At 41.7% G+C, this 264,973-nt stretch overlaps 2 protein-coding genes and 1 long non-coding RNA gene across 8 annotated transcripts; 1 reads left to right on the forward strand and 2 right to left on the reverse strand.

Annotated features, from left to right (window-relative positions):
• Positions 1-17,857: 17,857 nt before the first annotated feature.
• On the reverse strand, positions 17,858-166,360 carry JAKMIP2 (janus kinase and microtubule interacting protein 2). 6 transcript variants are annotated; one of them, XR_002301735.3, is made up of 23 exons: positions 166,051-166,360; positions 78,409-78,679; positions 58,111-58,608; positions 52,501-52,710; positions 50,471-50,569; positions 48,606-48,752; positions 47,295-47,435; positions 46,311-46,364; positions 44,986-45,105; positions 42,138-42,266; positions 39,285-39,368; positions 38,728-38,790; positions 35,999-36,097; positions 34,169-34,267; positions 33,090-33,143; positions 32,362-32,427; positions 31,388-31,456; positions 31,191-31,268; positions 26,903-27,106; positions 26,271-26,336; positions 23,695-23,766; positions 23,462-23,505; positions 17,858-21,228 (listed from the first exon to the last, which is right to left on the reverse strand). XR_002301735.3 is itself a non-coding variant. In XM_072990222.2 (22 exons), exons 2-21 carry the CDS (start codon positions 78,535-78,537, stop codon positions 23,716-23,718), a joined length of 2,418 nt encoding a protein of 805 aa, XP_072846323.1. In that variant the 5' UTR covers positions 78,538-78,679; positions 166,051-166,360; the 3' UTR covers positions 17,858-21,228; positions 23,695-23,715. The 6 variants fall into 6 exon arrangements, 4 of the variants coding, with proteins under 4 accessions (XP_072846323.1, XP_072846321.2, XP_020662305.1 ...); XR_013541906.1 differs by having other exon boundaries at positions 19,514-21,228; positions 26,903-27,064; XM_072990222.2 differs by lacking the exon at positions 23,462-23,505 and having other exon boundaries at positions 26,903-27,064.
• On the forward strand, positions 80,140-84,782 carry LOC144586849 (uncharacterized). The gene is made up of 2 exons (XR_013541907.1): positions 80,140-81,865; positions 84,077-84,782. It is a non-coding gene; the product is annotated as an uncharacterized LOC144586849 (long non-coding RNA).
• A 23,504-nt stretch (positions 166,361-189,864) lies between the features above and the next one.
• On the reverse strand, positions 189,865-232,914 carry SFXN1 (sideroflexin 1). Its single transcript, XM_020806663.3, has 11 exons — positions 232,774-232,914; positions 217,165-217,345; positions 215,235-215,405; positions 212,931-213,029; positions 210,249-210,324; positions 208,644-208,729; positions 207,065-207,192; positions 206,015-206,064; positions 195,757-195,806; positions 195,138-195,185; positions 189,865-190,055 (listed from the first exon to the last, which is right to left on the reverse strand). The coding sequence occupies exons 2-11, from the start codon at positions 217,326-217,328 to the stop codon at positions 189,959-189,961; spliced, it is 969 nt and encodes a 322-aa protein (XP_020662322.3). The 5' UTR covers positions 217,329-217,345; positions 232,774-232,914; the 3' UTR covers positions 189,865-189,958.
• Between the last annotated feature and the right edge of the window lie 32,059 nt (positions 232,915-264,973).

Below are 264,973 nucleotides of genomic sequence, written 5' to 3' on the forward strand. Positions count from 1 at the left end.
ACAAGAGGTGCTATGTGGCAGGTTGAGAGGGTTGTGTAAATTCCTAGATGACCATTTGAAGTACTACAGATGCAGGTAAGCAACACTTTTTTTACTTCATGTAGTGATGACAAACTCCCACAGCTACTGTTGATGTCCCCTTGCCGATGGAGGTCCAGGAGATCCACACATTAGATGACTTTTCAAGATCCAGTAGTGCCAGCTCCCTCACATGGTATTTGTGCGTAATCTTTGTAATCTCTATGGCGTATGTACATTTCACAGTGGAGAAACTGGTTTTGAATTGTTAATACATAAAGTGTGGTGCTTGTATATAAGCAACACACTTTAATACATAACCAGTGATAAGGCAATTCTCTTTTTCCAGTGTATTGTTACCCAAAATAGAAAGTTCTTTCTTGATTAATTGTTTTAAATGTGGGCCAGGTTTAGTGGGGTACAGCTGGATCATTTTACACATAGGTGTATGAAATGTAATGGCATATATGGACATAATATAATGCAGATAAGAGAGAGAATCTTTAGCAGTGTATAATAGGTTGAATAGAAAACTTGGAAATTTATCTTAGGTATTAAACACTAGGGGTATTAAGAAGCCTGTCTTTGTTTTCATTTATGGACTGAACCATTAAAAAGAATGGTTTTCCATTTTTCACCTGCTCAGGCTCCTGAGTTCATCAAAGAAAGCCTGGCTATGTGAGATCTCGAAACTCCCATTTCCCAAGTCCATTTCTTTTTAAGCATTGCTATACTTGCCCTCTGACCAGTGCTCACTGTATAAATGATGTTATGACTGTAACATGGTGGTAGATGTTAGAGTAATGATGGACTTGGTGGTACTCAAACATTCTTCCATTTAAGTAATTACTCAGACACTGCTGTTAAGATAAAAGAAAATAGATCTTCACTCACTGATCCTGCAGGTTGCGGACTTGATCTTGGTTACAGAAGTATCAATAAGGTACAAAGGCTCTCAGAGATTATTAGTAGAAATAAAGAGAAAAATTAAAATAGTAAAGCAAAGGTGGGTCCTCTCGGGTCACATGGCTGAGAGAAAAATGGTGGACATGAGAAGTTGCTCAAAAGAGCGTCCTTCCTCTTTGATGTTCCAAAGCTTGTGTGCCTACACAAAGGCCGTAAAACAATTGGAAATAGGAGGGAGGTTGTCTTTGCCTGCCGAAGAAAGAGCATTAATTGGTCAAGAAGAAGAGGGGGTTATGCAAGCCACTCAGCATGTTAGTTTACAAGCACTCCCTTCCTCTCAGATAATCCTTTGCATGTTGAATTGAGTACAGTGGTGCCTCGCTTATCAAGTGCCTCATTTAACGACGAATCCACATAGCGACGGATTTTTTGCTATCGTTTTTGCATAGCACCAAATCCGTATAGCGACGATTTTGGCTGCACGGATTATCGTCGCTATGCGGAGCACCACTGTATTAGTCTCAACGGTAGAAAGCATCCATGAGGCTGTGTCCCCTCCATTCTCCTCTACCTATTCTATTCCAGCCAAAAGTGACACAAAGTAACTTCCATTTAAAATAAATTGTTCTTTTGTAATGTGGGAGAGACAGCAATTTACTTGAGAACTGCAGGTTCTAGAGATTGTTTTCTGTGATTAGTATTTCCAGGGGCCACATAGTTCCCACTCCTGTAATGAAGCTCAACTCTTAGCACGTAGGCCAGGTGTCAGGGAACTTTTCTACCTTTTACCCCCTAAAAAATGTATATATGCTGACATTACCCCCATTGAAGCGCCGCGACAGCTGGGGCCTGTCGCCGGCCACCATCCGCTGTGGTGCGGTTGCAGCTGGGGCAGAGAAGGGGGTGGGAAGGGGGGTGATAGGGCTGCCAGGGAACCCCCCCTCTGGGCAGAAGAGGTGGAGGAGGAGGAGGGAAGGGGTTAGGGTCGCATCCTTATTACCCCCAAGACTTTCATTTTTACCCCATTTGGGGTAATTTACCCTGATGTAGGCGTTTGCTGTGATAGAGTGTGTTTGCTTGGATCAAGAGAAAAGGGGCAAATGATTTTTTTGCTAAAGTTTAAATTCTTCCAACAGGGAAATAGCAAAAGAGCCAGTTACTGTCCTATACGAAGGAAGACATGCTATTTAACTAACATAAGCTAGGTTTTGTGTTTTTTTTTTCAAATACAGTACAAGTATTTGGTAAAGACTGCCATTCCAGTGGGTTTAAAGGAAATATATTCAAAGCTTTGTATCTTTGTGAAATTCTTCTTCAAAATAACTATGAATCAAAATACCACTTATGCTAGGTTTGTTTAAAATAATCCTTTCCTATTGCACTTGGACTCAGTGAAGATTACTTTGATCTAAAACTCTGTGGTTGGTAGCAAAAACAAAAGATCCACTGAGGGAGGAAGACAGGTTTTCTTCTTCTGGGTGTGATCCTTTTTTTGCAGATCCTTCTTGGAATCTTGAAGTCACTTAAAGAAGCTAGGTGTTTCTGTAGCCTCTCTTCACCTATCTTGAGCTGCATCTACTGTACCTCACTGCATCATTGATTCTGTTTTCAACGTATTAGACACTGGGTTTCTTTTGGGGAAAAACAGGGGCAAAGTAGACATTGAGCAGTTCTGCCTTGTCTTCTGTCCCCCATTAGCCTATCACCACCTTCTCCACACAGAAAAACCTACCATTCCCTTGTTCTTCCTCTTGTTCTGAAAATAGTAGAAAACTGCATTTTACGATATTAACCTGTCTTTCAAGCCTGAGCTTATTTTGATGTTCAGTTGTCCTGACCTATTCTCAAAAAATATTGCCTACTCATTAGTACAGTGGTGCCTTGATTTACGACCATAATCCGTTCCAGAACATGGATGTAACTAGAAATGGTCGTAAGTCGAAGCACCATTTGCCATAGAAATGCATAGAAATGCAATTAATCCATTCTGGCCAAAGAAAAAAATCACAAAAAAGAATCACTGCAAGACTCATTGGAACCGCAATTAATCCCTTCTGGCCAAAGGGGGGGAATCAAACATGCAAAACCCATTGGAAATGCACAGAAAACAAATGGAGCAGATCGGAAATGCGCAGAGAACAAAGGAGGCAGGTTGGAAATGCAAAGAAAACAAAGGAAAAAGCAAGGGAAGCATGCAGGACCCATAGGAAATGGGGAACCCCCCCAAAAAAGCAACCAAACCCTCCAAGACCCATCGGAAATGGGGGAAAAAACCCAAAAAGCAACCAAACCACAAGACCCATCGGAAATGGGGGGAAAAAAACCAAAACCTCCCAAGACAACAAACCCCCCAAGACCCATCACACACAGAAACATAAACCTCCCCCATAGCTCAAAACCACGCTGCAAAAATACCCAGAACAGTTTTTAAAAAGCAGAAAACAGCACTTTACCTTACCAGGCAACCCGAAGTCTCCCTGCAAACGCACACACACACACACGCTCACTCAGATGCAGAAAGAGGTAGTCCCAAGCCTCCTCCGATGCACACTCTCTAACTGCTGGGGTGAAAGAGCTACAAAGAAGCAGCCTCGTCACCACCAACAGTTAGCAATTTGAGTTTCCCGCCTTTTCCCCTGCCTTTTTCTCTTAGTAAGTAGAAGCTCCAGTTGCAAGTAGAAGCAAAATTTTGCCAACGGAGCTGGTCATAACTTGAAATGATCATAAGTAGGGATGTTCGTAAGTCGAGGCACCACTGTACTTTGCCTTGGTCATTTGCCCCATTTCTTATAGATTCCCCTTTTAAATATTACCTTAACTGAATGCTCCTTGTATAACTCATCTGGTTTCTTTAGATTGCCACTACTTTTCTTCTTCATTGGAATAGCTTGCAATTGTGCCTTCAGGAACTCTGTTCAATTTCAATATTGCAAATATATGCTATGATATTCTTGTTTAAAGACTTTAAAAGTTTTGAATTTGGATTGAATTCCTCTAACTGAAGCAGAAGTGCAAGGATTTACAGAGCAGAATAGCTTCAGGTTCCCCACAGTAGTCCACTCCCTTTCTCATTAACTGGCATTTACAGTCTCAATAATTCAGTCTGAGACAGTAATAGTAGAAAGAAGGTGTCATTATTTACAATTGAACAGATCAAACAGCAAATTAACAAACATGACTGCTTTCAGCAACAGACTTTAACAGACTCACTAATTTCTTACAACAGATATAAGAGAAAGAAAAAGGCAGGGCTCTCTTTGAATTCAGAGGCAAGGAAGGAACATTGGTTAGTGCGAGATGGATTGATAGTCACCCTAGCCTAGAAAGGTCCCGCCAAGACACACCTTCTCCTGGCAGCATGCAAGATTGTAAAAACTCAAAGAATTCTCAGTAGCCCTCCCACACATAAACAATATGTTTTCGGCACCAAACTTTTTAGAACGTATCTGTGATTTTAATACTGTACATTCCTTAAGATGGGCACCAGAATCTGGGATGTGAAGTGAGGTACGATTTCAAGATCTTAAATATTTTGGGTTTGGGGGTGGGGGATATCCTTGCACTATAAAATTTGTGGATATTGGTATTCAACAAAATGCCTTTTCACCTCTGTTGTTGATGATGGATGAATTAATGCAATGTAGAACTGGACATGTCCGGAGGTTCAAAGCTTGTATTGGAATTTGACCCTAGAAAGAATAGCTGGATCCAGGGGTGAGAGACAAGTTGTGCCTTTCAAATTTTGAAGTCTCAGCATGCAGTAAAGTGAGAAGAATAGTACCGTTCTGTTATTTGTGTGAAGAATGAATGATGCATGAGCTAACTCACTAGCCTCTAATACAAAAGAAGAGAGCACACAGTTTTTATCGTATATAGCTCCCAGACTGCTTTTATGATGTAGAGCGAGGACAGACAGAAAACGGATCAGGAAGGATCTACTCCTTGTAGATAACAGAGTGATTTTCAATAGATCAACAACTGTTTCTGACTCCTTATAACTGAACAACCACAAGGCTTGGAAATAAGTGAATAAATATTTGGCGTGGTTCGATGTGTATGTATAATCAGTCATAACCTTAGGGTCCCTGACCTATAAAATGGGAGTTAATTTGCTGCATTCCAGCAGGTCTTTGTGCAGCTTTACTATCTTGAGATTTTTCAGATACAATCTCTGAAATATTGGTAGTGATTTATATTTTTATACACAATTATTTGGAAAGATAAATTTTATTTTCAGGACTAGTGGATTTGAAATTCTAGTAAAATAATAATACAGTAATAATAAATCAAAATTCCAGATTAGATTAGATTAGATTAGGCATCCTTCAATCTCAAGAGACAATGGTAACATGCTTTGAATAGAGGACTTGAAACAGAGTCTAGTGTGGCTGAGAAGGCCAATTCGAGAGTGACAATCTTTCCACATTGAAGACAAATACAATTTGCCCCCTGTCCAGCTCCCTGATTTTGCTGCTTTCGGGACTGCCTCTTTGCCTCGGCCTGCTGGACAAGTGTCTCTTCAAAATGAGAGAGGCCCATGATGCACCGCCACCAACCTAGCTCGTTCTAGGAACTACTCTATTTGGAACCTTGTCCTGCCAGGTGATACCAAAAATGCGTCGGAGGCAACGCATATGGAACGTGTTCAGCTTCCTCTCCTGCCGTGCACAAAGGGTCCAGGACTCGCTGCAGTATAGGAGTGTGCTCAGAACACAGGCTCTATAGACCTGGATCTTGGTATATGGCGTCAGCTTCTTATTGAGCCATACTCTCTTTGTGAGTCTTGAGAACATGGTAGCTGCTTAGCCAATGCATTTATCCAGCTCGACATCTAGGCAGAGAGTGTCAGAGATCGTTGAGCCAAAATTCCAGAATAGTTCTGGAAAGCCCAAAGGTTGTCTTTCTGTCCCTGACATGAAGGGCACAGTGAAAGAATCAGGTCATCATGAAAACACAATGGAGAGATAGGAAGGTATTTGCAGTATTGACCAATCAGGTGTTTTTTCTTTTTCTTTTTAAACCTGACAGCACTTTAGGCCAGTTTTGAAAACTAGCACTAGGCTGTTGACAGTTATATTTCTTTCCCAGAGAGGGGAGAAGCAGTAACAACGGAGTGGTATGGATTCACCTTGAAGACCTCCCTTGAGGTGGTACACTCTGGTAGGGAAGAGAAGGTATAGAAAGATGCACTCCAACTGGCAAGCTACTTCAGAATGCAATTTTTAAAATGTTTGTAGTCTCGCATCCTGAATCTGTAACTAATTTGATGCTGGAGATTAAGCTGGGTGTAATATCTGCCCTTGTGTGTCACAGGGAAAATGACCCTGTATCTTTCTGTATTTGCAGGTACTGAGAGTTTTGATAAGGATGTATTGGCTTCCTCACTAGGATTTATGCGGCTCACAATAGCCTCTCTATTAGGCAGAGTGAGGTGACAGCCTCAGAATTAAATGTCATAAAAAGGAAGCAAATTGTTATTTATTTATTTATTTATTTATTTATTTATTTATTAAATTTATACCCCGCCCCTCTAGACCATGTCTACTCAGGGCGGCTTACAACATAAAAATCAATATAATATATTGAAAATAAGAAAAAAAATTACCAAGATGGGTAAGATAAGGAAAGAAAAAATAAAAAGACTTAGCTGACTGGAGGGAAGGCCTGCCTAAATAGCCAAGTTTTTAATTGTCTTTTAAAAACACCCAGCGAGGGTGCCAGCCGAATTTCTGTTGGGAGGGCGTTCCACAGCTGAGGGGCCACCGCCGAGAAGGCTCGATTTCTAGTTTTCTCCTTCCGAGCCTCTCTCGGCGTCAGGCCCCTCAGCCGTCCCTGCTGGCTATGGCGGGTGATTCGGGTAGATCTGGGTGGGAGAAGCCGATCTGCCAAATATTGAGGTCCCAAACCGTTTAGGGCTTTATAAGTGATCATTAGCACTTTGAAGTCGACGCGGAAACGGATGGGCAACCAGTGCAAAGCAGCCAGAGTGGGGGAGATGTGTTGGTGTTTTCTCACCCCACTAAGTAGCCTGGCTGCCGCATTCTGGACCATCTGAAATTTCCGCATCAGCCTCAAAGGCAGCCCCACGTAGAGAGTGTTACAATGGTCTAATCTCGAGATTACGAGCGCATGTACTAGAGTAGTGAGGGCCCCTCTATCAAGATATGGACGCATGTTACTTATTCCCTGTCCTATTATCATTCCTATTGCTGGAGATGACAAGAAGTCCTTATGCACCCATGTGCCAAAAAGGTTTAGTTGGCATTGGGTAATATGTATCTTACTCTGAGCAAGTTGCAAGGGTGTGTGTGTGTAGAATTTTCAGCTCTGCTTTTAGGAACAAAATATAATGGGTGAGCCCTGGGATCATTTATCATGATCAATTCTTGATGCAGCACTATAAAGTGAGACATCTTCATGTGTCTTGCAAATAACGGCAAGGCAAGGTAACTATGCAGTATTTATGTATATGTTTAGTAGAAAATTCCCTCATGTGATTCCAGATTTCCTAATAGGGAAAAGGATCTTAAGGTTAAAGGCCATCTGGTACTCGTAGACATGGTGGTGTCTGTCTGTTTTATCCGCCCCCATGTTACAGCTGTAGTCAGTGTGTAATTAGGGAGTCTTTAAGCCACAGATTATCATTTCTTCATTCAAAAGCCCCCATCTGTTGTGCTAGTGCTCACAAAGAAAGCTCTATTTTTCCTAGACATGTCATTTTCATATAGACCTTTTCCTTCATGCGAAATGGTTTGTTTCATCCACCGCTGGAAAAGACGTAGGAGCTGACAGAAAGTAGATCAGCATCTACTGGTAGATCTCTGGGAGCTTTGCCAGTAAATTCACAAGGATTTCTGATTCCGGGTGGCTTAATAAAAACCACATTAACACCATGCACCATCACACCGTTATTAGCACCGCTACCATCACCAAATGATACTACTGCAGTTAAGAAGGGTAAAAATGAGTTTATGTAAAAGAGTTACGACCTTGGTTTACATCTGCTGGTCAAAATAAAGTTCACACAATTCTGAATATTCAGAATTTTACAGTATATGTTCGGTACGGATTTTGCAGCAAATGCTATTTGGTGGAGCTTAGGGTTCAAGCAGAAAAACAAAAACAGCAAGAAACGAACAAAAACAAACAAACAAACAAACCACCAAGTAGGTCACACATGTCTGCCCCCCCGATATAGGCCTCTTGGATTATAAATAGTTGGACGTTTTAATTTTTGCTCTTACAAATATGACTAGTTTTTCAAATGCATGGAAGATTCCACTTCCTGGAATTCAACAAGCTTTTGGAGAAACAGTATGTCAGTGTCTTCTTATACACCTTTATTGTTAGAGCTCTACAATGCTTTCTTCCCTATGAGGTTGTTTTTGTGGCAGTGTTCTGTCTTTTAGCTTAATTTTATTCTAAATTATTGTGCCTCCCCCACCCTACACAGTGGTGGACTAGAAACTTGAGGGAAATATAGGAAAAGGAAAGCAAGCCCATGCAAAGACCCTGGATCTTGTAGTAGTATGGGTCCAGCATATCGGTTGTCATGACCTACTAGCTGACTTCATAAAGCCTGCTAGCTATCTGATCCTTTGAAGACGCTCTCCCTTTTGTTTTATTTTGGAGCAGAAACTGGACTATTTTTCCTGTTAAAATGTGGTCCTCTTACATTGAATAATATGCAAACATGACTCCTTTTGTTCCTTAGCCTGTTTCATCTGGCAAGCAATGTCTTAAAATAATTAATTTTGTTGATATATTATTTGAAAAAAAACATGGACAGTTTCTTAGAAAGCTCTAAGTCCCGTGCTGTAAGTTTTATTGTCTTGGCACACATCTGATTTAGAAACGTCTTGCAAAATCTTACAAATTAGCTAGAATATTTTAGAAAAAAAGGCGTGGACATCATAAAATCTGGCTCAAGTTCAGATATGGCCCAGGTTTCATGTTTTTGGTTTTATTGCCTTAGCAACAGAAGTAATATAGGTGGGCTTTTTGAAAACTGAAAAATGTAGTGCCAGACTTTTTTCCCCTGTAGAAGTGTTTCCTTTTAGTTGACGGTACTGTAGTTCTGCCTTATTTGTCTGCTAAAACAAATTGCTGGAACATACTTTTCCATCTTTCATGGGGAAAATATTATCCATGCATCTGTCATGGGGAAAATATTATCCATGCAGATGTGTACGCGTGAGCACCACACATACAGACTCAGAGAGATGTATACAGTTTTTTCTGGCTAGAAAGGCAGATGTGTTTGACCAAGTTTGCTGCAATAAAACAAGCTTATTTAATGTTGCTGTGGATTTGAACTTGTGGGGAGGAAGAGAGAGACACTGTAAATTAAATCAATTAGCTAAATCTTAGTAGTTATAAAAATGCACTTTCTGTTTCTCCTCTGAGGCTTTTCTTGGCAACTGGTTTCCACAAGGCCTCTATTGTGGTGTAGGCCTGCCTTAACTCTTGCGCACTGCCCTTCCGCCTCTGGGATTATACACTTTGCCAGAAAGACGGAATAATATTTTGTCTCTCTGACAACAAGCGCAATAAAAGCAAAAGCCCTGCTACCACCTCAAGAAGAAGTTGTGAAACAGACCAGTTTCCCCCCCCCCCCGGAACGCACATTTTCAGTAACAGCAGAACATGCCAAGGCCCTTCATTAGAGAAAGCTGTCGGTTCTCCAGAGAAATCCGAGGCTCACATCAAACGGGGTGTTTCAGGTCCTTGGTGAATGCTGGGATTGACCTCTACAATAGGATTATACAAAAACAACATTTACTTCCACACAATAGCTAAAATCCAATACTAAGTCACAATTAGAGTAGGCCCATTAAATCAGTGTTTTTTGGTAAGTCAAGGCTTTAATATGTTCAACTGGTTCAACAGGCCTACTCTAGTTGTCACTTACTTTTGGATTTCATCCACTGGCTGAAATATTGCAGGCATAAATTTATGCCGTGCAAGGCTATCCCCTCCCCTTATGTTTCCGAGGCTCCCTAGGCATCCCTTTTGCCTTCCCTTGAGAAACTCAAGACTGATAATTTAATATTGGAAAGCCACCACTGGCGTTCTTACCACTGGATTAGCATTGCAACTGGTGATCCAGTGATGATTTTTCTATATAAAGGTTTTCCCCACCAAGAGAACCTTGGAACCTGAAAGAGGAGGATAGGAGTTTTTTAAATTAAATTAAATTAAAGATTTTTGTTGCCTGATGATGATGTCTCCTGATTCACATTGTGTAAATTTAAGCCAGAAGGATTTCAATCAACATGTATTATAGAAAACAACATTTATTTCCTATTTATGACAGGAGAATGGTATAGTTTTTATCTAAAATTAGGTAACATCATGGATAAGGTGGACTTAGGATCTCAGTTCAAATTCCTGCTTGGCCATGAAAACTTTGTGGGAGATGGTAGCAATGGTAAACCACTCAAACCTATTGCATACCTTGAAATCTTAGGTCAGAAGTTTGCTCCCTCATTCATCAAGTCATCCAAATAATTTTTGTTTACTTATTATTTCTTTAAAATATTTATAGCCCGCCATACATCACAGTATCTCAGGGCAGGTTACAACACTGTGTAAAACAATTGAAAACAATTTAAAATCAAAGAGTTTAAAATACAAAATCAAATTTACAAAAATTAAAACCATTGCACTAAAATCTGTGCAGCCCATGATTCTCAAACCCCCGAAGCTCTAATGAATAAATGTGTCTTGACTTGGGGTTGAAATGATGCTATTGTCCATGCCAATCAAGCCTCCAAAGGGGAGGGCATCCCACAGTTGGGATGCTATGGCAGAAATAACAATCCCTTTTCCATTTGAGCAAACCTAAACCGGCCCATTTTTCTTGGTTGGTGGGAGAAAAACAGGCCAGAGAAGACAAATCATCTGGGATGAAATGATGCAATAAACAAACAACAGAGTGAAGCTTGCTAGTCTGTTTACCTTCTCAAGCCATAAGAAGGAGTAGTCACTCAGATCCCTGCCTTGTGCAATTTCAACTGATCTGGTGTGTAGAGTAGCAATGGATGAGCTCAGGGTGACAATGTGCCAGTCTATTTCTAAGACTTATGGCTTGTATAACACCAATCAATTTATTTCTGGTCAAATATATGGTTCACAGAGAGAAAAGACTGAAAGTCTGCTGCGTGGAAGCTGGAGCAGACTTTTTGTTTATTTAGACGTCAAATCTACAAACAAACGGTGGAAACTCCAAGAAAGCAGATTTTGCCTAAACATTAGGACAAACCTCCCAAGGGCAACAAGTGTGGAACAGACTGGTTTAGGAGTCAGCAGGCTCTGCTTCCTTGGAGGCGTGTAAGCAGAGACTTAGGGGGCAACTACATTGTTCTGAAAAAAGAAGAAAATGTGACGGGTTAGGGGCAGGATAATTTGCATTTTCTCCTGTTGATCACACAATGCAAAGGGAAAGGTGAATCACCCACTCCATTTATAGTTTTCCCCCTCCACCACTGGGGCTTCTGCTTTATTAAAATATGGATCAATTCACATTGGTTCATATATGTGATTGCTTGAACCCATGCAGAAGAGGGAGGACGAGTAGCTTGCACACAAAGCTCCCACAGGACTTTGCCAAAGTGCTCTCTGGCAAAGCCTTTCTAGCTTCTTCTTCTTCTTCAACAGCTTCCCCCCCCCTTTTTTTTTTACAAGAGCTTCTTTTTAAAAAAATAGTAAGAGGAGGAAACTGAGGAAGGGAAGGTTTGTCATAGCTTAAGGCAGTTATTTGTGATAATGTCACCTGCAGGTCTATAAATAGAACTGTAAGCAGGCAGCTGGCAAAGCTTTTCTCCTGTTTCCCTGTGCTGCCATTTAAATGAAACAGGCCCAAATTCCCCAGTACGGCTTCACAGCTACTTCCGTGCTCTAGTGGCTTCTTTCCTGATAAACCTTCCTTGCAGGATCCCTCTGCAAAGATCCTACTGACTCGGTGAGCCTATGAGTACAAGCCCTCTTCATTTGCTGAGCCACAAACATTGAATTGGCATGGAACTGGCCCACCTGCCCCCAAAGATACATGAGCAGCATTATATCTGATTCTTCATGTAATATTGTCAGGCAGCTTCTACATGGTGCCTAGGCCTATAATAAGCTTTGATTATCCAGAGATGAAAATAAATTAAGGCAGGGATCAAGATCCCTAAAAGGAAATGTTCCGTGCAAATGGGATTTGTTTCCTATTTATAGGTAAAGAAAACTAGCACACATGATAAGAAAAGTTAATTAAAAAAAACTTTTTTTATTTGAATTTCAAACTGACCCAGTTGCAAGGGCTCTTTTCCCCCTTTGTAACATGCCCCAGTGATTCAGCCCTAAATGTATACTCCCCCATTTCCACCTCCCCATTTGGTCCCACTACTGGGCTGGGTACAAGTGGTACAGTTTGCAGTGGGAGCAGCTGGCTGTAAATGTTGAACAAGCTACATTTTGTTGAACTTTGTTGTGTTGTCAAATGAAGAAACGGATGATTCTTGTCTCCAGAAATATGTGGGGGGAAACTGCACATTTTTATACAGGGAAACTACTTGGCATCAAATGGACTTAAACGTTTTAAATATATATATTTAAATAAAGCAAAGTATCTGCCCTTTGGGTATCTCACTCAGAAAACAAAGATTGTACTTACAAATTAAAGCTTCTCCCTAAGATTATAGCCAAAGGCGGCAGGATCAGCTACTATCAAAAGCCTTTTAAAATATCTTCCTTTAGTCAATACTAACAAATGCTTTGAAACCGACAGAAGATGGGAACCAGCTTTCCAGGGGCAAAGATGTGTTTTTTGATAAATGTGCTGCTTGCATTAGAATTTAGAATTCTGTTTTCATTTTTTGTATCAGGACTGCAGCATGTGATGCATTCCCCTTTCTCATACAGTCCTCACAGAATCTCTCTCTCTCTCTCTCTCTCTCTCTCTCTCTCTCTCTCTGAATGCTTTTTGCAGTTGGAATTATTAGTGGCCTTTGTTATGTGCTTGTCATTAGAAGTTAGAAAACAAGCTTCTGCTTAAAACTGCCAGAAAGAATGGTCTCAACACACACAGCATGCAGATGCAGGAACATGCATTACTTTCCCGTTCTAAAACAGAAGCAAAGGACTTGTGCCTCCTGAAGTTGAAAATTAGAGAATCACTTGTTGTGACCTTCGGCCTTTGGCTGTCTGGCTGAAGAGCAAGGCTGAATTGCTGTGTGTGCAATTTGCTCCACAGCTCTTTTGTCTCTTGGATCTGTAAGTGAATTTATTGTGTCTGTCGCACAGCCAGCCTGGTTCTTTGGCTGAAATGTAAAGATTCCATGCAAAGATGCATCTATGAAGTATGGTTTGCCGCCCTTCCCTTTTGTGACTGTCCACAGCTGCAGGCAGCATCCTTTGGCACTGTATTGTTTGTCCAATACTTTGGGATTTGTAAGTAATTTCTGTGTAGAAGAGCAATCCATAATCTCTAAAGTACAGGGAAAAAAATTATCCTGGTAGAAATCTTGACGAACTGCAGATCTTCCACTCCACGCTATGCTATTGTTAGTGACAGCAAGCGGTTGCCATCTTGTGGAAAGAATCAGGAACTTAACCTCAATGAAGACAAGATCTCTCTGCGTAGACATGAAGCAATTCTGGTTGAGTGGAGTGGAATGGAATGTATTTTTGTCAAGGTTCCTTGTCCCAGAAAGAAACCATGTGTTTTGATACAGGGCTGTGGGGAGGGGGGGATGTTAAATACCTTGTAAGCCTTTTTCTAATAAGATTGTGAGTGGTGTTGCAAACCACCCACCTTTGGTGGAATCTGACACCTATACCTCTGATCTGAATCTGGAGCATCCATTTTGCGAGTTACTTTAGCAAAGGAGCTTGGTATGCCATAACCTTTGTAACTTTTTTTTTCTGCACCACCCAGAGTTCTGTGGTAGTCAGATTGATGAGGACCGGTATAGGGTCAGAAGCTAGTTTATGTTTGTAATTTTTTGGTGATCTAATAAAGGTATCACTCACCCTTGCTAATGGTAAAGAAGATTCACTCTGTACATGTTCAGAAGCACATACTTTTACCATTACTTGATGGATGGCTAGAATCCTGTTGGGGCAAGAATTTACTTATGACATGGCCCTTGTTGCGGGGAAAAAAAACATTCTGCGGCTGAGATCTAATAATCCCTATCATAAACTGAGCCTCAGTCTGGAAACCTTTTTGCATACTCTGTTCATTTTCCTGTGACAATTTTAGCATGTGGCAGGAAACAGCTGTGTTATTTAATTGCTCTCTTGACCTCTGTGTATTGTTTGGAAAGAGATTGTGGATGATGCATTCAATAATGGAAAGGACATTTTAAAAAATGCTGCTGTTTTATTTTTTTATACAAACTAAAACACCAGAGGTCATTGAATCCTATATTAAATACATAAATTAAAAAATAACCATTCATAAAACTTTACATACAATAAGGATTCTCATCTACACGTTAATACATACAGTACATATACATGGCCGCAGTGTTTATCAAAGGCTCATTCTGCCAAATAATTTACAGTTCTCTTGTGGAATTTATAGACACAAAAATGGGAGCAAGTTATATACAGGGAGGTGCAGTGTAGAGAACATGAAATGCTTGTCCAATTGCAGGAACAATTTGCTGAACTGAAACTCAGGGGAATCTAAAAAGGACTGGTTAGCTTCCTCCAAATAGGATAGAGCAGAGAAAAACACTTTGGTGGTTCCCAGTGTCTTCACATTGCCCTCAAGCTGCAACAGTGGATATATTTATCATATTTAAAAGTAATCCGTATAGTGTGCCCTTTCGATATGTCAAAAGAGAAAGCCTGTAATTGTGACTCATGTGGATAGTAATACTGCTGATTTGCATGTGAAACTGTGTTTTGCCTGCTCTTTGCCACTGAAAGCACTTTTGCTTTCCCTCCCTTCAAAAAGACTAACCGGAGGGATCTTCGTCGTTGCTGTTGCGTCAATGAGAGCCACAGATCACTGACTCCAAAAAGAAAATACTTTTTAAAGTTGCCAGTGAGATGCCAAGATTAGAACACAAGGAGCCATTCAAGATCACCAGCACCATCCAGCTCAATTTCAGGAAAAGGTTCCGATGGAGCCATGCTTTTTAGTTGAGCATTCCAGGAGCCATTTTAAAAACTAGACAGACTGGTTCCACCTTGTCACAAAGCAGATCTTGATGAGTTCTGCCAAGCCCCTTAAGCAGTTGTGACTGTCTAGGCTGAGCTGTACGTACACCGAGGTCTCCTGTGATGGCACGATAGAACAGTGCCACCTTCATCAGGGTGGACTTGCAGATCTGCCATCATATTCAACAGGAGCTACGAGTCACGTATCATAACCACATTTTGTCTCACACCCTCATTCTTAGAACTGGAAGTACACTTTTATAAGATCTAACAGCATCCTACTATATACACTGGAGATATATATGTACAATAACCTGTGCATGTATTTACTCATACATACATATTCTTAGAGGTGAGCTCATTTTGATCTGTAGAGAGTTTTGCAGAGTCACTGTCAAGACGTGGATATTAGGCACAGATTGTGTTGCACAGAGGAGACAGAAAAGCCCCTCCAAGTCTACAGAGTACATCAGACAGACCACTCAACATTATGAGCAGTACAATCTCCACCAAGGTCTGGGGATATCTTGTCCTCCTCCAGAGCCTTAATCAAAGGATTGGCTGTATTTTAGATAAAGTGGGATGGACATGCATACACAAGGAACATATAGCAATACCAAAGACAGAGCTGAGAACATGGTAAGTTTTTTTACAGCATGCCAAGGATGCTGTGAAACATGTCTTAAACAGTCCCATCTTCCCATACTATTAAAAGGTAGAAAAAGAATTGTAATCCATGAGAATTTAGGCATTCATTTGAAATAGAAATGTCGTCTTATAACAAGAGGAGCAGGAGCAAAGAAACAAGTCACACATTCTGAAGTTGTCTCCTTAGCCAAAATATAAGACCTGTTCCCATGGATTAGAAAGAGGCCCAAATCTGGGTTACTGAGGATCTTGAATGGTAAAAATAGGCATTTAAATTACATTTTTATCGAGTGATATCTGTAATGGAGCAGAAAACTGGATTTACAATGACAGGCATATACATGATTAACATAACTATAATATTAGACAGCCATTATTATCTAACAAAGATACAAGTTTATCTCATTAGAACTGGTTTCTGCTTTGATGCAGTGCTCACAGGAATAAATGGTAACACCTGTGATAAATGGTATGTGGGGACACAAAGCAAATGTACATGTTGAAGAGCTTTCAGTGCACTTCAAAATGTGTAGAACCGGGTGCATTTAGGGATTAGAACTATAAGAATTTGCATTTCTAAAATATGTTGTTTGACCATTTCTATATATAAGTGCTTAAAATTTTCCATGCTAGAATTAACGGAAAACAAAAATAAAATTATTGTCATGTTTGAGACATTGGTCAATCAAAACATCCCTGTTGTATGTCCAGATGTATCATTTCTACAACCATCTGCTTACTGTGGGGATGCAGCATAGTGGTTCAAGGTATTCCTAAGAATCAGTCGTGTTCTACTTATTGCACCAGTGCTATAGAGGGAATATATAAGACTATCATATAGGACCTCATGTTAATTTTCTGTGTATTTGGCAGTGGGCATCCAGACTGATGAGATGAACAACACTTTCCCTTAAGCATTTTGTCAATTGAACAGTGATTACAGGGATGCAAACAATTTCCTCTTATGCAGTAAGAATACTTGCCATTAAATGGCAATTCACAAGCTATGTGTCACTCTGTTCTCCAATGACAGTTGTTAATATTGCTAAGGAAACTGAGAAGAAAAGAAATAATCACTTGCATTTTCAGTTTGCCAACACGGCTCATTTCCGTTCCTTCCTCAAATTTCTGCGAAACAAAAGTGAATCTTCATTTACCAATATTTTTCTGTAACGATCAGTGCCATGTATTTTTTGTGCTGGATTCTGGGAATTCTCTACCAATAATTCTTGGTAACAGATATGCTTCTTAGGTACATCTTCCTCTGTTGCTATTGTGGACACAAGCCAAGACTTTTAAGCTTATGAGGAGCAAATGACATTATCCTCATCTCCTGGTACACAGTATCTAAGGCTAGGCAAGTTATTTGGTTACCAGAGGTAGGAAACCCAACAAGTGCCCTAGCAATAAAAATACAACAATAAATAAAACAACTAATTGTTTGCTCCTCTCCTAAATCTGAAAAGTAACTGCCTGAAGCATCCTTTAAACTCTAACAGCAGGGTCAGTTCCAATCAATCAATATAATTGCACTCACAAAGTTTCTCTCTTTTGCATCATAGCTACATGCCAACTCCTTAGACAGAAGATCTAGCAAATCTATAACTCAGAGAATTTGAAAACAAATTCCAGACAAACTAAAAACAAACCACTACTAAGAGTGTACTATATACAGATTGAAATGTGACTTTTTGTTGATAGGGAAATGGTGGCAATTGAACACTGCATTTAGGAAGTAAATGAACACACGGCGCCTTTTAAGAAGTGCTTATTCCTGTGCGTGTAAATATTTTGTAAACCAGTCGTCTGTGAAGTCCTTTCACATCACCAGAAGTCATAGGAAGCAGGATACTGTATGGTAAAGTTCGCCTCTTTACTTTGTGGTAGGTTATAGGCTATATTCACACTTTGGTAAACAGATGGCTACTGTATCTTCATCTAGTATGTTTGTTTTAAAATATTCAGGTCTAGCATTTGCTAATAGTAAATAGTTGAAGTCCTGTTGTGTAATGAAAGTAAAGTTGGAAGTTTCAGTCTGTTCCTCATTGGTAAATAAGGGAGCCCCTGCTGTGATACATGAGGGCAAGGGGTCTTTATTTACCAGTGAGAAATGGACTGAAATTTATGATTTTGCTTAGGTTGCACAGAGGGATTTCTGCTGATGTCTATTAGTATGTCTAACAACGTGAACTGAACAACTGAAAACACAGGCAGTTTATGCTGTGTGAGGGAGGGGCAAATAACCTGAAACTGTATTTCCTCAGACCACAGGCTGCCCATGACTGGGACACAAGCCGAAGAAACTTTCTCATGTTAAGTTACAGCGTAAAGCATTAAACTTCTACACAAAATTCTAATTGTGGTTTACATGTGCATAATGGAGTTTTTGTGCTACATTTTTTTCCCTCTGTTGCATTTCCCTTTGCACAGTGGGTCCCAGGACTGCTTGCACAACTACTTTGCCTTCCCTACTTGTGTGACACAAAGCCTGCCAGCACGGGAGACATGCTTACGGGATTGCCTGTAAGAGTTTGGAAAAAACAAAGAAAAAGGCCCCAAAGAAAATCACAGCACTATTCTGCAGGCAGACAAGCTTTACAGCCTTCTTGCTGTGGCTTGATGGAATCCATGTACCCAATAGCAAGACAAAAAGGGTTCTGTTTTGTATTGAGGTCAGGAATTTTTTTAAATGAGGTAATGACATGTTGCAAAAGACAAGTGGGTTACTGAACCCTTTGCATGGCTGATACAGCCCATTGTGGTGCAAGGAGCAATCATCCATTCAAGCAAGGCCCTTGGGAATGAATTTAAATTTGGGATTGGGGAGCAAACTCGATCTCAAATTTCCACAGGATGCTTTGCAGCAGTAGCCCCTGCTGAATGCAGTAGGAAAGAGCAATGATGTTACTCAATGAAAAAGGCAAATACAGGGGGCCCATCACAATGGTTCTGTGCAGATCTGCATTTGGAAACCAGGCTCACATTCCAAAAAGGGTATACTGTACTAGAAGTTTCAGTTTTTGCTATAAAGATGTATTGGAATGTCACAATCAGTGAAGCTGCTATCTCTGATACAGCTAACTGTTATGGAGTCCAGAAGTTCTTGTCTCTTTTAGAATATACGGTAACCATATTTCAGACACAGTTTGCATGGGCTTTTGAGGTGGCAGAATCTAACCAGTGAACTTGAAGTTTCTTGGCACACATTTGTGATTGAGGAATATTGTGCAAGGATACTGCATTCATTCAACACTTCAGTCTATTGCCTTGGGTTTGAGTAATGCAACCATAAACACAAAGCAGTGTTTTAGAGGGCAGGAACCACACAGCTAGATGACTAATCCCTCATTGTGTGGCCTGCCTTGTTAGTCTAAGCGTGGACCATTAGAAAATTCCTGAAGTAACCCACACACATCCCAGAGATACAGCTGGAAAATGGAATAGGCAGGGTTGGGAAACACATTTTGTTGGCCTACACCTCCCCCCCCCCCGAGTTCTAGCTAGCATATCCAATAAATAGGGAGGGTGGATGGAGCTGTAGCAATATCTGGAGGGTTACATGTTGACCACCCGTGACTTAAAAGCTTTGCATTCTCAACATTTTGTTGTGATCGACATGCCTAAAACCTTCATGATATGAGAGAAAACTAGTGCCATATAGCTCTCTTGTAAGAAGGAGTGTTGTTCGTCTCATCAATACTGGCTTTTTAAATAATCAGAAAGACTGAATTTTCAAGGAGCAGATAGCCAAGTGAACACGGGGCTAATATAACATCAATGGGTGCTGTGGAGCAAGGGTGAGGAAGCCATGGTGGCTCAAAGTGCTCTTTCAGCATTTCAGCATTCAAAAACCAGAGGCTTCACTAAATCTGGACAGTAAACCCCATTTTGAATGATAAGCAATGCATAGCATAAATCGTATGTTGACCACAACTATTACTTATATTACTTCAGGAGCAGACGACCACGAGCACATTCTATGCTTGCTGCATTTATAGTCCTAGATTCATTTAAAGTATGTGAGTGCACAGGTAAGAGATAAACTCTTACTTCTATAAGGGGAGAATAAAAGGCATAAAAATAGTGAAATGGGTGAGCAGGTAAATGGAGACCCCTGGGAACAGAGCCGAGATCCTTCTAATGCTATTAGGGCAGATGAGGCTCTACTTCTACCTCTGGCGCAGGGGTGATATCTTCCCTCAGTACCAGTTGCCAGAACTTTCTGAAATATATGCCAAGTGACTCTAAATAGGCATTTGTGTGAAGAAGAGGTACTTCCACCAGAAGCGGCTTGCAAATTGGGTGAAATGTATAGACAGCTGGAAGATAAACAGTTCATTAAGGCCGACCTTAATGATGAATGCAAGTCTGTCCTCAACAGCAAGATGTGCATTTACTGTGGGTCGGTAAGATAGTAAAGGGTGTTCCCTGGACTTCTTCATTTTGGTGCATGCAGCCAACTGAGAAAATAATGGTAACGAAGGAAAACAAGTTGCTTGTAAGGAATTCACTTGAACATTAACAGGCAATAAAGGAAGAGACTCATTGGAGTTGAGGTCTGATTAACAGGCATCTGCTTTTTTCCTGACTGAACTATTCCTCAGTCAGAGAGTACCTTTCCTTCTCATTCCAGTTCCCGAAGATGCATGTTGGATGGTTCCTGGAATGAGCACTGCCTTCTTCAGCTGATGTAGCAAAGCGTATCTAACAAGCTGTCCTTCACGGGTGGGTCCTGATGACAGGTAAGGACACATAAGGCTACAGCATTGTTAGGAACCCTCAAGCGCCCTGTCAGTCATTCACACTAGCCTGACCCTGATTGCTGCTCCAGGAGGCAGTAGGTCCATGCGTTCCAACCTTCTCTCTCCCATTGCCCACCCATAATGAAGCAGAAACAGAGTACGTTTCTCCCGGTTGTTCACATTGCTGCTGTCATTGTTCCTGAGTTTAAAATCAGAGAGAAAAAGAGTCCCTGTATTAAGAAAGCCCATCTTTCCAAATTGACCATTTTATTGTCCTTGTCCTCTTAAACCTCTCAACGCATTTCTTCTTCTGCTCTGTCCCCTTTATTATTGAAGACTTTCATGGGAAGTTGACATTTATGTTCAAAATAACCCCCCTGCACAGCAGGGATAGATTGTTCATAGTCACTTTGGTTCCTTGCCTGACATATCTTTACTCAGTCTGCTAAATTCGGTTCCTTGCTGATTTTTTAAAAACTTAAACAATTAAAAAAAAAAAAGAATCCTTGTGTACACACGGATGGGATATGCTTCTCCCCCTTATAGAGTTTAATTAAGTGCAGCATATATTTGAGCTTGAGACAGGAACTGTCAAGTAACAGATCTTCAATAATAATGGCTTTAAACAACATCATGGTGGGGAGTGGTCTCGGCTACAGGGTGTTGCTTTCTTTTAAAATGGTTGTAAACAGTGCTCTCTTCTTTGTGGTTTGGAAGCATTGGCCCTTCTGAGGACTTATCTGCGTGGTGAATCATTCTAGAAAACAAGAGATAAACATTACAGGTGAAAGATGGCTTAAATTGACTAAATGACTGATCAGTTCTAAACTGCATACCTCCTCAGGACAAGCTATAGAGAGGTTACCTGTTGCTCAAAAGGATTTAGCACTAAAACTAAAATAATGTTTATTGCCTTTTGTTTTCTGGTCCTCACATAAATAAGAACGTAGCGGGTATCAGTAGGAGCATAGGAAGAGCTGTGCTTAATCAGATGAAACTTCACCATGTGTACCATTCTCTTCCTACCTCGGGCCAATTTGGTGCCCTTGGAAAGACCATAAGCAGAACATGAGGCAGCAGCCACTTCCTAGCCATGTTTCCAAACAACTAATATCCAGAACTAGAAACCCTTTGACACTAGATTTAATCAACAGTCATCGTAACTAGTAGTTGTCCCTCCCAATCTATAAGGTTAGATTCATCCTACACAAATCTATATAATTATAATTTGCATAATTCGTGTTGAAAGCATTCCAGTCTGGCAGCCATTGCTGTATCTTCTGGCAGTGAATCTAGTACTTTATCTGCGCGCTCTATTAGGAAATACAGTATTTCTTTTTATATGTCTTCAGTATCTTACTCCTTATGGCTGATGAATTGAGGGTCATGTTATTTCTTCATGCAATGGTTGGGGACACCCCTCCCTTTCTTCAGTCTATTAGTTACCTGTGTCTCCCATTGTTAAGCTTCACTGGATTGTGAATATAATCCAGACAAGTATGTTTGATCTGTGTTCTTGCTGAAACTAGTCAGTATATGCTGGTGTTTAAATAACAGATCAATGCGTATACACAAGCCAAGAGTCTCTTATAAGCAGAAATGTCCTTGTACAGGATATGAAACGGGTTCATTGAAACATGGTTAGTGCACTTACCAGTCACCTTTCATCTTACCAAATTGTCATTTAAGTGTTTCTATAGCTTTCATAAATCATTGCATCTTTGTCAAAGAGAGGATGAGAAAATAAGTTACCCTTTCTCCAGGTAGATAATTGTATCTGCCACTGAGATCAGGGAGTAGCTGGTACTAACAAGTACATTTCATTTCTCTTTTTTGGCTCACCCGTTACATCACTGATTACAAGTTCATGCCTCACTTGGTGGGAAATAACCAGTGCCTCCATGGAAATATTTTGCAGTAAAGCATGAATGGGAACTTTTTCTAGCATCTCTCTTTGACCTCCTTTGCTTTTCCTCAGTCCCATGTGGCTCTGTAATCCTTGTTCTGGCTTCTCTTTTATCTAGCCTCTGTAACTGCAGAAACTGCCCGCCCCCACAATCTACTATAATGACAGTACTTACATGCATTTACATCTCTCCTTGCCCTCTTCTTCCTCCAAACCTTTGTTTTGTCTTTTATAGCTCTTCCTCCTGCCTAGTAGTCTCCTCCTATCTTCTTCCAACCTCCTCTTCTCTCTTGCACATCAATTCCTCTCTTTGCCCCTCCCCAAGCAGTTCTAGGTCATATCAGCCCCCACAGCTGTCTCTCTGTGGTTCTGACTCATCATACTACAATATGACATCGTATGATATGCCACCAGTTACCCAGGAGAGCTGACAAAGGAATCAAGTGTTACCGGACTTGCTTTATCTTTCATTGGAAGACATCAATCCTTCTGTTTAGAAGTTGTTAATATTTTCCCAATTTGGCTGTTCATTCGGAGAAAATCATTCATAAACCTCTTATGCTCTAAATATGTGCAGATAAGCCAAAACATGGCAGCTGTGTTTTATCCTGCACCTTTAACCAGTCACTTCAAATAAAGGCTTCTTTTTGAGATTCTTGGTTACTAACAGCTGGTGTGAAGGAAAGTGCAGCATAAGCAAAAAATGTGTGTGGTTGTTTAGAGCACTGGTTCTTAACCTTGGGTTACTCAGGAGTTTTGGACTGCAACTCCCAGAAGCCTTCACCACCAACTGTGCTGGCTGGTGTTTCTGGGAGCTGCAGTTCAAAAACATCCGAGTAACAAAGGTTAAGAACCACTGGTTTAGAGAACAGAAGCTAGATTCTTGGTGTGACTCTAGCAAAAATGCCTTGGGGAGTTTTATACTGGCTACACAACACCCACTGCTGGGCTAGAACTCCATATACATCCTGAAAAACAGAAACGTTCCACCAGTGTGTCCTGTTACATGCATGTTACTTTTTTTTCTGTGTCCGCCGAAGATATCTTGAATTTACACCCACAAACCAATTAATATGCATTTTACCTCAAGTACATTGCCGCAGTCTCCTGTGGGAAACTCAAGTTGGCCTATATAAAATGTGAGAAAAAAATAGCTGTTGGTGAAGGGGATGAAGGTTGCTTAATTTATCGTCATTCTTCTCCACCACTCCTTGGGTTCAGTTATTCACTAAAATGTGCCGCTTTGGATATGAACTCAGAAAAAAAAGTCTCAGCTCTCCAACTTTTTAAGCAAAGATAAAGGAATTATATTCTTACCTTCCAAGAGGCACATTGACATCAAGGCCAAAGAATAAAGGCAAGAGAGAAGAACAAGAACAGGAAAAGAAACTGCAGAAGAAGAAGAAGAAGAGAAAGGGTAAATAGTTCATAGAATTATAGACTAATGGAGTTGGAAGGAGCCTTTAAGGCCACCAAATCCACCCCCCTGCTCTTTACAGGAATAAAAAATCAAAGGATATCTGCCAGGTAGTTGTCTAAGTTCCTCATGAATGCCTCCAACACTGAAGCCCTCACTACCTCCTGAGATAACTAGTTCCATTGTTGTACTGCTGTAACTGTTAGGACATTGTAGAGAGCCACACAGTTAGGCCAAAGATTCAAGCTGCAATCCATGCTTACCTTGGAGTAAGTCCCATTGAAATCAGTGGGGCTTACCTCTGAATAAATATGCACTGTAAAATAATTACAAATCCAGCAGACTTTTTATCTAGTACAATGGCATCACACTAGTTAATTTCATTAACATTATTACACATTGTGTTACCACTGAGACCAAAAGCCTACACAGATCTTCAGCAGTTGAAGATCTGGTCTTATCAAGAAGTCTGTGTGTTTGTATAAATTCTGATATGCACATGTAGAACTCTGTACTCATTTTATGGGAAGGACCCAGTCACAGTGCACAAGTGTTCCGATATTTTTCCTTCCTTCAATGCACTGGGTAGTTAGGTTTAGATCATAATACTGAGTTAGGACTTTCATTTGTACAGTCCACGTTGGAGGGAAAAATGTAGTGGAAGAATGAGGATGCAGAAATAATCTTTAAAACAGGGATAACCTTTCTATTACGAATATAGTGCTTAAACTAAATAGAAAATCTTTCATGTTGAGTCCCTTCACTAAAACAATTTCCAGCATGATGGCATAAGTAGACTATGCCACTATTTTGCTTTTATGTGGAGATTAAAGGCTGAATAACTTTTTCAGTTAAAATCTCTTTGCTACTAAGAAAGGAATTACAGTGGTGCCTCACTTAACTATGTTAATTTGTTCCAGCGAAAGTAGAACGAAAACATCGCAAAGTGGAAAAAAAGCCCATTGAAACGCATTAAAACCCGGTTAATGCGTTCCAGTGGGCTAAAAACTTACTGTTCAGTGAAGATCCTCCATACGGCAGCCATTTTCGGTGCCTGTATAGTGAGGAATCCGTCCCTAAGCACAGCGGGAAGCCATTTTGAGCACCTGGTGGCCATTTTGAAAACCTGACAATCAGCTGTTTTGATCGTCGTAATGCGAAGAATCAGTTCCCGAAACAGGGAACCGATCATCGCACAGCGAAATTCCCCCATTTAAAACATCGTTTTGCAATCGCAATTGCGATCACAAAAACATTGTTGTGAAGCGGATTCGTTGTAATGCGGGGTAATCGTTAAGCGGGGCACAACTGTACTTGCTGTTCATTTAGCAATGAGTCAACACTAGGAAAAAACTATTGAGATACAAAAGGGCAGAATTTAATTAAAATTAAAGAGAAATACCATCTATACAGTACATAAGCAAGATTTCTCAAATCTAGATCACAAGCTAATCTCAGGCCAATGCCTTTTATTTTATTATTCTCAACATGGTACAATAGTATTTGATCTCCATTGGAACAGGAGTAGGGAATTTTGATTTATCTGGAGACCAAGTGGCTAGAAGCCTACTTCCGTGTTTTAAAAACCAGTATCTGTAGGCATCAAACAGTGTGTTGAGTGCCACTCCTGAAGATTTCTGGAAACTGCAGTTCAGTTTTCTTATTACAAGAGGCAGCTTTTAGGACTGTAAAAGCAGAGCCACACTTTGTCCACCCCTGCAGTACAGCTTTTGACTCAGACTGAAGGTTGGAATAGGTGGGAAATTTTCTGAAATGGTAGCGCCCCCACCCCCATCATTCACTTTTAAAAATCTGATGGGAATTGCTATTACTGGGCATTGTTCTTCAAAGTTCCTTCAGAAGATGGAAGAGTGAAAGCAAAGAAGCATTTATTTCTTCTGCACTCTTTCAGATGTGGCATCTTGAAGCCAGGTCAGAATGAATAAGAAGCAATAAGCTTGCTACCCTTACTAATGTAAGCCGCCCCGAGTAGACATGGTCTAGACAGGCGGGGTATAAATAAGTAAGTAAGTAAGTAAGTAAGTAAGTAAGTAAGTAAGTAAGTAAGTAAGTAAGTAAGTAAGTAAGTAAGTAAGTAAGTCTTCTGGGTAAAGAAAAAGTTGCGGAAGGACAATGGCATCCAACCAGCAATGGTGAGGATGAAAACTCCTGTGGACCAGTGGGACAGATTTTTTGCTGCTTATATTTCCACCCCCTCATAAATTTCACAGATGCCTCCCTATTCTGTAAACGGAGAAAGAAGCATTTCAGCTCAACTCTAACAATAACCACTGATCAGGCAAGGTTTACAGGGAAACACCTGAAAAAGTCACTGAACCTGTCAAGCTTTTTTCTTTAAAAAAGCAAAATGGCAGAAGGGTTAACTCCCACCTCGTACAATGGTAAGACTAGTTGGAGATTATAACATTTTCAAAAAGCCAATCTCAGAAATACAGAAATAGGTAAATCAACCAACCTTTTCTTCTAAATCCTTGATCTGTCTCTTCTGGATGTCAGTCTTATCTTCCAAATCTCGAATCCTCTAGAAGTTAAACAAATAAACACAGAAAAACCCCTTAGACTGGATGTATTTTGGCTGAAGAAAATTAATTTACCCTTTCCAAACCAAAAATGTCAAGATACGAAATGCATTTGTGATTATGGAGGAAATGCAAATGCAAGTTTGATTTCCTTTGACTTCTGTTGAGTGAGGTTAAGTATGTCCTTATTTCCAAATCAGAGTAAACATCAATAACCAAGATCCAGAGCTATGTATTGATATCAAATGCTATTGAGATAGGAACTCCTTGCCCTCTTCCTCATTTTGTGGACCTCCATGGTGCCAAAAGATCCACTCCAGAAGACTTTCCAGGATTCTTGAATGTACTTGGGGTCCTGCAGGAATGTTGTAAGGTCATTGATTCTGGCATAAGCAGTGGCATCCAGCTAAAGTACCTCATTGGATTCTCACTGGTGGGACTTTTTAACTGCTCGGCTTTGCCAGGATTGCAAATGTTATTTTTCAAGGCAAACACAGTACTCTGTCCACGCAACAGTGATAAGAAAGTCTGCTCTTACACAATAAATAAATAGAAAACGGAAACTCACCTGATGTGCCTGCTGAAGCAACTCCATTCTCTCCTGTAGGATTTGGCAGTCATATTCTCTGCTTTTTCTTAGCATCTGCCGTCTTAATTTTTCTACTGCGGTCCTAAGTTCTTCTTGCTGTTTCTCACTGAGCAGTTCTCCAAACTTTATTACTGTTTCTTGCTGCAAAGCATTATATAAGGTGGCTTCAAGCTCCTGGATTCTCTAAGCCACGAAACAATAAAATTTAGTTAGGGGGATGTCACCCCATACAAAACTGTGCTTTTGATCCATATTTTAAAGTTATCAAGTAGAAGAGCTCAGACACCCAGAGATGATGAGGTAAAAGGAAAATGAAAAGTCTGTCTTATGCCTGTGACTAAATATTGGTGAAAACCTACCTACTATTCCTCTTTGATTTTCAAAATATTTGCCTATGTGTCTTCTCTTTACTTTTCTGTCTTATCTTTTCCCCCCCCCCCCCGAGTTTTTAGACTTCAAATGCTGACAACCCCTTTTAGATTTTCCCATTCACATCATTGCACTGCACATAGGAATATGTGCTGCTGTTTACTGAACAGGAAGCTTTGTGCTTGAGGGAGCTCACATATACAACACACATACAAAGTTGCATCTCCCCACTACAGAAAGAAATGCGGAGTGAGTTCTTCTTTGTATTCCCTTTCTTTTTAAAGTTTTAATTTTTAAGTTGTTGAATTTGATTATTGTTTAATTTAAATGTGTATTTTTATGTTATGTTATGGTTTGGATTAATTTTGTTAAACTTGTTACCATTGTATTGTTTACTTTTATTAATTTGGTATATTTTTGGTCTTTTCTTTTTATTTTATTTTGTTTGAAATGGAGGGGAAGGCTTGCCCCCCCCCCCAAGCGGGGGTCCTTTGAATATCCGAGTGATTACAGGTAGAGGAAGGTATGGCGATGGCACAGTTCCTACTCATTTCAGAAGAATGGTGAACAGATGTTTGAAGGCTGTTCACTGTTCTGGCACTGTGACCAACCATCAGTCGCAAGGTAGTCAGATCAGCTGTCCCTCCACTCTAAATCTGGTGCTTTTGAATGCCAGGTCTGTATTCAACAAATCCCAGATTATCCAAGACCTTATTCTGGAGGATGATGCAGACCTGGCATGCATAACCAAAACTTGAATTGGGGGGGGGGGGGAAGGGAGTGTTCCATTGACTCTTGCCTGTCATCTCGGTTATGCAGTCCAGCACCAGGGTAGACTGGAGGGGCGGGGGGGGGGAGTAGCCATTGCTTATAGAAACACTCTGGAGGTTGTTAGGTGCTCTACAGTGTTGAAGCCAGGTCTGGAGGCCCTTCATGTGTCGATTGGGGCCAGGGATGGTATTGGGATCTTTCTGGGTTACTGTGCTCCCTGCGACCCAGCCGTTTCCTTACAGGAGCTGGTGGACTTTGTCTCTGTGACACTGTTGGAATTCCCTAGGCTTCTGGTCTTGGGTGATTTAAACATCCATGCGGAGGCAGAGATTTCTTGCCTGGCTCTTGAGTTCTTGGAAACCATGGCTTCCTTGGACATGTCCCTACATGTTAACGGTCCCACCCACGTGGGTGGTCACACGCTAGACCTGGTGTTCTCCACTGAGTGGAGTGAGTGTGATTTCATCACCTAATAAAATGTAGCCTTTCAGTGGCTGTCCCTCCCCGCAGGGAGCAAAGACCTATTTTAATGGTCCGCCCTCTAAAGTTACGGATCCTATAGGATTCCAGGAACCCATGAGAGAGATTCTGGCTGATCTGACTGGCGCTTGTGTCAAGGCTCTGGTTGATGGCTGGCTAGCTGCCGCCACCAGGACTGTTGACACAATTGCTCCTAAATGTCCTCTCCATTGGAGAGCTCAGCCAGTGCCCTGGTTTAACCAGAAGCTGCGCGCTATGAAACAAAACAGGAGAAGGCTAGAGTGAAATTGGAGATGGGACCCAACGGAACATAATCGGAAAGCTGTCAGGATCGCAACTAACCACTACCTTACTAAGGTGAGGGTTGCCAGTCGAGCTCACTTCGCTGTCTGGATAAGCGAAGCTTCAAATCAGCAGGCGGAACTTTTCCGTATAGTTCACGATCTATCCGGAATTGGTCTGGGTGATGGGCCTTCTACTAGTATTTCACCTGACCAATTTGCAGCATTTTAAAAATCTAAAGTAGAGGCCATCTGCCAGGAGCTCTCTCCCTTTTTGAACACAGTATATCAAGCAGAGACGTCCAGCGCTCCACCTTGCCCGATGAGACTCAGATCTCTTTCAGCCTGTGACACCAGATATGGTGGACAAAGCGCTTGATCGCTGCCAGGCTACCACTTCCTCCCTTGGCCCTTGCCTGGCCTGGCTAATCAAAGCAGCCAGGCCTACAACAGCCAAATGGGCCATGGCAATAATTAATGGGTTTCTCCAGGATGGCAAGGTTCCCCTTGCCCTCAAGGAGACAATCATTAGGTCCATATGGAAGAAACCAAGTTTGGTGGCAGACAACATTGGCAATTATAGGCCCGTCGCCAATGTTTCTTTCCTCAGCAAAGTGGTAGAGGAGGTGGTGGCTGACCAGCTCCAGGCTCTTTTGGATGAAGCCAATGCCCTGGATCCAATCCAGTTGGGCTTCAGGCCCCACCACAGTATGGAAATGGCACTGTTACACTGTTTGATGATCTGTCAAGGGAGGCTGACAGAGGCAAAATGTCTTTGTTGGTCCTCCTCGCTATCTCAGCCGCCTTCGATACCGTTGACCATGGTATCCTCCTGGGGAGACTCTCCGAACTGGGGATCGGTGGTCTGGCGTTTGCCTGGCTCTGCTCCTTCTTGGAGGACTATCCTCAGAGAGTACAGCTTGGGGAGAGTGTTTCAGCCCTGTCGAGACTCAATTGTGGAGTTCCTCAGGGCTCGATTATCTCCCCAATGCCGTTTAATATCTACATGAGGCCGTTGGGCGGGGTCATCAGGGGGTGTGGGGCTTTGTGCCATCAGTACGCTGATCACACTCAGCTCTACATCTCCTTTTCTCCAACCACAGTGGATGCCATTCCTTCCCTTCAGTGCTGCCTGGAGGCTGTACTGCAATGGATGCAGGAGAATGGACTGAGGCTGAACCCGGGCAAGACAGAGGTCCTGAGGGTGGGTGTCCCCTCTATTGGTGGTTTGGGAAACTCCCTCTCTTTTGGGGGAGTGACTCTCATCATGAAGAGTGAGGTTCACAGCTTGGGGGTCCATCTGGATCTGGCGCTCACCATGGAAACCCAGGTGGCGTCTGTGGTCCGCTCTGCTGATGTCCATCTGTGGTGGATTGCCCAGCTGCGTCCCTATCTTGATGTTGGGGCACTCACCACTCTGGTCCATGCGCTTGTAATCTTGAGGTCAGACTACTATAATGCACTCTACATGGGGCTACCTTTGAGATTGATGTGGAAGCTTCAAATGGTGCAGAATGTGGTGGCCAGACTTCTCAGTGGGATGAGAAAATATCAGCATATTTCCCCCACTCTGGCTGCCTTGCATTGACTGCTCATTCGTTTCCGCATTGATTTCAAAGTGTTAATGATGACATATAAAGCCCTAAACTAGGACCTCAATATCTAGCGGAACACCTCCTCCCAGCTAGATCTACCCAAATCACTCATTCTAGCCAGGAAGGGTGGCTGAGGGGCCTATTGCCGAGGGAGGCCTGGAGAGAAGGAACAAGAAACCAGCCCTTCTCGGCAGTGGCTCCTCGCCTTTGGAACAGTCTGCCCCCAGAGATTTGTCTGGCTCATTTGCTGGGTATTTTTAAGAGCAAACTTAAGACTTGGCTCTTTAGTCAGGTTTTCCATCCTGTCATCACTTGACCCATTGTGAACTATATTACTATTGTTGTTTTTTATTTTATTATATTGTTTTTATTCTATTTTTTTATTGTCAGCCACCCAGGGTAGTCTTAGGTCTAGATGGGTGGGGTTTAGGTCTAGATGGGTGGGGTATAAATAAATAAATAAATAAATAAATAAATAAATAAATAAATAAATAAATAAATAAATAAATAAATAAATAAATAAATAAATTCTATCTCAATCAACCAGCCAGAGGTCATCAGAGCTTGGAAAAAAAAGTAAAGACTGGAGATACTGGTTATGGCATCCTGGGAGTTCCAGTATGAAAAAAAAAATCTTTTCCAAGTCTTGGAAGTCACTGCGACTGAGATCATAACAAATACTACCAAGTATATGCATTTAGTATTGAGGTACCCAAAAGAAGTTGTGTTCTGGAATGTGTGTGATTGTTCCAGAACTTGCCTTCAACTTACCATATAGGCTTGGTCAAGAGCTTGTTTCCTATAGTCTAGTTCTTCCTCTAGATAGCCTTTTATTTTACAGAACTGCTCCTGTAATAAATAATGAAGAACACACATACAATGCAAGAAAAATGTGACACATTTCGTATGTTGTGTAGGAGATAGGACAGGATGACAAAAAAAGAAGACCAGGGCGTGTTTTGTCCTACCATATCACTCTCCAGTTCCATCATCTTCTGGTGTAGAGCTGCTTCAGCCCCTTCAATCTGCTGTATCCACTACAAGAACAACAATGCCAATATGTTATTTACATCACCTTTCATTGTTACTGTCAAAATGAGAAACAGACACGAAGGCTTCCAACATGTTTTCTTTGTATTTCACCAATAGTAAGGTCAGACGAGGAAAGTTTGTCTGTAGGTGATTGCCGTTGCTCTTTGTTGGTGAGAACAGAGGTTCAAGGTTCAAACGTTGGTGAATGCCACACTTCTGATCTGAAATGCCTACTCTTTAATCTCATATGAAAGGTGTGCAGGATGTGGTGGCTCAGTGCTAAAAGAAAGGAAACCTAAGCATGCCCAGAAGTGCTTTGATATTAGTACAGTTTACATCCCAAGCACTCCAAACATGTTCCACTACTAAGTCCAGCCAAAGCCTATCTTTCACCAGATATGTTTTGGACTATAATGTTCAGAGGTTTGCAGCTGGTGCAACATCTGGATGTGCGATTCTGGGACCTGCAGGTCAAAAAAACCAAACATTTTCCATCAGGGAACTTCTGGCCTCCAGATGTTTTAGAGCGTTCTCAGTCCCTCAGACCACACCAGAGTGCCAGCTACTGCTTCATTAGACAAAACAATAAGCTAGCCATGGCCTGAAGCTCTGTGGTTTGTTTAAGCTACCTTCACTGTAAGCAAGGTCAGTCAGATATCACAGATCATCATGCTGCTCATAATCAGTAGAATGTCCTGTCTTAGTGCTAGATCTAAACATGGGTTCTGAGTTAAATTTTTCTGTTGCTTATTGACAATTATAAAGGTATTTTATTTCCCATAGCTATTTTTTACACTGTGTCTATTTACTTCTGCAAAATCTGTTATTTTACAGCCTGTTCCCTCCCCATTATGTGTAATTCAAAATAAGCAATACACTTGAGACAACAACATGCACACAAAAAAGATACCTTTTCTGCCAAGGATAATACGGTACTAGCTTGAATTATAGCCACTTGCTCTTCGTTTCTTAAATTCTGTAAATTGAAGAGGCAGAAAATTAAATCAAGAAAGCACCATTAGCTTTCCAAACCGACACTCATTATTACTGGAGAATATCTGAAGTCCATTTCTCAGTTTCAGTTATCGATTACATGTGCAGAGATCCTGCCATGTTTTCAAAGTTACCAGCTACACCAGGGTTTCTTCACTCATTACACAGAAGCTTGCGTATGAAAATGGATCATTGCCCAAAGCTGCTTTCTCCCTTAATGTATGGGAAACCTGCAGGCAGAGAATTTACAGGTGCAGTGGACAAAGAACTCTTTATCAGTGACAAGACTTCCTTATTATGAAAAAGTTAAGCTTCATAAAGTAGCAGATATTTGTATATAGGAAATGCAGGGTACAGGTAAATAAGAAAACATAAAATTTTTTCGTAAATAACATTTGATTTAGCCTAGGCCAGAGAATCTATTCCATTATTTATAGATTAAATGTCTCTTAGTTTTAATTTACAGATTCGACATACGTTATATAAATACAAGTATGAACCAAGAGCAATTTTTTTAGAATTAAATATCTCAGATAAACCATGCTTTATTTAAAAAGAGTTACACATTGTGTGTATGTATGCATGTTTTCCTTCTGATGCTTAACTGTATATAAGGTGAACTTGTCAAATGTATGTATTACTTACCCCATTGTCACCCAAGATGTCTAGCTGCTTTATGAGATCTGGAATGCTTACATCCTGTTAAAAAATATGGCGACAAATAAGATTGGGACAATTAAGTCATTCTGTAGCTAATCATGTGAATCTCACAATAAAGGAATCCATATAGTTTACTCAGTACAGTATTGCTGAACTCGGAGAGAAAACCTGTAATAACTGAGACCCTGACCTATGAATAAGGTGGAAAGATGAATATTAGGAGTTGGCCATCAACTGTGTACAGTAGGATTAGGTTATAGCTATAGAAACTTTGGAACACTTGGTGGGTGTCAGAGGGAAGGACCAGGTAGGGTCCAAGTCTCATCCCTGAATACTTCATGGATTATTTCTCTCCAATCCGAGGAAACCTGGACAGGTAGGGAATACCCTCATTATTCTTCCCTTTGTTCTATGATATATGTAATATATTTTCTGACATGTTTAAACATACTCCCCTGACACTATTCCCTCAGGAAGGTCTATATATCTTCTGTTCCCCACAGGAGATATTAACTATGGATAAGCATACGATGCTTGCACAGACTAACACTGTTACCTCTTCCAAAACTATGGATAAGTGTCTAGTGATTAATGTACATACAATTTCACCAGTGGATTAGATCAGTTTGACACCATCCATACCATCAGAACTAGAACACCCACAGTTTCTGTGGTCAAACTGCCTACCCTTACTCAAGTGTTCAGTAAACTGTGGAAATTGAGTGATTCAATCATGCCATTTCCAATCTGCATGCTTCTGAAGAGATCATATGTGTACATTTGAACATGTCATATGTGTACATCTGAACATGTTTAGTATCCTGTAGGCATGATCAAGCATCTTAAGATATGGAAAATCATATATTGCATGTAGAAGCTCTGTACTCAGAGAACCACTAAATATGTGCAAGTTGAAGGGCATGGGGTACGATTCCAGCTCCTTCACACCCTTCCTGCATCCATCTGCACAGAGATATACAAAGGCAAACAACTTTTCACAGACAAAATCTAAAAAGAATGAAAGCATGATCTCTGCTTTTTGAGGTGAATCCAAGTCAACAAACCTTGACACCTTCTTTCATGCAATAAATCTGCAGAGCGCTGACACCGTCAGAGAATGGGTGGATTTGCAGATTGAATGGTGGCGACCTTCTTTCTCTTTCCTTGAAATAAAGCATAAAAATATTTCAGAATTAAAAAAACCCAGTATACATTATTTACTGAATAGAGTATAATACCCTAATGCTGCTTTCAATACCCTGTTCAAGCCATATGTTTTTTGAGAGGCTACAACAGCTGGAGGCTGCCACTTGCCATGATCTTTGGACCCTCAAATATGCACATTGATTATTTTCTTAAAAAGAAACAAATGGTTGCTGGGTGTGCAGCAAACCAAATGGCTTGAGCTTCACCTGCCTGCCAAAGCCATTGTATTTCCCCAGGAACTCCTGCTTTTTCCTGCTTGGTAATCTTTGAGGACAGTTGTGGACTGATTTGGGCTGAATGAAGGAGGGATGGAGAAGACTTAATTTGGGGAGAGATGTAAGAAGTGATAAGGAGAGCTGGGAAGGGTGATCAGGAAGCTGATGAGAAGGCAAAGGAGGGATAGATTGTGGATTGGAAAGATTTGATGAGGGTACCATTGTGCCTTGGATGAGTGGCAGCAAAAGCGAAGCAGAAGCCTATTTTTCCTGGGACAATGAGACGGAGCAGGGCTGTGTGCCTGCTGTTGCATAGGGTGCTGCTGAGTGGGTGAAAAGGGGGACATCTGAGAAGGAAAGGGGGTGAGTGGGATGCACCTGTTTCAGACAAGTAGAGGATTTAGTGGATAGTCTGCTACTGTTAGTTTCGTGAGTCCATGTGAAAAGAAAATGGCTATTAGTTATTGCAGCAGATCTGCAGCATAGTATGTCTCCATTTATCATGGGCTGATGGATTAGTATTTATTTATTTATTTGACTTCATGCTGCAATTGGTTTTGCTTAAAAATATATGTTCTGATTAATACCTAGTAGGACAATGTACTAGGAGACACCTCATACAGCAAAACCAAGCTTGCATGCAATGTAATAGCTGGAGATGGTAAGCAGACACAGACAGTGAATTTACTTCTTCGAGAAAGAGTGCTAATTTTACTACACAACCTCTCTTTTAGGTCTACACACCATCACCATCAGCACCATCAATAGATCTGCTTTTATGCATAAAATGCTAGCTAGCACAATTTTGATTTTATGTGCTGTTAAATTGCTTCTGACATTACCCTATGAATTAGTGACCTCCAAAAGGTCCTATCATTAACAGTTCTGGGATCTTGTAAACTTAAGGCTGTGGTCTCCTTTACTGAATCAATCCACCTCGCATTTGTTCTTCCTCTTTTCCGGCTGCCTTTCTTCCTCTTTCCCTCTTGTTTGACCACACGGAGTTAGAATGGCCAAAGCTAAGCTGTAGCCACCCAGGCTAAGATGTATCTATCCCTCTTCAGGAATTAACAGTCACATCAACAGAAGAAAATTAATAGACACAATGGCTATGGGTAGAGAAGTTCTAGAAGCAGCAGCAACGGAAGACAGCACTGATGGAGGATCTTGCACAGACAACAACAAAGACACTCAAACTAACTCTGACTAGCGCTGAGCAGAAGAAGAATGCAATGGTAAACAACTCCTGAATATTTTATATCTTGAAAACCCTGTGAGGATGAGGCGATCTGATACAGTTGACTTTGGTTCATATCAATTAAAACAATTAGTAAAACAGATAATAGCTCATACATAGCAAAAATAAAAACACAACCCGTAGAAAGTTCTGTTAAATTGGAGCTCTAATCTGCAATGGGTCACACACTTTCGCCCTCCCCCCATCATTCCTCGTTTCACAAGAAAGGTTCCCACTTCAAGCTCTAGATTTCGGAACTCCAGCAGCTCATTCTGATCCCTTGCATCTTGCAGTTCCTGTTGCAATCGATGGTTCTCAGATTCCAGTTTTTCTATCTGAAAGGAAAAGATACGTTTTTAGGAAGTGATTCCAAAATGTGCCCTTTTAAAAGTTTATTACCACCATCTTCTCTCTCTTCTCCAAGCTTACCTTCTCCCAAGAGGAAAAGATACTGAATTATTTTGACTTTGTAGTCAATTTGATAAAAAGACGAAATAACAAAACCTTTGAGGTTTGCATGTCATTTGCTTATAGATATAACTGGTCTTTAAGAAGTGAATTCAAGGTATCAAAAGCAACTTGCTAGATGAAACAAAAAAAAATTATATGCTGATTTGACACTTTTGGAGGAATTAATTATTCCTCCCAAAATTAATTATTTTAATTAAAGAGAAACTTTGAAGACTATTTTTGAAGATCCCTAAAAGACTTTTTATTGACTTTATAGGTTTTGATCTTTTATATTATGAAGTCAATGGACAAGGACCCTATTTTTTAGCAAAGTTACAAGTCTTTGGCTGCTTTGAAAGGACTCTTCCTCAAAATGTAAGAAACTGTTAACAGAAGATGAACGTTCTTGGCACTTAAGATTGTCAGAGGAGGCCCTCCTCTGGATCCCATTGCCAGTGCAGGCACAGTTGATGGGGACAAGGGAGAGGTCTTTCTCTGTGGACAAAGCCCTCTCTGGTGACCTGGGATGTTCTCCCTCCAGAGATCAGACTGGCTCGCTCCAGACTACCTTTTCCACCCATCTCTTCAGAAAGGCTTTTAACAATCATGACTGATTCCCTGGATGCCCTTTTTAAAACTGCAATAGTTTTTAACATTTATCTATGTTCTTAATCATTCATTGTATTTTAATCAGTTTTACAGTTTAATTGGTTTTTAATGTATAAATTACTGTGTTTTTAATTCTGTTCTTTTTAATACTGTGAGCCACCTTGAGTTCCACTTATTGTGAGAAAGGCAGTCTGTAAATAAGATAGACAGATAGATAAGATGTTTTACCCTGATATTCTGATGATGCAAAGTGAATCTTTTGTCTCATTATTTTGAATTATAACATCTTTTTTTAAAAAATGCTCAGTGCCAATCTTACGATATTGTTTGTTATTCCTTAAATTTTGGAAATAAGGAGTTGGATAAAGAGTTAATAGGCTAAATTCTTAGTTACATTTAGAATGGATACATGGAAATAAATGGGATAAGTTAATAGGAATTCATTTATTATTGCTGCACAGGAGTGCAGCACAAGATATTGTGTGACAGCCCAATTCAGTATTCCATAAGCCAACTCAAAAAACAGGGTGCCCCAAACAAAAAAAAAAAAGTAACTTAGAAACTGGATGTTGGATCAGCACCAAATATAGCACAGGTGTAGCAGAGAGTCTTTTCTTGCTCTTTGATGAAGTTGGGGACATTTTGACAATTAGTTTTCAAGTTATGCTTTTAAAAGGAGTAAATCTGTTTTATCCCCACCTACCACCATGGAGACACTATTGACCATTTCTGTCTACAGATTCAAAACAGATTAGATATACTGAAAAGACCAAATGTGCTTACTTTGAAAGAGAATGGTTAGTCCCAGATTCTTTTTTTATTTGAAAGGAATCCAAGCTTCTGGGGCTCTCATACTGACTTTGAAAATTGCCATTTGAGAGGCAAAAAAAAAAAAGTCTGAGTTTCTAGCTTTCTTATCAGCACCAACATTCTAAAGATAAATAGTCCAGTTTGGGGGAGGAAAACAGAACCTTCGACCCTGCCACTCAGGATCAAATTAAGTCAAAATGGACTACAGGATACACTGTTCTGCTCACTACTATTCACACTGGTTGAAAAATAGTTCTGATAATTGCTTTGTGTTTGGGTGAGAAATGGTTAACTGATAAAAAAAGAAAGCTTTTGCGATTTTCGCTTGCATGGTGTCATTTTGTGAATGGTCGTGAGCAGAAGTAGGTAGGCTTTAGACCAGTGGTTCTTAACCTTGGGTTATTCAGGTGTTTTTGGACTGCAACTCCCAGAAGCCTTCACCACCAGCTGTGCTGGCTGGGGTTTCTGGGAGTTGCAGTTCAAAAACACCTAAGTAACCCAAGGTTAAGAACCACTGCTTTAGACCACTGGTTCTTAACCTTGGGTTACTCAGGAGTTTTGGACTGCAACTCCCAGAAGCCTTCACCACCAGCTGTGCTGACTGGGGTTTCTGGGAGTTGCAGTTCAAAAGCATCTGAGTAATAAAGGTTAAGAACCACTGCTTTAGACTATCTTGACTACTGCCATTGGTGTTGTCAACATTCAAGCTGCCCTTTGCTATGTAAAGCTTGGAATCCTTTTCCTGCTGGCAAGGTGGGTATGTGCAACAACATTGAGCCATTTCTTGGCATTTTGAATCATGAGTACAGAGGCACAATATTGAATACTGTACATTTATAAACCGGAAGTTTTTTTTTTAAAGAATTGAATGTTCTCCTGATTTCAGTGGTCCTTCTCTAAATATCAGTAAGTGTGGAAAAAGTTGTTTGCTTGCTTGATTTGTACCTATTGTTTCAACCATTTCCTGAATTTAAGATTAGAAGAAGTTACTTCTATTCATATCATTAGAGTGTGGAATAGACAAATGTATTTCCAGGTTTGAGACTAAAATTTGAAATGCTGATTAACAATTTGGATATTCACATTTAGTACGTACCTTATCCAAAAGCTCTTGATTTCTCTTAATAAAAAGCTGCTTATCTTCTACCCAGTGGGAGTCCTGTTTGATTTTAAAATGTAAATATATTTAAAAGTGCTGATATGGAACAAACTCCACACACATCTGTTCATCACATATTAAAATATACACATCATTTTCTTAAAATAATCTTTTTGGATTTGGTCTTGATGTGGCTGCAGTTTATAGCAACATAAAACTGTAGTCATGCCAGTGATTAGGCTCCAGTGATGAAGAAAAAAAACAGTGCTGTTTTCATTGTGCTGACTCAACTTTTGTTCAACTTTATACATTTACTACCAGATCATTTCACAGTTGTGCTGTGTCATGAAAAACAGGACATCCAAAATGGCTGAATTTCCTGCATAGGACAACCATGACAATCATGGTTACAAGCTCTGTTACCCAGTTTGATGTATCTCGTACATTTTTCATATGTGCGAAGTATATATGTCCTATAAAACCAATCACATTTCTAAAAGCTTTCTTATGTAAGTAAACAGTTTATACAGAAAACATCCTGTATAAATATGTACCTGTCCTTTCTGGGCCAGTGTTTTTTCCAGGTCTTCTATTTTAGCTTTGTACCTCTGAACTTCAGCTTGGAGCTGCTCCTGTGCCTGTTAAAAATAACAAACACATTATGATTAAAACAATTTTTCAGACTGTCTCAATTTCAAGTTAAGGCAATGGGTATACAGAACTGCTGGATAGCTCAGTGGTTTAGGCATCTGGCTTTGGAGCCAGAGTTCGGAAGTTTGATTCCCCACTGTGCCTCTTTGACAGGAGCTAGACTCAGTGATCCATAGGGTCCCTTCCAGCTATGCAGTTATGACAATAAGACCGAGAAAGTTAAGTCAGTAGTTTGCGTTAACTGTGCTGATTTCACTGAAATAGTTTTGTGCTACACTCCACTGAGATATAGTATATGTGTGTTAAAATTCTTGTGAGGGGGTGCAGGAGCACCGTCCCCAGCCCACAGCAAGCAGTTGGGAAGAGGGTGAGTTGCCTCAGGATCAGGCCAGCAGGTGCAGGAGAGACAGTGTAAGCTGGAGGAGGCAGGATCAAGGGAAATAACTGGGAAGGCAAGGGGTCACCACCTATCTTGGAAGAAGGTGATAGTGGGAGGATGTTGGCTATCACCACCAGCTTTATTGACTTGCGACAGGAGCCAGGCACTGGTGACTCCAGTTATGGGCTTGGACAAGGCTCCTAGATGCTGCCACAGCTCTGGAGAGGCAAGTGAGGGAACGGACTGGGAGAGATGTGCTACAGAGACTGAGTTCTTGTGGTCACGTATATAAGCCTTCTCTCGAAGGTGGGCATCCTGGAACTCAGCTCTCTTCTCCTTCCTGCCTTTCAGAACCTGGACCTTCAGGGACACCTCCATCCTCTCCCTTCATTTGTGATTCAACAGGAAGCTTCCAGTTCAGCCCAGGATACACTTTTGGTAATAGAGCTGGCAGAAAAATGAGAAAATGCAAACGCTGCCATCACCAATTCGCTGGTATCATTCAATACTTTTAAAATGATTTTCTCCCAAAGAAGCATAATCTTGACACAGTTCATTGACTCGTTTACATTTCTGTCAATATGATGTAGCATTTGATCATGTTTCTGAACATTCAGAGTTCTTCATATCATCATCATCTTAGAACTGCACAGCTGGAAGGAACCCTATGGAATGGATGCATGCATGGTGACTTTACCATATATTCTTGTTTTAATTTTGTGCCCTTCTTTTGGCCCCGGTGAAGATGATGTCCTATTCACAAGGTAAGGTAAAGGTAGCCCTTGACATTTAGTCCAGTCTTGTCCAACTCTAGGGGGCGGTGCTCATCCCCTTCTCCAAGCCGTAGAGCCAGCGTTTGTCCGTAGACAGTTTTCTGTTGTCATGTGGCCAGCGCGACTAGACACAGAACGCCGTTACCTTCCCACCAAGGTGGTACCTATTCATCTAAATGCATTTACATGTTTTCAAACTGCTAGGTTGGCAAGAGCTGGGACAAGTGACAGGCGCTCACTCTGTTGTGTGGATTCGATCTTACGACTGCTGGTCTTCTGACCCTGCAGCACAGAGGCTTCTGCGGTTTAACCCGCAGCGCCACCACATCCCATAACAAATTCACAAACTATGCTTTATTTGTTGCTGTTTTACACTGTTGTTTGATTCTGTTGCCCAGAATCAAATCAATCATTTTCTTTTCTTCTTAAGTTGTAGATTTATGCTGTATATAAACATGTTTGAGTTGGGTTTTTTTTTTTTAAGTGATCTGTCTTCTGTACTTTTGGGGGAAAAACTGGCTGGATAGCTTGGTGTGCTGGAGCCTCTTGCTGTGGAGCCAGAGGGTTGGGAGTCTGATTCCCACAGTGCCTTGTAGCAGAGAAACTACCATGAGCAACCCGCACAGTACCAGATTGTCCCCAGAAGAAGGGAATAGCAAATCATTTCTGAGTACTCAGGTATAATCCACCTAATTACCAGCGCCCAGGAAGCACTAGAGCAGCTTCCTCCCCAAAAAAACATTATAGCAGAAAATGAAGACTTAGAAGAAGGCCTTGAAAGAAGCCTCAGCCTTGTTTCAATAACTGAAATTTAGGTATCTGTAGGTATATCTTTGTGGGCTGGAGGTCCCAAAATTCTGCCTGGGGAATTCTTGGAGAATTCTGAGATTTGGAGGCCAAAACAAAACAAAAGGCATGCCTCTAATTAACAGTACGTGGTATGACTCTGGGGCCTGATCTAGAGAATAAAATAAGATCTGGAGAATAAGAGGCATCAGAGTGGGAGGAAAATTTGCTCCCAGTGCCAGCTCCGGATGCTCCTACTACCCTGAAAGTCCTACCAGGAGGTGAACTAATTTTACCACCTCCTTTCCAACCCAAAGGAGTGGTGTTGACCTACTTTGACGATCTCAGCCCAGAAACCCCCAACAGAACCAAAGTCACGCTGCATTGCTGAAATCAATGCCTGCTGACTGAAGGCAGAGCCAGCAAGGTCTGGAGGTGCCTGGAGCTGAAACATTTCAGCTGGCCTTACATGTCCCCATGGAGCTGTCCAGGGTGCTATCTGAATCCTTAACTCTTTCCTTTTTTTTGTGTGCTTTAGCAGAACCTTTGCCTAACCTTGCTTTGCTTTGCCAAAAGTTGGATCTAAAACCCTTTTTAACCCCAACTAGTGAAAAACTACTGAAACAGTGGGAACTTGGATCTTTTTAGTTAGGACTAAAAATAGGATTTAGGGCCTGAACAGTTGGATTTCCCAGAACTGTAACATTTGAGTGTTGAGTTCCTTCCCCGCCGCCACTCCATCTCTCTCTTTCCCCCTCTCCTTTTTACTTTGAGAAATATGGTTGGGTTGGGTTGAGTTGGCTTTGGCAAATACCAACCTTGGCTTCTCGTTCCGCATCTATAATGCCTCCTGCTTGTTCTTGCAGTAATGCATAGGCTCTCTGTAAGGCCTGATACTCCTTTGTTAGTTGACGAAATCGCAACTCTGATTCTTCAGCTGCTAAGCTCTGTAGGAAAAAGAAGGAATATCTCAGGTGCACATCAGCTGTGGGAGTGTCATAAATGTGTGAAATGTGTAAAAATGCCTTCCTGTACTTATTATTTGGGAAGTCACCAAGTGTCAGGTATGTGAAATACAGAAACTATTTGCAGAACTTTAACTGAAAAAAGTCACTGCATCTATAGACAGCCATGAAAAATGTGTCTTCCAAGAAAGTTATCCTTAACTTCTTAGATATTTTTCCAAATTAAAATAAGGCTACTTACATTTGGCAAAACACATGTAAACAACAAAAAGCATTACCGCATGTTATACATCATTTAGTGGGTGATTACACGGGTATTTGGTCCATTGTTTGATCTACTCTGGAGATGGGCTCCTTTTTGGCGGTAACCACATGATGTAATTGCCAGCATGAGCCAGTTTATCCCCAGAGTATTCCTACCTGCACGTTTTTAGGTCCCTGTCGGGTTACTTTTTTTCAGGTGCAGGTAGGATTGCTTCATTTTGGGTTGATTCAAGCATGTGTGATCTTTGGGATTGAACTAAAGCAGCTGGCTGGCTTTCCCCTCTTTCCCTTTAAAAGAAAAAAATATGTTTCCCTTTAAAGGGAACTATTTCTCCAGATTGTTAAGCAGATAGTTGGCTGCCCCTTTGGAGAATCCGTTAAAAGATCTTGAGAAATTGGAAGCTTTCCCTTTAAATTTTCCTTTTAGCTCACCATTGGACGGGAAAGGAGAGGAAGTTTTGCATTTTTCCCCCCAATGGTTGCAAACATCACACGTCAGCAATGCTTATACACCGCATCATTGCAATCCATTATTAATACATTTAATACACTTAAAAAGAAATGTGAAACATGTTGTCTCCTCTGCTTGGCTGGAAGATTTCCATTTCTCAGAATCATTGACTGGCTTCTCCAAAAGGACAGCCAGCCAGTCACTTAACAATCTTGAGAAATCTTTCCCTTTAAGGGTAAACAATATTTCCTTTTAAAACAAAAGATCTTGATTGTACTAAACAGGGTCACTTGTGGTATGAGGTTTCTTGATTTGACACCAACAGATCCTTGCATGTGAGTAAAAGGAGCACACCATGCACCTCTATGCAACCTTAACTGATTGTGATCCCTTTTAGTCCAGACCACTCCATTTTGGCCATCTAACCAAGTCCTATAGTTTTCACTATTCAGAAACACATCTGGGAAACCATCTGCCCTAAAGATGTTGGTGAACTATTACTTCCATCATTCTGATGAGAACTGGAGTTTAATAACATCTGGAGCACAGATGGGCAATACACACCTCCACAGTAGACCCATATTCACCCCAAAATGTAAAAGGTGTGTGTGGAGAGTTTGGAAACTCCTCTTGTGGCCTAAATAAATAGGAGTTATTTTAGCCATGTTTCCAATCTGACCCCACCACTGGCTCCCTATGCCCCCATTTTAGAAAAATGATTTTTTGCCACTAGATGGTACAGGAGAGTTTCCCCTATTTTTTAAAAATAATTTTCATAAGAAAAAAATAGAGGAGGATGGAGGTCACTGGATCTGGTGTGGCCTTCCAAAGTCATAGGTGTACTGAGATCCAGGAAACTGCTGGGGATCGACTCCACTAATTTGGATGGTCACAGTTCTCCAGACCTGTTTTAAAATATGTCAACATATACATGTCAACTTATGTAAGACTTAGATATTACACATCAGATAAAAAGAAATCCAAGTATTTTTTTCTCCACAGATTATGGTATATATCAATTTATTTAGTAGAACTTTTTGCCAAACTACATATGATATTAAATGTGTTTCTGAATTCTTTGACCTGGAATATTAATATATCTACCTAATAGTGGCATCAGGGCAGGGAGCAATTTCTACTGAAACTGCAATATTGGGGAGAAGGGATCTAATATTTTCCTAGCGCCATTTTCCCAAATGAAAATAGCCACACCAGCCTGCTACTTGTTATTTGCCATTTTGGAAGCAAATAGCAGCTGTAGGGGATGAATTTTGTGGGAAAAGAGAATTGTGGGAGGAGTGAAGCTGACTTCTTCTATAGAGCAGATAAGGGTCACCTATATCCATGGATTTCTTTCCTTCATACAAAATGGTGCCTAGATAAAGAATTAGCAATAGGTGGCCAAGTGGTGGAGAACAAGTTGATAAATAGATGGCCAATAGGTGAGAAATGCACTAAGTTTTGCAAGAATATTTAGGGCCCCATGGTCACTATCCTATCCTTGCCCTAAATCCCTGTTTGTTCTCAGGCATCCTATCAGCAGTGGAGGATTGTGGCGGAGGAGAGGCTGAAAGAAGAGGTATCTGTGAGCCTTTGTATTGCCTGAAGAAGGAAAACAAGCAATGCTGCTGCCCCCATCCCACCCCCATGGTGATGCCATCCTCAGTCTTGATGGTAAAGGATGACAAGAGGGAGAGGCAATGGAGGGTTTTCTTCCTCTTAGTTGCCTGCCCACCTCCGCAGTGCGGCTGTTTGTGTAACCACTTCACTCCCTTGACAGAAGTGGTAAAAACGGTTGCTTCCTTTTTATTTAAAATGTAGACAGGTGTTTTCGTAAGGCGCAAGCGGACTCCCAGAAAGAAGAGTGCTGCCATGTTTCAAGCCTACTTATTCTAGCATCTCTTTTAAAAATTCTGATCAGTGAATGAAGGAGATTCTCAAAACATTTTGATGCCCAATGAGAGGACTTCGAAGCAAAGCTCTTACTTCATCCAGTTCTTCATCTGGTGTTGCTGGTGTTCTGTCTGTCCTGAATGAAGCCATGGATGAGGTTTCAGAGTCCATGGAGTCATCATCAACTCCACAGACTGTGTCCAATATATGCCTCTGAAGAGATGGAAAAACCCACATTAAAAAAAAATCAGTACCAGCAATGTTCCCTCAATGTAAGCAATATTCATCTGTGCATACACGCCCCACCATTATGATGTGCTTCAAGGCACATGGGCACAATTAGGATGGTTGCCTGGACCTTGACTCTATGCTGATAGGCAGGTGAGCCACAGCATCAAGATACTGTTTGTACCTCAAGCTGTGCTGAGGTACAAACAGTGCAAAGTTTAAGTGGTCCTCATTGGTTTTCAAAGTACAATGTACACAGCAATTCCTTCCACCCCTCTCTGTCTCAGACCAAATGGATGTAGGTCCAAAGTTATAATCAGCTACGGGGGCAAATCTCTCTAATGTCCGTGCAAGGTTTCAAGCTGCTGGTAAAGTTTATTTTCATTTTCATTTACATAGTGCCATCTGTGCACAAAGTATTTTATGGACTGCCAGAATGCAGGATCTTGCTCTGAGATGTTTCTAATCTATAATTCTTGCACAGAGAAACCAATGAAGAAAGAGGCTGAGGGTTAGGGAAGGTGCAGTAAACAAGAAGGCAGCATATGATTGCTTCAGTTGTAGAGAAGACTGAGTTTCAGGTTTAGTCTCAGTCAGAGTTGAGGTCTCAGTTAAGGCTGAGTTACAGGCTTAACACAAAACAGTGTGATAACTGGTACCTTATGGACTCCACCATTTACACTGAGATTTTTCTTAATAGCTGTGTTTCAGGAAACCTTCTAATTTAATTGAAAACATGAAAGAAAGAAAAAATATGAGTCATACCCTTAGACGATAAGAGCTGCTTAATCAGCAGGTCTGGATTGCAAAGTAGTGATTTCAGGACTTAAAACTTGCCAAACAATGTGAGTCATGGAGACAGAATAATCAATGAGAGATGTTACACTCACTTGTATTACTATGATTTTATTCCCATGGAGAAGATTAAGATTACAGAAACAGAAAACATATGGGATGGACATCATCCACTATCAGGAGGTTGGGAGTTCTCATCTCCATAGATATGAGTGGTGGCTACAACTGGATTTTCTGCCATTTGCAGAAATGCACTACTACACATTTTTTGCAAAGTCATATCTTTCCTAGTGAAAGTGCTGTGACTTAGGAATCTGGAAGAAGTCTATTCCCTGAAATGAAATACAATAAAATCTACTAAGTGGGCACCCAAACCATGTATGTGGTTCATTTACCTTAATTACTTTTGAACCTCTTTTAGGTCTTCGCCGCCGAAGTTTCTCTCTGTCCTGTATAATGATGAAGAAACAGTTTAATGCTGCAGCACACATTTTCAAAGATCAGCACTGACTATAGCCCTCTCACTCCTGATTTCATTCAGTAAAAAAGCAGAAGGAAATCAGAGGCACTGACTGGTACAGGCAGGCTTTTGCAGGGACGGTGGCCCACCCCTCCTGGCACTGCCTTGGCCCTGAAGACATTTGGGACCAGGCGTTTTGCATGGAGTTGGCCAAGAGATGGCCACACAGTAGTTGTGGGGAGGGTGGCTGGGAGAAAGAAGGCAGTGGCTCCATCCCCGTCCTCCTTGCCTCTGCGGCCAATGTGAGAGCAGTACTGTTGTAGTGAGTGGGGGCCAGTGGCAACATTTCTCTTTCTGCCTCAGGTTGCATGAAGGCTTGCACTGGTTTGGGCAGAGGAGGGTCTTTGCTAGATTTCACAAGCTCAGCCAGACATATTCTCTCAACTCATTTTCCACTGCCTTTCACCGCTGGAAAGAGAACGACTGAGGACATGCCAGAACTGTAGGGCAAGGAGAGGGAGCATGTGGTCCTTCCAGATACTGGGAAACTGAAACTCTTGTCGGCCTTTAAATTTACCTATGCTAGCAAGGGCTAATGGGATCTGTAATCCAGTGACATTACGTAGGCCACCTATTCCCCCCCCCCTTCTCTGGTATAGGGGAAGAGTTATTTAGCTCAAGTGGGAGGGAATCACTGAGCTAGAAAACTACTGGAGCGGGAGATGCCTGACCAGTTGTGGAGCCTCTCATGGTCTCAAAATGGCAGGAGAAGTATAAAGAGAGAAGTTTAGGAACAGAATATGTGAATATATTCCCATAGTTTTATTCTGGCTTGTCTTTATTAAAAGCAACCCCCCACACACACACACACACAAAATGAAGGCTTCCATGATCCACTTCTTTGTGGGCAACTACCTACCCGTGTCAGCTCATCAATTATATTCTGCTGCTCTATAACCTGAAGCTTCAAAAATTCAGTTTCTTGTTCTTCATTCGCTTGATCCAGGTCATTGAGAGATTTTAATTTCTTCAAAGGAGGATGCGATGTCATTTTTTCTTTCTATGTAGCAAAAACAGCAATGTTAAGTGCCAGGCAGATAAACATCCATTTTTCCACGGTGTATTTCTAATTGAGATCTTGTTATAGCATTGAGGAGACTAAGAGTATATTTTGTTCTGTGTTGGGGAACTATATAATCTATCCCCTTGTTACAGAGTGAGTTTCCCTGAACAAGAAAATTCCACTGAGTTAAAGTGACATGGAGACTGCTAGTGAAAAACCAGGAGTGCCTCAAGGGAATTATATATCTTTGAAACAGAGAAACCACTTTCTTTAAGGCTGGCTTGAACATTGCCTACATGTGGTGCAGTGCGGGAGTGACTCTAGGGATATTACCACTCCAACACCGCACAAAAGGAGTCACGATGAGTGTTGTACATTTGTATATATAAACATGGGAAAGATCTGAGTGAGAATTAGATCATCATTTGTACATATGGCAGTTGAAGTCACATGCCAGTTCCTTTGTGCAGTAGTGGTTGTACATGGTCCGAAAGATTGTTTCCATGTCTGTTATAAATAAAACATGACAAGGCCCAACAACATCTGGATTCACATTAGCAAATAAGTAAACTGTGTTACGATGAGCAAAATGCTCCCAAGAGCCACAACATGCGGCTGCTTGCTACATCTAATTCCCTAAAGCTAAGACGATCTGGGGATGTTGGGGTAGCCCTATTTATGCCATCTCAATTTTTTTTAACCTTATCTATCCCAAGAATAGCCAATTAGAAGTAAAGCAAATTGGTTTAAAGTGGTATATACAATATAAGACTATGTAAGTCCGAAGAATTGAACCTTCATGTCTACAGGTTCATACTGTTCCCAGGAAGATGTGAACATACTAGGAGGTCCAAGTATCAGATTTGCTGTGAATGCAAAATGGTATGCCACAATCCTTTCCAGATACAATCAGTTCTTGGAAAATCAAAGCTGAATATGAAATTGACTGGATTTTTTCCATTGATAATTTTTTTTATTTCCCTGAAATCTTCACACTCAGTTTTTAAGCAGGGGCAAAAAAGAAAACATTCACACAACTTAATGACCAGGTGCCAGCACAATTTTTTATGGGTGATGTCCCAGGAATTCAATGGAAGAAAGCTCATGCATAAAACTTGTTGGTACTGCTTTATATGTGCAGAAGTGTTATAAACACTCAATACAAACCATTTCTAAGTTTTCCTTCGCAATTGCTTTGAGTTTCTCCTCCATGCGCTGCAATGACTGCAGAAGTTCGTCGTTTCTCTTAGAGAGGCACTTATTTCTTTCCAGGAGAGGTTTGCATTGTTTTTCAGCTTCCCGAACACGTTTCAACTGTAAATAACAACTCATATTATATAATTACATTTAAATTCCTTTCAGCATTCTGATTGCCCATGCTAGTGCTTATTATCTAAGGATGCCTCCAGAATTATTTAGGAAACTGAAAGAAAATGTAGCAGTTTCCAACATTTCTTTGACTGGAGCCAGAAAATAGGGTTGAGTCTAAGCAGAGCCAATGGTGGGTATGAAGCCTTGAAGGAGCCTTGAAAAGGGTTGTTTGCTTATGCTCTATGCTAGCCTTCCTGAACCTCATACTCTTTAGATGTGATGGACTACAAGTCTTATTTGCCCCAAAGAATGTGGCTTATAGCTGTGGGGCAAATGAAAGATTGATGCCTTTCCCAGACCACATTCAAAACATTTGAATGAATAAAGGTAAAGCTAAAGGTTCCCCATGACAATTTTTGTCCAGTTGTGTTCGACTCTAGGGGGCGGTGCTCATCCCCGTTTCCAAGCCATAGAGCCAGCATTTTTGTCCAAAGACAATCTTCCATGGTCACATGGCCAGTGCGACTTAGACACGGAACGCTGTTACCTTCCCACCGAGGTGGTCCCTATTTATCGCATTTGCATGCTTTCGAACCGCTAGGTTGGCGGGAGCTGGGACAAGCGACGGGCGCTCACTCCGTCACATGGATTCGATCTTACAGCTGAAGATCTACAGACCTTACAGCACACAGGCTTCTGCAGTTTAACCCGTAGCGCCACCACGTCCCTCATTTGAATGAATAATAAATAATACATAAATAAATCTAATCTGCTAAATAAATTTGTGTCTAGGCTCCTCAAAAAGTGTAGGAAACACTACAGGGAAAGCAGTGTCTCTCTAGCTGAGTGCACAGTACTCATACAATGCAAAATACAGTACCCAGCCTAAATATTGTTTCTAACTGCAGGTTTGAAGAAGACCACATGCCTTAGTGCTCATCATTTCTCCAAGAAGAAAGAGAGCAATCCTGATGTGATTTTCAAGGAGTAAAGTCTGGGGAAGACATACTCCTTATCTCTTGCTTTAGAAAGAATGCTATGTATGATTCCCCCCCACCCCCCCTGTTCTCACCCTCCGATGTAGCACTTGGTTGGTGGGGGTTGGAGTCTGAGTGGGAAGGGTGGCTTGGACCCTGGGCCATCTACCACAATGGGTTTGAAACCCCCTGTTTCTAACTTTTGTTATGGAAGAGTGATGAGGAGTTATGCAGTGGGTGAACCAGTCAGATGAACAGTCATGGTGGGGAGGGCAGAATAGAAGGAGAGGGCCAGAGCAAGGGGCAGGGACAGGGATGTGAGGTGAAACAGATCTGATTCTCAAGATAAACGTGTATCTCCAGTGACTTTTCCAAAAGGAAAGAAGCAACCAGATAGGGCTGTAGCATCTGCAGTAATGATGAATATCCTCACATTTATGCTTAAATAATTTTCAGTAAATTCGTTTCAAATAGGTAGCATCACTTGGATGTGTCTGCTACCTACCTTTCAAGTGGGATGAGCTGATTTTATTTATCCTAACGTTTAAGTCCACTGGTACTAGAATATACCCACGCCAGTAAGATACTTTTTTATTTCAAGACTCTCTTGTACACTGCTCTGGAAGCTTTAATGAAGGATGGCATAAAAATGCATAAATAAAAACAAAATTGTCACACACACCCTTTTAGCTTGACACAGTATCATTTTTCAAACCCCACTCTAAAACAGCCAAGGTCACGCACCAGCTCATTCCGTTCATCTACGAGCAGCGTATTCCTGTCCTCAAGTTTCCGTATCGTGGCATTGAGCTCTGCTATCCTCTTCTGATTTCTACGTAGATCCTGTCAAGGAACATTGTTAAAAAAATAAAATAAGAAATGCAAGATTTATTTGCAAACCACTGCAAAGTTACATATAATTTTCCCTCTCAAAGATGCTACTTTCCATATTTTCCTGAGCACAACTAGTAAAAGCTAAAGTTTTTTTTTAGGGATTCTAGGATGTGTGGTCTAAAAAAATAACTCCTCCAGGCTCTGTAAATTTTATAGCCATATCATGTGAAACGGTTTTTCTTCAAACTAATCCCAGGGCAGAGCTGAATGTTTGAAGATGCACAACCGTGTAGCTCAGCCAATTACATGGAGTCAATTAACATTGTCTTGACTTGGTTGTGATTTCATGATAATGAAATCACAACGCATTTTTCTTCCTGAGACAAAGCTCCCTACCCACTGTCCATATACAGAAGAAGACCAGCAGTTGAATCTGGGTCAGGATCATGTCCTGTACTCTGCCTGAATGCACCCATGACAGATCAAGGGACAGAAAGCACAGATAACTCTGCCCTCCAACTCTGTGCTGCTGTTCTGCATCTTTCAGCATTGGCTGCCTCAGGAAATCTCCTCACTCTGCTGAAAGGTAAGGGACGGTCCTGCATGACTGGCCCAGCCCTCATGGTCACAGGCCCTTAAAAATTACAGCCATGCCATGGGAACACACCTGCGTGTCCACACCTCAGCTATATTAATCTTGTTTTTGCATAGGGGAATAGTTTGCATGCTGTTGTACAAAGCACAGAGTTGGGCCCAAGTGATATGGACATATGAAGCCAGCCACATGGAATTGCAATTTGTCCACATGAGGGCTAAGGCTTGTGCCATTCCTATACAGTCTCTTGTCAGAGTGAGACAAAAGTAGAGAGAACTCCTTGACCCTACCCTTTCTTATCTCCAGAGCTTCAAATTGTTACTTTTTGGGACTACAGTTCCTAGAGTCCCCCATGCTATCTGCAGACTTCATAACAGGGCTTCCAAGTCCTGCTTATACCCCTAATCTATTCCATATGTATGTGTTTTCATTTCTATGTTGCCTGCCTCCCAAAGGGACCCAAGGCAGGTCACAGATTATGTTAAAAAAATCATAAAAAGACAATAAAGGTATTACATTAAAACTGTAACATTGTTTAATGCTTAATGTTTTTCGTTTATTAAACATTAACAAGAAACTCAACCTTGGGCTGCCTTTGGAAATGGCTCAGAAAGCAATATGATTAAAAAAATATAGCAGGTTGGTTCCTTGTGGACATTGGTCAAAGGGATCCCCTTATGTCCCAGTCTCAAGAGAGCTGCATGGGTTACCAGCTAGACTGCCTAAATAACTAGCAGAAATTATGAATCCTACAAAAGGTGAAATTGACAGCTCTCATTACTGCAGCCACACCATCCTCTAGGATTATTAAATTACTTAATAATAAATTTACCATTATTTTATAATAAATTAAAATGATGGAGTATTAATACTCTGTGAGTAGTAAATTAACATGTTACTTCATGTAAATAAAGATCTTAAAACGAAAAAACACTTTGTGCAAACGAGCGTGTGCGCGTACGCGCAAACAGCAGTGAAGCACTTGTGAAGCCGTGCGAGCGTGCACATGCGCAAACGGCGGCACAGTGTTTGTAGTGGGGTGTGCTCGCTTGTGTGCATGCACAAATGTGCTGTGCAAGGATGGAGCAGGAGGTCTGTCTCCATGCCCCGGTCTGGCTCAAGTCACAGACTGGCACCGGGCCGCGGACCGGGGGTTGGGGACCTCTGATATAAAGTGTCAGTACTGAAGTGCAACCTTATGACTGCCACAAGAGGGTGCATTTTGCATACCACAAAGAGCTGCTTCCCTCATGGAAAGCAGCAAAATGATGCAATAAATTGGCAAAGTGGATTCACGCAAAGCCCCAGTGTTACTTTTTGTGATGAAATAAAAAATCCTTCTTACAGGACTGCTGCAGTGTTCAGAACCATCTCCTGCTCTGCCTGGTATCTCCCTTTTGGGGCTGCTCATGTTACATTCGGCCTCCTTTACTAGGAAGAGTTGTTCGTCCAAAGCCTCTTTCTGCAATTGAAGCTTTTGAACGTAGCCCGTCAGTGTCTCCAGCTCTTTCTCCAAGGAAAAGATGGTCCTGTCTTTTGCCTTGATCTCATCCATCTATATGAAGACATGCAAGGATTGTATTAGTGCACAACAACGAATACCTTTTATAACACAGTGAAGCAATGAAGATTAAATTGTTTTTCATTAAAACAAAGCTTTTCATTTGCCTAAGACAATTATTTCCCTCTTGTCATTCACACTCTTAAAATTGGCATCTTTTTTTTTTAGAGCATAAGCCAAACTCTTGAACAACTGTGTCATGGGGCAAATGCAAATTCAACAAAGGTGCCCCCATTTAAAAAAACAAACTCTCTTAGACAGCCAGTCATTAAGGGAAAGCATGTCTGAACAGCCTGTCTTTGCTTGCAGAAGGATTGCAAAGACAGGACCAGCCTGGCCTCTTGTGGGAAGGAGTTCCAGCAGTGGCAGAGAAGACCCTCTCCTCACCAAAAAACATCGGTAAGGGTAGTGAGATGGAGGGAAAGGCTGATTCACATGATGTTTCATAGAATACATGGGGGTCTCATGATTTTTTATTGACTTTTTCCTACATCTGAACTCCTGGCTCAGGCAACATAAGGACTGGTTCTAATGTTAAGCAGAGAGAGGTGACTGAGCCAGGTGGTAGGTGTTGGGAGGGCAATAGGAACAATACCTGAGCTACTCCTCCGTAGCCTTTGTTGACGGGACAATGTTTTCCCAACCTGGTGCACTGCCCTCAAATGTGGTGGGTCTTTTCTAAAGAATCATCACTGCAGTCAAAACCAAGGTTTGTGCATGCACCACTGCTGTGGGAATAAAAGAGTGTGGGATAGTGGTGCCTCTTGGTCTTGGAATATGTAGGTTACAGACCCCAGAGAGTGAAGACATTTAACAGGGTGTTGTTCACCTTGAACAAGTCATATTTTCTCAGCCTCACCTACCTCACAGAATTGCTGTAAAGAGAAAAGGTATAACAATGTCTTTAATTAATTCATGAACTTTCATGACATAGGCCCATGGCCATGTCACTGGCTATTGTAATAATCTTCACCAACGAGTAGTTTTAACAGTGATGGAAGAACATTTACAGAACAAAAAGCATAATCTTAAATGAGCAGTATGCATTCCACAAATCTGACCCATTTGAGTCTTTTTTACTGAAACATTTCTTAGATTCTTAGTGGTTTTTTTTTTTTTACTTACCTGCATACTTTAATCTATATGTTGTAGGCTGTTCAGTTAATAATAGAACTGACTAGATGTGGAGAAGCCTGTTATTGCTAGCATAGCTACTGGTTTTTTTTTTTTTATTACAGCCTCTGGGTAACTGATTCTTGGTAAATAAAAACTGGCACTTTTACTAACATTGCAATGCAATGCCAAGAAAGATGTTGCCTTCTGATTTTCTTCCTGCCATGCAGCTGTTTTGAGGAAATCTCTGCGGTCCATAAAACTAGTAGCAACCCTAATGGCAATACTCATGTCAAACTAAACATGAGAGAAACATCCAGGCCTTTGGCTGTCTAAGAGATCCATGGATTATCAGCAGTTTTTCTGATTTCAAAAATGTTGGCTTGTGTAAGATGAGTATTGAACAACATAACCCCCAAAAGATAAGTCAGCTTGATGATTGGCTGGCAAATAGCAATGCAAGTATATTTTGTCTAACAAAGGATATATACTACAAAGGGTACTGTGCTTCCTTGGAAACAAAGGCAACTATGTTTTTAATTCTCCCATCCCTTCCAGTAATCTGCAGTTCAATTCACCTTGTGTCATAAGACATCAAAATGCACATTTTTACTCAAAACAAGTCAGAAAAAGGAAATGTCCTGAGTAATGAAAGCAGGAGACAACATAATTTAAACAACATGTTAGCAAAGGCAATCACTATGTTGTTTGTAACATGTTTGTACATACCTGGTGTGTATTATTATAGAGGTGAAAAGGGCCAGCCCAAGCATTTAGGTAGATTGAGATGGCCACCTCCAGTAGACATGAAGTGTCAACCTGATGTTGAATTCTCAGTTATCTGCTTTGTTACAATTTCATTTTTTACTTCAGGGACAGAGAGGGACACTTGTGGGAATTTTTAACACTGTTACTATTTGAGGATTCCCAGTGTGGTGTAGTGGACAAACTGGCGGACTAGAACTTTGGAAAACAGTGTTCGAATCTCCAGTTGACTATGAAAACTCACTGGGGAAGTGGAACTGGAAAAACCACTCCTTAAATATCTTGTTTACTCTGAAAGTCCTATTAGGGTTGCTGTAAGTCGGTTCTGATTTGACAGCACAGATCACACACTGTTATTATTATTGCTTAATGTGTCAAATAATTCAAGTGGCTCTGGAAGCTACAAATTTGCCTTGGCTGAGTGTGGGGTGTTATTTGATCTTCTGCCTCGTGCTGGAACATCTAGGGATTTACATCCCTGGATGTAAATGTCAGCAATGATGAAAGGTGGCAAGGGCAGACTCATGTTTTTCATTTGATCCTCCAGATGTCAAGAAGCCCCTATCAGCATGGCCAGCAGTCAGGAATTGAAACCCAAAACATCTGGCGCTGCAAAGGTTGAGAACCACTGTACTAGTGTACGCCATTCGGTTGCAGCTATTCTAATTCATCCTAAATAAGATGGGTCAACATTTTTGCAGACTGAGTGGAGATTGCCACTGAATCTTGAAAAGGGCTCAGCTTATGTTTGTGCAAGCCTGAAATAATATGCAGACAACCAGGCACCACAAAGAATGAAATTGTTAATCAATGTATAGACTAAAATCTCCGAGTAAAATATTTAATCCTGAGTAAGCCAGATGACAGTGATGACCTAGAAATCCACTGACCTGCCCCATGGGGCTGGCAAAAATCCTAAGGAAGAAGGTGGGAAATAATTTGAGGGAGAGATTGCTTGTGTTATTTTGTGGGGGGGAAAACAGCAATGTGATCTCTGCAGAGTTTCCACCCAGAACCCATAGCCACATTCCATTCCCTTAAACACTTTGTTGTTGTTTGGTCGTTAAGTCATGTCCGACTCTTCATAACCCCATGGACCAGAGCATGCCAGGCCCTTCTGTCTTCCACTGCCTCCTGTAGTTTGGTCAAAACCTTAAACACTAGCAATGCCCAAAATCTTACAGGAGCTGCCCTGCTAAAAGTAAAGTAAGATTTCTGAGCCAGGATCTGCTGTGGTTCCAGTCTAGTGAAAAGTGCTTTGAGCTAGTCTGCAGACCACAATCATCTGGCTGTGTGCGGTGCACTTCCAATGTTTGTATTCTAGGCCAGCCATCAAGTTAAAATGCAGTGCAGTGGACTGAATCCATCCATTGCTCCCTGAGCTGCACACTCAGCGGTCCATAGCAATATAAGTCAAGTGGATGCTCTCTAAGCTAGAATGCTTTTTCAATCTGCAGTGGACAACCTGGGTCTAAGACTGGGACAGGCAACCAGGCTGACAGCCGAGTCCAGCATATTTAAAGCTTTAGAAGCTCAGCGCAAGTGCCTTGAACTGGTCACAGAACTGAGGATGTAATGAATACTTACAACTGTTCTAATCCATGATGAAAAAGGCTGAGAAAATTGTCAGCCGCTGCAAGATATTTAAATCCTGTGTGAAAGTGAAAAGTCCAGGGTTTCTTCAGCAGCAAAGCATTAGTGCCACCTCCAGCATTTTTTGCCCCCAAAAATTACCTTTAGTGAAAAACTCTAATTTTTTTTTGTGAAATATATGTTTTTGTTAAAAAAATTACTGGTGTGAAATTTTTGCTAATTTGTGTGTGTGTAAAAATATACACACATATTCTTGTAACCGAGCCTAGTGAGGAGAAAGTCTTTTTTTAAAAAAGTTCCCTCCTGCAAGAATAACATAAGCAAAGACCTATATCCCTGCACAAAAGCAAAACAGCAGCTAATGCGGTTCTTTCAGTTAAATGTCTGGGCTTTGTGTACTGTGGTAGCTGAAACTTCTGAGCTAATGTGTTATGTATAACACATTATGGGAACTGGATCTGACTAAAACCTATAGCTAGTGTATCCTTGTTGAAGAACAGTTGTAGATGGTGAACAAGTTGAAGCTTCTAGATGGTACTCCTAGTGACTGAAATCAGGCCCCAGGTGGTGAAACTGTATCAATGCATAGCCCCAAGCTACACACTTAAGAACATAGTAAGCTGCCTTATGCGGAATCACTCCAACATCTAGCCGAAGATCATAAGCTCTAACAGCAGCTTTCCAAGGCTTCAGGCAGAATTTGTTCCTAGCCCTATTTGGAGATACTTGGTATTACTGAGTAGTTATAAATAATATTTCAAGTATCAACCATGACTGCCTCCGTTTAGCTTCTGAAATCAGATGAGATCAGGAATGTTCTGGGTGTATGGTTGTACACTTGTTGTTTCAGAAGGAGTAAAAAGATAGGCTGTACATCAAATTCCCAGACATCAGAGCTTCCTGCTGGCAAGACCACAATCTTGTTAAGATTAAACCTCCATTTATTGCTTATTAGCAAATGGCTTCAACACCTGAATAGTGTCCCCTAATTCTGATAAACAGAGAAACAGAGTAGGCTGCCCACTTGCCAAGCTAGTTCAGCTGGACATGATAATACATCACAACACCACATATCCCTTCAGTTTTGGCTACAGGGTAACACATATGAGAACAAGTAAAGCCTTCTAACTGCCCTCAGCCTGAATGGGAAAAGAAAGTGAGAGAGTGAGTGAGAGAGAGACAGAGAGAGAGAGAGAGATAGAGAGAGAGAGAGCACTTGCATTACCCATTTAACAATGCACACCGCTAGTTCTGCAGCTACACACGCTACAATTGTTTGGAGAAAATATGGATCAGAGTATGCATCCATGGCACTTCCCCTTGAAAAATAACGTGCTGTGCACAGATTATAGCAGTTTTGTCCATCTGCCCTGCAGTGCCTTCTATGGGATGGGCATTCAGATAAATGTACCAGGTTTACACTCATATTTTAAATAGTAACTGGGTACCCGGGCACATGATAATGTGGAGATAAAAAGGCTGAGTGCATGTACTTTCTTTACAAATTCTAGTAACAATGAGAGAGACATTCACTCTGGGTACATGCATCAACCTCTCACCTGTTTGTTGATGAATTACTAATTGTTTTATGCCTTACCATTGGCCAGGATGGCTAGGGTTGATAGGAAACAAAACTCAATATATTCAGAATGTTCTATTTCCCAAGAGGATAGTCCATTGTTTTTCTAATTAATTTGACCATGTGAGAGTAAGGAGAGTGGGTGTCTGAAGTGCACACATGCACACACACACACGCACACAAACACGCACACACACACACACATGTCTGTCAGCTAATAGATTCCTGCACCTATAGCCTCCCCTCTGTGGTTGTAGCTTTCCCTTTTGTGTTGTGATAGCCACACACAACTGTTTTGCATGCTAAGCACTCCTGGAAGCTGGGCATCTGGATGGATGACTCACCAGCCTGCGAATATCTCTCTCACTCTCCCACTTGATCTTTGAGATGGCTTCCTGATGGGACTGGTGCTCACTCCGAAGATCCCCAGCTTTAATCTTATCTGCCTGGATCATGTTGTTCAGGGCCTCGTCCACCTGCTTTTTGGCAGACTTCAGTTCAGTGATCTCTTGCAAAAGCTTAAGGCGCTCAGAGTCAAATTGCTTCCTGGCCTCTTCACGAGCCTCAATGGTTAGAGCTGTCCGTACTTTGTCACTGCTCCCTTCCCGCAATGAATACAGCGCCGACTTCAGCCTCTGGATCTCACTGTCTCTGATTTTCATGATCCGTGCCATTTCCTGCTCGTGCTGTTTGATGAGGTTTTCCCGCACAGCCTGAAGCTCCTTCATCTTCTCCTCATGGAGCTTGGCTTTCAGTTCAGTGATCTGCACCGTCTGCTTGCGCTGCTCCAGCTCCCGGATCCTTTTTGTTTCTTGGGTTTTTTCCCTTTCTAGTCTAGTGACCTGCAAAGGCAGAAAACAGCTCCATCATTATCACCACCACCACCATCAGCAGGGATGAGCAAAGTGCGGCCCACTGGATATTGCTGAACTGAATTGCAATGCTGGGAACTGCCATCCAGCAAATATCCGGATATTTCGGATATTTGCCCCCACTTCCCAGCCTAACTGCACACAGATTCTGCACTCCTTACAGAATCTACAGTTGTAACACAATTCCTACGGATTTTCAAAGAGTAAGACTAAAACCTTGTTTACAAATGTTGCTTAAGCCTTGAAAGCAGGTCTCCAACCTAATCTTACCTAAATTTAATCACAGCTTATTAAATACTACAAATACATCTCCCCTCCCCTTGGGGGGGATTCAACACAGATTTGGATGTTTCTGCTGTGTTCATTTTGCCTCACAGTTCTCTGTGCTACAACACAATACATATGTGGATGGTGGGCTTCAGCTACTAACCCATAAGATCTAGGTACATTTTTTAAAATGAGTGGGAGAGAAGAATAATTGTCCCAGCTGTAATCAGATATGCACAACAATCTTAATTTATTGAACACAGATGCAACCCATAATTTGTTCACTATTGAAATGGCTGCTAAAAGCCTATGCAGACTATGGAAAAGAATAGAAGTAACCAGGGCCATTCCACCAACTCTTTCAGAGCCCAGATCCTTTTGGTTTCTCCTTCTTCCTGAAGCGTTTTAAATTAATCAGTCTAGCAATTCCAGAAGTTTAAGAAATGCTGCCTGTCCTCCACCCTCATTTCCCCTGTTACATAACAGCACTGATGTTACCTGTCTGTCATGGGTTTGGAGGGAAAGTTCCATCCTATGGGGAGTGGAAGGCGGGACATCAGGAGGAGGGGCTGTACTGTATAAATATGTGATGCCTGTGTGGTGAAAGGAGATGCTGAGACAGACTGTGAGACACTGGGAGGGACGAAGCAGCAGCTGGGGAAGAAGAAGCTGTTGTGGGAGTCTGGGTGTCTGACAGGGTACTACTGTGTGTCAGAGTACCAGCCTGAAAGGTTCAGGGGTCTGTTGGTTAGCCAGAACTGATGGGTTCAGGGTCTGTGCTTTAAGTTAAAGGTTCTAGGTGAACCAAACTGTATGCTTGTGTGTGTGAGAATAAGCCACGTTACTTTATTTTATTCACCTGATTGTTTTATTTACCCTGTTTGTATTTAAAATAAACCTTATTCTTTTTATTGTTTAAAAATCCATCCCTGGTCTGTGTGACTTATTATAGGGAATGGTTGGTGGCAGCTTAGTAACTGTGTGATAGATCCCAGTAGGTCTGGGTTTGTCACATTGATTGGTGTCCAGCGTGTGGGATACGACTGGTCCAGTTGTCCAGTGGTCCAGCAAAGCCTTGGCAGGTGTGCCCAGAGCAAGGGGGGTCCAGTCAGGGACAGTCTGAGGCGCGTAGGTAATCTTCTAGGTGTACCTCACGGGGAGGTGCACTAGTAGAAGAACGTGCCAACTGGGGAGACTTAGATTAAGGTGCTCTGAGGCAGCCTGATTTTGGCGGGAAAACGCTGAGGCAAAACTGCGTAGCAACAGCGAGCTAGCTTGCCAGCTGAGAGGCCCAGCAGAGGGGGGTAGGCTCTGACTCGATACTGTTGCAAGTAGTGCTGAAGAACAGCAGCAATCTCTAGGGAGAGCTGGTTCTGAGGCAAGAAGGAAAAAAGTGGTCGTTTTATTTTGAGGCTTGACTTTTTAAAGCCGCCTGTTCTGAGGGGGGATTATGCCCTTGACTCGAAGCAAGGTAGCAGACATGAGTGAAGTGAAAGACCCCCAGATTGACCAAGGTTCTGAGGATGAATTTGGCTCAGTGCAAGGTGACAGCACAGGAGAGCAGAACCCAGAACTTAGAAAATTGATCCTAGCCCAACAGCATGAACTGAGGGTGAGGGAAATGGAGGAAAGATTAGAGAGAGAGAAAATGGCATTTGAATTAGAGCGAGAGAGAGAGAGAATGGAGAGGGAAGAAAGAATGGAGAGAGAGAAAATTGCTCTGGAAAAAGAAAGGATGGCGTATGAGTTAAGAAAACTGGAAATGATGAACCAGAACAATAATAATAATAGGGATTCTGAGGGAGGCCAACTGTCTAAGGCTGACCTGAAGAAATTCCCTGTGTACCACAAGGGAGATTGTCCTGAGGTGTTCTTTTCCTTAGTGGAAAGAGCGTTTGTGGACTTCTCAGTGAGGGAGACTGAGAAGATGACCATCATGCGGTCTTTAATCAGTGGTAGCCTGGCTGAGGTTTATGCCGAGATGCCTGAGGAATTGATGAAAGATTTTGCAGAGTTTAAAAAACTGGTGTTTGCAAGACATGGGATAAATGCAGAGCAGCTGAGACAAAGATTCAGGTCCCTTACCAAGAAGCCAGAACAGACTTTTACCCAAGTGGGGGCCCAATTGGTGAGGCTGCTTGAGAAATGGCTATCGCAGGAGGGAATAGAGACCTATGAGCAGCTTAAAGACTTGATAGCCCTGGAACAGTTCTATTCAGTCCTGCAGGGGGAATTGAAATTCCAGGTGAGGGAAAGGAAACCGAAATCTGTGGCAGCAGCCGCAGAGATCGCAGATTTTATCTCCCAAATAAGAAAGCCCTTGGGTGAGGGGAAACCTGTAGGTAAACCCAAAGAAACCTACAGCAAGTACTCTCAGGGACCAGGGAAAAGCCAGCAAGGGGGAGGGGCCCATGGTGAAGGGAAGCCCTCAGACATGAAACCAAGACCTCAGAATTTGGAGGGAAAACCGAAACAAGAGGAGAGAGAATCAAAATATACCAGAAAATGCTATTTCTGTCAGGGAAAGGGTCATCTAATCTCAGAGTGTGAGAAATTAAAGCAGCTAAAAGGAATGGTGCCTCAGAATTCTAGTGGGACCAAGCCAAAAGCTGTGTTCTGTGTCCAGAAAGAGCAAAGCTCATTGTCACAGAGGGAGCCTGTTGCCATGACTACTCAGTCTGGAACAGCTACCTCTGCTGATCAGGCTGAGGAAAATGGTCCTCTTGGGGAGGTAAAGCGCTGCTTGCTGGTAAAAACAGATTCTCAGTTGTTTGAGACAGCCGGGGTGGACGTAGGAATACTTGACCGTCAGTATAGGGGGCTGCGGGACACTTGTTCCCAAGTAACCCTATGCCATCCAGATATCATCCCTAGGGAGTTTATAATCCCAAATGAGAGCATAAAGGTGGCAGGGATTGAGGGGCAGATAATCTCTCTGCCAGTAGCAGAGGTACCTGTCAACTTTCAAGGCTGGAGGGGAGATTGGCGGATAGCGATTTCATCGACTCTGCCAGCAGCCGTGCTCGTGGGAAATGACCTGGCTGAACATGTGAAACGGGTGCTAGTGATTACACGCTCACAAGCCACCACAGGGACAGTTCAGGGGGGTAATGATGAGCCAGAGACGGAAGCAGAGGGGAGTTCAGAAGCTGTGGTGGAAACCTTAACCACAGACAGCAGATTTGGACAGGAGCAGAAGGCAGACGCCACTCTCCAAAAGTGTTTTGAACAGGTGACTGACGCCCAGCTAACACCTGAAACCCCAGTGAGATTCCTGGAGAAAAAGGGGATTTTATATAGAGAAACCCTGAGGAATATCTCAAAAGGGGGAGATGGGATCAGAAGTCAGCTGGTGGTACCTGAAAAGTATCGCCCCATGATCTTACAAAGGGGGCACTCTGACATGTTTGCTGCACACTTAGGGGTCAACAAAACACAGCAGAGAATCACACAGAATTTCTACTGGCCTGACATAGGGAAGCAGATCAGGGAGTTCTGTAAACAATGCGATGTGTGTCAAAGGCAGGGGAATAACCGCGATAGGACCAAAGCAAAGTTGTGCCCTTTGCCTGTGATTGACACTCCGTTTAAATGCATAGGGGTGGATATTGTGGGACCTTTGCCCAAGGCCACAAAGAGGGGGAACAGGTTCATCCTAACAATTGTGGACCATGCCACAAGGTATCCTGAAGCCATACCCCTGACTAACATTGAAACTAACACAGTGGCCGATGCTTTGGTGGGGTATATGTCCAGGATGGGATTTGCCTCAGAGATAATCACAGATTTGGGCGCATCGTTCACATCAAAGCTCATGAAACGCTTATGGCAGATCTGTGGAATTAAGCACAAGGAAACCACTGCTTATCATCCTGAAAGCAATGGGTTAACTGAGAAGTTCAATGGGACTCTAATGCGCATGATTAGGGCTTACTTGGCAGAGAATCCAAACAATTGGGACCAGAAGCTGCAATCCCTTTTGTTTGCTTATCGATCAGTGCCACAAGCCAGTACCGGGTTTAGTCCATTTGAACTTCTATTTGGGAGACGGGTGAAAGGGCCCCTTGATTTGATCAAACAAAATTGGGAGCAGATCACCCAGGATGACCCACAAGACGTTGTGACTTACATAGACACCTTGATGAATGACCTAAGGAGAAATCTAGAGCTGGCAGCAGAAAACCTGCAAGCTCAGAAGGTCAGACAGAAAACATGGTATGACCACAAAGCTAGAGAGAGGCACTTTGACCCAGGGGAGGAAGTGCTTTGGCTTAGGCCCTGCAGGGAGAACAAACTGCAGCTCAAATGGGCAGGACCATATAGGGTCATTTCCAAGATGTCAGACCTGAACTACCTAATAGAGCAGGAGGAGAACCAAGCAAGGAGGGTGGTTCATGTGAATGCCCTAAAACCCTACTACAGAGGGGAACAGAGGGTTCTATTTGCTATAAAAGCAGCTGAGAGTGAGGAAGCTGAATTACCCTTCTGGGAGGGTAGAGGGGAAGTAAAATACAACCCAGAGGAGGTAAAGATCAGTCCTGCACTCACCCAAGACCAGCAGCAAGAACTAAAAATGCTGCTTAATAAATATCAACAGGTGTTTTCCAACAAGCCGGGGATAGTGAAGGGAGTGATGCATCGGATCCACACAGGGGATGCACCCCCGCAGGCAGTATCCCCATACCGAGTAACGGGACCCTATAGGGACAAGGTGCGGAAGGAGCTGGACGAGATGCTGAGGGAGAACATAATCGTCCCCTCTTCTAGTCCTTGGTCCTCTCCGATAGTCCTTGTGGACAAGCCTGATGGGAGCATTAGGTTTTGTGTCGATTACAGGAAATTAAACCGTGTAACCACTCCTGATGCCTACCCAATGCCCAGGCTAGACAACCTGATTGAAACCATAGGGGGTTGTCGGTTCATCTCATCATTGGACCTGGTAAAGGGATATTGGCAATTAAGAATTGATCCCAGGGATCAAGAAAAGACTGCCTTTTGCAGCCCTTTTGGTCTCTATGAGTTTCGAGTCCTGAGCTTTGGTCTCAGAAATGCACCAGCCACATTCCAAAGGCTGATGGACCAGACCTTGGCAGGGCTTAGTGACTTTACAGTGGCCTACATTGACGACATAGGGATCTTCAGTAATACCTGGGAAGATCACCTGATACACCTGGAGTTAGTGCTGCAGAGGTTAAGTGCAGCAGGGCTAACAGTAAAGGCCAGCAAGTGTCAGCTGGGTAGCCCAGAAATAAAATACTTGGGTCACATGGTAGGGGGAGGAATGATAAAACCCCTGGAGGCCAAAATAGAAGCTGTTCGTGATTGGCCTAGACCCAACACCAAGAAAAAGGTCAAATCATTTCTTGGGTTGGTGGGCTACTACAGAAAGTTCATCCCGAGGTTTAGCGAGATTGCGGCTCCGCTGACCGATCTGACGAGGAAGAAGGCTGATGACCGCATCCCGTGGACCAGCGACTGTGAGGCGGCGTTCCAGAGGTTGAAGGAGGCGTTAATCAACTATCCTGTCCTGCGTGCTCCAGACTTCGACCGGGAGTTCATCATCTACACCGATGCGTCTAACAGCGGGGTAGGAGCAGTTCTGTGCCAGGAGGATGAGAATGGTGACCAGCATCCAGTGTCCTACCTGAGTAGGAAACTTCAAAAAGGTGAGAGACATTTGGCAACCGTGGAGAAGGAGTGTTTGGCCATAGTCTACGCGATCCAGAAGGCCAAGCCTTACATCTGGGGAAGACATTTTATTCTGTGCACTGACCATTCACCATTGCAATGGTTAAAGACAATGAAAACCCACAATAGCAAACTTATGAGGTGGGCTTTGAACTTACAGGACTATGACTTTGAAGTGAAGGTGGTCAGAGGGTCAGTGAACTGTGTTGCTGACGCCTTATCAAGAAGACCTGAAGACTGAAGACGGCGAAAGAACATGGACTATGTGTATATAATGAAAACAAAAAGTTAAAATGTACCTGGTTTTAAATTGGTTTGTATTAATAAAGGTAAATGGATGTAATGTAAATGATAAATGTTTAAATGTCTATTTGCTATGTTTAACGTGGAATGTAAGTATATGTAAGTATAATATGGTAGGTATAATTGTTGTTGTGTGTTTTATTCAGGTTGTTTTTTTGGTGAAAAGCACGTTAGCTTTCCCCCTACAAAACAACTTATAAAGAGGGGAGGTGTTACATAACAGCACTGATGTTACCTGTCTGTCATGGGTTTGGAGGGAAAGTTCCATCCTATGGGGAGTGGAAGGCGGGACATCAGGAGGAGGGGCTGTACTGTATAAATATGTGATGCCTGTGTGGTGAAAGGAGATGCTGAGACAGACTGTGAGACACTGGGAGGGACGAAGCAGCAGCTGGGGAAGAAGAAGCTGTTGTGGGAGTCTGGGTGTCTGACAGGGTACTACTGTGTGTCAGAGTACCAGCCTGAAAGGTTCAGGGGTCTGTTGGTTAGCCAGAACTGATGGGTTCAGGGTCTGTGCTTTAAGTTAAAGGTTCTAGGTGAACCAAACTGTATGCTTGTGTGTGTGAGAATAAGCCACGTTACTTTATTTTATTCACCTGATTGTTTTATTTACCCTGTTTGTATTTAAAATAAACCTTATTCTTTTTATTGTTTAAAAATCCATCCCTGGTCTGTGTGACTTATTATAGGGAATGGTTGGTGGCAGCTTAGTAACTGTGTGATAGATCCCAGTAGGTCTGGGTTTGTCACATCCCCCCCCCCCTTTTGCCTGCTGCTTTTTAGACTGTAAGCCTGAGGGGAAAAGGCTATGGGGATCATAAAGCTGTCTTGTTTTTCAGATTCTGGGTAACGGATCTCTCACCTAGCTCATCTAGGAGATTTTCCATCTGAATGGCAGGTGAAAATGCTTTACACAAAACAAATAATAATTAATTACAAGTAGCACATTAAACAATGGCATATATGGACAGGCTTTGGGTCAATATATTCCATTCCATATTTTGGGTACACGCTATTAGTATTACTTCTATGTTTACTACTACTATTGGGAGATTTTCCTTTTAACTGTAAACCTCAGTCTCTAACCCAATTTACTTAACTTGAACAAAAATTTTTTTACATGAGATAATATTTTATGAGAAGCATCCATCTGTCTTCACTGAAAATGTATTAATGCTAATGCTAAGTATTCAGGGACATGCTATTTTTCTCTGAACTAGCCCAAAACAAATTGCCACCCAAGGCAAAGAACAAGTTGACAGCCTGGAAATGTCATTTAAAAATGATTATAATGATTCACTGAAGGCATCCATAATTGAACTGTGATAGCATGGTGCTCTGGGTCCTTTCTACCTTCCCACATTGATAGATATGGTTTAACTGAACAAATAGCAAATTCACTGTCATAAAAATAAATACTATGATGCCTAGCCACTTCCTCACTAGGTTTATTTTTGAACTGTAGAAGATGGTTGTATCTCATATTTGTTCACCTAGAAGAGGCTTATTTTGGGGGGGAAAAGTATGACATTCAGTGTCAGGTGAGGGACAGAGGTGTTCTATGTGTCTCATTCATAAAGTATTTCCAAAGGCTGCACAATTGCCTCAGAACAGAGCTGATCATATCAGGCAGAACTCCAGACATACAAAGTAAAGCAAATGATTGTGACTTCACAGAGAATGGCCTACCTCACACAGGCATTTTAAGATATGTGACATGTACTTAACTTGTGAACTGTTACAGCTTTGCTCTCCTCAGATTTCTGTAAAATTCTAAACATTCTTTAAGAAGTGTGTTCTTTTGTGTATGTGAATGTGTCTGTTTTGTTTTAAAGCTGAATCGTGTCATGATCTGGTTATGGATTTAGCTTTGTGTTTTCATCCTACCTTTAATTAATAGTTACACAGAATGAATAGATAATGCACGATATTTGCTGTTGGAAAATTTTGTGCTGTGAATGAAGTAAGTAAGTAAGTCTTGAAGGATATTCCCATCTTTCAAGAGCTAATCAGCACTTGAAAAAGGAAAGCTGGTACAAAGGAACTGGTACAAAATAAAATGAACACAATACCACAGCGTAGTACAGAATAAAAACCCCAAACACAAAAGATGTAGAATTGCTTAAAAGGGTTACAAATATGCAAAAGTCAACAAGGTTAAACCTCTGGCAGAGGCTATATTTGGATGGTGCTGAAATGACAGCACGTTAAGAGTGAGGTGTCTCCAAGGAAGGCATTCACAAGCAAGGGGCCACCACAGAAAGGGCTCTCTGCATAGCATTATTCTGCCCATGGAGGCCAAAAGGCATCTGGGGGTGGGGATGAGGCAATTCTAACTGTGATCACAGTCTGAACAAAAGCTGGTGAAAAAGCAATCCTACCAGGGCAAACTATGTAACAAACAAAATGTCACATCTTTATTGACCCTTATTTCCTTGGTTTCTATTCTGCTGACAAAGCTCTTGATGCCTCTGTGAAACTGTGGTTTACATTCCTACTCTATTTTTGTTATTCAAAGAACAATATTCAACATTTTTTTCCTCTGAATAAAGACCAAATCACACTTGCCCCTATAAATATCTCACAGTTTTTCACTGAAAACATAAGATGTCTTATTTGCAAGACCAGCTGCTTTCAGCAACCTCACAAGGGCATCTTAAGTAGAATTCAATGAGAAAGAGTAGTGGGTGGGGGTAGGAAACCAATTGTTTAATGCTAAAACTCAGGAACTTTGAGGTGAGGATGTGGAAAATCTTAAATAACTACATTTAAAAAGTAATACAGTACTTTATTTTCACTACTTTGAACACTCTAAAATGAAATGAAATAAAGTTAAAATAATACATGTCATGATGACACGATGCCAGGAATAGTGAGACAGTTGTAAAGGAGGTGAAGAGAACATATAAACCTGAGGGTATGTTGGGCCAGCCTGATATTCAAGATGGGCCGTCTGAGTGCTGAAACAACATGGGCCTGGATTTGGGCAAAGACTGAAGAACTTCCCTCTGTGAGAAGGTATTGGTGGACCACCAGGAGTGGATTTTGTAGAAAGGAACTATGTGGTTTGAGTGTACATTAGACTCACAAGAGAGGTTGAGCAGCATTTAATTTCTTGATAGTGAAATGCCGGAGCTTAGACCAATGGTCATGTCCCATTGTCTTGTATAACTAGATTCTTACATGTGAGAGTAAGTGTGTCTTGGGGGGGTGTATAGGTATGTGTGTGTGTGTTCAGGAATGAAGAAATCCAATTTAATTTTCTTTTTGGCTACATATTATAATCAAAGCATGTTTCAGGGGTTATGTACAATGATTCTCTTATGTACTGGAGAAGCACATTTTTGCAGCAGTGTTGGAAAGCAAGGATATATGGCTTGAAGGAAGGAGGGAAATCAACAGTATACAGCCAGTGGAAAAAAAAATGAGGCTGACAGAATACCTCTTGAGACATGGTAATAATAAGAGAAATTCTGTGGTGTTGATATCAGTGGAATGGACCAGAGCTGTAAAGGAAATGTGAAGGTTGAGCCTTAGAAGCTTTAAAGGAAATTGTGGTAGAAGGACTGAAATTTCATAGACTGGAGCTCAAAAGCCAAAATTTTATTTGTCATGAGCATTAACAAAATGGCACAGGTACTTAAAAGCACTCATAGAGACACATGTTTGCTAGCTGTCAAAATGAGTAAAATCTGGGGACCCTATGTTATATCCTGGAACTATGTATCAAGGCAACAATGTTTCAGTCTCTCTCTGTTTGATTCCTATCTCAAGGGGCATCATAGAATCATACAATCGTCATAGGGTTGGAAGGGACCTTGGAGGTCTTCTAGTCCAACCCCCTGCCCAAGGCAGAAGACTTCATACCATCCCAGACCTCATATCATCCTGGAGAGATGGCTGTCCAATCTTTTCTTGAAAACCTCTGGTGATGGGGCACCCACAACATCGGGAGGCAAGCTGTTCCACTGCTTAATGGTTCTCACCGTCAGGAAATTCCTCCTTATTTCCAGGTTGGATCTCCGTCTGACAAGTTTCCATACATTGGTTCTTGTCCTATCCTCAGGCGCAGTGGAGAATTAAGCTATGCCTTCTTCCCTGTGGCAACTCTTCAGATATTGGAAGACTGCTATCATAAAATGCCTCTTAAACAAGATACTTGCTAAATTGCTAAACAATTCTCACGGTGAATGGTTTAGCACCTTGCTGCCTATCTGAGCACTTCTCCCTCAAAATGTCTAGCCACTACCCATTCCTCATATATTGGGATGTTGAGAGGGAAGCCTGAAAATCTGCCGCTCGAAACTAAGCCTTCTTGCTCCATAACTTTGGAACTTCCTCCCACCTGAGGTACAATTAGCCCCTTCCCTCCTTAGTTTCAGGAGACAAGTTAAAACCTGGCTTTTCTCACAAGCTTTCTTTGGCCTTACCCCAGAGTAATCTTGCCAATTGATGGGGCTTTTCCCCACCTTGTTAATGTACCTGCCCTTTTGCCGCCTTTATTGTATTTAATATTTTTAGTTGTGTGTTATTGGGGTTGTGTTATTCTAATTTGTTTTCCACCCTGAGTAATTGAGTGGGATATAAATATAAACAAGCAAACAAACAAATTTTATTTTTTTGCACAGGTCACTCCTTTGCACTCCTTTCCCAAGGCAAAAGTTAATTTCATATGACTCTGGGAAACAGCAGTATCCATGAAAATTTAAATTCATTCTCTTTATGTTTTTGCTTTGACTTGATTTCTCATTTGTACCAGTTCGGTGTCTTAAATGTCATATCTGCTCAAACTCTGTTGTTTTATTGTGGAGTACAGTAGTGACTAAAATTTTAATAATAATTTTTAAACTATACTTTGATTTTATTTAAAATACTCAGTAGAAACTGAGCAATAAATTATTACAATCCATCAAAATAACATACACATTAAGAGCATTAGAGGATACTACCAAATTCGGTTAGCCTATATCTTCATAGATTAACATGGGAGATTGGGGGATCGCTGAAATAATCTGCGTAATTATCAGAATAATTAATAAAGGAGAACAAAAATGAATCTGTGTTGGAATTCTGAGTGTGCACTTGTGAGTGTGCAATGAGTTTTCCTTCAATGCTAATTTCCATAATCTGTATTTCCAAGCATTTACTGAGATTTCTATAGCTGCTTTTCAGCTGAGCAATTGTTTGTCCAGCTGCTATAGATAGAAAGGTGATTAATTCATTGTAGTGTAATGATGCTCTAGAATCCAAAAGCAAATTCATTAGTCCCCATGTTGGGGTCATGATAATCATTTGTGATGTTGTCCTTGCAATTACATCCAAATTGCTGGAGGAGCTGTAAAGCTATTTAGCACTTATTTACATTCCTGGTGGTGGTGCCATAGAATATTTAATTTCTGGGTATCGTATCATCAGCAATATTGGTGGTTTATAATGACTGATTTCCTCTCACCAAATGTATAAACCAGAGTGCATCTTTAATCACTGTTATCTCTCAAAAGATACTTTGAATTAAAGATAGCCCAACCAACAAGTGTTATATAGACCTGTTATTCTTTTTATGCATTTTATATTGGTTCTTCGTTCCAACTGTAATTAATACAATGGGACTTTTTGTATAAAGTTTAATGATGCCTATAAATAAACAAAGATTTTAAAAATACACCTTTCAGAGTAATATTGTCAGATCTTAGAGTCTAATGCCTAAACATCTTCCTAAGAGCCCTATAGAATTTTGTAGACCTTAAGGGGGGGGGGGAATCAAAAGTCTATGTTTGTCACAGCTGGCATTTATTCTATTTAGGATTACTTCCAGAATGAAATCAGACAATCAGTTTCAATCATATAAAAATTCAACTTGGTTTCAAGGTCTTTTCACTTTTGCAGTAATTCCAGGCATCATTAACTTGTCTATTTCTTTATTTATCTACATTGCTTCTATGTTCCATAAGGAGAAAAATACTTCAAAGTTGTTGAGAACATTCAAAAGTCTTATAGTTATGGAAAAAAGTTCAGGCACAAATATTTTAAAAATATACGAAAACTAAACTTAACTTGCAGGCAAATAATTAAGTTAGAACTCTATCGATAATACAGGAGCATAAGAAATACAATAAAATATCCAAAAGCATGTTTTAATTACATTCTAAAAATACAGGAACTTATAGCTCCAAAAGGCATGGTCAAAAAGCAGAGAATATATTTCTAAAATATATCATATAAAAATAAACAGCATTTTAGGAATCTTCAGCTATTAAACATATAAAATATATGCAAAAAATTATTCTAAGTGGTCACCCAGACAAACTAGTTTGAATCTATGGAGGAAAACCTTGTTGTCCTCATCTGCTGCCATTGTTGTCATATGATACCTGACACTTCTGCTATCAATGTTGTTAGTATTTGGTGTTGCTGTGGTGTGGAGTATTGCATTGTGTTGCCTCTTGCCTCCCTATATGTATATTTCTCACAGATGTTCAAATTTGTCTTCAACGGTAAATAACTGATATTTGGCAGCGCAGTAACTTACTAAAACCACAGTCAGAAAATTTATAATGTAATTTCTATTACTTTTACAACTCCTGTAAAATACAATTCCTATAAATCACAATCTGGCAAGCTGCCACCATGATGAAACGTGTTATTATTTTGACTAACAGTTACTAGGTCAGTGGGTTACACTGAGTGTAAATCACAGGAATTATAAAATAGAGGTACAGCAAGTCATAGGATCTGCAACATCAAACACAGGTTATGTCAATGTGACAAACATAGGCTTCTGATTCTTTCCTAGAGGTCTATAAAGTTCTATCAGGCTCTTAGGAAGATCTTCAGGCATTAGACTCTCTGGCCTGACAATGTTACTCTGAAAGGTGCATTATTTTTCAATCTTTATTTTGGTATGATACAGATGTGTGTGTGTGTGTGTGTGTGTGTGTGTGTTTCATTTAATTTATTGCACATAGTTCTGAAATCTCTGGTGTGAAGTGGCTTATAGGTTCTATGATTAAGCACCTTTTTTATTTGATGAGATGTATGCATGTATTAGAGATGTACACACGTATAGAAGATGAGATGTGGACATGTATAGAAGACAGGAGGGCCTGGTGTGCTCTGGTCCATGGGGTCATGACGAGTTGGACATGACTTAACGACTAAACAACACATGTATTTGTTCTTTGGCCAGGATGCTGCTCAAATATCTTGGCACTTCTTCTGAAATCTTTGTTTTCTTTTTGTTTTGGCAGACAAATTTCCCTTAGGTTCATTGATTGATGGAATGGCATCCGTGTTTGTTCAGCTGGCACCATGCTTGTGTATATGTTATTATTTGGACTGATGTTTTGAATTGGTGGAAGTTGGATGACCAAAGTGGTCAAAACAATAAAGATAAAGAAAGGAATAACATCTGTTTGTAGAGCACATCTGTCTGCACCTCCCCTTCCCACATCTGTGCTGGGACTCTCTGTGTAGACATAGGGGTGTACAGTTGGCTGTGGGGAAAGGAGAGCATGGGAAAGACCTGCTGCACAAGCAGAAGTCTGCACACACAAGCTGAAATCTGTGCAAAAGGCATCATTTTTGAAGTGAGTTGCTGTAAGTTAAGAAACATCTGTAGACATTATCTCGGCATGCAACAGATAATGTCTTTGGTGATTTTTTCACTTACAGCAACATTGCTTCCAGCAGCTAGACTCTTTCCATAAGTGTGCAACAGGATTTTGGCCACAATGTGGGATGCAGCCCAGCAGTTCCAGGAGCAGAAAAACCTCTCAGCTTTTCTTTCAAAATGCTAAAGCTTGGTCACTTGTTTTCACAGTAACTCCCAAAATACCACAAGCAGCACAGCCAGTTCTGGGAACTGTAATCCAAACTGTGTGTACAACACATGAAATTATTGTCCAGGACCACTTATGTCACTCATTAAAGCATTAGTGCAGCAGCAAGAAAAGGATATCCAAGAGACACAATGAAGCTTCCTCAGTTGGTTCAAATCTAATTTTCCCACTTCTTGTAAAACCTGAGGTGGCCTCTTCATTATGTACAGAAGTTGGGTGCGCTGAAAACATTTTGTCAGTTTCCCATTAACAACACAGTCCAAATAACTGCAGTTAATTAACCAAAAGAGATAATAGATAGAATGACATAATAATTGTAAGGATAACCCTTTCTCCCTGCTATCTCTCTCTATCTTCCAGATTTTTGGCAACTAGCAGCACTGCTAAGTTACTGGAACAGCGGATTTTTGTCTGCTAATGCATCCATGCCAAAGATGGGTTGGAGGTAAGAACAAGCTGCCTTTCAAGACTGTAAGAAGACAGTAGTATCCCTGATGAACTGGAAACAAAAGCAGCCTGAGGTAATGCTTACTGATGAAAGACTCAAGAGTCTGGGTCCACAATGTCAGTTACAGCTCTGTGGACACACAAAGAGAACTCTTTTCTCCCTTACGAAGAACCCTAAGTAACGGCTGCTGTGACTAGGTTGCAAATTCAATAGGGGGAGGACACAGCCCCAAACCTTTTGCATAACAAGAACAAACCAAAATATATTAGAATGGTTTTCAGAGAGCCAGATGTGTTAGTCTATTTCAGCAAAAACAGAAGCAAAGACATTGTGCACCTATGAGACCAACACATTCCGGTCAGTGTGCGAGCTGTTGTGCATTGCAGTTCACTCTTTCAGACGCGAGGAAGACAGATTTGTTTCAGTGTGAACTCTCATGGATTACAACCAGCTTTTTCATACACATGGAGTATTCCGTGTACCTAAGGAAGTGAGTGGTAATCAATAAGAGCATACAACAAAACACATTTGTTACTCTAAAAAGGATCACAATACCTTTGCCCTTGTTGAGTTTTGTTGGAGCTGAAAGTGTCTTGTATTTTGCATCCTCAGAATGCTATATCCTCATTTTGCTCCAGCATATGTAAAACTGCTTTGAAGCCTGTGAAGCTACATATTGTGTGCACTTTTATATCTTAAAATCATAATTGTGTATAGAACCTGTCACTTTATCAAGCAATTCATGCAGAATTGATTTCAGCTAAATTACAGTTTCTTCCTAAAACTCCTCCCAAAAAAACAACAACAAACAAACATTGTCATAATTTGACTGTTATGGAGTTAAATTTAGAATCTCTATTGTTATAGGCTAGAGCAAGATGGTAACTTTAGGTTTTTCTTTCCAATGCCTTTAACTTACTGCCCAGTGCATTTGGCCAGGCTATGGGAATGGTAAGGGTGATAACAATATTGCTGTATGGAAATCTTGCATGGAGTAGACACTTAGGTTTTCAAGGGGCCTTATATTTCAATCCAGCCTGTCTTGCCGACAGGTCCAGAGCACATAAAATAATGGTGCTCGGAATTCAGAGGCCTCAGCCAAGTGAGGCTGCTACTACACAATCAAATACTGTGCAAGATGGTAACTTTAGGTAACTTTAGAATTTGCTCCGGGTGTAAAATGAATGAATTTGCTTCTTCATATGGTTGTTGTGGGGGTTTGGGGCTGTTTGGCCGTGTTCTGGAGGTTTTTCTTCCCAATGTTTTGTCAGTCTCTTGTGGCCGTCATCTTCAGGGAACAGGAGCTAGAATTCTGTGCAAGTTTTATTTCTACATCTACTACTTTCCATATGAAAAACATGAGATCAATAAGTATTTTAAAACATGTAACTTCTGAGAAGTCACAGGCATGTTGCTTTAAAAAAACACCATTACAGCTATGAACAAAGTTGTAGGTATAAATGTTTAAAAATATGAAAAGTGAATTTAAGTTGTAAGCAAGCCCTTATGCCTAAAATATAGGCGTATAATATCTCTTAAGAGTAAAGATTCCTTTAAAATGAAAAAGAACAGTGAGAATGTTTCAAATGCATTCCAAAAATGTAATAATTTACAGCCTGATAATAAGGCATATTAAAACAGCAAAGGACAGAAAGCGTATCTCTTACAATATTAAAATTTTAAATTGTAAAAATATGTAAAGCAAAAAGGCATTACTTAGCTCTAAAGAGATTTAAGGACACACCCAGAAAATCATTTTCCCACCCAGCATTGGCCAGTTAGAATCTATGACATCCGCCTGGCATCAGTTCCATTCTCTGTTGCACACTTTACATCATCTTTGGATTAGACGCCTCTCAGTTCAATAACAGTGTGCGTCTCCCATTGTGTCTCATACCACTTTATGTGATTCCATCCTGTATTTATATTTTAGCCAAACCAAACCTATCTGTCTTATCGTCAAGATCAATATTGCGGGTATAGGACATGGCTTTGAAAGTGACCAAATGGCATAACCTATTGCTGTGGGAGCATTCCAGTGGGATAGGTAACGGCAGACCATGTCCTACTAAAATTCTTGATTACAAAGGAAACGAAAGCAGAGTGTAGCCACACACATATGCTGGATTTTTAAAAAGTCGATTTTAAAAAACTCAGGACAATGATAAATAAGGTCCCATGGCAGGAGATCTTAACAAGAAAAGGAGTCTAAGAAAGGTAGTAGTTTCTTAAAAAAGGAAGATCTAAAGGCACAACTAAGAACAATTCCAACAGGAAAAATAAAAAGGCGGGAGACAGCAAAAAGGTGTGTGACTTCACAAAAAGCACAGAGAGTACCTGAAAACAAAAAAGGACATGTATAGGAAGTGGAAATGAGGTCAGGCCACAAAGGAAAGTACAAATAAGTGGAGGGCAAAAGCTGAGAGTGACCTGAGGTTAGCTAGAAACAATGAAAGCAACAAAAAAGCATTCTTCAGGTATGTGCGTAGCAAAAGGCAAAGAAAAGAAACAGTGGCACAGCTACTAAACGCAGATGGAAAAATGATAACAGAAAACAAAGAAAAGGCAGAATTGCTCAATTCCTATTTTAGCTCAGTCTTTCCCCAAAGGACATACTATGACCTGCCAGACATTTGTGAAGTGTAAGTCAATGGGACAGGACTGCAGCTGGAAATTGAGTTTGAGATTGATAAACAAATAGCCAAGAAATACCTTATAACCTTGAACAAGTTCAAATCCCCAGGGCCGGATGAACTGCCTCCAATAATATTGAAGGAACTGGCTAGAGCACTCTCAGAACCACAGTCCATTATTTTCTCGAAATCGTGAGAAGTGGGTTAAGTGACAGAGGATTGGAGGAGAGATAATGTTGTCCCTATCTTCAAAAAGGGAAAAAGGGAGGAACTTGGGAACTAAAGATCAGTCAGCCTAACATCAACCCCAGGGAAAATTCTGGAAGAGGCTACAAAGCGGTCGCTATGCAAGCACCTAGAAAACAATGCAGTAATAACTAGAAGCCAACATGGATTTGTCAAGAAAAAATCCTGCCAGACTAGCCTGATCTCATTTTTTTCATCAGGGAACCTCTCTGATAGACTTCAACAAAGCTTTTGACAAAGTGCCCCATGATATTCTGATTAACAAGCTAACTAGGTGCTAGCTGGATAGAACAACTGTCAGAGGAATACATAGTCGGCTACAGAATCGTACTCAGAGGGTGATGATTAATGGGTCCTTCTCTAACTGGAAGGAGGTAACTAGTGGAGTACCCCAAGGCGTAGTCCTGAGCCTGTTGCTCTTCAACATTTTATTAATTACTTGGATGAGGGAGTGCAGGAAATGATAATCAAATTTGCAGATAACACAAAATTAGGTGGAATAGCTAATACCCTGGAAGACAGAAATAAAATTCAAAATGATCTAGATAGGCTTGAGCATTGGGCTGAAAACAACAGAATGAAATTCAACGGGGATAAATATAAAGTACTGCACCTTGGAAAAAAGAAACTAAAGAGTTACAAGGTGAGGGCTACCTGGCTTAGCAATTCTACAAGTGAGAAGGATATTGGAATCATCATAGATCACAAGCTGAATATGAGCCAACAGTGTGATGTGGCTACAAAAAGAGGCAAATGCTATTTTAGGATGCATTAACAGAAGTATAGTCTCCAAATCCTGTGAGGTGCTAGTCCCTCTCTATTCAGCACTGGTTAGGCCTCATCTTGAGACCAGTTCTGGATACTGCACTTCAAGAATGATGCTGACAAATTGGAACAAATTCAGAGGAGAGCAACAAGGAGGATCCAGGGGCTGGAAATCAAGCCCTAGGAGAAAAAGACTGAACCATCCTTTGATTTGTATTTTTGCATTGAGCAGGGGGACAGACTCGTTGGCCTCATAGGCCTTTTCCAACTTCATGATTCTGTGATTTTTAGGGTGACACCTTTGCACTCCATGAACACATTTTTAAAAAATTTTCAACACACCCACCCCTGCGGTTTTTCTTTTTGGTCACCTCAATTAAAAACAAACTACCAAATTTAGCACTAGATCACCTTATCATTACATTGATATACTAATTTAGTGCCAGATCCCCTCTGCAAGGACAAAAAAAGTGATACAAATTGATATGAAATAAAAACAACTATGGCTACTCTGTTTCTGTAGTATATGTGTTTCTGTTTGTATATTATAGAGAACTTTGAAAAACTTCCCCTTTTCCTTTTATCCCTAGCATTGTGCAATACCTTAAACAACTCACTGACCTTACAATGAAATCTAAAAGGAGAGCTGGGGGGGGGGGTCAGCAGAGGGCAGGATCAAAAGAAGGGGAGCTGTAAGCTATGGCACAGATCAGAAAGCATCAGTTTGAGGTGCCAGTGTGGACATTGGCATCAAAATAATTTGCAGAATCAATGTGATTAACTAATCCAAACAGAAGTGTAAAATAGGTTGGGAATCGAGCAATTAATCTTGCCATGTAGTTGCAGCTTGAGATCACCATTCAATAATCTAGTTTGTTCTGGAACCAGAACATCCCTCATACTGAAAAGAGCTTGTGTCACTTTCTGTGTCTGTATCAGTTCCTCCAGTAACTGAAAGTGGGTCTCCATTAATATTGGGCACATTAAACTCCATTTGGCAGCAAACCTTTTCCTAGGCAATGTCCATCATCATACATTAAGACTGCAGATGTTTTGTCCCTCTGACCCTATCTCCCAGAGGCCTGAAAGCAGTTTCAAAAAAGAACTACCTAAGGTCTTCTCCTCTCATCAAAAATAAACAGGATTTTCAAATTCTTGAAACTTTTGAAACCTGCTTGATCTCAGGTGACAGTGAAGCCTCTCTCAAGTTACTGCTGAATGCTGTTGGTTGAAATATAGCAGCAAGTTATTCACAAGTAAAGTAGGCCCATTTAAATCAAAGGAACCTATAGAGGAATTAATGGTCCCACTATAGTGTAACTTACTATGAGAGAGAGAGAGAGAGAACTGAAGCCAGACATTTGAAATATCATCTGGAGAGAATTTCTGACTATCTGTAATCCATGAACCAAATATCACTTTGCATTTATTCTGATGAAAAATCAGAAAGGAAGCTGCCTAAGAAACTCTGTAAAATTTATCCATCCACCTGATGGGGTGGACAGAAGGTATCTTTCACCCATTACTTGTGACTGAGCCATAGTTTAAGCTGCTTGCCATCTCCTGTAAGTTTTCCACTCACCTTTGACTTCTCTTGATGAAGCTCAATTTGAATGTCTGTTAGCTTGGTCCTGAGGTCTTCATTAGCAGCTTGTAAAGACATTATCAAGACCTCAGGCTTTTCAGCCTTGCTGCGTCCTTTTTTTGACATGGCCGCTGGCTACTGTAACTTGACGCGGGATGATTCTTTTTCAGACTGGAACGGCCATGGTTTATTTCTTTCCATCCAACTGGTTTCAGCACCTACTGTGCAGCACTCCAAAAGACCCCTTCATCAGCAATTTTTGGAATTCCTGTGGGAAATAACATGGCATGGTTCTTGTGAATGTGCACAACTGGAGTAGGAGTCCGCTTCGCAACACCAAAGACAATGCTATGACCATTTTCCAAAAGGTGACATAAATTCTCAGAGTTAGGAAAATATAGATTTTTGGACTACAACTTCAGAATTTCCAGAATCTCTGGAAGCAGAATTCCAAGCACTCAAGCAACCCAAATAAATACTGATTTTCGGTTGTTCAGGCACCTGGGTTCAAATCATTGCTTGGCCATGGAGAGTAACTGGAAGGGGAATCACGCCTTGAACATCTCACATATCTTGAAAACACAATTAGGATCATCTTAAGCTAGAAGGGAGTTGGCAACACATAGAAAAACAACAGACACTAGTACAGTTTTATTTCCTGCCCCCTCTTAGACTGGTTTGTCTGTGCATGCTTTTCTCTATATTTACTGACCAAAGAATCTATTCATCTCGTAAGGCTGCTAGATTGCTCTGCCCGTTAACATGAGACAGCTGCCCATGTCGCCCTTCCTTAGGACTTTTGTTCCTCATGCTCAACCCACTTCCCTCTTGCTCTGTATTGTACAGAACGTGGAGGGGCAGACAAGGAAGAAGAAACTAAGACTACTTATGTGATTCAAATTTTGGTTTTAAAAGGACAGGATAAATTTACAGGAAGGACCTGGTATTCCTATTTAGGACTACATTATTAGTCTGAAAGGACAACTGCTTTGGAAACAGCCTGGTGGATAGGAACAGACCACTTATTGCTGCATGCATTCTAATACTTTTTGAATATAATACGAATAGATTATATTATTAAACAGGAAATCAGAACATTATGCTATATTATACTGTGGGAAACAAGAGGACACAAATTTGTATTCTCTGATGCATTTGCTTTGTTTAGGAAGACTTGCTCAGCCAGCAATTTTAAAAGTAGTTGTAGCACTTGTCAATTGAAATGAAGAAACTGAAAACATACTGGCAGTGAATCCTGAAAGCTCTGAAACCAGAAGGCAAATCAAAGGACACTTACATTAGTCCTGTTTTTGAACATTTGGGGTTGGCAGAACTGCAGATTTCCCCCTCCCCTTTCTTTTTAAATGGATGCTGGAAGACTCAGCTGGAAAACTAGGACTTGTCACAATTCCCATACTGTCAGCCATCAAAATTTCCAATTAAGTTAATTAAATGTGCAAATTAGCAGTCGTCCATCCGTTCAGGATAAACTCCAGCACTGATTTCACTGTTAGACTATCCATGTTAAATACCAATACCACCTGCTGGCATTCCAGTCTCATTGCCCAAGTCCAGTTACTTGCCAGTATTGCGATACACCCTATAGGACTGATAGTCATTTATTTACCAAAAAAAAAACCACCAAAAAACAAACGAACAACAACAACAACAGAAAACCTGAAGCTAAGAACAACAGAAACTTTTGAAAGTGGTATGTGCGCTGGATTCATCTGGAGGCAAAGGAAGCATCCAAAAGGGAGAATAAGAGGTTGGGAGTGGGGGGAAAGGAGGTCATCAGTTCCTCCAGGAGAAGCTTGTGAGATAATGTTTCCCACCATATCATAACTGTCCTGGAGACATGTGTTAGCAGTGGCTGCAGGTTACCCTACAATTTGAACTATCTAATGATGTTGCAGATGGCACGCATCAACAACTGCAGTCCTGCAGTCAGAGTGTTGCTCAGCATGCTAGATGTGTTCTTTTAAGGTTAATCTACAATAAGGGAAAGCAGTGGCCCATAAAAGATGGATCTTTTTCCTTCCAAAGTAAGATATTGTGGCTGTTTATGGCTGGAAGCATAAAGAATGATGATTGAACATATCATAGCTACCGAAATGGAATGTCTCAGTGCTACACAGACAGAATGGAGATGAGGGAGAGTGACCACATTGAGCTGCCTGAGAAAACCTCATTTATCTGAAAACACAGGGAAAGATAAATATTGGGAAGAAGAGGTAGGTGAGAATGGAGTTTGATTATGGCTTCAGAAAGACTTGATTATTCCTTCTGAATTATTCCAGTACAGTGCAGATTTTCCCCTTCCCTGTAGACCGTATGTGTGTTTGCCATTTACGTTTGCTTACAGGTGTGTGTGTGTGGGCAACTTTGTGGCACACTGAATTAGTGAGATAACAAGTTTTAGCATAATGCAATGGGGAAGCTTGCTTCCAATCCTGAGTACATTGACTTGGCACTCCAACCAACCATGGAGAAGAGTGCTTAGTGCTTAAAATGAAGCATTTTTAATCGGATTAGGAATTAGATATACAAGAATGCAGTCTAAGGCCCTAGGACCACAATCTAAAAATAACATTCCATAATGGGAAATATACAAACAGCTAACATGAATAATTTACCCAAACTGCTGAAGGTTAACAATTGTGTGCTATGTTTGTATTTTTCAACGCAACTGGACACAAAGACCTAAATTAATCTTGGTGATTCCCAAGAAGGGGAACTGCTGAGGGCAACCAGCTATTCAGAGAGACCTGAAGCAAGAGTTCAAAAGATTCTATTAGTAATGAGACCAGAATATTCAGTGGATAATTACAGGCAGACAAATTTGTGGTGGCTTATGATTTCATTGCTCATATTAGTTTCAGAGGGATTTATGGATTTGCTACTTTACATGGTATGTTACAGAGTTTGCTAAAAGAAGTAGGAGTAGTTTTAGCTTAGATAAGAAGGATTTCGAACTTGCCACTATTTAAATTTTCCTCAGTGCCCAGATGTAGTATTGCTCTGGGTCACAGCAGGAAATTAAAATGGGAGCTAGATAGGGTCATACAGAACCAATCAAACACGTGCTGAGGCCTGGCAACTGTCTTAAGAATGTGCACAGAGTTCATGCCAAAACTGCACGAATAGAAATAAAAGAGCAAAAAGGGGGAAAAGACTACACTCAAAAAATACTTATATGACTGCAACACTGTTGTTCAATATAAATCAGAGCTGTGAGGGTTCGAATTTGTGCTCCCTACTTGCTTGAAAGAAATCAGATTGTTGTTTCAAAACAGGTGAAATATTTATTGGAGTATTTAACAAGTAACAAGTGTCCATAACATGATTCCAGCGTTTTTCTCCTTCTGACAATGGGTCTTGAAGGGGTTTCCAGTCATCACTAAGGAACGGGTTTCTCTCACAGGCATTCCACGGACCCGGCCAGTCTATAAACGTCCTCTCCGCCGCAGAGATCGCCCGGCACCCTGGTTTAATCAGGATCTCCGGGTGTCGAAGCGGGTCAGGAGATGGCTAGAGCACAAATGGAGAAGGGACCCGACGGTTTTTAATCGTATAGCTGTTAAGGTCGCTACTAACCTTTACCAGTCCAAGGTAAAGGCTGCTAGTAGAACATACCTCGCTAACCGGATAAGCGAGGCGTCTAATCAACAGGCGGAATTATTCCGTATAGTACGTGACCTATCCGGAATTGGCCCGGGTGATAGGCCTCCCCCTAGTTTTACACCGGACCAATTTGCAGCATTTTTTAAATCTAAAGTGGAGGCCATCCGCCGGGATCTTTCTCCTTTTCTGAGTACAGTGAGTCGAGCTGAGATGTCCAGCGCACCGTCTTGCCCGGTGATTTTTGATTCCTTTCAGCCTGTTTCGCCCAACACTGTGACCAGGACGCTTGCCCGCTGCCGTGCCACTACCTCCTCTTTGGACCCTTGCCCGGCCTGGCTAATCAAGGCAGCCAGGCCTTCAACAACGGAATGGGCTACTGCAATAATTAATGGGTCTTTCCTTGAGGGCAGATTTCCTTCTGCCCTCAAGGATACACTCATTAGGCCCATAAGAAAGAAACCTAGTTTGGCGGCGGACGAAATTGGCAACTATAGGCCCGTCGCCAATGTTTCTTTCTTAAGCAAGGTAGTCGAGAGGGTAGTGGCCGATCAGCTTCAGGTGTTCCTGGATGAAGCAGAGGCCCTGGACCCATTCCAGTCGGGCTTCAGGCCGCGCCATGGAACAGAAACGGCATTGGTCGCCCTGTGTGATGACCTATTGAGGGAGGCCGACAGGGGAAAGGTATCTCTGCTGGTCCTCCTTGATATCTCAGCGGCCTTTGATACCATTGACCACGGTATCCTCCTGGGGAGGCTCGCCGAGTTGGGAATAGGTGGCCGGGCACTCGCCTGGCTCCGTTCCTTCTTGGAGGACCGTCCCCAGAGAGTGCAGCTTGGGGAGAATGTCTCAGCCCCGTGGAGCCTCAATTGTGGGGTTCCACAGGGGTCGATTATCTCCCCAATGCTGTTTAACATCTATATGAGGCCGCTGGGGGGGGGGGTCATCAGGGGGTGTGGAGCACTGTGCCATCAGTATGCGGATGACACGCAGCTCTACATCTCCTTTTTTCCAACCACAGGAGATGCCGTTCTGTCCCTTCAGTGTTGCCTGGAGACCGTACGGGAATGGATGCAGGAGAACGGGCTGAGGCTGAACCCGGACAAGACGGAGGTACTGAGGGTGGGAGCTCCAACAGCTGGAGATTTGGGGAACTCCCTCATTTTGGGGGGAGCGACCCTGTCTGCCAGGGGTGGGGTTCGCAGCTTGGGGATCCATCTGGACCCGGCGCTCACTATGGAAACCCAGGTGGTGTCCGTGGTCCGTACCGCATTTTTTCACCTAAGGCGGATAGCCCAGTTGCGACCCTACCTTAATGTTGGGGCTCTCACCACTTTGGTGCATGCGCTTGTAATCTCAAGATTAGACCACTGTAACACGCTCTACGTGGGGCTACCTTTGAGGCTGCTGCGGAGACTACAGGTGGTGCAGAATGCTGCGGCCAGATTACTCAGTGGAGTGAGAAGATACCAACATATCTCCCCCACTCTGGCCGCACTGCATTGGCTGCCCATCCGTTACCGCATCGACTTCAAAGTGCTGATGCTCACTTATAAAGCCCTTAACGGTTTAGGACCTCGATACTTGGCGGAACGCCTTCTCCCACCAAGATCTACCCGTGTCACTCGTGCGAGCCAGGAGGTGAGGTTGAGGAGCCTAACGCCGAGAGAGGCCCGGAAGGAAAAGACTAGAAATCGGGCCTTCTCGGCGGTGGCTCCTCGCCTCTGGAACAACTTACCTCCTGAGATCCGCGCGGCCCCCTCGCTGGGTACTTTTAAGAAACAACTAAAAACACTGATGTTCAGGCAGGCCTTCCCAACAGATGACCCCTGATGACTTTTTTTTCCTTTTATACTTCTTTCTTGATTCGTTTTTGTTTAGTTGTAATGTTTTTAAAACTGTATTGTTGTGTGATTGTAAGCCGCCTAGAGTGGTCTAATATGACCAGATAGGCGGGATAGAAATAAAATAAATAAATAAATAAATAAATAAATAAATAAATAAATAAATAAATAAATAAATAAATAAATAAATAAATATAAAGACATTGGCTATGTTCTGTCCCGTCTCACCTTCCAACAAGGGCATGGTCTCGTCATCCCAGCTGTCATTCCACAATGGGCGTCCTTTGGGTGCTGGGTCTTTCCAGGGTTCTCCCCGTAACCCTTCCTCCTCATCTCATTTATCCTCCATTCTAACCTTTCTTTCCTCTCTCTCTCAACTTTCTCCTTTTCTTCTCTCAGCCTACTTCTCCACTCTCTTCCCTCGGCCTCTCCCCAATATGATGGTCTGGGTGGTACCTCTCTTTTCCTCCTCTAATCAGCCTATTCCTTGGGCACTCTTGACCTCTCCCATGCCCCAGTCCAGGGATTCTCCATCCATATCCACTCCCAACCTGGTGGTAACTGCTTCTCCCTTCTTTTTATCTCCATTGTTCCCGCCTCAAGCTCCACCCTCTTCTTCCGCTCTTTTCTCGCTGTTTCTTCCTGAGCCTTTTCCAAAGTCACTCTTTGTACCTTTCTTTCTAGCCCGTCTTTTTCTGTCTCTCACTGCTCTGTCTTTTTGGGTGCTGTGACAGGTTTAGTCTGTATCTCCTTCTCTTCGGTACAGAGGTGGGACGGCTCTCCAGCGAGTGGGATATCCCTCTCGCCTCCTATCTCACAAGAGCTAAGCCCGAAAAGGATTTTTAGTTTTGTTTTCCATTTTTGTTCTTTATTTTTGAAAAGCAATGGTATCCCTTGAATGGCTTGCTTTTTTTATCCAGCTCCACTAGAAAGAAAGAAACAAAAGCTCTCCATGGCTGATTTTGAAGGTTCCTTCCAGTATACAGTGGTGCCTCGACTTACGAACTTAATACAGTACATCAGAGAAGATGTTCGTAAGTCAAAACTTTCTAAGTCAAATCAGCATTTCCCATAGGAATGCACTGAAAACCAATTAATCTGTTCCAGCTGTTTTTTGTCCATATGTAGAGACGCCGTTTGTAAGTCAAAGCATTCTTTCCCATAGGGACGAATATAAAACCGGTTAATCCATCCTCTACCACTAGGGGGAGATTTTTTTTAAACCTAAGATGACTTAAGTTAAAAAAAAGGCAGGAAAGGAGGGAGGGAACAAACACATTTTAAACAGAACAGCTTTGAAACCAAGCAGCTTTAAACCAAACCAAGCACCTTTTAAACCAATTTTTACATTTTAAAATTACAGTACCAGGCAGTTCAAAGTCCATTTCCAGCTTTCCCTGCACTGTTTGTTTGTAAGTCAAAGCTCCGCTCGCAAGTCAAAGCAAAATTTTGCGAATGGAGCTGTTCGTAGGTCGAAATGTTCATACGTCGGGGCGTTTGTAAGTCAAGGCACCATTGTACTGCATAACGTGAAGTTTCCAAGCCTTGGAAAGAGAAGACCTGTGTAACCCATCTGAATGCTTCATCAAACCAGAAGGAAATGTTTATATATGGCATGTAAGGCCTTCCCTCTGCCTTAGTGTTACGCAGTAATGTTTCTATTCTGGCCTCATTTCCAGCAGTGCCTATAGAGCTACCAACTGAGGGAGGGGCTGCAGCTTGAGGAAGTTTCACCTGGCCTACACAGTCAGAGCATGCTTTATATTTATACTGCTTTGTAGAAAATTCCCTTGTGCCCATCCATGGTCTGCATGAATATTCAATTTGTCTATTCATCTCTCTCTCTCCCTCTGTTAGAAACTAAAGAAGAGGAAAAATCAAGATTGAGCAGGAATTAAAGATGCATACTGCTAGAGGCTGCGAAGACCAGGAAGGCAAAAGTAGCAGTAGTAGCAGTAGTAGTTATTAATATTATTATCTTACATTTCCTTTTTCATTAAAAAGGATCCAAGCCGGCTTACATCATTGAAAGACAATATTTAAAGCCAAAAACAATAAGTATACAATAAAGGAACAAACAGGGACGTGGTGGCGCTGTGGGCTAAACCGTAGAAGCCTGTGCTGCAGGGTCAGAAGACCAAGCAGTCGTAAGATCGAATCCATGCGACGGAGTGAGTGCCCGTCGCTTGTCCCAGCTCCCGCCAACCTAGCGGCTCGAAAGCATGCAAATGCGAGTAGATAAATAGGGACCACCTCGGTGGGAAGGTAAACAGCGTTCCGTGTCTAAGTCGCACTGGCCATGTGACCACGGAAGATTGTCTTCGGACAAACGCTGGCTCTATGGCTTGAAGAGCGGGATGAGCGCCGCCCCCTAGAGTCGGACACGACTGGACAAAAATTATCAAGGGGAACCTTTACCTTTACCTAAAGGAACAAACAAATTCAATAAAAAAGGAACAAACAAATACTACTTTGAGAATTAGTAAACAAAAGCAATACAAAAAACATATTCAAAGCAGTCAGGCAAAACAATCCATTTAAAAATCCCAGTCAGGCAGCCAGCCAGTGAAGGAAACCTTGCCTGAAGACAAAGGTCTTCTTTACTTGCTTGTGGAAGGGCAGTAAAGATGGGGCCAGTCTGGTCTTCTGCGGGAGGGAGTTCCAAATTATGGGAGCAGCAGTAGAAAAGGGCCTCTTGTGTTCCCATGTTTTACTGCTTGAGACAAAGTAGTAAATTGCACCCTCACTTCTAGGTGCAAAGTACTCCAGCTGCATAGCAGCCCAAAACAGAAAAGTTATTTTGATACATAGGGCCAGAGTTACCACAAACACTACCCCCATCCCTAGCACTAGAAATGTATTAATGCTAACAATGTTAATACTAATGCTGCTACTAATACTCTAATAATAAGAGATATGGCTGAGCCATTCATCTCATTCTGCCTAATGTTTGGCTCCACCCAATATGCTATCATAAACATCAGGAGGACCACATGAACTGCAGGAGGAGCTCTAGATGGATGGAACAGCGCATATCTGACATGCAGAAGATCCCAGAAAGATGCTGCCATTGTGTACGTGCTACACATAGAATGGGGGCCTAAGAGTTGTATAATGCTTCTATTTCTCTGCATTAAATCTCAGTTTCTAATAATTTATTATATTAAAAAGTTGTATTTCAAGCTTAGAAAATCAAAATAGCCTAGAGGGAAAAAATATAAATGCTCTGCTCAAAAGTAAATCTTGTTCACTACGTCCTTGAAATCTTATTAGCCCTCTTCCTAGGAGTCTAATACAAAAGAGAAGGAAAGCAGAACTATACTGTATATCACTTCAAGCCCAAGGCCATAGTGAATGACAACTCAGTCTAATCTCAATATCCCAAGGCGATCTAAAAGGAACATTTGTAAAGTGGACTTCTTAATTTTTTAGCAGTGTTGCAGCAAATAGTTAGCAATATTCTACTTCTGTTTTTCCCCTTTCCACTATTTTACTTGCATGTAGCCTGAGTCTGTTTCATTTAGCTGTTGAAACTAAAAGGGATTTAGAAGCTATATTTAAGAATAACTGGCCCTTGCAAAGGCTCTTATTGTTTCTCAAGACGGTGTTGAAATAGGTATAACCTGTACCGGAGGCTTAGAGAGTTCATACCTCCCACCTTTGCACCCTCAAAGCCTTTAAATCCACGAATGCCTTTTAAATATCTCTATATGGGCCCTTTTTAAGGAAAAAAGCAGGATAGAAATATTTTAAATACATAAATGAATAAATTCATAGTTATTGTCAGTTGCTTGGGGTCTGTTGTCAGGCCTGAAGGTGAGAACATAAACATTAAAAACCATCTGTTCTACAGGTAATTTGCCCTGAAGAGACTGCTGTGAACGCTGCTCCATCACAAATGGAAGTCAAAACCAAAGGTGACCAGAAATAATTTCTATACTTCCCACTTGGCGGGGTGTGTGTGGCTTTTTATCTGATAATGTTAATTTCTGGCTTAACAGAGTAAGTAAATTAGACTAAACTGACACTGATCGTGTCTAGCCTAACACCAGGGAGTAAAGTTTGTGATTGAGCACAGAGCTGAACTCCAGCACTCCAGCCACACTCTCACATTCTAGCCACTGTTTTATATTGTCTCCTAGTGAAGGAAGTACTTGTTTGGCAAGGATTATGAAAAGAAAATGTATGAGTTAAACAAAAATCACAAGAAAAAATGCTGTTGCAGTGTGTAATTCTGTTTTAAAACTCAGAAATTGAGAAACAGCAATATATTTACCTCAACAGTTCGGCACAGATATAGATTTATTGGACATTAAATTCTGCAGCGATCTAATCTTGGAAAGCAGTTGACTGCGTAATAAGTGGTACATGCTGAAGATGATCCTGTGGCTAGACTGTCTGTCTACAGCAGCACTTAAAGTATGTACCACAAAATATGGATCTGGTTAAAATTGACCTTGTCAGATCAAAGGAATATTTTGAACAAAGGCATGAGGTCTCTTGGCTCAGACATGCTTACTTGCACCCCTACTCATCAGTAATTTAGTACAAGACCCTGCAGATTGCCCTTGTTGTCAAGACCTTATCACTTTTTCTTTGAAAACAAGCATAATACGAAATTCCTTCTTCAGAAGGAAATTGGGGTTTTAACATTTGGCCCCTCACATCTGGTGGGTCCGTGAGTCCCATCAGTTAATACCATAGGTTTTTGCTGACTGAGGCTAATACATGTCCACCAAGATGTTCCCGACCCTTGACATAACAGCATGAAGTGGCAGTACAACCCTGTGTGTGTTTCATTCAAACATCTGGTTCCAGTACTTGGCAGGAGAAAGTGGGCTAACTTCCGAGTAAGTGTATTTTGGAGTGCAGCCCGAGTGCCATGTCTGAACATTAGCCTTAACTATTCAGTACAGTTCAGATGAGGAAAGACACACACATGCATGCGCGCGCACATGCGTGCACACACACACATATACACACAATACCACAACAGTTCAAACAAACAGACTCCTGGTTTTTACATGCATGTGTGTAGGTATTTTTGGAATCCTTTCAGACTGTTTTTCTCCCTTCCACATCTTCAATTCTAATGCATTTTAAATCTGAATAATAAATAATTAGCACAACACACAGCTGAGCTGTGGCATCCCTATGTCCCCTGCCATTCTCTCCAAAGAAATCTCAGGTGTGTTTGATAAGTTAATCTTTCCCTAGTAAGCAGTCATAAAATACCTCTTACATTGTTCTCTCTCCTCCTCCTCTCTAACTCGCTGGCCTTTTTTTGGGGGGGGCATAGTATTTTATAACCAACTTTCATTCTGTTTTCTGAAGTATTAATGAGGCTCCTGTTTAGAACCTTGATAATGCTATTGACCAATAGCTAGTTTTTATGAGATCGCTGAGTTTTAGTGGGCTTGATTGGAGATTCCACGGGCACTCTCTGGATATCAGGCAGCTTAGCCATCACATATATCTTTCCTCTGATCACCTGCACAGTGTGATATAATAAATGGTGTTGGTTCCAAATACTTATCTTCTGTGATGAAAGGCCAGGAAGCGTGACACTAGTCTGGGTGATATCATCTCTTGTTGTTATCACCTTCTACCTGAATGCTTCTTGTTAAAGCTCTCCAGATATTCCCATTACAAGCCTATTTCTTGGGGGCACAGAATCCTTACATTACCGTTTCTATCAGGTCAGCCAAATGCATCCTGGATAACCATTAAATCTTGAATGAAATGATCCAGTTGAAGAGTTTCAAAAATGTATTGGCTACAGGCAGAGAAGAGGAACATTTTCATCAAACCTCTTTCACTCTGAAAACCACTTGATTCCTCACCCATTCTTCCTTATAGAACTGTTATACAGTATTAGCAATACACAAGGGAAAGTAGATTCCTCCTTGCTGATTCCTCCTCTCCTATTTGTGTTTATTTAAATGTGTTTCATGCTGATGTTTGTTTTCAAATGTCATTGCACCCTTCAGGGCAGAAGACCAAACCTTCTTCATTTCAGTCCTCAGAACCTGGAAACATCCCTGTTTCCTGGCTTTGTGAGTCTTTGCTGTCTACACAATTTGGGGACTGTTCTGCCCTCTTGTGAGAGTGACAAGGGTTTCCAACAATTTTTGCTTGTCTCTTCATATTTTCAGCTTGTACAGAAACACACGGTACAATTTTAGCAGCTTGATACCTATTTAACTTCACCCTATGAAATCTTAGTATTCTTCCCAGAACTACAGCAGAGAATGCAAAAAAACACAAAAAAACAAAAAAACAAAACCACACACATAAAAAAACCCTCACCAAATTATAAACCTCCAGATTCTGTAGGCTGAAGCCATAGCAATTAAAATTGTATCAAAGTGATATAATTAATGCAAATACAGATGGAGTGTGTCACCCTGAGTGCACAGAACTCAAATGCTTCTTTCTGTATGCTAATTTTGCATTTTATTTCTTGCTTTTTGCTGTTCCCCTATTCATATATCAACATATGACTACAGTAGCTGGAAAAGATCCAGTTTGGGAGACACTACATGCTTTAATTTTTCAGTTACCATACCTGTGCAATATCCAACTTATTTTGTTAGGAAAAATACAAGATTAAAATCTGCCTTATAGGGATATGCTTTAAATTTACCTTTGCAATAAAGTTTATTTTGTAAATTCTAAGTGCTTTACTAGAAACCACATGAGTTTTTAAAATATATATATCCTGTAATTCAGCAATTGAGCTAAGGTATATAGAATTCATTTTCCCACTCCCCCCCCTCTAGCTTATAATTGTATATATACTTTAGGCAGAAAGAAAAATAAGATTTCTAAGTCATTTTGTCACCTATATTAAATTACTCTTAATTGGATTAAGACAAATGCCTAACTTCTTTTATCATGTTCAGAAACCAAATAGAAATACAAAACAATATGATTTTATCTGATAAATAACCATTGATTTTTGATCTCTCCTCTTCCCCATAAATTTGTCTATAAATGCTTCCTTTTACAAAAAAAAAATAAAATAAAAAAATAAAAAATACACATGGATGCCCAAAATAGCAGCCACTCTGTCTTTTGTGGTGTTTCTTTCTTCTGTTCTTTGAATCACAGGGATAACGTAACCTATTGTTTTGAGAAATCTGCCATCAAAGGGAAGCTAATTATCTGTCAATAAGAACATCTATTTAGTTTTCACAAGTCAATTTTAGACATACAAAATGCAATTTACTGTAACCAGGCTTCCAGGTGAACTCTTGACACAGAACTCTTGACACAGTTCTTTGTAATCCTTGGCAAGCTTATATTATTAAGCTTACAATAACAACAGGAAGGGCACTTTTGTCAATCAAAAAAAAAAATTCATAGATTTCCTGCTCTTGAAAAAATGCTTCCAGTATTAAGAGTCAGACTGCTGGGGAATGTGAGACAGAGAATGCAGCTGCATGGCCTTTTTAAAATTTTCATTCATCCTGGAAAAGGTCTTCCTGAATCTCTTGCTTTTTCAAAGCCCTTTCTTTACTACCCCGTTTATGAATAACAGGTTTATTTTTCAGAGCGGAAACACCTAATACGACTTTAATAGTTTCACCCTACAGAATGCTGGGATTGGTAGTTTGGTGAGGCCATTAGAATTTTCTGCTAGAGAGTTCTAGTGCATGACAGGAAACTACAGGAGAGAATTATAGGGAATGTATCCCCACTACAGTGGACCCTCGACTTACAGACGGCTCGACTTACAGACTTTTTGAGTTACAGACTTTGGCCGCAAAATTTAGATTCGACTTGCAGCTGGAGAATCGTCTTACAGATCAGAAAAAAACCAAAATGGAACAAAAATAGAATAAAAACTGCCAGTTATGGGATTAATTGGTTTTCAATGCATTGTAGGTCAATGGAGATTCTACCTACAGACTTTTCAACTTGCAGCCACCATTCCAATACGGATTAATTCCTTAAGTAGAGGGTCCACTGTACAGTTATAGCAGTTTGACTGCCCATTCAATACCATAGCTCCATTCTACAGAATGAAGGATTTTTAGTTGGTGAGGGACTTAAAATTCTACACAAGAAAGAAGCAAGGCATTCCCCTGAACAACAGCAAAAACAGGTTAAGAACCTCACCAAATTACAAATTTATTTTATTTATTTAAAATATTTTTAACCCACCTTTCTCCTTAAAAAGGACCCAAGGTGGCTTACATCCTTGAAAGAAAATTTAAAGATTCCTAAAGGTACAGCCTCGGAAGCTATACTGCTATCAAATTGTTGTACTGGCATAGTGTATACATATCTCCACATCTCTGTATCAGCCATAAAAAACAGGTTGCCAATCCATTCTCCCTTCTTTGCATTGAGGCTGGGAATACAGTGGTGCCCCGCTTGACGACGATAATCCGTTCCAGCAAAATCGCTGTAGAATGAAAGCGTCGTCAAGCGAAAGTAAAAAGCCAATTGAAATGCATTGAAAACCGCTCAATGTGTTCCAATGGGCGAAATACCTCATCGTAAAGCGAAGATCCTCCATAGGGCGGCCATTTTCCGGTGCCTGTAAAGTGAGGAAACACAGCGGGGAACTATTTTGAAACAGCGGGCGGCCATTTTGAAACCCAACGATCAGCTGTGTTGATTGTCGTAAAGCAAAAAATCGGTTCCCGAAGCAGGGAACCGATTGTCATCAAGCAGATTTTCCCCATCTAAACACTGTTTTGCAATCGCAATAGTGATTGCAAAATACTTGTCATGAAGCGATTTTGTCATCTACTGGGGTAAGCGTCTAGCGGGGCACCACTGTACATGGTCAAATATGGCGAGATTTGCTCTGCCTATAAAGCAGGTGAATTCAATATATTTGTTAATGTCTGCATGGTATTTAAGGCAAATTCAATTCCTTCTAGCCTATTTCCTTGTTTTCATTTGATGTAAGCACTTAGGACGTGCTTTTCAGGGCAGTGAGAGCATGTCCCCAACCTAATTCATCCCCCCCCATAGTCCTCTAATGTTTTTATTTTTATTTTAAATTAATGTGTGCTTGAATTCTAAGGAAAATCGGGCTTCTGAAGTGAGTTTCTTAGAAAACGTCTCTTTAGGTACTTTTATATTGCTGTTAAGAGACAGAACAGGTCTCTCAGTTTGGATTGCAGCACAAAATCATAATAGGATAAACGGACAGAGGAAGGTACTTTGAACCTGCTCAAGAAAAAAAATCATTCTTTCATTTAGTATTTCATATATTTGCACATTATTAATATATTTCAGGATTGCTGAACTTTCAAAAGGTGCTAACATAGAGCTTTACTATGCATGTATTGCAGTAAGGGATTGCAAAAAAAAAAACTATCAAAGGATCATGGTGAAACAGGAATTAAATAGGATTAAATTAAAGAGAAATTATACTGTCTTGCCCTCTGCTGTATTAGTGATGAGGCAGTGCCTTAATATAACCCTTGAAATGTAGAGCTGGAAGAGATCCTAGTCTTCTGCACACACAAAGACACAAAAAAAGTGGGGAGAAATGAAAGAGATTTGGAACGCTTCTGTAACTAAGGAGATCTACAGCTAACCATAAAAGGAAAAGAGAGGCGGTGCCGGAGGAAGGAAATAAGGGGTGTGTGGGCTGGTTTGAGGGTCGCATTGCAAACAATATGAATGGGGAATTCATGAATCTATCCACAGTGTGTCTACTGTTTGCAATTCGGAATCTAATTCAGACTGCGAATCAAATCGCAGCACAGCGGAATCCTTCCGATCCTGCTCGCCAATGTAGCCATGACCTGTGTTTAGCTGACAACTCCTGCAGCAGTGCAGTTTAATAGTCTTACAGCCAACGCCTTTAAACAGCCATGCTTCCTCACTCTTGCTAGGCTTCACAGCTACTTCTACAAGTTTGATATGTCAAAATTCTGTTTTTTTAAAAAATAACATTGGAGGACAGTATCGGGTGTTTTGGGATGTGTGTGGAGGAGGTGCAACGACAACTACAATAAATCGCTTTACCACCCACATGCTGATTTCTCAGTTTTAATTAAAAATAAATTCTGTGCATGTTTTACATTGTAAATTTACTTCCTATCACAGCACAATCATGATTACATGAATAACAGGGAATTTACTTCTGCTGGAGAATTAATGTGCTTGGGAAGGAGGAGAATACTGTTTTATTAAAGGGCAATATAAATGAAAGGGATAAACTATGTAGTTGTAATACGTACACGCCCTGTTGTCCTCCTCTTGACAATACAGTAAACATGTGGTTTTAGTCTTTCTTTCTGATAAAAAGGAAAGGGTGTTATAACATGGTATTGAAGGCAGATTAAATACCATGGCAAGATGGGCTTGCCAGAGCATACCAAAGGTAACAATAGCTGTTATCTTTGGTATGCTCTGGCAAGCCCATGCTATTGAAATGCTGATGTGCAGCATCTTAGCCACTGTGCCTATGACATGTGGCTCCCTGGTTAGTTGTTTAGCATCTCGCTGAAGTCTCAGGCTCGGGAATTTAACTAGAGATTCATCCTTAGCTGTGCCATGACAATCAATGTCTCCTATGGGAGAACACAATATTTTGAGGCAAAAAGACCCATTGCAAAAGTTTCCCAAGAAAATGGCAGCTCAGACTCACCTAATTTTCCCTGCAAAAAGACAGCAGGTAAGAAGACTGTATCAAGGCCAAGACTACCCTTGTTGTTACTAGTTTGTGTGAAGCCCTGCTTGCTAGGGTATATGTACAACCTGGTATACAGTGGGATGAATAATTCTAATCTCCTCATATGTTATTGCTTAATGCTTGTTTGCCCACTGGCCAAACTGCCCAGGAGATAGTGTGTCAATGAGCATAGGTGAGTTTAGCTGGGGTACATCTATCCCAGTAGATTCCAGTGAACAGTAAGGAATCTCCCAGCTGTCTTCCTAGTTTATTAAGCATGCATCCCTGCAAAGCAAGAACAATTAGTAAACCAATTTTCCCAAGTTTTTAAATTTGCATTTAAAAGCTAGCAACAGGCCTCTTAAATGAATTATAGGTGAGACCTATCAATAAAATGACTATCTTGTAATATTGGCTGATTTCCTGATGCTTTCTGTTCATTTAAATTTACTCTCAACACATCATTAAATTTTAGAATGAGCCATTTTGGTTTGTCCAAACTGTAATATTTCTGAACCATCTACAAGAGCTGGAAAACAGCCAACAGTCCAAGGTGCAAGATGATGATCCAGTGATTAAGGACTTCCTTTAGAGATCCTGAGATGCATGCAACTAGAGCACCACGTTTGTGCATGTTGAAATTGTCTTCAATTAGCAGCGATTTGTCTTCAATCAGCGATGATTTGCTGCTAGGGACGACATCATCACAGATGCACACACTGATCTCTGCCATGGACTGAAATCACATTGTTATGCAAAAAGTGTAATTTTTGGAGGCAAATATCTTCCAATTAAGAAATCTCCGTAGACGTTATCTGTTGCATACCAAGTCGTGCAGAGCAGTATGCAACAGAAAATGTCTATGGAGACATCTTAACTTGAGGCTATTCACCTCCAAAAGTTATGTGTTTGGCATAGCAGTGTGACAGGATTTTGTGTAATAAATTAATTTCAAACATCTTCTCCAGCCACACAGCCTTAATTGCTTGTAACATTTTGAACTGACGAGGTAGCTGGTGTAGAAGAGACAGAGGAAAGGAAGAGGAAAGGAAGAGGAGGGAGGGAGGGAGAATGTGCATGAAGCGTAGCACTGCTCCTGAAAAGCCAGAAACATCCGTTTAGGATTAAGAGTATAGTTCAACCTAAACTAGCAGGAGTTACTGATGACTTGCTGAAGTAATTAGGTCCCTTTTGAAATACATTTCTATCCAGTTCTTTTGCCGACAAATGGAGCTCAAGGCACCTAAAAGTGGTAAAATAGCCCTATATTTATAAAATATAAAATCAGATTTTAAAAGATTTAAATTTACCAGTAAGAAGAAATCTCAAATTTAAATGGCAAAGCACTGTCTGATTAAAATATATTTGCGTGTCTGAACAAAAAGGCCTTTTCCTTTGTCCAGTTCTCTCCAGCAGCATAAGAGTCTGTAGTAAACCTGGTGTTTTAGAGTTATAAAATTCAAAGAGAAAAACGGGCATCCTAACCCCAGTTATTTAGGCTATATATTTAAAAACAAATGCATACACTATATATATTATTTGTTCATGTATACATAGAAATAGGATTGCCCATGAATCTTCTAATTCAATTGGAAGGGATCATTCTGAAACAGATTTTTCAAAAGTAAAACCAAATAAAAACATACGTGGAAGAAAATATCATTATATATGGTAAGTAAGAAACTAAGTAGATCTGTTTGACTCTAGAGTAGGGATGGGCATGAGGCAGTTCCTGCTGGGTAGTCCTAATTCATCGGCATGGCACTGTAGAAGCCATGCATTCCCTGCTCCCCACTCCCACCAGCACCCCCACTAACCAGCCAGTGTGCATTCTTTGTCCCCTCCCCATCATGTGATCTTCCAGCCCTGTCAGGAGCACGGATTTCCCTTCTCTGCCTCCTCAAGCAACTGCCCACTCACAGGCAGCACTGCAGGAATTCCTGCCATGCCTCCTCATCTGTGAGCAGCTGCTGGAGGGGACAGAGAAGGGAAGTCTGTGCTCCTGACAGTGCTGGAAGATTGCTCGAGGGAACAAGCTGGTGAGCGGGGGTCCATCCGAATTAGGACAACCCATCACGAAGAGCTTCATGCCCATCTCTAGAATATATCTCCTTTTCCAATTAGATTCCTAGTATTGCAGCATCATCTTAAAAGATGATGCTGTTATGGTGCTACATTCAATATGCCAGCAAGTTTGGAAAACTCAACAGGGGCCAGAGGACTGGAAAAGATCAATCTACATCCCAATCCCAAAGAAAGGCAGTGCCAAAGAATGCTCCAAATACCGTACAATTGCACTCATTTCACATGCTAGCAAGGTTATGCTCAAAATCCTCCAAGGCAGGCTTCAGCAGTTTGTGGACCGAGAACTCCCAGAAGTACAAGCTGGATTCCGAAGGGGCAGAGGAACTAGAGACCAAATTGCAAACATGCGCTGGATTATAGAGAAAGCCAGAGAGTTCCAGAAAAACATCTACTTCTGCTTCATTGACTATGCAAAAGCCTTTGACTGTGTGGACCACAGCAAACTATGGCAAGTTCTTAAAGAAATGGGAGTGCCTGACCACCTTGTCTATCTCCTGAGAAACCTATATGTGGGACAGGAAGCAACAGTTAGAACTGGATATGGAACAACTGATTGGTTCAAAATTGGGAAAGGAGTACAACAAGGCTGTATATTGTCCCCCGGCTTATTTAACTTATATGCAGAACACATCATGCGGAAGGCTGGACTGGAGGAATCCCAAACCGGAATTAAGATTGCCAGAAGAAATATCAACAACCTCCAATATGCAGATGATATCACTCTGATGGCAGAAAGTGAGGAGGAATTAAAGAACCTTGTAATGAGGGTGAAAGAGGAGAGTGCAAAAAACAGCCTGAAACTCAACATCAAAAAACCTAAGATCATGGCCACTGGTCCCATCACCTCCTGGGAAATTGAAGGGGGAGATATGGAGGCAGTGACAGATTTTACTTTCTTGGGCTCCATGATCACTGCAGATGGAGACAGCAGCCACGAAATTAAAAGACGCCTGCACGAAATTAAAAGACGCCTGCTTCTTGGGAGGAAAGCGATGACAAACCTCGACAGCATCTTAAAAAGCAGAGACATCACCTTGCCAACAAAAGTCCGAATAGTCAAAGCTACGGTTTTTCCTGTCGTGATGTATGGTAGTGAGAGTTGGACCATAAAGAAAGCAGACCGCTGAAGAATTGATGCCTTTGAATTGTGGTGCTGGAGGAGGCTCTTGAGAGTCCCCTGGACTGCAAGGAGAACAAACCTATCAATTCTAAAGGAAATCAACCCTGAGTGCTCACTGGAAGGACAGATCCTGAAGCTGAGGCTCCAGTACTTTGGCCATCTCACGAGAAGAGAAGACTCCTTGGAAAAGACCTTGATGTTAGGAAAGTGCAATGGCAAGAGGAGAAGGGGACAACCGAAGATGAGATGGCTGGACAGTGTCTGCGAAGCAACTAACATGAAATTGACACAACTCTGGGAGGCAGTGAAAGATAGGAGGGCCTGGTGTGCTCTGGTCCATGGGGTCACGAAGAGTCGGACACAACTAAATGACTAAACGAACGAACGATTGCAGGGTTTCACCCTCCCCACCCCAGCTGCTGCTTTTGCCTCACTTCTTGTATGGGAAAAGGGATAACCACAACTTGGAAGGTTATTTTTTCAAAAGAAACTAATTGTATTCCTGACTACCCCCAAATAACTAGTTATGAAACCAATTTAAATGGTTTCCAAGGATAACCACTCATCAGATTTTCAAATCCAGGTCAATTTCCATGCAATAAATGCCCTACTCCTCTGCCTTATGGTTTTGAATTTAAATTGTTCCTAAGCATCTTAATTATTTCATCTGTGACATTGCTCAAGAATTGAAATGCATACAATGAATTATTTTCAAGCTGTGATATTGAAGACTGAATGCAAATTTCCTTATGCTAATGTTTTGTTTAAGCTGGGCATCACATAGCGTAAATTGTTCCCTGGCTGGTAATGAAGGGCCTATCCTTTTGTTACGCCACGTGCACAGCATTGTTAACTACAAACCTGATATATTTCTCAAGAAAGAAGGATGATTTTGTGGGGAGGTTGACACAATATTTGTTGCTTTTCAAAGAGGTAGCTTTGTTAGTCTGTTTCAGAAAAAAAAAAACAAGACTAACACATTTATTTTAGGGTGTACTTTTGTGGGTCACAGTCTGATTCTTCAGATATTTGGATGCTACCAGGGTTCCTGGTTGTTGTTTTTTTTAAGACTTAAGAAGAAAATCTATATAACGACTGCTGCCTTGTGTCTGCTAGGTGGGATGCCAAGAAAGGCTGCGAATGGATGGGTGCACAACAAAGCTATCAATGTATTCTGGGACATTCCAAATGGACGTTCTGTCATTCTTTGTAATTTATACCCACAAACAAATGGATGCCAGTGACATTTTCCCTGAGTTGCTGAACAATATCGCAGGCAAAGGCTGTAGAGGGAGAAGGAAGGAACATGATATCCATGGTCTGACAAACAAAGCATATTTCTTTTCATTTCCTGCTCCTTGAAAGTGCCAATTGGGGGTTGGGGGCGGGGTGGGGGGGAAGAGGAGACCAAGCAGTTATAACTCAATGGGAGCAAGATGCCAGAATGGGCTGTGCAAGGCAAGCAGAAATCCCCCTTCTGCTGCCTGATTGACTGCCAAAATTATGCTTTGCTTTTCTGTGGGGATTTGGCCAAGGTTGCCAGGCTCTAAACATAGCCCCCCTCCTTTTCCTAAGACAATCTTCCTAAACCTTGTTTCATCCAGAGGTGCAGTATTACAGCTCCATCCTCTCCATCTAGCATTGCACACAGAGAATGTGATTCCCAGGCTTTGAATTCCATTTTGATGCATGGTCTGCCTTTCTGTTCTGCTATCTTCCTTTTTGTGTGATTTTCTGTCCTTCACCCACGTGCCCTGCCCAGCTAATTGCAATAGTCCACTGCCAACCCATGCTTGAACTGCAGGACAGCTCAGTCGCTGAGAATCAGAACTGCGAGACATATAATTAGAAATAAATCAGATATAGTTGGATAGAAGACAGCCAGCACAATTTCTACTCCTTTTTATAATACACTAATTTTAAAAAATGCTTCACCTTGAGTCCATACCACAATTTATCATCTCTTGAACATATAGCTGTTAACAGTAAATGGAAGCAAATTAGGAGCATACATTGCACAGTTCCCAAGATAGTCTGATTGGTATTCCCAAATTTATAGAAACTGTTTTGTGTTTCCTCAATTTATCAAGAGAGAGAGCGAGAGCGAGAGCGAGAGCGAGAGAGAGAGAGAGAGAGAGAGAGAGAGAGAGAGAGAGAGGCACTTAGCATTCCAAGTCAGAAGTTACTGCCTGGAGTCTCAGGGAATTGCTGTACTCCACCTGATAAGCAGGTGAGTCTTAGAGCTTTAAAACCTGGGTGCCCATATCCTCTGGATTCCACTAGGGCTCACTGGTTTGGCCTAAGAGTGTTTGTCTCTGGGCTATACACATAAAACTCATCAGGAGGCAGTGTAGGAAAACCACTTTGTCTCACTCTTGCGTGCACATGCCTCCACATATATTTATTGTGACATTGTTACACAAAAGTTCACCCTCTAGTCTTGGGTTTCGACTCTGTACTCAAAGGGGATGGGAATCTGCTAACCTGCTCAGGCTAGATTTATGACATTAATAGCCTGACTATGGGAACAAAGGTTGGAACGCCGCCTAGAGTGGTCTTAACTGACCAGATAGGCGGGATATTAAATAAATAAATAAATAAATAAATAAATAAATAAATAAATAAACAAACAAACAAACAAACAAACAAACAAACACTAGGCAAAAAATGCTAGTGCCTTTGTTTTAGTATTATTTGCATCAACACATGATTGGAATGTATTGCTGCTTGGTACTAACAAGTAATTCAGATAATGTTATTAATGCACTGTTTTTACCATGTTGATCTGTTTTATTACTTGGCAGGGTACTGGGGGGGGTGCATATTGATCTCTAGCAGTTTTTTAAACTTTATTCCCTTTTTGAAATCATAAGAACCACTTGACAAACTGTTGATGCTCCGGCAAGCCTTTTGGAGGCATAAGTGGAAAAAGGCACACAGCTAAGGTCACCATATTCCAGTTTTCTAAAGCCAGGTAGCCTTATTTAAGAGAGGCAAATGTCATGGTTAGAACTGGGAGACCTCAATTCAAATCGTGCTTAGTTACAATGTGTACTTAGGCCTTGGGCCGTTAAGTACTTCTCACCCTGAAGTATGCTACGGAATCATTCTGGGAGCAGGAAACCATGTAAAGCAGCCATGTGCAATGATGGCAGAATATAAATAAAGAAGTAATCATATTTTGCCATATATGGACGGACGATAAATATTTTGGTCTCCAATACTGACAGATATGGCAGAGGCTGGGAGGAACTTTGGTTGGGGGAGGGATACACTATTTTTGAAAAACACAAAAGATATACATGGCCAAAAATCACATCCACGTTAACTTTATGGAACAGAAAATGTTCTTCTTAGACCAAATTCTTGTATGATAATATGATTATATTGTGATATTAATAATACCATATGATAATTTTAGAGGCCATACACATTAAAGATTTTGCCCTCTTGTTAACCCACACACATACTACTGTTATGAATAATACATTGGTTATTATACACTGGTGAAAATCCTGTTACTTATTCCCGGCGGTGTAAATCCCAACAGTGAATTGCCACTAGTGACGAAGCTGGCATAGGCTTTTGTTCTTGCATGCTGGAAGCTGGCTACATTAACATCTTAACATCTTAACTTCCAGCAATTTGCTCCAGAAATTTGCGCTGCTGGAGTTCTGGTCGTGTAATCTTTCAATCAGATTCCAGCATTTTTTTTTCAAGTTCTGGGTGAAAAATACTAAGAACCACTCTTAAGGCCTAATTGTCGGCAACAAGGTGTCTCTAGGAAGTCCACAAGCAGGACATAAACACAGTGGTGCCTTGCCCAGGAATATGGGACACAGCAAAATGTTGTAAGAAACATTGCCACTGATATTGTAGGAAATATACAAACATTTTGACATGTAGCCACTGACAACCTTATCCTTCAGACATTTGCCTTAATTTCCCTCACTTGTTTTTAAAATATGCATGGCAACAATTTTTTTCATTCAGAAAACCTGAGGGCTCCAAGCCTTATTCTCTTATTGTGCATGTAGCTTTCAAAATCTTTATTTTTTTTTTTTGTGCATGACAGCAAGTTCGGGTTATCTGCATACATTCTTCTTTTTACATATTATTATGTGTGTTATGTGCTGTTTATAGGACATGGTGGCGCTGCGGGTTAAACCGCAGAAGTCTCTGTGCTGCAAAGTCAGAAGACCTGCAGTTGTAAGATCGAATCCACACATCGGAGTGAGCCCCTATTGCTTGTCGCAGCTCCCGCCAACTAAGCAGTTCAAAAGCATGCTAAATGAAAAATGAGAGTAGATAAATAGGTACCACCACGGTGGGAAGGTAATGGAATTCTGTGTCTAGTCACGCTGGCCACGTGACCACAGAAGATTGTCTTCGGACAAATGTTAGCTCTATGGGTTGGAAACGGAGATGAGCACTGCCCCCTAGAGTCAGACATGACTGGACAAATTGTCAAGGGGAACCTTTACCTTTACCTATGTGCCCTTAAGTTGATTCTGACATATGGTGATTCTAGTAGGATTTCTGAGGCATGTTAAACATTTAACGAGTGCTTTTATTTGTCTCCCCTGCCCAAATTTTCAGGCAGAGCAAACATTTGAACTCAAGTCTCCTAAGTCCTAGTCCAACATGCTATCGATTACACCACATTGAAAATTCTATGAAAATGTGAATTTACTGCATGCATTCTGAAATAGATTTCAGACATTTGAGAGTGCTGAAATGTTGAGGTGCATGCATCAGGGAAGCCTATTTTAAAAATACTTGTGTTGGAATAAAAGGTTTTAAATGTCTTTTATGAAATTTGGCTTCAGGGAGACAGTGTAGGGGAAGGCAGTGCACAAAGCCAAAGAATGACCTTGAAGACATTTTCTCAAAATAGAAAGTCTGCAGTCAAAGCAGTGACACTGGAGATAAAACAAATGATTTATTCATTGTGTGAGAATGCAGCCACTTATCCATAGGTACCCTGAACTTGGAAATGTTACTTTTTGGATTTCATTTCCCAGAATATCTCAGGTAGCAGGGCCACTGTCCATGGTGGGATTCTAGAAGATGCAGTCCCAAAATTAACTCTTCCAACTGTTCACATACCATATGCACTCGCAAGAAAATAAAGTACCTGGCCATCAGGTATTTTATGTTTTGAGATTTGTCACAGATATAACTCCCCACCCCCCTGCTTTTAACACCAACCATAAGAACAGAGGAAAGCATATTGAATCTTGTAGTAACAATTAACCACAAGCCTAGAGGAAAGAGTGATTCTATGTGAATGTATTTTTCTGTCTTTCTGTTTGTGAGTGCATCACACAAAACTGGCTGGATAGGTTTTCAACAAAACTTGAGCGTAGGTTTGGGATGGTTTGACTTAAAAAATAATAAACTACATGGCATGTTTGACAATGAGGGCTTTTGAGGACACCCCAGTTATTTTCTTTTTAAAAATTGGGCAAATATTTCATCAAATTTAAATGACATTGCTGTGGGAGGCTGCCTTAAAATATATACTATGTGTTATGAAAAAAAAATCACATTCAATTCCTTGGGGACGTTCCCAATTATTTGTGTTCTACAGAGTCATGTAGCACATGATTTTAAAGGTTTTATTGAACTGAGTCCAGAAATTTACTACCTTTTGACCTTAATGGCCCAGTTTTAAAGATGGCAGGGGGGAGCTCCACATGTTAATTAATCAGGCTCCATGCTGGCTGCAAGACAGGCAGTCTTTGAAGTGGAAGATGAAGAGAGAACAGCAAAAACAGAGAAGGAATGGACAGAGAAGAGAGAGGGCACTGAGAGGAGGATGGCATTTATTGGATTTTAACCTGGATAAAACTGAGTCAACGAGATAGTATTAGATAATATTACAAGTCTCATTTGATAATTTTCAAGATATGTAAGCTGGAATCCATAGCAGCTTTCATCATCCAATTGTGCTATTTTGCAGGTGATGGGGGAAAACATTGCCACAAGTCTATCACCAGGAAAGTAAGTGAATGGAAATCTGTACAGGCATTGGGATGCTTGTTTCTGTCTCCTTTTTAAAGATAGGGCCTTAGAAACTTCAATTACTAGTGTTAAAAAATACAGTTCATTTTCTTATTTGTTACCAGATAATCAAGGGCATGCTTCATATGACTGGTCTCACCAAATTCCTCTCATATAGAAGACATCTAGGATTTGATACAGTAATGGAAGCCACTCCATGGTATAGAAGGAGTACTGGTGAGGAATACTGTTTGTAGAATGTGTTATTCTATTTTCATTACAGCAGGCACAACTCAGTGCCAAGGAGATTGTGGAAATGTTCTCAGATTAGGCATGAAATATCAGGATTTAGCTGTGGTGCAATGAAGGTGAATCTTCAATGGCAAAGTGGCAAACCTACCAGGACACTCTACAGAGGATTTGGAAGTCACTATGTAGAACAGAATAATTACAAATCAAGAATACAGAAGGAAACAGCTGAGATAAAATTTATATAAATGATGGGCACCTATATAAATGGATGGAATATAAGCCTAGGTTTCTTAAGTCATTACCAAATGTAATACTTACACTGTCTAACTGTTAGTAGACCGACAGACATAATATATTTAACATGCTCAGAGGCTACAAATATACCTAAATGTATTCCTGCATATCATGTAATCCCAGAATCCTCTGTATTACCTTTTACTAATATGTATGTAATGCTAACTTTTTGATGCATGTACCTTGTAAGCAATGTAATACTTTACTTTTGATCATTGCAACAGAAATGTAACATTTTATTCTTGAAATGCATATCCTGAGGATTGGCCAGAGAAACGAACAGAATAGACAGGGAGAAGGGGATAGTTTACACTTCAAAAGCTACAACATGCTTCACTTGTGAGATAAGCCAGACTACAAGAGGAAACAATATAAGAGTAATATAAGGAGATATCCTCAGCTATCTTCCTCCCCAAAAGAACAACAAAGGGGGCCATCTGACTCAGAGGCAGAGTCATCAAGGACATTTATGAAGACAAATACCCTAGATAGTTGACCCTAATGTGCGAGGAGAAGAAAACAAAACACCACTAGATCTAGCAACTTGGGTTATTTTACATATACAAAGAAAGTAACATCAACATGGGGAAGGGAGATAAAAGTAATTCAGATGCACTCCTTGCAGACATCCTGACTCCTCAAGAGAACATCTCAATCCTAGGTCAACTGGACACGAGGGCATAACATGGACATTGTAGTCCGACCAATTAGAATAACCTCTGGAACTTCTTTGGCCAATAATCAGGAAGATCCTATGTCAAAGACCCAAAGAACCAATCAGGTCAAAACCCCTATATCCCCAACGCTGTATCTCAAAACCTATATAATGTTTATGCTCCTATTGTTCAGGGTCCATCTCTGCCTTTAAGAGGTTGGGCCCTGGCTGTGTATTTTAATAAATTGGCATAATAGACAGCCGGTCTTTGCATCTTGGTCTGTGTTCTTCGCCGGAGATAAAGAACCCATTTTCAGGGGTAACATAACTACTGCCACTGTCATTTTCTTCACAACTACCAGGCCTAACTCTCATCACAAGGCTCAAAGATTAAAAACTGACAATATTTGTTACATTAACACACATGGTTTCTCTACTATCTTCTTTTACCTTTATGTATTCTTCCCCCTACTTGAGTATTTTTAATAGTCTTCACCCCCCACCTCGTCTCCCCCATCCCTTCTGCTCATGTCTGTCATCTGTTTTCTGACTCCTGGAAGAACATTTACATTTAATTTTCCCCCCATATGTCTGACAAAGTGCACTTGTCCATGAAAGCTCATATTAAAATATAATAGTCTTTAAGGTGCCACATGTTTCTGTCTTGTTTTGTTTCTTTGGATTTTGCCTAAAGTGGGGGAAGCAGCCACATATAGCAGACGTATGGATGGGGACCTGGCTGAGAAAATAAGGTACTCTTGTGCAGATGGCAATACACACTAGAATCTATGTGATGTGCATCAAGACATGTCACAACAGAACACACCCACCACTAGGCTGAGGCAGAGTGCAACAGGAAACCAAACACCAAAACCGAGAAACAATGCACACCAAAGTAGTTCATCAGTTTGTCAGTTTAAAAGCATGGTGGGGAAAAAAACCCCTCAAATTCACAGCAGTTCACTGCAAAGCCAAGATGGTAGGTGTTATGTTGTTCTTGCCAAAAGGGAAAGCAAAACACTTCTCAAAGCCAAATACGAATAAACTCCCGGACTGAATTCCCTTATTAACTCCTTTTATGCCTGCAATCATACCTGTCAAATGGCTCAATGGTCATAAAGGTTTCTCGCTTGGGACAATGGGATCACCGACAGGGCAGGGGCTGTGTGTTATAGGGCAGATATATTGAGCAAATATATTGAGCAAGTAGTGGTAGCCACTAGAATAATTACTATATGGTTCTATGTGGCTGAGAGGTAGTGTTTCATTTCATACACTGCTGTGGCATTCTTTCTCTTCCTATGGCTTTTGTAATTGGATATGAAAGACACTTAACACAGAAGAAGGTGCCAAAGACACCTGTGAGGAAAACTGAAGAAGATCACAACCCTCTCCTTCTCACACCCGGCTCCATGCTATGCATTATCTGATTGTCGTTTCTCTCTTTCTCTGCCTGTCCTTTAATACTGTCTATAGAGTATTATTGAGGCTAAAATCAATTTGGAGATATGAGAACATATGGCCCCTTTGGAGCCGCTAACTCTTCTTTCTGTGTTCCAATACTCCAAATGTTGTTTCTGGCGTTTTGAGTCAGCTTCTCTCTTTTTCTTAAGGCTGCCAACCTTTTTTCCCCCTGGCTCTCATCCCATGTCTTTAAATAGCATCAAGAGAAGCAGAATTTAATTAGGTTTAAATTTTTTAAAAATTAATTTTTTCTGGACATGTATATAAATTGGTTGGTTTTTACTATTTCTGTGTGTTTATGTAAAGAAGCATAGCACTTGGCATGCACATTTATCTTTTAAAAAAGAATACAGGCTACTGAGAAGAAAACAAGGTTGGCACAAAGATTGTCAAACAGAAACATTATAAATGGTGCAAAGCTGATGTAGACCTACCAGATAAAATCATGTTTTATATATGTGAGGCAGGGGGAGAGAGTAGTAGCCTTTTTGCCAGAGTGCCATCCCTCCCCCTTACAGCCAAAAAAGAGGTACAGACCTCACCCACCTTATCTTCTGAAAGAATGAAGCAGTGAGGGACAGACACACAGGAAATTGAGAGGGAAATATGAAACTTAACCGTCAAAGGAACTGAGGGAAAAACGGTGGAGTAAAGCGTAAGAAAAGGCTAGAGATAGAGGCCGGGGCAGCGGTTATAAAGAGGAGGGAGGAACAGTTGGGAATGGGTCTGGATGGAGGATCGCTAGACCGGTGCATGGGAAAGACTAAGAGTCCCGAAGGAAGAGGCTGACTACAGGTGAAGGAGAGAAGTTCCCCCCAAGACCCTCTTATTGGGGAGAAGCTGAAGCCAGGACGTGGCAGAGGAAGCTAAGAGAGGAAAAAGAAAGAGTGGAAAGAGAAAGGAGAGAAAAAATAGAATGGAGGGTGAACGAGATGAGGAGGAAGGGCTACAAGGAGGACCCTGGGAGGCCCCCCCCCGCATCAGCTGGACGGGCCGGGTGGATCGAAGACTGAGATGATGACACTACCCCTACTGTTTCCTGGCACCTAATTTACTATTTGGTGGTGGGCATGGAAAATGACAAATGCCTTTTACTATTTTCTAATTGCCTACATACAGTACAGTAGTTGAATAAGAAGATTATATATAGGTTTTGAGATACAGGAGTCAGAAAACAAATGCATGCCGTGTTCTGAAGATTGTTCTTCCTGATGTTTCACCAATCTCCGTGGCCGGCATCTTCAGAGGACAGCAACTGTTGCTGTCCTCTGAAGATGCCGGCCACAGAGACTGGCGAAACGTCAGGAAGAAAAATCTTCAGAACACGGCCAAAGAGCCCGAAAAACCCAGAACAAAGATTAACTTTGTGACAGGTAAACTTTGTCCCTTGAAAACACGTACAGTGGTGCCTCGCACAACGATGTTAATTGGTTCAAAAAAAAAAAGTTCTGTGAAACATCGTTCTGTGAAACACCATTTCCCATAGGAATGCATTGAAAACCGGTTAATCCGTTCCAATTGGAACGGATTGCCGGCCTTAAGCGAAAATCCCCATAGGAAACATCGTTGAGGGAAACGCAGTTCCCCAACTGAAATGCATTGAAGCTGACTCAATGCATTTGAATGGGTTTGCGAAGTCCCTTTTCGCTCCTGTAAAAGTGCCTTAAACTGTTTGAAACCTGTTTTAAACTGCTTGCAATCGTTAAACTGCTTGCAATCGTTAGCCCACCTCCTGAAACCTATGCAAACTTAATGTGGTGTTGTTCTGAGTCTTCGTTAATTTTTGGTGATTTTTTGTTTTCTCCATTGAAAGCCATTGGATGGACCGTTCAATGGCTTTCAATGGAGAAGAAAAAATACACCAAAAATTAACGACGCCTCAGAACAACACCAAATTAAGTTTGCTTACGTTTCACAAGCTGGACTATTGATGCCAAGCATTTAAAACAGGTTTCAAACAGTTTAAGGCACTTTTACAGGAGCGAAAAGGGACATCGTGCGAAAATTCCCCATAGGAAACATCGTTGTGTGAGGCGGCAAATTTTTCAGGAAAAGCCATCGTTGTGTGAATTTATCGTTGTGTGAGGCACTCGTTGTGTGAGGCACCACTGTACTTTGAAAGGGATTTAGATTCAGTCACCTTGAGAATTTTAGAAGTGTACAGGCAATCATAAATACAGACCTAGTCCCTAATATATATAATATATCCTTAGAGTACCTTAGAATAAACATTGACTACATTTAGCCTGATTAGCTAATCAGACTGATTAGCAGATTTAAGAAACAGATAGGCCAGAATCCTACTGGAGGGTCACATCGGCATAAGTGTAATTGTGTAAATCATGATGCCAAATAGCCTGTAAGTAATGAGTTGTCACTCACATTCCTCACTGCAGGCCAGTAGCCCAACTCAACTAAGCAATGAGGAATTCATGGGGCAATTCACTAATTAGGGGCAATTTGTTGTAACAGTTCCTGCAGTTATGCTGGCATAAATCCCTAGAGGATTCTGGCCATCAGGCCATCCTAGAGGATTTTTGGGCAATTTGGCTTTTCCCACTGATTGCCAAGGCACACAGGCTTTGGTTTTACTGGATATACAAGGGAGGTCGAAATGATGAAGTGGCAGGAGCTAGATGTGTCAGACTGATTCACGTCTGTACACAGCTGGTTTTCATCAGTCAAGCCAAACACAAACAGCATGTGTCAAAGAGCTATAAATCCTTTCTGTCTGAGATGACAGTCAATAAGCTTCTGCTATTCTGACACAGCTACAATATGTATTTGTTCCCTGCGTTTTTGTTAGCACAAACACTACCATAAAAATCATACACTGGCAGAGAAAGGCTTACCCACCTAACTTACATATGGGTGAACCAGCTCAGATGCCATGATTCAGGACAATACAAATACAGGACCAAGTAATACCTTTAACAGATAATTAAGAATTTATAAAACAAAACAAAACAAACAATGACGATGATGCCAGATTTACTTCTTAGATGGAGATAGTGCAGGATGCAAGTTATTTTCAGCTAGCAGTTTGGAATTGATGGCCCATCTCTTAAAACAGAGGACAGTAGGGCATGTCCATGATTCAGGACAGTTCATGGTGAATGAGTTGTAAGTAGCCTTGGATTTGCATTTTCTTCCCTTCCTACTGCTGTGCAAGCAGAGAATTGGAAGATTTACTCCCATTTTTATTAGATTAATTGGTTTTATCTAAACCCAGCAAATTTGGGTTAGTTTTAACGACATATTGTTTTGAGGAAGGCAACTTCAAATCATACTAAACTGAAAATGCAACAGAAGCCTTCTAATCCCTTCTTTGTTGCCATTTCAGGAGGGGAAGAAGAGGGGCACAAGCAATGCCAATTCTTGTGGCAGCTCAGTTTATATAATGAGCAATGATTTATACCATGGAAGGATAACACTTGTCCTGGAGGCTGCAAGGAAGCATGTTTCAGCTTGAAAACAAGGTGTGTCCTCTAAAAAATATTTAGAAATTTATATCAGCTTTTCAAAATGACTCAAGCCGCCTAGAGTGGTCTTAATCGACTAGATAGGCGGGATATAAATAGAATAAATAAAATAAATAAATAAGAAAGAAACTGGTCAGCAAAGTAACTGATGTGATTTAGATAGGATGTCTGCACACCAGCTCATTTTTGTCATCCTAATGGTGACCTTGTGAGCAAACTGGCACTTTGGAATTCTCCTTAGAGGCTGGCCCATGCATTGTGTAGTACAGTAATTTATTCCTAATGAATGATTGAGTAACTGAGGCCATAATTGTTTTTGCCAAATAGCTTGATATCGGTGAGGATATTAGAGGTTTTTACGGAATGTATATTGCAAGAATCTTGCGGAGTATTAGTATTAGTAGTAGCAGTAGCAGTAGCAGTAGCAGTAGTAGATTAGTAGTATTAGTAGTATTAGTAGTATTAGTGGTAGTAGTAGTAGTAGTAGTAGTATTAGTAGTAGTATTAGTATTAGTATTATTAGTAATAGTATTGTTGTTGTTGTTGTTATTGTTATTGTTGTTATCGTTATTGTCGTCATTGTCAGTGTTGTCGTTATTGCTGTTGTCATCGTTATTGTCATTGTTTAAGAGAAATGTTCAGTAGAACACTGTAGGGGACACAACTGGCAATTCTGGACCATTTGCACATCTCATTTCAAGGTGTACAGAACACAAATAATAGTACAGTATATGAATAATGGCACCAATGGCTATCACTGCATTGCCAAGAAGGAGGAGAGGCATCCCCAAAATGGAAGGAATGTAGGACAAAAATCACAAAAACGGAGGAAATTTTTTGCTTCAAAATGGCATATGCCAATTTAAGACACAATAACCAGATGCACCATAATGAGATATATCTGCTGTACTTTATGTAGAATTAGAGTGTATAACTCAGAAGGTGCAGGAGGCTGACTGGCTTAGGTTCCAGTATTCAGAGAAAAGACAAAATATAAATTAAGTCAATCAAGCGCAGTGCTTAATAATCTCCTAATATTTTTCTGTAGTTCATCAACTATGAATATAGTTGATTTTTTTTTGCTTTATCTTTGATCTTTTAATTTCATGGATACAACTTTATTTGGAATCAAACCATAAACAACCACTACCACTCATTCAGAATTAATCATTATTTACAAAAAATATTTCATTTTTTTAAATTCATTCAACAGTGCTTATTCCTTAAATTAAATGCATTGGGAAGCAAAAGAAATTAACAAAGCTGGATAAATTTTATTCATTCATTCAAATCAATTACTAAACTCTTAAACGTTTATTTTAAAAATTACTTGTAATTAAAATTAGGAACTCAAAAATACCGATTACAACAGAGGACACCTCAACACATTTCTTCCCCCCATTGCTAAGCCCACTATACACCACCCCCATAGACTGAATAGCTTTTAAAAAGCTGAGATCTGTCTTCACAGCATGTGGAGCCACATGAAGAATGAATGAAATGGGCCACACACTCTGTGTAACACAGAGCTGCCTCTCTATAGCCCCAGCTGCTTTCTTGCATATTGGGTCCCAAGGGAGATCCTCAGAACGAAGACGAGATAGGAAGGGTAGTCTCTGAGTTTACTTGTTTTAGAACACCGGTGATCTCAGGAACTACTCTTCCCATCATGCCTTAGTTCCATATGCTTCCTCTAGGAATATCTTTAACCTGGTGGGAACCTTATAGCCTCCAGACCAATAGCAGGATAGGATTTTTAAAAAGAGGGCTACTGGGAGTGTCTCACCTTCTCCAGGATGAAGATAGTGCAAGGAGGCCATATGGGTAGGGTTAATAATGTGATCCCCATTCTTTATTTAATCCGAAGGCACTCCATTTTAACACATACAATGCATGAAGTGATCCTGGAAACCCATTAAATCCCTGATGGGCTGTTTATTTATTTTTGTGTCTTTTAAAAATCTATTTTAAAATATGTATAATTTTACATACCTGCAGAATCCCTTCAGTATGTAAAAGCCTCTCCTTTTTGCTTCCAAACTTCATATCAGAGTTCCTATTACTCTGTGCTATTAATAGATAAATCACACCACATGTAGGAGTGTCCAAGGCATTTGTAACAGAAATAGCACTTTTAGAGGCTCAAAGGTGCTATTTTTATAAAATTCTACACAAGTCCTATAAAAAGGTGTTCTAACTATGCCTTCTACTTGTGTGTGCAAATTAGAGATTGATACGAATCAGAAAAATAGTGATGCATTTTTATTTGTAATTCATCAAGGTCAATGAATCATGAATTTATTAATTTATGATTTTTCTGCTGAATTGACAAATCAATTCATCAATTAAACTTTTACTTAAAAACCCTATAAAGTGGCTCCCCAGGCTCCTAGAGACGCCAAAATATCTTAGAAGCTTTGCAGGGTAACTTCCCCGATCTCCTCTACAAGTCCTGTACGTTTGGTGACGTTTCGGTTTTAGCCATCCAAATTATACACCCACAAAGTGGGTCCCTCAGAAAAGTGCCCTCTAGCAGCTGGCTTGGGGAAACCCAATCTTCAACAAACTTAGAGTGACTGTAGAGGAGAGTTATGTGAAGCTTCTCTGAGAATTTGGTATCTCTAGGTGCCTGGGAAGAACTTTTCTGGGGGAACCTCTTTATGGGTGCATAACTCAGACATCCAACATCCAACATCCAATCTTCACCAAACATGGAGTGATTATAGAGAAGAGTCAAATGAAGCTGCTCTGCCATTTTGGCATCTTTATGTGCTGTGAGGGCCATGTTATAGCCAAATTCATTAATTTGTGATTTATAGGGGCATTCTGGATAGACTCTGTCTGCAAGCACCTGGAGCCTCTTCAGCACAACACGGGCAAGCAGCTTCCCTACAACGCTAAGAAGAGAGATGCCACGGTAGTTATTGCAGTCACCCCTGTCTCCTTTGTTCTTGTACAATGTGACAATGTTTGCATCCTTCATGTCCTGTGGTACTCCACCTTCCCTCCAGCAGAGACAAAAGACTTCGTACAGTTCGGTGGTGATGATCTCCTTACAGCATTTCAGCACTTCAACAGGGATGTTGTCCCTTCCAGGTGCCTTGCCGGAGGCGAGGGAATCCAAGGGCGCTTTTATTTCTGCTATGGTTGGTTCGCTGTCCAGCTCTTCCAAGACAGGCAGGCACTCAATGTTATTTAATGCTTCTTCGGTTACTACATTGTCTCTGGAATATAGCTCAGAGTAGTGCTGTACCCAGCATTCCATCTGCTGTGCTCGGTCCCGGATGAACACACCTGTAGCAGACTTCAAGGGAGCAGATTTCTTCTGTATTGGACCTAAGGCCTGCTTGATACCGTCATACATTCCTTTGATGTTACCTGTGTCCGCTACTATCTGTATCTGGGAGCAGAGCTGGAGCCAAAAAAAATTGGAGCATCTCCTGGCAGCTTGTTGGACTTGGCTACGAGCACTCTGCTGAAGACCTCCAACAACTCATGAATCGTTTCAGCAAGGCCTGCTAAGACTTTGGACTAACAATCAGCCTGAAGAAAACACAAGTCATGGGCCAGGGCGTAGACTCACCTCCTTCTATTACCATCTCCACACAAGAATTGGAGGTTGTTCATGACTTTGTGTACCTTGGCTCAACCATCTCTGACACCCTCTCTCGGATGTCGAGCTGGATAAACGCATCGGCAAAGCAGCCACCATGTTCTCTAGACTCACAAAGAGAGTATGGCTCAACAAGAAGCTGACACATACGAAGATCCAGGTCTATAGAGCCTGTGTCCTAAGCACACTCCTGTACTGCAGTGAGTCCTGGACCCTTTGTGCACGGCAGGAGAGGAAGCTGAACACGTTCCATATGCGTTGCCTCCGACAGATTTTTGGTATCACCTGGCAGGACAAAGTTCCAAACAGAGTAGTCCTAGAACGAGCTGGAATTTTCAGCATGAATACATTACTGAAACAGCGACGTCTACGTTGGCTTGGGCACGTCGTGAGAATGGCTGATGGTCGGATTCCAAAGGATCTCCTGTATAGAAAATTAGTGCAGGGAAAGTGCCCCAGAGGGAGACCACAGCTGCAATACGAGGAGATCTGCAAGCGAGATCTGAAGGCCTTAGGAATAGACCTCAACAGATGGGAAACCCTGACATCTGACCATTCAGCCTGGAGGCAGGCAGTGCATCACGGCCTCTCCCAATTTGAAGAGACCCTTGCCCAGCAGGCTGAGGCAAAGAGGAAGTCACAAAAGCAGCAAAACCAGAGAGCTGGACAGGGGACAGATTGGATTTGTCTTCTGTGTGGAAGGGATTGTCACTCCCGAATTGGCCTCCTCAGCCACACTAGAAGCTGTTCCAAGTCCTCCATACGTTACCATAGTCTTTCAAGACTGAAGGATGCCTAAGTTAAGGGGCATTGCTTCATACAAATACCGATCAATTAATTAGCAATTTTAAAATGAATTTGGTGATTAATTTTTTTTAATTTGTGCCCATCTCTAGTGCAGATACAAACTAGTTTCTGTAAAGCAACAGAGACAGGAAATATTTGTGTGAGGAAATGTGAAATCCCTGTGAACTTCAACCCAAGCAAGACTTCAGTATTTTACCAGACTTATCTTTGCTCAGCCCCATATTCGGCTTTCCATAACACAGTTTACACCTCCATAATTGTGCACTTGTAGTAAGCTAGCTGCCAAGAATAATGTCTGTGAACCGATGCCCAGTGCCCCTTGCAGCTTGTAAGTTTAGGTATCTGGCTGCAGAGTCAGAGGTTGGGAATTTGATTCCTCATTGTGTCTCCTGGACAGGGGGTGGACTCAATGATCCATAGGGTCCCTTCCAGCTCTGCAGTTCTAAGATTCTGGTTATAGATTATTATACTATAGTCACTGATTTCAAATATCAACAAGTAGGTTTTTAAAGCAGATTTGGGCTTCAACCTCTCATATCTACAAATGAAATATTGTCTCCATCCCACAAAAAAACCTTTAAATCAAAGAATCACAGGGAGATATGCAATATAATAAAAAGTACTGATTAAAAATGATGTTGATAAGAGTTTGATGAAATGGTCATATACAGTACAGTACTCACAATTACATCACTGTATTTAATTTTTTTTTTAAACCGGAAGATTGTTAAAATATCTCCCACAAGATGAAACATGAAGGGGTTAATAAACTCACAGAGAATATAAGGAGAGTAGCAGAACTGAAAAAATGAGAAAAAATGTAGAAAATAGAGAAGATGCAGATGTTTTAAAATAATCCCCTGGCTACAATGGCTGACTACTGATTATGCTGAAAGGAGTAGGAATTCAGTGTGGAGGAGGACAGGACACTTGGCAAGGGATGGGGGGGGGGGTTTACTACAGAATCAGAGAAGTACTACTGAAGCCAATTTTACAAATTCCTGGAAGATATGAAGAAGTCATCCCCAAATGCATGACACAGCTATGATACTGTTCTTGCTCTGAAAGGGCTGAGTGTTACTGTTTCAGGAGAAAGGTTGTTGGTTAGTTCTGGTACTCCGAGACAAATTGTTTCTCTTTTTTGATGTTCTACAAATGTATAGCAGCCTCATTCTTAAACCTGGAATCACTGCAAGCCAAACACCTGATGGCAGGATTATTTAACAAAAACATAGTAATTTAGTGGCAGCATCACGCAGATTCAGAACAAGGCAGAGAAAGGTTGTTGTGACTTTAGCCTCCAAGAAACCAACTCCCGGGAGGATTCACCAGCGTCTTTAAGAAAAGCATTAATCTACAGCATCACCATGCAGAGAATTTACCACAGTGAGGGGTTATCGCTACATTTAATTAGAACTGCAAGTATTAAAAGATATATTTGCATGTCAGGCTCTTCCTGGAGCAACCTCAGCTGCAGCTGTGTAATTCTAAGAGGCAGAGGAAATTTATTTTTATTCTTCTATGTAGAGGTCTGAGGCAAATATTAGTTCCACAGTATGACAAGCCATTGAATGTGTAGATAGCATGGTGTTGAGGCTGAGTGAACCAGAAAAGAAGGAAGTGCCTGAAGGAAAGTACATTGTTATCTTCAGCATCAAATGTTAAATGATTAACATCACTGGATAAGCAGATCCATGGTACCCAAGCCCAATCAATGTTTCTGCCTGGGTCCATTCTTTTAATTTTGTGCTTAAAGCTCCCCTCCTTTCAGTTATATCATCTACTCTCTTCTTCCTTTTTCTCTTTAAGCACAAAGGCCCCACAGCAACCTGTTTTTCATGCTGGCCAATTAGATGCCAACAGGAAGTCCATAAGCAGCAAGTCAGCTAGTCCAGAAAAAGAAACATGACTTTGTGTTAGCTGCCTAGTAACAGAGTGAATCCCTGTTCCAAAATTTATTTTGTGCCACATTTCAATGAGACCCTAGGACAGCCAAATTATTTTGGAAATTCAGGTGGAAAATATTTTAAGCTCCATTCCACCTGCCTGGCAGGGGATTAAAAACACAATTGTGATAAATAATTAATAGGAAGAAAGAAGGAGGTGGAAGAAAGTAACCCTAAGAGTCATGAACTGCAGACAGACTAATGAAAAGACAACAGGGGGAAATACATGGCGACCTGTCTGCCTGTTCCTCCACTCCATGCAGTGCTACTCTAATACAATTCTATATAGACGAGAAGGCCTCTACTTTTATAGTCAAAGCAAAGCTCCTTCTCACCATCCACACAACCTTGACTTATCCCTACTGAGAAACTGATTTTTATTGCATCATAGAAGCATATAACTATAGAGTTGAAATGATCCTAAGGGTCATCTAGTCCAACCCCCTGCTTATGCAAGAATCCACACTTGGAGTGTCCCTGAGAGACAGACATCAAATTTCTGCTTAAAGACCCTCAGTGAAGGAGAGTCCTCCACCTTCCAGTGCAGTCTCTTCCACTGTCAAACAGCTTTTAATGTCATATGTCTCTGCAATAAAGGGGAGGAAGTAATTTGTAGACCAGATGTATATACAGTATATCACAGAAGTGAGTACACCCCCTCACATTTCATAAATGTTTTAGCATATCTTTTCATGTGACAACAGAAGAAATGACACTTTGACTACAGTGTAAAGCAGTAAGTATACAGCTTGTATAACAGTGTAAATGTGTTGTCCCCTCAAAATAACCCAAGACACAGCCATTAATGTCTAAACCACTGGCAACAAAAGTGAGCACTTGGGAGCTACAGTTCATTGAGGGAACCAGGAATGCCAGCATGTACTGTGACATACTGAAGCAGAGCGTGATCCCCTCCCTTCAGAGACTGGCCTGCAGGGCAGTATTCCAACATGAGAATGACCCCAAACACATCTCCAAAATGACTACTGCCTTGCTAAAGCTGAGGGTAAAGGTGATGGACTGGCCAAGCATGTCTCCAGACTTAAACCCTTTTGAGCATCTGTGGGGCATCCTGAAAGGGAAGGTGGAGGTGTGCAAGGTCTCTAACATCCAGCTGCTCTGTGATGTCGTCATGGAGGACTGGAAGAGGACTCCACTAGCAACCTGTGAAGTTCTGGTGAACTCTATGCCCAAGAGGGTTAAGGCAGTGCTGGAAAATAATGGTGGGCACACAAAATATTGACACTTTGGGCCCAATTTGGACATTGTCACTTAGGGGTATACTCACTTTTGTTGCCAGTGGTTTAGACATTAATGGCTGTGTGTTGCATTATTTTGAGGGAACAGCACATTTGCACTGTTATACAAGCTGTATACTCACTGCTTTACATCGTAGCCAAGTGTCATTTCTTCAGTGTTGTCACATGAAAAGATATGCTAAAATATTTATGAAATGTGAGGGGGTGTACTCACTTCTGTGATATACAGTACTGTACATATTTTAGTCAGTGGGATTGTACTGATGACTTCTACTGTTGACTGCAGTACTTTTCTGATTGCACAAATCACTCTAACTCTATGAGCTCATACATAATTTTATGTCTTACTATCCAGGACAAACACAAGGATCTGTGCCCTAATAAGGGCAAATAAATGGAGAGTTGAAATGTCTATGCTTTTAGTTACTGGAACCGCCAACAACTTCGGTGACTGGACTCTTTAATACTCATTCTTCTTGGTGATCATTCTCTTACTGTCCCCTTGTCTAACAAGTCGCCCTCTTTCTCCAGCCGCATCTGGCAGGAGCAGAAACACCACAGGAACATGTGCTCTTGTTGCTGCCCTACAGCCTCCTCAGAGCCCACAAGGTAGAAATGTCTGCCCCTGAACGGTCATTCCATGTATTGAGAGATTCTTGAGTGAGCCATTGTGAGTAGGAGATCAGTGAGGGAGTGCAGAAATTTCCTCAGAGCCATGCTCCAAAGAGCAAGGGGCCTTAACTTGCAGTGGCAAGCTTCTTGTTGGGGTGTGGGGAAGGACAACACAAGTGATTGCTCCTGGCACTTTGTTACCTGAGGTGTCTGCTTTGCTTTGGCTAATGGATGGGCTGCTCCTGTAATTGCTCTTTGAAACCTGTAAGATTAGACCAAAGGCACAGCTAATCCAACATCCTCTTTCCTCTTCAGTCCTGAGAGAGTGATAAAGACCAGTGTTCCCTCAGGTGTAATTCAAGTTACACAGAAGCAACCAGAGGCACCTGAATGTTTATAATGCTGCAGTGATAAACAGTTATTTGCATTGTGCTGGAAGGTAGACAACAGTTTTGTTATAGCAACTCAATTATTTCACTGATCTATTATTTATATAGTTTAACATGTAGGTGTAGACCCTTCCACTAAAATTCTACAAAGCAGCTAATTAAAAAAATAAATGAGAGCATAGTACAACTGCAGTGACAATAGATAAGATAGTTTTTTAAAAAAAAAATCATCACAAAAATTATGAATAAAGCAGAGCAGTAAAGCCATAGGAATAACCATTTTTGAAAACCCAGTACAACTAATTGGAGTTACAATATGAATAACTGTTAAACTCTAGCCCACTCCAGACCATATGGTCTAAGTGACATATTTCCATCAAAGTACTGTACAGTATTTGTTCCTGCTGTTACGTATCTACCCCCTGTACACAATAACACAAAAGAGCCCCCACATGCATCCCCTACAGATTTAAGATCACAGACAAACTAATGTGAAACATAATCAACATAAACAGGCTTGTCAGAGAGAGTACTAATGGTCTTGAACTGCTGGGAAAAAATGGCATTAAGCTTCACTCTCAAATTAGCATGCAACATATTGGGGCTATTTCTTCTTCTATTTGTATTTGATTTAGAAAAAAAATCTCATAATAAAGAAAAGCAATTCTAAAAGCACAGGGATGTTTCAAGAGCAACTCTGGGTACCTTGAAGAAGGACAGAAGAGATTTAATTCGTATCTCTGTGCATTTTCTTCCATTTTGTCTTGTCCTGGATTCATATATTTTCCTTGTTATGTCCTGACCAGTCTTAAATTATTAATGTCTTGCCTTGCATTTTATGGGAAGTGTTATTAATAAATCATTAACAGGAGAAAGATGGATGAAAAAGAACAATTCGGACCCAGACTAGAAGTTACATATATGTTAGTGATGTGAGATTTTAAAACCATGAACATTCAAAGACAAGTTCCAGGTTTTGGTTTGAGCACATTGTGTGTCTTTGGTGACATATATTCAGGTGTGTACAGAAATGGAAAGGAATGTAGCTCAGTGGTTGATCACAGTGCTTGGAATTACTTTTCAAAAATTAACTTGTGATATACACACACAACTGGAAGATAACCTGTTGTAGCATAAATTTTATAAACTTGGTATGTTGCTCACTGATTTACAGTTGTGTTTTAGTTCCTTTTCTCAAGATATGTAAGCTAATGACCTAAATCAAGTCAGTTCCAGGGACAGGGGGCATCAAAATGAATCCTTATTCATTAATTAATTATGAAAAAGATTAGCTGCTTTAGAGTAATGAAAACAGTGGAGATGTAGACTGTGAGTATGTTGAGGCCTATTACCATAAGCACTCATTTTATATAGTATGCTGTTTTTTTTAATCTGTTCAGCAAATGAAGCCTTTGAGCAAAGGTGAGAAAACTGTGAGCAAATGAAACCTTTTTTATTCTCTTATCAATGTTTTCTAGGAGTTATTAAGACTGTAAGTGCCAGCTGATGAGACAATAAAAGGAATGGTCTACTCTGGGGAGACTTGAAGCCAATTCTGCTCTGTAAGTCCCTGCACTTCTGCTGCACAGCTAGAGGATTTGACTAAAATTTATTTTATTTTATTTATTCTATTTGTATCCCGCCTATCTGGTCTTGCGACCACTCTAGGTGGCAACAAAACTCTGCAACAAAATTTAAGGAGCTGAAGTGGCCCGAACTCTCCCACCAGTCAGGAAATTAAGGCCTCTAAACACCCCACACATACATCACATGGTGCCCCATCACCAAGCGACATCTAAGGCTACACCTCACTACCAGAGAAGTAAGATATGATGCAACTCACAGGCAACCTATCCAGGCCAGATAACGCCAATGAAGCAAATGGCTCTTCTCCAGTCCAACCTGCAAGCAACCAAGTTAGGCACTCACCATCAGTACCAGCACCCTGTGCACTCCTTGGACTCCATATTTAAGAACCCCTCCACTGGACTTTTGACCACTACACTTGAGCCTAGCCACTATTACAGCTAGACGGGAGCCTGGCAGCCTTCCCAGATCAAGCCCAACAGCTTTGGACATGGTCATTCCTGAGCAGGCTTGCCTTCTGTTTTGCAAGTTTCTGCTCTGAAGTCTGAACTGCTCTAGATGAGGTACCCCTTATTTTCATTGATCAGGAGGCAAAAGTGAAGGAAAAGAGAGAGATGCACGTTTTTTAAAAATAGGATGCGGTATAAGTTACTGGTTGACCAACTACTTCCTCGCCTCTGGATCAATCTGCCTCCGGAGATTCGTGCGGCTCCCTTGCTGGGTATTTTTAAAAACCAACTGAAAACATGGATGTTTCGGCAGGCCTCCCCTCCCAGTTAATTCTTTATTTTCTTTCCTTCTTTTCCTATTATGATTTATGCCGCTTTTTTCCATCTTGTAGAATTTTTCTAATTACGCAAACATTTTCATTTATATATATATATATATATATATATATATATATATATATATATATATATATATATATATATATATATATATATATATATATATATATATATATATGTGTGTGTGTGTGTGTGTGTGTGTGTGTGTATATATATGTGTGTGTGTGTATATATATATATATATATATATATGTGTGTGTGTGTGTGTGTGTGTGTATGTATATGTATGTATGTATGTATGTATGTATGTATGTATGTATGTATGTATGTATATGTGTATATGTATATGTATATGTATATATGTGTGTATATTTTTCATTTTCATATATGTATATGTGTATATATACAGTGGTGCCTCGCATAACGATGTTAATTGGTTCCATTAAAAACATTGTTATGTGAAAACGTTGTTAAGCGAAACACCATTTCCCATACGAATGCATTGAAAACCGGTTAATCCGTTCCAATAGGAGCCTATTCAATACATTTCAATGGTGAAAAAAAATCACCAAAAATTCAAAAAGACTCAGAATGAAGCCAAATTACTTTAACGAAGGTTTTATTAGGTGCACTAACGATTCCAAGCATTTTAAACATTTTAGAATATTTTTAAAGTAGCGAAAACAGGGCTGTCAAAAAAAAAACCATTAAGTGAAACAGGGGACCTAAAACTGTCATCGTTAAGTGAAGCAATGTCCCAAACATTGTTATGCGAAAATCCCCCATAGGAAACATCATTAGGTGAGGCGGCAAAATTTCCAGCATTGGCCATCGTTATGTGAATTCATTGTTGAGCGAGGCACTCGTTAAGCGAGGCACCACTGTATATATATATATGTGTGTGTGTGTGCGTGTATATCTGTCCATGTATTTTGTTGTAAGCTGCCTAGAGTGATCACAATGACCAGATAGGCAGGGCATAAATGGAATGAATGAATGAATGAATGAATGAATGAATGAATGAATGAATGAATGAATGAATGAATAAATAAATAAATAAATAAATAAATAAATAAATAAATAAAGCATTCTTCTATACTAGGATTTGAGAGTGGGGCAGTGAATAAATTTAATTATGTTTTTAAAATGCAACATTAAAGCATCTGGTATTTTCCCCCTTAAATTTATAACTAGCAATTCTGTTCTATTTATCCAAAAAAGCACATTTTGTTTCATAGAATGACCTCTTTGTCACCCTAAAAGCTGGAAGCTCTTTGGTCACCTCATCTTGCATTCTTGGAAGTTGCTTATGTGACTACAAAGGCACATCATGCATCAGATCTGACCTGCCTTTGCATGCTGCACAGTTAATTTATTTATAGTACCATCCTATACAGGCCCACTTAGAAGTTCGTCCCACTCAGTTCTGTGAGAGTTACTTCCAGTTAAGTGTGTATACATTTGCAGCTTGAGTTCAGTTTATTTTAGACTCAATAGTCAATCAATACATATTAAGCCATTAATAACACTGGTAGAATTGCCGAATAAGCAGGAAGGAAAAAAAAGAAAAGAAAAAGAAAACTCAAGCTGTTTTTCATGTCTTAAGCTAGAAAATGCCAGAATGCACTGGCTTCGTTTCAAGCAAAAATGAAGGCTTCCATGAAGATTTTTTTTCCCTGTTTGAACATTTTAATTGAATGTGTAAGTAAAGCCAGCACACAGAATCAGACATATCAATCATGCGATATGGTTTGGTGGCCAAATAATATACCAAACATCTGAAGAGCAGATGCAGAGATAGATATGCAGCAGACAATAGCAACCCTTGGACTCACAGAAGGATTTTCATATTAAAAAATGGTTAGTGAGCAGGAAAAGTTGTCATTTGTTCATCTTTTCATATGAGCCACTCTTTCCATCTGACGCCAGATGCAGATGCTAAATTATGCTGATATGTTTACTTCTTCAAATCCTGACTTTCATTGAGTGAGCTCATTACATTCATGGTGTTCTTTCTCTTTCCCCACTTTCTCCTTACACTAATCACCGAGAGGTAAATCGATCTGCAAATAACTGGCTCAAGGCTACTCAGTGAATAGTGGAAATTTGAACCTGGATTTCCACATCCCAGTCCAACCTTCAAACTACTACACCAACTAGCTCCTGAAGGTGTATCAGCATGCATAACAACTATGACAGGAGGCTTCATGATTCTCTGCCTTCCTGCCCTCTAGATGCTTGGTATGTTATTTGAACAATGCAGTGATGTTTCTAGAATTCTTATTTGTTGTCAATCCAAAATAGGTTTTCTCATGGCGAACCTTAAAATGAGCAAATATTTTACTAAAGCAAAACAAAGGAAGTCAAATGGGTAGGATACAGTATGTAGCTTTGCTTCCCTTTCATAGACAAAAAAATAAAAGAAAAGGGACTGATTAAGTGGTCAACCTCAGCTGGGTAGTCAACCAAACTGGGCCACAAAAGGGGAACTTTTTCCTCTTTTGTCTGTGCCTGACTGCTGTTGACATCACATGGAGGAAGAGCAGCCTACTTACCAGAGAAATTTGCAGAAATGGCATAGTGTGGCTGAAAAAAAATCCTAATCTTACTGAAAGTAATCACATTGTCATTTTGTCTGTGATGAACTCACCTGGCAACTATACCTATGCACCCCTGTCCTCTTGAAATTTGCCACCGTATGTGTGGGCGGAGAAACTGGGGCTGCCATTTCACCAGATTTCTCCAGAGGAGAGCAGAAGTTCTGTAGCAGTTCCTCTAAATGGCGTGGGGGCTCAATATCAGCATTCAGTGTCAACCTCACAGCAAGAGTAAGAAAGGCAGCCGCTGTGTCCATCTCCAAGGCAGAGGTGGGGATCGGTACCAAAATTTGACTTCTGATTCTTTAAATGTGTTTTTTCCTCATAAAGGAGGATTCCTTTTGTTTTTCTATTTCTCAGGCTCTTTTTAAAGTTTTCTTCTATCATTTCTGAGCTTCCCATTACATTACAAGGGAAGCAAAGGCACTGCATTTTTTCTTTCTTTCTGCGTTGCTTCACTTCATCATTCGGCAGCTTTTTTCTCATCTGAAAGCACCTTAAGGAAGAAGTTGTCTTTAAGTGTCTGTCTTGAACAGTAGGAAGTTGGGGATACTGCAAATTATCATAAAGATGATTATACTAAGAGGGGAGGGACATTTCCACACACTCTTTACCCACCTCATATGGAGGGTAAGCCTGAGAATCCTAAATGTTGCCATAGAAATGTCTCCCACATTTTCTCCTCTTTTGAAAAGGAATTTATTTTCTACCAATTTGAATGAGAATGGTAAAAGGACACATGAGATAGGTTGTCAGCATTGTGCTACCTCATGGATGTCACCTTCTGTTCTTTAAAGGAAAAGGCAGGATATGTATACATACTGTACAATGAATATATTTGTATAAAAGTTACCTGACAGCCAGGAAGGTTAATATTCCGTAATGGCAGGGCTGACCAGATGTTGCCAAGCATCAATTCCCATTTCTTTGCCTAGCATAGCTACCGATGAAGGTCCATGGGACCTGCAGCTTCTGGGGGGGCCATAGCTGCTCTCTCTGATCAATAGAATGTATAGGCAGCATAACCTAAAAGTCTCTACTCTATCTCTCAGACAGTCATGAGTGGTTTCAAACTTTTTAAAATCTCAAGTTCTGTACATCTCAAGTATTACATTCCCCCCCCCGCCCCATCTCTACATCTGAGTGGGTGCTACTAGAGGAGATGGAGGAGGGAAGTGCCCGCTGATGCCAATGAGTGGCTGGCCACTGGAGGAGGTGTGGGAGGGAAACACGCTGCTGTCCGTGAGTGGGTGAACACATGAAGGAGGCAGGGGAGGGAAGTGCACAGCACCCACAGAACAGCTGTGTGGGCACCGCACTGAACTGCGCCAAACTGCCGAAGTGTGGTTCGGGCCCATCTGTACCCTTTTCAATATGAGCATCATAGCTTGTGCTTAAACACCTTTCTTGTCATTTTATTCTATGCTATGGTCCTTCACAGAATAATTTGAATAGTACTCATATTATTCATAGGCTCCCAAATGTTTTTCTGATTTGGCTGCGACTAACACATATTACACAGGCGAAGAACCATGATGTGAGCTGACCTTGGGTACTGAATACTGTAAACATCCAAGTCAGGAATTCTGGCTTGGATTTTTGGCTAATTTACAGCAGTGCAAAGATAGATGGGAGTCCTTGGGAGCAACTGACATGTATATGTTTGAGTGCAAAGACACAACCAATACATACACTGCTCTTCAGTGCTTTAAAATCAAATTTAGTTTCCAAATGTGGAAAACATGTAAAGTGCACCAGCCAGGTCTGAGGCAAATGACATCATGATCAAAGTGCATAATAACCAAAACCTGTCATGGTATACTCTGCTCATATAGCCAATGGTTGGGATAATAGCAATCCTGCAAACACTAACAGTGGATATCAGTGGAGGGGACAGGCTTTACAGCCTAATGGGATCATCTTGTGGCATTATAACTCGATAAAGTTCTCTCTCCCCCATATCTGGCTTTTGAAGCAAGCCCCCACCGCCTTCCAGTTTGTTTGTTTTGCATCAATTGTTTTGATGATAGCCCCTCTTCTTCCTCTGACCCTCCTCCAAGCAGCAAGCATGCATAATCTCCTGCATGCTGGAGTCTCAATTTCTCCATTTTTTCTCTGACTGTAACTACAGATAGTTACTGTAAGTAAAGGTACCTTTTTTCTACTTCAAATGTTTCTAGAGTGATTGCCTTATAAAATGCTGGTTTGTGTGCAAATCGGGGAGAAAGTTGTTTAATGAGACTGGGGTGATCTCTTCACATTTCTGTGTTGTTGTTTCTGCTTTATAATTTGCTATCTAAAAGGAATAGAAATTTCTAGAACCTCCCTTTTAAAACCAAATTCTCCAATACCAGTATCACATAGACTTCTTCCCCTTCCTGTCAAATAAATGCAATGCTAATGAATTCACATACAATTTGCTTCCTGTTTGTGACATCCAAAATTAGTTGCCTGTGGTAGCCATTTCACATTGCCTACTAGTAGGGCAATTCCTGGCCCAAGCAAGTATTTCTTGGTATCTGTTTGATATGAGTTTAATATTCTCTGTTTGTTGCACAAGCATTTTTAATCTGCTTCTTCCACAATTATTCTTTCCATGATTTTATATAATTTGTCAAACCTGCCCCTTAGCATCCTAAACCATACAAGAGTTGACAATCCTTTTCTTTCTTGGGTGACTACATTCATTTGAAGTTTTCGAAAGCTAGAACTTTTCCCTACAGCACAGAATTCAACCTGTCCATAATAAAAGTAATTGCACAATGTTAATCAACTGTAACATCTGGCGAAGTTGAGTTGCTACCTTTACCTGTTCACTGAGTCCGTGGAAAACATACACATATAGAATAGATAAATGTACGATTTCAGGAGGAGAATTAATTAACTGTAACTCCTTTCAAATGAATATTTATTTATTTATTTATTTATTTATTTATTTATTTATTTATTTATTTATTTATTTATATCCCGCCTATCTAGTCGATAGACCACTCTAGGCGGCTTACAACATGGGATACCACAATAAAAACAACAGAATTACATAAAAGAAAACTTTCAACAATTGGGTTAAAACATTAGGAGAGAAAAGAGAAGGGGATCAGGAATTAACTAGGAGGGAAGGCCTGCCGAAACATCAATGTTTTTAATTGCTTTTTTAAAATACCGAGCGAGGGGGCCGCGCAAATATCAGGGGGGAGGTTGTTCCAGAGGCAAGGACCCACCGCCGAGAAGGCCCGATTTCTTGTCTTTTCCTTCCGGGCCTCCCTCGGCGTTAGGCTCCTCAGCCTCACCTCCTGGCTCGCGCGAGTGACACGGGTAGATCTTGGTGGTAGAAGGCGTTCCGCCAAGTATCGAGGCCCTAAACGGTTTAGGGCTTTGTACGTAAGTGTCAAAACTTTGAAGTCGATGCGGAATCTGATGGGCAGCCAATGCAATGCGGCCAGAGTGGGTGAGATGTGTTGGAATTTTTTCACCCCACTGAGGAGTCTGGCCGCCGCATTCTGCACCACCTGAAGTTTCCGCAACAGCCTCAAAGGCAGCCCCACGTAGAGCGCATTACAGTAGTCTAATCTTGAGATTACGAGCGCATGCACCAAAGTGGTGAGCGCCCCGACATCGAGATAGGGCCGCAGCTGGGCTACCCGCCTAAGATGGTAGAAGGCGGTTCGGATCACCGACGCCACCTGGGATTCCATAGTGAGCGCCGGATCCAGATGGATCCCCAAGCTGCGGACCCCATCCTTAGCAGGAAGGGTCACCCCCCCCAAAAGAGAGGGAGTTTCCCAAGCTCCCGACTGTGGGGGCGCCCACCCTTCGTACCTCCGTCTTGTCCGGGTTCAGCCACAGCCCGTTCTCCTGCATCCATTGCAGTACGGTCCCCAGGCAGCGCTGAAGGGACAGAACGGCATCTCCTGCGGAAGGTGGAAATGAGATGTAGAGCTGAGTATCATCAGCGTACTGATGACACCGAGCTCCACACCCCCTGATGACCCCACCCAGCAGCCTCATATAGATGTTAAACAGCATTGGGGAGATGATCGACCCCTATGGAACCCCGCAATTGAGATTCCACGGGGCCGAGACGCTCTCCCCAAGCTGCACTCTCTGGGGACGGTCCTCCAAGAAGGAGCGGAGCCAGGCCAGTGCAAGGCCCCCAATTCCCAACTCGGAGAGCCTCCCCAGGAGGATACCGTGGTCAATGGTATCAAAGGCCGCTGAGATGTCGAGGAGGACCAGCAGGGACACGTTGCCCCTGTCGGCCTCTCTCAGTAGGTCATCACACAGGGCGACCAATGCCGTTTCTGTGCCGTGGCGCGGCCTGAAGCCCGACTGGAATGGATCCAGGGCATCTGTTTCATCCAGGAGCGCCTGAAGCTGATCGGCCACCACCCTCTCCACCACCTTACTTAGGAAAGAAACATTGGCGACGGGCCTATAATTGCCAATTTCGTCCGCCGCCAAACTTGGTTTCTTCCTGATGGGCCTAATGAGTGTCTCCTTGAGAGCAGATGGAAATCTGCCCTCAAGGAAAGACCCATTAATTATTGCAGTGGCCCATTCCGTTGTTATAGGCCTGGCTGCTTTGATTAGCCAGGCCGGACAGGGGTCAAGGGAGGAGGTGGTGGCACGACAGCGATCAAGCACCCTGGCGACAGTGTCAGGCGTGACAGGCTGAAATGTGTCAAAAATTACCGGGCAAGGCAGGCTATTTTGAAAGATATGGGTGTGTGTGTGTGTGTGTTAAAATTTCCCACTATTTATTTATTTATATTTTATATTTATTTATTTATTGGACTTATATACCGCCCCATAGCGCTACAAGCACTCTCCGGGCGGTTTACAATTTTAATTATACAGGCTACACATTGCCCCCCCCAGCAAGCTGGGTACTCATTTTACCGACCTCAGAAGGATAGAAGGCTGAGTCAACCTTGAGCCGGCTACCTGGGATTTGAACCCCAGGTCGTGAGCACAGTTTTAGCTGCAATACAGCATTTTAACCACTGCGCCACGAGGCTCTTAATGGCCGGCAGATGGTCTTTGGCTCCTTCTGGGTGTAGGCACGATGGTCTGGTGCGGTCCCAGGAGCAGCTCCGGCCTGAAAGCTCTCTCTCCCCCTAGGCCAGGTGGTTGATGTTGAGAGGGGGTGAGGCAGCCAGGAGCAGCAGGCCGCAAGGCCTGTAACCACAGAGGGAGATCCAGTAGGGGCCCAACCACAGACTCACTGTCTCTCACACAGTGAGCTATGGCCGGCAGATGGTCTTTGGCTCCTTCTGGGTGTAGGCAGGCTGGTCTGGTGCGGTCCCAGGGGCAGCTCCGGCCTGAAAGCTCTCTCTCCCCCTAGGCCAGGTGGTTGATGTTGAGAGGGGGTGAGGCAGCCAGGAGCAGCAGGCCGCAAGGCCTGTAACCACAGAGGGAGATCCAGTAGGGGCCCAACCACAGACTCACTGTCTCTCACACAGTGAGCTATGGCCGGCAGATGGTCTTTGGCTCCTTCTGGGTGTAGGCACGATGGTCTGGTGCGGTCCCAGGAGCAGCTCCGGCCTGAAAGCTCTCTCTCCCCCTAGGCCAGGTGGTTGATGTTGAGAGGGGGTGAGGCAGCCAGGAGCAGCAGGCCGCAAGGCCTGTGACCACAGAGGGAGATCCAGCAGGGGCCCAACCACAGACTCACTGCCTCTCACACAGTGAGCTATGGCCGGCAGATGGTCTTTGGCTCCTTCTGGGTGTAGGCACGATGGTCTGGTGCGGTCCCAGGAGCAGCTCCGGCCTGAAAGCTCTCTCTCCCCCTAGGCCAGGTGGTTGATGTTGAGAGGGGGTGAGGCAGCCAGGAGCAGCAGGCCGCAAGGCCTGTAACCACAGAGGGAGATCCAGCAGGGGCCCAACCACAGACTCACTGCCTCTCACACAGTGAGCTATGGCCGGCAGATGGTCTTTGGCTCCTTCTGGGTGTAGGCACGCTGGTCTGGTGCGGTCCCAGGAGCAGCTCCGGCCTGAAAGCTCTCTCTCCCCCTAGGCCAGGTGGTTGATGTTGAGAGGGGGTGAGGCAGCCAGGAGCAGCAGGCAATCTGCTATGACAATCACAGGTGCTCAGTGCATAAGGAATTATGTCTTCTAATGATGGGTGATCTATAATGCTCTTTATTCATTATTTATTTACTGAAAACAATGTATAGCTTGGCCCTCTGCTGTAATCAGCTACCTTGATCAAAATTGCCAAGAAATTATGCTGGAGAAGAGGGTTACACAGAGATAAGTCTCCCCAGAGCTCTCTTTCCTTGCACATTTCATGAAATGACTGTGCTAAGGAAAAGACTGTATAAGGAGCCTTTTCCATCACAATCCCAGCAGTTAGTAAAAGAAAAGGAAGGAAATAGGAGGTATCCATTTGGGATGATTCAAGTAGACAGCATGTCAGCCCAGGAATTTGTGGTGCTCCATAGGAAACTTCTGCATATACTTCCCCGGCTATTGGTTGCCATGTTATTCTGTACAGGATATCATTTGATAACCATACATATACTCATGGAAAGAATGCCTAAATCTTGAAAAAAACAAAAACAAACCCAAACTGATACTCTTTTGAACTACAGTACAGTATACTTTTGAACAATGGCCATTCTTTGAGAATGCCAGAGGTTCTTCCTTCCTTCCTTCCTTCCTTCCTTCCTTCCTTCCTTCCTTCCTTCCTTCCTTCCTTCCTTCCTTCCTTCCTTCCTTCCTTCCTTCCTTCCTTCCTTCCTTCCTTTTTCACATTTGCAATAGCCTTCTACATCCAATAGTCTTTTATGGGACTTATAGGAATTCCTTCTGGTGATATAACCCCCTATGATACTTAACCCTTTAATGAGAAAAGACTCATTTTGTGAAATTGTGCTTGCATCAGTAGATATCTAAGTAAGCAAATAGCCCCGTAGAACTTTGAAGTTTTACACAGATACATCAGCGTTTCCTTTCATCTTTGTGAAGTAGAAAATACATAGACCTTTAAGAAAATATATGCCTTCCTTTAATGCCTTGAAGTCTCATGTAGTGTTTTAACAACATGTCTGTAATAATAAGAAAAGACTAAATGCTCCTGGTGGCAGTAAGCTACTTTTCCATGGTATTTTGTCATGGAATATAGCACCATACTACAGACACACACAAAGAAAATAAATCAATCAATGTTAAATAAATATTCTTCCACTGGAGTTGCCTCAGACAATCAATTGTTTTTATATATTGAGGAGCTTTCCTGATTGAGTAGAACTGTGGGCCCTATGGTGTTGCTTTTTTTTGCTTTGCTTTGTTTTGGAGTGAGAAAGCTGAAGAATCAATACCTGACTCTTCCAAACTGAATTGCAAGAATTCTATTTATTTAGTCCTCCCAGTGCTGACAGGTGTCACCTTCTAAAAGCAGGTGAGAAAGACTTCCAATTACCTTCCATTCAGAGAATCCTGATTGCTCATCATTGAGAATGGACAAGAAACAAAGTGAGCACAAAACTACTATTACTCTGCAGCCCAGGTGCTTCCATGCCCAGAGGGAGTTCTGGTTGTAAGATAATTTGTCCATAATCTATGTCTATGGTCAGATGACACAGTAAATCAAGGAACTGCAGCAATGCTAACTTAGGATGTCTGGTCAATGTGATGGTGAACTCTGCCTGATCATTCATGCTTGGAACAGGAGCGGCTCAACAAACCACCTAACTTCACTCACTAGCTTTCTTTACTGTGATATTCAAACACAGGCAATTTCTCTTCTCTGGTTTATTTTTCTAGGATGTTGTTTATTTCTCTTTAAAAGTTTTGGAAGTGATTTCTCTAATTTCTTTTTGCTGCTCCTGGACCAATCTGTGTGGTTACTTCCAAATTGTTCATCTAGGTCATGTAACATATATTTATACAGGATAAGAGCAGGCACAGTGTGGCCTGTAACTCCATGTAAATTTCATGACCAGTTTGTGGCAAAGGAGACGAGGCGGTAGAGGCCCTTGTCGGAGTGCCATCTCTCCCTAAAACCAATGCAGGAATACAAACTTCTCCACCTCCGTCTCCGCCCAGGATGGTAAATCAAAGCCTAGACACCAGAGAGTTGGAAGAGGGTCTGCAATGGTTAAGCGTGTCCACCCAAACGGAGCAGGTTTTGGCTGGAAGGGAAGAAGGGGGACAGTCGACTGCAGAGGCAGGCTTAGGGGATATAAATACAGGATGGGATAACATACCCGGGTGTTGGGAGATGATTTGGGTACAAGACCCATGGACAGGGTTATGGGAGCAAGTAAAAGTTCCACATGATGAGGCCGATTATAGAAGAAGAAAAGGTTTACCCCAGTGACCATCATACTGGGGGGAAACAAAGGTGAGGGAGTGGAGAAGGAAACTGAAAGAAGAACGAGAGACAGTTGCTCGGGAAGCTGAGGAGCGCTGAGCATGGCAAGCAGAAGAAGCCCGCTGGATGAGATACCTCCAGGACTGTGGGGAACCTACCTGGGAGAGAGAGATCCCCGTTGTGGGGATATGAGGGGGACGAGGAGACTTTACCATTATCGACAGAGGAAGAGGTGGATCGGGAGTTACCCGGGAGTGACCCTCTCGACCCTGGACCATGGACAGTAAAATCATATAACCCATTTGAAACCGAACTATGGTCACCCTTGAGTAGGGTTGCCAGATACACGGGTACTAAAACAAGGACATAGAAAGACAAAAAGGAGGACAAAGGAGAACATATTGAATGTTTCATTTGAATCATTCCAGATTAAACCCACAATCAATACAATTATATTACAATAGCTGCCAATGTCTCTTAGTGAACCAACCAAGAAACAGTCATGTTAAAAATTAAAAATAAATTCAATTGAGGCTTTTTTTCAAAATATCGGGGATGGGCAGGCAGGTGGGGGCGGGGAAAGCCAGGGGGAAGGGGGTCTTTCCACCTCTCCCTGTCACATCCAAAATTATAAAATATACAAAAGCCTGACATTTTAAAGGTTTTTATCTTTGCCTGCCTGATGGAGGACATTAGGCTAAAAAGGAGGACATGTTCTCCTTTTGCCTGACATCTGGCAACCCTACCCTTGAGGGACCCATTGGACTCTCAAGAGAAGTTACATAAGCTTGCTGTTCCTGAGTTAATGCAGTTTGATAAAGAAATAAAAACCACAAAAGATTTTGAAGTGGCAACAGCATTTGGTTTATTGAGGAATAAAGGGGAGGTTGAAATTGAACCCTCACACAGTTTTAATCATCCTAGGCATGTATGGAGAATCCTTAATGACCAATTTGAGCCATTCTTTAAAAACAAAGTGGAGGCCATCTGCTGGGACCTTGACCACCATCGTATCTAAGTAGATCAAGCTGAGACGTCCGCTGCACCACCTTATCCAGTGATTCTAACCCAATTTCAGCATGTGGCGTCATCTGAGGTTGACAAGGTACTTCACTGCTACAGGGCCACCACAGCCTCCCTAGACCATTGCCTACATAAAAGCTGCCGGGCCCATAACGACAGAACAGGCCACCTCTATCATAAATGCATCTTTCCTTGATGGTAGGTTTCCCCAGCTCTTAAGGAGACACTCATTAGGCCCATTTGCAAACAAACAAACAAACAAACAAACAAACAAACAAACAAACAAACCAAAACAAAACAAAACAAAACAAAACAAAACAAAACAAAAACAGAAACCTAACTTGGTGCTGGATGATTAGAATAGGTACAGACCTATTGTAAATGTTCCATTTCTAAACAAGTTAGTGGCTGGCCAGATAACAGGTACTCTCGGAGGAAACCAATACCCTCAACCCATTCCATTCCAGGTTCAGGTGGCATCATGGCATGGGGACAGTATTAGTCACCCTGCAAAATGACTTTCTGAGGGAAGCTGATGGGGCAAAATGTACATGTTGGTCCTCCTTGATCTCTCAGCAGCCCCTCATACCATTGACCATAGCATCCTCTTGGGGTGACTCTTGGGGTTGGGGATCGGTGGCCTGGCTCCTGTCCTTCCTCAAGGATTGACCCCAGAGAGTGCAACTTGGGGAGATGGTGTCTACCTCCCCTTGGACTCTCAGCGGCCAAGTCCCTCAGGGGTCTCCCTGTCACTATTTAATATCTATATAAAGCAGCTGGGGGAGGTCATCAGGTGTTCTGCGGCTCCATTTCTCCTTCTACCCTTCTGCAGTAGATGCTGTCCTTTCCCTTGAGTGCTTCCTGGATGCCATGCTGGCTCGGATGAGGGATAACAGACCTTTGAGAATGTTATACTAACAGAACACAGAGCACTTACGAACACCTAAGTCAGAGATTCCGCTACCTTGATTGCTTTTATTCAATGTTATTTTTCATCCCATATTTCTAAGTTTACTGTATAGTGTTTCTAATTTATAATGTGTAGTTTATTACTTTGTATTACTTTTAAATTAAAAGTAAAGAGTCCCCTTGACAAATTGTTCAGTTGTGTCCAACTCTAGGGGGCAGTGCTCATCCTTGTGTCCAAGCCGTAGAGCCAGTGTTTGTCCGTAGACAGTTTCCATGGTCATGTGGCCAGCGCGACTAGACAAGAAATGCCATTACCTTCTCACTATGGTGGCACCTACTTATCCATTCGCAGTTTTACATGCTTCCGAAGTGCCAGGGTGTCAGGAGACTTTTAAATTACCTTGATGTTTTTTTATTGTTGTTGACTACAGTTTTCTTTTCTGTTGTGAAACACCCAGAGTGGCCTTGGTAGCCAGATGGGCATTATACTAAATGAATGAATGAATGAATGAATGAATGAATGAATGAATGAATGAATGAATTCCACATTGAACAATAAGATCTGCAAAAAATATTTTCCCCCAAATTCAGAGGTCTTTTGTGACCATTTGTGGACCAAAGGTAGCCTCTGCAATGAATCCTGGACATGAAGTGGTTGCCCCCAGGCTGGCCAAAATAATCTGATCCATACCCTGATCCAAGGGTATGAACTGCCTATCGCATTCATCACTGGTGTTGAGCAGTATAAGCGAGGCACCACTGTACATTGCTTCCGTCCAGAACCTTCTGTTTTGTGGGTGCAAAGTGGCTTCAAAAAAGTCTATAAGCAGTTTGTCCTCACTCATGCCTGCAGGTTTTGGCAACACTACTTCTGTCTTGCATATAATTAGCTTTGCTACCTCTTGGGATGCTTCCTTTAGCTTTTTACTCCAGAGAGTGCTTGGCACGCTCAAGTTTCCCAGGGAAAAAACACCACCTCTTGATCCTCAGACACTCCACAGTTCAAGTCAGCCAGCTGCACATCTTCCCTGTGGACCTCTTCAGTCCATCTTGGCTGGGGTCTCTACAGCTGGGCTTCCAGGTCAGTTCTGACTTTCTTGTAGCTGATGATCAAATATGGCTCATGTCCAGATCTTCAGCTTCCAGACTCTCCTTCATGGTTACTTGAATTTCTTCTGAAAAATGCAGCTGCAATACTCTGATTATCAGGAGTGCTCTTATTCTCTGCATCTTGGCTCACTTACAGTTTAGAGAGCTTTTATCCAAAAAAATAATAAATCCCGCTCTTGACATCAAAGGGAAATGCCTCCCCCAACAAACACCACCACCACCAAGATGTCCAAAAACACTCCTGGGTTTAATTTCCTTTGGTTCAGAAAGTATGCAGTCTGTAGTACTTGTCTGAGTGACAAATATACAAGTAGAGCTCAGTGAAAATAAAGGGGGGGGGGTGACCAGATGAATACTGCATCGTTTCTCAGTGCAAATATGGAAGACTCTCACAAACTCCTCCAGACTGTCTCCACTGCAACATTTTAATTGCTTTTCTCAAGATATGTAAGATAATGACCTAAATCAAGTCTGTTCTAGGGGCAGGGGCTTCAAAATGAATCCATCCATCCATCCATCCATCCATCCATCCATCCATCCATCCATCCATCCTTCCTTCCTTCCTTCCTTCCTTCCTTCCTTCCTTCCTTCCTTCCTTCCTTCCTTCCTTCCTTCCTTCCTTCCTTCCTTCCGTATGTATGTATGTATGTATGTATGTATGTATGTATGTATGTATGTATGTATGTATGTATGTATGTATGTATGTATTTATTTATTTATTTATTTATTTATTTATTTATTTATTTATTTATTTATTTATTTATTTATTTATTTATACCACCCATTAGTACATAGCACTATTGTGGGCAGTTTACATAAAACAAGATAAAAAACCACACACACACACACAAACAAAGCATAAAACAATGCCAAAAACCTGGTGTAAGCTTGGAAGGTGCAAAGAATTAAGAGTGGTGGAACAAGGGCAGATGAGTTCAAAAGAAGTTGCCATCAAAAGCCTCTTAAAACTAGGGAGGGAGGGGGCTAGGCATAACTCTATGGGGAGGCAGTTCCAAAGAGATGGTGTCGCTGCCGAGAAGACTTGATTTCTTGTGGAAGCTTTCCTGGCTTCTTTCAGCATGGCCACCCAGAAGAGCATAGCCTGAGAGGATCTAGTGGCATGGGCAGATGACTTTGTGGAAAGACATCCCAACAGGTAACACTGTGAAAAGCTTTATAGGTGAGCATCAGTACCTTGAACCTGCCACGGAAGCCAGTGCAAGTGAGCCAGGAAGGGGACGATGTAATCAAATCTGCCTACATGTGCCATCAGGCTGGCCACTGCATTCTTGACCCATTGTAGTCTCTGGGTCAGTCTCAGGGGAAGCCCTAAGTAGAGAGTGTTGCAGTAGTCAAACCTTGAGCTCATCAGTGCATGAACCAACGTCCTGAGGGCTCCCTCATCAAGGGGTGGAGCTGGGCATTCATTCATTTATACCCTGCCTTTTCCTCAGGAGGACCCGATGTGGCTTACAATGTTAAAAATAAATAATATAAACACTGGAAAGGGTGAGGAAATGACAAAGAACAAAAAAAAATGACAAAGGTGCTTTACCAAAGCACACACTTGTATGTGTTTTTGTGCACTTGGTTAGTCTTTCCTTTCTGCATCAGGTCAGAACAATCACATACTTTGAATTGAAATGTAAGCATTCTATGTTTTTAAAAGTAGAAAGGTCTCGCGGGGGGGAGGAAGAGCTATAGGTAGGACGTGTGAGACTCCAGGTTGATTCACATTTCCATTGCATCATGTGATCAATGGAAATTGCAAATCGGACTGCCTTGAAACCTGTAGTACTTCCTGTGCTTTTCCCCCTATATAGCTTGTCTCAAAGACAGAAGAACTGTGCATTGCTTTAAAAGAGGATAGAGAGCATGATAGATGTCCATAAATAATGAAGCACCTTAGTTCCAAGCAGCTTTGAATCCAAACAGAAGGGATCTCTGTTCCTCATTATTTGTGCATAGAGAACAATCAGGTTTCCGTTAAAGCATTAAACCATCTTAAAGCACTTTACAAGTCACTTCTATAGCCACAAAGAGGCTATGTAAAGAACAGTCAAAACAACAGGCATTCCTTCACTTCTGCTTGGCATCTGGAAATGAAACACTTTTTTTAGAGTAGCACACAACATACTCCTCTGTGCTATAAAGAAGGTTGTGCTGAAGAGGGGGTGTCTGGATGGCCAGGTATTAAAGATAACATCTGACATATCATTTCCCCAATTGTTTTTGTGCAACAAGGGGGAGGGTAGAATAGGTTTGAATGCCTGGTCGTCTTTACCAGTTGATTATTATGGGCGAAAGGCAAAAAGCTGAGAGACTTGATGGAACCAATGGAGGAGACGTTAAAGGGGGGGGGGGACAAAAGAAAAATCAAAGAAAAAGAAGAAAGAGAAGAGAAAAGGGGGTGGCCTCTCTCTTCCCAAGGTTTATTCTGGCTGGCACAAACCCTAGCAGGGCTTAAGAAAGGGCTTTTCGTCCCCCATGGACATTCTGAAGCTGCCCAAGCATTTCTGAACATCCCTCCTTGATGATTACATATACAGTGGTGCCCCGCATAGCGATGATAATCCGTTCGGAAAAAATTGTCGCTATATGGATTCGTCGCTATGCAGGGCAAAAAACCCCATAGGAACGCATTAAAACACGTCTAATGCATTCCTATGGGGGAAAAACTCACCTTTAAGCGAAAATCCTCCATGCAGCCAAACACTGCGGGCGGTCATTTTCTTCACCCAGCAGCCATTTTGGAACCGCCGATCAGCTGTTTAAAAAACGTTATGCGATAATCGATAAGCGAAACGCTTACAGATCATCGCAAAGCGATGTTTGCCCATTTAAAACATCGTTATGCAATCGCTTTTGCGATCGCAAAACCTCATCGCTATGCGGATTCGTCGTTAAATGAATCGCTCGTTATGCGGGGCACCACTTGTATTTCAGAAAAGAACATTTGTTTTTTTTAAAATAGCAATTTAATGCAACCTCTTTGGGTTTTTGTTGTGTTCTGGTTTTAATCACCCATTTACAGATGGGCATGAACCAATGGTTTGTCCTTCAGAGAAACAGGTGTTCGGCACTTCCCAGCTCTGCCTCCTCCAGCAGTCGCCTAGTCAGAGGCTGTGTCCTGGCTTCCCTGCCCCGCCTCCTAACCAAGGAGTAGAGGCGGATGCAATCTTTGAAAAATAAACTGCAAGCATTTTGAAGAGGCATGATGTAGTCGTAATGGGATGAAATAGAGGATTAGCTGTCCTTGGCTTGATTCTAAACAATAGAGATGACTTCGTGGGGGAAGTAGCATTAAAGGGAACTCTAGGCAAGAGTGACCATGTTGTACTAGAATTTTTTTATTTCAAAGGAAGCCAAAGCTCAGTGTAGCCACATCTATATGCTAGATTTTAGGAAAGCTGATTTTAATAATTTGAGAACAATGATATGTAAGGTCCCATGGTAGGAGATTCTAGCAAGAAAAGGTGTCCAAGATGGGTGGGAGTCTCTAAAAAAGGAAATTCTAGAGGCACGGTTATGAACAATTCTAACAAGGAAAAAAATATTGAAGGCGGCAAAAAAGACCAATGTGACTCACCAAAATGTCACAGCGGACCCACAAACAACAACAACAACAAGGGACACACATCGGAAGTGGAAGGAAGACTACATCACAAAGGAAGAGTTAAGAGTACTGTAGCTGCAAAGAATTGCAGGGATGATGTTAGAAAGACAAAAGGAATGAACTGAGGTTATCATGAGATGCTCAAAGCAACAAAAAAGCATTCTTCAGGTACAGTCATGTGAAAAAGAAAGTACACCCTCTTTGAATTCTATGGTTTTATGTATCAAGACACAATAAAAATCACCTGGTCCTTAGCAGGTCTGAAACTTAGGTGAATACAACCTCAGATGAACAACAGCAGCGCATGACATATTACACTGTGTCGTGATTTATTTTACAAAAATAAAGCCAAAATGGAGAACATGCACATGCACAAGAAAAAACGGAGAAAAGAAATGATGGCTCAGCGGGGATGGCAAGATGATAACAGACAAAAGAGAAAAAGCAGAAGTGCTCAGCTGCTACTTTAGCTTGGTTTACTCCCAAAGGAGAGCCTATGACCTTTCTGGCAAATGTGAAATATGAAAAGGAGAGGTTGAGCTTAAAAAGTCAAGAAATTACTCATTACGTAGAACAAGTTCAAATCTCCAGGGCCCAATGAACGGCATCAAAAGTGTCAAAGGAACTGGCTGAAAAACGCTCAAAACCGCTAATATATATTTTTTTAAATCATGGAAGATGGGTGAAGTCCCAGAGGATTGGAGAAAGGCACATGTTGTCTCTGTCTTCAAAAAGGAGGAACCTGGGAACTGACATCCATCCTCAGGAAAATTCTGGAGCAGAATATAAAGTGGCCAGTCTGTGAACGCTTGGCGGTTAATGCAGTGATGAAGCCAACACAGATTTATAAGAACAAATATTGACAAACCTATCTTATTTTTTTATTTGGTAACGTCCCTGGTAGATGGTTGAAATGCAATGGATGTAATATGGCTTCAGCAAAACTTTTGACAAAGTGCCTTATGACATTTTGATTAGCAAGCTAAGTAAGTGTGCACTGGACAGAACCACAATCTGGTGGATCCACAGTTGGTTTCTCTGTATCATACTCAGAGAGCGCTTATCCATGAGATAGGCTTGAAGCGCAGGGCTGAGAACAGAATAAAATTTAACAAGTATAAGTGCAAAGTTCTACACCTATAAAAAATAAACCAAATGCACAGTTACAAGATTGGGATACATGCTAGAAAGATAAAAATTTTCTGTGTGTGAATCTGTAATCAACCGTGGAGTCACTTCTACAGTCATGATGCCCAAAATTATACATTGAAAAAGTAATAGCTATTCTATCGAAAATTACACTGGTCTTCCTACACAGTTCTTAAACTTATCTGACAAATTAACAACACTCTTAGCAGGTATGTCACATTATTTGCTACTTTTATTAATTTATTTTTTAATATGACATATTTATAAAGTGTTCCTCAATTATGTGGGCATTCACTGAAGTGATATACAAAACAGATCACAGCAAAACAAGAATAAGCCGCCCCGAGCAGACATTGTCTAGAGGGGCGGGGTAAAAATCCAATAACGAACGAACGAACGAACGAACGAACGAACGAACTAACTAACTAAATAAATAAATACATAAATAAAAAAAAGCTGTTATAACTACAGTCTGTTTTTTTAAGCTGGTGTATTCAGCATAATGGTCAAAATCCTATTGGGCAAGTTCTGCCTGCGCAATGGGAGTGATCTCACACCCAGCTGGAGACCACCACTGATTAAATACTTTTTTTTTCATTTTCAGGATACTAATGCATTTATCACATGCCATGTAAGCCATGTGCACTCAGGATGTGCACAGTGAAAACTTTAATTTTGGTTTTATTTCAGGTTCTTTCCAAGGGAGTGCCTCTTTCATTTTCTTGTTTTCTGTGCACCAGAGTTTTCATTCACTACAAAAGGGACCATCTCTTTAAGGGTTTTTGGTTTCATTTTCTTTTCTGTATGTGTTTTTTCTGGCATGTATCCATAAGCACGAAGGAACTCTTAAAAACTACTTTAGAAAAACAATAGCAAGGCAATAGAGAATTAATCTAATCTAAAAGCAGAAAAAAGTACATGAGAAAGAAAAATCATCATCAGGCCTATGTAGCATCACCACAATCAAGCAACAGTACTGAAGTGAAGGAAAATCATCATCATTATCATCAGACCTACGTGGACACTAGTAGGATGCTTCTCCAGCCAAAATAAGATGATTCTCCAGCCAAGAGACTCCAACATCACCAATTCCACATGCAAAGTAATAAATACCTTGCTCATCTAAACCAGTGGTTCTTAACCTTTGTTACTCGGATGTTTTTGAACTGCAACTCCCAGAAACCCCAGCCAGCACAGTTGGTGGTGAAGGCTTCTGGGAGTTGCAGTCCAAAACTCCTGAGTAACCCAAGGTTAAGAACCAGTGATCACTGGTTCTTAACCTTGGGTTACTCAGGAGTTTTGGACTGCAACTCCCAGAAGCCTTCACCACCAACTGTGCTGGCTGGGGTTTCTGGGAGTTGCAGTTCAAAACATCCGAGTAACAAAGGTTAAGAACCACTGATCTAAATCAACCAATTCAAAAAGCATTAAATCATCCCAAAATTAGAAAAAAGTAAACAATAGTATGAGTTTAGTGCCACCCTTGCCCAGCACAACAGAGACTCTTTGGGTCTGAGGACTACAATGGAAAAAAGGCAAGAAAGCAGGAAGTAGTGTACCACATGCCTCTGCAGAAGCAAACAGAAAATTGCACCCCTCAAAGGTAAAGGTAAGGTTCCCCTTGATATTTAGTCCAGTTGTGTCCAACACTAGGGTGCGATGCTCTTCCCCATTTCCAAGCAATAGAGCCAGCGTTTGTCTGTAGAGAGTTTCCGTAGTCACGTGGACAGTACAACTAGACACGGAACGCCATTACCTTCCCACCATGGTGGTACCTATTTATCTACTTGCATTTACATGCTTTCGAACTGCTAGGTTGGCAGGAGCTGGGACAAGCGATGGGAGCTCACTCTGTCCCATGGATTCGATCTTACAACTGCTGGTCTTCTGACCTTGCAGCACAGAGGCTTCTGCGGTTTAACCCGTCCCTTACTAGAAGAAATATCTGGTAAATTAACAAAATAGCAATTTAAAAAATCAGTCAAACAGGGAAAGCACTCTGCAGCATGTGTGTGTGTGTGCATGCAGAAGGATGTGAGAAAAAGTAAAATTAAAGGGGCAAAAATGGAAGGGGCTGAAGGCAGAGGCACAGAGGAACAGGCAGAAAATCAATCTATGATGGGGGAGATCAAGAGACTAGTCCAATTCTAGTAATCCCACAAGGAGCGACTGAAGCCAGAATGGCTTCCGGCTTCAGTCACTTCTTTGGCCGGAATGGATTAATCAGTTTTCAGTGCATTCCTATGGGAAATGGTGCTTCGATTTATGAAATTTTCGAGTTACGGCCACCATTCCAATACGGATTAATTTCATAAGTCAAGGCACCACTGTATCTGTGAAGATTCTCTGTCATCCAGGTGTGGTTATGTGAAAGGTGAGTCAGGGCAACTGGACTTATTTCTTGCAAGAAAGAAGTCACTTGCCATGACTCAACTTCCAGAAAAAAATCTGAACTAGATCAAGATAATCTTCTCACATGGGGCCCGTGACAATAAGTATACATTGCTTATAATTTAAATAACAGAATTTTCAAGAAAAAAATTGCGATTTTCTTAGAATACCAATCAGAAGCACAATGGAACAGAAATATAAAGCTTGAATCCACACAGATGAACTGCAATGGTTAAAAATCCTGTCATATAGGCATACCCAACTACAGTTGACCCGTGCAGCAGCTCCACCTATAGATTCGGTAAATTTGCACGCCACTAACATGTACATGTCACTAATGGGCCTGGTACAATCTAATTCACAAGGGACGTGGTGGCGCCGCGGGCTAAACCGCAGAAGCCTGTGCTGCAGGGTCAGAAGACCAAGCAGTCGTAAGATCGAATCCACGCAACGGAGTGAGCTCCCTTTGCTTTCTCCCAGCTCCCGCCAACCTAGCGGTTCGAAAGCATTCAAATGCAAGTAGATCAATAGGGACCACCTTGGTGGGAAGGTAACAGCGTTCCGTGTCTAAGTCGCACTAGCCATGTGACCACGGAAGATTGTCTTCGGACAAACGCTGGCTCTATGGCTTGGAAACAGGGATGAGCACCGCCCCCTAGAGTCGAACACGACTGGACAAAAATTGTCAAGGGGAATCTTTACCTTTACCTTTACAATCTAATTCAAATTGCTCCTTAAACACTAGACAAATCTGCAGTCACTGTGGGTCTGCAGCAAACATCTTGCTCAATACTACTACCACTGCTTCAACTTCACATGGTTTCTCCAGAGTTTTAAGGTACTTCCCATACATGATATCAAGCCTGACTGAACCACTATACAGTATGTGACTGGACCCCACAGCTCGTTCTGTTGCTCACCATATTGAATTGACAGCCTCGGGTGGCAGTGCCACCATCTCTCTGGCTCTTCTCTTGTTCCTCAGGATTTCTACTTTCTTTGAGGACACAACAATGTATGCAATTTGACCTGTCTTCATCCCTAAACCAGTTTGCTGCTCAGGTTGCATGCCATCACAAGTGGGGAAGTAAGGCTCATCTGTCAGTCTAGCTGGTTTCTGTATGTGCTTTGGGCAGAAAAAATGTCTTGAGACAGACTGCTCACTCTCCCTCCACATACACAAGGTATTATTCGCATAAGGACAGCATCCCATGTATGATACATGTGCAAAGGCATGATTCCCCTGATTTTTCTAGCTCATAAAGGGTGCACAAATCACATATTGGCACTATATAGGCACTCTCTGCACCAAACATGACTCTTATGCAAATGGTGGAAGGTTGCTGGTACTGGATCCCCCAGTTGTTACACAAAGATATTGTGCAACAGCTCGGGGAAGTGTAAGATTGCTGAGTCAAGCTTGTGATAGAACCGATTTTTTTAAATCTCCATTTTTCTGACTGCAGAGTTGAGCAACTTGTCTAAGATCACATAGCAATTGTCTAAATGAGACAGAATATTTATTTTATTTATTTATTTCAAAATCATTCAACAGCTCTGGCATACCTACTAGGATTTGCACGTCTCTCAGCCTCACCTACCCCACCCCCCTGCATGATACATGGGGAGCTCTTCTGTCCTGTTATTGGGATCTAAGGAAGGCTCACCCCCTGCCCAATCACAGTTTTATCCTCCTCAGCTTCTGTTCCTTCAAGGGCTTATGGAGCAAGAAGACCCACAAGTCATGATGCTGGAATTCAACTCCTTGCCTTGCTCTGAATGGCAGGATGAGCCCAAAGTCCACACCCACCAGATCTCTCCTCAGTCCTCTCTTCTTGCACTTGGTTTGTGATGTGTCAGTAGTGTACAAAGGGCAACACACATACAAATACTTTCACAATGAACCAGGGAAGCCTGACATCAGGTGCAAATGGGTAGAGAAGCGTGCCCAGGCTTCGTAGTCATCTGACACACACGAGATCAGACTTTCTTCTCCTTCTGTACTGCTGAGCCAGGGATATGTTTCCTTACCCAGAGGAACAGATCAGTCCTCTGAGATGTCAACCGTTGTCCCCAGATTTAGCAACCTGACAGTTCAGGCCCAAGGTTTTTCTACCGTATTAGCCAAGATCCAAAAAGCTCTCTGTGGGGTAAGACACTATATCTAGGAGATTATGGATTTCCTCTAGATTCTTGGTCTTCTGTCACATCACATATCACTCTGGGGGGCTAATTTTTGGGGCTTATTCAGCAAAAAGGGAAGGAGCGGGTTACACAGCTCTTTGGATCACAGCCACTATCCTCTTCTAAGAAAAATAAAATGGATTCAATCAGACAAACTGCTAGGCACTTAGATCCCACAGAAATCAATAAAACATTGCAATTCCAGGCTGCATTATCTAGGCAACATTGTCTTTAGTGATTCTATATCACTGAAGGCAGAACATATAAAATATAACCGCCCCACACACACATGTGATCATTTTACACAGCTTGACAAAAAGGGTGGATTGTAGCTTTATTAGACTACTAAAATCTCATAAACAGGCAGTAGCTTTTGAATCCTGCTCAACCCTCCTTCAGGTTGGATGTGACAGAGCTGGAAGGTCTGCAGAAGAAACAGAATAATCCCCCAAATCATGGCCAGATATAAGGCAGATTCCAAAATGGAGGCTATAGTTTTGCACAGTCGGTTGGGGAGGCAACTATTATAAGGTTCAGGTTTCACCCTAAGTGATGCAGTTTTCCTTGTCACTCGCATCCGCACACCCACACTGCCTTATGTTGAAGTGCAGAGCTTCTCCTTGTCTAGGAATAGAGGCACACAGAAACACTGCAGATATCATATACAGCAAATCTGAGATAAAACTGTGCTTACAGAGTATGGAAAGACAAAGTCAATTACAGTGGAGGTACTTTTTGGGTTATGGTAAATCTTTTTGCTTAGTTGTGAATATAGTAGGACCCTCTTATCCACAGGGATCAGTATCCATTGATTCACTTATCCACGTTCTGAAAATATTAAAAGTATTAAAAGAAAAAAAATCCAGAAAAACCTATGTTCACATGTAGTGCCACTAGAGGGAGCCAGAGACTGTACTATGGATACTTGTTAGTGAAGAATATATAGCATGGTCTCTATCACCCTCTAGTGGTCAGTTCTGGTAACACATGTGATTTTTTTTTAAAAAAAATTGTTGCTGTTGTTTAGTTGTTAACTCGTGTCCGACTCATCGTGACCCCATGGACCAGAGCATGCCAGGTCCTCCTGCCTTTCACTGCCTCCCGGAGTTGGGTCAAATTCATGTTGGTAGCTTCGATGACACTGTCCAACCATCTTGTCCTCTGACGTCCCCTTCTCCTCTTGCTGTCACACTTTCCCAACATCAGGGTCTTTTCCAGGGAGTCTTCTCTTCTCATGAGATGGCCAAAGTATTGGAGCCTCAGCTTCAGGATTTGTCCTTCCAGTGAGCACTCAGGGTTGATTTCCCTCAAAATTGATAGGTTTGTTCTCTTTGCAGTCCAGGGGACTCTCAAAATCCTCTTCCAGCACCACAGTTCAAAAGCACCAGTTCTTCGGCGGTCAGCCTTCTTTATGGTCCAGCTCTCACTTCCATACATCACTACTGGAAAAACCATAGCTTTGACTATGTGGACCTTTGTTGGCAAAGTGATGTCTCTGCTTTTTTAAAATGCTTTTTAAGATGCTGTCTAGGTTTGTCATCATTTTCCTCCCAAGAAGCATGCATCTTTTAATTTAGTGGCTGTTGTCTCCATCTGCAGTGATCATAGAGCCCAAGAAAGTAAAATCTGTCATTGCTTCCATATCTTCCCCTTCTATTTGCCAGGAGGTGATGGGACCAGTGGCCATGATCTTAGTTTTTTTTATGTTGAGCTTCAGACCATTTTTCTGCATTCTCCTCTTTCACCCTCATTACGAGGTTCTTTAATTCCTCCTCACTTTCTGCCATCAGAGTGGTATCATCTGCATATCGGAGGTTGTTGATATTTCTTCTGGCAATCTTAATTCTGGCTTGGGATTCCTCCAGTCCAGCCTTTCACATGATGTATTCTGCATATAAGTTAAATAAGCTGGGGTACAATATACAGCCTTGTCGTACTCCTTTCCCAATTTCGAAACAATCAGTTGCTCCGCATTCAGTTCTAACTGTTGCTTCCTGTCCCACATATAAGTTTCTCAGGAGATAGATAAGGTGGTCAGGCACTCCCATTTCTTTAAGGACTTACCATAGTCTGCTATTTCCTTTTCTTTGGGATGGTTTTTGTTGCTGCCTGCTGTACAATGTTACAAGCCTCCATCTATAGTTCTTCAGGCACTCTGTCCATCAAATCTAGTTCCTTATTTTCCTTTCTTATTTTACCATGCTATATATCTAGCATTTACTATTATCTGTGGTTTTCAGTATCCATGGGGGGCTTAGAACCAATCTCCAGGGGATAGTCATCATTTATTCAAGGTCTCTCCCATAGTTTGGCGTGAAAGAAAAAAGCCACCTGGTTCTTTAACACAATCCAAAAAACAAGGTATTAGACCATGAAAATCTCATAACTAATCACTATCTTTTGAGTCCTGTAGGATCTGGAGTGAAACCAGAAATGTTGCTAACCCTAACTGACTCCACCATGCTACAGCCTCCATTTTTGGTACCTGGTGTAAGCAAGAAAGCCTGGTCTGTAAATCCGGACACAGGTTTTGGGTCTATTTTGTTTTGTCTGCACCCCTTGCAGCTCTGTAATACCCAGCCTGATGACTCCTGCAGGACTGGAAAGCTAGTACCTGATTGTGATATTAAGTAGTTTCATAAAGGTATTTATTGCCCATTCTTGTTTTCATCTGAATAGTTGTACATATTAAACTAATCTATGTAGATGTGATGTGGAACTGATTAACCTCCACATACTATTGGACTCCAAGTCCCAGCAGTCCAGCCAGCATGATGGCTCGTCAGAGGAAGTGGCAGTTGTATTCTGACAATATCTGGTGGCCCACAGATTCCCATATATTCAACTCTCTGGCTTGCATAGTAAGATGCTAAAACCTAACTACTTTGCGCAATAAAAGGCAAATGAAATGGCCACTTAAAAATGCACGGTATTGCTCATAAAACATTTGGAGGAGCTGCATCATCTATTCTTGTCTTCTATACCTTGCTGTGGGATCTACAGCTTAAAGGCTGATAATCTATTGGCCACAGTGACTGATGGCTTATACAAAGGGAAAGAAATCATATAGGTCAGCCTGTGACCTACAAAAATATATGAAGTAATTCAAGAGCTCAGGCAGCAGCTTTGATGACTTGCATGACAAGTATTGCTGGCTCAATAGCACCAGTAAGAAGTCTTCCTTAGTTATTGGTTATTTTTGTTTCAAACACATTGTAAGAAAATGCTTATTAGTATATATTCCTGTCAAAAGGGAACACAGCTTTCCCAAGAACCTAATTTAATGTCCAACACTATAATTTTAAATATGTCTTCTGTGCTGCAAGTTATTTTTGCATTTTTATTTTCTGAGAAAAAATTGTCTTATTTTCGATTACAAATTAAGGCAATGTAAGTAAGGGAAGTGTACTGTAAGAAGATCTCTCGTTTTCACCCTGAGTAGTAGTGGTATGTATTGGTCCACAGAAGAGGGCCTGCAGGATGGGACAGGAAAGAGACAACCTGGTAAGAGGACATTCCTGGGCAATCACACAAGAGTTAAACAATAAAACTCACTGGTTCTCCTCCCCCCCCCAACTCCGCTGCCAGTATACCAATACAGAACATAAAGCAATTAAACAGCATACTACTGAATTCTTTAGATGTTAAAGAGGAACATAATATAGGAAATCCTGAGAACATAGATTATAACAAACTAAACAGAAAAAGAAAAGGATCTAAAAGGCCAATTCACACAGCCTGTTTTGCTGATGAAAAATGAAAAGATCCTGAGGCCAGAAAGAGGCCTTAGATATAAACCGTGACTGAAGGAAGGAAATTTTTAAACTAATATGAGCATCTAAGGGTCACAGCAGGAGCTTCTCTCACCACCAGATTATGCAAATCAGCTAGCTTTGTCTGGTGACTGGTCTTCAGGCCTTCAGCAGGGCCATTACTTTGAACTGGGATTTCACAAACAGGGAAAGACTGCTTCAGTCATGTCTCTGCAACATTAATGTGCTTTCAGATCTAATTATGCCCTATCTCCCTCTGTTTAAAATACAGAGGGGGGAAAAATATGCCTTCTCTGATTGCTACCATGGGTCTAAGTGAGATGGTGGTAATGGGGTGGAGGTCAGCTGCAAGCCCTGGAAGAACATGATGGCAAGAGGAAGATGAACTTGGCTAGACACCCTCCCCATGTCCAAACAGTAGCTCCAGCCACTCATTGGCCTGGTATAATCCACACTGTCATGCAATTATGTACATCAGCAGCGAAAGAGGTGGGTTTCTTGCTCCTTTCAGCTCTCCAGAAGGCAAATTAGTAAGTGAGTGAGTCTGCTGAAGGACTGGCCAGCAGCAGTGCTGGGTGACAGGGAGAGGAACTGGAGTTAATTCCCACACCCAGCCTAATACTGTACCAGGACCAGCCCTGGTTCCCATCTATCAGCCAGGGGACTAAGGACTGCTGGAGTGTATATATATTTAAGGTAACTAAATAAAAAAGCTAGGTATAAATCTTCATACACACACATACCAAATAAATATCCAGAAGGTGAATGCCTTTCAACATAGGGTGTTTTATTTTATTTGACATCCTATTTACATTTATATCCTGCCTTTCCTCCAAAGGGTACAAGCTAGCATCCATGGCTCTGCTTCTCTTCTCTGTTCTCACCCTTACAACAACCTCGTGAGCCTCCTGGCGCAGTGGTTAAACTGCTGTACTGCAGCCGAAACTGTGCTTTTGGGGTTCAATCCCAGGTAGCCGGCTCAATATACCTTCTATCCTTCCGAGGTCGGTAAAATGAGTACCCAGCTCGCGGGGGGGGGGGGATGTGTAGTGCAGCCCACATAATTGTAAATTGCTCAGAGAGAGCTTGAAGCTCTGTGGAGAGGTATATAAATAGCACATTTTGCTTTTACTTTTGTGAGGTAGGTTGGGGGAGACAGAATTCAATTCATCAGTCGGTTTTGTGAGCTAGTGAAGATGGTGAGTTTCATCAGGAATCTCCTAAGTCCCTGCCCAACCTATCACACTGGCTGTATCACAATGGTACATAAACACATGTCTGTGATAACTAAACACACAACAATCATAATCCCATGCACAACAATACTTTTCTTAAAACAGACGGACAGACAAACAAACAAAAACCCTAGCTATAAAATCCACCTAACTGTATGGGAAGCAAGGGGGAGAGCTGAAGAAGGGGTCGAGATGCTATAAAAGCTTATCCTCCTCTTGTGGTTGTGTTACTCGTAGGTAGAACGGTTACACAAGTGGTTAAAGTTCAATGATGACAATCTAAAGCTGCTGCTGTTATTTTTAAAGGAAGAACTGCAGAGACAGTAAGGAAAAACCTACACGTTTTTGTAAGGTATTTTTAATGCTAATTAACAAAGCAGCCACATAGTACCTCTTTCTCTACAGGGAACATTGGAAATTATGGCTTGCGGTTGCAAGCTACATACCAGTTTCTTTCAAAACTTAAAATCTGGGGATATTAGATAGTGGTAACATTTTAATCAAATTCAGAGTGACAAAGTGCTTCAGGTGCCAGGGTCCAAGAAGGAGTAGAAACAACAGCTCAGTGGGAAAGCATATATTCTGTCTCTGGCCTCTGAATGAAAAGATAGCAGGTGATGCCGAAATAATCATAATAATTATTCAAAGATCCTAAGAAGTCTCTGCCAGTCACAATACCTAATGACAAGTTAGACGAATAAAATGTCTGCCCCAGGACAGAGGGTCCTTTGCTCACCCAAACCCTCCAAGCCTTATTCACACATTCCAATAACGTGTGGGGAAATAAGTATGGAGGGTGTATGTTTATCATCCCTGCTGCCCATTCCCCCCCCACAAGGACCATGCTGACCTTCCTGTATTATGCTGACAGGGAGTTTTGTGGGTTCACCCAAATGTCATGTTGTTCTCATGACTGCACACTCCGATTTCAAAGCTCCACTGCCTTGTGGCTATATCCACTCATGGAAAAGGCTTCAGGAGTTAACCTCGAGGCAAAATCCGGAGCTGGAGTCCTGAAGGCAGCTCATGTCGTTCTGCCAATTCCTGTGACGTTGCTGGAACCAGTTGTATTGGCTCTTGCCTTTCCATTGGACCATTTCAGCAACATGGAGAGGGGGGATTTGTTGCTTGGGTAACAGCCTATCCTCCATATTACCTTACCCGGGCTTCATGCTCTGGAGAGGACACTCCTCGATTCAGAGCATGTTACCATAGTCTCTCGAGACTGAAGGAGGCCTATGATGACACTAGGAGCAGCATGTAAACTGAGTTGTGGGGTCGGGGGAATATTATCCTCCAAAATATCTCAGGGCTACACTCTCGGTTTAGTCACAAGCTTCCTTTTGGGAGCCCAGGGGGGAGGATTCCGGGTATGTTGAGCAGGAGGCACAACAAATTCTACTTGATATCTTCCTTTTCCATATGAGAAGGCTAGAGAATCCAGTCGGAGCCAGGGTTGTGGTGTACCTATCATATCTGCTCTACCAGAGACAGATTTTAGATCAAACGGGGGCACCTCAAACTTGGGGGACACCACTCTACTCCAGTCACAACCCACCTATGCTTTTGATGCACGTCATTTCTACAGAATAACACAATTCTGGCTCATTCCACATGGATCCACATTCCACATGGGTTCACATGCAAAAGATTAAAAGTGAGTTGTGCTCCATCTCTGCAGCTCCATAGTCCTTGCTGTCATTTAGTCGTTAGGTTGTGTCCGACTCTTCGTGACCCCATGGACCAAAGCATGCCAAGCCCTCCTGTCTTCTACTGCCTCCCAGAGCTTGGTCAAATTCCGCAGTTCTACAAATGTACAAAGGTTCATTTTTAAAAAGAGAAGGCAGTCTTGATATGCTGTAGACTCAAGTGAAGCATACAGTGGTACCTTGGTTTACAAATTTAATGTGTTCTTTGGGACGTCTGTAAAATGAGTACCCGGCTTGCTGGGGGGCGGCAATGTGTACCCTGCATAATTAACCTGTAAACCGCCCAGAGAGTGCTTGAAGCACTATGGGGCGGTATATAAGCAGCACGTACACACATTATTTTCAATGGATTTTCATTCGTTAACTGAAATTTACATTAACCAAGGCATTTGTAAACCGAGGTACCACTGTACTTCTAGTTAAGTGTGAACTCCATGAAGGCTATAGTCCAAAGGAGATAAGGCTGTAGGGAATGCCCCAAAGAAATCAAGCAGCCTGTTGTGAAGTTAGCATTAGGACCACAATGGTATTCACAAACAACACATTTTTATCAACTTTTTCTACTGTTCCATATCTCTCTAGTTATGAAGTCTGTAAAACAAGAAACCCAGCTAAGATTAGTAGACTGAATATTACTAAATTATGAACAGGTCCTATTTATATTTTAACATTCTTGCTCAAAGGATTCAGTCTTCCCCCATCCACCCTTTCCCTTAAACCGTAAATAATTTTGAGACAAGTAGTTCATTCTGTAGCCTGCAAGAAGGCATCCCACAGTTTGTATGAGGCCCTGTCTCCTTTTATTTAATTCCATTTAGTGTGTGGGGGACAGAGGTTACAATCTGAAGTGCAACTTTATAAAATAGCTAAATATCTAAGGTGCCAGTAATCATTAGATTCTGGAGATGCAGCCTACACTATCTGATGTCCTAATAGAAACTTAGCCCAGTCCCACACACTGTATTCTGCAGCAAATGTAAAAGGAAGATGTAAGAAGGGTGGCCACTTACAAACTGATCTTCCAAATAGGAGCAGGATTGTGCTTTTAGCTGTTTTTGCATTTTGATGCTCTTGGTGGTTAGAAAGCTTAGAAACGAATTTGTTCAAAATCTTCTTATGAATCATGGTCAAATCTATGTGGATGGTTTATTTTGTATCCTACCTTCACTGGGACCAAAAGGTAGTTTTTTGCATATTTACATAAATGAGAGGGGGGAAAAGAATATCTAGGGCTGATTTCTAAGAAAACAATCTGTCATTTCAGACTTCTTGTGAAGCCTTTCTCCCTCTGACTCTTGGGATTGCAGTACTTAATCCCAACACTGTGAGAAAGCAAAGAAGAAAAGTGTCAAGAAATTTTGTGTGTGTGTGTGTGTGTGTGTGTGTGTGTGTGTGTGTTTTTGTGTGTGTGTGTGTGTTTGTGTGTGTGTGTGTGTGTGTGTGTGTGTGTGTGTGTGTGTGTGTTTTCAGGAAGTAATGACTTAAGATAGGCAGTCTGCAAGAGGCCTCCTTGGAATGACTGTAAAATCATATGCATCCTAGTTCTTAAAATTGTCCCTGCAGAATAGAGTTCAGAGGTTTTGCTGCGCATGGAACAAAAGTAAACATTTATTAAATCTATCCCTTGAGTCTGCTTATCTGCAGATACTGTGCAGAAACAGAGTGCGCAAAATGAACACAAAGGACCACTGGTTCAGCTACAAGATGACACAACAGGTTGGAAAATGTTAGAAAACTCCTACAGAATTCTGGAGAACATTAGAAGTAACATCTGCAAGAGGCAATAACAGAAGCCACCATACAATGTTCAGTCTCATTTCAGAAAAATAGCTGTGATTTTTTTAAAATCTAGTTTTGATACTAAAGTATAAATCAAAGGGGAATAAGAAGGAATTGATGGGAATACTTGACATTTCTGTCATCACAAACACGGTCTTATTTAGGCTGAAGTTTTACAGACATGGTAATAAGTCCTTTGTACAGTAATTTAATGTAGATTATGTTTCAGTGGAATTGTGCATAAAACTTTGAGGGTTTGCTCCGAAAAAGCTAACTGCTAGGCAAGTTGACTTAGAAGTCCCATCAAATTAAGTAGGGCTTACATCTATTGACCTCTCTTTCCATGTTATGACACATTATGTCAATTCCATCATGACACAAAACTGTTTTCAGGCTGTTGTCAAAATACCTGCTATGCACGAAAACTCTATGTCCCTCAGGACTCCATTAATAGAGATATCTTGCCTTGCTATCAGATGTCTCTCCTGGAGAACAATATATACTACAATAGAAGCTTAGCTGAAAAACAAGAGATTCCTCTTCATTGTAAATCTTAAGATATAACCGTATGTGTTAGACTTTAGCAAATATATTAATGTACTAAAATAACCAGTGTATGTACTTTCCTTGCACCATGTAGTACAGCTAAGCCCAATGTATTATGGGGAGCAACCATTCTCTACAAAGCATGAGGATATGTAGGCATTCCTGAATCTTCTTTTTTATGAATGAGGCCTCATAAAACAATTAACACAGACGTACTTTGAATAAGCAGGCCAAGGACACTGTTGCCGTATTTTTCTGTGTATAAGACACCTCATGTATAAGATGGCCCCCACTTTTCTCACCCAAAATTTAGAAAACTAAGTGGGGCTTAGCAAGTGTAGGGGGAAAGGGATCAAAGTGCTGCAGGATCACTTTGATCCCTGCTTTCTCCCTTCGTGTTAAGCCCTGTGGGGCTTAGCAAAAGATGGGGGAAATGGATCAAAGCAATCCCACAACTGCACAATCATTTTGATCCCTTTCCCCTTTATACAGCCACGGGATTGCTTTGTTTCCCCCCTCCTTTTGTTAAGCACCATGGGATTTAGCAAATAGAGGGGAAAGCAGGGATCAAAGCGATCCTGCAGCGCTTTGATCCCTGCTTTCCTTTTGCTAAGGATTAGCAAGTGGAGGGGAAAGCAGGGATCAAAGCCCTGCAGGAACAATTTGATCCCTGCTTTCCCCTCCACTTGTTTTTGTACTCTCCCCAGCTTACTTCTGTGTATAAGACGACCCTCAATTTTTAGTCTAAAAATTTTAGACAAAAGTATAGTCTTACACATGGAAAAATATGGTACTTAAAAAGGTACCAGATAAACTATATCAGGCAAAAACAAAGGAGAAATAATTTTTAAAAAACTCAAAAAGGACCAAAACATTGTGGCACCTGAAACAAAAAAATTATTATATTTTTATATGAGCTTTTGCGGATGAAATCTTCTTCCTCAGACATAACAGAGAGATTTAACATGGCAGATTTTTATACATTTAGACATCACAATATAGAGACAGTGGCTGGTTGATTAGAAAGCTGCAAATTATGTGACTCAATGTGGTAATTCACAGCAGAGTGAGTCTTCTGTTTGATATTCAGATCTTTTCATTGTGAAAGGGTGACATTCTTATGTCTAAAGAAGTGGACTTTATCCACAAAAGCTCACGTTAAAATATAACATTTAGTTTTTAAAGTACCAAAATGTTTTTCTCCTTTATTTGTTTGTTTGTTTGCCTGATGTGCTTCCACAGACTACCTATTCTAAAACTCTATCTATCATGTTGGGCTGACAGGCCATATGCCAAAGAAATTTTTCCATTTGGATGCCTCCTGTGAGAAAGAGTTCAATTTTACTTGTTTATGACACTTTGTATAAGAGCCATCTGTAACAGCTCCCCTATGCATTATGGAATTCAGACCTCTATATGGACATCTTACTGTGTGTATGTATTGATTTCCCTGCTAGTATTAATAAATGCTTCCCTAGTTCCTTGAATCTTAATACGCCTCTTGGAAGGTTTCTAAGAGAAGGGTCCAACACACACAGAGTTGGTTCTAGGTGTTGTAAAGCATAACCACTTGAATCAATGGGACTTACAGAGTTCTCACAAAATCTCCAGCGATGGGTCTATTCTAGTTAACTCAGCACACTAAGTAACAGGATTTCAGTCACTGATTTCTATTTGGGATTCATATAAAATTTTCTTCTAAAAATATAATCTCACCTTAAGAAAGTCTACGTTTTATGTTAAAAACTAAGGATGAGCATGCAGATTTGGAAATAATTGGAGTGCACCAAATAATGTCATATTTGGATAGATCTAAATCCAAATTTGATAATTGCGTCCTTTTTAAGGAGAAAGGCAGAAGATAAACAAACAAACAAACAAAAACAAATAGTTCTGAATATCTGTAATAATAATTCCTAATATCTGGAGTCCCATTTACTCTTACAGATTAGGAAGCAAAAGACTGGGTTTCTGCTTGCTAGAAGAAGAAGTGAATGTGAAACCTATTTCTCAGGCAGCCTGGAATGATTTCTTAGAAATGAAATTTAAAGACACTGTGGCACCAATGGTAGTAGGGTACAGAGAACTCAAGTGAATTGGCATTGCCATGGGTTTCTCAAGGGAGGAGGGCTGGGGTGAAAACGAAACCTGTAAAATATGTCTGTCTGTACCAATTAAATCCAGAAGGCATTTTTTCACATTGCTTCTTTCCAAGTGAAAGATGGGTTTAGCTGCTTGTAAATCCTCTGAGCATTTGCTGTTAGAATATGCTCTGGTGCAAACCTGCACTGCAGAGGTTTTCTCTATGTCCTTTTCTGAACCCTCAACTTATAGTTATCTTTTCTAAATCTCATTTTGTATTGTTTACTTAGCATAGCTAAGAATAAGATTTAAGATTATTAGATATACTGTATATGTTAATATGATATAAATCAAAAGGGAAATAATCTATTAGATTTTAGCCCCTTTGGAATATATTAGGCAGTGGAATAAGATTTTGTTATATATAGTCATACATATTAAGTTAATAGATTTTCTGTCTGTGTGTGCATGTGTGATTTTCATTGGGAGCGCTTGTATTCTCATGTATCAGATACTCTTCTTCTTTGGGTAGAGTCCGCAGGCAGTACGAAATGTGGGTGTGGTAGAAGTTGGCACTTGAGGAAGGCTGCCTTCACTCACTGCAGCTGCTTCTACTGAGAGGAGTGGGAGAGGGTGAGGACAAACACAGCCTCCAACTTCTATTATGAGTCTCCCCCCCCCCCCCGCCCAAGCAAAATTTGTCACCTAGTTGCCTTCTTCAGCATTGACACTATGAAAAAGCATCAGGCAGCAGTACAGGATTGTGTGTCTCTGCCAAGGAGGCAGCAGAGAAGCCTCTGGTTCAAGGCGGGACAGACAGGAGTGAATCTCAGACATATTCGAGTGACGCCTTGGTGCAGTCCAGCCAGGGCAGCCAAAGCAAGGGGCCATAAAAGATGGTGAACAAGGCCCTTTTCTCCCAATGAGCTGATGTGCCAGAGAAGGACAAGCACTCAGGCTGATGATGTCAGCTTAGGCAGCAGCAGTACTGGTGTTTTTGTGGTTGGAAAAGAGATTGATGAAGAGCACCTTACACTGCCTTTCATATTTCTAGTATGCAGCTCCATCATATTCAAGGATTTTATCCCCAGCCCCCATTCTCAGCAAATCTCTCCTATGCAAAGCAGCATGGTGGTTGGTGGTGACTCCCCTTCAAATATATAGACATCTGGTGAGGGGGAGGAAGGGACTGAGGGGACTCAGGTGACACCAAAATCACCCCTTGCCCCTCCAGCTCCCCTTGCCCCACCAGTTGCCGGAACTCTGGTGATGCCAAGTTAGCAATCCCTGTTAGGAACATGCAGTGAAAAACTGGACTTTCCAAGAACTCAGAAATCTGGAAACATTTTCAACAGTGTGTGTTAGATGCTCACATGGATAAGCACATGCACAGGCAGTGCTTAAGCATGCACAGGGCTTTGACTACTTCTCCCATAGCAGCATGCTCAGCCACCTGAAGACCCAGCACAGGACATGGCTGCTGGCAAATGAAGTGGATATCGTGGGAGTAAGTTGGCTTCCTTATTGTGAAAGGTAAGAGTCATCAAAGGGAAGGGGTAGAGCTACCAGCCCAAGGAAGCAAGGATGTAGATAGGCAAATAGTACCCTGGAGGAGCTTGGAAGATGCAGGAAAAGGTATTCTGCAAATATAAAAATGCCAGGATTACTTGTCGTGTAGGGGAAATGGTAGTGCTTGATGACCAGCCATTCTCTCTGGTGGAAAACACTGATCTCCATCAGTGTATGACAGAACTGGCACCCCATTATCAATTCCTATCCCACATGACCCTTCGCCACAGGGCAGTGCCAGATTTATATTGGAGTATCATGGTACCTCGTACAATAGCTGTTGCCCAAGGCACATTTCACAAGTGACATCTGGATCTGCCAGGGTGCAAAACATGCCTGTCCCTCCCGGATAGGACACTGGTGGGAACTGATGGCATCAGGCATAGGGTGACAGACAAGGGCAGGATACAGGTGGGCCCTATTGAATACGGCAGTGATGGTGGGCAGCCACATAGCTCACATCATTCAAGAGGCTTGCAGAATACCTGTTGCAGCAGCAGAGTTCAGCTACAGAAAGGCAAGAGCTGTTGTCACAGACAATGGGTCAAACATGGTGGCAGCTCTACAGGCTGTGAAAATGAAAAGGGTGTGATGTATGGGTTCATGCTCTCAGCCTGGTAGTTTGGGGTACTTTGCAGGGTATGGAAGACCTATGCATACCTAATATAACTGAGTGGGCCAGAAAAGATAACAGAGCATTTTCACTACAGTGTCCAGGGCAGGGAGCTGTTCCAGAAGAGATAGGAAAAATGGGATTTGTCACTGTACCACTAATCCAGAATGTGGCAGATTGATGAAACTCTGCTTTCCAGCTACTTGAAAAAGTGCTGGAGCAGCAAAGGGCACTCCATGATTTGGCACAGGAGGCTTCCATTGGTGTGGCTGCTCCTCTGGGCACAGAAGAGTGGGGCATTATGGGTCAAGTAGTCTATGTCCTTCAAAGCTTTCAGAGTGCATCACAGGTCCTCAGGGGGAAAGACAGCCATCCTTAGCCAGGTGATCCCAATGTTCCAGAGCTTGGTTGGCATGATGGAGGGCATAATGAGGGGACAATCTAGTTGGATTGAGGGGGGAAGAACACCATTTTTCTTGCCTGATGCCCTGGCCAGCAAGCTAAACAGCCTGCACTACTACAGGTTTGCCTCCTTGTAGAAGAAGAGGAGTACCTTCTAGCAACCCTATTGGACACCCCAGAAATAAACAGCAGGCAATGGATATTAAGCAGCAGCTGGACAATGCCAGCCAACTTTCCCTCACATGTAGCAGCAGATAGTGAAGAAATTACAGCTAGCACTAAGGGGTCACAAAGAACAGGAAGAAACTAGCCATATTCACAGCACCCCAAACAGCAGAACCAGCAGTTGTATTCTAGAGTTCATGTCCATCACCCCTGCAACAACAGGGCAAGCTTTTGGAGACATTGTCTTGACAAGCATAGCAGAGGCCTATCCTCCAGAGACACCGCCACAGAGGAAGGGCATGGCAGAGGCAAGGGTTGTGGCATACATGCAGGATCCCTACAAGCCGAAAGAGACTGGTGCTTTGTCTTACAAGGCTGAGGAGGATCTGTTTCAGAAGGTCTGGGCCAAGATGGCAGTGGGACTGCTGTCCTGACCACCAACTAGTGTGCCCAGCGAGAGAGCCCTGTCTGTGGCAGGGGATATTGTCAGTCCACACCATTCATGTCTGGAACCAGGATCTGTAGGAAAACTTGTTTTCCTTAAGATCAGCATGTCATTGCTGGGCTTCCCTGAAGTCCCCTTTCCGTAAGAGAGAACAGCACACTCTGCTCACAGTACTAGGCATGCTGTGCTTCAGTCTCCTGGCCCCTCCTTCTGCCCCTTTCATTCTTCCAACCGGTACTCGGAGATTGTGCTCACTCACCCAACTGTCCCCACTCGTCACACACTATCTGCTGCTCCAGACTGTCTGCTAGTGCCGACCAGGGTATTTCCCCACTCCTCAATCTGATCAGTCATCTGCTTCTCCAATGGTGCTGGGATTTCCTGCTTGCATTCCCACTGGTCAGGGTTTAATTAGTATGCCCATTACAGTCATTTCCTAATACCCAGGCACTGCTGGCTGTTGGTGTGTTTTTGTTTGGCACAATCACTGGGAAGGTGTCAGAGGACAAAGGGAAATCCTTTAAAAGCGATATTCCTGTTTGTGTTTTTTAAAAGGGGGGAAATAATGACTATATATTTTACATATTTATTTTATTTATTTACATACTGGTTTTCTCCCTATAGGGGACCCAACAATTAAAATCATACAATAATAAATGTTTAAAAATGCAATTAAAATATGTTAAAAAATAAGTCCGTATTAAGAACATTTTGAAAATATTTAAATTTTTTAAAAAACATTTAAAAATATCGAAATAGCAACAATAAAAAAAGCATTCCCCAGACATGTATCACTTAAAAGTCTGCCTGAAAAGAAATGTCTTTGCTTGTCAATATAAGACTAGTAGGCTCTTATGAGATACAATGATCCTTCAGATAGCCTGAATCCAAACTGTATAGGGTTTTATAGGTAATAACCAGCACTTAGAATTGAGCCTGGAAACAGACTGGCAAGCAGTGAAGCACTGTAATAAGGGAGTTCCATGCTCCCTGTAGCCAGTGTCAGTCAGCAATCTGGCTACAGCATTCTGAACCAACTGAATTTTCAGAACACTCTTCAAAGGCAGCTCCACATAGAGCACATTGCAGCAATTCAGATGAGATGTAACCAGCTAGATCAGACATATCCAGAAATGGAAACATGCACAAAGGCATTCTTGGCAACCACTGAGACTTGTCCATCCAAGTTCAAGGTTGAGTCCAGAAATTGCAAACCTGACTTTTCAGGGAAGATGCAACTCCATCCAGTACAGGCAGGATTCCTTTCACTCAGTTCGCTTTGTGACTAACCAGGAGCACCTGTCTGGATTAAGTTTCAGTTTGTTAGCCCTCATCCATTCCGTTACTGACAACAGGCCCAGAACAACTTCCTTGGGATCATATGCAAAGGAGAGTTTGAGTCGGGTATCATCAACATATGGATGGCATCAAACCCCAAAACTCCAACCAACTTTTCCCAGCAGTTTCATGTAGATGTTGATAACATGGGGGATGTAACTGAACCCTGGGGGCACCGAATGGCCAGTGTCAAACAGGATTCCCCCAATACCAATTTCTGAGTTCAGCCACTCAGGAAGGATTAGACGCCCTGTAAGACAGTACCTCCAAGACCCATCCTAGAAAGGTAACCCAGAAGAATACCGTGATCAATGGTATTGAAAACCCATGAGAAGTTCAGAAGAACCAAAAGGGACACATTCTCCCTGTCCAGATCCCAGAGTAGGTCAACTACTGAAATGATCAAGGTTGCTTCTATTCCATAACTATGCCTGAAGCCAGACTGAAATGGATCTAGATAATCTGCTTCATCCAGGAACCTCTGGAGCTGAGATGCCACAACACTCAAAGACCTTGCCCAAAAATGGAATATTGGACACTGGCCAATAATTATCCAATACAGTGGGATTCAAGGATGCTTTTTTTTAAAACAAAGGTCATACTACTGCCTCCTTAAGGCAGTCTGGTACCTTAATTTTTTGGAAGGAGGAATTCAGCACTCCTCTAATCCACTCAGGCAATCCCCATCTGGCTGCTTCTATAAGCTGAAAAGGGCAGGGGTCTAGCATACATGCAGTGTCTTTCACTTCTCCCAAAGATCTTGTACACATCTTCAGGCTGCACCAGCTGAAACATATCCATTATAACAGGACAGACCAGGACAAACAGGACGAAAGTTACATCAGCAAGAGTAGCATCAAGTTCAGCATCTAAGTCATAGTGGATCTGAGTGACTTTCTCTGCAAAGTGCCATGCAAAATCTTCACGGCAGGCCATTGTGTAGTCAGCATCCTTCTCTTGTGACCATTTGTGCAACAAGCTCTTGGCCACTTGAAAGAGCTCCACTGGATGCCTCTGTGCAGATAACAATGATGGCAGAGAAGAGTAGTTTCTTTGCTGCCACCACTGCCCTGGAACAGGCTTTCCAATGGGTTCTAGCCCACATTTGATCGGATCTGCTCTGAGTTTTCTCCATCCCACTCATTTAATCATCCCCAGTTCCTTAGTAAGTTAAGGAGCAGGTTTGAATGCACTCTTTGAGATGGGACACTTAGGAGTGGTCATGTCAATAGCCCTGGCCACCTCTGCATTCCAGAGATTCACCAAGGCCTCAACAGGATCTCCTAGGGCTGACCATTTTAATTGCCACACACACTGCAGAAGCTCAGAGTTTCCATTAGTTTAAACCAGGGGGGTCTCCAAACTATAGCCCCTGGGCCACATATGGCCTGCCTTGCCTTTTTTATCTGCTCTGGGCATAGGAAAAGGAGGGAAGGGGTAAAAACAGTGGGGTGGGGGATTGCTTGGGTCCCCCTTCCTTCCTTTGGCCCTTGAAAATATGTAAAATATATGATGTGGCCCTCATACTGCAAAGTTTGGAGACCCTGGTTTAAACTCTACTAGGTAGTCTATGGCAACGGAGCTACTGAGAATTCCTCCACACCCAGATCATGACCATCGTGCTCAGAACAGAAAAACCAGGTCAAGAGTGGGCCTGCCACATGAATAGGGCCAGATACCACTTGACATAGCCCCATGGTAGACATGAAGTCCTGAGCTGCTCCCAATAAACTGGTCCCTGCAGGGATGCTGAGGTCTCCCAGTTCAGCAAGGTGAGGTGACTGCTGCACCACGCCTGAGATGAGCTCAGCCAGGGAGACAGTTGCACAGTGAAGTGGGTAGTATATCAACTGAATCCCTGTTCTATCCTGGGCATCTCAGTAGACTATTGCAATTCCTCATCTTCCCAGCGTGAATATATAGCATTCATACTGGCTGTAACAAAGTCCGGGATATATTACTGTAGGTCTGTGGTATTACAATATTGAATATACAACATAAGAGATCTCAAGTAGTAATGAGAAAAACCACACACCTCTTTCCACACCAGATGACAGTCTTGAGGATAACAATTATTTGAAAGGGTGAGAGGGTCTGCTATGCTATTAGGGAATTAGTTAGCAGCTGCTTTCTGTTTTAGCTTAATGTTTTGTCTTCCTACTGCACAGAGATAGACACTAACAAGACAGCACTTATGGGTCTGCATTTAGCCATTTTCAGATGAAACAGACGGAATCTCCAAAGCTGAATGTTTCATATACACATCTTAGGGACAGGAATAGCCTAGGGCAGTGATGGAGAACCTATGGCATGTGTGCCACAGCTGGCACGCAAAGCCCTTTCTTCTGGCACGCGACAAATCTTTTGAAGTGGCTGCAGCTGGGATTCCCCCTTTCTCTTCCTGTTCTGGCTCCTTTAACTTCCTGCCCGTCCCCATGATTCCCCCTTTAACTTCCTGTCTGTCCCCATGATTCCCCCTTTAACTTCCTGTCTGTCCCCATGATTTCACCCTTTAACTTCCTGTCCATCCCCATGATTCCCCCTGAAACTGCCACTTCCAGTTCTGGTCTTCCGGGTGGCATGGCAGCCACTGGTTTCTTCCCCACCCCCTCATTTCGGGCACTCGAGCTGAAAAAGGTTTGCCTCAGGCAAAAGTGCTTTCACCATGATTTCTGCAGGCCACTTGAGTTCCATCTACATTCATAAGTCACCATACTTTTATCTCCCACAATGATGAGAAAGATAAAAGATTTTGGTCACCAGCTGCCAATTGGCTACTCAATTTCCATATGACAATCACATTTTCACCAAGTGAACCCACACATCCACTGGTCTGGGTCAGTGAAGGTTAGTGGCTAAAGCAGCATCGTATAGTGAGGGTGGAGGGAAATGGGGGCAGCCTGTCAAACTATTGCCCCAAACCTTGAGCCCATCCTGGCCAACCTTGAGCCCAACTCTGTCATCACTCACATCAAAGACAATAAGTGTCAGATGCCTATTGTACACAGATAATTATATTCCACAGAATCTTACAAGAAATATATGCAGCAGCTGAGAGGAAAAAAGCTATTTTACAACTAATTAAAAGAAAACGGGGCTTCTGAGATGTTTCACATAGTAGTAAGTTTCATATTAACCAAGGGACATATGGCTGACCTGGTTTCACTCGTTCACCGTCCTCCATTGATGTCTTTTGTTACCTCATCATAAATTTTTAAAAAGTCCACAAATTAACAAAATTAAAAGTTATAAGAGAAAGTAAATAAATTAAATCTATCAATCATTTATTGTTTTTGCTTGCGGATAATGTCAGCAGTGTCTACTTTTCACCCTTTTTGACACTTTCTGTCATTAACGGTCTATATTTAACCATAGTTCAAATTTGTTTTGTGGCATTCATGCACCCTCCTGGTCAAATTCATTTTAAAAGACTCAGGCAACAAACCTAGTATGTTCACCCGCTGTAATAAATCACCCAGATGACCTTAGTTCTTTCTCTAATATAGCTATCAGTATGATATACGAATGTGTAGAGATATTTGATTATCACACTCACACTTTCCACTCCTAAGAGTATTTGGGAGAGAGAGAAAAGGGGGGGGGTATTTAAGAGAAAAATGGGGCATTTTGAGAAAAAATTGACTATGTGCTGCAAATGAAAAATGCATGTGCATTTATTGTACTATAAATTCTTTCTGTTGTAACCCCACTGGCCAGGATCTGTACCATGCTTGTGTCTTCCACAGCACTTACCACATTACTGGGATGAAGATAATGGATGTAACATCTCCCCTATGATAACAAAATATTGACTGTGGGATTATTTGTAGAGCCAGTTCTTCCAAGGTGACTGAAAACACTGACAAGGAACAGCACATTGTGACTTTATGGCACTTTCCCTTTGTTTGATAAAATTCACTTGGACCTGAGATTAAATAATCAGATTCAGGTTGATTAACTAACCATGGTTTGGTAGCTTTTGGCCTTTCAGATATTGTTGGATTGAAACTCCAACCAGCCTAGGAAGCACAGACAGTGTTGGGAAATGATGGGAATTGCAATTCAACAATAAAAGCAGGACTACAAATTGCCTACCCTTATTTATTTAATTATTTATTTGATTTTTACCCCGCCCCTCTAGACCATGTCTACCCTTGAACAAAGTGAGCAAGTAACAAAGGTACATTTGGCACTGTACTTCAAAAAGCTCTACAGTTTTATGGATAGGGAAAGCATGTTTTCCTCCCTGGGAACTAGGAATATGCAACTATTGATGCCTTCGGGTGGCATACTTTTGCAGGAACAAGTTTGGGTTCCCCAGGATCCAAAATTGATAAAGTAAATTTATAACAAAATTTATAAAGTAAATTTATAACAAAATCTTCCTCTTAAACCAGTGCTACCAAAATCTACACTAATCCTGACATTTAGATGTATTCCTCCTGATAGAATAAATATGGGAAATCCATCCAGAACATATATCAGGACATTTCTGCATTGACATGAACCTAAACCAGTGGTGACAAACCTGTCCTTTTCCAAAGGCTGCTGAACCATAGTTCTTATAATCTATGTTTATTATTTAGATAATAGCCGGCATAGCCATGGGTAAAGGCTTATGGGTAATGCAGAAGGGACCACATATTTCTCAGGTGCATAATAGTGGGTATTCCAGGGGTGAGGGTCAGTGCCAGTGTAAATCAGTTGCAGCAAAACCAATAAGGAGTTCTGTGGCACCTTAAAAGGCCAACAGCTTTTATTTGCCATAAGCCATGGCTGTGGATCACTTGGTCAAACGTACAGAGCTGCCTATGCATACCACTCTACAGTAGCAGACATAATCTCACGTTTAGTACAACCACACTCAGTTTTATGGATTTGGCTGATGATTCTTACCATAATAACCTACTTTCTAAAGTTCAAGAAGATGGAGGGAGCGAGCATTTGAGCCACAGCAGGGAGAGGAAAATCTGTAGCAGCAGTGATATGATTCTTCTGGTTCTGAAGCATCAAAATGAAGTGGCAACTAGAAATGAGTTGTGATGATTGTTCCCCTGCCATTAAAAAGCCTGTCCAACTACTATTCATTGTAACAGTGTTTTTCTAAGAATGTCAGAAAAAACTGTGCTGGATGAAGCCTAAACCCGTTTAGTCCTGTATTCTGTTCCCATTGTGGTCAGCTAGTAGATAATACCTATGGGAAGCCCACAGGCACAACATGAGGGTAATACAGTAGCCATGACAGCAAACCAAGAGAGGTTGTGAATAAGTGCCATACACCATACCAAACAAACAATATAGGTCTAGCTTAAGCCACTGAAATGGAACTAAGGGATCATCAATCACTCCTAACAGCCCAAGTGGAATATGCTGTCAATCACTCACTCACTCACTCACTCACTGTCAAGGGAATTAGCACATGTCCTGTGCATAAAGAAATCCAGGTGTGCCTTTAACACGGCCACACACAGAGGCTTCCGCACACACTGCGTCCACCCCAAATTTTCTGGAAATGCCCTAAGTATAGTACCAGATGATACACATAAACCAGCATCAATATAGGTCACGGAGGGAAATCTAACGTTGCCTATTTCTGGCATTGCCGCAGCTGGTTACGGCAAATTGTCCTTCAGTAAGGCCCAGCCCAAGAGCCAGGGAATTTACAAGGCATTTTGGAAAAACCTTCCAGAAACAGCAACTGCGTGTTGTTGTTTTTTTGGGGTTTTTTTGGGTGGTGATGGTCAGGATGGCCCTCAAGGGACCACACACCCTTGTTTTTCTAATGGAACGAAAGCCATATAGATGCATCTCTATCTCAAAGCATCCCCTTTCCCTAGGATGGTTCGGGAGTAATCCTTAAGCCGCATTTCCTCAGACGGCGCCTCATCAGCCTTCATCCCTCTCCATCTTCCTTTCTCCTCATTCTCCCCCACATCCCTCCCTTCCCCTCCTTCCTCCCCCACCCTTTCCAGCGGCTGAGATGAAAGTCATTGTTACCCGATTAAGGTGCCAGCGCCGGGGATGGGGAAACCTCCCCCTCCACACACACACATACACACACATTGCAAATACACCCATCGCCGCCCCATGTCAAAGATCTTCCGCCACAGCATCCCTCTCCCGCTACCCCACCCTCGCCGCCGCCGCCGCCTTGAAAAAGAAACCAGCGATGGACCCAAAAATAACATTTTAAAAAGGGTCTCACTCTGGCTGATGCTCACCAGGCTGCGACGGAGGGAAGATGCTGAACGGCGAGGAGGGCTGGGCAGGCTGGATCCATTTTCCCTTCCGCCGAGGCTGTTTCGGAGCCCAGCATCAGCCCCTGCTCCCCGCCTTCGCCTGGTGATGCTGAGGAGGAGGAGGAGGAGGAGGAAAAGAAGCCCCCACCCAGCCAGCAAGAGAGCGAGCGAGCGAGCTTCGGCCACCTCCCTCCTTGGAGAACGAGGAGGAGGAGGAAGAGGAGGAGGAAGAGGAGGGTGAGCTCACGGAGGCCGGAGCGAGCCTGGAAATTGCAGCCTGGACCGCCTCCCCCTCCAGTCCTTCCCTCTTCTCTCTTCCCTCCCCTCCCCTCCCCTGCTGCGGTGCTTAGCTCTCCCTGGGCGCCATGGCAACGGCCATAAAAGATGGAGGGGAAGCAAGGAGGTGGGGAGGGGGGGGCTCCAAAGAGAGAGAGAGGTGTGTGTGGGGTGGGGGGCTCGCGAGGAAAAGCTGCTTTTGACAGGCACAGCAAATCGCTCCAGAGGCGGCTGCTATTGATAGGGTGGGGGTGAGCCGGGAGAGGAAGGGGCATCCCGCCCTCTCCCCCCCCCCCCCGCAGGAGGGTCAGCACGTTGTCCCCGTTCCTTCCCGGCTCTCCCGCCCCGCCTCCCGCTCCGCCTGCCCCCATATCCGAGCCCCGTATCCGATGAGCAGCTCCCCCTCCCTCCCCGCGCCCCCCTCTTTTTTTTGCAATGAAGAGGGAAGGTTAAACGCAACTCTCTCAAAGAGTCAAACTGAAGGGCAGGATGAACGGAAGGAGCGAGGAGGGCGGCTTGGAGAGGGCAGCCCGGGGGTGCTCGGTCCTTGCTGCTTGAACGTGCGGGGGCAAACAACCATATGTAAATGACCGTCAGATAACTGCCAGCGCCTCTGCTCTGTGCAAAATGAAATGAAATGAATACAGGAGTGACGAGGTGACTGTAGCATTCCTGATCTCCCTCTATCTGCAGAAGAAAGATGAACCATATATAGTTCTCATGGACAGCAGCTGCAGGGTTGGGATAAGTGAGCATTCTTTGCTTCTTTCTCTTGTTAGTTAATGTTTTGTCCTCCTTTTCCACAACATATCAAAAGCACCTAAGCACGCACGCACGCATGCACACACACACACACACACACAAAATAATAAACTTGTTAAATAGCTAATATATTAAAACGAGCAGATAACCTGGTCAGGACTTTTCTGCACACATCTCAGGCGCTAAATGTTAAACCAGAAAAGGTTAGACCAAGCCTACGGAGAACGAAAACCAACACACCTTGCTAAGTGGATGAAAGATGAAGAGTGTCTCCCAACAGGACAAGCTTCTAGCTGGAAGTCACTTAATAGATTTTAAAGCGAAGTGGGAAGATGAAAGAATAATCAAGCAAAACGAGGCTACTTGGATAAAGGACACATTTTCTGTGACTGTGGGAAAATTCGATCAGTGCAGTACTTACGTGCGTGTAATTTATGTCCCACCATGTATACAAAAAGATCTAGCAAATGGTTGAGACACCACTATTGAAATAGCCCACGTTTGGTCAAAAATAGTTTAATGATCTTAACATTTTAGTTTGCTTTTAATTTTACCTATATTTCTTACATGTCCATAATTTTAAATTGTGCAATGCTCTGATACTAATAAATACATAAAGGACATAAAAAGTAGCTGGCTGATATTATTTTAAGGAAGGAGCAGCAACATCTAATTAAACCACAGGCCTATCTAAACAGGCAGAAATTTCCCTGTCATCAGAGATCATTGGAGGAGGGTGCAGGTGGATCTCCTTGTGAGGCTTCTTCCAGAACGTGAGCACAAGCATGAAGAATAGTCTGCCATGGTCCAACTAAATGAGCATCAAATAATTTCTTAGGACAGAGAGAAGAATTTGCCTGAAAATCTTAAGACTTTGCCACTGCTTGTCATTCCACTGAGTACCTTTTAACTGATTGTCACTTTCCAGTAGTTTTAGTGTCTACAGATCCTTGGACATGTTATATAGTGATTACAGCCTACAACATCATAGTCTTTAAGCTAGGTGCACTTCATTTGGAAAGTTTACCCATCAAATTAAAATCATTATTCCTGAATAGTGGATAATTGTTTATACATGCTTCTTTACAAAACCACCGTCATTTTTAGTTACCACGCTTTTCTGTTTGAGTAGTGCACTGAAATTTATTGTCCAAATATCTATGAATAGTTTTCAGAGTTTAATAGTGCAAGCCTAACCACCCTTGGACTATTGTCCAAGGTGTGTTATAAAGAGGTGGTGATGCTTTTCCACTGGAGGACAGAAGATCTGCTGGCAAGGAGGAAGCATCTGCCCCAATGGCCCTTCCACACCCAAGGAAAGGCGTGTGGACATATGTCTGTTGCTGGTGATATTTCTGCAAACAAATGGTCTCAAAGCAAGGTGTTGAGAGGGCAAAGCAGAGATAGTTGTGGATACAGTGGCTGCTAAGCCTCTCTGTTCCTCCAAGTGACTCCAGGGTGTGCCCTTTTGGATATGCAGGCCTAGAGATGGCACAGTTGTTACAAGGGAAGGGAGAATTCTTATAGAATCACGGCAAAAATATTGGCACCCTTGCAATTTTGTCAGAATGGCAAGGATGCCAATATTTTTGGCCATGACTGTAAAAGGAGGTCTGCTGGGCTGGGGGAAAAGGGTGGCTGCCTGTCCACATTTATGCAAAGCAATCATTTACAGTGAAGGGCTGCCAGAGGACAATCTTCCTTTTGAAGGTGTCCTCTTATTGAAGGGCTGTTCAATGCAAATCTGATCTGAAAGTACAGAACCCAAAGTAGGGACTTTGAAGCTACACATCCACAGCTGGATGCATAAGAAAAGTTCCATTGCTCATTTGCCAAAGAAGCTCAATAGGCAAGCCCCCCCCACCAGTCTTCAGATGCAACACATTTGGCTATTTCCTATCAAGGTGGCACCAGAGAGAGGAATCCTCTCACACTAGCAGGTCACTTTTTTCAGACTCTGGAGCACATTCCTACTCCCACAAACACATGAGAACACAGTTCACTAAGGGTCTACTAAACATAGTCAAATACAGTATATATATATAGATGGGTAGGGAGTTGGAAATCATGATATTTACATTTGAGGAAAGGAACATTTGCAGGATAATGGATTCAGAAGAGTGAAAAATCAGACTGCTTTGTATCACCCAGTTGAGCTGCATTCCTATATTAATTAACAGGCATAAACGCATTAATCTCAGTTTCTTCATATTTGAATAGACATGTACAGAAACGTCCAGATCACATTCACTTAATAGTGGCACATTTGGTCAAAGCTCATCTGGAGGACCGTGCCTTGTTTTGACATCACCATTTAAGCTACATGCCCAGAGAAAAGCAACCAGAATTTGTGTAGTGTCCGGAAATCAAGTCCTAGGAGGAGGAGTTGAGAAAGAGTTGAGAGTGTTTCATGCAGAAAATAGAATATTTAGGGGCAATATGATAGCAGTCTTCAAAAATGCTGAACACTGAAGAACACTGAAAGGTGATATGACAGCCATCTTCAAAGTGCATGGAAAGCAGGGGAAATGGAGTAAATTTGCTTCCTGCAACTTCTGAATTACTTGGCTCAAGTAGCAAGAGAGGAGATTTCTATTAAACATTAGGAAGAACTTTCTCACAACAAAAGCAGTTTGACAATGGAATGGATTATTCCCTTAATTGGAAGTTCTTAAACCAAGGTTGGATGGCCATCTGTCAGGGAGGCTTTAGTTGTGGATTCTTGCATTGACAGGAGTTGGATTTGATAATCTAGGCAAGTCTTTGGAACTTGGCAGTTCTGTATCTCTGTTATTTTAAGTACTGTGGAAGTGTAATCAATATGCCTTAAAGGAGGGCTAAAACTGAAGTAAAACTAGAGAAGTCAGTGAATCATATGAAGCAAAGCGCTTAATTTGCATGATATACAATATTTGAATAATGTAATTTGGATTATCTTTGCCATTTCTGTTGCTGAATTGGACTTCCCATACCTGAGAACTGTTACTGCATAATAAATGACAATCAATCATCCATTTCTTTGAACTCAATTGCCATTATCACCATTTCTTCTGATACAAAAGCATTGTTTTACACATGCACAGAGAAAAGTAGGAGGATGCATGAAAGGAGCCAAAAGGTTTGCAAAGATACCTTTTTTAAAAAGCAGGGAATTTAAAGTGGATGAGGTACTTTAAACAGCTCAATAAAGACTGAGCATGGTTAGTGGCTGTGGAAACTTGACTGAATGTGGTAGGGGAACAGAACGTGAAGGGGTTGGGTGTGGAATGGCATTAAGTGGCTAGAATACTGAATGGCAGCACTCCACAATACAACATTGAGTTACAGGTCATTCTCTGTCTCATTCGTGTTCATCTCTCTTCTTTTAAATTAAGCCATCACAATGCCTACCTTCTTTTCTGAATGTCCACATCTTGATTTGCTCTTTTCTTACCAGAATCTGGCAATGATATACAGATATTCCCTGGAGGCTGGCTTTTGTTATGAAGGTCTCAGTCTCTAGGAAGATATATTGACCTGAGTGCCCCACACATAATCTTGTTTATCTTTTTGAAATGACCAAAAAATAAAATAAAATAAAAATTAAAAAAGGATGGGGGAGAAAAACCCAACTTGAGTGACTTCTCACTCAGGATGTCTATTTTAAAAATCCCCATTCATAACAGACATTTTCTCCACTTGCAGCAAAGGTCAGTGTTAGCAAAGATCCCTGAGATGCTGCTCCTAGGGACGTAATTATTTGGTATTTCCCCTTGGTTACATTGTTTCCTATTTACTGAATCAGGGGTAGAAAGGAAGAGGCCCTTGTGCAGAACCTATCGTGGACCTGAGTGCAATGGCCATTAATAATAATAATAATAATAATAATAATAATAATAATAATAATAATAATAATAATAATAATAATAATAATAATAATAATAATAATAATAATAATAATAATAATAATAATATAGTATTGAGCTTGGGACAGCTACTTTTTGGATTATAGTTGACAGAATCTTTCTGTCAGCAGTACCATTGGCCATGTGGGCTGGAGAATTCTGGGACATGTAATCCAAAAATGTTACTTTTCATCTTCCCCAATCCTGACTGAGTAGAATCTTTGACCAGAATCCCTAAAAGCTAATTTGTGCATTTGGCATTACAATTTGGCGTCCTACAGTCTTCTCTGGATTGTACCATTTCAGGATGCAGGGGGTGAGGGTCTGAATTTTCTTGACCTTGGAAAGCTTCACATATATTTTTGCAATACCAAAAATGACAAATGAAAGTGTATGTAAACTCTAACAAACAAAACTGACAGTTTAGTAAAACCTCACATTTTACTTAAAGATGTTAATGAGTCTATGTCATTTTCTCATTATGGAGCAGAGCATTTTTCAGTTTTGTTTTGTTTTGTTTTGTTTTTTGGCTAGAGGATTGACCAAATTCATAGATGTCAAGTCTTTCAGAGGATGCTATTCATAAGAATAACAAATGAAAATTCTGGAAAAGCATATAGAGTAGGGGTCCCCAACCTTTTTAACCCCGCGGACCAGCTAGGGAAGGTGGGGCACCTCCTTGTGCTTGAACGCATGCATAAAGGAGCGTGTGCACTCTCGCACTGGTGCGAGCTCGCTCATGCACATACGCAAAGGAGCGGGAGGGTGCTCGTGTGCATGTGCAAATGGCAGCACGGTGCTTGTGCAGGAGCACAGGCGCATGCGCAAAAGGGTGGGGGAGTGATTGCTGGCACATGCACGCATGCACAAAGGGGCTGTGCAGGTGGAGTGCATGTGGAGGGGGTGGGAAGTCTGTCTCCATGGCCCGGTCTGGCTCTGATGATTGGTGGTCTAACAAACAAGAGGTTTTAAAATGTCTTTTCTCAGGGTACCTGGCAGTGTTTTTGTCAGACTTGAGAGAGATCTAAATAACTAAACAAAGCAGATAGAAAAGAAAGACACTGTTTACACAAGGTGAATGTGTATCACCTTCCAGGGTTAAACCACTGTTATTAATAAATGCACAGAAACAGCAATAACTTGTTTCTAGGGCTTTCTTGGGGCATGTTCATATAGTGGCCAGAATCCTGTTGACTGATGCCAGCATAAGCACAATAGCATAAATCACAGTGGCAAATTGCTGCTAGTTATCAAATTGATGCTTGCATTCCTCAGCGCATGCCAGTCACATGACTTGACACCCAACAAGGAACGCAAGCAGCAACTCATTAAGAAGCAGCAATATATTGTTGCTATCAGGCATCAAGTTGCCTATGACTTTATGAGAATTCTATAAATAAGAGATCTCCAAATGTCTTGCCCTCATCAGCCTCTTGTAAACTCCAACCTATGACATCCTTTAAGGAGTCAATCCATCTTGTGTTTGATCTTCCTATGCTGCTACAATTTATACCATTGCATTTATGCCAGCGAGAAATTTGTTTCATGCCAGTGTGTTTCTATAGGTGCACCTTCAAAAGTATGAGTGCTATGAACACATGTTCATAAGTGAGTTTAATATAGTACAATGGACTTGGTTCAGCATGGTGTGTGAAATGGCTTTCATACTTTTCTCTCTCACATTTAAATTGCCCTTCTTAGTTGCATCCGCTGAAAACATCTTCACTTTTTCTGCCGGGTTTCCCTCCTTAGAACAAAGCCACATCTATAACAATGTACCAGTTAGTACAATTGTCTGTGGTCTGAAAAGCAAGTAAACATTTGGATAAATGGTGAATATTCTTAATGCAGTTCACATAAATGTGAGCCGACTGTGAATTAGCTGCTCAGACCTTCAGGAGCTAGGAGAGAGGAAGGGTGCTATTGGGATGCATTTTGTCTAACTGACCCAGCCTCCCCTGTAATCTCCTTTGGCCTTGATGGCTCAGCAAAAAGCACGAGAATTCAATCCGACTGAAGAATTCATCTGGGACTGGATCCGGCCTGCTGGGCTCTGGAACAGTGAGCTTAATGCTGGACTCAGTGAAATGGCATTCAAAGAAATTTATGGTCCAAGGCATGCTAGTTATTGACCCTCCACCATCACCTCCATGATTGTCTTCATGTAGAAGTTGGGATACCTGGGAAACAAATTGGGAAACCTCCACTATACCTGGGAGGCAGGAAAGTTCTAAGGGTCAGATCATACTTTTGCACTATTAGAGAGCAGGCCGGGTAGGTGGGGCTCGTCAGCCATGGAAGGCAGCCCATCTATCTATCTATCTATCTATCTATCTATCTATCTATCTATCTATCTATCTATCTATCTATCTATCTATCTATCTATCTATCTATCTATCTATCTATCTATCTATCTATCTATCTATCTATCTATCTATCTATCTATCTATCTATCTATCTATCTATCTATCTATCTATCTATCTATCTATCTATCTATCTATTTATTTATTTATTTATTTATTTCATATCCCGCCTATCTACGGTAGTCAACTCAGGACCACTCTAGGAGAAGGAAAACTCCAATTTCAAACCTCCACTGCCTTGTGGCTATATCCACTCATGGAAAAGGCTTCAGGAGTTAACCTCGAGGCAAAATCCGGAGCTGGAGTCCTGAAGGCAGTTTGTGTCATTCCGCCAATTCCTGCGACGTCGCTGGAACCAGTTGTATTGGCTCTTGCTTTCTATTGGACCATTTCAGCAACGTGGAGAGGGGGGATTTGCTGCTTGGGTAACAGCCTATCCTCCATATTATTTTACCCAGGCTTCGTGCTCTGGAGAGGACACTTCTTGATACAGAGCATGTTACCATAGTCTCTCAAGACCGAAGGATGCCTATGATGACATGGAGGCTCTCCAAGGGAGAGGGATCCCTGAAAAACCAGGCTTCCAATTCATATGGGCTGCTCCATATGGATTCTCCGCAGGGACTATTTTTCTTTCCAGTAGTCATAGGCTCAATATCAAGCCAGAGCACTTGGCAGGCAAAAGTACTGAATAATCCTAACAGCTTCATTGATCGGTACTTGTTGTTTCTTACACCTGCATTAGACAGCTGCAAGGGACCTGAAAGAGGCTTTGCTTTCTGGAAAATGGATGGGGAGAATGTTTTTGCACACAGCAAGAAGAACTTCATCAGGAGGGCTTTAAACTGAATTGGAAGTGGGAGGGAGGTGCAAGCTCAGAAGTAAAGCTAGACGAAGGCTTATGCACAATAGTAGGAACAGACTGAGAAGCTCTAACGAGGACTAGGAAGAGTCTTCATAAAAATGTAAGAAAGAAAACAGACCACGGATCACACAGTCTCCAGTGTCTACATTCAAATGTCAGGAGGAGTATGGGAAACGAGCAAAAAGAACTGGAAATTTTAGTTCATGAGGGTAAATATAACATGATAGGAATAATTGAAACTTGGTGAGATGACTTCCATGATTGGAATACAGCCACTGAAGGATAAAAATACTTCAAAAAGAACAGAAAGTATAGAAAGTATAGTGTAGACCAGTGGTTCTTAACCTTGGGTTACTCAGGTGTTTTTGGACTGCAACTCCCAGAAGCCTTCACCACCAGCTGTGCTGGCTGGGGTTTCTGGGAGTTGAAGTTTAAAAACACCTGAGTAACCCAAGGTTAAGAACCACTGGTGTAGACCTAATATTAGAGATGGAGGTATTTGTATATTGGCCCCAGGGGGGTGTAGCCTCGTTATCTCTACCCGTGTGGGGTATTTGTATTCATATATGAATACCCTCATCTCTACTCAATATATGTCAAACATACATATTCCTGCACAGAAATACAGGAGGATGAGTTTGGTTGTCCCATTGAGAGCATCTAGATTGTTATGAGTAGACATGGCATATTCCTATTTATATTTTTGAAGATACAAATATGAATATTGGCACAACAGGTGCCTGGGAAAACCAAAACACACACACCCCCTGAACCAGTAGCTTCACTTACAACTTTCCACATGGTATGCCCGCCGGTGTAATTCTCATTGTGCCAATGCAAGCAGCTAGGCTAGCACTTTTGTGCCTCCCGATGCAGCTGACCACTCCGGTGGGGAGGCAAGGAAGCGCTGGGTGGGCTGCTTCCTGGATTGGTACGATAAGAGCAAGATTGGGCGTGTGTGAGCCACAGAGTGAGTAGTAAGTGGACTTTCTGGTTCCGGGGTGGGGGAAAAGGTCTAGTTTTCCCAGGTATCTATGGTGCTGATATTTGTATTCATATCCCCAGAGATACGGATACAAATATCCCAGGTCTAATTATAAACAGGGTGAAAAACAAAAGGAACAGGGCGGTTGGAGTCTACTACTGAGCACTTAATCTAAATGAAGTTGTAGATGAAACTAGAGATGAACATGAACTGCTGGTTTGTTGGTTCCTCTCAGTTTGTTTAGCACTGCAACAGGCATTCTGTAGTTTGATGTCCCACACCCTCAAGCAGATGGCCATTCAAAAGCAGTGCTTGGAGAAGGCAGGGCAGACACTGCTTCTGAATGGCTGCCCCCCCGCCGAGGGGAAGGGCACTAGACCACCAAGACCTGTAGTAGTGGTAAATGAACTGGGATGAACCACTGAGCTGGCAGTTCATGCCCATCTCTAGATGAAACCTTTGAAAAACAAATTACAAGAATTTCAAAGAGGTACAATGTAGTAGTAATTCCAATTATTCTGAAATCTGTTGGGAAATAAATTCCAAGAAATTCCTGGCTTGTGTGGCTGATAATTTTCTCCTAAAAATGGAGGAAAAAACCTAGAGAAATAGCTATCCTTGACTTGCTTCTAACCAACAGAGATGACTTGGTGGAAGAAGTGACAATAAGGGGAACCCTGGGCAAAAGTGAACACATTTTACTTGATTTCCAAGGAAATAAAAGCAGACTGTAGCTGCACATGCATGCTGGATTTTAGGAAAGTCAGTTTTAATAAACTGAGAACAATGACAAGTAAAGTCCCATCCTAACAGGAAAAGGAGTCCGATGGGTGGGAGTTTCTTGAAAGGGAAATTTTATTGACACAATTCCAACAAGAAAAAAAAATGGAAGACAGCAGAAGAAGTGGCTTCACAAAAAAGGTCAGATAGGACCTGAAAATAAAAAAAAGATACATATAGGAAAAGAAATAGTGGCTCAACTGCTTGATGAGGATGGAAAAAAATCATTTTGGAAGGGGCTTATAAGGCCATTGAATCCAACCCCCCTGCTCAATGCAGAAATAATAATCAAAGCAGATCTGACAGATGGTTGTCCAAGTTTTTCTTGAATGCCTCCAGATTTTGAGCAGTCACCACCTCCTGAGATAATTGGTTCCATTCTCATACTGTTCTAATAGTTAAGATGCTCTTCCAGATATTCAGCCTAAATTTGGCTTCCTGTAGCTCAAGCTCATTATTATAAGTCCTTCACTCTGTGATGATCTAGAACAGATCCTGCTCTTCCTCTGTATGACAGCCTTTCAAGTATTTGAAAAGTGCTATCATATCACCCCCGCCCCCCAGTCTTCTATTCTCAAAGCTAAACATGCCCAGTTCTTTTAGTCTTTCCTCTTAGGGCTTGGTTTCCAGTTCCCTAAACATCCTTGTTGCCCTCTTCTAAACTTGCTCCAGTTTATTGCCATCCTTCTTAAAGTGTGATGTCCAGAACTAGACAAAGTACTCTAGATGATGCCTGAATAAAGGCGAGGCTAGTACTTCATGGCATTTGGAGACTATACTTCTGTTACTGCATCTTAAAATCACATTTGCCTTTTGTGCAACCACATAGCCATGTTGGCTCATTTATCTTTTCACCTACAGTACAACAATTCTGAGATTTTTCTCACTTATAATATAAATGAGTCATGTATTGCCTATCTTTTAACAGTGCGTTTGGTGTTTCCCACCCTATATGCAGAACTTTGCACTTAACCCTGTTAAATTTAATTCTTCTTTTTTTCAGCCCAGTGCTCAAGCCTATCAAGATCTTTTGAATTTTTCCCTGTCTTCCAAGGTATGAACTATTCCACCCAATGATGTGTCATCTGCAAATTTTATACATATTCCCTACACTCCTTCATTCAAGACATTAATAAAAATGTTCAAGAGCACCAGGCCCAGGACTGCGCCTTGTGGTACCCCACTTGTTACCTTCTCCCAGTTTGAGTAGGATCCATAGATAAGCACTTGCTGAATACGATTCTGTAACCAACTGTGTATCCACTTGATCTATCCAGCACATGCCTGGTTAAACTGCTAATCAGAATATCATGGGGCACTTTGCAAATGCTTTGCTGAAGTCAAGATATATTATGTCTACAGCATTTCCACCATCTTCCAGGGAAGTTATCAAAATTAGTCCGGCAGCATATGTTCTTGACAAATCCATGTTGGCTTCTAGCTATTACGGCATTGTTTTCAAGATGCTTACAAAGTGACTGTTTTATAATCTGCTCTAGAAATTTCCCTGAGATTGAAGTCAAGTTGACCGTTCTGTAGTTCTCTGGTTCCTACTTTTTCCCTTTTTGAAGACAGAGACAATGTTAGCTCTCCTCCAGTCATCTGGTACTTCACTCATCCTCCATGATTTCCAGAAAATAATAGTGGTTCTGCAATCTCAGCCAGTTTCTTCATCCAGCCCTAGGGATTTGAACTCATTTAAAGTAGTAAGTTACTCCTTGACTATTTGTTTATCAACCTTAAACGGCAATCCTTTCACCTCCCTTTGTATTTCACATTTGCCTAGACTGTCTTTTGGGAGAAAATTGGGCTGAAGTAAGAATTGAGCACTATTGCCTTTTCTTTGTTGTCCGTTATCATTTTCCCATCCAGATGACAGATGACGAAGAAAAAGCAGAAGTGCTCAATTCCTACTTCAACTCAATCTTTTCCCCAAAGACAGTCTATGACCCTCCAAGCAAAAGTGAAGTACAAGTGGAGGGGAAAGGATTGCAGTTTGAGATTGATAAACAAATAGTCAAGGAATATCTTATTACTTTGAACAAGTTCAAATCTCTGGGGCTGGATGAACTGCATTCAAGAGTATTGAAGGAACTGGCTGAAGAACTATCAGGACCGCTGTCCATTATTTTCTTGAAATCATGGAGGATGTTGAAGTGTTGAATGATTGGAGGAGGGCTAATATTTTCCTTATCTTCAAAATGGACGAAAAGGAGGAACCTGGGAGTTACAGGTCAGTCAGCCTGGCATCAAGCTCAGTTCTCAGGCTGGTGTTGTTCAATATTTATATTAATGACTTGAAATAGGGGGTGCAGGGGATGCTTATCAAATTTGCAGATGGCACAAAAATTGGGTAGAAGATACCCTGGAAAACAGAAACAGAATTCAAAAAGATCTTGATAGGGTCAAGCACTGGGCTGTATGTGTGTTGTAGGGTGGGGGAAAGCAAATTTGGAATCAGGGGAGTCAAATAATCTTGCTTCTATCCCACAATCACTTAAAAAGGTGTAGTCGTGTATACAGTATTGCTATTGGGAGGATCATGGCAAGTACCTAGCATATTTTGTTAAAGGGAATACCTTCGTGAGGCATTGAAGAGGCTGTGCTACTGACAGTATTCAGCTATATGGACAAATAATGTGACCTGCCATATTTTCTCAATTTTGTACCTTGGAATTTGAATAATGTTTTTCCTTTTTAACTGTAGGTTTTAATCCTACGTGTATAGTTCATCATTTTGTATCTTGCATAATTAGGCCCAATTCCCCCCTTTGGGCTAGATCAGTGGTTCTTAACCTTGGGTTACTCAGGTGTTTTTGGACTGCAACTCCCAGAAGCCTTCACCACCAGCTGTGCTGGCTGGGGTTTCTGGGAGTTGCAGTTCAAAAACGCCTGAGTAACAAAGGTTAAGAACCACTGGGCTAGACCACCATTGCACCCCTCCACTGGACCACTGCACCAGCAGAGGGGAGTGCCATGATCCAGGATTGGAGGAGTGAGTATTTCTCAATTGCGACATGTGTGCCATAGGTTCGCCATCACTGACCTAGAGTGACAGTTTTCAGAACAGTCAAAATAGACTAATTTTAAGGAACGTGTCAAGAAAAATCAAATGCTTGACTGAAGTTAAATACTGCCTTCCAAATAAAATCTATGGAACATTATCAAGGAAAACAATGCTACCAGTAACTACTAATCCTTATGCTCTTGTGTTACCTCCAGTATCAGTGGCCTTGTTCTTCTCACATTCGACATGCAGTGTTACTGAGGAAGGCAAAGATGTAATTAAACAGATTCTTGCTTGTGGTTGTTGTGGGTTTTTCAGGCTCTTTGGCCATGTTCTGAAGGTTGTTCTTCCTAATGTTTCATCACTCTGTGGCCCGCATCTTCAGAGGACATCACTCTGTGCTCTGCTTCTTCTGCCATTTGTTTTTCATATGTAATTACTTAGTATTTAGCATTTAGATCTGTATTTTAGTTCCCATTATTCTATAAATTTTCCATTATATTCCTCTGATTCTTACATGGAATGAAAGCGCAAGTAGTGGACAAACATGGTGAGCTGTGACTCTATTTTTAATTTTTCCTTTGTTTCCTGTGCACTGCCCCGTTCTTTTGCAACCTAGACTCCTTACCAGCATTAGAACTACCTCACTATAGTGGTCTGTGTATGTAATTTGTATGCCTACAAGACCATTTAGTATACATTAAAATAGCTGCTCAGTTCTATAACCGAGACTGCTTGTGTTACTCCTTTTGAACCAGATGGAGCTGAAACATTGGAATGTCTTTCAGTCCCTTGGTTCATAGAACTTTTGAAAGACAAGAAGTTGCAGTGGCTTCTTACTACTGAGAATTTCAATTGCACATGATTAACTTTTCCGAAACCAAAATTCAGGTCCTTGTAAAGGCCAGACAACAGCTGTATAGAACACCCATACGGTAGCAGCTATGGTGCCTGCCTGCCTGTTCTTGTTTCAGTTGCATGTCTGTTTAAAATGCTGCTATGGAATGGTTTGGGAAGATCAGGTTGTCTGAAGAACAGTCTACGCCAGGGGTGGAGAACCTAGTACAGGATGGGGATTCTGGGAGTTGCAGTCCAAAACATCTGGAATGGCAAAGGTTCACCACCCTGGTCTATACCTATATGTGAACCTGCCTAGGTTTAAGATTAGTGTCAGTACACAACCATCATGAAGATCAATTAGATTGGTTGGCATATTTTTTGGAGGGAATTTTCTTCTGAGGGAGGTATCTGGCCCTTACTTTTCTGGACCTGAAGTGGTTCTTGTTTCAAGTTACTTTTGTGCATGTAGCATTCAGTGTTGTTTTATACTGTTGCTATTTTAACACATGAAGGTTCTTCTTCTTCTTTAATTAAAAAAACATATATTGCAACTTTTAGACAGGTATGCTGATAACCTTGGCAGTATTTTTTTATGTATTATTTTGATGTGAATCAAATGCTGGTGGGGAGGATTGCCTCAAAGAGCAGCATAAAAGTCCTAAAATAAACAAAAATGAAAAGAATGTGAAAACTTTCAATTTAGCATGAGTGGAAAAAAATGACTGAGATTATTGCTATCCCAGTTCTGTAGATGGATCTAGAGTAACAGCTCCCCATGTTAACTACTTTCTTGTTATATACTTGCAACGTATCAGTCTAACATGCACACCTATATTTTCAAATATAACGTAATTTTAAAAATCTACATAAGCAAATGCTTGTAATTAATTGATTGATTGAATTAACTTTGACAATTGGGGTAACACAGACCTTTTCTCTGCCTTGGATAATGAACCATGGTAGAGTATTTTAGGCTTCCAGATGTTCCTCAAAAAGTAATGAAGTCTTTTCTAAAAACAGACAAGTCAGCTGTCTTCTCAGGGCTGTCCCTCCCATTAGGCAGAGTGAGTCACTCACAGATGCTGGGAAGCATTGGAGAGATAACTGGAAGCCATCTTGCTTTCCCTATATTTTCAAAGCCAACCTGCTGCCTCCAAGTGCACTAAAGGACTCAGTCCCATCAACCAAACAAGCTGCCAGTCTACCTGGCTTTTGTACATAAAATGAAAGCAGTGGAGCCATCTTGTTTCTCACTACAGGCAGCAAAATGATTTGGGCAAATACTCTGTCCCTAAACACTTAAATAGCCCCAAACTTCCAGGGCCATTTGAGTTTATATATAAAGCTCATCCTTTAGGTGTAAACTGATCCATGTTGACAAGCAGAAGCTTTTAGATGGCGAATCAGTGAGGGAGTCATCTTCAGTATCACATACCTTTTCAAGCTACAAATTCAACACACCGTTAAAAGTCATCTTATTAAAATAAAATAGGCTGTAAAATGTATGTAACATTTGATGACAACTAACAATGCAGATTTATGTATCTCCTGTCATTGAAGATGTTATATTGTCAATACACTCAATGAATTTTTTTTAAAAAATACAGTATTGATCTTCTTGTCTTGTGCTTCTTTCATTGTATCAGAGTCATCAATACACTTAATCTTTCTACCCAGTTCCAACCTGCTTACCCAAACAGAATTTAAAGATGCAAATGCCTTGTTTGCTTTGGTTTTAAATGCACAGACATATCTTTATTTTATTTATTTATTTATTGTATTTATACCCTGCCTATCTAGTTATTTCAACCACTCTAGGCGGTCAGATATGATTCAGTTCCCCTCGTACCTATACCTGCAAATAATTGCTAATTCAGCCTTCATCGAGTCAAGAGACAGGGTGGCTTTGATGCAGAGCATGTCTGTCATCTCTGGCACAATTTATTGTTCTTGTTTTTAAAAGTATTGATTCTAAATAGCATCTTGGCAGAGTTAAGTAATGCAATTGCAGAGTGGCTGGGTTTCATACACCCAGTCAAGTAAGTTCTCCCTCCATCTGGTGAACATCAAACACAGGCTTATGCTAATGCTTGCATTTGAAGCCGTTGTGTTGAAAACGTTTCTCTAATAGCATTAGATGAAAACGTTTGACCTTTGAGGAAAATGGTTAGCATATATTTTATCATTCTGGAAATGATGAAATAGAACATCAGGCTTATGATGCAGGAAACTGAAAATGCCTGCTAGGAAAAAACACTTTCGCTTTGGGGACCATATGTGTTCTACAAAATGGGGAAAAGAAGAGCATGGCGGCCATTTCCTTGGGTACTGCTGTGGCTGCTGCAAATGCTAGAATATTATGGTAGCATCTTCAATAAGAAGAGCAGTTTTTCCAGTGCTACCCCATTTATTTTACTAGAGGTTTTTGGCGGTGGAAGTCTGAAACTGCTGAGTATGCCCACATATCCTCTGCAACCTAAGCACCATGACCCAGACCCTTTCTCATCTCTGTTGCAAGGGTTTAAATGCACGTAGAGGTTCTGATCTGGAAGTGTCATCCTTGCCTTATACATGGACAGGGCAGATCCTTGCAGTAGAACAGTGGAAGGAAAATGGAGGTCAGGAAAATGGATGCCAACAGAAATGCTTCGCCATGCATTCTATGCGTGAGGATCTACTGTAAATTATTTGCCAATGTGTAGCATTCATTTGGAGTAACGAAAAACAGACATTCCTGCAAAATGTCCTTGAATTCACTTTTACTGATGTTCAAGTGGACAAAACTGCACAGAAGTGGTAAGTACATACGTGTCCAATTATAAATAGCCAGTTTCCTTCAAATACAATGGTTCTCAATCAGTATTGTGTGCAGTCTTTTCAGCCCCAAGGATGACATCTGGTGTCATCTGGCAGAGGTCTTCCTAGGCCCGCCCCCAATTTCAGTGAGCTTTTATAGGATATATATACATGTGAGACAGATGAAAGCCTCTTCTATCCCACAGTGTATGGGCAGTAGGAAAACAGTGGTTTTGAAAGCCAAAGAAATTTGCAAAGAAGATCTCTGTCCATGTTTATACCAGTTTCTTTAGTGCGCCATGCATGAGTCATGGGAGAAGAGATGGGTAAATTCTTTTTCATCAACTGGCTGGGTGATTTCAGTGACAGAATGTATTGTATTGTAAAGATACTGTAGCTTTGACATCCATGTGAACTAGTTGCTAATGACATTTTTTTGCCATTACAACCTTAGGAGAAATCCGTAATTAACCTTGAGAATTCATAACACAAATAAAAACCAAAAGAACTGTGGCACTTTAAAGATGAACAAATTTATTTCAGTGAGAGCTTTGGTGAATTACAAGAAAGTATGTTGCGATCCACAAAGGCCCACACTGAAATAAATCTGTTCATCTTTAAGGCATTTCCATTGTTATTCTGTTTCCATTAGACATGCTGGAACACACTAACAAGGCCAACTTAATGATAACACCATGATCAACTGTTTTCCAAACTATCTGGGAAAACCAAAGAGTGCAAACCATGTGCAAGAAAGCAGAAAAAAGCTCGTTTGGGGGCATACTGCCCTCTAGTGCCTTTCTTGAATAAGAGCACCATGCTTTGAGCACAGTCCAAAATGACATTACAAGAGAATAGAGGGGTTGCCAATGCCTTGGAAAAAGTAGAAATGCATTGGGAAGGGCCCCCCTGCCTGCTCACTGGGAAAAGCTACAGGATAGGAGCCCCCCACCCAGCCCACAATTCTAAAATCAGTTTGAGATCAAAGACTGCCAGTGATGGTATGATCCCAGTTTATCCCTCCTCTATTCCCTGAAGCCTAATGATATTGTAAAGCTCCATGTTGTTGCTGGCAAACTGATGAGAAGTTCCAACACCTAATATCTACCGTATTTTTCGCTCCATAAGATGCACCTTTCCATAAGACGCACCAATTTTTTAGGAGAAGAAAACAGGAATATATAGTTTTTTTCGCTCCATAAGACGCACAGACTTTCCACCACCCCCTGTTTTGTGGGGAAAAAGTGCGTCTTATGGTGCGAAAAATACGGTAAATTTTAAACAAAAATGTAAAGAGAAGAATTTCTGATATTCATTGAAATATGAATGGGGCAACACATGGAAGAAAGCCAATCCTCCTATTTCATGTTTTAGAGATATTTCAAAGCTCCAGTTGCAAATTCCCAAAATCTTGGAATATATTAGAGCGATGTAAGGTTGGAAATTAAGATGGGGTGTGTGCGCGCATACATAATGGGATATGTTTGTGGTGCATATGTATTATATACTAGATATAAAGAGGGCAGTAAGCGTAAACTGCTTCATTTCCATTATAATCAGGGACCTGATTCTTCTCTGCTCAGGTTAGGAAAAAATCATCGCCCCCTAAACCCACCCTTAGTAATCCCTGCAAGATACATGTTTCTACATGTTTTTATACTTGGGCAACATTGTAAAAAACAAAAAAGAGAGCCTAAAATGATGTGGAATATCCTATGGCCCATATGCAGTCAAAGGAACATCCCTATGCTGGCTTGATAGCTCAGTGCATTATACATCTGATTGCAGACCCAAAGGATGGGATTTTGATTCTTTGCTGTGCCTCCCATGAGAACAGCCAGCCTTTGTAGCCCTGGGCAAGCAGTATAATCCTTGAGTGCCACCAGAAGAAGGGACAGGTAAACCACTTTTGAGTACCTTATGTCTAGGAAATCCTGACAAAGGTCACCATAAGTCAGAATTATCTTGACAGCATGGCATGGTTCCCTAAAGTTTGTTTCACACAGAAAACACCACTTTTATTTCAGCCATCAATTTTAATATGTTGTCCAACTCATTGTGAATAGTACATTAAATGCCATCATATCTGGCAAAATATTGTGCTAATACTTACATAAAAACGTTCTTAAGTCACAAGATAATTCAGAATCAGTTTCCAAAAAAATGGAAATTGTAATTACTCCATTGTACTAGTTATGTAAATTTATTGCACTTTATTGGAAATATGTTTAAAACATTCGGTTTCTATCAGATCAGTGTACATCTGCTGATCTTAACACTGTTTTGTTCTGTTCAATACCATGAAGTAAAAAGCACAATTATTCATCCTGTAAAAAAGCACGGGTAGACTGGTATTTAAAAAACCAACATATCAAAACCACACATTTATTTCCCGGAGTCTGAAGAATCCTCTTTTCATCAGCTCTAAGTTTATTAATAAACCTCTTTGTGCTCTATGCTGTATTATTCCAAGGACACCAGTTGTGAATACTCAGTTTTCTCGTACATGGTGGAAACATAAAATGGACCCAGCTTACAATAACTAAAAACAGAAATGATTGGAAAAGTTGTGTCTTTTTTTGTTTAAAAAACCAAGCCCTTTAAAAGTGGGAGATTGAAATTATTAAGTGCTTAGTCTCAGCAGCTGCAAAATATACTTACTTATAATTCACTGAAATGCACATTTCCTATCCTTTCTTCTCCTGAAGGAATTACTGCCATCATTTGGTCACAAATCACCAGTGAAATCAGGTCAGTGCAACTTAAGGCAAAAGCCTAGGCTTCTTTATGAGGAAAAGGGTCCCCAGTGAATTCAGTAGAAACTTCCTTCAGGATAGGCATGATATGCTCAGGCTGTTGGGGAATGTTTAGAAGCCTTGCCGGCACTAGCAAAAATCCTTAGGTCCTGTATTTCCAGCCTAGATGATCTTTTGATTATCTTGCAGAACTACTCCCTGGCCCCACCTGAACGGAGATGAGTGTAAAGACAGGAAAAAAGAAACACAAAACAGCAGGATTGTTGATGATAGGAGTTTTTGGAGACTGCTAATTTTTAGGGTTCCAATAAGTGAGAAGGAATTTGACAGCACATAACAACAACAGCAGATCAGGACCAGGGAGTGAATTTGTGAATGTCTATCTAAACGAACGGTTTATGGGCAACCATGTTAGATGTGCACATGACAGCTGTGGGCCTGACACTGCCTCCGTTGCTTTGCGGCTCCACCATCTGTTAGCAGAGCGAATGGCTGGCATCCACTTGCACGCAGGTAATCTGGCTTTTAGGGAGGAGACAGGCCCCTTGCCTCTGCTTTGGATGCAGCATAGGAAAACAGTGTTATGTTTGGATAGTATTTTTAAAATGAAGAGAAAATTATTTTTTAAGAAGAACGAGCAAGCTTACAACTCAGAAAGTATATTTTTTCCCCCAGGCATTTCAACCCCCTTCCTTAGGTTTAGGCACTTCTTTCCACACCTTGACACAGAAAGATTTGGGGCATATTCTAGGGCAGGGGCAGAAATCCTTTGGTTCTTGAGATATCCTCCCACCTTCATACAGCACAGCCAACAACAGGATCCTGTGGGAATTGTACTCCAATATAACTGGTAGACCAAAGGTTTTCCACCTCTGTGGTACTGTGAGCGGGATGGCCCTGCTAGCCCTGGGGAAGCTCAGATGCCCTGGTGGGCAATGCAACCCAATGCCAAGCTGCAGCACACAGGAAGGCAGAGGGAGATGACAGAGCGTCAGCCTCTGGAAGAGGAGAAACTCAACATCATGGAGTAGGAGGACTGGTAGGAGGTGCTAGAGCAGCTGCCCATCTTCTTCACCTTGGGTGATGTGGAGCAGCCCTTAGTCCTCTGGGACTTGGAAGCAAGACCACCTTCATCCAAGGCCAGCACCTTCTGAACCATGCAACCTGGCCCATGACACCCAGTCCGGCCAGGTGACAGAGGTAGCACCTTCCAACTTCTCCAACAGGATACCTGACTCCAACCCAGAAATAGCACTGGAGGCAGCACCACCAGCACCAGAGTCTGTCGCAGCTGGCCGCAGCAGGGGGGGAATCGCTGCCATTTGAGCATACTGACCCTTACTAAGAAAAGCCTGTCTGCTGGGGATAGCAACGAAAATGCAGTTGTGGACTGTGAGTGGCAAAGACCCAGTGGTGTTAACCAGGATCTGTGCAGATAAAATACGCGTTGGTCAGGACAGGAGTGCCAGCCCACCTGACTGTACAATAAAGATTGCTGAACTTGACACGCAGCCTATTGAGTCAATCGAGCCCATGGTGGAGGACATATTCTAGTTGCTAGGAGGTGGGGCTGCAGAGATCACAGCTACAGCATACACCGTGCCCCAAGGGAATCTGACTAGTTATTGGGTCTCAACGCTGCCCCATGTAAACTGAGAAATATGTGTTATTCTTAGTATTCTCCTGTGGCTTCACACTGCATGGTAAAACAGGTAGACTGTTCGGTATGCTATCTTTCCAGAAAGCTTGCCTGTCTTACTTGGTCTTATCACTGAGGATCTCATACGCTTTTCCAAGTAACACACAAGTCTGCTTGGAACATGGTTTGAAAACTACCAAGCTACTCAACAAATCTCACTGTCCAGGAATATTTCAAAGCAAATGTTCAAATGATCTACTTTTCATTCCCGTTCAGTATTCAGCACCATCTGCCATTAAGCAAGCCAGTACTGTATGGCACATTTCACTTTTGTATTACAATGACACTCTCCACTCCCCTTACCTCTATATTATATCTAACACATCTGGACATTAACCATGCTATAAGAGTATTACCACACAGCGAGGACAACACCACTGATTGTCTCTATTGTTCTGAAAATGTATAAGCAAGATTTATACTTGATAGCAATTTCATTGAGTACAAGGCTAGATCTATTCACACCAGTACAAGAGGGTCTCCGTTGTATGTTTACATCTGAGAAACCGTACATTAAATGATAAATACCCAGTGATGCATGTATGCCACACTTACGGAAGTTATAGTGGCATGATTAGAGAAATAATTCACTAACAGTTTGTGCAGAATGAACAACATATTTCAGTGGACTAAATATTAGCACTCGGGTTCACATTTTAACAGCCATACACTGAGTCAAAAAAGTCAAAATAGTATGCAAAATTGTAGGTTCTCCAGGCATCTCCCTCAAGCAATGGCTCGTCTTTGTCCCAGATTGCCGGGAATGGTCTGATCCCTATTACATCTCTTGCCAGCTCTTTGTTCCATTTGCAGTCCTGAGACAGACTCCAACAGTAGATCTCACGGCTACAACACTGGGCCTAGTTTTCAGACCTTCCTGTGTTTTCGCCACGTTCCTCCATTTTTAAATACCGCCTTGCCTCACTTGGAAGTATTCTGTCAAAAGCATGCCTGTTCTTGCAGTATTCGCTTGGGCTGAACAAAGTGCCATCCCATGGTGCCAAGAATGGCATGTGAAGTTTGATGGTTGACAGATATGAGGAAACAAGGCCAGAATATAAAACCAGTATACTCTCATTTGTGGGGAAAAACATGACAGGCAAGGCCACTGAAAATCAATAATGCAATAATATCTAATCCCAACACTCTATTTTTGCCAGATTTGGCCAACGCCACCAGTTTGGCAGCGCAAATACGTTTTTGGCAGCAATTAGGAAGCTTATGGAGGGCCCTCAACCATTCCTGTAGGAAGTCAAGCATCAAGACTGAGAACTAATTCCAGTGTTGAACATGGCAAAAATTTCCAGCACATGCAAAGTGCACAGTGTGCTAGTTTCACATTGAAAGGGACATTTTAACATGGTCCAAATGTGCAGTTGCTCAGATGCAGCATATGCAAAAATGTAGCATAGTCTTGAGACGACTGTACTATGTGCTCTGCTCAACTTCTAAATAGATTCCACAACACTTCTTATGATTTAAAAGTTAGGTGATAAATGACTGATGAAAAACAGCCTCCAAAGCAATTTGAGAATGTTTTTCACTGCTACATACCACTCAAATTCTCCCACTCTTATCACCTATTGTCATTCTCCCCACTTCCAAAAGATTCACAATGTAAGTGAGATAAGGCAACTCATAAATCCAGTATCAAGAAGGTACCACAAGGTCACACTAGTAGCCTCTCAGGAACTAATCTGATGGAGGAATAGCATCTAACAAGTAAACACAGTTATAATAAAAAAAAATGAACTAGCACTGCGCTCTCTTATACTGGAATATTTAAGATAGGCAGGCAATACATGATAGAATTATGTGATTCTGTTGTGTCCATGACATCTTTCAAAGAAAAGTAAGACTAAATCCAACATTAGTTTACTTTTCTTTGAAAAATGGCACACATGGCTGCTGGACAGCTCAGTGAGTTAGGAATCTGGCCATGGAGCCAGATGTTGGGAGTTTGATTCCCCACTGTGTCTCTTGGGAGGACAGCCAATCTATGTAGCCTTGTCAACTTGCACAGACTTGACTACCCCTGGAAGGAGGGAAGGGTAAATAACTTCTGAGTACTCTGTCTAGAGAAAACCCTGGAAAAGGCTGCCAGAAGTCTTAGTCAACTTGATGTCACAAAAATATTTTACCATAGACACACTAGCCAAAATCCTCTTTCATAGACATGCAAATAGTGTAACCTTTTAGAGGCAAATTACTCATAATTGAGAGATCACTGTAGACATTATCAGTTGCATGCTGAGTCATACGACTCAGTATGCAACTGATAATGTCTATAGTGACTGTATTCTCGAAGGCTTTCATGGCCAGGATCCGATGGTTGTTGTAGGCTTTTTGGGCTGTTTGGCCATGTTCTGGAGGTTTTTCTTCCTTGAAAGAAGGAAGAAAAACCTCCAGAACACAGCCAAAGAGCCCAAAAAACCTACAACAACAATCTATGGTGATTACTCAATTATGGACAATTTGCCTCTTAAAGGTTACACTATTTGAGCTATGCTAGCTTAACTAAGAGGATTTGGGCCACTGAAATGCATGACATTTATTAGTCATAATTAACTTAAATCCCATTGATTTAATGGGTCTACTCGAAGGACAACTAACATTTGATTTAGCTTCTTCCAAATTAATGCAAACATGTTTTGAATCTTTGCATCTGAAAAAAATGAAGCTAACGATGTGGACAATGTGATTAATGGCACTGATAATGAATTGAAACAATAATTAGGAAAGTTCTCTTGTGATAAATAATCAAAACTGCAGAAAAATGAAAGAACATATCAGAACTGGATTGTCTTTATGAGAGTTTTCATCATCAAATAAGGTCGACCCAATCATCATTGCTAGATGTACTGTCTTTTACAAACTCACAATCCTTTGTTAAAATACACGTGGTCTAATTCAGGGTTGATCTCTTGAATCTTGGCTTGTAATTCTGGCTCCAGATGTGTTACAGACATGGAACTGAACAGAAAAATAATAGTAAAAATATCACACACAGTCCATTAGCAAGTTGCATATGCTTAAACGCTATGACGTTATGGTTTGTTAAAAAAAAGTCTGAATCCATTTGACTGAATATCAAATATGATTTATACTATGGGGGCATCATTATACATTTTGCAATTCTTTAAAATGAATTTTAGTATTTTCTTGCATTCTAAACCACTGGTTCTTAACCTTGGGTTACTCAGGAGTTTTGGATTGCAACTCCCAGAAGCCTTCACCACCAGCTGTCCTGACTGGGGTTTCTGGGAGTTGCAGTTCAAAAGCATCCGAGTAACAAAGGTTAAGAACCACTGTTCTAAACAGTCTCTGTTCAACATGAGCCACAGAAGAGATTTTTCAAAGCTTGTTTTGCTTGGCTGGCTAATTTTAACTGGTGCAATGTTAATGTGTCAGCCAGGAAAATGAACTTCATACAACCTTTTAAGCTTTCATTTATCAATTAAAACTGACCTAAATGACTAAATGTCATCAACAGGTCTTAAAAATATATAGTTAACTTTTAAATTGTATGACCCCTAATTAAAAAAAAGTTTAGCGAACATAAAACTGAAGACATGCTGTTAAAATCAGAAATGGTGCCACACAATGACATGTCAGCAGTTCAAACATACCCCACCTGGATGTGCTAACGTTGATCAACCACAACATAGCCTGGGTCTGTTTTTTGTTGTTACAGTTCACAGGCTTTTCCTAAGCCAATAGGGCAAATTACATTTAGATTATTTTGTTTTAAGTTAAACAGTGTTGAAGCTCTGCCTGAGGAGAAGCAGGGGGAGGGGGCTCCGGGCTCCCTTGAAGAACCTTGATTTTTCTAGGAAATGAAGCTGTATTTTTTAAAGGCAGCAGATAGGAGTCACACTTTGTTTTTATAGCTCTTTAGAACTTCACAGAGAAGCAAATTGCCCTTTATTTCAAGCCATTCTGTTTTGGTAAGCTGTCAAACATAGATATGGAAAAAGATCTACAGACCTTTAAGATAGGCCTCTTGGACAGAATGTATATATTGCAACAGAGGTAACAGTAATATGTAATGATAAATTGTTTCTTATCAGAGTGTTCAAAATTGCTTTTTCCACATTGTGTAGTCAACTTTATGTTATGACTAGAAAAGACCTCTGGTTGAGACTATGATGGGGCACTGCCAGTCAGAATTGACAAGACTAGGCTAGAATGGACCAAAAGCCTGACTCAGTAGAAGGAAGCTGCCTGTGTTTCTAACTATATAGAGTAGAGATGGGGGCATTCATATATGAATATCCCCACACACATGGGGCCAGATGGTCCACTCACTGACCCGCCAATGGCGCGATTCTACGAATGGCTCTGCAGTGCATAATCTGCAGTGCACGATCTTCGACCTTGTAGCGAGGCCTGTCCTGCTGCCTCCTGCCAGGAGTGGTGAGCGGATCGTTTTAGTTCCCATTATTCTATAAATTTTCCATTATATTCCTCTGATTATAACATGGAATGAAAGTGCAAGTAGTGGAAAAACATGGTGAGCTGTGACTCTATTTTTAATTTTTCCTTTGTCTCCTGTGCACTGCCCCGTTCTTTTGCAACCTAGACTCCTTAGCAGCATTAGAACTACCTCACTACTGCATAGTGGTCTGTGTATGTCATTTGTATGCCTACAAGACTGTTTAGTATACATTAAAATAGCTGCTCAGTTCTATAACCGAGACTGCTTGTGTTACTCCTTTTCAATCAGATGGAGCTGAAACATCTGGAACGTCTTTCAGTCCCTTGGTTCATAGAACTTTTGAAAGACAAGAAGTTGCAGTGGCTTCTTACTACTGAGAATTTCAATTGCACATGATTAACTTTCCCCAAACCAAAATTCAGGTCCTTGTAAAGGCCAGACAACAGCAGTATAGAACACCCATACGGTAGCAGCTATGGTGCCTGCCTGCCTGTTCTTGTTTCAGTTGCATGTCTGTTTAAAATCCTGCTATGGAATGGTTTGGGAAGACCAGGTTGTCTGAAGAACAGTCTACGCCAGGGGTGGAGAACCTAGTACAGGATGGGGATTCCGGGAGTTGCAGTCCAAAACATCTGGAATGGCAAAAGTTCACCACCCTGGTCTATACCCATATGTGAACCTGCCTAGGTTTAAGATTAGTGTCAGTACACAACCATCATGAAGATCAATTAGACTGGTAGGCATATTTTTTGGAGGGAATTTTCTTCTGAGGGAGGTATCTGGCCCTTACTTTTCTGGACCTGAAGTGCTTCTTGTTTCAAGTTACTTTTGTGCATGTAGCATTCAGTGTTGTTTTATACTGTTGCTATTTTAACACACTAAGGTTCTTCTTCATTTTTAATTAAAAAAACATATATTGCAACTTTTAGACAGGTACTGTATGCTGATAACCTTGGCAGTATTTTTTTATGTATTATTTTGATGTGAATCAAATGCTGGTGGGGAGGATTGCCTCAAAGAGCAGCATAAAAGTCCCAAAATAAAGAAAAATGAAAAGGTTTTGGCTGGACCCTCGTTAACGCCACCAGTGCAGGGATATTTGCATTCGTATATGAATACCCCCATCTCTAATATAGAGCTAAAGGAAAACAATACATAACTCTTTCTCAACTGTAACAGCCCTCACCAGGTCAGGGAAAGCTAGTATAGACATTGCAGATTATCTTGAAATCACAATTGTGGAGAGAACTTCCTCCAAATAGTGCAGAGACTCATTTACCTGGGAAGCAAAGTTGAATTTAAACATAAATGTAGGATATCAAAAGAAAATAAAACAAAGCAAGGCAGTATGGGGACTCCATTAAAAATATCAAAGTGGTGGAAAATCACATATGGTTGGATGGTGGAGAATCATGGCCAAAGAGAGCCTTCAGAATTACTGATGTACAGTAGTACCATTATCAGAAGGAGAATCTAAGAAAAGGCATAAGAAGTAGGCCCCTGAGAGTATCTGTTCTCCTTCTGATATACTTTGTAAAGAGTTGATTGATGATCTGGGGATGCAAAGAGATCTACTCTGCAACCCAAAAGGTCTTGTGATCTGAGAGACTGTGAGCTCCTTTTACTGCATCTCAGCTACTCTGCTGTCCTCTTGCCACAGAGAGTAGCCATATATATTCACCCAAGATCAAAAGCAAACTATTGTGGAGGCTGGCCAATTTGTTGCCCTCTTATCTGTTAATGAAACCCTTCACAGTCAGGCTGTTAGTATGCATACATATCTGACAAGTCTGAGCACGTGTCTTCAGTAGAAAGCATACTTTGTGAACATTTATATAGATCTCTTGAAATTGAAGACAAGCCGCCACCTATAAAGGACTTCAAAGAATACCTTTGGAGCTGAAATGAGATAGAGGATATTTCAGCTATCCCCTTAAACAGTGATGTGCTAGAACTGAGGATTTTAGATGTGCTCCTTGGCTAAGGAACTATTCAAAATACTCTTAGGAAGTGTCACAAGGTGAAGAGAAAGCCAATTCTGCTGCTGTCGTTCACACTCTGGGTATCTTCACCACAAGAGTATTTCTCAGCGTCCATTAGTAACAAAGCTTTAGAAGTCTGGTTCCACCTAGTTCCAGATCCAGACCTTCTACCAGGAAAAGGAATGTGATAGTCTGGCCTAAGTCGAGAGCAGCTAATTCACTGTTCTCCCTCCCCCATGACCCCAGAAAGGTGCAGTTTTGTTGTCTAAAGTAGACTATTTTCTAACTGTGTAGCTCTCAGAGGCAGGCATTTTAATGTATTACCTTGGGAAATTATCCATGAGACATGAAGAAAATTGTCTATGCTACAGCACAGACAATTTCCCTGAAAAGCCCACAAGGAATGCTTTATTCTCAGGTGCTCAGAGCCCTAAGGAAGAAGATGACAATAGCAAGGGTGGGGTGAAGAAGGCAGAGTAAGAGCAAGGTGGTGGAAGGGATGACAATGGCAGGAAGTTAAGTAGATGGTGGTATGATGGGAATAGCAACAATTTCCTTACCCCCTCAAGTAGCAGAAGGGCTTCAGCTGCCCTGAATGTACCATTCCTAGTGTCAACCTCACCCTATCTACTGCAGTTATTTAAGGAAGTTAGGTTGGAGTAAGAGACCCACAAGGGGGGGGGGTCACTTATGTTTTGTTACCCTACAACCTAGGGAACTTCAATATGAATGGTACTCCATTTGGATACTAGCTATAGAAAGAGTCTATATTGGAATGACTCCACTACTTCCTGGGGCCCCTAGCAAGCCCCAAGGAGAACTCCATATTGTAGAATGTATGAATGAATGAACTCAGAACTGAGGGAACCAGGAAAGGTAGCATGAAACACAATAGTTTAAAAGAAACTGTTAAAAAAAGAAAGAATCCCAGCTGGTCATTTTGATGGAGGGGGCGGGCATTTAGGAAGCAATGTTCATCCCCACGAATCCAATCCAAGACTATGGAGTAAAGTACATCACGGAGAAGAAACTTTTGGAAACTATGAAATCCTGTTACTCGCCATCCTCCTCTCCCAGCAGCAACATGGACAAATACTCTCCTATTCTATCTAGAAGTGAAGGAGAAGAGGATGAAGAAAAAGAGATATAAAAACTATAAAGAGATCAATAAGGCAGCAAAATCAATGCGAGCTGCAGCGGGAAAAGGGACACTACCTATTCTGGTTACTTGTGCTAGATAGAAAACAAGTGGAAGTAAAAACCTCTCAGATTAATAGACCCATGCTTTACATTCTTTTCTCTAGTGTCTCAGGAATGGTAAATTTTGGCTTATAAAGTGTATCCCTGCTGGACTGCAGAGAAAAGAGAGGCACCCCTGTTGATCTGATAAATGAGGAGGCAGAGGAAGAAAATTAAGGTAGGAAGTTGTGCTTGAAAGCAAATTTACAAAGGTTTGTGTTCTGTAACGAGTGGGTTGGATAAGAGCCTTCTGTAGGTTGGATAAGGGCAAAAGCCTGATAGTTGGGGATGACTATTGCATACTTATGATTTCTGTTTTCTTACATTTTTGAGGAGCATCTGGCATAATCTTAGCACACACGATAGACACAGTAAAGCTGCAAAAATTATCCCTACCTTTTTTGTGGAAACAATGCGCAGCACAGAGGCGTTGCAAACACCAAACTGGGGGGAAAACAGACATGAAATTAAGATATTTGTGGCAACTGCTCTTGAATTGCAAGCTGGGTCATTTTATATAGTTGTGGATCATCTTGGGCTTCTTTCAAGCAATTTAATTATGCAGGCTACACATTGCCCCAACCCCCAAGAAGCTGGATATTCAGTTTCCTACCCCAGAAGGATGAAAGACTGAGTAAATCTCAAGTCAGTTACCTGGGATTGAAACTGGCCAGTGAACAGAGTTTTGGATGCAGTACTGCAGTTTAAGCGCTGCATCAGAAGGTTCCTAGTCATGATCCTTCCCATCTTGTTTGATCTGTCTGTGACTTACTAAATCAAAGTAAACTGTACACTTGTGATGCCTTGTTCCAGAAGCTGAAGATTTGCTTTTGTTTGCTTTGCTCCTAGCAGTTGGTATCACAAAAGCTTATCACTCCACTTTCACTATCTTATTGGCCTTGGTCTTAGAGCAACTTGGATAGTCATATGACGACAGTGGTGACAAAAGTGACATCTGTCACAAAGGCAAACTTTGTAATAGCTAATTAAAAAATAAGTTATTATTTTTACTCACCAGAAGCCAACTAAGCCTACTTGAATGGGGGCGCTCATCCATGGGAACCTCTGTGTTAAGAAGAAATGATACATGGTGAAATGATATGCATCTTTGGAGCATGCATATGCAGCTCAGGTTGTTGGGTAGCAAAGTTTTTAAATGAAGATGGACACTGCATTATAAAGGCATTTGAGTGTTAGAGACTGTTTTCAGTACCGCAAACATTCCTAAATTAGAATCTACTCAAATAATCTCCCCTAAGTCAACAAAGTTTCTAAGCAGCAGAATTAATTTCAAGTACAAGATAGGCTCATAATATCAACAAAGTAAATTTCCACAATAGCATAGTTAAGAGATGAAAACAATCCCTTCCTGTGGTTAAAAAAAATTCCATTGGAAGCACCAGTATATGACTAAAACAAGTATCTGCTGGGTGTATCTTTATAGATCTGCAGTACAAATGAATGGATTAAAAAGAAAGTAAACATAGTCAATGATGAGCAATGATAGTGCTTTCACCCTAGGGTGAATTTGTTAAATAATGTTAAGGAGCATGCTACAAGGCATTCCAAAACATACACCTTTAAAAAGATACTGGAGCATCCAAAGAGCAAAGAGCATACAATTCAGACCCCAGCAAAAAGAACTTTCAAAACTTCAGCTTCTGGCTTCTGGCTATTATGAGTTGTTATTAGTGTCCATAAAAAGTTATTCACATTTGGGGATATTAATCTTTTAAAAAATTACGTAGTGTTTCACTTTTACAAGTCTTTTTCACTCAGCAAACAAACTCAGAAAATCAGTATTGCAAAGGAGTATTTAAATTTTTTCGTGATAAGATTTCTAATTCAAACTAAGGACCAAGGCAATGAAACTGCCTTATTCTCTCTGCTACTAAAAGCAACAACCTTCAAAACAGGACTATAAGCAAAATGAAGGTTAAAACTAGAATAATTAATTACAGCGGATATGTGCCCTTCTGTTTTGCCCCCAGTAAAAGCATACTGTGAACTGTATTTTCGAAGGCTTTCACGCTTGGGGTCTGATAGTTGTTGTAGGTTTTTCTGGATGTTTGGCTGTGTTATGGAGTTTTTCTTCCTAATGTTTCGCAGTCTCTCCAGAACATGGCCAAACAGGCTGAAAAACCTACAACAACCATACTGTGAACTGTTGGGAGCAAAATGGAGTGTTAGATGTACATAATGGGGGAACATGAAAATAAGCAATGAATATGGATCTTAGACAAATTGTCTGTTTAGGTTAGAGATGAGATAAGGCAGCAGGAAGAAATACCAACATAATTTCCACAGAAATCTCTGGAAAGGAAAAAATGTAGATACTTCCCCTCTTTTTTTCTAGAGTAATCTAAGGACCAGAAGTGACAGGAAGAGACTAGTGATCTGTCAATGCAAAAAATGAAAGCAAAAACAACAAAGAGAAAAGACATAAAAATCAGGTGGCTATCTTATACAGAAGAACATTGCTAAAATAAAATTAGTATCAGTTTTGAAGATCCTGATGTACACATGATTGAGAGCCTACCAAGTGTAGGTTTTCTAGCAGAAAGGACAATGAAGTATAGACCAATGAACCTATACCTGGAGGAACAGTACAGTGAAAATATTTGACCAGCATGTCAAATATTTGACTAGCATGTCAAATATTTCACAGCATGAAGAATGGTGGAAGTATAAACTGAATTGGAAGAGGGAGAGAGATGCAAGCTCAGAGGTAAAGATAGATGAAGTCTTAAGTACAACAGACTGAGCAGCTCTAATGAGGCCCAATAATAATCATCATTAAAATCCACAAAGGAAAGCAGGCCACAAATCAGAGTCTACATACAAATGTCAGGAGTATGGAAAACAAACAAGAAGAACTCAAGATCTTAGTTTAGGAGGGAAATGTGACTTGTTAGGGATAACTGAAACTAGGTGGGATTACTCCCATAACTGGAGCAATAGAAGGATATAAATTCTTCAAAACAGAAAAAATGGAAGGGGAGGTAGAGTCATACTATATGAGAAAAATACACATTCCTGCACAGAAATATAAGAGGATGAGCTTGGTTGTCCCATTAAGAGCATCTGGATTAATATAACTGGGGCAAAATAAAAAATAAAAAATAAAAGGAGCATGCTAGCTGGAGTCAATTACTGTATTTTTCCATGTATAAGACTATACTTTTGTCTAAAATCTTTAGACTAAAAATTGAGGGTCGTCTTATACATGGAATTGAGCTGAGAAGAGAACAAAAACAAGTGGAGGGGAAAGCAGAGATCAAAGTGATCTGCAGGGCTTTGATCCCTGCTTTCCCCTCCACTTGCTAAGCCCCACTTAGATTTCGTAATTTTGAGTTAGAAAAGTGGGGGCGTCTTATACATGGGGGTGTCTTATACATGGAAAAATACAGTATCCTGATATCTGTTGTGAGGCAAATTCTGCCAAATATCAAGCTCAGTCCTGAGCCTCTTAGGTGAAAAAATCTTAAGAGGTTGGTTTCTTTACAGCACAAGCCTATGAACATTTACACAGAACTATTCTGTGTTCAGTGGTGCATACTCCTAGTGACCTGTGTACGGGATTCTAGTCTCAGAATTGGAATTCATATGTTGAATGTTCTTCAGCTCATGGCTTGCACATAGAGGGATCTTCAATAAACTCTAAACATGTCACACATTTTATTTGTTGGGCCAGGATCTTCCTCACCTACTCCAGTAGTGCAAGTTTGAGTGTAAAGTGGTCGGCCTCTTTCAAAGCTTGTGAAAGGAGACCATCTGGACCCCTTGCACAGATATAAGCCTCACTGATTGCACCAGGCACAAGTTTTCAGATTGCACAGTGGCAAGCTTGAGATCGTGGGAGCTCCACAGGTGCACTGTTATACCATACCTGCAATGATCAGGATTCTGGCCAAGATTTGTATTGTCTCCTGTCTCACAGCAGTCCACATAATCAAACAAAATTGATCACTAAGGTATTATATGTGCCACAGGCAGGGAAGTCCTGGGAGTAATTCCTTCATTTATGATTCTCTCCCAAAGTAAGAAGAAAATGCTATTAATTATAAAGAAACAAGGAAATGACCTTGCTGCCAGTCCTTGCTTTCCATTCAGCACATTACAGCTAACACTCATTGTTAAAACACTGAAAGGTCAGGTATGCAATGATGCAGTACTTAACCTCTCCTGACGTTGAACAGATATCGGAACTCCAGCCAGCTGGGACTACGCTGTTCTCTTAGTTACGTATTGCACCACTGCAGTTTATGATCAACCAAGCTCCTCTGTGATGGCAATCATGCAAGACAGGCCCATATAGGCCTAGAGATATTTTCCCCCCTTTCCCCCCTCTTTTGGTGCTTTGCTTATATATTCCCTTTTTTTGCAGTTAATTCATTGCTAGAATTGTATCCCGTTTTTCAACAAGTTATATCCACTGTTGCATCCTATTGGTTGGGACTGTTTAACAGAACTTTTACATGCTCTATGCTGCCGTGACAGACTTTCTTTGGAACCAAATAGTCAAACAAAAGTACATATGTTATATCAGTACACAGGTTGTTGTTTCACAGCACAGGCGAAACAATGCTGATATTATACATTTATTAAGAATGCCACAAAAAGGCATTTCTGTAAAATGGCATGAACGATTTGTGTTGCACTTGGAGAACAGAAATACAGAAAAGCCAAGAGTCAGTGTATCTGATGCAAGAAAAAAAAAGCACGTGCATACACAAGCAGTGTAAATGCACAATGTAATTTAGTTGTCAAGGCCACTGCTATTAAACTAGGAAGAAGGCATTCCTGAACAAATTAAAAGCTATTATTTTCAATGGTTTCTGTGGAAACCTTATTTCAATTACACACAAAACTGTCAAATTCGTAATAGAGGGGAAAAGGCCATGATGGCAGCCACCAGCTTAACCAAGCAATTTGTTACAACAAAATGCTGGAGGCCCGATGGGGATGGGGTGGGTGCCACATCCTATAAATCAGGCATGCTCAATACCTGGTCCTGCAGCACATCTAGAGGCTTGCCTGACTTTGCTATAACTCCTTAGCTGGCACATCTTATTGTAGGACTGCTCCCAAACACTGCCTTACTCACATGTCCGCTTGTTTCATCCCATCCAGGTTGCTTCTGATCTACAGCAACACTATGAATGGTCCTATCATTAAAAGTCCTACTCAGATCTTGTACATGGAAGGCTATGGTTTTCTTTACTGAGTCAATCCATCTCATGTTCAGTCCTCCTCTTCACCTTCTGCCTTTCATATTACTGTCTTTTCCAGCAAGTCTTGTCTTCTCATGATATGCCCAAAGTACAGTATCATTGTTTCAATTTAATCATTTTTGGCTTTAGCCAGAATTCAGGCTTAATTTGATCCAGTGCCCACTCATGTCTTTCTGGCAGCCCATGCTATCTGTGAAGCCTTCCTCCAATATCACATTTTGAATGAATCAGTTTTTCCCCTCTCAGCTTTCTTCTCTGTCCAGCTTTCATATCTGTATATAATAAGAGGGGATACCACAGCGTGACACATCCTCACTTGTAAGGCTATCTTCTAGTTCCTTCAGAATTGCCCTTTGAAGTTTCAGTCTTTTTCTGATCTTTAAGCTGCAATCACCCACTTCTATTGATGACAGAGCTGAGGAACAGAAAATCTTCAAAAACTTTGATTTCTTGATTGTTAACATTAAAGCTGTGGCTTTTGTTTTTGTTTTGTTTTCTTAATGTTCAACGGTAACCCTTTTTTTTGTACTTTCTTTTTCAACCTGCTCAGCAGTTGTTTCAAGTGACTGTTTCTCTTACATGCATAACTTAATGTGAAAGAGGCTTGAGTGTGTCTGGGAAGCCGAAAACAAAGCCATCAGGAGGCTAGACTTTATCTGGAGTCCCAGCAATCAACAATCAAAACTGCAACACTAGACTAAGATGTAGCCAACCCTTTCAGAATTAATGAATATCAGCAGAAGAGAACTGATAGTACCAAAGGTGATGGGATGGAGAAACTACTGAAGGGTAGGTACTGGGTAAGCAGGAGATATGGAGAACAACATTGGTTGAGGATCTTTCATATAATGGCAGTGACAAGCGAACTCTGGTTAATACTTGTGGCGATCCCCCTTGTTGCCCTTTTATTTCTTTGGGCTCCACAAAGGTAAAAACACCTTTTTCCTTCTTTTCGCTGCCACCAGGTATTTCTCCTAATACCGATACAATTTCCACACACAGGAGCTGCTCATATAATTTAGGAATCAGGGGATGGATCAAATATTCTTTTATTAATAAACAAAATCATAAAGAGAATCAAATATATAACTGTTTCAGGTGTGCATATATTAGATCATGTATTCAATCACTGGTAACTCTCATATTATGCTTGTGTGTTCATTCCTGCTTATTTAATTTGTTTTACTCTTTCAATTTCCTTTCTTAACCCCTTTTTAGCTATTCCTAAACCCTATGGATCATTCACAGCTGGTAAACACTCATGTGGTATCCTGCTATTATGTTTCTAATAGCTGAAATATTTAGTTGAGCTGTCTTTTGTTCTGTACGCCATAGCCCTGTGGTCCCTAACCTTGGGTCTCCAGATCCTGTTTGTCTGCATTTCCCAGAATCCCCAGCCAGTATTGTCAGTGGCACATCTGGAGAACAGGATTAGGGATCATTGTTGTTCACTGCTTAATGGAATTAGGGATGATCTGGGTGAAGAGTCTTTTTGTTAAGAGTCATATTTGGGAACCTTCAACTATTTTATCAGGAATGTTTCAGATTCAGAAATTATACAAAATCTAAAGCAAAACAAGAACATTTGTCATTTTCCAGACTGATCCAAAGCGAAGCAGGGCGTTCCAAAACAGTACTCAACTTGAATTGGGACTCTCTGAAGTGCCAAATATGGCTTTGACACTTTGGGAGTTAAAAAAACTGGATTGTTTTTCAAAAAGCACTCACAGAGAAAACAAAATAATGCTGTAACCAATAAACATAGAAGCTTAAAGGATTTAGAGAACCAGTCATGGAACCCATGGAAATGAATTCCCTGTCCCTGTGATCAACAGCCATTTTGCAAGGGAAATATGTTAGAGAGACTAGAAAGAGATTGCTATTTGTATCACTTTAATATTCAGGAAGAAGGTGAATGTGCATTGGAATTTTTGGCGTCTTCTTTGCTTTTAGGTAGCTGCAGATCTCAGTCCTCTGAGTGCCCATGCATTTCAATTTGTGACACTGTTTGTGATTTGAGTGGGATAGGTCACAATTGCATTAGCAACAGGAGCTAAACTATCTCATCCCAAGTGTTTTGTACTTTACTTTTTTAAATGCTTGCTGTTGGCTTTTATTTCAATACAAGGGTATCAGCTGACTAAATCTGAATAAACTGCACGGCTCCCAATAGGAGTTGAAAGTGGGAGAAAATGAGTTGGACTGCCTATACATTAGAGACTGAGCAACAGTTGATGCCACACAGTTTCAGCCCCTATGCAAGGCTGCATACCATTATTTTCTTCATTTCCATTTTTCTGCTATTTGCAAAAATACTTCTAAAGATTCAGTTACAAATTGAATTGGATGCGCTGCAAATCACCTCAAAGGAAATTGTTTTGATTTGCCAAATACTTTGGATTGAATCAAAGTGGATTGCATTCACACATGTCCTACTTTTCATGACTCAGCAAGGTTCTCTGTGATTAAATTTAAGTAGATGGAAAATAGTCCTCTAGAAGGAAGTTGATATTTCTGTGATGGGTTGGAATTAGGAATTTAAGCAATGAAGTCCTCATTCCTTTAAATTTTTTAGTTAAGAGAATGAGAATAATTATTTGGAATGATAGAAAATCCTAAATGAAGCTCACATGCTTTAGTAAAGCAGATGGTATCACAGTCTTCCAAAGTGATAAGCTTTAGTATGGCATACATAATAAGCTGCTTGAAATAGAAAAAGTACACTCCACTACTTAATGGAGTTAGGTGATCGATAACATGTCTTATAATTAACTAACTGTAAAGCAATGATTCACCTGAATTCACAGTCTGTGCAGCAGAGAGGGGGCAGAGAGGAGCAAGGAAACAGAAAGAGAGTCGTGACCGTGTCAAAGAACACTGAGCTGTCACTGAAGGGTCAGGTCCCATGTGCTCATCAGCAAAATTTACAACAGCCTCATGTTGACTCAATGCACAAAAATCAGTGGAGACGTCACTTGACAAACATTATTTCTTGCAACAATTGTCACTGCATTGATAGAAACCGTCATCCCTTTTTTATGTCAAAACATCCAGCATGCTTGAGCAGATATCCATGCTCCATCTAGCATGAAATATTAAATTCTACAAAAAACGATTTCAAGCACACATCAAATCAATCCAAACCTCCAAACTCTAACTATAGAGCTACATTAGCAACAGGGAGCAAACTAGTCTCGACCACTTTGGAATGGTTTGAAATGGTGAGGATGATTAGATCACTCCTGTTTACATAGAATCGCAGAAAAGTGAAGTTGGAAGGTGCCTACAAGGCCATCAAGTCAACCCCCCGCTCAATGCAGGAATACAATCAAAGTATATTTGCCAGGTGGTTATCTAAGTTTTTCTTGAATACCTCCGGTGTTGGAGCTCTCACCAGCTCCCAAGGTAACTGGTTCCACTGTCCTACTGCTCTAACAGTTGGGAAGTTTTTCCTGATATTCAGCTGAAGTCTGGCTTCCTTTAATTTGAGCCCATTGTTGTGTGTCCTACACTCTGGGATGATCGAGAACAGATCTTGCCTCTCCTCTGTATGACAGCCTTTCAAATATTTGAAAAGTGCTATCATATCACTTCCCAGTCTTCTTTTCTCAAGGCTAAACATGCCCAATTCTTTCAGCCTTTGCTCATAAGGCTTGGTTTCCAGATCCCTGATCATCTTTGTCGCCCTCTTCTGAGCTTGTTCCAATTTGTTTGCATTCTTCTTGAAGTGTGGTGTCCAGAATTGGACACAATACTCAAGGTGAGGCCTAACCAGTGCTGAATAGAGGGGGATTAGCACCTTGCATGGTTTGGAAACTACACTACACTACAATGCAGCCTAAAATAGAATTGGCCTTTTTTGTAGCCACATCACACTGTTGGCTCCTATTCAGCTTGTGATCCACAATGATTCCAATATCAATCTCCCTCCTTTTTTTGCTGAGCCAGGTACAGTGTTGCCTCACATAACGAGCACACCATTTAACGACGAATTCGTATAGCGACGCGTTTTATAGGAAGAATCCTGGAACGGATTAACGTCGCTATGTGGGGCACCACTGTATCCCCTATGTTGTAACTGTGAAATTGGTTTCTTTTTCCGAGGTGCAGTACTTTGCACTTATCCCTGTTTTCATGCTTCTTGACTTAAAGCCTTTCCGTTTACAATATACCTTGGGAAGGGTAAGTAATTATTCTTGTTTTTTTTAAACAGTGTATTAACCAAATTGCCTGAATGCTTTATCCCTTGTTCATTATAATGACTCAACCTTTATGTATCTTTTTTGTTTATCAGAATGTTAACAGTGCAGCATAATAACCTTAGTGATGCTTCTTGCACTTAATAAGATACATATTTTGGTAAATGTGATTTCTCAGGAGGTTAATTAATCAGCAGTTTGAGTGACATGGCCAAATCCATGTTTTTAAAATGAAACCAGCATGAGTCGGTCACTCTTATTATAATTCTAAACTGGCCCAAGGTTCATGAAGATTAAAAATAACAACAGTATCAGAAAGCTGTCTACACATAACTCTTTACATATTTACAGGCAGCAGAAAGGAGGATTAAAAAATTGTACTTCATGTTACAAATGTTAAGTACAGTGGTACCTCGCAAGACGATTACCCCTCAAAACGATGAATCTGCATGATGATGAGGTTTTGCGACCGCCATTTTGCTTTGCCACAGTGATTCCTATGGGGGAATTTTGCTGGATGACGATTTGGTCCATGCTTCACGGACCGTTTTTTCACAAGACAGCGATTTAAAACAGCCAATCGGCGCTTCACAAAGTGGCTTCCCTATGGCTGATTTTCGCTGGACGATGACGATTTCCCCCCATTGGAATGCATTAAACGGGTTTCAATGCGTTCCAATTGGGAAACACTTTTCGCAAGACGATGTTTTCACAAGACAATGATTTCAAGGGCACGAATTAACATTGTCTTGCGGGGCACCACTGTACTCCCTAAATCCTCTCAGATTAGGTGAAGGAAATTGTCTTCCTGTAAACCAGAGTGCAACTTTTCAGTACACATTATTACAAACAGTCATCAATTACTACTATGTCAATTTCGAAGTAAATTCAAATGTTAGCCCACCTATGGCACTCAGCCAAGTTTCATTTGTTTCTGATGGATCTATTACTGTTGGAACTAACTTTTGTATTTATCCCCATGTGTGGTGTCAATGTTATTCTTGCTCTGTGGTCTGCTGCCAACAGCAGAATGAGAGTGCAGAAGATACAGGTGTCATGAAGAGCCTACATTACCAGCAGCTTCCTATCATAATGTCAAGCCAGATATATGTAGCTGTTCTTCATACTCTTCAGACAGCTTTCTCTATGTCACCTCCAACTGGGGTGGGCCAACGTCTATATGAAATGCAAAAGGCATGGATACACAGGAGAACCTTATGTATTACAAATCTATGGCTTACATCTGGTGGTATTCTTCTGATACAGACTGCACGCTGCTAATAGGCTGACCTCCTCCCACACCTTTCCTCATATACCACAAATCTGCTCCAAATGTCTGAGAGACTTGACAGGGTACATTTGGGAGATGTACTCATGGGAGGAGGGCTTCGGGGGGGGGGGAATGAAACTCCTGTTGTTTGAGTGGCAGCCTGCTTGTGTAACAATGAGCAGATCTTTGAAATTAAAACATAGGTTTTAAAAAAGCTATAAGCTACAGATTTGGCTACAAAGAAACAGAAGCTTCCATCTGACAGTCTTACACCTCAGGGGGGGGGGATATCCCAATTTACAGCAAACAGATAACCTTTAACTACTACTAATGAAAAACAATGATGTCAAAAGCATTTATACAGAAGATTAATTATGAAAGCTTCCACATTTTCCTACCTGTACATATATATACTTGTGTGTGTGTGTGTGTGTGTGTGTGTGTGTGTGTGTGTGTGTGTGTGTGTGTGTGTGTGTGTGTGTGTGTAAATCAATTGTATTAAGTGATTTACTACTTCAGTAAATCAATTGTATTAAAAGAATGGCTATATCTTTAGGAGCCTAGAATTACCTTTAAAAATGCCTTCTTTTCCAAAGAATTCATTATGAAAGGGGGAATACCTATGGAAAGAACAAAAGAAAAGCCACATGCTTAATAACTTTATTACCTTTGTTACATTGCCTTGAAAAATATTTGTATTTTGAGAGATGGCTCAGATGTCTGTTAAATAAATAAAGGCAAAAAAGCCTATATAAAGTAATACATGTACAGCAGTTCATGATCACCTTATGCTGCAACACATGTACAGGTAGCATTACATTCTCCATATTAATCAAGCATATGAATTAGTAAATTACTAAAATGTTCCATGTTTTTATATTTTTCTACACTTTCAATTGTATTTACCGTATTGTAATTTTATACTCACTGCACTTTATGACTTTTGATTTGCGCCCCTAATGTATTGATGTTATTATTTGGTATTTTGCTCCTTTGTTGTTTTATGTTACTTGTTGTAAACCACCCAGAGTGGCCTTCGATGCCAGATGGGCAGTATATAAATCAAATCAAATCAATCAATCATATTAAAAATGAACAGAGATGGCCCCATGAAGTGTAAATAGTATATTCAGGGGAATATTGGATTTTTTAATTTTTGAAAAATTGCCACTGCAATTGCCACATCGTTAGCTTTATGAAGTTTTAAGTTACAGAACAATGTTGACTATCTTTTCAAACTGTTCTTCCTCATGTGGTGACAGGGCAAAGGGCCAGAATTCTCTCCCTTCTTACTCTTTCAGATCAACTCTATTTTGAACACCTGGCTAAGGTGAATGCATTTAGCTATCTGAAATTAAATGAGAAGTTTTAAAGAATATTGGACAACAGGCTAGAGCTTTAGCTACAAAGAAAAAAAAGATGAGTTCACACTGGATTCTTAAAGAAGAGTCAGTATTTCTACACAGCTTCTCAGGTGGTCCAGAAGCCAGAGGGACTGGAGGTGGCCAGCCATTAGCTGTTCTGTAAAGAGCAGAGTGAAAACGTGCAGCCAAATTCTCAGAAGAGTACGATTCTATCGTTATCACTGGAAGTGTGATGTTTAAGAGAAGTGGAACTCACCCATGCCTGGAGAAGCCATAAGAATTCTTGAGACCACCACCTGCACAATGGCCTGTTGAGCAGCTTTGGTAGATTCACCCAATCGGTTTCCATTTTCGTCTGTAACAGGAATACCATACTTTAGTTCCCTGTTGAGTTTAAAAAAAGAAAGAAAGAAGAAAAAGAAAAGAAAAAACCTGAACAATCACTACTTTCTATTGTTTCCCCCCATCTTTTTAATTTTGGAGAGGGTCAAGTTGAAGCTTGTGAGAAGAATGCCAGGGATTTTCTAAGCAGAGTGATTATAACACATCTTCTGCTCCTCCCGTGCTGTAGATCATTTCCTGTTCCTGATGTAAAAACTGATCTCAAAGATCTCCAGTGGGGCTGAGCATATTTGTAAATGGGAGACGCAGGGTCTTCGTGACATGGATTGGGCCCGCCATCCTCTCTCAAGTGGATCAACCCCACACAGTTGTTCTGAGGATAACATGAGGGAGCTTGAGCTCACTGGAGGAAAAGTAAGATACCAATCCAGTAATAAATAAATGTTTGTGGCTAATATTGACAAATAAATAATGAATATGCATGACTATGAGAGAGCTTCTCCAGATTTTCCTTCGATCAACTCAGAAATCATACAAGTTTGTCTGACAGAGGGCAGAATGGGATAATTAAGCTAATATTTATGATTAGTAAGAGAGAAAACAGGATGCTGGGAAAAGATCACTCCCTCGTTCTCTGCCTGCCCCCCCTCTCTAGGGACCTTGGTGATACTATGCCTCCCCCCCCCCCGTTCATTTTGCCCCTTAAAGGTTTCCTTTTTCTGCTGGGGAAAGGTCTGTACAAGGGTAACATCGAAAGCTGGGGAAGGCAAGGGCCGCAGTCATCAGCAGAGGGTGGGTCTCCCCCAGAAGACCAGATTTTTATTCTTAAGTCCCATGCCCCATGCAAGTTAATGGGAGCAAACAAAAGGCTGCAGTTTTCTCAACAGGGTCCGCTTATCTCCTGCTAGGCCTTCCTCTTTTCTGAATGCCTTTCACTTTTCCTAGCATTGCTATCTTTTCCAGAGAGTCTTGTCTTCTCATGATATGACCGAAATGTGATAGCTTCAATTTATTTGCTTTAGCTTCTAGCAACAGTCCAGGCTTGATCTGATTTTGTTGTAAAATCAGAACTGGCTTACAGTAACTCTAACAGGGGTTTTATGGTAAATATGGGTAGAGGTTCATACCCAAGTCTCCTGGGTCCTGGCCCATCACTCTGTCCTCAACACCACACTGGACTGATTTCATCTAGAGCCCATTTGCTTGCCTTTTTGGTGGGCCATAGTATCCATCAAGCTCTCTTCCAAAACCACATCTCTCTCCTTGCCCACCCATGTCAAATCAATCATTTTTTTCTTGTCACCACAATTCTTTTTTGAAAAAAGAAAGATTCAGCTCCTTCTAGAGCTTGATCCCACTTCGATACAACCCGCAATGAACCCTTTAGCTTCTTTTGCAGGAGCGGCTCACGAAAACTTTGCAAGCATTTTTACAAAGCCAGTGAGTGAGATCTGTTTCCAAAAAGCTCTGTTCCATCTACTCTCTTATCTTACCTTTGCCTCATTAATGGGATATTAATGCAGTTAGCAGCAGCAACCGCAGCAAAAGGGACAAAACGTCCTATAAGAGGTGACACGTGCTGTGAAAAAAAAAGGAGAGAGCAGTTAGCAGCACCTGGACCAACTTTACACTGTATTTTTCTTTCTCTCTAACTTCTTTTTGCCTTACTGACTGACTGACTGACTGATTGATTGTCATTCTGGCTGGTTTACCACAGTAGCAATAACATAAAATAACACAAATATAATCAAAGTGAAAATTAGTTTAATATTGCATTTAAAAACAGGCAACAATTAAAAATGGTAGGCTGATACTCTCAGCAGCTTTTCAGATGGCATGTTTTTAAAAGTCTGTTGAAATACAAAGATTTTGAGCGTTTTCTTAAAGGTCCCTAGAGAGGGGGCCAGGCAGATTTTGGGAGGTAGCTAATTCCAAAGCAGTCAAGGAGTGACTGCCAAGAAGGCCCAGTTCCTTGTTTTCTCCCTCCAGGCCTCCTTTGGGGTTAACACCTTCAGTTGCACAAGTAGGATGGGTGCTCCATGTTGGAAGTAGGTGTTCTGCCATGTGTTGAGGTCCCAAACTATTTGGGGCTTCATAGGTCAAAGCCAGCACCTGGTACAGAAACAGGCCAATAATCAGTGCAAGGTGGCCAATATATTAAGGAGGTGGCAATTACATGGGTAACTTTGGCTCCTATTTTATGGAAAACAGATTAAAAGAACATGCATCAGAACACCAGAGAATGTGTGTTGTGGAGGATGTGTCTTCTGATAGATCTTGTGGCCTTCTAGATGTTGCTGAGCTACCATTCCTATCAATTCCAGTAAATCTGGTCAGGGATGATAGGAATAGCAGTTTATCAGTATCTGGAGGGGTGCAGATTGCCCTCTGGAGTAGTTTTTCTATTATAGTTTACATTGCAGGAAATAGTTGGAAACAGAAATCCTGTGATATCCTCTACCCCAGCAATACAAGTTCAGCTTTTGGCCTGATACCATTTAAGGAAGATAAAAGAGGTTTTTTTTAAAAATTTTGTTTAAAAAAGAATAGCTCTGACTCAAAGAAAGCTCAAAGAAAGCTTTCAGATGTGCAACCAACTCAGCCTGTTGCTTTCGCAGGCAAGATCTTCTTCCATCAGAGGCATGAAAGAAATAGACACGGTCAATGTATAATAAAACCATAGCGAGGGAGCTTTGGAAAAGGGGTTCGGATAATATATCTTGGGATACAAGATGTTCAGATGTATAACTGCAGTTTTATATGTTCAAATACAATTGCACAGAAGCAAAGATTTAATCACAATAAGTTAAAAGGCCCACAGGCATCCAACTTGTTAAACGTGCCAGGGCACATGACAAAAAGCATATTAGCCTTTCAGGTGTCACAAGATCTTTTTTTTTTTTTAAATATTTTGATGACTATACAAATCATTAACTGCAAGTTTTCACAACAACCAAAGCTCTCTCTCTCTCTCTCTCTCTCTCTCTCTCTCTCTCTCTCTCTCTCTCTCTCTCTCTCTCACACACACACACACACACACACACACACACACACACACACACACACACACACAAAACTGGGTAAAAAAAGGGAAATACCTTTGTTAGTGCATTCAGTCCTAGAGCAGTTGCAACGGCACCTGTGGTAGCAGAAACATAGGCTGCTCCCAGCTGGCTAAAACAAAAATAAGAACGCTTGCACATGCCAAGTAATAATGTGCATTACAGCTTACACACATTTAATAACAATTAAATGCTTTCCGGACAATTCTGATTTATGGTGACTCTTTTCAGGGTTTACTAGCAGATTCTGTGAATAAGAAAGACCTTTCCGGGAGGCAAGGCACACAGGGCTTCCATGTTTGGCCTACCAGACACTATTTTGGGGAGACTAGACCCCTAGCAATTTTGTTCTCCCTGCCCCCAAACAGCTTTTCAGTCCAGTGTCTTAAGCCTTGGAATGTCCAAAGCTACACTATGACGCTTTGGTGACTAAGCAACCAGCTATGGAGAGTATGTGACCTCTAACCATGTCCCTCGGAGTTAGATTGCTCCTTTTATAAAAGCCTAGGAAATAAGCCTGTTTTATTAATTATACTTGTATCCTGACATTCTGGAAGATCAGGGTTACACATATAAGATTCTCAGCCACTATTCCATTAAAAAACTAATTAGACCTAACCCTGTTTGTTCACTATATGCCTTCAGACCTTAATATTGGGCTAACACTAGTTTTACTAACTGCATCTGGAAAAATGAAAAAGCTATGCAGATTTGCTAACATACAAACATGACATGTATGCCCTGCCAATCAGACCAAGGAAAAAGGAGTGGATTTGATGTTACTACCTACAGGCAACTGGAAATTCTATGCCTATATTTTTTTTTAAAAAGCTCCTACATCAAGGATGGAGAACTGCACATGTTGATGGATTTAAAATCTCATAAGTCCCCGCCAGCCTTGCTAGTGACAAGGAATAATCTAAGTAGTAGTTCAACATCTGAGGGGCCACAGGACTTTCCCCCTGCCCTATCTTAGAGTCAAACTAGATGGTATTGTTAGGATATCACTGGAATTCATGCTCCCTCAAATGATGAAATGTGTTTACATGTCTTTTTTACACAGCTCCTCATTTTGCATTCCAGTAAGCATTGTTCTGTGACTGGTCAAGGGGAGGTAAAGACAGGCTTAATATGCAAGTCTAATTGCCCAAGCTCATCTTTCTCAGGAAATCACCTTCCAGGAGAAGAGTTTCTAAATACAAGCTGAGTGTTTTGCCTAGTTTGACTCTTGCACTCTACTCTGCCATCTACAGCCAACATCCCTTTGCCTTCCACCACAATATTTTCCAGGTATCTCACTCACCGCCTAGAGTGGTCTTAATTGACTAGATAGGTGGGATATAAAATAAATAAATAAATAAATAAATAAATAAATAAATAGATAGATAGATAGATAGATAGATAGATAGATAGATAGATAGATAGATAGATAGATAGATAGATAGATAGATAGATAGATAGATAGATAGATAGATAGATAGATAGATAGATAGATAGATAGATAGATAGATAGATAGATAGATAGATAAATAATCTTCATGACATTAAGGAGGCCTCAGCTGAGGTTCAGAGAATGAGAAACACTGCAGGCTGGGAAGATCAGTCACATATACAGTCAGGCGTGTCCCAGTTCCCACCAGATACAATCCACAGTAGATGCCAAGATTGTATTAGTGACCTAATTAGTCATTTAAACTATGCAAATATGATCTTGTGTGATTATCAACATGCAAGGAAATTATGTTTAGTACCCGAAAGAAGTAAGATGGCAGTCATGCATCTAGTAGTGTCTCATCTATTACTGAGAAAAGGTGTACATGAAGGGCTGTGAATGCTTGAAAACACACTATATGCATGTTACATATTATGGTTATTAAATCAGCATCACTTCTATTTCTCCATTATATTTTACCTTGTTCTTACATGTCGTCACATCAAGTCATTCTATGAAAGACCACATTGCAAATTTAATAATAATCCTAACTAAACAATTTGTGATCTATTTAAGCCATTCAGAAAATACAGGGACTTCTGGGGCATGTACACATAGGAAGACAGCAGAAGACTGTTTTAAATCTGCAATAGTTCAGCTCCTGCTCAGAAATCAAGCTTCATCTAATTTCACAGCCAGTGTTCATGCTCATCAAAATCTTCCATTACTGGAGTAGAGCCTTCAGCAAGCCTGATTGCACCATTTCAGTGAACTAACCTGGCTTTCATCAAGACCCCATGGATATTACAAAGACTCAGCCACATTTTAAACACTTGAAGGGCAAGATCTAATTGTTAGTCACAGCTTAAATGAATCCACTGAATCCACTGTCAAATGGTGACTTGACATTTATGCAAATCCTACTGATTCAGTGGGACTATTTGACCTAATGAAAGGATTTAGCCCAAAGTGATGGCGGGTGTCCTGTGTCCCAAAAATGTTCTCCTGGGTGTCTTTCAGCTTTCTGCGGCAGATTGGAGGGGTCCCAGGGCGAGGCAAACAGAAAAGGAGAATCTTACCCTTCTGGTTTTGCAGCCTGAGCCCATCTGATAAACAGACTGACCCTGCTGGATCCAATCCTAAACCTTCAAAATATTTCAGCTGTTCTTTGTGATAGTTTACATCTCAGGTCTATATCATATCTAATGAAGCCATATATTTTGTTTTAGGCAACTGAATTTTCCGAGAGAGACTAATTACTTAATTAGACAGTGTAATTACTTTACCTGACAGTAATTGGGGCATCTCCACTCCTGTTGGTATAGTTTACAATGGCATTGAATGACTGGTTAATCCACTGCCAGAAGACCACTGCTGGAGTTGTTCTTAAAACAGGAAAAGTAATGCAATTAAACTTCTTTGAAAGTAGGAAATGAAAACAGTCAAGTGCCACTGGCTGATCCTCCCTCTAACAAGCAAAAGTATTTCATAATTGTACAGCAAATATAGTGAGTGGAATGTTTTCATCTTATGAAACATATAAAGATACACACAGTGTTTTCAAAGTCACAGTGTGTAATTACCAACAAATCATGAGTGATCCAAATTCTTTTTAGAAATTAAGGCATAAGCTCATTTCCAAGTACCAGAATAACTAAGGGTTGCCTAGCAATTGATCATTTTCTGAACTTAAGGCACAGATCTTAAGGGGGTTTTATAGTTTGATTGTGGGTGAAGTGATCCTATGGGTGAGGAGGGGCAAATCTGCACAGCATCTGCTGTATCTGGTACCCACTGTGGCCTAGGAGAGGGGTGGAGGTGGTGACTTTTATTGTCCTTTTCAATACTTCTTTTTCTTGAGGGAGGTTGGGGTTGCTCAGTCAACTAGCTCCATGGCTGCTTCAGTTTGGGGGCTAATTTGAGGGATCATCTGGTGATCGAACACTCCACAAGCCTGCCCTTTCCTCTGCTCTCATTGTTACGACCAGTGGAATCTGAGCCCTATAAGCAAATGGGGGTACTCTCCCACCTCAGACACAGACATCCCCCCCTTACGGACCACCTCCTTAGTCAGAGGTGTAGGGTTAGGTCCTTGCCTGTCCCCCACCCCCAAACTCTCAGTTCCATCCCATTCTGTGTGTGTTTGGGTGGAAAGGAGAAACTTTTCTCCTTTGGACCTGAATGCATTTTTCTTACTACTCAGCTTAGTTGTGGAGTGAATGAATGTAGTGAAAATGAGGCAGTGTCTGAGTGAATGACTGCCCTCCTCAGTGTGTATGGGAGAGACTATGCAAATACTTGCCTGTCCCTCTGTATGCATGCAAGTGAATGTTTGAAAGGCATGCCCAACAACAGCGGCTGTGCCTTCTGTCCAACCAAGCACAATGGGCAAGAGCTGTCAGGGATTGCAGTAAAGGCCTCTGCCATTCAGGGGCAGATCTCTTTCACTGCCAGCACAAAGGGAGGTTAGTAACATTAGAAGGCCCCTGTGACGTTCTCTAGGGACCACACACTGGCCCTGAAGATTATTTTACAGTTCACTTCTCAGCTATAAGGATAGAGAGCTCTGTCTTCCTCTCTGATATGCCCCAAAGTACTTGCTAAGGTATTTCAAAAAATTTCCCAGCTCTATTTCAGATTGTTGGGGTTACTAGAATGCAACATCCATTATTTCCAGGTCTTACAGAAAATATAAGTTCAGTAATTCAAGAAGGGAAAATGTTGGGATATTTTGCAACCTTGCATGCTTCCTCTAGCAACATTGGCTGGGAGGACCTTTCTGGGCTGCAGTGACTGTCAATCTATCCAGCACTAACCACTTCCTTCCCTGCCTCTGAGTTCAAAGAGAGCTCCACTGCTTTGCTCTGGGTCTCTTTCCCCCTCTGTTGTCTGTTAGAAGCAGTGAGTCTGTTGATGTCTGTTGAAAGCAGTCATGTTTGTTGATTTGTTGTTTTATCTCTTCACAACTGTAAGTAAAGAAGATGGTTTTTATTCTTTCTACTACTAATGTCTCAGAGTTAGTGCCAGTTAATGAGAAAGAGGTGGTCTACTCTGACGACCTTGAAGATATTCTGCTCTGTATATTCTGATGCTTCTGTTGCACAGATGGAGCAATTTAACCAAGAATCCAGAACTGTGCAACAGAAAAATTATATAGATAATCATGACAGAAACAGAGCTCTGCGAAAATTACAATAGTGGACCTAAATCCAACATGTTACTCATGCTGCAATGCCAGTGTCATGGAAAAGACTTCCTCCTCTCCTCCTCCTATTTGTAGCCCTCAAAAATTGCTTCAAAACCAGCTTAGGAATAGCCACAGCCCTCTAAAGCAGGCTTCAGGGATATCCTTAGGGGTGAGGCAAGAATGACAGCTCACTCCTCCCTCAATTCCATGTTGGATTTTAGTCAGAATCTGACCCCCTGATATTAGTGCCCAGATGCCACATCTCTACAGACCTTCCCTCTGAGGAATTTTTGTACAAGGATAAGTGGTTTGAAACTTTATATTAACAGCCATAATGAGAAATAGTGAAAAGTAGTAAAAAGCACCCACAAGAGCTAATTCTAGGGTAAATCTGATTACTTACCTATAAAAAGTCATCATGCAGCCTGTAATAGCCATATTCATAGGCACCTGAGCAGACATGCGGCCAATCAAAACCATTTTTTCACCCGTATCTGGATGGAAGGCTGAATCATAGATATATTTTGCCCTCCAGAGTTCATCTTCAGTTAGTTCAGAAGCCACAATGCCTTGCCTTAAGATTAATGAAAACATGTGTTTAATCAGAAATATGACATAATGATGCATTTTATGACTATAAAGTAAGTGATAATTCACAAACAGGACCTGTACATATTTTCTTAGTATGGCCATGTATCAGTTGCTTGCACAAGAATTAGGTCCTTCCATGAAAAACTGTGCTGTTATTTCCATAATTGTATTTGCTCTCTGTGAAGAAACTGAGGAACATGGAACATGCTGCTCTTCTGGAAAACTCAAGGTTTTCTGTCCATGCCTGGGAACATTGTTGTCCAGTAGCAAGAAGGGAGATAAACCTGCAGTTTATCTTTTCTGAGTGAAGCCTTCAGGGCCAAGTTGGCTTCTTCCCTGGTACTATGCTAACTGAAAAGTGACTTTAATTGTGTGAAGGGAGAGGGGCAGCAAGTGCTAGTGTCTTAAACAATACTGGACGGAATGTGAAGCCTGGTTGTAGACAATCCAGAAGGATCCAAAATGTGATGCCTAATGTATAAAGAGGGATGCAGAACATACTTTATTTGGCTTACTTTACCCCTCAGGAGATGCTCTGCTCAGTTGTTGTCCTGTTATGCTGTGCCAAGGAAGGATGCAAAGCAAACAAAGCAATACCGCCCCATAGCGCTTCAAGCACTCTCTGGGCAGTTTACAATTTAATTATGCAGGCTACACATTGCCCCCCCAGCAAGCTGGGTACTCATTTTACCGACCTCGGAAGGATAGAAGGCTGAGTCAACCTTGAGCCGGCTACCTGGGATTTGAACCCCAGGTTGTGAGCACAGTTTTAACTGCAGTACAGTGGTTTAACCACTGCACCACGAGTGCTCCATGTACTCTATACATGCTCCAAAACCATGCTGATTTGAACAGTATGTGAATATCTGATAGATTAGTTAGCTTTCATATTTTCTGGTGTGCTTATCTTAATTGCTTCAGTTTTGGCTGTTTGTTCTAAGTGCTTTTAAAAATCATTTTGAAACTTTCTGGAATTTTTTCACTCTCTTTAATAAAATATTTAAAACTCTCCAGTTATCTGGGCGCTTGGTTAAGATGTTTTGTGGTACTAAAACCAGGTCTTGCCTTGACCAGCTATCTGCAGCCTTGATGTTTTGTAGGTGTGGTGGTAGTTCTGCTTTGCAAAGTAGTGGTTCTAAGTACCTAAACTTGTGGATTTTTAGAACTCCCTGAAAGCACTGCTCAGTTGAAATAGACTACAATGTTAGGGAACGCCAGGACCTGGCGAGTTCCCAAACCATCACTGCATTTGATTCTCTTGGGCTCACTCACTCCAGGATAAACAGAATAGCATGGCTCAGTGGTTAGAGAGGGGCACCCTGTACCTGGCATACCATCCCACTCTTTCTCAACAGATATATTGTCATAGGTTTCTCACCTGGAGAAAATATGCACCACTTATTTATATAATTGACTTTATATAATTGACTGCATGTACTAACTCTGTTCTGTTCAAGCCCTGAGGAACAACTGTTGATGGCTGAAATGGTAGCCAAAAGAAGACATCCCCACCTCATTCTGTCTACAGAAGCTGGCAGTTCAATCTTATTTCAAAACTGGTGCTGGAAGCATGTCCTCCAACACAATCTGAGGCATCAAGTTAGATTAGGAGGCTTAGAGCAAGTTGTGTGGTGTTTTCTATTTCTTGTGGCTGTCCTAGTCTTCTGCTTTTATTACATTATTTAGTGTTGTCACACACACTGAGCTGTTGGGATGAAGTGGTGGTTTTAAAAAAATCATACCTGTAATCATGCACAATCTTTCTTGCTTTTTCTAATTGTTCGTTGGATAATAAGATATTCCTAGGGTCAGTTACAGTGAAGAAATGGCTTGCTCGTCCGATAAATGTACTTTGATCCCAGCGAGGCTCTTTGATGTTGATATCTAGTGGTAGGTCTGCTGACATTTTCCCCCCCAAGGACACTGGATACAAAGCAGAGAGAGGGAAACAAACTTGAGTCCCTTGATATCAGCACTGATTCAATTTAGCACACAGTTAGGATCTGGAACTGCATCCACAGTATTGGATGCTTCAGTTTTCACTGGCTTCTACAGGTTTTCTTGCAAACATGACATATACCGCTGAGGCACAAATGTAAATGTGGTATCTCGAACAGTAGTTCCCAACCTTGCAATTCCCAGTACCCCAGGCCAGCACAGCTAGTGGTGAAGGCTTCTGGGCATTTTAGTCCAAGAACATTTGGGGACCCAAGGTTGGGAACCACTGATGTAGAGAATCCCATATGCAGAAATAGTTGCATAAGCAGATTTCTGGCTGGTAGCCTTGCACCAGTCCCTTTTCCTCTGTTCTCTGACAATAGTATGGGTAAAATCTTGTCCATTATTTCATTGTACTTGTAGAGATTGGGGGTGGGGTAGAATCAGAAAGCACATAACAGTTGAAAGAATAAGATCTTTTATCTATACCAAGGCATGTTGCTGTCTGAGTGCAGCAATCAACTACACCCTCCTGCTGTTTAAGTTAAGGTGAACACAATCCAAAGCCAGGTGAGTTATTTTGAGACAAGAGGCAGAAAATCTCAACAATACCCCTGTCCTTTTCTGGAAGTAAAAACACAGTTAACAACAAAATAAATAACAATTGCTTACCCTTTCATAACACCAAGCACCCTCCCTTATGGTAGGATCAGCCCTGCCAACTACATTTTCTCTCCAAGTGCTGACTGAAAATGAATGAATGTTGAAAAGATGGCTAAGGTCATTAAAAATGATACGGACAGCTTTGAAACTGACCAATTCAATTGACCATTGTATCTACCAATAGCATAATTAATTTTGGAAAAAAAAACATAGCTAGAACTATATTATTTTTATGGAGACCAAAATCCATATCATGTCTATGCAATCAAATCTCAATCAATATGTGAATTCGTGGTAAGACGTTTCTGAACTAAGTGGAACGCTATTTTAATACTTTTTTCCTGCTTCTAAGTGTTCTGATTTGTGAAGGTCAGGCTCCTCCAATTAACATTCAGAAAATTGTTTTTACTGTTTCCCTTTTAGTTAATGAGCAGGAAGAATGACAAGAAACCAGAACGGCGTATGTTGGTTCCTTTTGTATGACCTGCTTTGGAATAGTAATGACTAATGTACAGTACTAGAACAGTGGTTCTGAACCTTGGGTAAACCAGGTGTTCTTGGACTGCAGTTTGCAGAAACCCCAGCCAGCACAGATTAGTGATGAAGGTGTCTGGGATTTGCAGTCCAAGAACACTTGCATTACCTAAGGATGCAAACCACTGTGACATTTATTCAAGTAGCTCACTGACTATATATTTATGAGTGAATGTCCATTAAATGTGTACTAATAATACTGAGTTTTAAAAATTAGTTTCTTATGAGTAAGTGATCTTTATCTTCTCATGTCACGAAGAATATTGGGCATTGGATGAAATCCTCTTGTTTTGGTACATGTGTAGAAGGCAAACAGCATAACGTTCAGTCTCTTCTAACTGGCAATTAATGAATTGTGTCTGGGATTCTCAGGGGTACATGCATCCACTGGAGAATCCCAGTGGGGACTCATTAATCACCCACTAGAAGTGCTTGAATGTTAACCCTGTTAACCTGTTGCTTTGTTACACATGCAAAAGGCAACCAGCCACTGCAACAAAACATTTTATACATTTTGTTATTATGAATCATTAAATCACTTCTCCTATCGTTAGTAGTCCTGCCCAGGCCCTGCAAACTAAAAAAATGGCTTCTTTATTAAGATAATCCATGGGTGTGCCTCAGCACTTGATTGTCCTGATGCATAACTTCTTCTGTGACCAAGAAGCTACAATTAGGACAGAATATGGGAGAGATCAGAAGGGTGTCCTACAGGCAAAGGAGTCAGACAAGGATACATTTTATCCCCTTATCCGTTTAACCTGTATGCAAAACATATCACACGGAAAGCCAAACTAGATTTAGATGAAGGAGTAGTGAAAATTGGTGGAAGAAACATCAATAATTGAAGATATGCAGATGATACTATCTTACTGGCAGAAAGCAACAATGGCTTGAAACGACTCCCAGTGAAGGTGAAAGATGTGCCAAAGCAAAACTGCAGTTGAACAGTAAGAACACCAAAATCATTACTACAGAGGAAATACACTGTAGCGAGCACGCTGAAGCCTCTACCAACTCAGGCCTCCAGGAGTGCTCACTTTTCTTCTTCAGTTGCTGCCACCAATTTTTTTTCCAATATTTTAAAAAAACAAGGGTTGTTTCAAAGCAAAAACTTGTTTATTGGTTTAACAAAATTAAGTAAGTAAATCGCAAGATGTTAATCAAGGTCTCTCACTCACTGACACACACAGACTCTTCCCTCACTGACTATTTGGCTCACAGGCCCATAGACACACTCATCACTCACTCTCACAAAAAAATCTCTCTCCAAAATCTCTCCCTAATCTCCCATCTCCCTCATCATACACCCCTTTATATATTACATCTCCTCCCCCTTCTGCACCACCTTCCGTCCCCTCATTGGCTGATGTTCCACTGCCCAGCTGTGATGGACAGGTGAGGGCAGAGCTGAATGCTACATAAACGACTTTAACATTCATAATGAAGACACTGAAATAGTTAGCGATTGTGTATACCTTGGTTCAATCATTAATCCAAATAGAGAGTGCAGCCAAAAAATCAGAAGAGTAAAACCTGGAGGGCAGGAGTGAAGGAACTAGAAATGTTCATGCAGCATAAGGATGTGTCATTAGAGACAAAGATCAAGATCATCCACACAATTTTCTTTCCTATCACCATGTATAGGTATGAAAGCTGGACACTAAAGAAAGCTGACAGGGAAAAAAAAAAAGATTTGTGTGAAATGTGATGCTGGGAGAGCTTTGTGGATACCTTGGCCTGCCAGAAAGACATACAAGTTCATCCTAGATCAAATCAAGCCTGAACTATCTCTAGAGGCAAAAATGTTGAAACCGAGGCTGTCCTACTTTGGGCGTATCATGAGAAGACAGGATTCTCTGAAAAAGATAATAAAGTCGGGAAAAGTGAAAGGCAACATCAAAAGAGGAAGAGCAAACATGAGATGGATGGATTCCCTAAAAGAATCCACAGGATTGAGATTCCAAGAGCTGGACTGGGCTGTTGAGGAAAGAACTTTTTGGAGTTCATTCATTCACGAGGTCACCATAAGTTGTGGAGAATTTGATGACACATAACATGTTCCTCCTCCTCCTCCTCAATTTAGTCACTTCAACTTGTGCTCTGTTTGTGCAGTATTGCTTCAAATTTCCAATGTCTTTCATCTTTGAGGAATATGACTGATTTGTTATAAAATGGTTGATTAATATTAACAGACAAATGAAGTATTCTTCTGTTTATTCACAAGTTCTTAACTTGCCCAGTACACACTGTTAATCAGAATTGCTGTACTTAAATCTCAAAGGTCAAAGCTGCTGACAGGCTCACACAGAGCACGCACAGCCTTAAGAATATGCATTCCAGTATTTTTTTTCTTACAGTTGGTCTAAAGTTTAATTATTAAATGCAGTTCCATCACATGAAGTAATGATGTACAGTCCAAGGGCCAAACAAGTAGAATGAATGTAACAGATTCACGTAAGCTGTGGTTAGCACTGTTATTATTGCACTTGATTTCTTTATGGTCTTATCTCCAATTTCTCATTGCAGATAAGACTGTGTACAGTAAGATAAACATCATTTTTTTCAATTGTAATAAGATAATCGTATTTTTTCCCCAGTAAAAACCTTTAATACATTAATTTTGTCACGGCCTCTTTAAAAGTGCCAGAATCCTTTTCGTTTTGTTTTGCTACACACATTTCTGGAATTATTTTTAAAAATATAATTACCAAGTATGTTCATTACTCCTGTACAAAAGCCAGTATGTATAGTAGTTAGAGTGCTGGATCAGGACTCAGAAGATCTAAGTTCCAGAGGCGACATAGCTGTGGCAATCAATGGCTGACCCTTGGGCTAGTGACTCTCTCTGTCAGCCTGACCTACTTCGTAAGATTAGTGTATTTATTTATTTATTTATTTATTTATTTATTTATTTATTTATTTATTTTATTTTATTTTATTTTATTTTATTTTATTTTATTTTATTTTATTTTATTTTATTTTATTTCTATCCCGCCTATCTGATCAAATTAGACCACTCTAGGCGGCTTACAATAAAAACAGCAATACATTTTTAAAACTTTACACCTAAGACAAAAATGAAAATAAAGACAGAATAAAAGAAGAAATTGTCAAAAGTTTGTTGTTGGGAAGGCCTGCCTATACATCAGTGTTTTTAGTTGTTTCTTAAAAATGCTCAGTGAGGGAGCTGCGCGAATCTCAGGGGGTAAGTTGTTCCAAAGGCGAGGAGCAACCGCCGAGAAGGCCCGATTTCTGGTCTTTTCTTTTTGGGCCTCTCTCGGCGTTAGGCTCCTCAGCCTCACCTCCTGGCTCGCGCGAGTGACACAGGTAGATCTTGGTGGGAGAAGGCGTTCCGCCAAGTATCGAGGTCCTAAACCATTTAGGGCTTTATAGGTGAGCATTAACACTTTGAAATCGATGCGGAATCGGATGGGCAGCCAATGCAGAGCGGCCAGAGTGGGCGAGATATGTTGGCATCTTCTCACACCACTGAGTAATCTGGCAGCTGCATTCTGCACCACCTGTAACTTCCGCAGCAGCCTCAATGGTAGCCCCACGTAGAGCGCATTACAGTGGTCTAATCTTGAGATTACGAGCGCATGCACCAGAGTGGTGAGAGACCCCACATCAAGGTAGGGCCGCAGCTGGGCTATCCGCCTAAGATGGAAAAAAGCGGAATGGACCACGGACGCCACCTGGGTTTCCATAGTGAGCGCCGGGCCCAGATGGATCCCCAAGCTGCGGACCCCATCCTTGGTGGGCAGAGTCATCCCCCCAAAAGAGAGGGAGTTTCCCAAATCCCCAACTGTGGGGGTGCCCACCCTCAGTACCTCCATCTTGTCCGGGTTCAGCCTCAGCCCGTTCTCCTGCATCCATTCCTGCACAGCCTCCAGGCAACGCCGAAGGGACCGAACGGCATCTCCTGCGGTTGGAAAAAAGGAGATGTAGAGCTATGTGTCATCCGCATATTGATGGCACTGTGCTCCACACCCCTGATGACCTTCCCCAGCGGCCTCATGTAGATGTTAAACAGCATTGGGGAGATGATCGACTCCTGTGGAACCCCACAATTGAGGCTCCACAGGGCCGAGACATTCTCCCCAAGCTGTATTCTCTGGGGGTGGTCCTCCAAGAAAGAACGGAGCCAGGCAAGAGCCCGGCCACCAATCCCCAACTCGGCGAGCCTCCCCAGGAGGATACCGTGGTCAATGGTATCAAAGGCCGCTGAGATATCGAGGAGGACCAGCAGAGGCACTTTGCCCCTGTCGGCCTCCCTCAATAGGTCATCACACAGGGCGACCAATGCTGTTTCTGTTCCATGGCGAGGCCTGAAGCCCGACTGGAACGGATCCAGGGCATCTGTTTCTTCCAGGAACGCCTGAAGCTGATCGGCCGCCACCCTCTCGACCACCTTGCTTAAGAAAGAGACATTGGCGACGGGCCTATAGTTGCCAATTTCGTCCGCCGCCAAACAAGGTCTCTTTCTTATGGGCCTAATGAGTGTTTTCTTGAGGGCAGAAGGAAATCTGCCCTCAAGGAAAGACCCATTAATTATTGCAGTAGCCCATTCCGTTGTTGAAGGCCTGGCTGCCTTGATTAGCCAGGCTGGGCAAGGGTCCAAAGAGGAGGTGGTGGCACGACAGCGATCAAGCATCCTGGCGACAGTGTCGGGCACTACGGGCTGAAAGGAGTCAAAGGACACCGGGCAAGGCGGAGCGCTGGACATCTCAACTCGACTCACTGTATTCAAAAAAGGAGCGAGATCCCGGCGGATAGCCTCCGCTTTAGTTTTAAAAAATGCTGCAAATTGGTCCGGGGTAAAGCTAGGGGGAGGCCTATCTCCCGGGCCAACTCCGGATAGGTCGCGTACTATGCGGAATAGTTCCTCCTGCTGGTTAGACGCCTCACTTATCCGGTTAGCGAGGTAAGTTCTACTGGCAGCCTTTACCTTTGCCTGGTAAAGGTTAGTTGCGACCTTAACAGCTATACGATTGAAAACCGTCGGGTCCTTTCTCCATTTGCGCTCTAGCCGTCTCCTGACCCGCTTCGACACCCGAAGATCCTGGTTAAACCAGGGCGCCGGGCGATCTCTGCGGCGGAGAGGGCGTTTAGGCGCGATCGTGTCTACGGCACTAGTCGTGGCGGTAAACCATCCGTCAACCAGAGCCTCGGCAGGAGCGCCAGCCAGGTCAGCCGTGAACCCTCTCATGGCATCTTGGAATCCAGTCGGATCCAGTAGCCTTCGAGGGCGGGCCATAACAATAGGTCCCTGCTCCCTGCGAGGGGGGAGAGCCATCTTAAGGGAGCATTTTATTAGGTGGTGATCTGACCATGACAAGGCGACCGACTCAAGGTCAGTCACCAACGGTCCACTCTCACTCCCGTTGGTGGAGAAAACCAGGTCTAATGTATGGCCGCCCACGTGTGTAGGGCCGTTGACATGTTGGGACATGTTCAAGAAGGCCATGGTCTCCAAGAACTCAAGAGCTGGCCCAGCAGACTCTGCCCCCGCGTGCACGTTGAAATCCCCCAAGACCAATAATCTCGGGGAACCCAGCAGTGCTGCAGAGACAAAGTCTACCAGCTCCGGTAGGGAAGTGGCTGGGTCGCGGGGAGCACGGTAACCCAGCAAGATCCCAATACCGTCCCTGGCCCCAACCCACACGTGGAGAGCCTCAAGACCCGGTTTTACCACCGAGGAGTGCCTAACTACCTCCAAGGTGGACTTATAAATGATGGCAACTCCCCCCCCCGTCCCTCTAGTCTACCCTGGTGTTGGACAGCATAACTGGGCGGACAGATGAGAGCTAGAGGGGAACCCCCCTCTCCGCCAATCCATGTTTCGGTTATGCAAGCCAGGTCTGCATCTTCCTCCAGAATAAGGTCATAAATTAACTGGGTTTTGTTAGATACAGACCTGGTGTTCAACAACAACAGGCGTAGAGTAGAGGGTTGGCTGGTAAGGAAAAACCAGGAGAAGAGTAAGGTCACGTACACTACCTTGAGCTAACTGCAGAACATGTGAAATATAAATGTGACCGGTAAATATAATAACAAAATATGAAGAAGAAAGAACTCATTGTTTCAAGACTGGGGCTAAACTAAAAGAGGGATCATTGGTTAGTGGTGAAGAGGAACCCCATGTATGTATCATGCTATCAAAAGGAAGTGGACTTTAAAATTTTGGATTTTAATTCTTAGAAACTCCAACTAGCATGGACAATGTTATGGCATGCTGGGAACTATATTGCAGAACATGTGGAGAGCACTAGTTTGGGAAGGGCTGCTCCAAAAAACACTCTAGCCACCCTGACTGCTATTCAGATGTGATGACATGGCTGAGTTGACACTGCAAACTGACCAAGACGCTGAAAGGAAGTGAATGCTCTTCTTAGCCCAATAAACTTGCCATATTAAGAATATAAATTCTGACTTGTTTTGTTTCTGCACCCAAAGACAAGGAATCACAAGATTCTTTTTTCCCACTCAACAGAGCTCTTGCAATAGCAAGAATGATATTTTGTGCAGAAATGCCAATTTGGCACAAACACATGCAATTCCTGCAACTGCACATTTTGTAGAAATCCTTCCCAAAAGTAGGATCCTTGCTGCTTCATCCAAGAACGTGAAGAGCTGGATGGGTTGCCTGCATCCTGCTCAACAACTAACTGACTCCTCTGTGCTTGCTGTGTGTATCCTGTTTCCCCGAAAATAAGACCTAACCTGAAAATAAGCCCTAGTATGATTTTTCAGGATGCTCGTAATATAAGCCCTACCCCCAAAATAAGCCCCAGTTAAGTGAAACCCCGCCCTCCACCATTGTGCAGCGACCAGAAGAACATGACATGACTGTCTTTGAATAGTTTGTAGTACATGAAAAAAATTAAACATCCCCTGTAAATAAGCCCTAATGAGTTTTTTGGAACAAAAATTAATATAAGACCTTGTCTTATTTTCGGGGAAACACGGTTATGTGTGCAAGAGTGCTTTCTTTCTGAAATGGAAAGGATACAGAAACATTTTTCACAAAACTAGAGAGAATGTGGTAGAGGGGGGGAGAACCCTCTGTCTTTTTTCTCATCTGCAGGTAAAGAACCCTAATAAAGAACCCTTAAAAACTTCTTATTCTTGTTAAGTCAAGACAGCCTGAACTGATGAGAATAAGGAATTTAATGAGAACTCTTTCTATCTCTATCCCATAGATTAAAAATGAGAACAGAAAATGAGACATTTTCTATTTATCTTAGTGAAATTGTGCTAATATACGTTTATGAAAATCATTAATATGTGCATTGCAAGGGCTAGTTATTACTTTCTCCTACTTACTAATCTTAAATATACAGTTACAAAAGGGAGAAAAATAATTATGGGCTCCTCTAAAAAAGGGTCAGAAACAAACCCAATACAAACAGAACACACTCTTGTCACTATCTCCCACACACTTGATCTTCATGATTCAAATATTCTGTGAAGTAGCATATTGTAAAATTTTGTGAGGGTTCAGCATACACATTTCCCATTAGTTTCTGTTAGGGACAGACACCCTAGGCCAGAAAGGTCCCTCCAAGCTCAAATAGTAGTTATGACTTACTACTGTATGATTAAAGAGTCTGTTCCTGAATATATTTACATAGTTGCATCTTTATAATAAAGGGGTACGTGACCATGTGTCTCAAACAATTTGCAAGCTTCCATATGCATAAAGATTATTCCAGCAAGATGCAGCTAGAAATGTGCAATTTTCAACCAGAACAAAACCGATGATTACTGGAAATTATCAGAGCTCTGCTGGTTTCAACTGCCAATTTAATGCTGCTACGGAAGAAAATCAAATTAGGATGTTTTGGATACACATGTCACTGCTAACCTGAAATGACGTTCACTTATTAATGTCCTTATTGCTTCTTAAGGACACAAGAGCTGACTCCGTTAGGCACATCAAATGGGCAATAGTTTGTTACATACCTGTAATAACAAGGAATGGGATTTTCTGATTTCTTGAACTACATATCCCATAATTCTCTATTTTGGGAGTTCTATCCGATAGCCAGACACCTTACAGAATCTAAATGTGGTTCACTTGGGAGAAAGGGCTCAACTGAAAGGCTGTTTGGCTCAGGTAGGCCTAGCTCTACCTAGGTTTCTGTTCAGAAAGCAAGCACTAGACCAGGAGCAGGAAGCTTAGGCAGTTCTTGCAGAATTTTTGAATTTTGGCTAAAAATTGTCTAGCTACGAAAATGACTGTTTATTTACAGCAACAGGCTTCAACATACTCACAGCCCGCTTCTAGAAGACTCCTGCAGATTACATTCTAACAACACTAACTACTAATTTCCAGAAAACTAAGAGAGAGAAAAGACACTTAAGCAGAGGGGCATGGCTCTCTTTGACGTGAGAGCAGAGATGGAACAATTTATTAGTGCTCGATAGATAGACTGACAGTCACCCCAAGCCCAGAAAGGTCCCTGCCAGCCAAACCTGCATATGAGGTTGAAAAAACTCTTAACAGCTTGGGCAGAACTAGGCTTAGCTAAACCTCAAAGCCTTCCAGTTGAGGCCTTTTTCAACTTTAGCATTGGATAATGCATCTCTCTGTCAGGTAGTACTCTCAGGTTGCTCTTACCTCTCCTTCTAGGCACAGACCTTTCCTTAACAGCTTTTGTCTCTCTTTCTCCATTCCCAAGAGCTCTGACTGTCAATCTGCCAAAGCCTGCCCATTATCTTACAAGGATCAGGGATCTTTTCTGTGTATTCATGTGTAGATCGCATGGTTTGCATTCATTTTCATCCTTTGCTGTGTGCTTGTGGTTGAATAAGGTATGGGGTGAATCACTGGACTACAATCCTGTTTGCTTGCTTTTACTTCTTTTTAGATACATATAATCATGGTAGCTTGACTTGGCATTGGAACAGTTGTAATGGACCATGCCTTGAATTCAAATATTCCACTTAACATGTAGGAAGAAGGTGATCTAACACAAATACTTAAAATTGGCTTTGGGAATCCACATCATATAATGCTTATCTATTCTTGGTCCTGCTGGATGGTTACTATAAAAGGCACAAAACCATTTGAAATGTAGATTTATACCAGCATGCTAAGAGTTTCCTGGATCAAGAGGGCAGACCAAAAAAGAATACTAAAGAAAATGAACAGACCGCAAGGAACCATAAGATACATAAAATACAGACAGGTAGAATACTTTGGTGGCATACTTCAGAACAAAAAGTACAGACTGGTAGAAGAAGCACAAGAGTAAGAACTCGTTTGCTGTACAATCTGGGAAAACACAACATCATTGTTTTAAAGGCTGCCATCTGTGCTGTCCAAAAAGCTACAGTGACATCCAATTTCTGGTAAGAACAGAACAAGAACAATGACAACACTAATGTGCATACTGCAGAATACTAGTAAGTTTATATGAAATTCTGCTGGGGACATTCAGTGACCACCCTAGCATTAAAGTGCAATGAAAAAGATTATTAGACAGGTATACAGCTTGTAATATTCCAGATGTTGCTGGACTGCAACTATCACCCTCTCACCATTACCTACGCTAACATGGGTAGTTGGGAGCCGAGGTTTATCAACCTCCGGTTGGGCCAAAAATTGCCCACTCCTTGGTCCTTACAAATAAATTAGCTTCCAAACTTCTTCATGTGTTTTGCAATCTTAGGATTTTCAAACCTAGCAGATACCTTACATGTATTAGCTGGGGAGGTCAGTGAATGTCCCCTTCAGAATCTCATATCAACTTACTAGTGTTATGCTGTATGTATGTTAGTGCTGTCACTAAGAAGAGATAGCATTGCACGGTCCCTTATGAGAAGTCTAAGTGTCTCTACACATGTATTTGAAATTCATTTCCTATCATTTTCAACAGCTACTTATGTCAGATATAAAATATAAACTGTATAGGCTGTTATGCAATATTAAAATAAAAGTACTGCCTTTAAAACATAGGTGCTGCTACAGTGACTAACAGAGAACACAACATATTCTTTGGTGCTGGCTTCCCTTTAGGCTGTTTCATTTTTGAGAAGTATGAACTGAAATGGCCTGATCCGTCTAGACAGAGACACATCTGTACCACTACCATGGGGAAATTCATGTAGCCGCTATGTATACAGCTCTTCTTCATGAAGATGAAAGGTGAGATAGGGCTCTGCAATAACTATAACAATCCTAAATCCACCACAAAATAACACATGCCCATACACTAACATGCTCATCTCATAATTCCCACGGTATATGTTGAAAATCCCATTATTTTCTGAACTACTCTAATTTGAACACATTTTTCAAGACATTAAATAAATGCTTTTGTGGGATAATTCATTATGTACACAGCATCATATTCCCCAAATAACAACTATATATGCTGTTAATTAAAATATCTGATTTTGTTTGTCTGCTTTCCGTAAAGAATAAGAAATGTCCAGCCCTCTAAAAATTCAGATCATTCTTTGTCAACAAGGCCAGGGATGATGGGAACCAGAGTACAGCAACACATTCCTCATCTTGGCTTTACAGGGAGTTATAACAGATTGTATGTTTTCAGTTTTTCAGACCGGGCCTACTGGGGGAAGCCCTCCCCTGGTAGACCAAGTCTACCAGGCTTTCCTGGGGAGTAGACCAGGCCTACTTGGGGAAGCCCTCTTGAGTCCCTAATGACATTGGTTTGTGTGTTGACAATTCCAAAGATAGATTACTGCAATGCTCTCTACATGGGGCTGCTCTTGAAACCAGTTTGGAAGCTGCAGCAAGTGTAAAACACAGCTGCCAGCTGGTATCAGAAACAGCAAAATATGATCGTATTTCATCAGCACTTGCACATTTGCATTGGCTGCCAGTATGCTTCTGGGCCACATTCAGGTGCTATCATTCATATTCAAAACCTTAAGCGATTTTGGACCTGGCTACTGGTCAGAGAGCCTCTCCCTCAGAATGACCTCCCATCCCACCTGTACTTCCCAAGCTATGATGTTATGGGTGGCCATCCCAAGGGAGGCCTGGGAATCCACAACTAGGGCCTCCGCAGTAGTGTGCCGCCACACTATGGAACTCTTTTCAAGGAAGTACCTCAAGACTTGTCCTTTCTTGGCTTCTAGAAAAAAAATAAAAACCTGGCTCTTTACTCAGGCTTTTCATACTCTTGCCCGTTTAATTAACTTTTTTGTCATGTGCATCTTTTTTTTTTACAACCTACAATTTTATAAGTTGACTATTTGGTTTGCCACCCTCTTTTATTTTCACATAACATTTAGTACATATTTAAGTTGGGTGGGTTTTTTTTTGGTCCTGCTCAATGTCCTGTTATTGTTATTATTGAATTTTAGTTTATGTTTGCCAATGCTCTCATTGGAAGCCATCCAGAGCAGTGGCCCAGCCATTAGATGGGTGGGGTGAAAACTGAATGAATGAATGAATGAATGAATAAAATTCAAGGTATTACAGTGGGGTCTTGACTTGAGAACTTGATCCGTATTGGAAGGCGGTTCTCAAGTCAAAAAGTTCTCAGGTCAAATCTGCATTTCCCATAGGAATGCATTGAAAACCATTTGATCTGTATCTGCTCTTTTCCGTCCATAGAAACTAATGGGAAGCTGCTATTCTGCCTTCGACCACTAGAGGGGGATATTTTGTTTCTTTTTTTCTTAGGTCAAGAAAGGTTCAGGGAAGGCAGGGAAAATACAGTCCAGACAGTACCAGGCAGTCCGAAGACTCCCAATCCACTCTCTAAACGCTGGGAGGAGTAAGGAAGCAGACAGGCACCCTTTTCACTGGCCAACAGTTAACTGAAAGTTCAAATTTTGCACTTTCCCTGCCTCCCACGTGGTTTTTTTTCAGTTCTTAACTCAAATCTAAGTATGCAAGTCAAGTCAATATTTTCCTATGAGAGTGGTTCTTAAGTCAAAATGTTCTTAACTCGAGCCGTTCTTAAGTCAAGACCCCACTGTACATGATTCAGTTGGGCATTTGCACTACATCATGTCCACTACAATGAGTTTGAAATGTTCTTATATAGGAATGTGTTTAGCCCACCTTGCTGCTCCATCCATCTTCAACACTGCTCTTATAAAGTTGCTACCTGAACCAGAGAACACCATGAATACAACATTACATGAACAATTAAAATGTTGTATTAGAAATCTTATGTCTGTGCTTCCCATATGAACAATGTTGTATTTCAGATTAACTATGAATAGTATGCAACTCATAATGCTCTACTGCAGAAGAATGGCAGATCAGCCCTTTCACAAATCTAACAGGGCAGCTGTCAAGCTGGCTGGACAGCCCAGTGGCTTATGTATCGGGCCGCAGAGTCAGAGGAGAAGAGCTAGCCTGTGTGGCCTTGGGCAAGCTGCACAGTTCCAAGGTGCCCCAGAAGGGAATGGTAAACCACTTCTCTGTATTCTCTAGCTGGAAAACTCTGGAAAGGTCACCATGAATGAGAATTAACTTGACAGCACACAATTATTATTACGAATATGCCACCTTATTATTTCATTCTGTATAAAACTGTTCCAGGCATGCTAACCAGGAGTGAAAACCCTGGTGTTACTGCAAAAACTGCCATGTGTGTACTAGACTGATTATTGCAGAAGGAAAATCAAAGTGGTATTTTACAAACTAATGAGAAATGCATTCATAACATGCTACCATGACCTGCTCTGGCACCAAAGAATCAGAGAAAACAGATTTAACCGTGGGAAGGCAGCATGGAAGAGCCACAACAAGAAAGAGGATCATGCAACAGCTTCCTCAAAAAACCTAGGGAAACCATTAGGGCTTTCTTTGTGTGAACTTGCTCCTCTGCTTCACCCCCAATGAAAGTCTATCCGTGACAGTTTTGGAGACTTATACCATCCAGAGCTTCAAAGCCAGAGGACTTCAGATTTAATTTGTGTCACTTAGCAAAACTGTCCTGGAAAAAAGCTTGAGCCAGGAGCGCCACTCCTGTGAGAGTCAGAAGCCACCACAGACAGTGGCTGGGAGCTAGAGTTGATGCAACCAACACATCAGTCAAACATGGGGAGACAACGCTGCCAATATTATTCTGACTGAAATCTACTTGTACTGGCATTCATCTGCCTCAGCAAAGATCCAGTTTCCCACAATGCGCCAGGAAAGGGATGTGCACCTATGGAAGCCCAATGGAGAGGGTGGCCTTGAAACATCAACACAGCAAGACCCACTTTTATGTGTGTCTACGTGTGTAGCAGTGGGGAGCAAGTCCTGATGTAGCCTAGCAACAAAAACTACAGGCTGGTGGAGAGCGCTGATTTGCCGAGGCAGGCTCCTCATCGGAGCAGCCATCTTTGGTGTGTAACTTACAGAAGGGATTTCATCATTCCATGCTGAAGCCACCTCCAGATGTCAGCGGTTTCCCGGCGCTGCTGCCAGCGCAGCAACTCCCAGCCCTTGCCGTTCAAAGGACCTGCTCTCCGCAATGCCACCTTCGCTCCTCGCCTGCCTGGACTTGCTTACTTAAGGCAGCCTACTTAAAATGAGGATCGGTGTTTCAATAGAGGCAAACCAGAGGATGATTCGACCACACACGCACACACATACATGCACGCCTTCTCTTTGCGCCCTAGACTTCTATCGGAGTGGTCTCGCCTCGCTGCGCTTCTTTGTCAATGTCATTCAGCACAAAATCGGGCCCCTTCGTCCTCTTCCCTGGCTGATCGGTCAGTTTTCAACTCTCCCCATGTCCTTGATGGAGACGAGTCAAGGGAAGCGGGTGGAAGTGGGGAATGGACATACTGAGCAGTACGTGTCCCTTTGTCTGTTTTCCTAAGGAGACCAAGCAAAGGGGAGACCAACGGGCCGGTCAGATCGCCCTCGCTCTTCGCACACCTGCCCCGTACTCAGATCCCGGTGGGAGTCTAGAGGTTTCTCCCCTTCCCCCCATCGGTGGATTTCGGGAGGAAGAAAATCGCTGTAGGCAGGCAGCGCGTCAGAAGAGAGGCCACCGTGATCGAGTGCCCGTCCAGACAAGCCCGGGATCCCCCAACGACCTGCTTTGAGTCTGCAGGCAGGCAGTCTTCACTCTTAGCCCGGCGTGGAGCCTTACCCCCCCCCCCGCCAATCCGGGGTCATGGAGGCCACATCCCCCTTCCTCCCCCCCTTTCGGAAACGCTTTAAGCCCCGTTGCATCAACCCCTCCCGCAAGGGAAAAGAGGCGCCTTTGGCTGCCGGTACTCACGGCGCCCGCTGCGCGCCCGGCTCCGCTAGTGCTGCCGCTGCCGCCGCCACCGCTGTCCCCACAGCGCGCCCCAGGGACGGCTCTCCGGCCGACCTTCTCCTCGAACCACGCCAAGGCCGGCAACCCCCGCCACCCGCCGCCCCCGCCCCGGAAGACGGACTCTCGGTCAGCGGCCCCCGAAAGCCACCGGCACCGGCAAAGCAAAGGAGGAGCGCGGTGGGAGGAGCGGCAGCTTCCGCACCGCCCCCGCTGAGGGGAGTGAAAGGAAGGGGAGGGCAGGGCTAGGGAGAAAGAGACCGGCTCCCGGTGCCGGGCCACGGACACGCTGGTTTGCCCTCAATGGAGGGCGAGCGGTCTCGGAGGCGGGCAAGGATTCATCGCCTCGTGTGCCGCCCTAGAGTTATGAGGGAAAGCTTCGGGGCTGATGGTGGTGGAGAGGGGGAATTAGTGAAGTGCGGAGCCCGTCCTCCTCCATGTGCCCGACCCCAGTTTTTGCTGAATCACGACCCCCTTCTTGACTGAGGGAGCAGTAGATAAGAGCAGTCGCTGCGCTGGAGAGAAGGGGGACAGCTCCCCTTGGCCTCCCCCTCCCTCCGGCTTGAGCTCGTTGCGTGTGAGGAGCGCCCCACGTCTCGCGTTTCCACCACAGAGCGGGCTCAAGTAGACATCTGGTGGTGATGGCGGCGGCGGCGGCGAGATCCTGAACGAGCCAAGGAGAAGCCCGTGGACAGAAAGAACGTGCATGGTGTTCTGCGTGTGGTGTCCCGCCTTCCCCCGGTGGGGAGGCATTTTGAGGGAAAGGCGTCTTTGTACAGAAAGAGTTGAAGTTGCAACCGGTCCTTCTTCCCTTTTGTGGGAACTAGTTGGCGTGCATCTGCCAGCGTGCCAGAGCTGTGGGTGTGAGAAATACCCGTGAAAGATGCCCCCATGCCTCCGTGGGAGGATGGGTGGCTTGCGAGCTCTAGAGGTTTCCCAGGCTAATGAGGGTCTTCAGGGTCCTTCTAAGGCACTGGTTCCCAACCATGAGTGCTCTTGAACTGCAACTTCCAGGAATCCCAGCCAGCACAACTAGTGGCGAAGCCTTCTGGGAAGTGCAGTCCAAGAACACCTGGGTAATTCTAGGTCTGGAACCACTGTTCTAAGAGGAGTCATCTTTTATGGTCCTCTGAGAGAAATAATCAAAATATCCATTGTTATTGTTGCTGTGGCTTCAGGGTATATACAAATATGTCACCTGAGGTGGCTGTCTCATGTAATGGTAGGGGCTGGTAGTGGATTACCTTCAGCACTGCCTGACTTTTTCCTTATTAAACTCCATATTCTAAGGGAATTTTTAAATTTAAGTTTCCTGCAGCCTGGCAAGCATTAAGGCTATCATCCTGAATAGGGAAACCTCTGCTCACATGCATAGGAGCTCTGAGACAGAGTTAATTATATGAATTTCTTTAAGTCCTGTTATGTAGCTGCACTGATGTAAGGGGAATCACGTTGTTAATTAAAGAATGACTACAATTTGAAGTTAAACATGACTGCCTGTTTGAACATGGGCCACATACAACCCTAAATCAAAGCAGGGACTCTTTAATTAGTGGCAGTCTGCTGCTACATGTGCCATCATTCTCCCTATGGATGCAAAGCTGTGCAACAGGATTTGGGCCATCGTGGTTCAATGTTTGAGTTTCAGCTTCTGGGTCTGGCTCTGCCAAATATGATGAGCAGGGAAGTCAGAAGCTAATTATATACAGTGTAACAGCTGCAAATTAAAGTCCTTTGGACTTCTGTGTGGTGGAAAAGGAGACAGCAGAAGCCCCCCAACCATGTTGTATATCTGGGCATATAAATAATATCTAAATTTCAATCACCTAACCTACCCTTTATGAGACATTCCAACTCACTCCATCCCAGAGTCCATGATATTATCAATGCATTTTTGGATTACCTTTAAAAATATCCTACAGATGGGGAAAAATGCAAATGGATATTACCTTGGGAGGTTGTAGAGTGCACTAATCATGTGGTGCAGCCCTCAAAGCCCACATAACAATCAGCCTTCCACAATGGCACATAGGGAAAATTCTAATAAGTGTAATATTATGTCAGTAAAGTTGAGTAAACAGAGAAAAAGCAAAGAAAAAGAAGCATATTCTGCAATGCAAGCAGGCTACCTAAACAGTGATGCCAGTTTTCATATTACAGCTCCATGAAATGGCTCGAGGAATGGCTGCAAGGGAATATATATACTGCATGATGACCTCAGTCTGAGTCATCCCTAGAGCTTCAGTAGTTAAGAGCAGTGGTTCTTAACCTTTGTTACTCAGATGTTTTTGAACTGCAACTCCCAGAAACCCCAGCCAGCACAGTTGGTGGTGGAGGCTTCTGGGAGTTGCAGTCCAAAACTTCTGAGTAACCCAAGGTTAAGAACCAGTGAGTTAGAGCATCAGGTGAAATTTGGGGTTATATTGGGGTATTCACCTGTCTTGATTTTCTCCTGAGCTAGCATATTACTGTACTGTACTTCTGATTTCACCTTAATTCAAAACATTGACCTTCATTTTAACCCCCTGTGAATGGAAATGAGCTAGGAAGGATCTGTTGCAGTGTTGCGCTTCCCAGGGTAGCGGGGGAGGGGGGAAAATGAAGAGCAGTTCCTTGCTCCATCCTGTGGTTGCACCAAAATCACATACAGTAAATATCGCAGATTTGTTTTTACACATTTATTTGAAGAGCGTGCACATGCCTGTTCATGTCCAATAACCTCTGCATTGCTTGGACGCATCGTTTATTGTTAGGTGCTTTCAAGTCACTTCCAATTTATGATGATTCTACAAATGAGTGACCTTCAGTATGTTCTGTCCTCTGCAGGCCTGCTCAGTTGTTGTAAACCCAAGGACACATCATGCTTGTTAAAAACACTGGTTGGGTTAAAAAGAAAATAAAAGAAAACAACGTTACTATTTTGTAGCAAAAACATAAATGGCAGCTGCTGAAAGGCAGGAATTATAATCCCACAGCCTGGCCCATTTAGGAAAAATACACAGAAAAGTTGGAGAAATGTGCAATTGGAAGACAAAGAGCTCATATAATCTTTATTAAATTTTAAAAACTCTTTCTACTTTACAGGTTACTCCATAGTCTGCATGCACATGGACTGTGACTCCAGCCTCCTCTGCCAGAATGGTCTTTGGCTGTCTGTGCTGGTGGAATGATGTAAATTGTATTTTATCACATCTGGAGACCACCAGGTTGGAGAAGGATGGTCTATGGTACTTATAATTTTAATCTGTGCCTCCTTTCCCAGAATCTAGTTGCTTATGAACATCACAATAAAGGAGCTGTTTGTTTCTGAAAGGACTGATTTTATTTTTTTCCCCCCTTATGCGTAAGTGGGCACTCTGTGACTTCTGCACTCAATTTTATAAGGGCTACTTTTATAAAGGGACATAAGAAAGTAGACTGTGATAATCCTTGGTGAGGCCAATGGGATTAATAGTCTCTAGCAAAATTGGAATTCATTTTTGTGGCATGAAGGAACCTGAGGCTGGCAGTATGAGAAAAGGGCAAAGAGAAGGCAAGGCAAAAAAAATTGTAGTCTTGTATAAACTCTGTTTCTATTTTGTAAGTAGTTGGAAATGGTAATGACTCTGTTAGTATGAAACAAGTAGGTGCTGCAATACCAGGCTTCAATTTTTTTATGCGCAAGTCAGAAAAACATTGCTGCTGACCTATATTAATTCCGTCCAAGATTGCAGGGAAATTTGGGTGTAAATGCTGAGATATAAAGTAGAAGGAGAAGCATTTTCCTTTATTGGACGTGTCATTTTCTGTTTGTATGAACAGCTGCACATTCAGGTGCATGCATAATTCAGTATAATACATCACTGGAAAACATTGCTCCTCAAAAACTGAATGGTGGAATAGAATAACAGAAGCTCTCTTTGGGGATTCTTTATCCATCTGAAGTCACTACAGGGAGAAAGGGAGATTTGAGTCCCACTGCCTCCATTACTGGTGCTATACATGGAGACTGATGAGTCCAAAAAGAAGAGCCCCTACTATTTATGGAGGTTCTATACAGGAATTGGAACTCAGCAGCCCAACCCATCTGGGCTCTAGAGAATGCCTGGATAAGGCTAGAAGGAAACCTGTGTCTTGAATTAGTGAGCATGCCAATCCCAACCACTTGGTATCACAACAAACTGTGAGTTGACACTTCTGCAATGTTATCAGAGGTAGCCATCCTAGTTCATTGCAGGAACAATAATAAAAAGTACGACAGCATCTTGAAAAGTAGAAAATGTATGAGGGAATGGAGAGAGGGCGCTGGAATTTATTTCCTTTTAAAAATAGTTTTTATTTATCTAAAACGTAAACATAAAATACACAAATCAAAATACAATATAATTGTGTTCCCCACCACCATAGACAGGACCTCTTGCTATAATCTTCTTCCTCCATCTGTATTCTTCCTCTTCTTTTATTGTTCTCTTCTCCAGAACTGCATTGATTCTTGATTTGGAGCTTTCCCCTTTCCTCTTGTTAGTACATATTCCAAGAATCTGCCCCATATTTCATAAAAACTATTCTTTTTCAACTCTCCTTTCTTAACCTTTAAATTACAAGTTAATTTATAATTTAGAGCTGTATTCCATATTTCATTATACCAGTCATCCATTTGAAATTCAGATTTTGATTTCCATTGCCTAGCTATTATAATCTTGCTTCTGTTAATAAATTAGTTATCAATACTTTAATCATCTTATCATATTCCACATTCTCAAATATTGATAACAAAGCGATGTCAGGATTCAATTCTATGTCTTTTCCACATATCTCATATAATTCTTTAAAATTTGTTTCCAAAACCTTTGTACTTTTTCATATTCCCACCACATATGAAAGTATGTACCAATTTCCTTCTCACATTTCCAACAGACATTCAGATAACTAGCATTGATTTTATTTAATTTTGTTGGTGTTAAATACCATCTTAACCACAGTTTTAAAATTTTTTCCCTTATTCTCACTGACATAAATCTTAAAACCCTCATATTCCATTTCTTCCTCCATTCTTCCTCATTTATCCTTTTTCTAAGGTCTTGTTCCCTCACTAACTTCACCCCTTTTTATCACTTTCTTCTTCTAAATTGAGCAGGAATCCGTAAATTTTACTCATTGTGCCCTTTACTGAATCCGTTATCTGAATGTCTTCATATGATAATAAAAATTGTTTGTACTTCGTGTATTCTCTACCTTTGTTATATTTCTTTACCCATTCATTAGTCTATCTTTCTAATTGTAAATAGTTCAACCATTAAATATTCTTACTCTGAAGAATTTGTTTCATTTGCTCTATTGATCTCATTTTGTTCAACTAATCTTTCAATCTAATCACTTTTTTTCTTTAAATAATTCCGCATACACTTTCATATTGACAGAAAAATTCTCTATTTCTGTCACTAATCCAAATGGAGAGTTAGATTAGCATAAATTCTTTCTATATTTATACCATATGATTAACATTGTCTTTAAGAACAGGTTTTTAATTTCACCTATTTTATACTTCTTAACCATACCAAATACAGTGGTGCCTCGCATAGCAATTGCTTCGTATAGCAATGAAATCGTTTTGCGATGAAGATTTTGTGATCGCTTTTGCGATCACTTTCCGATGTTCCCTATGGGGCAATTTCATTTTGCAAAGCAATGCTTTTTAATGCAAAGCAATGCTTTTTAAACAGCTGATCGGCGCCGCACTACCCCCCCCAGAGCTCCTGCGTAAATAGGGGACAGCAGGAGGGGGGAGCGGGGGCGCTCTGGATTGGCGCCTCGGGAGGAGGGAGGGAAGGAGGGGGCAAAGGACCTGGCCCTGATCCCCGCGTGCACCCCTGGGGCGCCGAGCCAGAGAGCAGTCATGGTGGGAGGTGCTGCAAAGGAGGAGGCGCCCAGCGGGGACCGGGATCAGGGCGGCAGCGGCTGGATGGGGGGGCAGTGTGCCAGAGACCCCCTCCTCGCCCCGTCTGCGCCCCGCCAAGGGCATCCGGGGTTGGCTGGCTGGTGGTGGATGGTGCGCCCCTTCCCGCCCCAGGCGGCTGCCTGCCTCCGAGCCCTCCTGCCGCTCGCCACCCAAGGAGGCCGGGTGTCTCCTGGGCTGGCTGGCTGGCTGGCGAGCAGTGGGTGGATGGCGCGCCCCTTCCCACCCCGGGCGGCTGCATCTGAGCCCTCGCTCACCGGAGAAAGACCCTCCGGCCCACCTGTCTGCGCCCCGGGACAGCCCCACCAAGGAGGCCGGGCATCGTCCGGGGCTGGCTGGCGGTGCTTTGCCATGATCAGTTCCCTGCTTGGGGAACCGATCATCGTAAAGCCATGCTTTTTTAACAGCTGATCGGCGGTTTCAAAATGGCCACCCGCTGTTTTCTGGGATGGATTCCTCACTTAACAGGCAGCAAAAATGGCCGCGCTATGGAGGATCTTCGCTGAACAGTGAGTTTGAAGCCCATAGGAACACATTAATCGTGTTTTAATGCATTTCTCCGGGCTTTTTTGTTCCGCATAGCGACGAAGCCATATAGCGACAATTTTTCTGGAACGGATTATCATCGCTATGCAGGCACCACTGTAAATATTTTTCAATATCTACCTGTATTTCTGATGATTCCACTTTCCACCAAATTAACCTTTCTGGGTTATATAGAATTTCTCCAATAAACCTCAACTGATTAGCCAAATAATATTTTTTTATATTTGGTAAACCTATACCACCCCTTTTTTGTTGTTCTATACCAATATTTTTTATTTATTCTGGCTCTCTTCCCTTCAATACAGTATTTGTTAATCATTCCTTGCCAAAATTTCAAATCTTCCTCTGTTAACTGTACTGGTAACATTCTAAAAAGAAGATAAAGAAAAGTATATTAAAGAAAATGTTAAGAATAAACTATTAGAGAATGATAAAAGAAAATTAGAAAAAGAAATAAAGAATGAAGAAATTATAGAGATGATTAATAAATTAAAAAATGGTAAAACTCCAGGTTTTGATGGAATGGGACCAGAATATTATAAAACTTTTAAATCAATATTGATTCCTAAGTTAAAAATGCTTTATAATGAGATATTGGAAGGAGAAAAAATACCAGACTCTTGGATACATTCATTGATAACTCTTATTCCAAAACCCAATAAAGATTTAACAGACCCAAGTTCATATAGACCCATTTCATTATTAAACCAAGATGCAAAGATATTTACAGCAATACTTGCGAATAGAATGAATACGTTTATCAGTTTGCACAGTGCTGTCCTCTGAAGATGCCGGCCACAGAGAATGGCGAAACATTAGGAAGAACAACCTTCAGAACACGGCCAAAGAGCCCGAAAAACCCACAACAACCAATTAGTGGGATGTCCATATTTGTAAGAAATACACCCAGTCCCACCCTCTTTGTTTTGCCCTTTCCAATGCCCTTGGAATCATGTTGCCTGTAAAAACTGCCAAACACTGCCAAAATTACCCATCACTACCTTAGTCCTACTCACAGCAGGAATAGAGTCCTTCTAGGGTCATTTGACCCTCAGGCTGGTTCTCCACTCCTGTTTTTAAATTATCTTCCAGCCATTGGAGCCAAACTGTTTAGGCTTCAGAATCAGAGCCTGGAATAGTAATTTTGTTGTACCTCCAACTCCAAGCTCCAGGGACCGTGTCAAATGTGGGTTTCTGTGTTTTGTAATCTAAGAAGGAACTTCTCCAAGCTCTGATGACATCCTAAAACATGAATCTTCCTCTTTTCCCTTGTGTTCAGGGGTCCTCCTCTTTAAACCACTTTTACTTATATAGGTTTCTCTTAAACTAATATCAGCAAATGAGCAAACACAGCCCTGACATTATGTAGACCAGTCTGGGGCACTAGCCCATCCATGGAATCAGAAGATGAGTAGAAAAGCATGGAGAGGCCCCTTCTTTAGGACAAATGAGCTACTTCCTCTGGGCTTTGCAACCCAGGTTAGAAAAGGACTTTGGTGGTGCTGTTAATCTCAGTGAAGAATCCTTCGCCATGGGGCAAGCAACCCATTCAGTCTTCTTCTGGTGGGGAAAAGGACACTCATTGGCTTAAGATGTTCTCTGCTATCCCTGGAATCTACCTCCCTGGCCCTAATCTGGGGACCTTAATTAAACTGGTGTTAAATACATATCCTTAGAAATAAGGTAATATAGAGTCAATTACTATTGGATTGGATTGTATTGGGACCAAACGAGGTGCCACAGCTAGCAAGTTACTGTAGTGTCTTTCACAACAGAAAATATAATTACAATGAACACTGCTACATCACAATCAATTTGTTTAATAGAATTCTCCTCTAAGGGGCACTACAGGACTCAGTTTCTAAAACAGCTGTAGCAACTCAGCAGGGTAAAGGAAAATAGTTCAGGTTTTATTTTATTTTAATTTTTGCAGAACTGCATTACTTCAGGCAACTTTTCTATAATTGGTTGCGATTTTTCACTTCTGTTCTTTGAAAATGCTTTGTCCCTTTGGTTTGGAGTTTGAAGGGTGCCATTTTGTCTGAAGATTATATATGAATGATTTAGGAGGCAGCAGAGTTTCTTCCACTGGAATGATTTAAACAAAAACTGGAAAATTATTTTGCCAGGATACTGTGGTTTCATCGTGCTCTATGTCGCCTGTATTCAGGAGGGAGTTGGATTAGGTGTCCCTTCCAGCTCCATGGTGTGTAAGTTTATCGACAAAGAATTTGTTCTCAAATAAGAGAAAACCCCTTAAAGTCAGTTTCTGCTTTAAAATTAAGGATGCCTGACACAGTCCTAAAGCTCAGATTATTCATTTCAGTACAACTGCAAATTTCTTGTAAGGATTTTGCTCCTGGAAGATATGTTAAAGGGCAGTCTTATCCATGTTTACTCAAAAGTAAACCCCACTGTGTTCACTGAGACTTTATAGCAGGTAAATGTTCCTCAGTTATATAAGTAATAGGAAAACCTGAGAAAAGTAATCTAAAATCAATTTGTGTGTTTACTCTGCTGAGAAATAGCAATCTTTAATTACTGCTTTCTGCATGACTGATCACCCTCTATTCTTTTACAGAATTTTAAAGACAGTCCGACTTTGCTGCATGGGCTGCTCAGTCATTCTAGGAGGAGATTGTAGAATACCAAAATACACATAGAGATTGCCAATGAGTTACTGTACCATATTGTTCACGTTTCAAAACTGTTTTGGGAACCTTCAAGTCCAGATAACATTACTTGTCCATTGGGAATAGTTGAGGTTTTCCTTTCCTTTCCTTTTTGAGAAAGCTTAAGCAAAGTTCCAACTAATTGTAATTTCCAGAAGGATAGACATAATACTGTGTTGCAAAAGTACAGCAAATAATCTTGTGGCACCCAAGTAAGTAGAGCAGATTTTATAGCATTGGCTTTTATAGATTACCATAAGGGTGTAATGAATACCTGCTAATTTTCTTATCCTCAGTCAAGAAGGATGTATTGACATATTGTTGTACTGTTGAAAATATTATCCATCCTGCAGAGTTTTTCATTTCTGCAGAAATGATGAGACCAGAGCTTTTTCTGGTCTGGAACAACATTAGCAAAATACTTGTTTTTGTGCAAAATACAAGGCTTTTGTGAAAACAAATCTGCAAAAGTTTAGCAAAAAAAGAAACCTGAAATGAGAAAAATACACAAATACTCTTTTTTTCCCCTATTCAAATTCAAAGTAACCAAGTTAAAAGCATACAGATAGAAAAGTTAATAAAAATAATAATAAATAGACATAAGCATAATAGTTACACAGCTAGAAATGTAAGAAATGTAACAAAAAACACGACAAGAGATGCTTAGGACAGTCTGGTTAATTTTTAGAAACCTGGGAGGAGAGAACCTTTGCAAGGAACTCAGCTACTAAAGTCATTGTTCCTTGTGAGAAGTCATGGAGAAGGAAACCTGTCAGAAGCTGGGGAGGGCCGGAAAAGCCTGAGATAATTGGGCCTAAGATACAAGCTCGGAGATCTTTAAACTCAGGACAGTAACAGAGGATGTGTGTAACTGAGTCGGGCTCTAATCCACAGAGGTTGCAGATTCTTTGTTCAAAGGGTACTCGAGCATATCGTCCCTTAAGAACCTCAGAAGGGAAGATATTCAGCCAGGCCCTCCTGATTAGAGGGTTCACCAGGGACTGGAAATAAAAATGTCCAGATCCAAAGGTGGGGAAGATACCAAAGTGTATTGGAGAACATGTCTGATTCACATTGGAAACTAACTGGAGATACTCAGACTCCCATAGTTCCTCCTTGATAAGGGAGAGTGCCTGTTTGAAGTTACTGTTGAGAAGGGAGTTTAAAGATATGCCAATGGACACGAGTTTAGTTTCACATTGCATAAACCATGTGGATTGGTAAGGGTCTTTAAGCAGGTGAACAAGGAGAGAATCTGGCTCTATTTTTTTAAAAAAGACGCAGCCAGAATTTAAAAGTGAGTGCCCACGCCGTTGTTGAGGGGAGGTGCAGGCCTAACTCTAGGGCTATAGTAGATAGTTTAATTAAGTTGGGAATCCCTAGAATCCGTCTATAGAAGGAGGCAGCCAATAGACCAACTTTATTGTTCATGGCATTGATCCAAATTGGGACACCATAGAGCAGGCGATTAATCAGTTTAGCCTGGAAAATATGAATGGCAGCTGGGATGAACTGATTCCCAGCATTATAATGGAATTTAGTTATAGCTCCGAGAAGATGTGAGACAGAAGCTATCGCAGAGTCTCTATGTGTAGTCCGCTTGAGTTGAAAAATGGAGTGATATACCTAGATATTTAAAGGATCTAATTTGTTCAATAAGCTGCTTATTAATTTTCCACTGAAAAGTCTTCCAAGATTTTGAGAAGACCATAATTGTAGTTTTCTCCACATTAATAACAAGATTGTTGCGTGAACAATATGATTGAAACAAGAAGAGAAGTTGTCTTAAACCTGAACTAGATATAGAAAGGAGGACAGCATCATCCACATACAACAAAAGAGGTACGGGTACCTTATTTAGAAATGGGGCAGACTTTTCAGCTGATGACAACTGGGAGCGTAGATCTGCTAGGAAAAGGTTAAATAAAAGCGGGGCTAAAATACATCCCTGCCTCAATCCTCTAGTGACTGAAATCTTCTCGGAGACAGAGCCGTAATAATCGTAACAAACTTGGCAAGAATTGGTATGGTGTAATTTACGTATTAAGAAAAGTAGACATGGGGGAATTCCCCTTGTGGCTAGTTTTTTCCACAAAATGAGTCTATTGACAGAGTCAAAGGCAGCTTTCAAATCAATGAAAGCCGCAAACAAATTTCCTTTAAATTGACATGTGTACTTCTCTGCTAGAAACGAAAGAGTTAGTGCATGATCTAATGTTGAGCAGCCCGAATGAAAGCCAATTTGCTCATATCCTGGAGGGTTTACAGAGGAGGACCAAGTAGCAAGGTGAACTAAAAGATGTTTACTATACAACTTTCCAATTGCCGAGAACAAGCTTATCAGTCTATAGTTACCCAGGTTAGAGGTAACTTTTTTAAAGATAGGAACTAAGATGGAGGTGAGCCAGTCTTCTGGGATAAACCCATGCTCGTCAATTAAGGTAAACAAATTTGCCAGAGGGTCAGCCCACCATTGGGCATTATTGATTAAGAGGTCATTGAAAATCCCATCTGGGCCAGGGGACTTCCCACGTTTCAGGGAGTGGATAAGCATTATAACCTCGTCCCTGGAAACCGGTGGCTGGGGGGAGATCAGAGGGAAGATTCTTTAATATTGGAGCTGGATTCTGGGAAGAGAATATTTTAGAATAATAAGTTATCCACTCAAGAGGGGAGATAAGCAAAGGGCTTTTATAGGGCTTTTTCATGGAAGACCAGAAAAGTCTACTGTTCTTTGATGTAATAGCCTCTAGGAGCAGGGGCCAATTCTGCAAGGCAAAGTTGTGCCTCTTGATGTCAATAAGCTGGTGCCATATACTTCTCACCCTACAATAAAGGGCCTTGTCTCTGGAGTATTATGAGCTTGGAGTGAAAGAAATAGGTGACGAACAAGACGTTTAGTGACCCAACACTCGGCATCAAACCAGGTGTGATGTACAGCCCTGTTTTTAGACACAGTTACAGAGCTATGTAGTTCTGCCAAAGTATGGGTAATCTGCTGATAAGATGAATCAGCCAAAGATGGTAACGTAGTAGATTGAATTGTTTGTCTTAAGAGAATTGTGTCAGGGCTAAAAGACCATTGGTCGAAAGCAAAACTGATCCAGGGAGACCACTTGGGCCAAAGCTTGGGATGGCAAGATGAGCTACCATTGGGCACCTGAGAGGGAGAAATCAAAATTTTTATTGATAGTGGGAAGTGGTCACTGTCCACGCAGGCACCAATGGAGAAATCACTGCATCTGGTTAAGAGCTCGGGTGATACCAAAATATAATCCACCACACTGGCACCAAGGGAGGAAAGAAAGGTAAAATTGCCGGCATGGGGATACCGGAAGGAGCCATTAATAATATGGAGATTATAAACAGAGCAGAGATTTGCTAGGGAGCGGGCGTTCTCATTAAAGGAAATGTCTTTGGATCTTTTGTCCGAGCAAAGCCAGGCAGGGGCCATTTCTTCAAGTTCCCATTTAAGGAATTTGGTCAATTCATTGTTGTTAGAGCCTAATCTAGAGTTGAAATCTCCAGCTATTACAATAGAAATTGATGGATAGGAGACCAACACAGAGTCTAACAGCATCGCCAGTTCCGTCCAACTGATTGGAGCTGCCGACCCTCTAGGAGGGATATAAACATTTACCAAGAGAATAGACAACTCACCGCCTTTAAGGATAAAGGGCTGGATATAACAGGATTCAAACTGAAAAGGAGTAACAGTAAATTGTGACAGAGGTTGAATAAAACAGCAGAGGCCAGCACGGTGGCGACCCATTTTCTGAGATTTAAAAGCAGGAACATGATATGAGGTTAAGCAGGGGATATGAGGAGCACTCGGGGTCCAGGTTTCTTGTAAACAAATGATATCAAATTGTGTCAGAAAGTTGACAAAATCTGGGTCCAACGACTTGCCCCCCCAGCCAACAATGTTCCATGACAAGAGCTTCACGTTAAACAAAGAGGTTGAGGCGGAAGAGGAGACTGACAGTCACTCAGGGTGATCAATAGGGTCCAAATTCTCTGAAGAACCTTGGAAGACACATCCATTGGGTGGCCTAGACTGAGATGAAGACACCGATTCTGGGTTGATATTAGGTAGAACATTCGAGCCAGCCTGATTGCTACTAATAGGAGCTGTTAGGATAGGTGGAGGAGGTAAGGAAGAGTTTTGTTTGGGGATAGTGTAATCATAAAGCAGCGGAGGCACTATTTGGGCCTGGGCGTCTACAAGAGTAAATGCTCCTCCCTGCGAGTCTTTGTCAATGATGCAGATGGCAGAAAGCGCTGGGTGGGGAGTCTTGGCTGCTGTAGAGTTAGCTAGGAGGCACTCCATCTCTAGGCAATTCGTTCCACTGGTGTCCTGATTGGGTGGCATGGTAGCGGCAAGATCATTGAAGGTAATGAGGTCCTCACATGGTACTGAGGAAAGAGAAGGGTCTGTTGGAAATTGACAGATAGCCGTTGCATCACCAGTAACGTCGAGAGGTTTCTTGATTACAGAATCAGAAGATCGGGTGCTGACGGTGAGAACGTTCTCGGGAGAAAAAAACTGGGTCTAGGGTATCCTCAGAGGTGCTTCATGCTTGTCATAGGGGAGCAGATATGTTAGAGTTCATTAGCTCCTTCATTTGATTTCTTAGGTCCAAAAGACGACTCTGAAGGCAAAGTTGACTGCTGTTCAGGTCGTTAGGGTGCAGTTTGCTGCTCACAGCCTTACCCCATTCACTTAAAGGGGGAAGGCCCACATTCTTCTTGAATTTGGTAGTAGGTGGCCTCATACTCCTAAACAAAGGTTTAGGGTCTGCGTCTTTAAAAACCCTGGAGGAGTACACACTATAATTCATTAAGTGTGATGTAGATTGAAATATCCGCCGAGGTACAGTGGGGTCTTGACTTGAGAACTTAATCTGTATTGGAAGGCGGTTCTCAAGTCAAAAAGTTCTCAGGTCAAATCTGCATTTCCCACAGGAATGCATTGAAAACCATTTGATCCGTATCTGCTCTTTTCCATCCATAGAAACTAATGGGAAGCTGCTATTCCGCCTTCGACCACTAGAGGGGGGATATTTTGTTTCTTTTTTTCTTCGGTCAAGAAAGGTTCAGGGAAGGCAGGGAAAATTCAGTCCAGGCAGTACAGTACCAGGCAGTCCGAAGACTGTCTCCCAATCCACTCTCTAAACGCTGGGAGGAGTGAGGAAGCAGCCAGGCACCCTTTTCACTGGCCAACAGTTAACTGAAAGTTCCAATTTTGCACTTTCCCTGCCTCCCACGTGGTTTTTTTTCAGTTCTTAACTCAAATCTAAGTATGTAAGTCAAGTCAATATTTTCCTATGAGAGTGGTTCTTAAGTCAAAATGTTCTTAACTCAAGCCGTTCTTAAGTCAATACCCCACTGTATATCCCTGGAGCTGAAGGCCAGAAGAATTCTGCTGAAACCCTTTGAGGGAGGTAGAAAGTAAAATAGCTTCAGCTTCTTGGCTGCAATAGTAAAATCTAACAGCATGGAGTGTGATGCAAGGATCTTTATCTTGGTGTTCCAGAGATGGAGATCTTCAGTTTGATAATTACAAGGTGGAGAGCAGTGATAACTTTCACAAGGGGAGGGGGGATTGAAGCAGGGTTGATATCTGTTAACGCTGGGTTCTTGCTGGGCTCATTATCAGTACTCACGCTGTCCTTGAGAAGAAGGAATGTTTCCTGTTTAAGTTGTTTTCTTTTCCTTGCCAGCAGCTCCTCACTAGGACTTGTGTGCAGGTATCTTTTCGTGCCAGGTTTTTTTCACCTTGGAGGGTGGTGGGATTGGCATTTTAAGATACTAACAGCAAATTATAATGAACAAGGTCGGGGAGAAGTTACACCGATGCCTTCTTTTCCAGCCAGCCCCAGTAAATGAAAAAAAAAAACAAACAAACCCTCAAACAGGAGAGTTTGAGTGAGAGGGACAGGCAAAACACTCCAGGGTTAAAGCTCAAAGGAATTTGGAAGGTCAGGGTAATGCAAATGAGATAAAGTCAAAAAATAAGCAAAGCCTGATGGAGCTCCCGACTAGAGCTGCTCACGCGCCGCCATCTTCCCATCTTTTAATTGAACAGAACACAGACAGCGTTCTGACTCCTGTCCTCTGAGGACGCCGGCCACAGAGACTGGTGAAACATTAGGAAGAACAACCTTCAGAACATGGCCAAAGAGTCCAAAAAAACCCACAACAACCATCAGATCCCAGCCATGAAAGCCTTCAAGAATACACTCTCTCAATTGTTTCTAGTGGAGAGAAAATGTTTTTTTAAAAAGTGTTTGGCCATGGGGTTGAGCTCAGGGGGAAATGGTAGTAAACAACAATACAGCCATTAATTTTCAAAACTTTTTATTTATTTTAAACATCTCATCCGATCTTTCCATTTTAAAAAGTGCTCAAAGCAGTAAACAAACATCGCACACATGCACACACAATACATATACACACATATGCATGCATAGGTAAAGGTAAAGATTCCCCCTTGACATTTAGTCTAGTTGTGTCTGACTCTAGGGGACAGTGCTCATCCCTGTCTCCAAGCCATAGAGCCAGCATTTGTCCATACACAGTTTCCGTGGTCACATGGCCAGCGTGACTAGACACAGAATGCCGTTACCTTCCCACTGTGTTGGTATCTATTTATCTACTTGCATTTACATGCTTTTGAACTGCTAGGTCAGCACCAAGCAACAAGAGCTCACTCCATCGCGTGGATTCAATCTTACGACTGCTGGTCTTCTGACCTTGCAGCACAGAGGCTTCTGCGGTTTAACCCACAGTGCCACCATGTCCTTTATATGCATGCATGCTGATACACAAATATCCTCTCTCTCTCTCTCTCTGTCTCTGTCTCTGTCTCTGTCTCTGTCTCTCTCTCTCTCTCTCTCACACACACACACACACAAACCTCAGATCATTTCATAAGTATTGACCATATTCTTGAAAGCTGTGAGAGCTGGGACTGCTTGTATCTGTAAGAGAATTGCATTCCACATTCTTGAAGTAGCACAGAAGAAAGCCTCTCTTTTAAGTGTGCATAAGGCAGGCCTCTTCAGCTAATGGCGTTCTCAAAATCTCTTTGTTATCGCTCAGATGCTGCACGCATGTAGCACCTCATTCAAACATGTGAGTGGTTCCCAATGCTAGTCCCAGTTTTTGGCTCCATCTCCATTCTTACTGATGTTGATCTGGTGATCCTTGGTTTTCTAAAACTGCAGTTCCCCTGATTTTATCCAGAAGTAATGCTTCATGTTCAATACTATCATACCAACAAGGCAGTAAAGATGAGTTTAGGGTTGTACTACCATGACTGCCAGTTCTATGAGGCAATCCTGTGAGGATGCAAGAGCAAAGAACAAGTGTGAAGTGAAATCTTGATTATCCTATGTTTTCCACTCACATGGAGCATATAAGTGGGCACATATACTATTCTGGCATTTGAGTATAGCTATGTGGCAATATTAGCAGTAGATTAAGCAGGGTAGGACAGCGTTGTGATATCAAAAGAGACTGGATTCAGTCCACTCTCAGTCCCATTTAGAATGGACACATTGAAATAACAACTTACCTGCCGCTAATTTCAATGTCTGGATTCAGCTCATTTTCCAGGCATTGTATGAATCAGATATAAATATCTGTAAGATGGAAAGAGGTGACATAACATTTTCAGCCTGGGGAAGCTGTAACCCAAAGAGTGATGCTCAGAAAACTTGTTCAAAGACAGCAAATAATTCTTATGCAAATAAAGAGTGGATAAAATGTCAAGGCTATCAAAATAAATTTGAATACTAACTAGAAGTCTCAGTGAGATAAATATGTAACACAAGAGTTGTTCAAAGAACAGTAGATTCCATAAATGGAACACAAAATGCTTGTAGCAATATATTTAATTTTCACTGTAAATCCAATCTCTCTCTTTATGTGTGGGCATACGTGCATACATATAGGAGCCTTTATAACATTCTCCTGGTAAAGAAAGGCAAGCTGAATGCTTCCTTATCCTGGTCTTATCACAAGCACTGTTTCTTCTTCGTGATCTCTGTGAATGCACACAAATGGGTTAAATCTGCGCCTGCGCAGGACTCCTCGGAACTTCCTAGAGCTTAAAAACATGTGATTAGTAGGACATTCCCCCATGGAGCGCATGCTCTGCCCATCTAAAGTCCCTCAGTTCCTTTTAGCCGCTGCTGAGTACAGACTCCTTCTACGACTAGAGCAATTTACACTTGCGATCTTCGGATCATCTTTGCGATCTTTGTGTGTGTGTGTGTGTGCGCGCGCGCGCGCGCCCTCTGGGCTTCTTTAATAGTTATTTACTTTCTCTCTAACTGGATGTTTCTCTGTGAGTTTATTTTTATTTCCTTCTCCCCGTTCCCCCCTCCTTTCCCACTTCCTGCCCTTTTTATGGCTCCACCGTTTAAACAGTGCAGCTCGTGTGCCAACAAGATTCCCCTTTCTGATGGCCATGATCGCTGCCTTTTTTGCTTGGGGCAACAACACCCAATTCACTCTTGTCTGGAGTGCAAGAGACTGATCAAGCCTACTCTTAAGCTCCATTTGCAGTGCCGTCAGTCCTTCCTTTGGGAGAAATCCCTCAAACCCTCCAGCCCTAGATCCTCTCCGATCATGGAACCTACCTCAACACCTGTTCCACGATCTGAGTTGGCAGACACTGTCCTGGCCCCAACCACACAGTCTCTGAAAAAAAAATCATCTTCTAAATTATGGAAGGTGAAATCTTTGTCCAGCTCGAAGTCCATCTCACGCTCGAAGGCACCCTTGATGCCGACATGGGAATCTTACCTAAGAAACAGAAGGATCAGACTAAACAAAAGAAGGCTAAACCCCCTTCCAAATCTAGTCAGCCATGGGAGCCTCATTCTCATCAGCTATCTCTCCCTTCTCTGATCTTTGAGGAGCCTTCCAGGGAACTACCTGATCCAGACTCCTTATCGGAGGCCGACGGCCCTCTTCTAGTCAGACTCCAACTTCGCTACCGAGCCTTTCACCAAGTCATGGCCTTTCAGTGGCTGATGTTCTCTCCAGCCTGGCCTTGGCCCATTCAAGCCCTATTTCTATTGGGCAGGCGACTGTTATACAGTTCTCTAACTCTCACTCTGCTATGGGGCAGTCACCTCCTCACAAATGGTTGGTGAAACCCCACCACCTCTCGTCGTTGTATCAAAGGCTTCCGCATCAAGACATTATTTACGTACATCAACCTTCTCGACGTCAATCTCCACCAGACTATCGAGCCTCTTACTATGGTGACTTTGATCAACATGGACACCGATGCGACGATGTCGACCCTAATTATGACACCTACTACTATGAACAGCCTAAGAGAGTACGTTATGCTTATGCCTCTCCCTCTGATTCCTCACCATTGCCCTCGCCTCCTCAGCATTGGCATCATAACCATTCTTCAAGACTGCTTCACCCCATAGCATCAGTGCCAGCTAGATCATCCCTCAAAAGACATTTACCATAACTAGACACTCCACACCCTGAACACCACTGTACTTCTTTGGTATTGGCCTCTGTCTCTGCAACTTTATCTCAAGTCAGATAGTCGTTTCTCCAGGTCACAACTACTTATAGAGGGCCTCCTCCAGCCCCAGCTGAAGCTGAATCTGCCTTGCCTACCCATCAGGTTACAGCCTCTGCGTCAAAATTTCAACATCCATCACATTCTCTGCCACCCTTGTACACAGAGGGTCTTTGGATTCGGCAACTTCGGACATTGGCACATCAACTCACCTGGTGGACTTTCATTCCATTCCTCTTGGTTGGCCGTCCATTCCTGCCTCTCCAACTTACCATCTAACTCACAACAGACACCAGCCCTACAGGTTGGGGTGTGCACTGCAGCACTCATAGGATCCATGTCCTGTGGTCCAAGTCAGAAAGACGATTGCACATCAACCATCTCAAATTACTTGCAGTTATCAAAGCTTTCTGTGCCTTTCAGTCTCTCATAGTAGGTCAAGGGGTCCAGGTTGCCACAGACTACATGACCACCCTCTACTATATCAACAAGTAAGGAAGCACCAACTCCTTCTCTCTTCTGTACCTTGCAGCTCAACTCTGGGAATGGTGCTACATTCACCATGTGTTCCCCACTGCAGTTCATGGTGGCCTCGCCAACCCTGGTTCACCCCTCTGAGAGCCATGTCATCCAACTTCCTCCAGCTTCCTCATCAGCCCCACCTCCTGAAACAGGACAATGGCAGGATCTTCCATCCTGACCTGGATGCACTCCACCTCACAGCATGGAGAATTCTTCCTCCAGAGCTGCTGTTTTGGACAAATCCAGAAAAACTTCCACTAAGTTGTTATATTCCTATAAATGGAGAACCTTTTCGACTTTTGCTACTTCCAAGTGTCTACCTGCAACTCCTGTCTTGCTGGACTCCCTTCTCACCTTTCTCCTCTACCTGTTCAACCAGGGTCTCACCCTCTCAACCTTGAAGGTTTATATTTCTGCCATTGTGGCTCATCAGCCTATTGGGTCTGAGGCTTCCTGCCTATTCTCAAACCCAACCTTGAAGAGATTTCTCAGAGGCCTTCAAAACATTCACCCTCCTTACAGGCCTCCACTTCCAGCATGGTCACTACATCTTGTTTTCCATGCTCTCACTCCCCCCCCCCCTTTGAGCCTCTTACAACAACTCACCTGAAGCTTCTCTCCCTCAAGGTGCTATTTTTGGTTGCAATCACCTCTGCTCTCTGAGCAAGCGAATTAGTAGCTCTCCGTGCCGATGCTCCTTATCTTCCCAACATTTTGTTCCTGCCTAAGGTGGTTTCGGACTTCCACCTTAATCAGCCTTTCATCCTCCCATCTCTCTTCCCTTCTCCTTCATCTGATATTGAGCGCATGCTACATTCCCTCGACGTTTGACACTCCCTAGTCATTTATGTTTCTAGAACAAAGGATTTCTGTAAATCTCCTCGACTCTTCCTTTGTTACCATGGTCCACCCAAGGGCTCTCCAGCCTCTTCGCAAACAATCGCTAGATGGATAACCCAGACCATCACCCTGGCATATGACCTGGCTGGTAAACCCCCGCCAGACATTCTCAAAGCTCACTCCACCAGAGCTATGGCTACATCTACCGCCTTGCTTTGTGGTATCGATGTCTCAAACATCTGTCAATCTGCCACCTGGTCTATACCCTTGACATTTGTCTCACATTACTAACTGGACGTCAGGGCCAAGAATGAGGTGAGCTTCAGTACAGCTGTCTTTACTTCATTACTGATGTGACAGAATCCACACTTCCCACCTGTCCTCCCCTCTGTCCATCACATTGTTATCTTCTTGTCTCTTGACAGCAGTGGACTTTTATAGGAACTGAGGGACTTTAGACGGGCAGAGCATGCACTTCATGATGGAATGTCCTGTTGTTCATGTGTTTTTAAGTTCTAGAAAGTTCAGAGGAGTCTTGCGCAGGTGCAGATTTAACACATTTGTATGGATTCACAGAGGATCACTTGAAGAACCATAGTTACAGGCAAGTAACCTTTTTATTTTATTCTGATTCTGCTTTCACATCTCCTGCCTGGGAGTAGAATAATGACATAGGAGGGTGCCCAGCTCAGATCTATTCGCCATGAACTAATTTGATTTTAACAGGCATTTATCTACGAGTCGTAGTTGTTCACTGAATGCAAAAATCAAATCAATAATTATTGTATTGGTGATGGCCAAAGCCATATAAAATATAATCTTAGCAACAGCATTGATCACATAATCAACTGGAACTTTCCCCCATAAAATATGTAACCTGTGAATCAAACATTTCAAAATAAAGGAGAGCTCCTGAACCTTACAAGTGGTTGCCTCTCATAGCAAATCATATTCGTTTGAATATATTTTTTTCTGTGTTATTTTTTCAGTCAGTGAAAAGTGAGCTACTCTATTCACAATATTTTTCTGTGATATTTTAGAACAGCTGTGTTCAATGAATTGCAAACAGAAGGGGAAATTTCTCTGTACAATTGGATCTAGTCATGTTGAACGCATGACAATAGATAATAGGAACAGATATTCCGTATCTCTTGCAACAGAAACACTGAACATTTCCTATGAGATTTTTCATAAATTTGGTACCCTAGTCTGTTGAGCGTACTCATCCTTTATAATAGATATTAGTAGCACCACAGTGAAAAATGAGAAATATATCTACATCTACATCTCTGTCTGTCTGTCAGTCAGTTGTATGTATATAAAATGTATATAAAATTGTTTGGAGATCTCATATATTGATTTCTGGCCTTACAGTTGCTTCCAGGCATATCACTTCCAGTTGCCCTCAGTTCCTCATTTATGGAAGGAGAACCTTAGCTATGGCCAGTAGAATTCTCTCGTCGTCTGTCCAACTTTAAGAGCAGTAATCGGAGATTAAAGGTTACAGGCTATTTTCCTTCATCTTATGTAGGTTTTGAAAGGAGGTCAGGGAATGCTTCACGTGAAAGAGCAACTCTATTTGGCAGTCCGAGAATGTTCGTCATGAAACTGGAGCTCTCATTTGTGAACTGGAGAGAATTTGCACAAAAGAGGACAAATAGCTTTAAAGGATTTAGATACCTTATGGAAAAAGAAAATAACTGAGTACATTTGTTATCATTATCAGCTCAAGTTGAAAGAATGATATGGTAGTTATTACTCCAGGAAACGTAATTTTATCTAAGCATTGTTTAGAGGAGAACAATCTTACCTGAACATTTAGAGTTCTGGGGTGGCAATTCCCTGCCTATTGCAAATGTGAGGTTGGGGTGGGGCATAAAAAACTGCAGAAAGAAGAAATTCTGACTGACATTTTTCATCATAGCAACTGAACACCATGGAGGGAAACGGAACATGTTAACAAATGTAGCAAAATGTAAGCTGGAATGAGTATAAAGTCCTCCTGTGCATGTTGCATGCTATTTAGACTGGATATAGTACTCAAGGGCCAAAGTAAATGATGTGTGTTTAGTCGTTTAGTCGTGTCCGACTCTTCGTGACCCCATGGACCAGCGCACGCCAGGCCCTCCTGTCTTCTACTGCCTCCCGGAGTTGTGTCAGGTTCATGTTGGTTGCTTCGCAGACACTGTCCAGCCATCTCATCCTCGGTCGTCCCCTTCTCCTCTTGCCATCACACCTTCCTAACATCAAGGTTTTTTCCAAGGACTCTTTTCTTCTCATGAGATGGCCAAAGTACTGGAGCCTCAGCTTCAGAATCTGTCCTTCAAGTGAGCATTCAGGGTTGATTTCCTTTAGAACTGATAGGTTTGTTCTCCTTGCAGTCCAGGGGATTCTCAAGAGTCTCCTCCAGCACCACAATTCAAAGGCATCAATTCTTCGGCAGTCTGCTTTCTTTATGGTCCAGCTCTCACTTCCATACATCACAACAGGAAAAACCATAGCTTTGACTATTCGGACTTTTGTTGGCAAGGTGATGTCTCTGCTTTTCAAGATGCTGTCAAGATTTGTCATCGCTTTCCTCCCAAGAAGAAGGCGCCTTTTAATTTCAGGGCTGCTGTCTCCATCTGCAGTGATCATGGAGCCCAGGAAGATAAAATTTGACACTGCCTCCATATCTTCCCCTTCTATTTCCCAGGAGGTGATGGGAACAGTGGCCATGATCTTAGTTTTTTTGATGTTGAGTTTCAGACCGTTTTTTGCACTCTCCTCTTTCACCCTCATTACAAGGTTCTTTAATTCCTCCTCACTTTCTGCCATCAGAGTGGTATCATCCGCATATCGGAGGTTGTTGATATTTCTTCCAGCAATCTTAATTCCGGCTTGGGTTTCTTCCAGTCCAGCCTTCCGCATGATGTATTCTGCATATAAGTTAAATAAGCTGGGGGACAATATACAGCCTTGCCGTACTCCTTTCCCAATTTTGAACCACTCAGTTGTTCCATGACCAGTTCTAACTGTTGCTTCCTGTCCCACATATAGGTTTCTTAGGAGACAGATAAAGTGGTCAGGCACTCCCATTTCTTTAAGAACTTGCCATAGTTTGCTGTGGTTCACACAGTCAAAGGCTTTCGCATAGTCAATGAAGCAGAAGTAGATATTTTTCTGGAACTCTCTGGCTTTCTCCATAATCCAGCGCAAGTTAGCAATTTGGTCTCGAGTTCCTCTGCCTCTTCGGAATCCAGCTTGTACTTCTGGGAGTTCTCGGTCCACATACTGCTGAAGCCTACCTTGTAGGATTTTGAGCATAACCTTGCTAGCGTGCGAAATGAGTGCAATTGTACGGTAGTTGGAGCATTCTTTGGCACTGCCTTTCTTTGGGATTGGGATGTAGACTGATCTTTTCCAATCCTCTGGCCACTGTTGAGTTTTCCAAACTTGCTGGCATATTGAATGTAGCACCTTAACAGCATCATCTTTCAAGATTTTAAATAGTTCAACTGGAATGCCATCACCTCCACTGGCCTTGTTGTTAGCCAGGCTTTCTAAGGCCCACTTGACTTCGCTCTCCAGGATGTCTGGCTCAAAGTCAGCAACTACATTGTCTGGGTTGTCCGGGATATCCAAATCTTTCTGATATAATTCCTCTGTGTATTCTTGCCACCTCTTCTTGACGTCTTCTGCTTCTGTTAGGTCCCTTCCATTTTTGTCTTTTGTCATGTTCATCTTTGCGCAAAATGTTCCTCTAATATGTCCAATTTTCCTGAACAGATCTCTGGTCTTTCCTTTTCTGTTATCTTCCTCTATTTCTTTGCATTGTTCATTTAAGAAGGCCCTCTTGTCTCTCCTTGCTATTCTTTGGAAGTCTGCATTCAAGTTTCTGTAGCTTTCCCTATCTCCCTTGCATTTTGCTTCCCTTCTCCTCTCTGCTATTTCTAAGGCCTCGTTGGACAGCCACTTTGCTTTCTTGCATTTCCTTTTCTTTGGGATGGTTTTCGTTGCTGCCTCCTGGACAATGTTACGAGCCTCTATCCAAAGTTCTTCAGGCACTCTGTCCACCAAATCTAGTTCCTTAAATCTGTTCTTTACTTCCACTGTGTATTCATAAGGGATTTGGTTTAGATTGAGTGGCCCAGTGGTTTTTCCTAATCTCTTCAGTCTAAGCTTGAATTTTGCTATGAGAAGCTGATGATCAGAACCGCAGTCAGCTCCAGGTCTTGTTTTTGCTGACTGTATAGAGCTTCTCCATCTTTGGCTGCAGAGAATATAATCAATCTGATTTCGATATTGCCCATCTGGTGATTTCCATGTATAGAGTCGCCTCTTGTGTTGTTGGAAAAGAGTGTTTGTGATGACCAGCTTATTCTCTTGACAAAACTCTATTAGCCTTTGTCCTGCTTCGTTCTGAACTCCAAGGCCAAACTTCCCTGTTGTTCCTTTTATCTCTTGGCTCCCTACTTTAGCATTCCAGTCCCCTAGAATGAGAAGAAAGTAAATGATAGTCAGGTCATATTTAAAAGCGGGCTCCTTTAAGTGATAAAAGGGGTCTGTTTGTCCAGATACAATTTTCCCCCACCTCCAGTAACTTGCAGGTTATCTAAAACTGTTCTGTGATTAGTCATTGAGAGATAAACATTCATTCATTCATTTAACTTATATGCCGTCCACACTACCCGAAGGTCTCTGGGTGGCTTACAACATTTAAAATACAATAAAAAGGCAAAATAAAAGGGCAAAATAATTAAAATGCAATTAGAAATATATACTCTAAAAATTGCCATGAGACTGACAGCTGATATTATTTCAATTAAAAGCCTTCTGGAACAGGAAGGTTTTGACCTGGTGCCGAAATGTCATCAGCTTTGGCGCCAGACGAATCTGTCGGGAGGGCATTCCATAGTCTGGGGGCAGCTGCCGAAAAGGCCCTTTGTCTACAAGCCCTCCCTCTTATCTCCTTGAGGGACAGCCCTTTCAAAAGGGCCCCCTGGCTAGATCTTAACTGCCGGGTAGGTTCATATGGAAGGAGGCAGTCCTTCAGGTATCCAGGGCCCAAGCCATTTAGGGCTTTATATGTCAAAACAAGCACTTTGAATTGGGCTCGGACAGCAACTGGTAGCCAATGTAGCTTGAACATAATTGGCTGGATATGTTCCCTAGTTGCCCCACCACTCACCAGCCGCGCAGCTCAATTCTGGACCAGTTGCAGTTGCCGGACCGTCTTCAAAGGCAGTCCCACGTAGAGCGCATTGCAGTAATCTATGCGAGATGTTACCAGTGCGTGTGTGACTGTCATGAGACTCTGCTCGTCCAGATAGGGCCGAAGCTGGTATAATTTCCACAGCTGAAGGAAGGTGCCCCTGGCCACCGAGTTCACCTGGGCTTCCAGTGTTAGACTGGGGTCCAGGAGCACCCCCAAGCTGCGGACCCTGTCTGCATATACATAAAAAATAAACATAAGGTTAATCTGCATGTCTAATTGCTCAGATGTACAGCCTAGAGTGGTCGTATAGACCAGATGGGCGGGATATAAATGAATGAATGAATGAATGAATGAATGAATGAATGAATGAATGAATGAATGAATGAATGAATGAATGAATGAATAAATAAATAAATAAATAAATAGTGCAGAGGCACTCCTGGCCATCGCCAAAACCTGGGCATCCAGGCTGAGAAATGAATCCAGGAGAACCTCCAAGCTGTGCACTTTTGTTTCCTAGCGTTACCCCATCCAGCGCAGACTGAATCCCTTATTCCTTGATTTGGCTTTTGAGTGGAGCACCTCTGCCTTGTCTGGATTAAGCTGCAGTTCATTTGCCCTCTTCCAGCCCATTGCTAACACTAGACACTGTGTAGGACCTGTAACCCATGCACTCCAAGGCTCCCCAGCAACTTGCGTTTCTGGGTGAATGTTAAAGCCTCCCCAGAAGCAGAAATATTTATTTACTAAGAAGTGAAATAATTTGGTTACTGCCTTAGATAAAGTAAAAACAAAGAACGCTTCAGTTAGGGTCACACAAACATATGTAAGAGATGATAAATATAAGAGAGTATTTTTTTTTAAAAAAATGTATTCCTAAGCTACTATACGGATCCCCGTATGTACGGCATCAATATCCACAATTTCACTTATCCACAAACTGAAAATATTAAATACCACCCCCTCAAAACAGTGTTTATGCATATTTCCATCATGTAATTACCAGAACTGGCCAGTAGAGGGAAGCATAGACAATACAGTACTGCAGTTTTCCACATCTGCGGGTGGGGGCTTGGAACCAATCCCCCATGGGTATCATGGCCCTACTTAACTTATTCTCTGAAAATCAAATTGATTCCTTGATGCTCATTCACAAAATGAAACTGATTCACTAATTTTAACATTTCTTTCTGTATATATCAGTACTTTTCAGAAAACAAGTGCGGTGGTGCCCCGCATAGCAAGGTTAATCCGTTCCGGATTAACCTTCGCTATGGGGAAACATCGCTATACGGAATGGAAAATGCCATAGAAATGCATTAAACTTAGTTTAATGCGTTCCTATGGCTCTTAAACTCACAGTTCTGCGAAGTTTCTCCACAGCGCCGCCATTTTCGTGCCCTCGGTAAGTGAGGGCAGGGTGCGAAAATGGTACGGGCGGCCTTTTTCTTCACCCGGCGCCCATTTTGGAACCGCCAATCAGCTGTTCCCAAAATGGCCGCCGGGTGCAGAAATGATCGCAATGCGATGTTTAGCCTATCTAAACATCGCAATGCGATCGCATTAGTGACCCCAAAAAATGGGTCGCTATGCGGATTCTTTGTTAAACGGTGCACTCGTTAAGCGAGGCACCACTGTACTTCGTTTACTAAGTAAGGCATTACCGAACAGTAGCAGCTGTGGAGAATGGCAACACTGTGATTCTCTAGTGCTTAAGCAACCTCTAATCATTGGGTCATATATTAAAAACGGCAGTCTCTAAAAGAAGGTGAATAGAAGTCATATCCCCCAAACCATTATTTGAGTGAAGTCTTCTGAATATGACATAATGTAATCAAGAGAAAGAATGTACTTTCTTTACTGAAAAGCCTCTCTATGTCTTCTTGTGGCTCTTAAAAAAGTTTAAAATATATGTATCTATCTTTTTTGGATTTCAGTGCTGGAGCACCAAAACATAACAGACTTGCCCCAAAAAGAACATGAGTGGATTTTTGAGTTAACTTTTAAAAAAATAATTGGGTGTGTGTTGGGGTGCCCTGCTGATGGCCACCTTTGGGCTTCTGTGGGCTCCGCGCAGCCCCTTTGCTTGCTCCTCCTCTAAAGAGAGCTGAAATCACTGATGGGGTGGGGGGGAGAGGGGAGGTCATTCCAGATTATCTACATAAACATGTCATGTCCTTCCACAAGCAGGCAAAGACCTTTCTCTTCAGGCAAGCTTTCCTTCAGTAACTAGCTACCTGTGTGTGGTTCTTAGATGGATTGTTAGGCATTACTGCTTTGACTGGATTTTTAGTGCTACTTGTGTTTTCCATTTTTGTTTTCCATTTCTCAGAGTCGCATTTTTTTTAAAAAATATTTGTATACTTATTGTTCTTAACTTTAATACTGCCTTTAAATGATATAAGATGCCTCTTTATACTCATATACTCATTGTTCTTAGTTTTAAATATTGTATTTTAATGATGTTAACCACCATTGTATACTCATTGTTTTCAGCTTTAAGTATTGCCTTTCAGTGTTGTAAGCTGCCTTGAATCTTTTTCAAGGAGAAAGATGGGGTAAAAATAAATACTAATAAACTCATGCATATAGGATAGAATACTAATATGCAACATAATGGCCAGTATCTTATTAACTGAGTGCAGAGCAGAAGGACAATTGTGTAAGCTCACTCTTGCATGTCTCTTTCTGCATTGGTGGCAAGATTGGCCATGGAGCTGGTGGTCTGACCAGATGCCTGCCAGAGCAGGGGAAACATTTATGTGCTTGTCCTTCCACTCCAGAGATATGGCAATAGGGTATTGGCCAGTATGTGATTTCTATAATTCTATTATGTTTGTATCTGATGACAGGAGATTAATCATGTTTCAGAATAAATTAATTTTAATAAATTAGTCCTATTCCCTCTCTTTTATTATTTCATCTCATTTTTGCTAATTAGGCTTCTGAAATCTCTCTGTCTCTCTCTCTCTCTCTCTGTGTGTGTGTGTGTGTGTGTGTAGGAGAACCAAGCATTCTGTTGAGTACTTTATTTTGATTTATGTGTTCATCCGTGAGGCTTATTAGTGTTCATTTTGACAGGGTGAAAATGAAATTAAATTCTTTGAGTAATCTGTTTGTGAGAATATTCATTACTTAATGTCTTTAATTATTTCCACAACAGTCCACTTTAGGTAGACCTTGCACCTTAACCCCAAGAAGCCACAAGACTTGCCCACAGGTTCCCCAATAATAGAATCATAAGATGCAGACTGGAAGGATAGAAAATGGTGCCAAAACAAAAAGACAAGTTGTTCAAAGACACTGACATTCCCTTGCTGATTGTCTTGCTTGGGTTAAGGAGCTGCAGCTACCATGTCTTTGACATTTTAAATCAGGGGTGGGAAATGCCAGTAGATCTGGGGGCCAAATTCTTTCCTTCAGATCCACTATAGACTGCATCGGGCTGGGCAATGGCTGGGAATGGGCACACATACACATGAAATACAGTGACAGGTACTTCCACCTCCTTTATTTTGGGGGGTGGGGCTTGTAGGGCTCTCCAAGTCACCAAAGATGAAGCCTGCCAGACCTGGAGGCCTCCAGGAATATGAATAAGCCCTCCCCCCCCACCATTTCCAAAGAAGGGAAGAGCTCGGGTCTGTGCAAAAGTGTTCCTGTAAACTGCTTAAAGTAATGCCTTGCACTAAGCAGTATATAATTAAATAAAATATCTGAAAATACAGTATCTGAAACATCCGAGGGAGTTGCATGCTGCCCGTGGCCTGCAGGTTTGCCTTCCCCATCTTAAATGGTGATGGCTCAGCATGACCTTAACATTGCTTCTGAAGGCTAATACGCTAACTGACTATCAAAATAGAATCATAAAATGATGGAATAATTGAGTTGGAAGGGCCTCATAAGTCCATGGAGTCCAACCCCCTCTGGTTGCAGTTTTCCTGGAGACTGGTGACCCCTGATTAGAACCCTTACAGCTCTCCATGGGATTCTGGGAGTTGTAGTCTAAAAAGTAACTTTCCCACACCCTGTGCTTTCATGGCAAGTGGGAGATGAGAAGAGAAGGAACTTAACAGCTGGTCATTCTCTGCCTGAGGTGAGCTTGTTGTGGTCTGCCCAGCAAAGTTCAACCCTTCTAAGTATAGGCACCATGTTCTGAATAATTTCAAAATGAGTTCTTTGATCTGTAATATAAGCCAGGCTTCACAAATACAGCTGACCACTGTGCTGAACTATTGCATGGTTCTTCAAGAAGGATATGCATCAAATAAATTGTCCCTAGTCATTCAGCTCTGTTATTTCATCTCATTTGGGGGGGGGGTCACCTGCATGGTGTATGAACAGACAAGGGACCCTAAGAGTGGGGTGGGGAAATTAACTCTTTTTTAAATTTCTGGGCCTGATGCCAACAACAACCACCAAAAAAACACTTCCTGAAGCCGCTGTTTGCATTCTGAGGGAAACTTCCATGGGTGCCAAACAGCCAGTGTGCTGCAATGATAATATTGTTGAGCTAGGACTTGGGAAAGCCAGGTGTAGCCCTAGTGTGTCATGAAAGTAAGTGGGAGACCTTGGGCCAGTCACCTTCTTGCAGTGTGACTTACTTCACAGGGTTACTGTGAAAATAAAAGAAGAGAGCTATGTTATGCTACTGTATCTGGGGGATAAGTAACTGAAGGCAGATTGTATAGTTCTGTCTTCCCTAATTTCCTGGAAGTTAGAAGGGAAGGAGTCTGGTGTACCTGAATTGGGAGCTTATTCCACAGACTGGAGGCCACCACTTAGAAGGCTGAATTCCTTGTTTTTGCTTTTTGACCTCCCTCAGTGTGGGCACTTTTAGCAACCCTGGTTGAGAGAAACGGGTAAAATGGGTAGCTGTTTTCTGAGAGGGAAGTTCCAAAAAGTATCAAGGTCCTTAAGAGTACATTTGTTAAGAAATTATGAATGAAACTTTCCGACACCAGGTTGAGAAAGGGATCTTTGCCTGGGACCATTTCAAGGAGAGAAAGTGATAAACATTATTTTTATCTATTCAATATTCCATTAAATTTGGGCTTTAATATGGTCTGATAAATATTGACCTCAGTCAGTCAGTCAGTCAGTCAGTCAGTCAGTCAGTCAGTCAGTCAGTCAGTCTGTCTGTCTGTCTGTCTGTCTGTCTGTCTATCTATCTATCTATCTATCTATCTATCTATCTATCTATCTATCTATCTATCTATCTATCTATCTATCTATCTATCTATCTATCTATCTATGTCCTGCACCATCTGGCAACCAGGCCACTCTGGGTGGCTAACAACAATATAAGGAGGGAAAAAAAAATAAAAACATGATAAAAATAAGTTAATAGATAGCAAATCAGAAATGAAATGCAGACAGTGAAATCTTATGCTGTTCCTACATCTCATGCAACAGCATAAAGACAAGCCTCCATTAGCATTAAAGGGCATGTCAGGTGCATTTTATGCTGGTGCCTTAAGGCACATCACATGGGAACACGGGCTGGGAAATGCTATCTCAAGCTGTGACTAAATGGTTTGCAGGGTCCTATCAATCTGACCTCGTTTCTCCAGATCTAAAGACGCTCAAATTATAATAATGGAGGTGGGGATGTTAAAGGTTTTTGTTTTATGACTCACATAGGATAAACTGAATCAGTGAGGTTCTTTAGATCGCTAAATGAGGGTTTTATTAATATCGCAGGGATCACAAGGTATAAAAGGCTAGGATTTAAAACCTGTGGAGAAATTTATATAAGTTTTACAGATGTTTGCCAGACATCTTGATCTGTAGCAAACCGAGTACATCTGCAGATGGGTACTAGCTGTTGACAACAAGCAAGTGGGTCCATGGTCAAAATGGGAGAAGAACAGTCGGTTACATATACAGCCAGATTAACTCCCAGTCAACTTTTCAGGGAGTCTGCTTCTTTACACAGAAAAGTAAAGTATATATTCAGTTTGAAGTTGTTGTTGTTTAGTTGTTTAGTCATGTCCGACTCTTCGTGAGCCGATTAACCAGAGCACACCAGGCTTTCCTGTCTTCCACTGCCTCCCGAAGTTAGGTCAGTGGAAGACAGGAGGGCCTGGTGTGCTCTGGTTAATGGGGTCAAGAAGAGTCTGAAGTACAACATGCAAAAGATCTTGTTTTAAAACTGGATTTATATGTGCTTGATTTGCTCATTGTTTTACTGAAAAGAACAAATCATAATGGCACAGTGTGCCTATACAAAAATCCCGTAGCTTTACAATACAAAATACAGTGTTTGAGATGGTTCCAGGATTGGTATCATGTTTTGGGAGGAACTTTCCAGAACATATCCGTTCTGCATTCTGGTTTCAGTCCAGAATGTAGGATACCTGAAAAGTGTGGGCAAATGGCAGCAATTTATACTGTGCCTCCGCTAAACAGGGCCTCCATTCCTTAGCTCTAGTACCATTTATTCCAGCTATGAGTATGTGGTTAGAATGGCCCCACAATCATGGATCCTTGTAGGGGGCAGCAGCAGACCCCCAGCTGTGCAGCTATCCCAGGCCCCATACTCCCCTCCATGGACACAGGCTTTGTTGAGGTAGAGGGCTTGCATGCTTCAGTGAGGTTGAGAGTTCTGCTGGTGGTAGTCTCCTAAGCCAGATAGGTCTCAGCTGAGAAGCCAGACCAACAGTGTCCACTAATCCATACTAGATTGGTCATCACCTGGGTCAACAAGGACCACATCAGATGCTCTAGCCCCTAGACATCTGGTGCCAAATGAGCTACAGTGCTCAGCAGACCCTGTTGAGGAACCAGGGCAGGCTGCTGCAAAGCTACTGCAACAACACAAATGCAAAATTTGGACTCCTGCCAAAAAATGAGAAATTATGAAATGCTATTACAAGGTAAACACAACAGCCTGT

This window comes from Pogona vitticeps, chromosome 2, assembly GCF_051106095.1.
Source record: "Pogona vitticeps strain Pit_001003342236 chromosome 2, PviZW2.1, whole genome shotgun sequence".
Lineage (NCBI taxonomy): Eukaryota > Metazoa > Chordata > Lepidosauria > Squamata > Agamidae > Pogona > Pogona vitticeps.

What these genes read in the sequence shown, in the direction of transcription:
- JAKMIP2 (XM_072990220.2), bottom strand. Translation starts at nt 78,537, where the DNA reads ATGTCAAAAAAAGGACGCAGCAAGGCTGAAAAGCCTGAGGTCTTGATA. An exon ending in TTCATCAAGAGAAGTCAAAG is followed by an intron (nt 58,609 to 78,408) that starts GTGAGTGGAAAA and finishes CTGCCTTTGCAG; the next exon opens with GTCACTAGACTAGAAAGGGA. An exon ending in TAATTGATGAGCTGACACGG is followed by an intron (nt 46,365 to 47,294) that starts GTAGGTAGTTGC and finishes ATCATTATACAG; the next exon opens with GACAGAGAGAAACTTCGGCG.
- SFXN1 (XM_020806663.3), bottom strand. Translation starts at nt 217,328, where the DNA reads ATGTCAGCAGACCTACCACTAGATATCAACATCAAAGAGCCTCGCTGG. An exon ending in AAGATTGTGCATGATTACAG is followed by an intron (nt 215,406 to 217,164) that starts GTATGATTTTTT and finishes ATTAATCTTAAG; the next exon opens with GCAAGGCATTGTGGCTTCTG. An exon ending in GATGCCCCAATTACTGTCAG is followed by an intron (nt 210,325 to 212,930) that starts GTAAAGTAATTA and finishes TTTTTGTTTTAG; the next exon opens with CCAGCTGGGAGCAGCCTATG.